At 40.5% G+C, this 256,911-nt stretch overlaps 2 protein-coding genes across 5 annotated transcripts; one reads left to right on the forward strand and one right to left on the reverse strand.

Annotated features, from left to right (window-relative positions):
* Positions 1-7,431: 7,431 nt before the first annotated feature.
* On the reverse strand, positions 7,432-52,495 carry reep3b (receptor accessory protein 3b). The gene is made up of 8 exons (XM_026315408.1): positions 52,118-52,495; positions 34,843-34,915; positions 28,911-28,987; positions 26,905-27,025; positions 26,656-26,769; positions 21,627-21,789; positions 10,005-10,138; positions 7,432-9,802 (listed from the first exon to the last, which is right to left on the reverse strand). The coding sequence occupies exons 1-8, from the start codon at positions 52,147-52,149 to the stop codon at positions 9,731-9,733; spliced, it is 786 nt and encodes a 261-aa protein (XP_026171193.1). The 5' UTR covers positions 52,150-52,495; the 3' UTR covers positions 7,432-9,730.
* Positions 52,496-60,989: 8,494 nt separating this feature from the next.
* Positions 60,990-219,400, forward strand: jmjd1cb (jumonji domain containing 1Cb). Of its 4 annotated transcripts, none has more exons than XM_026314673.2 (30): positions 60,990-61,398; positions 123,589-123,786; positions 156,746-156,859; positions 179,323-179,428; positions 179,613-179,737; positions 180,987-181,130; positions 186,783-187,053; positions 189,337-189,888; positions 189,978-190,323; positions 192,988-193,957; positions 194,141-194,338; positions 194,799-194,971; positions 195,917-196,079; positions 196,328-198,800; positions 199,223-199,424; positions 202,017-202,231; positions 202,313-202,465; positions 203,196-203,285; positions 203,490-203,614; positions 207,758-207,992; positions 208,162-208,382; positions 208,603-208,947; positions 209,052-209,220; positions 209,358-209,448; positions 209,591-209,721; positions 209,926-210,048; positions 211,446-211,585; positions 211,725-211,901; positions 212,581-212,709; positions 218,136-219,400. In XM_026314673.2, the coding sequence occupies exons 1-30, from the start codon at positions 61,243-61,245 to the stop codon at positions 218,226-218,228; spliced, it is 8,628 nt and encodes a 2,875-aa protein (XP_026170458.1). In that variant the 5' UTR covers positions 60,990-61,242; the 3' UTR covers positions 218,229-219,400. The 4 variants fall into 4 exon arrangements, with proteins under 4 accessions (XP_026170458.1, XP_026170457.1, XP_026170460.1 ...); XM_026314672.2 differs by lacking the exon at positions 218,136-219,400 and adding an exon at positions 212,925-213,178; XM_026314675.1 differs by lacking the exons at positions 60,990-61,398; positions 218,136-219,400 and adding exons at positions 77,316-77,334; positions 212,925-213,178.
* Positions 219,401-256,911: the final 37,511 nt, after the last annotated feature.

The raw sequence follows: 256,911 nt of genomic DNA on the forward strand, positions 1-256,911 counted from the left end.
TGGATGCAGTAAAGGCAGAGACTGGCGAGGTGACACTGGATGCACCGAGGGTCCTGGTAACTGCAATGGTACTGGGTGAGGCGGCACTGGATGAGACGGCGCTGAATGAGACGGCGCCGGATGAGACGGCGCTGGATGAGAAGACTGACGAGGTGGCACTGGAGAATGTGCCTGCTCTTGTAGCTGTAGGGATGTGAGGGGAATCCCGGCGGAAGTGACCTCGTCGGGATGCGAAGATTCTCGGACCGGTCCTATCCAGCGGCGGCGACTCCGCTGCTGTGGTCGAAAAGACTGTGACACTCCACTCCGCGGCAGCTCTCCGGACCGAATAGCCAGCCGGGTACCGCGGAAGGGATTTCGGTGGAAACCCCAGACGAAGTCGTTCTCATCAAAAGACTCCCCGTCTTCTTCGTCGAGGGTCTCCCAATCAGAGTCGTTGTCAGGGGGCTGATCCAGGATTTGATGTCGATGCCGGCAGCGATTTCGGCGTCTGGAGGTAGGACGTGGAGCTGGTGAACCCCAATGGCCTGGATAGTCTGAAGAGTGCCGTCCAAAATGCACTGTGGGATTGTATAAGACTGGGTCATCGTCGGAGGAGTACTCGCTGTCCAGTGGATCGTCCAAAAACGACCCCACCGAGTACCTTGGATCGTACTTCTGGGCCTGTCTGGCAAACCAGGTGAGGATGTCTATTTGGTCAGGGTCTCGGGCGTGACGTGGTGGTGAGGTGGGAACGGGACTGACGAGATAAGTCCCCATCCTCAAACAGTCCACGGCTCTGGACAAAGGAGGGCAGGAACGGAGTTGCTGCATGGTCTGTAAGTGGGATTGACTGTAGCATGAAGAGTACATGGTGGCAACGAGGAAAAAGAAGAAGAGGAAAAAAAAAACTCCTGAGTCTGCCTACGTGACTGAAAAACTAGAAACTGGGAACGTGGTGATCAAAAGAAACTACTGAGGGAAGAAGAAAAAAAAAAAAAAAAACGTACCAGGAAGGTGGAAAAGAAAGGGCGTGGTCCGATTAATTTAGGGCCGGGTTGTACTGTCAGGACTCGGGGAATTATTATAAGGTTTGGACCAACAGATGCCCCCACACTGGTACTACAGTTCAAACTCAAGGCTTTATTTTACAGGGTAAGGAAAAACAGGAACCAAAACTACAGACTAGGAGGGAACGGGTCTAGGCAGGAAAGCACAAGGACATGAAATACAAACAGGACATCAGGAATCAGGGCACGGGGTATACATGAAAACATGAACAAAGGACAAGGACACAAGGAGACAAGGTCGGAGGGATCCGGGTCACACACACCAAGGGAGACGCACCAGATCAACGAACACCGACACTAGAACATGAAAGACAAGGAAGGGAGCATGAAGGGTCTAGACCACAAGAAACAAGGACATGAGCAGGGAGTCAAGGCTTGAGGGAATCTGGGTCACACACACACACAATTAGGGAGACGCACCAGATCGCACAAACACTTGCACATGAGAAACAAGGAACGGGGCATGAAGGTCTAGATCACAGGGGACCTGGGCATGAGTAGGGAATCAAGGTTTGAAGGGATCTGGGTCACACACACACAATTAGGGAGACACACCAGATCGCACAAACACTTGCACATGAGGAACAAGGAATGGGGCATGAAGGTCTGGGCCACACACGCAATGAGGGGAACGCACCAGACCACACAGGGAATACGAACAAAAGCAGGGGATTAAGACTAGAAACATAAGGCAAGAAACATGGCAGGAGGCAGACACACATAACGAGGATACAGGAGAAGGGGCCGGGAAATAAACCCAAAGAGACAAATACTTAACTTAAATCCCGAGGAACAAAAGGCAGTCCATAAACAAAACAAGACTAACAAAAGTTCAAAATACTGTCTTGGCAGTACGCAAAACCATAAGTGGTAGTTCATCGCAGACAACCCGGCAACAAGACAAGGAACAAACCAAGGTATATAAAGACAGGGGACAAAACAAGGCACAGGTGAAAACACTCAACCAAATTAGACTAACATAAAGGAAACAGAAATAATCCAAAACCAGTTCCTGTCAGGATCCTTCAAAATAGGATAACAGGAAGTCCATTGAACATGGATCCTGACAGTCTGTAAGCTGTGGTAAATTTAGATCTGCAAAGAAGGCTTCAAATTTGTGTTTGTCCAAATCCCCTTGTGAAGAGTAATGGTTACTATAAAATGTTCTAAATTTATCAGTTATTTGCCTAGACGAGGTTGAGGTATTGCCATTGGACTGTCGTACGCCAGGGATATGGTTCACGCTGTTAAGCTGTTTCAGGCGGCAGGCTAAGAGGTGACCTGGCTTTTCACCCAATAGGTTTGATTAGTTCGGAATAGGGCATATTCTGCATTTTTATTGTACAGTTTGTTCAGCTGATATTTAGCAATGGTAATTTTGTTTAACGTGTTCCTGTCCTTAGATTGAGAGTATGAAGTCTCTAGTACTTTCAACTCCCTCTCCAATGCTCCAAGATTCTCACTGGCTACCTTCTTCTTAAAAGAAGCATAGGAAATTATCCTCTGCCTCTAATATGCTTTCAGAATGTCCCACCAGATAGACCAGGGACTGTCCACTATTTTGTTTGACTATCTAAAAAACTGTGTTTCATCTCTAATCATCTTGACAAATGAGCTGTCCCTAAGTATGGAGACATTCAGGCACCATCTACGACTTCTTTGTGAGATCTTATTAAGGCAGAGAAAAACTGGGGTGTGGTCCAAGATTACAATGTTATCTATGTTAGAGTAACAGGGGAGAAAAAGGAATATTCCCTGCTATCCAGGTGCATTAATCTCCAAATGTCCTGTTGGCCCAGATCACAGGCTAACCATCTAATAGTAACAGCTGACCTAGTCTCGGGAGAGATCTGTCAAGGTCCTGGTCCAGGATTTGATTAAAATCCCCACCTAGTATCATTTGTGCACTGCCTGGTTCCAAAACTAGCTGTGATAAGTTATGGAAAAAATCTGGCCTATCAGAATTAGGTGCATAGATATTACACAAAATCACTGGTGTATCTAAGAGTTGTCCATATACTATTATATATCTCCCTTCATTGTTTGTCAATACCTTTGTCTCAGTAAAGTTAATAGCCCTGTGAATTAAAATAGATACCCCCTTACTTTTACCCGTTCTGGGACTTGAATATACCTTTCCCACCCAAGAACACTAAGTTTATGTCTACTTTAGATGATTTCAAATATGTAAAGATTTTCTTCTTCTTGATGACATTATTAAGCCCCTCAACATTCCAGCTGTCCAATTTAAGATTCGTTATCCTAGCCATAATGTAAGATCTCAATTATAACCGGCACATAAATGACACATACACACATATAACAGGTTGACCTGGTGTGGTGAGAAACACATCTTGCAAACACAAAAACACATAAGAGCGAACTACGAACATGCCCAGCAAAACACCAACAGCTGGGACATGAAAAGAAAACAGGTAGCAAGATAAATTCTTGCTAAAGCTGGGAAACTTGGAATCACCTGAACTTGACCTTTAGCAACCCAACACCTAACTATTATTCCTCTCCAACTAGTGTAATCCAAGAAATAAAACAGTTAAAACAAAATCAGTATAACTTAACAAATCAACCCCATAATATAGGTTGAGGAAGATATTAGCAGAATAACCAAAGTATGATCAGTATCTAGGCCTGTCAACACTTACAATGAGGGAAAATATTCACCGTTCATCATTTGCCCACTTATATCAAAAGACGCCACACCGGATTGAATCAGTCCTCCTTGGTAGGCCTCTTCTTGATAACTCCGCTGCATCCACATGCAAAATGAACCGGTGTTGGGCTCCATTATGTTTTATCTCAACATCTGTTAAGCATTATGGGAATTTCTTGTAAAAACTTAATCATGTCATTTCCTTCTTTTGATTCAGGAAGACGTAGTATTTTACTGTTACAGCGTCTCCCTCTATTATCCAAATCTTCAATGTGGTTTTGCAGTTTTTGTACTTCATCCCGAACAGCGCCGAGGCTTCTTCCAACGTCAGGACCCGTTTCTCTCTCTCATCCATATAGGAGCTCAAAGCATTGATTTTACCCTCCATGTCTTCCACTGTGGCCTTAATGTGTTTAGTGTCTTGTTGAATATTATGAGTTGATTTGCGAATTGCTTTTAATTTCCGTGATCTCCCGTAACTTTCTACTTTTAAACTCAGAGAAAACAGAAGTTTTGTACCGCTTTTATTGCCTATTTCCTGATCAAACTGTTCTTCATGCCAAAAGAACAGCTAGAAACTCTCCATCTGGACTGCTATTCAACTTGTGGGGTTGATTTGTCTCACATCTCTGAGCTACCTGTGCTGTATGACACTACCTGTCTTCACCTCTACTACACCTGACTACGATATTCTGTTAGCTTACCAGCGTATGGCATTAGGTCGGATTCTGGTAATCAGAAACGTTCTATTGTGGATCCCACTGGTATGGATTCTTTTAATGTTGATTATCCACCCCACAACACAACAGCAGCATCCACACAGAAGGCCAGGTGGACGCAGTGTTGACTAGCATAGCCAGGTCAGCTAGCGTCGGTGGAGACGCTCATTTGCTGCTCTGGCATTACTACCCCCATGAACTGCTCTGCATTTGACCTACCCATCTCTGACCATAAATTAATCTCGTTTAATATTAACTTACCATTATCCAAGACCCACACACCCCATTCTATTGACATAACTGCTCTTTCTGCTGGTATTGAAAATTTTACTGCCCCACATCACACAACCCCAGAGGAATTGGTTTCACACTACAACCATGAACTTCAAAAACTCCTGGACTCACTTGGTCCCAAAAAAACCTGGAGTGTCTTCTTTACCTGCTCTGCCCCCTGGTACACGCCTGCACTACGTAAACTTACAACTAAAGGTTGGCAATTGGAATCCCTCTACAGAAAGTCTGGTCTCACTATCCATAAGGACATGTTTAGGTGTTTAGGTGAAGTAGGTGTTTACACTCACCTACTTCAGTGTAAAGATGTCATATCATCAGCAAAATCCACCTACTGTATCTATAATATGTTCCAATGAAATTAGATTCCAATGAAAGAAATTCAGGGCCCCTTTTCACCACTATCAACAGCCTTATAAAACCACCAGATTCTCTTCCATCCTACATGCATTCATCTGCTCTCTGCAATAGTTTTCTGGAGTTTTTTACCCACAAGATTGAAACTATTAATCAAGAGTTACCATCTCTGTGTAATGCAGTAAACTATCTCCTCTATTCACGTCCTGCTGCTCCTCTATCCTTGCTGCTCAGGTTCATAATAATCTTACTAACAATAATTTTCAAAAAATAAATAAAATTCCAGTATGGTTTTTGCCCCATCCATAGAACTGAAACAGCCCTGGTAAAAATTACAAATGACCTCCTCTTAGCTGCAGATTCTGGACTCAGCACTATTGTCATTCTCGTTGATCTAAGTGCTGCATTTGATACAATCTCACACTGCACTCTCCTTGACCGTTTACCTTCAATTGGTATCAACACTGCACTCACCTGGTTTCATTCATACATCTCTGGCCACAATCAGTTTGTCCAAATTAAAAATCACAGATCCCATTGTCTGTTAATACTGGTGTTCCCCAGTGTTCTGTCCTGGGCCCTCTCCTATCAGTTATATACTTACTCCCACTTGGTCTCATTATTTGTAAATACAATATACAATTCCACTGCTACGCAGATGACACCCAGCTCGATCTTTCCTCTACACCTGCCACTGCACTTCCCCCATTCTCCCTGTATACCTCTTGGACATCAAAACTTGGTTTTCTCACAATTTCCTCAAACTGAACAGTGATAAAACTGAATTCCTACTTATTGGTACCAAATCTACACTTTCTAAAGTTGACAGTTTCTGTCTCTCCATTGATCACTCCACTATCCCCCCCTCCCCTCAGGTAAAGAGTCTGGGTGTCACCCTTGATAGTACCCTCTCCTTTTCCGCTCATATTAACCACGTCACCAGGTCTCCCTACTTCCACCTCCGTAACATCAATCATCTGTGCTCATCACTCACCCCCAGTAGCACTGCCACCCTCATACGTGCCCTTGTCACATTTGGGATTGATTACTGTAATTCATTTCTACATGGTGTACCCTCACAAATCCCTCCATAAACTCTCTGTACTCTTTATTTGTTTTATTTGTTATTACAGAGTACTCTGTACTCTCTGTACCTTCTGCAGGTGTCCCTGGTCCTGGAGCTGTATATTGCTGATGTGCAGTTACTGGCCCCACCAACCTGCAGTGTCCATTTGTTGTTTATTGTTGCTGTTCTTTTCTCTCTCCTCTATCCACTCACCCCAACCAGTCGAGGCAGATGGCCGCCCAAACTGAGCCCGGTTCTGCTGGAGGTTTTTTCTTCCGTTAAAGGGAGTTTTTTCCTCTCCACTGTCGCCAAATGCTGCTCATAAGGGATTTGTTGTGTTTTTTGTTTTTGTAAAGTGCCTTGAGATGATTTGTATTGTGACTTGGCGCTATACAAATAAAACTGAATTGAATTGAATTGAATGAGACAAAGATAAACCTTTACCAAAGTGATGGAAATGCTAAAGTTTGGAGAAAGGAAGTATCTGCTCATGATCCCAAACATACAAGCTCATCTGTGACACAGTGGAGGTAATGTCAAGTCTTGGGCTTGCATGGCTTCTTCTGGGATGGGCTGATGATGTAACACATGATGGCAGCAGCAAAATGAACTCAGAAGTCTAGAGAAACATTTTGTCTGCCGATTTAAAGAAAGATGCAGTTAAACTGATTGGGAGATCCTTCATCATGCAGCAAGATAATGACCCAGAATACACTGTCAAAACAACAGCTCTTAAACCCTATAGAGCATGCATTTTACCTGCTAAAGAGGAGACTGAAGGAAGTAGATCAGATACAGATGTAAATAACTGGAAATAAAAGCTAAAATGTTGCTCTCTCGTCTCATATTCATCCTTTGATGCCAAACCCTTATGTTTTCAGTATACAGCAAAAATAAAGGAACTGGCCTCACTGTTCCAATATATTTGAAGGGGGGTGTACTAAAGATGTTCCCAGGAGAAAAACACTGCGATGAGGAAAAAAAAAAAAAAGAAAGACTGACTATTCAGGCCAACAGTAGCTAGCTAATGCTGCTAACTCATTTTCTCTAGCGAGTTTGCCTGCTAGGTAAATAGCAAACACAGCCATTTTAGTTTAGTTTTAGTTACTGTGTCTTGTTTTGACAGCCTCTTACGAATAAAGTTAGCATAGTTGTTGCTCTGGAACTAACTGGCTAAATCTGGTAGCAACCGTTTGGCTTGCTGTTCAGGATTACTACACTAACTTGTAATCACACATTTCTAAGGCACAGAGAAGAATGATGAATGCATCCTTTTTGTAATCACACAGCTTTTATTTTATTGCAGTTACAGTTCCACACAGACATTTTACAACTCAACCCCAGCCATACACATCTGGGTGACAACATGAAGCTTTGGTATCATTAGTCAGTTATGATAAGTATTAACGGACACTATAACATAAACACATCTGGCTTGTTGCACACCTCATTAAAGACCAAACAAGGCTGTGTGTTTGAAACTCTAGCAAACCCACAATGTCACTTACAAGGTCTTATAAAAGACTACTCTTGTTAATACCTTAATTTTGAAAGAATGAAACAGTCACTTAAGGTATGACAGAGGGGGGGGTTCAGAGGCTGCTCTACAGATAATTGACAAAAAGAAGAAAACTGTCAATATTTTAAAAATAATTGAAGATAATGGCCTTTTTCTGAGCTTCTTGCAAGTTTAAGTTAATGATGGCCATAATTTTTCTTCTGTTCCTATAGTGATGACAGACTAAATTTATTCCTATCTCCCATCTGTATCAGTTTTGTACTTTCCATAAACACAAACAGAAATAATTTTGTTTCAGTACAGACATACTATTGAATCAGAAGCACAGTGACTGTGTTTCTTCCAGAGAAACAATATAAACTTTAAAATGCCATAAGCTGATGTTAGTACAAGTGTCCAATATCAAGAATAATTGAGCTCACTGTTGTATCCTCCTACAGCAAAGATCATTATAAAATGAGAAAACTGAGATGACGAGCAACAACAGCAATGATCAAAAAATTTGGGAGGAGGTATGTGTGCAAAAACGAGCGGTCACAATAGATGTCTTATTTTTTATCCAAATATAACAGACAAAAATAATAGCATTATAACAGTTCACTGATTCTACAAAACACACCTAGAAATTTACAACCAGAGGCATGATCTGGACACACAGTCATATAAAAAAATACATTAAGGAAAATGCTTAAAAAATAATCATCAATAGTGAGCAGGAGTTCTGAACCTTCTGAATGGCTGAAATTCTCTTAGAAAATGTTTTTCTCTTTAGTGGAGGTGGAGTTTCTGATGGCAATAAGGAATAGTATTTATCAGCTGGGGTTACAACTGATTAGTGTTACACTTAGAATATCAGTTCCACAACTGACTGATTCAATTCCACTCTCTTCTGTTTAAGATCGAACTACAGGTATCATGCTGTGATGTGTTCAGGAATGTTGCAAGCATAACTTACATGTGTCCACCAAAGTAAAGATAGTCCCCTTTTGTATAGTGTAGTATACAACTCAAGTTCCTCACTGCTAAAATACCTGAAAGGCAGCAGAAGCAAAACTGGTACCAAGTTTCAAAAGAAGGGGGATGGGGTAAAACTGATACATACAGTTTACTTCACTTATTTAATAGGTAATAAAAAATCTGTATAGGCCATTAATTGTAAACCCCTTGGTTGCCAGGTTATTAAAAGTATGTTTGGCTTGTTATAAAGTTTGGCTTGTTTGTAGTTCAAAATTTACAATAATAACATCCAATGTTAAATATTTTACTTCCCTCACTAGTTAGCATTTGTGTCTGTCTGCTGTTAGTGCACAGTGCCATTAAGGAGCTTTATCACTGAAAAACAGCTGCCTGAAACCAGGTGATGCAGTGACATGAAATGGGCCATTACAGCAAAACAACAAGCTGAAAGAGGATTAAAAACTATGTAGAGCTGAGCGGAACTGTAGAGCTGGTTAGATAATTCAGTTTCTTTGGCACATTACAAAGTGATTTGATCCAAGTGCACAATTAAACAATGTAAATTTTGCTTAATGCTTTTAAGCAATATATGCAAATGCCATATTGGAGGAAGATAAACAATGGCCAAATGTATTTTTCACAACCAGGCAACACAAAAATATGTTCTTAATGGTTTACAACTATGCTATAAAAACATTACTAATAGTTGATCAAACAGTTTTTATAAACTCTTCATAGAGAATGTCTTATTATAAACTAGTACCACAAACTTTGTCAGATGGCTCTAAAACCTTTTAGATTACACATATGAACATCACACCTACGCTACACTCCAATTTGAATGAAAAATAGGTCATGCAAAAAAAAAAACAACACTATGTACAGCAGCAACCCAAAAACAAACATCAAAGGTCTCTGAGAATAACATTTCTTGAAGTCTCTGGTTTTGGATAAATTCAGTAATAAATATATCAGCAAAAAGCTCATCATCAAAGAGAAAGAGTTCAGCGAAGTAAAATGCCAGACTGAGAAGAGCTGGAATACATATGTGTCCATCCATCAACCAGCAGAGAGAAAGTGTGCGTGTCAGCAGTCACATTTTCATGTTCCATAGTTAACAGAGCTCAGTGCTGGTCTCTTCTTGCCTTTAATTTTGAGGGATCCATAACGAGCCTGATCATAAAATAATACAGTTAAATAAAATAAACATACAGTACACTAGACAGTATGTACAAACTCTCGAGATTCTCCACTTTGGCTCTTCCATGACCAGTTCTCTCCTTTCAGTGATATTTTAATTTCTGATCATCACTGATATAATTATAGATGCTAGGCTGCCTGAGGAGCTTCAAACAGTACAGAGCAGGACACTTACATCTTTGCGAACTCTGGATCGTGAGATCTTGACACTCTGCGATCGTCTCACTCCTTTCTGACTAACAGCCTCATCTTCAGAGAAGGTTGGCTCAGCCTCCTCATCAGTCCTCTCCTCCTGGTCATAGAAGTATTCTAAAGACACACACATGCACACACACACAGACACAGACATACACAATTAAAACCTTCCTTTTTGACAAAGCTTATAGTTATGCTGCTTATAGGCCTAGACTGCGTGAGGACTCTACATCGGTCCACTGAGAAGTTTTTCCTCTCCAGTGTTGCCAAGTGCTTGCTCATAAGGGATTTGTTGTTTTTTTTTTTTTTGTTTTTGTAAAGTGCCTTGAGATGACTGTGTTGTGATTTGGCACTCTACAAATAAAACTGAATTGAAGACATCTCAAAGATAAAGGTGAAACTCATGAATATGCATGGTACTGTCTTCATTTCAATCCTAATTCTAATTAAACTATGCAACAATATTATGCCACATTCTCATGTCTGGAATTCTCTTAACCCACAAAAATAAAACACACTTTGGTTAACTTGCATTTCATGTAAACACACAATACCTTGTATTTAAATGACAGTACAATTGTTGATTAGCCACATAACAGTATCACCTGCTAATAATTAATGTTCCATGCAATGCCTAAAACAAGGGTCCTGCAGGAGTCTATAAGAGAACACCTCCCACTCTCCAGAGCTGAAAGCAATTCATTATCCATCTTTCTCAGAGTAAAGAAGGTGGGATGAGACAGAAACTAGCTTTACGTGAGATTTTAAATTCTAACACAATTATATCATATACTGTATCCTGTGAGTCGGCTGGATGGCAATAAGTGTTTGTCACAAAAAGATTAAAAAAAACAAACAAACAAAAAAAAAAAAACAGAATACATTTAGCCCTGCAATTTAAACTGTTCGGCCCTACTTTTTTTTTTTAAATCTATAAATACTGCTCTCTGCTCTGAATTTGAATTCAGAAAACATGAGCCACCTAATATGATCATCTCCAATGTTGACTTAAGAGTTTAAGTTTCAATAATTAAAACAGCAATGATGAGCTTTAGAAATGATACAGAGAGAAAATTAGTCCAGGATCTGTGTATTTTTTAATATTGAGAATATTTTAAACACATTTTATTTACCCTAAATTAAAATAAATAAATAATAAATTCACCCTGAATAGGAGAGGAACCTGCTATTTTTGACATCACCTAGATATATGAGAATGGCAGGATCATTTTTAAGTTTTTCTAACAATAGCTAGCTTAGTTTTAGCACAATAATTCTGATTTAGGTGAGTAATGAAAAGAATCAATGTTTTTGACTGATTTTATCGAGGCAGGTGGCCACCCAAACTCAGCCTGGTTCTGCTGGAGGTTTTTTCTTCCGTTAAAGGGAGTTTTTCCTCTCCATTGTCGCCAAGTGCTTGCTCATAAGGGATTTTTTGGGTTTTTAGTTTTAGTTTTTGTAAAGTGCCTTGAGATGATTTGTATTGTGATTTGGCGCTATACAAATAAAATTGATTTGATTTGATTTGAAAAGAAGAGGCAAAGAAAGAGATGTCTCCAAACTCCCAACTGCTCACTTTCATATGGTTTTCACTGCTGTGAAAGGTATTCACATGACATCACACACCCTCTGGTGGCCATATTGAAGCTCCTTTGGTTTTAGGCAACAATGTTTTTTTTTTTTTACAGATTGTTTAGTTCATTAAACTGTGACTTGAAGGATAACTCTGGTGGTAATCTATATTTATCTCAGTGTTAGCAAACCTCGTGTGCTGAAGCAAACCCACAACAAATGTATCCTTTGACTGCTCTGTGCAACAGAGCTCTATTGTTATTCACAAACTGTTAAAAACACATCTGTGAGCCATGTTGTTCCACTGGGTGACATGTTCCTTCATTACCACAAACACATACACACTGTATTTTGTTTTGACTCAGTCCCCCACACACCATCCAGCTGCCCCAAATGTGGAGCACCATGTGCAATACACCTCTTAAAATAGTTTGTGTTTTGTTAAAAGCTACTGTGACCAGCTGTTTTAGGAAATTACTGTATTATATATAAACCCAAAGGGCAAATGTGTTTTCTAGTGTTACAAGAAATGGTTAATTTTGTGCTACATATTACTTGACTCTTGAGTATCTGTAAGTGTAAGGATATTCCAGCTGCTGAAATCATTTTCACAGATGAATGAAATGTCCATAGAATGGACATATAATGTTGCACTAACTAGCATTAGTTAATAATTTTTAAAGAGCTGGTATGATGGAAAACTAAAATAAGTTTTTAAGTTATTTAAGAAACTCCTGTCAAGGGTGAGCAGTGTTGAAATTGTCCTTGTGGTTACATAACGCCCAATCATGATAGGCAAGAATAAGCACAGCACTTAAATGAGAGCGGAGGATGTGTGCTAATCTCTGTCGTCACAGTTTGCAGACAGGATTGATGAGCAAAACAGGACATTGCCAGTCTGCTATTACAGGTTGCTTTGCATCGCATAGTTTTCTAAATTTTAATTTATTTTTTATTTGTATAGCACCAGTACAGCCACTTATGAGCAGCACCTGGCAACATAGGAGAGGAAAAACTCTCTTTAACGGAAGAAACTTCCAGCAGAACCAGGCTCAGTTTGGGCGGCCATCTGCCTCGACCGGTTGGGGTGAGTGGATAGAGCAGAGAGAAAAGAACAACAACAATAAACAACAAATAGACACTGCAGGTTGGTGGGACCAGTAACTGCACATCAGCGATATACAGCTCCAGGACCAGGGACACCTGGGGGGTAGGGTAGGGGAGCTCAGTGCACCGATGGTCCTCGGGCAGTCTAGACCTATAGCAGCATAACTAAGGGATGGTTCAGAGGTGCCTGAAGCCAGCCCTAACTATATGCTTTGTCAAAGAGGAAGGTTTTAAGTCTGGCCTTAAAAGTACAGAGAGTGTCTGCCTCCTGAACCCAGACTGGGAGCTGGTTCCACAGGAGAGGAGCTTGATAGCTAAAGGCTCTGCCTCCTATTCTACTTTTGGAAACTCTGGGAACCACAAGTAGACCTGCACTCTGAGAGCGAAGTGCTCTATTGGGATAATATGGTACTGTGAGGTCTTTAAGGTATGAAGGAGCTTGATCATGAAGGGATTTGTATGTGAGGAGAAGGATTTAAAATTCTATTCTGTATTTTACAGGGAGCCAATGAAGAGAAGCTAATTTAGGAGAAATATGATCTCTCTTGCTAGTTCCTGTCAGGACTGTGGCTGCAGCATTCTGGATTAACTGGAGGCTTTTTATGGAGATACTGGGACATCCAAATAGTTACAATAATTACAGAGTTACAGTAATCTAGCCTTTAAATAACAAATGCATGGCCTAGTTTTTCTGCATCATTTTCAGACATGGCAATGTTGCGCAGGTGAAAGAAGGCAGTTCTAGAGCTTTGTTTTACAGTGGGTACAGAAAGTATTCAGACCTCTTTAAATTTTTCACTCTTTGTGTCATTGCAGCCATTTGTCAAAATCAAAAAAGTTAATTTTATTACTTCCACAAAGTTAACTATCACTGCAGCCCTCCACCAGTCAGGGCATTATGGCAGAGTGGCCCAACGGAAGCCTCTCCTCAGTGCAAGACACATAAAAGCCCGCACAGAGTTCGCCAAAAAACACATGAAGGACTCCCAGACTATGAGAAATAAGATTCTCTGGTCTGATGAGACCAAGATTGAACTTTTTGGCATTAATTCTAAGCGGTGTGTGTGGAGAAAACCAGGCACTGCTCATCACCTGCCCAATACAATCCCTACAGTGAAACATGGTGGTGGGAGCATCATGTTGTGGGGGTGTTTTTCAGCTGCAGGGACAGGACGACTGGTTGCAATTGAAGGAAAGATGAATGCGGCCAAGTACAGAGATATCCTGGAAGAAAACCTCTTCCAGAGTGCTCAGGACCTCCGACTGGACCGAAGGTTCACCTTTCAACAGGACAATGACCCTAAGCACACAGTTAAAATAACAAAGCAGTGGCTTCGGAACAACTCTGTGACCGTTCTTGACTGGCCCAGCCAGAGCCCTGACCTAAACCCAATTGAGCATCTCTGGAGAACCTGAAAATGGCTGTCCACCAACGTTCACCATCCAACCTGACAGAACTGGAGAGGATCTGCAAGGAAGAATGGCAGAGGATCCCCAAATCCAGGTGTGAAAAACTTGTTGCATCATTCCCAAGAAGACTCATGGCTGTACCAGCTCAAAAGGGTGCTTCTACTCAATACTGAGCACAGGGTCTGAATACTTATGACCATGTGATATTTCAGTTTTTCTTTTTTAATAAATTTGCAAAAATTTCTACATTTCTGTTTTTTTCTGTCAAGATGGGGTGCTGAGTGTACATTAATGAGAAATAAAATGAACTAGGTCTTACAGATGATTCAAGAGCTACTGTAGTAGAAGATTCATTTATTGCAGGTATAGGAAGCATCTGCTATATTTTATCTCTAATAGTTGTGATTTTATTTGTAAAGAAACTCATAAATTCATCACTGCTGAGAGCTAAGGGATCAACAGAGCTGTGACTTTTTGTCAGCCTGGCTACAGTGCTGAAAAGAAACCTGGGATTGTTCTTATTTTCCTCTATTAGTAATGAATAGTATGCAGTTCTGGCTTTACGGAGAGCTTTTTATATGTCAATAGACTGTTTTTCTAGGCTAGGAGAATTTCCTCTAAATTTGTGGAACGCCACTTAGTTTCCAGCCTTCGTGATGCCTGCTTTAAGGTACGAATATGTAAATTATACCATGGAGCTAATTTCCTCTGATTCACTAACTTCTTTTTCAGAGGGGCCACAGTATCAAGCGTTTCATGCAGTGAGGCTACAGCACTGTCAACAATATGATCAATTTGGTAGGGAGTAGGATTGAGGCAGCTGCCCTCCACTGTGTTCTTACTTGGCATAGATGTAAATAAAGATGGAATCATTTTCTTAAATTTATTAACAGCATTGTCAGATAAACATCTGCTGTAGTGGAATTTTCTTCCAAACCTGCATGATCCATCATCTTAAATTCAAAAGTTATTAAAGAATGATCTGACAAAATAGGATTTTGGAGAGAAACTATTAAATGTTCAATTTCGATGCCATATGTCAGAACAAGATCAAGGGTGTGATTGAAACAGTGGGTGGGTTTATTAACATTTTGAGTGAAACAAATTGAATCTAATATAGAATGCAGTACTGAGACTATTATTTTCAACATCTACATGAATGTTAAAATCTCCCAGTATAATGACTTTATCTGAACTAAGCACTAAATCAGACAGGAAGTCTGGAAATTCAGTTAAAAACTCTGAGTAAGGGACAGGTGGACGGTATACAATGACAAGTAGAACTGGTTTTTGTGTTTTCCATTTTGGATGTGAGAGGCTCAGAGTGAGGCTCTCAAATGGGTTATAACTGCCCTGAGGATGAAAGTTTAATAATAAGTTTGAGTGGAAGATTGCAGCTACTCCTCCACCTCAACCTGTGCTTCAAGGAACATGACAATTTTTATGACCGAGGGGGGTTGATTCATTTAGACTGACATATTCATCCTGCTGTATCAGTAAGACAGAGTAAGTCAATTTGGTGATCAACAGAGATTTAGATGAAAGAGACCTAATATTTAATAGTCCACATCTGACTGTTCTGTTTTCGATTTATATGTTCGAGGGGCAGACACAATCTCTATGTGGTTTGAGGAGGGTGACGGTTCTAAGGAAACTGCAGAGAGGCATTTTAGACTGAGTCTCTGCATCCCGGTCCCCACTCTGGATTGTCAGGCTTTAGGTTGGCTAATACAGGGTATCTGCAGGTTTCTAAGAGCTAGATTTAAGACTTTTTAAGACCTTTTTAATACCACGCTGAATGAAATTTAAGACCAATTTTGTAGAAATAAAATAAAACATCCCACAATACAACCAATTACCCTAACACACTGTTTATTGATATAAACTGTTTACACACCGTTTGATTTATTGTGTAAAACAAAAATAAAATGCCAGGTGTTTTCCGACAGGTTTCCGCAGCCGCTTTGTCTTATTCACACCGCATGTGGGTCTCCAAAGCTTTCATACCCATTGTTCCGAGTTTTACATTTTTTTGCACAGCCTCGAACACGTTGCCACTAACTGGACTTAACCACAGCGCAAAATTAGGGTTTTGTAACCAATTGTCATTAAATTTACATTTACCCATGGCAAAAGACTAATGCTGAAACTTTCCCGCAGTTCACGCAGCTGCCGGAAAGCATGTGTTAAATGAACTCCCCTCAAACGCGTATTTTAGTTGGTTCTGCCTATTTCGTTCTGCGTAACAAATACGCGAAAGGCTTTCAAATTGATTTCAAGATGAAAATAAAATCTTCTTTATGGGGTCTGTTAGATTTCATTTTAAGACCTTTGAAACGCGAATTTAAGACATTTTAATGCTAATTAAGGCCTTAGTTTTATAATATGGAATTTAAGACTTTTTAAGGATCCGCGGACACCCTGTAATAAACTTGGCCAATCTCTGTGTGTTTGCTGACTGGCTGAACAGAATACATAACACATACTTTCCTTAGTATTTTAATGTTGTCTACCAGCCATCGTTCCCTCAGTTCATCCATCCCTTCAACTCCACTCACCTATACATTTATCTCTATCCTCTCCACTCCAACCCCCTACTCTCACTCTGCATGCCTCAATTACTGGCTGTGTGTGTAGGCGTGTCTATGTTTGTGCCATGCTTTTGCTACATCGTTGTGACTGAAACCTGTTTACAACAGTTACATGTGGAGTCTCTGCTTCTTCGTGGGAACCAAAGCCAGGTCCCACCCATGTAAAACACGAAATTTAAAGAGATTATTTGGTTTAGGGTGAGGTTTGGGTTAGTGGAGGTAGTGATTGTGGTTAAAATAAGAGAAAGTCTCCAGGAAATGAATGTAAGGTAATGTAGTGTCCTCACAAGGAATGAAAACAAGTTTGTGCGTGTCTGAGAGAGAGCTCGACCAGCATGTCACTCAACCACATAGTGACATTCATTGCCTGCTGGGAAGTCATCACACACCCCACCCCCACCCACCCACACACACACACACACACACACACACACACACACACAGAGCTGCAGAGTGCTCTCACTGAAATGTCTGGCAACCTGCAGGTCCTGTCAAGCAAGGACAGGATGATGGAAGGATGGAAATAAAGAAAAGAAAGAAATGAAACACACAAAGCAAAAAAAAAAAAAAAGATGACAGGGCTGCTTGTTGCATCCATGATGTTGCAGTTATACTGACAACCAAATCTTTGTGCCCACCATTAAAAAAGTAGTTTTTCCAAACTAAAGTGCAGACCATCACACCTTGACATCTTTACAAGTTGGGCTGAAATCAGAGAGTGGTACAGTGTGTACTCAGAATCAGAATCAGAATCAGAATGAGCTTTATTGCCAAGTGTGTGAGCACACACACACAAGGAATTTGTTTAGGTACAGGGGGGGTACTCCAGTGCAAACAGACATAGATACAAATGCTACAAGGGGTAAAAACAGTAAACATAAATGCTACAGAAACAAATGCTATAAAAAACTAAAGAAAAATACACAGATAACCTGAAGACAGAATGTAAGGGGAACTAGGTGGTGTGCAAAGAGCAAAAGGTGCCAGTGATATAGTGCAGGTGGTAGGAGGGAATGGTGGAGAGCTATGAGTTTAAGAGTTGGATGGCCTGAGGGAAGAAGCTTCCTTTGTGCGGGCTGTCTTGATGTTTGGAGCTCTGAAGCGCCGTCCAGAGGGTAAGAGCTGGAAGAGGTGGTGGCTCGGGTGGGTGGCATCCAGAGTGATTTTCTGAGCTCTTTTTCTCACTCTGGAGGTGAACAGGTCTTGGAGGGTGGGTAGGGGAACACCGATGATCTTCTCAGCAGTCCGAACTGTTCTCTGAAGTCTAGTTTTCGGATGTCTGATTTAGAGGCGGAACTAAACCAGACAGTGATGGAGGAGCACAGGATAGACTCGATGACCACTGAGTAGAACTGGGTCAGCAGTGTCTGTGGAAGGTTGAACTTCTTCAGCTGGCGCAGGAAGTACAAGCGTTTGCGCTTCCTGAGAAGCGCAGCCGCTCCGCCAACTAAAACGCTCAACAAAACATCCGAGTGTGCAAAAATTGGAGGAAAAATATCCTGGGAGTGCTGCCGAATGCTTAGCAGTTCAGCCCGAGTGAAACTTAATAAGTTACAGAAACAAAGTGCAGGACAAACTAACAAAAATAACAAAACAACTGGAGAGCTCCAGACCGAGGCAGCCGTTCACGGCGCCATCTTGCGCTAGACCTACAGGAACATCCTGGTGTGCATACCATAATTCATAATTTTCTTCCTGAGTTGCTTGTTTAAAATTCATTTTGGCGCATTTTCTCACATAATTATTACAGCTAACTGCTAGTCATGTTATATATTCTTATTTTCAATAATGTGGGCAACTCAGAAATTATTTGGAAATAATTTCATATAATATGCTATATGATGCTTTTTTGCTATTGAGACAGGGTTTCAACAGAGAGCTAATCCATGTCTTATTACTTATTACTAAGTTATTGAACAATTATCGGTCCGTTTAAAACCTGCCTTTTTTCGGTAAAGTCCTTGAAAACATCAACTTACTGACTTGCTCCTGCTAAACAACTGCTTTAAGGATTTTCAGTCAGGTTTTAGCCCCATCACAGCAATGAGACTGCACTCATCAAGGTGACGCTGGCAGAGTCTCTGTCTTAGTATTGTTGGATCTGAGTGCTGCTTATGACACAGTGAACCATGTGATCCTATTACAAAGGTTAGAGGACTGGATAGGCATCTCTGGTACTACCCTTAAATGGTTTAAGTCCTACCTTAAAGACAGGAAGTACTTTACTGAAATTGGTAACTGTGTCTCAGACCAAATGGCCTTGACATCTGCGGTCCTCCCGGGTTCATCTTGGAACCCCTTTTGTTCGATATTTACATGTTTTCTTTAGATCAGTTAATATGCAGCATGTGTGTCCTCCCATAATTACACAGATGACACTCAGATTTACATACAGTGGGTACGGAAAGTATTCAGACCCCTTTAAATTTTTCACTCTTTTTGTCATTGCAGCCATTTGCCAAAATCAATTCATTTTATTTCTCATTAATGTACACTCAGCACCCCATCTTGACAGAAAAAAACAGAAATGTAGAATAATTTGGTTGTCAGCAGTCACCTCGAGTCTCTTTCTCTAAAATCTAAAAATCATGTTAGAAATCTAGGGGTAATCATGGACTCAGATTTGAATTTTAACAGCTACATTAAATCTATAACATCGTCAGCACTTCACGAACTCAAAAACATTGCCAAAATCAAAGGGATCATGTCTAAGCCAGACTTGGAGAGATTCCTCCATGCATTTATCTCCAGCAGGTTAGATTACTATAACGGCCTGCTCACATGGCCCTCAAAACTAGCTGTAAGGCAGCTACAGTACATTCAGAATGCTGCTGCTCAGGTTCTGACTAGACTAGAAATGATGCAGAAAAACTAGTCCATGCATTTGTTTCCTCAAGGCTAGATTACTGTAACTCATTACTATCTGGATGTCCTAATATCTTAATAAAAAGCCTCCAATTAATCCAGAATGCCGCAGCCAGAGTCCTGACAGGAACTAGCAAGAGAGATCATATTTCTCCTATATTGGCTTCTCTTCATTGGCTCCCTGTAAAATATAGAATAGAATTTAAAATCCTTCTTCTCACATACAAATCCCTTCATAATCAAGCTCCTTCATACCTTAAAGACCTCATAGTACCATATTATCCCAATAGACCACTTCGCTCTCAGAGTGCAGGCCTACTTGTGGTTCCCAGAGTTCTCAAAAGCAGAATGGGAGGCAGAGCCTTTAGCTATCAAGCTCCTCTCCTGTGGAACCAGCTCTCAGCCTGGGTTCAGGAGGCAGACACTCTCTGTACTTTTAAGGCTAGACTTAAAACCTTCCTCTTTGACAAAGCATATAGTTAGGGCTGGCTTCAGGCAACCCTGAACCATCCCTTAGTTAGTTATGCTGCTATAGGCCTAGACTGCCCGAGGACCATCGGTGCACTGAGCTCCCCTACCCTAACCCCCCCCCTCTTCTCTCCCACCTCATGTATATTCCACCATTGAATGTTACTAATCTTGTGCTCTCTCTCTACCCTAGTTTGTGCTCTCTCCCTCCCTCTCTCTCTCTCTCTGTACCTTCTGCAGGTGTCCCTGGTCCTGGAGCTGTTTATCGCTGATGTGCAGTTACTGGCCCCACCAACTTGCAGTGTCTATTTGTTGTTTATTGTTGCTGTTCTTTTCTCTCTGCTCTATCCACTCACCCCAACCGGTCGAGGCAGATGGCCGCCCAAACTGAGCCCGGTTCTGCTGGAGGTTTTTTTTTCTTCCGTTAAAGGGAGTTTTTCCTCTCCACTGTCGCCAAGTGCTTGCTCATAAGGGAATTGTTGGGTTTTTAGTTTTAGTTTTTGTAAAGTGCCTTGAGATGATTTGTATTGTGATTTGGCGCTATACAAATAAAAATTGAATTGAATTGAATAAATTGAACCAGGAAGTACAACCACATTACTCTGTTCTCAGATCTCTGTACTGGCTTCCTGTCGCTCAGAGAATAGACTTTAAAACAGCACTGCTTGTGTATAAGTCTCTTCATGGCTCAGCACCACAGTACATCTCTGACATGTTGGTGCCATATGAACTATCTCGGACTCTGAGAACATCAGGGACAGGCCTTCTTCTCGTGCCCAGAGTCGGGACTAAACAGGGAGAAGCAGCGTTTCAGTTCTATGCAGCTAAAACCTGGAATAGTCTCCCTGATGATGTTAGACAAGCCTCACCTCTGGCAATGCTTAAGTTCAAACTAAAAACTTTTTAGCTCGGCATATGACAAACTGAAAGTGTTTTATCTCCACGCATTCTCTTTTAATTTAATTTAAATTTTCTATTCTTTTTACCGTTTTTTATTTTAGTTTTGGCCTATGTACTTTAAACTTGTCTTTTATTTCTGTAAAACACTTTGAATTACTCTGAATGTGTATGAATTGTGCTATACAAATAAACTTGCCTTGCCTTAACTATTGTGATTTGATGGCATGCAAGTTATAATATGAGTTACATCAGATTTGAAGGGTTAAAACGCTTAAATTTTCTCCTTTGGTTTTCTACGACTAACTTCAAGACTTTCCTGATTTATGCATCAGATCAGAGATCAGGCTTTTGAGCTCATGTCCCCATTGTTTTCATATCAGTCACATAGGTGTCACATAATGAAAATTAAACAAACTTCTTCCACTTAGGAAGACTGTATAATGTTGTGGAATGCTATAGAAAGTCAGTGAGTGGGCCATAACGGTTATTTTTGGCCAAACTATTATTTTCCAGTGTTCTCTTAAACAATATAATTAGTTTTAGTAGATGTTCGGTATGCACTCTAAATGAATTGCCTATTTGAAACATTTTGGAACATGTTTTTGATCAGTAGCCACTTTGGCAGAGTCCACATCTGAGCTCTGTAGGAGTAGAAAAATCTTTCTGTTTATGTTTATGTGTGTGTGTACCTGCTCCATCTGGAGCGTCTGTGCTCTGTGATCTCCTAACGGCAGGGTTGGCTGAACGGGAGCTGTACTGGTAGAGCTGGTTTCCTCTGTCATCCTGCTGGCTTATCTGTGTGAGGTCGTGCATACTCAGGCTACGCAGCTTCTCTGTGATGGCACCCTGACCCTGTCACACACACAAAAACACACGCACACCAGTCAATATTACATCACTAGTAAACCTCTGTTGTCTGCAGATCTGTCACTTCTATTTAGAGCTGCTGACATACACTTGGTGACTGTCACTGTCAGACTGAACCAAGATACCAGCAGAGCATTATTATCCACTCAGTACACAGCTGTAACAATCAACTCTTACTGCCTTTCATAGCATTTCAAGAGTCGTAAAGTACTGTAAGCTATAGAGCACAGAAAATGCCATTATTATTAGATATTATTGACATGAAAACAAAATTTTACAATGACATCACCATGGACATAGTTTGCAAAATGAGCACCAGCAACAAAACAAAGAGAAAAAAAAAAAAAAAAAAATTTTTTTGATGAAACCTAGAGCAAGTGAAAAAAAAAACAAAACAAGAAATTAAAGGATTAAAGACATTGAAAAAATTCATCTACACATTAAGATATATATAGTTGTAGGAAAATTAAATGATAAATACTAGAGTTAAACATATTTTCCAAATACTGTTGATCCTTTATCCTTGCACTAAGATGAAAACTGACACTGAAATTTATTCTCAGCTACCAGATCTGGTAACAGAACAGAAATAATTGAAAATCAAAAGATGGGGAGCATAGGAGAATATGGTGGTATGAAATGACAGAAACAATCTTTCCATGCTGCTTCCATGCTTTTTTTTTTTTTTTTACCTCTCAGAGCAGGTTGCAGTATCACAGAAACCCTGAAAAAAGACGCCAGTACAGAGAGAGAAAGAAAAAGTCACAGGAAGGTTAACTAGTAAGCAAATTGGGGCAGATACATTGATGATCACATGATCATCTTGGCCAAGAAGACTAAGACACTAAGAGTCAAAGGTTTGGACACACCTTCTCCTTCAGCATTTTTTCTTTATTTTTATTATTTTCAGCATTGTGCATCAATACTAAATCCAAAATATGAAAGAACACATTTGGAATTACCTAGTAAACAAATAAGTGATAAACAACCCAGAATATGTCATAACATTCTCTCATCAGATTTACTAGGTAGTGACCTGGAAGAGTTCAGTTCACAGGTATGCCTTGTCCAAATGTGCTTTAGACCATCAGTTATCTCATGCAGAGGAAGGTAGGTAGAGTTAATAACCCTATTAGTGCTACTACTACTACTACTGTACCAATCCATTATATAGTAAGAAACGCTAATAAAAGACAACAGAGCAACAATAGCAGCTTGTTTTATTAAACTAGCTACAGTTGATTAAATTTCACCAAAAACATGAAAAACTTTTAAAGAATTTAAAATGGTTAACTGTGAGCTAGAGCTGTTGCAGTAAAACATGAAAAGGGGAAAAATTAGAAACATTAGAGACAAGTAGGGATGCACCGATACCACATTTTTGAAAATCGAGTACAAGTACTTGCCGATAGAGTACTTATTAATGTCACGTCATACAATTACGTTTTCACCTCATATTGTTCATTCTGTAAGAAATTGTGATGTAGCAGAACGAACAAAACTTTTAGATATCCCCCACGTCTGCAGCATGTCATCAAACACACTTATGATGGCTTGGCTCGTGTGTGAATCCTGAAATACTTTTGCACTCACGCCGAATCTTCGTGAAGTAAAATCCTCGTCTAGCCACTGTGCGGTTAAGCTAGTTAGCGACACCGGGCTAACACTGCTCAAGCTAAGAGCGGAAATGCCTCGCAACAGGCTGTCGATATGCTCCTTCACAGTTAGCTACGTAGCTTTAGCAGCTCCATGTTAGTGATGTAGTCGCGGCTAAGGATGTCATACCTTGGCTCCAGTACACTGGGAAGACGCCGAAATCTCATATTATCAACAATCGACAATGTTTTATAATCTAGAGCAATGTACTGGGTAAGAGCCTCTGTTATTTTCATTGCACGCAGGTTGTCTTTGGACATCTTCTCACATTTCTCCAAAGTTTGCTGCAAAGTTGATTGTTGCTGTTTTTCCTCTGTTAGAAAACTCTCTGTACTCTGTGTTGTGCTGGTATCTTAGATGTTTTATCAAATTGCTTGTGTTGAACGTGCTAGATTTTGACATTCCTCTTGACAGCTTTGCTGAGCACAGTTTGCCTTCTGCTTTACTTTTGTCATCATCGTTCACTGTGAAATACCTCCACACGGCCGACACGGCTCCTCCCTCCCACACTCCCGCCTGCTCCAATGAGTGGTGTCACGCTGATACCATGGCATGGTATCGGTGCATTATGAAATGATATGAGTATGAGTACAGCACAGGTACATGGTATCGGAGCTGCTACTGGTATCAGCATCAGTGTATCTCTAGAGACAAGTAGATGCAAAGGAAATAAATTAAATAAAGGAAATAAAGGGAAGGGGACGACAGGAGAAAAAGAGTTTTCGGGTAGAAAAAAATACACACAACGAGCCAGAGAATGCGAGAGAGAGAGGACTTTCTAGGAGACTGGAAAGCTGGACACAAGTGCTGCATAGCTTGGAGGTAAGACATTAAGCAGCAGGCAAAGCATGGCAGCTGTATTTATTTTAAACAGGAAATTCAAAGAGCTTTACACAGGCAAAGAAAAGCAACAGGATTACATTTAAAACATTAAGCATTAAAAACCAGAATAAATCAAAATTTAAAATGAGAATAAAATGGTGCTAATGGAATACAATACAAAAAATGAAAATGCAAATACAAAAATGTAAATCAGAAACACAGCTATAGTGCAGTCACAGGGCAATAACTTTGTATATACCTGCCTGCAGATTAGGTTCTAAATTGCTTTCTGCTCTCTCCTCACTATCCTACTAATGCTATCAGATGCATTGATCTAAGGAAAGATACTCACAGCAATTCTTTTGGATTAATTACACAGGCAATATGGAGCTTCTGTGCGGGTGTGAGAGTGCACTCAGGTCTACAGGGTCAGGTGGGCACCCTTTCAACAGTGTTACATTAATTGAATCTGACGTGAATAAGTCTCTATAGATCTTGTTTGGACATGTCTTCATATTTGTTTGAGATGATAAAGTGCTGATTTGGTTGGTGTGGCTCCTGAAGCTTAGATCGGAGTCAAGACCCTAGGATTTCTAATTTGTCACTTTTATTGCTCTGGAATCAGGCTAAGGATTAACTTTTTATGTTGTCTTTTTTGAAGGAAATGCAATTACATCCAGATATTTAGTTGCTCTACACACTGATGGAATGAGTCTAAGGGACCACAGTCACTTGGTGAAAGAGCTAAGTAAATCTGAGTGTTATCTGCATAACTCTATAAAGCAACATTATTGATAATAAGCATGGTTTGACCCAGAGGGAGCATCTACAGGAGTGCAAGAATTAAACCCTGAAGGTCTCCAACATGACGTGATCTGCTCAGATTTATGGTCACCAATATAACCAAGACAGTCCCTGCCTAAACATCCCACGCACTGTTCCAGTATGTCAAGAAGTGTAACAAAGACTGTACTGAGATCTAGCAGCAACAAAACTAATTTAACCTGAGTCAGTATTGAGACACATGTAATCAGTCACAGTAACCATTTATAGGATAAGTGATATAGTTAACCACTGGGCAAACTAACTCTGGCCTAGTAATCAAAGGTAATGAGTTTTATACAGACATTTTAGTTTTTCCTGAGACTTCCTTCCTTCACATTTTTATCTGTTATGACTGGAATTTTGGAGTGTTTACACCTATGCACATCGACACAACACTGACACCTTTAGAAAATTTTATTTAATTACATTTATTGATCAATCTATTAACTGAAAAAGTACTTTTTTGAGCAAAAATGACCCCCAACATTGCTGTTTTTAGTCTCTCACAAAGAAAGACTTTCAGTTTTATATCATGGTGAACTGAATACCCCTGGTGTATGGACTGCTGTTGAACAAAAGTAGACATCACAAAAAGTTATTGTTTTTGTTAAAGACCAGCTACAATTAATTAACAGTTAATCAAGAGGCAGATTAATTGATAACAAAAGTAATCATTAGTTGCATGCCATTTTGATAGTCTTTGTTCAAATTTTGTTAAACATATAAAAACTGTGACTCATTAAAGCATTGTATCAAGCTACACCATACCCCTGCTTGATGGTTTCTGCTGTAAATGCAGATCTAATGACCTGACATGATTTATTCTGTTTAGCGTTGGATTCCCACCAGCTGGGATTACCTCAGTACAGCAAAGCCTCACACAGGAGATAAGCAGGGATTCTATGATACACTCACACTTATGCAATGCTAATGAAACCATCTCAAACACATTTCATTTACACTGACTCTGCAGTAAGTTGTGATTGAGGCATTTAGAGACATACGCAGAGGACACATTTCCATCAGCACAATGTTTTTGATACATTATATTCAAGTTAGCATTTTATTTGGATTCGCTGTTGTGTTGAATGCACCTTACATTGCATTAATTTACATACTAACGACACTATTTCTATGTTTTCTTAAGTGGGATTTTGAAAACCAAATCAAGGAATTGTGTGCCAACAGCTTCACTTGGCACTATCTGCTGGATTCATATAAAAAAAGGTAGAGGGCACTGTTGTATCAAAGCAATCGAAGCTAGAGCTTTCACAGTATCTCAGACAAATGGAGAGACAGAGACGAGAAAAATATATTTTCAAAATGTGTATCTGTTTCAGTAAAAGTGAAGATTTTAAGGAGAGGGAGCAGGAAATCCTGGGACTTATGGGACATATCTCAATGAAATACCGGAAGAATGATATAATATAAAAAGACTTAACTAAATTCATAATGAAAGGGTGTTAACAATAAAAGTAATTAGTAGAAATACACACATGGAAGAATCAGATTGAATATATAGCGCTCATAAAAGCCAGAGACACTTACCCTGACAGCTGCAGTGACAGCAGCAGTGGCTGCAATGCTCAGTCCCTGCTTGCCAAAATTCACCATGGTCTCATAGCTTCTCTCCTTGGCCTGCACGATATACTCATCTATTTCCTAGAGAGAGAGACAATCAATAACACTTTTCCAGTGGACAGTTTAATCAGGCAAAAAGCAGTGTGACTACAATGTCCTCAATAGCAAAAAAATCCATGTCTACACAGGCAGACATAGATGGATGGGTGATCTTACCCTTTCTCGGGAGGACAGCAGAGGGTGCAGACACTTCCTGTAAATGAGACTTGCTCCTCTGGTGTAAGGGGACAGCAACCAGATTACAAAGGCTATCTTCAGCTCATAGTACAGAGGAAACCTGGATAGGTACACACACAGAGAACCTCCCAACATTTTAACTCTTGCCTTTGTCCTTGTACACTGCAGGACAAAAATGTAATGAGACTGTAGTCAGTAATGGCATCAACCTGCTTTGTAGACTTTGGAACTTAATTTGGGGAAAGCTCAAGAGGTGACAGAAAATGCAACTTAAGGTTATTTTGCCAGCAGTGAAGTTTGATTGTGATTGCACAAACATAATGATGTCTCATGAAATCAAGGATGACTACAACAGCAGCACATAATTAACTGTAACAGTACTTTTGCTAATGCATTTGTATTGACCAGGAAAATGAATATTGCAAAAAATATGAAGAGTAGAGAACGTTTGTAAGACAAAAAAAACAAACGTCTAGTCAGGGTTGGTGTGGATTAAATGTTTCTGTGTTCACGTATGAATGTCTGGAGTTTTCATTTTAACATATGCAGCCAGTGCGGGAGACATAGCGGAGCTCAAACAAGGGGCGAACTGAAACATTGGTTCAGGCCAGGGATTTGACTCCATCCCAGGCCACTCTGTAAACGCGAGTGATATTGGTGGACATGCAGGTGGACCACTGCTATGCATTGTGGTTGCTATGCACTATGGTTGCTATGTGCATTGCCGAAAAACGCTATGACAACTTTTTGGCCTTGCGGCAAGAGTGAAAGTTGCACTTGATATGAGGATTTTGAGAGTCCTTCTGCTTATCCTGCTGCTATATTATTGCCTGCAGGCCACCAGAAAATGTCCCAGTGTTCCCGACAGTCTGTCCCCCACTGGCTCACACCATGTCACTACCCAGACATTTTACAGGGGAGCTCTCAGGAGCAATGTCTAACTAATGTCTGGTCTTTATTCCTCAGACAATTGTGTTTTTACATGCAGCCCACCAGGATAAAGTCCAGCAATGTTCAAGTGCAGTCTTCAATAGCATTAAATCACTTTTGATTTAAGTGTGAAATTCTAGTAAAGAAGTGCCTTTTAAACGTAATAAAACTTAATATCGGTATAATGTCATCACACATAAAAATAGTTGTTTTTTTTGTTTTGTTTTGTTTTTTTTAACATGTGTAGTAAACATGTTATTTAAAGTTAATATATTTTGACAATAACTGATTAATCGATTATTAAAATAGTTGCTGGTTGCAGCCCTAATTTATGGAGAGAAACTCATTCAGAGAGACAAGGGGTCAGGACTTAAAACACAAAACGTGGACCAGAACATTTCTATGTGGCTGGGAAAAATGGGGATACAAAAAAAAAACAAAACAAAACAAAAAAACAGCCAAACATCATGAAATCTGAGATTCAATTCACATTGAATTTGATCCTGCCACACCTGCAGTATCTGAGTCTATATTGAGTCTATATGTACGTATCTTTCCTGTCTTTAATGCTCTCAGAAATGCAAACAAAAAGAGAATATCAGTGTCATTTATACTGTTGTCCACCTTGTAGGAGAGGTGTCTTAAAAGTCCAGGTTTTCGAAATGTAGTGGTAACACAAGTAGAAAACCTAATACAAAGTTCTTAAAGTGTGGGTTATGAGAAATTACTTTACTGCAGTTCTGCAGCATTACTGCAGTGGAAAAGAACGATCTATGTTTCCACACACTCATCCAGCTTTCATCCTCATTACTACAGAACAAGTCCACTGTAATTGTATTAGTTAATACTGAAAATCAATATATCAACAAAAGTCCCTTAATATGCAACACATTTTCCACTGCAGATAGAATAAGATAATAGGCAACACCATGCTGCTGTATAGAAAACAATTAAATGAGAGAGAGCTTGTTATGTCTTTTCTTCCAGTGTATTTTCTGTGTTTACTGAGTTACGACTATGTGTGTGTGTTATAATAAATGTTGTGTTATACTCACCATGCCAACGTTAGGTCAGTGACAGTCTCCACAACAGTATAGAGGGCAAACACAATCCAGTACATCATCCATCGCACCTATGCAGACACACACAGAGACACACACTTAACAACAGAGAGGGACCAATAGACACTTTTTTACCTATCTATCAGAAGATACACAAGAAAATGCAGTATGGGCTTCTTTCAAGTATGTTTTTACATTATGTGTTTGTAAAAGAGCATATTTAATACCTGTTAAAAGAGCTTAAAAATTTGAGACCTAATGTCTTATCCTGAAATCTGTTACCTCTCAGATCAGTAACAGTGACATCTACTTGTTTTGTTTTTAACTATGTTTTTATGCTTTCTGCTGTCCTCCCTGCTCCCATCCATCTATTTCAGGGTCATGACTGGATATCCATATCTAAGCCAGTAGCAGACAGTGGTAGGCCAGGCAGGCCGACAGTCACAAGGCAGGCTGCAGCATTATCCACACCTAGTCGCTGAACAACTGAAGACACTGACACCAAATAATAAAGTGTCAAAGTATATAGTGTAGAGTGTGTGTGAGAACAAGAAATGGACAGTGAACAAAAAGACACACATATTCCCCTGCAGCCTAATTTTGCATTAAACAAACAGTTCTCACCACAGTGTTTCTCCACCTCCTGCCATTACTACTTGACTGGTTAATTGGTGACCTCATCATGAACTTCTTCCACACACGCAAGCACACACAGTAATGATAAATATAAAAGGAGAACATGTCAAAATGCCAGTGAGATGGAGAGGGCATCGGATTTGTGTATTTCCATTTCTATTCAACCTCTCCCTTTCATTTTCCATGTGAGACCTCTCTCTTTCCATTTTTCTCTTTCCATCTCTCCTTTATCTCATCAGTACAGACGCCATTAAGATTTGACCTCAGTGAAATATATAGCAGCCATTTTGCCTTCCTTGGGCAATAGAAGACATTTACTGGCCCTCTCTGTGAATAACTGCCTTCCATTAAAAGAGAGAGAAAAAAACAAAAAAGACCTGACATCAGCTCTTTAAATCCAGTGAGCCCACCGGTAAGGTTAAACTTGGTAGACAGAGATGAACAGCAATCGACCCTGACCAGTGTGGTCCATTCATATTAATTACTTTCAAATATACAAATAGTGTTTTAAGAACTTTGATGTGACACACACAACACAGAGACAACTCCCTTTTTTCATCCTGAGAGGCATGACTTTACGGCCAATGCAACAATACATCATCTGTAGGGTAAAACTAACCTGTCTCATGATGGTCTAAACCAGGGGTGTCAAACTCATTTTAGGTCAGGGGCCATATGGAGGAAAATTTATTCCCAAGTGGGCCGGACCGCTAAAATCATGGCATAATAACTTAAAAATAACGACAACTTCAGATTTGTTTCCTTTGTTTTACTTTAGTCCAAAATAGTACAAGCACATTCTGAACACATCACAAATAATGCTCTTTACAAAACACTTCAAATTAGTTGAAAATTCTGAGGAAAAAATTGGTGCAATTTCAAGAACACAATGCCTCAGTGATTGGAACTTAAACTTCGTCTCATATCTATCCACTACTACTACCACTCTATCTACAAAGGCATACATAATTGCTATTGCGACACTCAGTGGACACATTTAGAACAGCAGTTTCTTTCATTGAAAAATTGCAGCTAATTTAAACTTCAAATCATCTCGCGGGCTGGATTAAACCCGTTTGCAGGCCTGACCTGGCCCGCGGGCCGCAAGTTTGACATCCCTGGTCTAAATCCAGCTCACGCTCCCAATCGACGTGCTGAACCAATGTTACTTTATTTCCATCCCATATGAAGAATGCAAAAAGAGGAGGTGCTCTAGGAACTGGGAGCGTCCAGAATGTGAATTCTGCGTTTATTCTAAAGGAGATGATTGACCTCGCTGTCATATTGACAATGAGGTCATGCTGACAATGAGGTCATGCTGACAATGGGCGCCTTCATGGGTTGGTTTCACTCCACCGATAGCCCAAATACGCTCATTAGGTGAGCTATATAATTCAGGTGAGTTCGGGAACACTCCTGAGTTGGTTTCACTTCACACCTGGCCTGAATAGGCTCATTAGGTGAACAACAGAAGTGAGCTCAGGTGAGGGTTGCTAGGATTTAATGGTGCAAAATGTGTTGTGTGTATGATGTGTTCCTTCCTGGGAACAGATGAAAGGGCAGCCTGGTAGATTGAAGACAAGTTACAGGGGTTGGACAATGAAACTGAAACGCCTGGTTTTAGACCACAATAGGAGCTCCCAATGAACAGTTTTGGTGGAAACAGGAGAGTTGAGGTGCACATTTAAGCAGCTGTGGTTTTATGTTTTTTGGATACAGCACCCAGACATCCCTTTCAGACAGCTTCCTCTTGCGTCCACAGTTACTCCTGTTGGATGTGGTTCGTCCTTCTTGGTGGTATGCTGACATTACCCTGGATACCGTGGCTCTTGATACATCACAGAGATTTGCTGTCTTGGTCACAGATGCGCCCACGAGATGCACACCAACAATTTGTCCTCTTTTGACCTCTGATATGTCACCCATAATGTTGTGTGCATTGCAATATTTTAAGCAAAACTGTGCTATTACTCTGCTAATTAAACCTTCACACTCTGCTCTTACTGGTGGAATGTGCAATCAATGAAGATTGGCCACCAGGCTGGTCAAATTTAGCCATGAAACCTCCAACACTAAATTGGCCACTGTTTCAGTTTCATTGTCCAACCCTTGTGTGTCTGAATTATGTCCCACCCCTGTTAAGGGAAAGTTTTTTCACTTGAAATGAAGTTTCAAGTCATTTACACCTCACACAGAAATGCACACAATATTCAAGAGTCTCTCCAGTTTGATTTTGATCAAACACAAGTCTGGCTTTTCCAACACAAACTTATACAGGAAAAAGTCTTAGAGCATGCTTTTAAAATGACATCTTGGCTCAAATCTGCAGAATATCTCCATAAATTCTTCTGCTGGTGGTCCACTCAAGAGCACTACAACATTTAAATACCTGGGAATATGGGTTAACCCTGAATTTTCTTTTAAACCACACTATCGGCCTTTGGTGACATTAATGAGCAGGTAGACACAGTGTCTGCTTACATCTTTCTGTGTCAACAGTATAATTCCAACTAAAACAGTCACAATATGCTCTAACAACAAACCCTGGTTCACAATAATCAGAAACTAAATTTAAATTAAAAAAAATTTAACATTTAACTGTGCTGAACTACAAACCTTTATCTCCTCACTCCACCCTGGTGTTTCAACCCTCACCTTCAGCAGGTAAGGGGCAGTGAGTGTCCTCAAAAGGACTAAATCCAACACTACCATTAGATCAGACAACATCTGTGGGCAGACCCTTAGACACTGTGCTGAGCAGCGTGGGGGTGTCTTCCAGCAGCTGTTTCTTACCTTCACACACTGCAGCATAATGCCCCAGAAGTGGAAATATTCCAGTTATTTCAGTCCCGAAGAATGGCCCCACAAAGGTTTTTAATGACCTAAGGCCTAAGGCTTTGACTTCACTGATGATGAAGGCTATGGAGAGGATTGTCAAAGCTACATCACCAGGATTGTTGATCCTATAATGGACCCACGCCAGTTCGCATACAGGGCTGGCAGGGGAGTGGATGCCAAGATATTTATCTTGGAGACCATGCACAAACACCTGGAAAATCCCAACACCATCGCCAGGCTCCTGTTTGCAGACTTCCATGCAGCCTCACTTCCTCACTGGAAAGTTAATAACCCGCTTTCATCCGGACCACCACCTTATTCTATGGATCACTGACTTTCTGACCAACCGGTCACAGAGGGTGCTAGTTAATAATTCTTATACAGACCGGCCACCTGCAGGGCTGTGTCCTATCACAGCTGCTTTACATCTGCTTTACATTTACTGATCACTGCAGGTCCACCCGCCTAACTGTTATCTGGTGAAATTTGCTGACGACATGGTCCTGCTGTCTCTTTCTGCTCCCACATTACACCATGGCTCTGTTCTGCAGGAGTTTGTCACCTGGTATTAGGACGCCTACCTTCATCTGAACCCTAAGAAGACCAAAGAGGTCACTGTGACATTCTCCAGCAAGCAGAGACAGCTGGCAGAGGCTGTTACTACCAACATTCAGGGAGAGCCCGTGGAGACTGTTGAGAAGTACAGGTACTTTTAGCACAATTTTTGACAGACTTCTGAGATTTTCCTTCAACACTGAGGAAATTCTGAATTCCTGCTTGTAGGATCCTACAAGACCCCTCAGACATTTTACAGTGTTTGAGTGGCTCCCATTAGGTCGCAGACTGTGCTGCCCAGGCTGCAGGACACAAAGGAGGAGAGCCACCTTTGTCCCCACAGCAGTCCAGCTCCTGAACTCTGACCCCTCCCTGCTCCAGCTTTGCATTGATGCTCTGTCCCTGAATAGACAGTTTTCCTACTGTTATTGACTGCATGTCGCACAGCACAGCAGATGCAGTTCTCAAACCTTTAACCATACTCATTAACTCATTCTGTAGATTTGTGCTCAAATGTCATTATTCTACTTGTTGTTTAATGTATGAAGGCAATGGTAGAAAGGCAGTTTCACTGGTGTATTTTCATTTTTAAGTGCAGTTATGATCATTTCTACCTGAAATAACACCTAGTCCCCTTTAGGTCATCATGCACCCTCTGAAGTATATTACACCCATTTTACAGGGTTCCACTTACTAATAGAGGTTGGGAAGAAGGCTTTTAGATATAAAGCCCCATTTGACTGGAACAATCTGCCAACAGAGCTAAGATTTATTACAACTATGTATTTATTTAAGACATCTTTATACACATACTTAAACCACATGTACATGTTATTGATTATATATGTTCACAATGTTTTGTTAGTCATCCATCCATCATCTATACCCGCTTATTCCTAATTAGGGTCACGGGAATGTGCTGGAGCCTATCCCAGCTCTCTTTGGGTGAAAGGCAGGGGTCCACCCTGGACAGGTCACCAGTCCATCACAGGGCCACATAGAGACAAACAACCTCACACACTCACACTCACTCCTATGGGCAATTTAGAGTCACCAATCAACCTGACATACATGTTTTTGGACCGTGGAAGGAAACACACAGAAATGCCCCTTCCGGGTCACAAACCAGGGACCTTCTTGCTGTGAGGCAACATTGCTAACCCCTCATCCACCGTGCAGCCTCTTTGTTAGTCACATTATAAAATATTTGATGTTGAAATTATATATCAAATGCTGTATTTATTTTTTCTACATTCATATATGTATGGTCTGCTGCATTGTATTATTGGGATATGAGGAAGATCTGGGGGAGTGGGAGGGGATGTGTTGAGCAAGATGTGTATGTGATTGTACATAACAATTGTATTTGAAGTTCTTGTGTATTATGTCACTTCTGTTATAGGACCCGCTCAAAAAAGAGATGGTTCATCTCAATGAGATATCCTTAATAATAAAACAAATAAATATATGGCTTTAAAAAAGAATTTAGGTCTTGCTATTTTCTCCCATGATGCTCTTCTCTTCCAAAAGTCAGTTAGCCTCCACTTGGCCACATCCACTGAAATCTGGTAGAAAGGCATTTTCACAGACATGAGAGGCAATGTCACACATGCCCCAGAACACCGCCGAGCTCCCAAAGGATGCTCCAGCCTGTTAATTTAATGGGCTTAATATGCTCAGCGATCAGCCGATGCAGATTATGTTGGCAAAAATGGTATAAATCAGGTTAATTAACTGGGTCTCCACTCATAAATATGCTCTGCTAATATCTATATTATACTGTGCAATAAACCATTCATTAACTGTTTAGATACAGCGTTATGTACAGTGTTATCCCATTAGGATCATGCAAAAATCAAGAATATCCATAAATGGTAAGCAGACCTTATAAACTTACATATTCTTTGACATTTTTGGTCTTGACAGCTTTGTAAGAGTAGTATGCAGGATACAGGGTCCCAAACACCAGCCTGCAGGGAGAGAAAACAGACATCTCTGTCACATATTAAAACAAACACAATCGCCCCTTTACTAATTTTAACACAAACATAGATGATGAAAGATGATGTGAAACCAAACTGAATGTGACCTAAAGTTCTTATTTTGATATGATACATTTGTTTTGCTACTTTACATAAAAGAAAATATGATCTCTGTAGCCCTTAAATGCCCATACACTGACCATTCGAATATAAGCCTGTAATTCATCCATTTTGCTAACTATTGTCCATCTGACTGACACCATCTGACATTGAAATCTGACTGACTCACCTTACTGTTTTATTTCTCACTTACTTGTACCAATTTATTTATTGCTGTGTTTTTAATACTCAGTTTACTATTTTTATTATAGTTCTTGCTCTACCACTGTAATACCTGAATTTCCCTGACAGGAATCAGTAAATATTATCTAATCAACATGTGTGATCTCTTGAAATGTGCCAGTAGGTTTGCACATGCAAAACATATGCTGCATTTACATAAAAGTATAATTTCAAGTGTGCACTGAGTCCCTACATTTACAGAGTGATCTCTATAGTCACAACCAATTCCCCTCACACGTGAGGTGATTTTATACTCAAACAAAACTGGCTGTTCTTTACAACGGAAAACTGAGATTTACCAATCAAAATTCAGATTTTCCAGTTAAATACCATCATCTGTTCCTGCAGAACAATCTAAGGACTTATTTTTATGCTGCTACGATTGGGTGTTGGGCCCTGACCCAGAGTCTAAAAACCACTGGAACACAAGACAGTGACTCAGTGTTTCCTCTGTAATTTTCTCGAGCAGTAGTGGTTGGCAGTAACATGAGCTTTGGTTCCATGTCTGGTCCAGTGCAGGTTTCAGCACTTCCTCAATGCACTGCCCAGTGTATTTTGTTTTTCTGCATTTACATACATAGTATTTACTATGTGCCAACAACATCGTCATTGTTTGAATTCAAATCTATTTAGGCCTGTTTCATTCTGCACTGCTGACAAAATTTTATTTCCAGTAATTGGTGCTGTTTTGCTTATTGTGTACAGCTACTTATTTATTTGCTTATTGTGTACAACATGGTAAAAGAATAGAAATACATACACACACACACAGCTTAACAGAGCTATGAAGTGGTAAAAACAAAATATTGCAATATATGGCCACCTGTAAAATTCAGCAACCTCTATCATCTTTTAATCCTCATAGGGGAGGCAAAACAATCTGTAAACACAGCAATGACATATTATCACCTAATGAAATTGTTTTGGGGTTAGCCAATAGTTCCCGATTTACACATTCCCAGCTACACAGGAATGTTATCAATCATTTGGACTGGTGTTCATGTCCACCTGATCAATTTAAATCTAATAGTTTAGTTTAGCTGTGAAATGTAGCCACAAAAGTAAAGTTACATGCTTGAAAACCCCAACAATGAGCTGAAATAGATTATAAAGCTTTGCGCTGAGAGTTGCTTATAATTCTCTGTGGGCAGTATAAATGCTACGTTCATGAGTGCATCTTTTAATTGAATGGTAGACCTTAAATTCTTACAATGTTACATTAATATATTTTCTGTCTTGTAATTCTAATAGTGTATGTATTTCAAGCATATATTATAGACTTCAGTCAGTCCTCCACAGTATGACTGAAGAACCAACTGATGACCACACAGAGTAAGAAGTCTCTTTCTAACCTGATTTACATGCAAAAATACACAGTTCTGGCAGGACGAATATATGGTCTGCAGCTGAGAGGCTGGACAAGCTGCCTTTGTTTACTGTGTGTGGGTGTATGTGCAGGACAGGGGGACTTATAAACAGGCCAGTAATGTATTAAAAAAACAATGATCAAAATCAATGCAAAAGATAGTAGGGATGCATGATATGAAAAAAATATTACCGTTACATTTGCTATTGACGCACCAAGAACCACTTCTGCACTAAGAAAACTAAACTGTACAACCATTGGTCTTGTGTCCATGCTGGTTTCTAACCCTGACCCAGCATTGGACATACAGTGGTGTGAAAAAGTGTTGGCCCCCTTCCTGATTTCTTATTTTTTTGCATGTTTGTCAGACTTTAATGTTCTAGATCACGGGTATTCAACTAAAATTGAAAGAGGTCCAGTTAGAGAAAATTTCTTGAAGCAAAGGTCTGGAAGATCATAATGTCTAACTAGTTAGTGTGATATGTATTTAAGTAGCCTAGTAGTTTTATCAACATCTGCATGTAATCAATACCTGACTGTCAAATCATATAAATTCAGTACAATTCAAAAACTTTCTGATAATATTTGTCATGTAACGTACAACTGAACATATATGTATGGCTGTAGATATGTATAATGTTCTCTCATTAACTAAGTTCTCTCTCTTTCTCCGTCTCACTCAACAGTTTCTCTCCCTTTGTTTTCTACATGTATCGCTCTCTTTCTTTTTCTTTGTACTGTCTTTTCATGTGTAACTTGCCTCTAGTGCCGTTTACACTGTAGAGTCGTAATGTTTACCACCTGGAATGCACAGACTTGATTGGCTGAGTGGTATCACGTGGGATGGCTCAACTCGCATGCAATTGGTCTGTGCGTTTCCACTAATGTAAAGTCTAAAAAAGCTGCACCGGTGGAAATAGAAGCGCCCTGTTAGGTTTTAAATCACAATCTTCTGTTTTGGCTGTAGGTCCGGGTCCGTATGGGGCGGCTTCTGGGTCCGCACCCGGACCGCGGTCCGCCTGTTAGTGACCTATGTTCTAGATCATCAAACAAATTTAAATATTAGTCAAAGATAACAAGTAAACACATCATGCAGTTTTTAAATGAAGGTTTTTATTATTAAGGGAAAACAAAATCCAAAACTACATGGCCCTGTGTGAAAAAGTAAAAGTTTACCCCCTAAACCTAATAACTGGTTGGGCCACCCTTAGCAGCAACAACTGCAATCAAGCATTTGCGATAACTTGCAATGGAGTCTGTTACAGCACTGCAGAGGAATTTTGGCCCCAGAATTGTTGTAATTCAGCCACATTGGAGGGTTTTTGAGCATAAACCACACCATGGCACAGGTCATGCCACAGCATCTCGGATTAAGGTCAAGACTTTGACTAGGCCACTCCAAAGTCTTCATTTTGTTTTTCTTCAGCCATTCAGAGGTGGACTTGCTGGCGTGCTCCTTGAGGAAGAAGTACAGCTTATGTCATGATACAATATCCCAATACTAATATCCTAATTAAAAAGAACTGAACATTAACTCAACATACTGTAACGATTCTGCCTCTGCCCGGGTTTGTTTGGCACAGGCATTATTTTTAACGTTACTGCAGACACCTTCAAAAAGACATCTCTTGAAATCGGCAATAAATTGGCAAAAATTTATGATTTATGGGGAAACAGAGATTTGAATTAATGAGTGCCTGCATTCAATTTTGTCAAGCACATTTTAAGTTGAAATGTAAAATAATTTAAGATCTTTAATTTCAAGTATATGCTGTGTGTGTGTGTACCATTACTCCTGTTTACAAAGATTTACGTAGCTGTGGGAAGTGACAAAAAGTAAAGCAGTAAATGGTGCAATTGTGATGCTAATGGACGTGTAATTCGTGTTGCTGCACCTAAATATAAAAGTTAGGCGCAGCATTGCAACCAAAGCAAAAAGTCAGTCTGGAGCCCTGGTTGGACTTGAGTGCACCTTCTGCAGGAATTCAATTCCTTTTCAGTTTTTCAGTCCAATAAACAACTATTTTAATAATTGATTAATTGGATTGTTAGAAAATAATACAAAGAAGTCCATTTTCAGCATCTTATTGTCAAAATATGAACATTTAACAACAAGTTTGCCAGACATTTGCGGACCAGATATTAGCTGGAGTTTGCTCCTAAGAGCTCCTCTGTAAAATATCTAGGGAGTGACATGGTGTAAGCCAGTGGGAGACAGACCGTCGGGAGCACTGGGACATTTCCTGGTGGCCTGTGAGTGATAATGTGGTAGCAGAATAAGTTAACTGACTCTGAGAATACTCACGTCAAGCATGACTTTCATTCTCATGTCACAAAATACAGTCAGTGTTTCTCAGCAACGTACATAGCAACCATAGTGCATAAAAACTGTAGTGAATAGCAACCATAGTACGCAGCAACCATCCACCTGCTTGTTTACCAGTGGAATGGAGTCAAATCCCTAGCCCGAATCAATGTTTCAGTCTGCCCCTTGTGTGAGCTCCACGGTCTTGTGCTGTGGCTGCATATGTTAAAACTACAACTCCAGAGTATATCCAGAAGTGATTCTCACGGCATTGTATGGAGTTTATATGTGGAACACAGAAACATTTAAGCCACACCGACTCCAACCTGCGTCAGTCATCAGAACAGCAATGTGTGTGTGTGTGTCTGTGTGGCGTTTCCAAAATCCTTGAAAAACCTGTTGCTAAGCAGCTATGTGGTCCCTTACACAGGACTGAGCTATTTGAGTATTTTCAATCAGGATTTAGAGCACATCACAGTACAGAAACAGCTCTGTTAAAAGCCACCAACAATCTTCTCTTAGCCTGAGACAATAGACACGACTCTGTACATGACCTGCTAGACCTTAGTGCTGCATTTGACATCATCAACCACAGTATCTTATTACAGAAACTGGAATGTGATTGGGATTAGAGGAACAGTGTTTAAGTGGTTCCAATCTTATTTATCAGACAGAGTCCAATTTGTTCATGTTAATGATGAATCTTCCAAAAGTTAGTTATAGAAGTCCATAAGTTTCTCTGCCAGAACCGATTCTCTTCACCGTTCTGCATGTTAATTCACACATAAAACAAATCTCTAGAACTGCCTTCTTTCACTTGCACAATATTGCCAAAAATTAGGAACACACCCTACCTCAAAATTATGCAGAAAAACCAGTGCACGCAATTGTTACTTCAAGGCTAAATTACTGTAACTTGTTACTACACAGTAGAGCCTGACCAATATGGGTTTTTTGGGGCTGATGCCAATGCTGATATTAAGTAGTTAAAAAAAAAAAAAAATTCCAAATCCGATCATATATTGGCCGATATTATTTATGTATATATTATTGTACAGTACCAGTCAAAAGTTTGGATACACTTGCACAAGCAATGGCATTTCAATTCGTGTGTCCAAGCTTTTGACCAGTACTGTATATAGAATACAGTATACATGAACAGAATATACACTACTCACAAAGAGTTAAGGATATTTAGCTTTCATGTAAAATTTCAGGTTGCACCTAAAATGCACTAAAACCTTTACAGGTGAACTTAATTTGACCTTCTCTACTCTTTTGAATGCATATGTCCAATTCTTCCTCATTTCAGTACTTTTTGCATAATTTGCTGTTCTATAACAAGGTGCTTAACGGGAAAATTCACAACTGGGGTGTGATCCATGAATCAACCAATAAATTGCCTGGTTCAATTAGAATTGGTATTTAAACAGTCCTCTTCACCATACTGTTCACACTTTGACATCATGAGACCAAGACGACACCTAACAATTGACCAACGGTACCTTGCGAGGCTTCAAACAGGTGTTTCTCAAAGGGAAGTGGCCACTGAGATTGGAGTGTCACAGAGTGTCATCAGCAGGTTGAGACAAAGATACAGAGAGACAGGAAGAGTCACAGAAAGGCATAGAAGTGGACGACCTTTGGCAACATCCTGTGCTGATCACCGCCTTATTGTGAACAGTGCCCTGCGGAACCGGATGATGAATGCCACTCAACTCCAGGCACATTTAAGGTAGGTGAGAGGCATCCAAGTGTCACGTCAGACCATTTGAAACCGTTTACATCAGCATAGTCTGACGACCTGCAAGGGTACCTGACCACACCACCGGGCACAGGCATCATCGTCTTGCATGGGCCAGGGAGCATTTACCCTGGACGAGGGACCAGTGGGCCTCAGTGCTGTTCTCTGATGAAAGTCGATTCACGCTGAGCAGAAACGATGGCCGCCAACGATGTTGGAGACATCAAGGAGAGCGATATGCATCAGCCACTGTTGTTACCAGACGAGCGTTTGGTGGTGGTGGTGGTGTTACAGTCTGGGCAGGTGCGTCTACACAATACAGAACTGACCTACATCTTGTCAATGGTACAGTGACAAGCCAATACTACTTGAACAACATCATTAATCCAGTCATTGTGCCCCTGCATGAACAACACAGGCCTAATTTCATCTTCATGGATGACAATGCTCCAGGTCATCGAGGTCGCATTGTAAGAGAACGGTTGATGGAGGCTGGGGTACCTCAACTGGAGTGGCCTGCACTTTCTCCAGACCTGAATCCCCTAGAAAACGTATGGGATCAGCTGAGTCGCCTTGTAGAGGCTCGTACCCCTGCACCCCAGAACCTCAATGACCTGAGGGATGCCCTTCAAGAAGAGTGGAATGCCATGCCTCAGTAGACAATAAGTCAACTCGTGAACAACATGAGACGTCGTTGTCAAGCTGTAATTGATGGTCAAGGGCAAATGACACATTATTAAAACATTGACATTTTTTGTTGTGGTATACCCACCACTGTTGTTGGCATTTGTTACAATAAATTCTTTGAGATGAGGTAATCACCCTTGCATGCTTCTACTTAAATGTCTTTTGAAATATAATATCACTGCAGCATAAACTTTTTAAAATTTCTATACATTTCATCCAAAAGCCAAATATCCTTAATTTTTTGTGAGTAGTGTATATACATAAATGCATTTTAAATGCACATTAAAAAATGTTAATATCGGCAGCATATTCGCCGATACCAATATATTGGTCGGGCTCTACTACACAGGATGTCCCAGTAACTCCATAAAAAGCCTCCAGTCAATCCAGAATGCCAGAGTCCTGATAGGAACTAGCAAGAGAAATCATATTTCTCCTATATTAGCTCCTCTTCATTGGCTAGAATTTAAGGATAGAATTTAAAATCCTTCTCCTCACATACAAAGCCCTTCACAATCAAGCTCCTTCTTAACTTAAAGACCACTTTGCTCTCAGAGTGTAGGTCACTGACAGTGTATAGGGGGTGGACCTATACATGCGCGACATCAACCATAGCGAAAATTAAGCCATTTTCGGCCGTTATGGACATCGCCATGTTGCTTTTGTGGAGCCAGAAGTACCATATCTGGACAATAAGGCAGTGTCTAGAGAACATTCCCATGCCGACCACTAAGCCAATCAGCACCAAGCTTGTTGAACGTACACATCCCCTGAAGAGAGCGGTAAAAGCTTTGACCACAATCTGATCTGGCCTTGGTCGTAGGGGTTAGCCTAAGGCTAAATATCAATATCTGTTATGCACAACTAATTCTATGTAGAAAATGGTGGGCTTCAGTTTTTAAATTTCCAAGCAGTGGCAAATCCATTCTTACCATGGAGGCGCGGGAAGCCTAATGCCATAAGGTGTATGGGTAAAGCAACTAGTCAATTGAACCTATCAATCATCCCCATGTAGGGGTGGAACGAGGCGACATGGATTAAAGGATGCACCTGATTGGTCAGTTATTTACCTCAATATCTTGTATTATGGAGCAAATATCGACAGAAACAAAATTAGGAATATTAAGAGCATGTTCATACAAAGACAACAAAGCCACAATGATTACTGAGCTCTTCTGTCCTCCCCCCCCGTTTTCTTTCTAACCTTCTCTTCCTCCCCTCTCCCCTCCTCTGCACCCCTCCCCACTCACATGATGTATATGCCACCATTGGATGTCACTAACTTTCTGCCTTCTATCCCCCATAATTTGTGGTTTCTCTGTCCTCTCTCTCTGTATCTTCTGCAGGTATGCCTGGTCCTGGAGCTGTATATTGCTAAGGTGCAGTTACTGGGCCCATCAACCTGCACATTGTTTATTGTTGGTAAAGTACCTTGAGATGACTGTATTGTGATTATATATATATATATATATATATATATATATATATATATATATATATATATATATATATATATATATATATATATATATATATGGCTGAAACCACTGAGCGAAGAAAATAAAGGCAGTAATAAATAAGCTTACCAATAACAACATGAACAAGCTCCATGTTGGCCTCACCCGCCCCCAGACATAAGTCATGAAACCTTACGTTTTCCCATTTAAACAATGTGGTAGATAGGTCAGATTTATCAAAAACATAGTCGACTGATTAAGTGAATATTAAAATAGTCATTTGTTCAACTACTCAGAATAACACACAATTTTCTCTCAATTCTTAAACATGCTAAACATTAACTTAAAGCTCTTGTGTGCTCTTAATTATAACACATTCAAACAAATGTTTTCAAACATGTTAATTAATTAAAACAACTTCAAGCTAAATTTAAAAGCCATCAGCTAAATAAGAGCCATTGATTAATTGAGTGAGTTATTATCCAATTAGGTGATATAAATAGATTAATCAACCAGGTGCAGCTTTAATGTAGAGTGTCACACTATAGGCAGAACCAGGCAACACATAAGAGGAACTGGGCTGTATTTACATAACATTGCATCAATCAGATTTAAAAGAATTCATCTGCCTGACTGTATAGATCTCTTTACATTTTTCACTCTTTATTTTAGACAGCAGAAGCATTTTCTCCACAAACCCAACTCTCACAAAAAAGTTCACCAAAATGCTCTTGAAACAATTTAAGGACAAGTAGGGCACCTTCAACCTACAATACTACTCCGAATATCCACCTCCCATTTCATTCTTCTTCTTCCCATTTCAATGACTTTTCCCCCTCTCCCTCTACAGCTGAGAAAATAGCCCTGTTGCTTTTAAACGGGCCTTGATTCTGGTTTCCTGACACTACACTAATACTAACAGACCACTGGTGGTGGTGGTGGTGGGATAGGACAACAAGAGAGAGAAAAGGAGAGAGAGGGAATAAAAACAGGAGGTACACCTAAAAGTAAGAGAAAAGGCAAAGAAAATCCAGAGATCTCCCAGATTTGAGCTCCCACCATTTGGTTTGGCCTTCAGGAATAAGAATTTGTATTACAAGACTTTTCCCCTAAAACACAGAGGGGGGATTGTTGTTAGAAGTGCTGCTACAGCAAATTTACCACAGTATTTCCTCATAGAGAAATGAATGGCGTATATCATTTAAACTAATCTCATGAATAGTCCCACATTTAAAAACTGACTTAAGTTTAAACATTTTTTAATGTCTAAAACCATAAGTCTTCCCACAAAAATACTGAGGTGGCTTAAAATAACTTTTAAATATCAATTACAGTTGAGCAAATTGGTTATTAAAATATGGATGAAGAAACACAACCAATGAGACAATCATGAATTCACCTGAAACCAGAAAAACTAGGCACACCAGCACGTTAAGTACTCTAGGTCAAGGCTGACAGAGTAAGTGGTTCATTTGACTATGTCTACATAAACTCTAAATTTTAAAGTGCCATTTACATATGAAAACAACTTTCCTTCACATTATCATTTCAAGGTTGTTTTTGCAAGAGCTCTGTTTACACCTAAAAACTTAAAAGCAGCTGAATCTCTATTTCTTTGTGCTCTTTTCAACCGGCAAACAACAAAAATGTATCACAGGCAACATGTGGTAATGAGTGGCACAGACAGCTGACCGACAAAATCATTATTTCATGATCAGGACATTGTCTAACAAGGTCCACAGAAACACAGGCAACAACTATTTTATAGCAAGTTATAAAATGCAAAGTCACAACTGTTCCTGCTGTCTATGATCACTTAAACTGTGCCTTAATACAGTTTTTACAGGTGCTATAAAAAGTATTCACCCCATGGGATGCTTTACCCTTTTACTGATTTTATAAATCAATCATGTTCAATATAATTTGGCTTTTTTGACAAAAGAATTACAAAAAAAACTCTAATGTCAACGTTTCTACAAAATAATGTCAATTAAATAAATATGTATGTGAAATAACTGATTGCATAAATATGCACCCCGTGTACTACTGACTGTAGTATAAAGACACCTGTTTCTGGAATACCCACTCAGTGGTTAATCAGTATTCCTAGATACCATTAAGCCATGGAGACAAAAGCACACTCCAAACTCAGAGAAAGGTTATTGAAAAGTATAAGTCAGGGGATAGATACAAAAAAAATTTCCAAGGCTCTGAACATCCCCCAGAGTTCAGTTAAATCCACCAACAAGAAATTGAAGGACAATCTAACTAGATCAGGCTGTCCTCACAGACTGAGTGGCCGTGCAAGGAGACAAGTGAGAGAGGCCACCAAGACAACAACTGTTGCCTGGGTTCTTCACCAGTCAAAGCTTGATGGGAGAGTGGCAAAGAGAAAGCCACTGTTGAAGAAAACATACATTAAACTTCAACTAGAGTTTGCCAAAAGGCATGTGAGAGACTCCATGGTCAAGTGAAAGGAAGTTATTTGGTGCTTTTGAATTTTTTTTTTTTTTGAAAATGGTGACTTTTGGCCATTAGACAAGATTTGGCGGTCACCAAGCACTGCACATCACCACAAACACATTGCGCCCACTGTGAAGCATGATGGTGGCTGTGGGGATGCTTCATGGCTGCCAGCCCTGGAAGGCTTGGAAAGGTAGAGGGTAAAATAAATGTAACAATATATAGGCAAATCCTGGAAGATAATCTTATTCAGTCTACAAGAGAACTACAGCTTGGGAGAAGATTTACCTTGCAGCAAGACAATAACCTGAAGTATACAGCGAAACCTACACAGAAAAAGTTTGGCTGGACTTGAAAAGGGCTGTTCAGGCCTGATCCTTGTGCAACCTGACAGAGCTTGAGCAATTTTGCAAAGAATGCAAAAGCCTGACAGACCTATCCACACTCAATGCTGTGATTGCAGCCAAAGGTGCATCTACTATATACTAACTTGAAGGGAGTGAATATTTATGCAATCACTTATTTCACTAAGGTTGTGCAAAAATATATTTAAATATATATCAATTAAAAAAAATATATATATATTCTAGCCCCTCCGGCTGCTGTATTTTCTCTGGCATGCAGTAGATGGGGCTAGTCCTTCTTGTACAATGCGTGACTTTGTCATTCAGACTAGATGAAAACGAAAAATGAATGTGAAAAATGAATTGTTAAAAACTGCCATAGTACCACTGCCATCAAACATTATGTGCATCATCTCTTTCTGAAGATGCATCTCCCTCTATCACACAACTCTCTGTGCAATCGCTGATAGACTACTGTACAAAGTTGTTCAGATCAAGTCACTTTATTTGTGTGTTTGATATTTTTACATTGGAGCTCATAAGTTTTGCAGCACCAAGGAAAGGGAAACTGGTTCCCAGAATTTGTCTCTGACACAATAATTCTCCCCAGAAATGGTGCAGTTTTGCCAGGGCACTTATGTTGCCTGGGAGGAGGCACTGCCTGAAAGACCAAAGTAAGGAAACTAATGTGTGCAGTAAACACCACACATTCAGTGTAGCCTTGCTATACATGCTATATATTGATATGTAGGGTTTTTGCAGATTTTAATCAAGCTTTGAGATCAATTTGTGTCAAACACAAGACTTAATCTCCATGCTGCCAAAAAAGCATAAAGAACATGAAGATAAATCAGTTACTTATTTGTGCTGAATATTAATAAAGGTCAATGCAAGTAATTCTTGGACTTTAGAGTTTCTTTTTAACTACAGCATGAAAAGTCCAGAGCACCTTGGTTTTTAATAGAATGATGCCAGCATCAAAAAGTAGCTAATGGTATATCACTTTTGTTCCAGTAGTATATATTGATTCTTGATCAGTTATCAGAATATCTATAGTATTTTGCTAAAACTGATTGTGTAATACTTCCATATCTTTGGCAATGCAGCCTAGCCTATGCAACTTGTCTCAATATTCGGTAGTAGAAACATCTACCAGCCAAAAAATACATTTAGTTTTACCATGTCAAATGAATTCATGCAATGCTAATATGCACCTCACTGATCCCGAAAGACTTGTTCTTTTTACTTTGTAAACACCTAAGAAGTACAGACTGCAGTGGACAGACCATATTAGCCAATGACTAATTTCCAGTGTCAATATACTCTACAGTTTGAAAGATTCAAAAAACTTAAAACCACTGTTTTTCATCATAGCGTTCCTGAGATATGAAGTGTCTTTTATGATTCATCAAAAAAAATGAAGTTTTACTTGTATTTAAAAATAAAATTGATTGTATTCAATTGATTTTTTTTTTTACCCAGACATATTAAAATAACATGTTTTAAAGCTGTAATAACAATTACCATGATATATTTGCTTAAGGTTATCATACTGCCAGAATCTCATAACTGCCCATGCCTAGACTGTACACATTTCAGCTTTACACAGTGCAACCAGTAGGGCTGCAACAAACAACTAATTTAATAGTTGATTAATCGGTCAATTATGTTTTAGATTAATTGAATTTGAATTAAATTTTTTACATAAGAATATAGAGAAGTCTGTTTTCAACATTTTATTGTCAAAATTTGAACCATAAAGTTTTCTATACATGTAATAACAGAAATGAATTTTGTATTTTTAGGTGTTAAATAGATCTTAAATGTTTTTACTTTCAAAAGGAACTACTAGAATTTGACACTTAAAAGTGAGTGGCACATTAACCTTAATGAAGTGACGAGACGGCTGAGGTCCTTCAACAGCGGCTGGATGATGATGAGGATATTTTAAGAGTCTGGTGGCCAGTACCATCCTCTATGCTGTTGTGTGCTAGGGCAGTAGACTCAGGGTGAAGGATGCCAATAAACTTATCCACAGTGCTAGCGATGTTGTGGGACAGGAGAGTGTTGCCCAAGATAACATCAATATTGGACAACTTTTCCACACCCCTCTCTATGACGTGCTGCTCAGCCACAGAAGCACATTTCTCATTCCCCCAGGATGCAACACAAAGCGCCACAGGAATTCATTCTTGCAGGTGGCCATTAAACTGTTAAACTTCTCCCTCTGAAAATCAATCTGTCTATTATTGAGGCTGCACATAACTTCAGTCTGCTCAACCTGCTCTGTTCATGGTTTCAATCTCTCTGGTTTGTTCAATCTTAAAATATGTAAATATGTGTATTTAAATAGTGTCTTTCTGTATTTTTTCTACTGTTTTCTGCATTTGAGATGTAAGTTTATTTATTTTCTTCCTTTTTCTATAACTTAAATAGTGCTGCATAGAGCACAGGAACTAAACAATTATCTTATTAATTCATTAATTTTCTGATTCTGATTCAGACATGCACTTCAACGTTGCTATACATTATCCTCATAAACTGCATGTAAAAACACAATTGTCTGAGGAATACAGACGGGATATTAGCCTGACTTTGCTCCTAACAGCTTGCTTGTCCTCATGTGGGCCAGTGGCAGACAGACTGTCAGGAGCACCGGGACATTTCCCGGTGGCCTATGGGCAATAACATAGCAGCAGGATAAGTTCACAAAGACTCTCTGAATCCTTGCATCAATCGCAACTTTCACTCTCGCCACAGTGCCAATAAAGAGTCATAGCGTGTCCCGGCAACACACCATCCATTGCTTGTCTACCATTGGCGGTGTATAGCGGGTGGACCTATACAGTGTGATGTCACCCATAGCGTTACACACCATGAGAATTAAGCCAATTAATTAGCCATTTCTACTGCGCGAACATCGGCTATGTTTTAATTCCATTAAACTTTCTAATCTCATTAAACTGGTTAACAACGAAAGTCTCCGTTTCAAAAAAGCTATGTTAACAAGCTGATGTACAGCATTGATGTTAGATTGACTTGCTCGGTAATGGTAATGATTAAACATTTTTACAACTGATTCACAAAATCATCTCATCAATTTACAATTGTTTAAACTTTAAATAAGTAAGCAGTTTATTTAGATTATATTAAACAAATGCAATTTAACCACAATGAACAACGCTTTTCCCTGAGGTACATTTGAAAAGAGCCGCATCAGCATGTTTTACGACAACATTCAGGCTACCGCTTTCCACAAATTATTTGCCATTTGTGAGTCTTTATAAACTTTACAAGATGTGTTATAAAAATTTTCATACTTCCTCACCGCCTCTGCCAGCTGTTCCTCAAAACTATCTATTGCTATGACAACCGCCAGCGGAAAAAATGGGAATGACAACAGTTCCACTTTCTGCATTAACTACGCCCACTTCAAATTTCTGACCAATCACACACAACATGAGAAAAAAAGTTCTGCCCAGATGATTTGTCAAGAACAAGCTGCAAGAACGCCAAGCTGTGAGAACTCCCAAACCAGGGAAAAGTTTTCTCTCAGGCCTAGGAATACAAATTTCTCGGTTCTAGTGGAGTATGTATAGACTAAGTGTAACATAGGTCTCATGTCCATGTCTTAGAGTGAGTGTGGACTGACATTAGATAAAACAGACGTCTGTCTGTTCAGTGAGATGTGCAAGTTTTTGTCAATTGGCCTGAGAACCATAAACATTTTACTGGATGACGGATTATCTGACCACATGACAGCAAAACTAGAGCAAGGCACCACCACTATCCACATAACATTGTAAAAACGGTTTAATTGTGAAAAACCTGACTATCACTCTTCTTCGCTTCTGCCATTTTTATCTCTGCAGCTGCTCACCCATGTCACTGTGTGCCACCACAAAAAGCCACATCACTAGATCTAACTTATCGATAAATGCATTTGTTGCCAACTATCTCAATAATCAATTTTTACTGATAATAGTTGTTGAAGCCCTACAGTATAAATAAATTCACAGTCATAAATAACATGCATACCTGCAGCTTGAGCTTGTAAACACATGAGTACTTTTCAGTTAAAATTTGCACATTGTGATGCAAGTCAACACAACAACCCTGCAACAAATCCTTTTTTGTTTTGACTGTAAAAAAAAGCATCTTCTGAGCGACAGTTTCTATAACAGAGTGTAATATGTAGTAATGAAGCAAAGAATAGTTACCTCCTGTTGTTTTTTTTTAATTGTTCTGCAGTGTTTCACAAAATATACAGATGGCTGTGCTATTTGATAATTATCACAGAGGATAGGCTTGGGGTAAATTATATGATCAAATTTAACGTTTAATATCCCATAATTATGTTATTGTAGGTTACAGTACTTGCTTGGCTGATGTCTGTGGGCTATAACATCACCCAGGCATTTACTGCAAAGGTTATAACACGATATATAATGTCTCACACTGTATCACACTGTGTCTAGTTAAATTCAATTCTAGCCCTCTAAAACTGGACAATTCCAGATCAGGACACGGTTTATGCACTGTGTATCTAATGCAGATGTACACAATAGAGGTCGACTGATAAAGGTTTTTCCAAGGCTGATGCCGATTTTCAAAATCCAGTTCAGCCGATGGCCAATAAGCAATGGCAATTATTTGGGGCCGATATGCATGGCAGATTTTCTTAATTTTAGGAAAGAAAAACTATTTAACATAAAGATTTGTTTAATGGATTAACTGTTAAAACAGACACATACATTCAAGCAATGTTTCAGGTCAAATTGCTTCACTGCCTTCTCATCTAAACAGAACAATGGAAATATTCAAAATATAATATAATCAAAAAAGACAAACATAGGCCTACAATATGAACTTTTCAACAGACTAAATTTAATAAGTGGTTTCAGTGCAATTGAACAAAGCAACATGTTCTCATTCCTGAGTTAAGGGGAAGTTAACATATCAGCATTTGTTGCTGCCCGCACAAGTGCCTGAATAAAATCGACCTAAATGCTCCAGCTCGAGCCAATAGCCAATTGTCTAAAAACCTGATATATCGGCCTAACTTCAAAATCAAGATGACTGATAGTTTTTTTTTTAAACCTCACAGTTAAACTTCAAACATAATTTACTAAATTAAAGAGACAATGCAAAAAATGTGTACCAGAACAAATACTGGTTTGTAGTTAATGCCCTTCTGCTTTAATTTGAAAGACTGAATATGTTTTTTGTAGTACAATTTTGCAGTGAACGGTTTATACTGAAATAAGATGCACACCTTTAAAATCAAGACTGGTAGCAGGTTATACCCCCCCTCAATCATACATTTCTTTCATCACAATAGCAACATAATTTTTTTGGTTTGTCTATGAGAATTGTCAGGTTCCCTGCCCCAAAATCTGCTTCAACCCAATGACCACAAACATGCAGTTCATTCAAATGGATATAAAATGAACCCAAATACAGTAGGAGTAATCTCAATCTATGCTGACATGGTTATGTCATTTAACAAACTAAGAAGTGAGGGTATATTTGCTGTAATAGACAGGTGCACTTTTATTTCTTTAACCACCACTTTGGCACATGTAGTGTATTTCAAATAGCTTGTAAATGTAAATATGGCATGTATAAGTTGAAAGTTTAAAGTCTTCTATGTGTATTTTCTTCTCAGCAGTTTGTCTCAGAAGACTTTCTGTATTTCTCCACCACACCCTTCTATCTCTTCCACCACATTCCTATCCTCATTACAGTTATGTAACTACTGTTCTTGGATGTATACAAAGAAAGACTGAGGTATATGGGTGAGAAACATCAATTATGAGTTAGACATTCTATTGGGTCAAAATGGGCATTCATCCATTATCCCTGTGTTATGTTAAACGTGAATCTCAGACTTCTGCCTTACCCATAGGCAATTTCAGTAATAAGACAATGGATTGTTAAGTAACCAACAAATCCATGCAAAGCCATTCACATTCTTTTAGGGACGCCTCCCTTCCTGTGTTCTAACAGTGTTATGGTTGTCAAGTTAAACTTGGTAGTGTTGACTCATATCTTCAAGATGACAGCTGTACCTTAAACCCGTTTACAGATAAAAAAAAGTTCCACCTTACCAATACTTAAACATTTAATAATCCTCTGACTCAGCAGCGCTGTGAATGTCATGATTCGTCAACAAGATGGTCACGTTAGCGTTAGCTTAACACACACATCAGCAGGTAGGCTAAGTTATCAAGTTAGTTAGCTAGACCCACAACTTATTTATCTACCATACATTACAAAAAACATTTGAACAACAGCGTGTTTATGGCGTCAGGTTACTGTTTGCTAATCAAGGTTTCCACAATAATCCAGAAAATTAAAGGATTCAGGTTAACTTCGCCAAAGCACGGGAACGACATGGCCAAGCAAGCTAACAAAGCTCAAGCCCATCAGCTGCCTGATTTTTACCAAAGTAAATGGATCAATTTAGTCTTAGGACTTACACAATGCTTCTCGAAATTATCCAGGATACCATGTTTTCTGTCCTTGTTATGTGGGGCTGTGTCGGAAGTAGAGGAGAGCCTGGGTGTTAACGCTAATGGTTAGTCGGACTGCTATGAAGTTCTTCAGCCAAAGCGTTGATGAGCGAATCCAGCTAGGTTAGCTATCTCACTAAACATCAGCCAACCAACATGACTTTCAAACGTCTGTGCTCACTGTTCTGCCTATACAGTCATAGCTAAGTGATGTAATATATATCCAATATGCTTCCCGTTGTTTTCTTGTGGTCACCTATTCCGTCCAGACTTCCTCCTTCCCCTTCACCTTCTACACTGTTCAACTCTCCAATTTCTAGCACGGGAACGTTGCTCGGGTAGTTACTGACGTCAACAGGAAAAGAAAACCCTCCTGATCCTCCCGTTGGCCAGTTCAGTCTGTTTATGACGAACACATACTGTCATTGGCTGGCTCCGTGTGACCATGTGACTTTTTAGTTTAATGAAAGCGCTGGAATTTCAAACTCAGCGACCTGTGCTCTCATAGGTCTGTCCTTGGTACATGACGAATTCATGGCAATGAGTGAGAGAAGCGGGGGGGGGGCTCGGTTTGATGGAATTATTTCAGGCGTTGTTGCTTACGATGCATTTTCCCTAGCATGGAAATGGAAAGTGACTTTGCTTATATTGCACTAAGTCTTCGACAAATATGTTTGCTGTCGAGCACAATTTCAGAAAAGAAGAGAGGTGTTCACTGTACGATATTATGCCATATTACTTGATGGAATCTTTAATGGAATCTCTGCCAGAGTCCTTACAAACACCAGGAAACTGGACCATATCACACCAGTTCTCAGATCACTACACTGGCTTCCCGTTAGTCAAAGGATAGATTTTAAAATCTTATTGCTAGTTTATAAAGCACTAAATGGTGGTGGACCAAAATATATTCAAGATGTATTAGTTCCCTATGAGGTTTCCAGACCCCTCAGGTCATCCGGGACAGGTCTACTGTGTGTTCCCAGAACCAGAACCAAGTGAAGCAGCATTCAGCTACTATGCTCCTCACTTGTGGAAGAAACTTCCTGAACACCTGAGGTCTGCTCAAACTGTCAGCTCATTCAAATCAGGACTGAAAACACTGTTGTTTACTGCTGCCTTCAAATAATTGTTCATCCTTGTTTTCTTAATGTGCTTTTACATCTTATTTTAATTTACTTTATTACTTTACTTTAAATGTCTTTGTTTTTAAATTTCCCATGCTTTTAATGTAATTATATGCCTTGTAAAGCACTTTGAATTGGGTAGTGCATGAATGGTGCTATACAAATAAATTTGCCTTCGCCTTTGCCTTTGCCTTTAATAAACTCCTGCAGCACGAACAAAGGACAAGGGCACACAGTAACCTAAAACACTCCTTCTGCGGCCATTTATGAAAAATATGAATTATCCATTTATTATGGTAAATCAGAGGAAAAAAAAAAAAATATTTTAAAACATTTTATCATTAAATCCAAATGATGAAAGCTTCATTTTACTGTTGCTGTGAAGAAAAACAATCTCTCCTTTGGATGGTTTATACTTTGCCGGACAAAAGGAGTGACAGAGCATTTTACTGATGGACAGCATGTACACATAAGTAGGTCCTTCCCTTTTTATCATTAAGAATACAAGTTAAATACTGTACATAGTTAAATATGCCCAAAGAATTCTTATGGAAGACCAGTATTCATGTTAAGTGATGCTTTGACCTATCACTGGGAACTGCAGTGGGTATCACGCTGTGCCTTGCTTTTGTCCTTATACAAGAACGTCATAAATACTCTGCAGATTGACCAAGTCTTGTACATTGTATCTGCAAAGGCTGGGCTGTCATGGCTCGCCCCACTAACTTGGCTGGCACTTTTATTTGAATGCACAGTAGTCCAGCCATTATACACCTAGAGCCACCTACACTAGTATATCTAGAAGTGACTAGCCAGAAAATAGCCAGTCTCTGGACTATTGCACCCTTAAAGCATTTGTGAATCTTGAATCCTTTACTGCAGTGAGTAAAGGATTCAAGATTCACACCGAACTCTCACAAAGCTCTGCAGGTTAAATTCAAGCACGTTAACAGCAACATCAGAGAATACTTTCTAGCTAATTTGCTAGAGGAGAACCTGATACTTTCAGGAAAATAAAACATATTTTATATGGAATGGGCTGGAATGGGAGTAAGTTTCAGAGAGTAGATAGATTCTGTAATTTGAGCTTTTTTCTGATGCATGTTTGTGTATGTTGGGATGCTTCTTTTGTACATAACTTAGAAAATTCATTACAGAGAGAAAAATGTAATATTGTTTACCAAAGCTTTTACATATCCCCTTAGAGAAACTGCATTAATCTTTCACCCCCACTGCCATCAGGCTCTACAACACCTTAGCCAATGGCAGAGGACTGACTTCTGTATACTCTCATTACTGACATACTAATTAACTACGACTAACCGAATTTCCCTTTGGGAATGAATAAAGTATATCTTATCTTTGAAGCAAAAACAACATACTGCAATAGAAAATCTGGTTCAAGATTTTGGTTCAAGAAGGAAGAAATTATTTTGTTTTATTGCCCATAAGATAAATGGCTTTAGAAAAGATAACTTAATGGATACCTAAAATACAAATGTACTGTCTTTTTCTTATTCTATAAACCATACTTGTCTAAAGGTTGTAATGTTCATTACAGTTTTCCATACTTGTTCCATACACTTGGCAAATACAAACCCCATCTGTGAGCTTCAGCAGCCCTGACTTTTTTTTGCATGCATGTGCATCTACGTGTAGATGGTGATATCTGAGCACATAGACATGTGTGAGCTTGTATGTGTGCAGCTGTGAGCTTGTGCACAAACTAAGCTTGTGATACATCATTTTGTATCTCTCTCTCTCTCTCTCTCTCTCTCCATATACACAAAGCTCTGCAGCTTTTGATTTGCTATATATATATATATATAGTCAGACCGACAAACTGGTGATGGCTAACCAACCGGACATAATAGTGGTGGACAAACAGCAGAAGAAAGCCATAGTGGTAGATGTAGCAATCCCAAGAGACAGCAACATCAGAAAGAAGGAACATGAGAAGCTGGAGAAATACCAAGGGCTTAAAGAAGAGCTAGAAAATATGTGGAAGGTGAAGGCAACAGTGGTCCCCGTGGTAATCGGCACCCTCGGGGCTGTGACCCCCAAATTGGGAGAGTAGCTCCAACAGATCCCAGGAACAACATCAGAGCTCTCAGTCCAGAAGAGTGCAGTGCTAGGAACAGCTAAGATACTGCGAAGAACCCTCAAACTCCCAGGCCTCTGGTAGAGGACCCAAGATTGAGGAAGACACACACACCACCCATAGGGGTGAGAAGGGAAATTTCTATATATATATACATATATATATATATATATATATATATATATATATATATATATATATATACACATATATATACATATATATATATATATATATATATATATATATATATACATATATATATATATATATATATATATATATATATACATATATATATATATATATATATATATATATATCTATATATATATATATATATATATATATATATATATATATAGTGACGCAACCACTCTCCCCCTCACACACACACTCATATATATATATGTATGAAGGATTAACAACACACAGACAACAAGCTGACAATCCCTTGACTGCTCATTGCACCGTGTTTTAGTTTACTTTTTAAATTATCCATTGTATATATATGAGTGTGTGGTGTGTGTGTGAGGGGGAGGGTGGTTGATTCGTAACTACTTGTTATTCATGTAGGTGGCTGCTGCAGTGTGAAGCAGTGTGAGGGAGATTCCCACTGGAACCTCTTTGGTCACACAGCCTGTCTGGAAGAGCATCAGAGAATCACAGCTGAACAGAAAACGCCTTTGTCAGCTCACTGCTAACTTCACAATACACCATAATCTCATATAAAACTGCAAATCCATTGAGAAGCATACATATTTGCAAATAAATAAAATTGAGCACATATAGTCTGAAAATCAACTATTGATGAAACAACAGGTTATAATATACATACACGAAATACACGTTTGCATTTCTGCTTGTGTACAGACTAAAACAAATATAGCATGTAAATTATTGGCCCTGAGAGGTGTTGGTAAAATTGTTGTATTTATATTTCCAAACAATAAATAAGGTTATACTTAAAATGTTGCACTGCCCCTTTAAACAAAAAACAAAATTTCCCCTATCAATGGATATTGCCTGAAAACAAGCTTTTAATATGTTTATAAAAGGAACTTGTACATACATTTTTGGAATTTTAGTCACAAGTCAAATTAGAAGTGTGTTATTGGTTTCACAGTTTCAAGGTGTGGGATGTGTTTAACCCAGCTTAACACACTACAGCTTAGTTCAGTTGAAAGTGAAAAAATTAGCTTCTTACAGCTCTAAAGATGTCCTGCTGCTCAGACACTGATGTTCAGAAAACAACTAATGCTAACTAAAACCATAAGTGCTGTATTTTTTTCAGTTGTATACCTGTGCAATTACATGACAATGTCATTAAAATGAATATGTTAATGGGGAAAGTAATGTTTCATTCTCACATCCTTATAGTTCCCATAATGCTTTTCCTTTTGAATGTTGTTTGTTTTTATTTCACCACTATGCCCTACACCTGATCTACATTTTTCATTCTCTTGTTCCTCTTTTTTGCCTCTTTCCTTTTTTTGGCTCTTGTGTTCTTAGTGTGACCATGACTTTCTTTCACAGTGTCTCTACTCGTCTTTCTCTATCATTACATCTGTCTCTTTCTTTCTCTTCCTCTCTTGAGGTTAATATAGGCTGATTGCTTTTTACATGCTTAGCACAAACCTACTGTCTTCTCTCCACATACAGATGCATATGGATATTGAAGCAAAAGCACACAAATGTGCTGCAAAAGCTGCATTTGCACTGAATATACATACCCACAAATATTCCCTGTCCTGCTCTCCATTGGTTCCTTTGCCCTATTCTCCATGATCCTCTCTACAGTGGGTACGGAAAGTATTCAGACCCCTTTAAAATTTTCACTCTTTGTGTCATTGCAGCCATTTGCCAAAATCAAAAAAGTTCATTTTATTTCTCATTAATGTACACTCAGCACCCCATCTTGACAGAAAAAAACAGAAATGTAGAAATTTTTGCAAATTTATTAAAAAAGAAAAACTGAAATATCACATGGTCATAAGTATTCAGACCCTTTGCAGTGACACTCATATTTAACTCACATACTGTCCATTTCTTCTGATCCTCCTTGAAATGGTTCTGCTCCTTCATTGGAGTCCAGCTGTGTTTAATTAAACTGATTGGACTTGATTAGGAAAGGCACACACCTGTCCATATAAGACCTTACAGCTCACAATGCATGTCAGAGCAAATGAGAATCATGAGGTCGAAGGAACTGCCTAAGGAGCTCAGAGACAGAATTGTGGCAAGGCACAGATCTGGCCAAGGTTACAAAAGAATTTCTGCAGCACTCAAGGTTCCTAAGAGCACAGTGGCCTCCATAATCCTCAAATGGAAAACGTTTGGGATGACCAGAACTCTTCCTAGACCTGGCCGTCCAGCCAAACTGAGCAATCGTGGGAGAAGAGCCTTGGTGAAAGAGGTAAAGAAGAACCCAAAGATCACTGTGGCTGAGCTCCAGAGATGCAGTAGGGAGATGGGAGAAAGTTCCACAGAGTCAACTATCACTGCAGCCCTCCATCAGTCGGGGCTTTATGGCAGAGTGGCCCGACGGAAGCCTCTCCTCAGTGCAAGACACATGAAAGCCCGCATAGAGTTTGCCAAAAAACACATGAAGGACTCCCAGACTATGAGAAATAAGATTCTCTGGTCTGATGAGACCAAGATTGAACTTTTTGGCGTTAATTCTAAGCGGTATGTGTGGAGAAAACCAGGCACTGCTCATCACCTGCCCAATACAATCCCTACAGTGAAACATGGTGGTGGGAGCATCATGTTGTCGGGGTGTTTTTCAGCTGCAGGGACAGGACGACTGGTTGCAACTGAAGGAAAGATGAATGCGGCCAAGTACAGAGATATCCTGGAAGAAAACCTCTTTCAGAATGCTCAGGACCTCAGACTGAGCCGAAAGTTCACCTTTCAACAGGACAATGACCCTAAGCACACAGCTAAAATAACAAAGGAGTGGCTTCGGAACAACTCTGTGACCGTTCTTGACTGGCCCAGCTAGAGCCCTGACCTAAACCCAATTGAGCATCTCTGGAGAGACCTGAAAATGGCTGTCCACCAACGTTCACCATCCAACCTGACAGAACTGGAGAGGATCTGCAAGGAAGAATGGCAGAGGATCCCCAAATCCAGGTGTGAAAAACTTGTTGCATCATTCCCAAGAAGACTCATGGCTGTACTAGCTCAAAAGGGTGCTTCTACTCAATACTGAGCACAGGGTCTGAATACTCATGACCATGTGATATTTCAGTTTTTCTTTTTTAATAAATTAGCAAAAATTTCTACATTTCTGTTTTTTTCTGTCAAGATGGGGTGCTGAGTGTACATTAATGAGAAATAAAATGAACTTTTTTGATTTTGACAAATGGCTGCAATGGCACAAAGAGTGAAAAATTTAAAGGGGTCTGAATACTTTCTGTACCCACTGTAGCTCTCTCCATTACTGCCCAAGAGGCCTCAGTGGAAGACAGTGCAAACAAATCCACATGAAAAGAAAGAGACCAAATATGTCTACTGCATTTAAAATTCTAACTGAAATGTTCATAAATAAGTGCAATAAGAAAATAAATAGCAGATTACCATGTATGAAATGATTAATTATTATAAATCTATTTAGCTGTGATCGTGCCCTGGTGGGTATTGAAGTCCGGTATAGTTTTTTAAGGACCATTCTTTCCTTGCACCCACTTTACCCTTATGCCGACTATTTTCAAATGCATGTAAGAGTTTAAGATATTTAGATATATTTTTGCTTCTCTTCTATGCGGTAAGGGGATTAATTAATTTCCATAAACATATGAAACTCTTTTAGCAGACTTACAGTGAAGTCTGCATTTTCTATTTTAAGAAAGTAATGATGACAGTAATCATCAATAACAGTAATGGGTGGATTACACAGGTAGAGCATGTTGAAGAGTCTTATAATTAATGCTAATACCATACAGAAATGAATGGAAAACAATAGATACTTTGAACAGAAGAACTAGATTTACAATTGGCTGGATGTTAAGCGTAACTGATGAGGTGAGATGAAATTTTATTTTTTTATTTGATTGTATTGCACTAATTAGGTAAATTGTGCAAAAACCCCTACAATCCCTTGACTGCTCATTGCACCGTGTTTTAGTTTACTTTTTAAACTCATATTCATGTTTTAAAATATTTTGACATTGTTTTTTAATATAGCGTGCCATAGATGCAGAACATGTAGACAGGAAACAAGGGGCAATGAAGGGGATATGCCATGCCATGTAGGACCCCAGCTGTAATCAAACCAGATGTATGTAGTATGTGACAGATGCCTTAGAGTCTATGGGTGGAAAACAAACCACAAAATTCAAAAAACACAATACGAGGAGCAACTGAAGAGCAGGAATCACACCAAACACAGGAACATAATCAAACACACTAACATGAAAACTACAGAATGAACATTGGCTTTAACGGTAGCACTACCACAGAACACAGGCGACAAGCCGACAAGTCATTAAGGATACAAAAAACAGCGGCTTGAATGCAAAAGCTAATGAGACACACATGAAAACAACCGCTGCTAATAACCACATAGAACTAGAAACACTAAGGTAAGGAACAGAAAACAGGAAAGACATCAAAATAAAACATCCAAAACAGGAAGTAAGTGCAGGGTGTAACACGTTGTTTGTCACTAGAAAATTCTCATCTTTGTTCCACCTCCAGATTCCTCAGATTTGTTGACATGTTACTGTGTTTCACACTATGTACACACTTCAAATCATCATCCATGATCTATACCTGCTTATTCCTAATTAGAGTCATAGGGATCTGCTGGAGCCTATCCCAGCTCTCTTTGGGTGAAAAGCAGGGGTACACACTACATGACTGTGGACACAAAACAGAGGATGCAGGAGCTGACATACACTCTAAAAAATGTACTAATTTTTCAGTTACTGCATTTACTGTATTTTATGGCATTATATACAACTTTACCTCTTACAGTGATAGTGCAAATAACACCATATTGTTTTTTACTACAGCCTATTTAAATCTATTGTGAATAAAGCAGCAAGATATGCTGTAAAAGTATTTACATACATACATTTACATGAAGTGATGTCATTTTTACACCATACAGTGTAACTGATAGTGTGTATACTTCTTCAGTGGTACAAATTTCTGTCAAATTTGTGATTAATTTAAATTATGCAGACCCAAATACTATAGAATGAATCTGAACCTTGGGCCCTTGAGCAGTTACCCTCTTGGCCAGGTTGGTGATCCAGCTACTATGGTCATTATTAGCAACATGACTATTCTTATTTTCTAGCATATGTGAATTATGGCTTATTGTGAATTTTGATGCAGATCTTATTTTTTACAGTAGTAGAAGCAATAATAACACTAGCACTATATAGTAGTAGGTCTCTTACAATGGGAATAGAAGCATATGTATTCAGCACTTGCTGTTAACAGCAGTCTTTGCAGTCATAAATGCTAGCAGCTGTAGTAATAGTAGTAATAGTAGGCGAAAATAGTACCTATAGTGTTGAATTGAGCGGAGGGACACAATCGTGCTGCGGTCTGTGAATGCTTTGGGATCCAGCGGAGAAACACAAGCATGGATGGCGGTGGTGATGTGGTTCAGTGTTCCACCGTTTTTTTCAAACTGAGAGAAAAGAGACTGACGCTTGAGCGGGTGGAGACTGCTACACGTTTAAATCCCCCGGGTCGGGTTTCAGCGTTTACCAGCAAAAAACTTTTGCTTTATTATTTTCTTTATATCGTTGGATATTTCAGGGCTTTTTGATGTCGTAAATGACAGGTCTATAAGGGCGCCGTTGTTGGGAAGTTTTTTTGAGGGGGCCTTTGACCAGCAAAGGGCCATGGCAGTCGAGGCTCGGCCGGAGCTGGTCGGGAAGCGGTTCCTCTGTGTCAGCGGGGACGAGCCGCCTGAAATTGGCGACATCGGTCTGTGGCCTTGGAGATCCGGAGTCATACGAGCCGTCAACCACCGTGACAGCGACAACCCCGACCTGACGGTAAGGAAAAAGACGACTTTGTCCTCCTTTTTAGTTTGTTACAGAAAAAGCAAATGGGAAAATGTCTGTGGTTGGTGGCTAGCCTGTTATGTTGTAGGCTTTCCAGGCTGAAATTATTTTGTAGGGTTTCTTGGTTACAATGGTTTATTGGAGCAGTGAATATACCGCTGGTATTTGTATTTTTAGAAAAATATTTGTCATTGTTGAATGTAATGCTTCAACCAGTTATTTAACCACTCTAAGCAAGCAAGTAAATGGGAGACAGACTAGCAGCAGGGGCTTATGGGAAGCAGATATCGTTGGCTCAGGCAGTACTCTGCTTATGTATATCAAAATCCCTAAACTTGTGTTACACATACATCATGTATGGCCGAGGCAAATCTCCATGTTTTCATCTATTTGCGCTAATAACAGTGAAAGCACATACATGTAGGTACATTGTGTCTGTCAACCATAAGGGTCAACGCAAAGCGTTAATTTCACAATTACGACGCTCTCGAAGACAAACATCTGGAATTTGGACTATTATGTTGTAGTCTGTAGCGGCTAAAGCATGGCTAGACATTTCAGTCTCGACCAGCTAAATGATTTAGTGGGCGATATAGCCTACTGCACATCAGCTGACGGAGGTAACGTTGGGTTTGTAGATTTACACCACGTTACAAACCACGGTGAACTAATCCCTGCCGCCCCGTTATTCTTTTTATTCCTCGTTATTTGACTTTGATGGTCGACCATAAAGCCCCGTCTACGTGTGTTATTCAGGCAGAAAACAGTCCTCCGAATTGGACCGGGACGCAGGAATGCTAGGATTTGTAAAAACATAAATCTGGCTTTCTGCAGTCTGAACAATAGGCTTCTTATCTTATGTCAGTTATAGCCTGGAATTTCGAGAGAACTTCAGGAGTAGATTTTAGGAGCAGATATTTTTCCTGGTTGATCAGTAAATAAATGCATTTGTAATACAGTCAGTATGGAGGGAGCAATGGATAAAAGTCTTGCCACTATATTCATCTGAAATTTCCACTTCCCTTAAAAATTAGGTATATTCATAATAGATTAACATGCCAAAAAACAGGAAACAATAACATATTTGCCCTGACAAGCCCTTGGCTGGCTGATACACTGTAATGTCTCATTGTACAGTGTGCCTGTTCCCATTTTCTTTTGTTCAAAGAACCCTTCTATCAGCCAATGCAGATAACTGGCCAAACCCCAGCACAGTTCTGATTTGATTATTTTTTTAGTATGTTGTCTTTGTACTCATGTGGCTTTTTTTTTAGAACTGATATTTACATCATTCAGTAAATATTATAATCTAATGGTAGATCTATGGTTCTTTGTATTTTAATAAGAGGGACATCTGTGGTAGTTCAATTCTTGTGTTTCTGTTTATTTTAAAGCTTAAAACGGGATCATACATGCCAGAGGTCATATGACTACTTGTACTAAGTTCTGTGTGATTAGACAGTAGATATTTTCCTGGTGTTACAGGTTTATAGCTTTCTCTTATTCTACATTCAGAACATGTATTTATATTAATTTATATAGGAATGGCAAGGTGGTGTAATACCACAGATTGACTATCATCACTAAACACTTCTCAAGTGTAATTGCATGTTACCTCATCCACATAGCCAATTGCATCTTCTTGTTTGTATCATACAATAAACATGTTCCCAGCTTCCTAATTCCCCTGTTGATTTGGTCCTTCTGTGTGATGTGATTTAGGCAATGAGTAGTGTTCTGTTTTAATGGCATATAGTGGGGCACAGTCTTATTAGCAACGGGTTTAACTAGCTGACTGAATACAGTGGAGATGGATTGGAGATTAAATTAGAAGAAGTGTGTCAAGCCAAGCTGTCAGTCCTTTTGTCAAGTGTCTGTGGCCAGCCACACAGGAGTATGCTGCAGTAGCAATGGATCACCATGGCTTATTGGTTCATAACCATTTATTTTAATAGGAAACAATGTTGTTTATATAAGTCGATAATTTATAATTTAAAATATAAATTGCTATAGAGGTGAGTCCAAAATTAGATAGGATAAGATGAATGTCCCACAATGGGGAAATTCACAATTGCCACCCATTAAGCAGAAAATCAGCAGCGTTTGAGCATCACAATGGTTGGTAAGTTTTTAAGATGATAACATTTAATTTCTTATTTATATAGAATCAGCTCAAAATTTTGTCTGATAAACAGATAAGCAGACGATTTTTCATTGTCCCTGCTGGACTATCTTTATTATTCAGAACGCGGGGGGGAAACGAGTGTAGCTTTTACCATCACTACTGACGTGTAATCTAGCTGTAGTACTGTAGTACTGTAATGACCCATTGATTCATGCTGATCCATTGATCAAATAACCACCGATCTGTTGTTTTTAATGCAAAGCATAAACATCAATGTAGAAATTACTTTTTAAGATGCAACTTTATTTTCACAATGCAGCCAGCAATAAGCCATCAAAGCCTGCTTTCTCTCCAAATGTAGAAACCTAGCACGGTGAGCTGTAGCAGCCAAAAAAAATATGCAGATAAAGTGTACTCTCCTATTGTGGAAAAAAGTGATGAATGTGGAAATATTTCAGATTTTTAAAAAAGTACACATACATGGACACACGATACATGTATGAATGTGAAGATTTACAGAAAAATCCTACTGATAAAGTGAAGGTAGATTTTTCTCTAGCTGTTCTTGTGTGGTTTATGCAAGTGTAATTCATTCCTAAGATAAGATCAATTTTATTAATCCCCAAGGGGAAATTCAAGTATTTCCTGTCTGAAGACTCACAGTTTATTTGAATTGAAATCATGGGTCCGTGTCCTTAAATAGCACATCATAGTAAACAGAGAGGTTCACTAAAACTTTTAGATAAATCTTTGGTTGCACTTGTTATTTACTAAAATATAATCAATATAGTATTATTTTAAGTTGATTCCGGGCCACTGCATTGAATCGTGGCATGCTTCAGCTAACATAGGATTGCTGGCTTAGAGAATTCATATAAATCATGTTCAGAGGAAACTTGTAATTTTCAGCCTTAGCCTTGTCAGAATAATTACATTTCCCACCAGCATTTCTTTAGCTAAATGGTTGATAATACTATTATTTTAAACGGTCTATTTGTAGTTGGGGTGGCCAAACACTGCTAGTTTAGTAACAGTAGATTAATCTAGTTTGGCTGGCTTAGAGCTGATGTAGGCTAAACACTGGAAATGGGGACAGACAAATTGTATTAGAATTTCTGATGCATTTTGATTAATTGCTTTAGAATCATTTCTGTATATGGGATATGTGATAGTGGACTTACATACATAAGTTACATCTGCAAGGTAATTGTAGACTGCCTAACTGTTTGTGCATAGAGTATATGTTCTTTTTAGGGGTGTGATATACTTGACTCATTAGGCAAAGTGATACATGAAACTAGTTTTATGAGACTGAGATAAGATATTTTTAACACTGTTTTCATGAAATCTTGAAATGAAAATGTCAAGATCTCATGCTACGCGATCTCATCACACCCCTAATTTTTTTTGGGGTACTTCTTCTGCTTAGTAGCAAGCTGTAAATGCAGTTTCATAGTTTAACCTTGAGTTAATATTATGCAAAAAGCTCATAATAAATGAATAAATAGAATGCAATATGATGTGTCTCATATAATGGAATAATGGGATGAGGCACAGTCCTGTTGTGTGCTTTATCATAATTGATGATATTGAACTAATAGTATGTGTACATGTACAGTCAAGGTGTGTAGTTGCTTGAACTCCCAAATACATTTGCTTTGCAGTCCTTGAATAGCATTGTAAATTCCTTCCCAGAAAAATACATGACAGAGGAGTTTAATTGGGAGACAGAAATAACAGCATTGTACTTCCCTAACTAACACTTTGGTAGGACCTGATGGACACTGATACCAGTTGAAAGGAAAACAAAAGTCTCAATAGTAGAACCCTACATGAGTCTTGAGTGCAAAACCCATCACACTCATCCCGATTCACAATGAATGTAAAGAGCAGAGCAGGTTATCGCGCATAAGACCCTTTGTTTTACAGTCCACTGAGCGCACGCACACACACACACACACACACACATGTAGTTGCAGTCCCCCTAGTTTGTTTTGTTGGGTTGTGGCCTGAACTTCATCTGTGTGGCATAACAGCAGAACATAACTGACCAGGGCAGAACCTTTCACATACACAATCCATGCATGGTTGTTGCAGTGCTAAAATTCAGCCAGCTTAAAAATGTTTCTAAGCTGTGAGTATGTATTGAGTCCTCAATAGCAGCATTGTTTGGAGTACAAGCTCACATCACAGACACAGAATAAACATGGCAGGAGACAAGGTTTAATCTTCTGATGTAGATACTCTGGTAGAGCTGGCACAGGAACAGTATACCATTAAAGGCCGACCATTATGGGTTTTCTGTGGCTGAGGCTTGTTTTTTTTTTTTTTTAGAAATGCCCAAAATATGATGCAATATTTTTTGACCAATATGTTGGGCTGATTTCATTTACTGAGTGTTCATGTTTCTTTTCTAAAATTCAGGGGCAATTCTAGGTTCAGATATTTAGGGGTGCTCTAGACCTTAAGGAGAATGTGACATTATGCTGGTGCTCTTTCTGCCGCCTTCATACTGCTCTCTCCCCTTCTCTTCCTTTTTATCCTCTCTCCCTCTTTGTGCTATCAACCAAACTTAACATCCAGTCACTGAATTTGTAATTTAAAAGCTATAAATTGAATATTAGGTTGCTATGGGCAATGCAGTTAGGTAATATCATTTTGACCTTATTTTGTCACCTGAACCTGGTTGTTTTCTTTGAAAAAAAAAAAAAAAAGAACTCGTATATCCTTCTATGGTTGAACAGATTTCCTAATAGTGAGGGTCTGCCCGGTGCTTAAATTCATTGTCCATAAATCTTCTTTTCATTTCGGCTGCTCCCGTCAGGGGTTGCCACAGCGAATCATCTGCCTCCATTTAACCCTATCCTCTGTATCCTCCTCACCCACACCAACTATCCTCATGTCCTCCTTCACTACATCCAAGAACCTCCTCTTTGGTCTTCCTCTAGGCCTCTTTCCTGGCAGCTCTAACTTCAGCATCCTTTTACCAATGTATTCACCGTCCCTCCTCTGAACATGTCCAAACCATCTCAATCTGGCTTCCCTGGCTTTTTCTCCAAAAACATCTAACATGAGCTGTTCCTCTGATGTACTCATTCCTGATCCTATCCATCCTCGTCACTCCCAGAGAGAACCTCAACATCTTCAGCTCCGCTACCTCCAGCTCTGCCTCCTGTCTTTTTCTCAGTGCCACTGTCTCTAAACCATACAACATTGCTGGTGTCACCACTGTCTTGTATACCTTTCCTTTCATTCTTGCTGACACTCTTTTGTCACATATCACACCTGACACTTTCCTCCACCCGTTCCAACCTGCTTGCACACGTCTCTTCACTTCTTTTCCACATTCTCCATTGCTCTGGACTGTTGACCCTAGGTACTTAAAATCCTCCATCTTCTTCACCTCTACTCCCTGTAACCTCACCGTTCTACTTGAGACCCTCTCATTTACACACATGTACTCTGTTTTATTGCAGCTAAGCCTAATTCCTCTCCTTTCCAGAGCAAACCTCCACCTCTCTTGATTTTCCTTCACCTGCTCCCTGTTCTCACTACAGATGACAATGTCATCTGCAAACATCATGGTCCATGGAGATGCCTGTCTAACCTCATCTGTCAGCCTGTCCATCACCACAGCAAACAAGAAGGGGCTCAAAGTCGATCCTTGGTGCAGTCCCACCTCCACCTTGAACTCCTCTTTCACCCCCACAGCACACCTCACCACTGTCTTACAGCTCTCATACATGTCCTGAACCACTCGAACATACAGTGGGTACGGAAAGTATTCAGACCCCTTTAAATTTTTCACTCTTTGTGTCATTGCAGCCATTTGCCAAAATCAAAAAAGTTCATTTTATTTGTCATTAATGTACACTCAGCACCCCATCTTGACAGAAAAAACCAGAAATGTAGAAATTTTTGCAAATTTATTAAAAAAGAAAAACTGAAATATCACATGGTCATCAGTATTCAGACCCTTTGCAGTGACACTCATATTTAACTCACATGCTGTCCATTTCTTCTGATCCTCCTTTTGATGGTTCTGCTCCTTCATTGGAGTCCAGCTGTGTTTAATTAAACTGATTGGACTTGATTAGGAAAGGCACACACCTGTCTATATAAGACCTTACAGCTCACAGTGCATGTCAGAGCAAATGAGAATCATGAGGTCGAAGGAACTGCCCAAGGAGTTCAGAGACAGAATTGTGGCAAGGCACAGATATGGCCAAGGTTACAAAAGAATTTCTGCAGCACTCAAGGTTCCTTAGAGCACAGTGGCCTCCATAATCCTCAAATGGAAAAAGTTTGGGACGACCAGAACTCTTCCTAGACCTGGCCGTCCAGCCAAACTGAGCAATCGTGGGAGAAGAGCCTTGGTGAGAGAGGTAAAGAAGAACCCAAAGATCACTGTGGCTGAGCTCCAGAGATGCAGTAGGGAGATGGGAGAAAGTTCCACAAAGTAAACTATCACTGCAGCCCTCCACCAGTCGGGGCTTTATAGCAGAGTGGCCCGATGGAAGCTTCTCCTCAGTGCAAGACTCATGAAAACCCTCATAGAGTTTGCCAAAAAACACATGAAGGACTCCCAGACCATGAGAAATAAGATTCTCTGGTCTGATGAGACCAAGATTGAACTTTTTGGCGTTAATTCTAAGCGGCATGTGTGGAGAAAACCAGGCACTGCTCATCACCTGCCCAATACAATCCCTACAGTGAAACATGGTGGTGGGAGCATCATGTTGTGGGGGTGTTTTTCAGCTGCAGGGACAGGACGACTGGTTGCAATTGAAGGAAAGATGAATGCGGCCAAGTACAGAGGTATCCTGGAAGAAAACCTCTTCCAGAGTGCTCAGGACCTCAGACTGGGCTGAAGGTTCACCTTTCAACAGGACATTGACCCTAAGCACACAGCTAAAATAACAAAGGAGTGGCTTCGGAACAACTCTGTGACCGTTCTTGACTGGCCCAGCCAGAGCCCTGACCTAAACCCAATTGAGCATCTCTGGAGAGACCTGAAAATGGCTGTCCACCAACGTTCACCATCCAACCTGACAGAACTGGAGAGGATCTGCAAGGAAGAATGGCAGAGGATCCCCAAATCCAGGTGTGAAAAACTTGTTGCATCATTCCCAAGAAGACTCATGGCTGTACTAGCTCAAAAGGGTGCTTCTACTCAATACTGAGCACAGGGTCTGAATAATTATGACCTTGTGATATTTCAGTTTTTCTTTTTTAATAAATTTTGCAAAAATTTCTACATTTCTGTTTTTTTCTGTCAAGATGGGGTGCTGAGTGTACATTAATGAGAAATAAAATGAACTTTTTTGATTTTGGCAAATGGCTGCAATGACACAAAGAGTGAAAAATTTAAAGGGGTCTGAATACTTTCCGTACCCACTGTACTTCTCTGCCACTCCAGACTTCCTCATACAAAACCACAGGTCCTCTCTCGGCACCCCATCATACGCTTTTTCCGAATCTACAAAGACACAATGCAGCTCCTTCTGGTCTTCTCTGTACTTCTCCATCAGCATTCTCAAAGCAAATATTGCATCTGTGGTATTGTGTCTTGGCATGAAACCATACTGCTGCTCACAAATGCTCACTTCTGACCTGTGTGTGACTCATCAGCTTTATTCCTCTGTAGTTTCCACAACTCTGCACGTCTCCCTTGTGTAGTGGTGCTCATCTATAAGAACTTCTCCTCCATCCCTCAGGTATCCTCTCACTCTCCAAGATCTTGTTAAGTAGCCCAGTCAAAAACTCTACTGCCACCTCTCCTAAACACTTCCATACTTCCACAGGTATGTAGTCAGGACCAACTGCCTTTCCACTCTTCTTCCTCTTCAATGCCTTCCTCACTTCATCCTTACTGATCTTTGCTACTTTCTGCTCCACAACAGTCACCTCTTCTATTCTGTGCTCTCTAACATTTTCCTCATTCATCAACTCTTCACAGTATTCCTTCCATCTTTCCATCACACTTGTGGCACACATTTCCATCCCTGTCCTTAATCACCCTTACCTTCTGCACATCCTTCCCATCACTGTCTTTCTGCCTCGCCAACCTGTACAAATCCACCTCTCCCTCCTTAGTGTCCAACCTATCATACAAATCCTCATACGCCCTTTGTTTGGCCTTTGCCACCTCTACCTTCACCTTACGCTGCATCTCCCTGTACTCCTGTCTGTTCTCTTCTGTCCTCTCAGTGTCCCACTTCTTCTTAGCTAACCTCTTAACACACTCCTGAACTTCCTCATTCCACCACCAAGTCTCCTTATCTGCTTTCCTCTTTCTAGATGACACACCACCCTCTTACCTGTCTCCCTGATCACTTTAGCTGTAGCTGTCCAGTCTTCTGGAAGAACCTCCTGACCTCCCAGAGCTTGTTTCAGCTCCTCCCTGAAAGCCACACAACACTCTTCCTTTTTCAACTTGCACCACTTGGTCCTCTGCTCTGCCCTTGTCCTCTTCATCTTCCTCACTACCAGAGTCACCATCCTATGCTGTCTGGCTACACTCTCCTCAGCCACTACTTTGTAGTCACTGATCTCTTTCAGGTTGTAACATCTGCAGGATGCAATCAACTTGTGTGCTCCTGCCTCCACTCTTATATGTCAAAAATGTGTTCACTACAGCCAATTTCCATCCTTTTTGTGAAGTCTACCACCATCTGTCCTTCTGCATTCCTGTCCTGCATACCAAACTTACTCATCACCTCTGTTTCCCTCACCAACATGTCCGTTGAAGTCTGCCCCAATCACCACTCTCTCACCACTAGGGATACCCTGAATCTCTTCTAACTCACATCCTACCTGTGGGGCATAACCACTGACAACATTCAACATCACACCTTCAACTTCCAGCTTCAGACTCATCACCCTATCTGACACTCTCTTCACCTCCAGAACGTTCCTAACAAAATCCTCCTTCAGGATAACTCCTACTCCATTCCTCTTTCCATCCACACCATGATAAAATGGCTTGAACCCTGCTCCTAATCTATAGGCCTTGCTACCTTTCCACCTGGACTCCTGAACACACAAGATATCCACCTTTCTTCTCTCCATCATATCAGCCAACTCTCTAGTTTATCCTGACAAAGTCCCTACTCTAAGTCCTACACTCCTGCCCTTCCTCTTCTCTCTTTGCCCACGAACACTCCTTCCTCCTCTCCTTCTTCAACCAACAGTAGTCCAATTTCCACTGGCACCTGGTAGCTTAACAGCACCAGTGGCGGTTGTTGTTAACCCGGTCTGCGACCGATCCGGTATGGAAGTCATATTTGTGATTCGCATGTTTGATTTGGCTTAGATTTTATATCGGATGCCCTTCCTGACACAACCCTCTGCATTTACCCGGACTTGGGACCGGCACATGAACACACTGGATTGTGCCCCCCTGTGGTTGCATTAAATTCATTGTCCATAAATGTACTGTAAATATACTTTTTTAAAAAAAATCAAATTACATAGCTAATATCTATAATTCAATCATAAAAATAGAATGCCACTTAGTGGTGGTGGAATTTTAATGTTTACCAACTGTATTTGCCAAGGTTAACTTTTCAACTTATTTGCGGTTTTAATCTCCACCACGAAATCCACTGCTACCTTCTTTTATTTCTTCTATGTTGATTTCCGTGCGAAGCAGAATAAAAAATAAGTTCACAAATTTACCATGTTCACAAGTAACGTTAGTTAAAAACGGGTCATTATTGATCAATTTACAATTTTTTAGGGGTGCTGAGAGGGAATTTTACCTGAGCATCCCTAAAAAGGGCCAATGATCCACCCTGCTAAAAATAATGTTTCATATTTAAGTAATAAAATATATGTGGCTTTGAAAAATAAGAATTTAAGCCTTTCTATTTCTCCCACTCTTTTCACTCTTCCAGAAGTTATGGGGCTTTTCCATTAGCACTCCTCAGCTCGACTCGACTTGATTTTTTTGGTTTTCCCTTATGGCATAGTACCTGGTAGCAGGTACATTTTTTAGTACCTCCTCCGCCGAGGTTCCAAGTGAGGTGAGCTGATACTAAAATGTGACGTCAACAGACTGCGGGTCACCAATTGGACAGGCAGTGATGTCACTGGAAGAGTCATGAGCGCTACGTCCGACCTCGTCTGACACAAGAATCAAAAACTCAGCATTTTTAAAAACTGGCAACAGTGATCATTTGTTTTTCCATTTTTGTCGTCTTTAGCAAGGCAAATGGCTAACAGTACTTGCAAAACAACATCGTGGTCCTATGACGAATTGCAGACGTTTCAGCTTGCAATGTACTGAAGGATCCAATGATAATATGTTAACTCCAAGGGCAGCATGGTGTTGGAGTGTTTAGTACTGTTGCCTCACTCCAAGAAGGTTCCTGGTTCAAAACTCAGCTGGGGCATTTCTGTGCAGAGTTTGCATGTTCTCCCTGTGCTTGCGTTGGTTTTCTTCGGGTACTCCAGTTTCCTCCCACAGTCCAAAAAAAACAAAAAAACATGTATGTCAGGTTGATTGGTGACTGAGTGTGAGCGTGTGAGCGTGTGTGTCTATGTGTGGCCCTGCGATGGACTGGTGACCTGTCCAGGTTGTACCCTTGCCTTTCACCCAAAGAGAGCTGGGATAGGCTCCAGCAGATCCCTGTGGCCCTAAAATAGGAATAAACGAGTATGGATAATGGATGGATTTAAGTCCAGGAAATAAATAGTTATGATTATTTTTTGGATTAAATTTGTACTACTTTAGTACAAGGGGTAAATGTTATAAAACCAAATATACAGTATATTGTTGCCTTTCAAAACAGGATGCAGTGGTAGTTCATTATTATTGTTAATCAGGGGCTGCATTCATAACTATTCCTAGCGCAAAAAGTAGCTCATAGTGACAAAATTCTAAAAAAATTAGAATTATCCCCAGCAATTTCTCTTTAAATTTTAGGAGAACACGCTAGTAAAGATAAAAGTTATTCATGAAGCATCCTAACCCTTAACAACTGTGGAAAATTGTTAGGAGTACTGGGGAGGACTAAAGGCTAATTTCTTAAGCAGAGGAGAGAAAGAGAAATCCTGGAAAGATGAAAAGAGTGAAGAAATTTGCTTGAAACTCTGAATGACAGTAAGTTGATCAAACATTACAGATTAGATCATGGAGGAAAAATGTTTGCATTTGATCTTACTACACATGCACTAATATCTGTGACTCACAACTTTTACTATTTACTGCTTATTACTTTTTCCAAACGACTTCCTAAATTTCCATCCATTATCTATACCCACTTATTCCTAATTAGGGTCACATGGATCTGCTGGAGCCTACCCCCAGCTCTCTTTGGGTGAAAGGCAGGGGTACACCCTGGACATGTCACCAGTCACCAGTGTAAACAATTACAGTACTCTCAGAACCTCATGCCTGTCACAGTTCATTTTTGTTTCCACTGGAAATTCACCTTGCAGGCTCAAAAACACAGATAGGAACTTTTTTTTCTGGTGTTTTCCTGGCTCACAGTTGCTCTAAGATTGGTCCAAGATTGGTCTTTTGTTAAAGGTTCTTAAGCTAACATATTTTCCAGCACAAGGCACACTTTTTTTACTCCTCTGGCTTGTGCAACATAAATAGCGAAGTGACTTATATATTTTAATTTACTGTCACTTTGTCGAAAATTCGCGTTTCAAAGGTCTTAAAATGAAATCTAACCGACCCCATAAAGAAGATTTTATTTTCATCTTGTAATCAATTTGAAAGCCTTTCGCATATTTGTTACGCAACGAAATAGGCGGAACCAACTAAAATACGCGTTTGTCTTTTGCCATGGGTAAATGTAAATTTAATGACAATTGGTTACAAAACCCTAATTTTGCGCCGTGGTTAAGTCCAGTTAGTGGCAATGTGTTCGAGGTCCGGTGCAGGCTGTGCAAAAAAATTTAAAACTCGGAACAATGGGTATGAAAGCTTTGGAGACCCACATGGAGACCCACATGCGTGAATAAGACAAAGCGGCTGCGGAAACCTGTCAGAAAACACCTGGCATTTTATTTTTGTTTTACTCAATAAATCAAACGGTGTGTAAACAGTTTATATCAATAAACAGTGTGTTATGGTAATTGGTTGTATTGTGGGATGTTTTATTTTATTTCTACAAAATTGATCTTAAATTTCATTCAGCGTGGTATTAAAAAGGTCTTAAAAAGTCTTAAATCTAGCTCTTAGAAACCTGCAGATACCCTGCTAGACCATGGGTCTCCAACCCTGATCCTCAAATGCTACTGTCCTGCCTGTTTTTCAGATATCCCTGCCCTACCCACTGCTGATTATCTGGATCAGGTGTGTTCAGCCACTTAGAAACTGGGAGGGCAGAGATAACTGGAAAACCTGAAGGACAGTAGCGCTTAAGGACCTTTGTTGGAGGCCCCTGCACTAGACAATAACTCTTAGTGTAACACAAGTGAAAATGCTGCCCAAAGAGAGCTATACTGCAGACTTCAAAGAGCAGGTAAGAAAGTCTGCAGCAGGAGGAAAGTTTGGAGTGAGTGTTGACATTCAGGCAACCTGAGAGGACACGCTGGTTCATCTTCCTTCCCAATGTTGGTGGAGTTGTTTGACTATAATTAAAAATGTGACTTATATATGTATTTCTTTCTGTTTTTGCTAAAACCGACTAATATTCTGGTGCAACTTATAGTTCAGAAAATTCGGTGAGTTAGGAGCGTTGTGAGATATTCTTGGAATCTTTATGAATATGGCCCCTAATTGATAGTATCACAGTGATATATATTTTTCTCACCCAAGTGTAGTAACTAGGGCTGGAATAACTAATTAATATTATTGTTAAAATTTGATTATTAAAATAGTTGGCAACGAATGTATTTATTGATTAGTTCTAGTGATGTAGCTGTTTGCAGCAGCACATGGTAGAAATGAAAATGGCAGAACCGGAGAAAAGTGAAAGTCATGTTTTTCACAATTAAACAATTTAATGTGGACAGTGGTGGTGCCTTCTCATTCTCATTTTTCTGTTATGTGGTCAGATAATCAGTCATCCAGTAAAATGACTGACGGTGAACATGACACACACACACACCGCCGCTCTGATGACTGATTTAGGTTCGAGTTGGTGTTGATTAAATGTTTCTGTTTTCATATATAAACTCTGGACATTTCATGAGAATTACATCCAGAGTCTGGAGTTCTCATTTTAACAAATGCAAACACAGCTGGAGACACAACAGAGCTCACACAAGGGGGTGAACTGAAACATTGATTCAGGCTGGGGATTTGACTCTGTCTCAGGCTACTCTAAACAATATTGGTGGACATGTAGTGGGCTGTTGCTATGTACTGTGGTTGCTATGTGCTATGGCTGTTATGTCATGTGGCAAGAGTGAAAGTCAACCTTGACGCAAGAATTCTGAGTCCATCAACTTATCCTGCTGTTATATCATCGTCCACAGGCTAATGGGAAATTTCCCAGTGGTCCCAACAATCTGTCCGCCACTGGCTCACACCACGGCACTACCTAGATTTTCTGCAAGCAAGCTTTTAGGAGCAAAACCGGCTAATGTCTGTCCTGTATTCCTCGGTCAATTGTGTTTTTACATGCAGGTCACCAGGATGTCTAGCAGTGTTCAAGTGCATACTGAAAGCATGCCGCGTGATTAGTTTTAATGCACCACTCGCTTTTGATTTAAGTGTGAAACTAGTAAAAAAAAAAGTGCCTTTTTTAATGTAATAAAATGTACGCTATGTTCAAATGTCATTACACATAAAAGCATTTTTTTTTCCTGTTATTACATGTGTAGCAAACTCATTTTAAGGTTCATATTTTGACAATAAAATGTTAAAAATAGATATTCCTATATTGTTTTTTTAAACTCAGATTAATCAGTTAATCAAAAACATAATTTATCCATTAACCAATTATTAAAATAGTTTTTTGCAGCCCTTGTTTTAACACTAACACTTTTACACTTTACATGTATGGCTTTACTGGCATTACAATTAAAAGAACTACTGCCTGAAGTAATGTACATGCAGGAGTACAAAGACAACAACAGCATGGCACAGACAAGAGATCGTATTTTGTGGAAAGAATTTGCTTTTTTGTTTTATGATATGTTGACATCAACTGTAAGGATGCTGCAATCTCTTTTGAAAAATTTTTGGAATTGTCAATAAAGAAACCTATTTTGCGGTTCTGTTAACACGTTCACTTTAGGGCTACTGGATATATTGAATCAGCATCGTCATTTGTGATTTGCTCATGTCCAGAAGTCACACTGCAGGATGTACAATGTCAAATAGAAAAATGAAGGCCTAAAGTATACTTCATACAAGTATGCAGAAGCAAACAGTAACTACAGATCTATTGTGCCTCCCTGGTGAACATGTGCACATAACAAACTGGTGCAGGTGATCCAACTCAGTCCACAGGGGTTGATATTGGTCAGAAGTGGCCAGCTTTTTTCTTGTTCAATGGTTGCACCTAAGTTGTGTAAGATTTTCAGCTGAAACACTGAAGAACACAAGTGTCTGTGTCAGTGTCTGTGTTTGTGTACTTATGTAAAAGATGTTTCAGGCCTAAATCTATCAAACTGCTGCTTTTATTTTTTCTTGGTTGATATAAAACTAAAACTTGCATGGTTCTTACTTTCTATTTCATATTTTCTGTCCAGAGTTAGTTGACAGTGAGTGATGTCCAGTTTTGCACAACAGACTGATTAGTTTTCTTAAAAAGCATTTCTGCCCTGTGAGTTGGAACGGTATATTACCAAAAATGAAAATTTGTTTGAAAGACAGCAGTGTCACTTGTATGGAATTATTTCAATTACAGAAAAGATTACGTTCACCGTAGCATGTATTTTGGTCCTGTTTTCTTTATTTTTGCACTATATAACAGGAAAATATTGCAGTGTCAGTTGTTTTTTCAATACTGTGCAGATCTAATTCAATGTGATCACTCTTATCACCCAGGTCGACCAAATGTAGTGTGAGCAGAAGAGTCACAGTATCATTCACACCATGTGGCAAGACCTATTAAAATGTGTTGAGTAAATAAATCATATATAATCAATACAAATCTCACTGTCTCACATGCCTAATACATTAGAGATGCTCACAATAATGAATGATATTGTGTTCCCCTACTAGGTGCACAAGAATATGGTTGTGTATTTATGTTGTACAGTTAACCACTGCCATGTTACCAGTTGAGATATGTAGTGGATTGATGAAATTCATTGACAGATGTTTATTCCTGCTTATTCCTTCATGAAACATTTTTTCTGTGTGCTCTTGCATGTTGTTTTAGCAATGAAGAGTACCTGCAATTATCAATTCTAGTACAGTCAGAGACAAAATGTCACTTGTTGAATGATGACATGATTAGCCTTTATTTATAAGGTTAATATTTGTACAGTGAGCTGAAGAATTGTTATGTGACTTCCAGGTTATGTGGTGTTTGGGCAGTGCATCTACTGGATACAGAGTGTTAGTGTTGTGTTTTCTGGTGCCTAAGGAAACAAAATGTAATCTGAAGCCAGGATGTGCTGCCTGGATTACTAGCTGCCTGCAACCTTCCCCCATATTTTTTGCACACACACACACACACACACACACACACACACACACACACACACACAGAGAGTACACTGAAGCTCCATTACACCACAGTGCTACATACGGCAGCCATAAAGTCTCCTATAGGCTAGCAGCCTTCCCCAATAACCCTCGGAATACATCCGGCCCTACAAGCCAACAGCTGTGGTTTCCCACAGGACAATGTCAGACCTCAGTGGTATACTGTGCTACGCTTCTGGTAGGCTATTCTTATCACTAGGTTGTGATGGAATTTATATTTTAGAAGCTATCATGCTAAAAGTACCTTATATCTGTTTCGTGCACTGACAAAGGACCACACATGGAAATTGTTAATAAACAAATTAACAGCCACTGAAAGTTTTTCACATACTACTTGAAATCAGTTGATCTAACTTATGTATATTTTGTGATCTTTGTTAGTCTCATACTTAGTCCCATTGTTAGTCCCATACTTCATACTCAGTTATCGTTCACATACATTACAGAGCTAATGTTAGACTGGTTATCTTGTAATGTAATGTAGGTTAGGGTAATAAGTTTAAAGTAACAGCACTCAGTGAGTGACTGCCAAAGCAGACTACTTTCTGGTTGTTTGTTAAACAGAAAACCTACTACTCTGCATGATAGCAATGAAATGATGAGGTGTTGATATACTCTGTCACATGTTTGCAAAAAGATAAGAGATGTATCTAGAAGTTTTATTTTGTTTCCATGTTTATCTGCATGTTCACAGAATTCAGAAGATTTTGATGGTCTTTGACAGATGCTAAATAGGCATTTCTTGAAAATGAAAAAAAAAAAGTAAATGAAATATTCAAAAAAGCATTAACAAGTCACCCAGTTTCAAGAATGTGGGTATTTTACCAACTTGGACTCAGATCAAAAATGGAAGTGTCACAATCCATGCCTATTAGCAAGAGACTCTGTTGATGATTAATAGACAGAAGTCAGAATGATGTCTAATTTAGCAATTGTATTCCCAGACTGTACTGAGCAAAACTAAACATGTTGAATGGTTTAGCTACACTCGTATCAAACTGGTAGTAGATTCATTTTTTTATATGGAATATAAAATATGAATTATAATGCCTTATAAAATAATTTGTTTGCCACTGATAAATACATAAACAGAGACATTATAGAAGCCCAACTATGCTGCAGTGTATTAGTGATCCTCAATAGTAGTCTCAGACTCTAAACTTTGGTTGTGGTGGGATAGTCCCTTTAGAATTCTATGCAGTGTTATAATAAATGTTCGTTTCTGAGCTTCACTGAAAGAATAATTTCTGTCTTTATCATTTCTGGGGCCCAAAGCACTTCTGTGTATTTTAAGAAAGTTCTGTCAGGGAGTACTGGTCTGGCCCTCTAACAAGAATGTTTTACCAAAGAATATGAGGGAAGATATTTTGGTGTAGCCAGTAATGAGGAGGTTGTGCTTGCTCAGCTTGGAACATCTCCCAAATGAATTGAGCAACTGTGCTTCATGTGTGTCCATCTACTTTGGCTGTAGCTTTTCTTTTGAGTAGAAGATGAGACGTCACCTGCTGCTGTTTATATTCTGTCTCTTTCTGGGTCTGGGACACAGGCTGAGTAGAGGGTCTTCCCGTCCTCCTGCTGTAAAAGTGTTTTCCTAGAGCCAATGGAATGTTGCCTTACCTGTTTGTGTAATGTCAGTCTACAGTTCTCACAGACACCAGTTGAGCCTTTAAAGTAATTCAGCTAATCTGTAAATCCTTACATGAACACAGTTGCTTTGTTCCAATGGGACACAACATGAGAATAATTGACAATTGGATTGCATACGGTGTCTGTAGTTGAATTTCAAGCAGGTTCCATGTTATCGTAGCCAACAGTTTCAATTTTTCTCTTGAAGCAACAGAAAGAAAACAGCTTCTGAACTGCACTGAAAACATTAACGTAAATACTATATTGTTTCAGTAGTGCAGTGACTTGTTACTACTACTACTGCTTCTACTACTACTACAAGCAGACAGGATGAGCTGTGTCATAGCCGCTGAACCCACTAGCTTTAGTTCCATCTCTGTGCTTTCTAGTTGGTTTTTGTTTACCCTTGTGCCCATCTTTTCTTTGTTCTATTCTTTATTGCACCGTGCTGTTATGTTGTACTGTTCTCCCAGTCCTGTTCCAGCCCAGCCTATGTTCTCTCAGTTTTCTGTCTGCTTCTGAGCTCTCCTTACCTGTCCCACATGCTTTCATGTTCACTAGACTTTTAACTGAAGTGTTTAACATATGTGTGTGTGTGTGTGTGTGTGTTAAATGATCATGCTTCTTGGTATAGTCAAATATGCCATAGTGTTACTTGATTGTTAGACTTTTTGTCGTGGTGAATGGGAAGGAGCTTTGTTTGCTTGTGCAGGAAATCACAAATAATGCAAAATATTGGTTCATTTTAAGACTCCATGAGCAGTATATACATATTGTATATGCTTTGCACACACTGTAACTTGGATGTGTGTATTTTTCTGGGATATATTGTCTGTTAGCGCCTAAAAGATTTTCAGTGCAGAAGAAGCAAGGGGAGATTAAGTGGCTGTTATTTCTTTAAATGAACATACTGGCTTATTTAGTCTGGTCTTGTGGTGCTGGTGCATGACTACTTAGCTAGCTTTCTCATGTTGCACAGTGAGAAAGGGAGATCAGGGTGGAGAGATGGAGAGAGAGAATGACAGAGAGATGTGCAGACGAAGGGAGAAGAGTGATGTTTCAGAGAGCTGAAGTGAAAGAGTTTAAATGCTATTTGAAAAATGAGAGAGGAGAGAGAGAGCTGTGTACTCTCATTAGTCATTTGGTTGTCCAGCTAGACAGGGTCTCTGGCAGAGGCAGAACGAGAGAGCAGAGAATAAGGGAAAGAACGAGAGAGAGAAAATGGGAATGTGAGCGAGACAGAGAGAGGGGTTTCTTTCTCCTCTGTCTGGCCTCTCTCCCATAGCAACAGCGGCTTAGCCACGTGAATGCCAGTTCCTTTGAGTTCACCCACTGCACAGAACTTAACTCCTTCAGCTCTGGATCACAGCACACAGTAGCACAGAGCCAGAGAACACAACAGGACTCCAGAAAGAATAAACATACAAATGCTGGGGCTTCATTCTGCTTCAATCGGAATGCCTTTAAATGGTATTAGAAGCGACTATCTATCTATCTATAAAGGGAATGCATTCAGCCAGGTGCTCACCTCTAATTCTGACTGATTCTTCTCAAGTTTGTTTTTTTTCTAGTGTCTTTGAGAGTGCAAGTAGTCCAGTTACTCCCATATGACATCCATGCATCCAGTGGCAAGAAGGTTTTCTGTGTTTCCCAGAACAGTCTCAAGAGCATGAAGGACATACCAGGAGATCAGCCATTATACCAGCAGAGCTGAACAGGGCTGTAGTTGGCCAGGAGCGGTATCTGCTCCTTTATGCAAAGATGAATGGGAGAACCACTGTGAGAGCCTTACAAAATGACTCCAGCAGGCTACCGGTCTGCATGATTCTGCCCCAACTGACACACACTCCATGGGGGTTGCATGCAGGGTTGATATCCTCGATGACTGGTGCTCTCAGCCCAGCACTGTGCAGCTCCATTGGCATTTGCCAGAGAGCACCAGAATTGCAAGTCCATCATTGGACACATGTGACAGGTATGAAATAGTCTGGAAAAACTGTGGTGAATGTTATGTTGCCTGTATTATCATTGAGCATGAGCAGCAGTGAGGAGGCATATCCTTGGAGGTTCCTGGGCCCTGGGTTTCTCCTGGTGGAGGACAATGCTTGGCCTGATGTGGCTAGAGTGTGTGTAGGCAGTTCCTACGGTTATGATGATGAAGGCATTAATGCCATTGACTGGCTCTCTTGTTCCGCTGATCCAAATGAGTATCTATGGAATATTAAGTGCCACCATAGACTTTCCAGGGCTCACTGATGCCCTGATCCATGTCTGGGAGATCATCTGCACTCATCAGGAGCATGCCCATTGTCACATTATAGCAGCTATGATGAAATTTATGCAAAGTGGATCAGCTTGTGATTTCAATTTATTTATATGTATATATATATATTCCCCATTCGCCCCTGAGAACAGTCTTTTTTTTTTTTTTTTTTTTTTTTTAATTCTCCATCAAGCTCGGGTCCTCTACCAGAGGCCTGGGAGCCTGAGGGTCCTGCGTAGTATCTTAGTTGTTCCTAGGACTGCACTCCTCCGGACAGAGATATCAGATGTTGTTCCTGGGATCTGATGAAGCCACTCTCTCAGTTTGGTGGTCACAGCCCTGAGTGTTCTGCTTGGTTGTGGTGTTTCATGTATGGCCTGCCTGCTAGCATCTTTATGAGGCATTGCTGTTTTTGAGTTTCGTCATATGAATTGCAACAGAATAAGGATTATAATCTAATTCTGGCCCTTGTTTTGTTCTGATGATGCTTTGTTTGGATAGTGCTGAACAACAGCGCTTACTTATTAAAGTTTTATTTATTTATTCATTTTTTTCATTAGTTGTACGATTAACCTACCTTATTGTATTTTACTAAAAAATAGGACATGGACTGCTGTGTATATCAGGTTTACTAACTTGCTTTAATGCTCGTGTGAGTAGACTTGGTATTTGACGTGCTTCAGCTGGAATGTGAACCACAATTAAACAAGTTAATTCTTGTTACCTGAGAGAGGACATATTCCCTCACAAAGAAACTCATTCTCTCATTGTCAGATCTCTCTCTCTCACTCTGTATGCACTCTGACATTTTTTTTTGAGAAACCAGACAGTGTCTCAAAAGTACCTTAACCTTTTCATTATGGAATAAAGTGTTTATTACATTTTTTTGTTAGTTGAAGAGTTTTCTATAACATTTTAGAATGTTATCAGCTTACCAGTCTTCTCCAGTCTGTGGTCGCTAATCCTATAATATACAGTTAACCCTCGGGGGTCAACCAACGCGCTAGCGCGTTTTGAGGCATCTCCTCCTGATAACGCCGAAACAAACTTAAATTACTCCGTCAATTTTGATCGTAAAAGCAATATATCATTCGAATCTGTAAATAAAACAACCAGAATGTCAGTGAATACTTAAATAATATAAAAATAAGAAATATATGGCTAGAAAGCTTGAAATGATTTTTTTTTTTTTTTAAATGAAACAATTCAAGTCGAAAACAAATCATCACTTTTTATTTAATCCATATGGGGGTGCAACGAGTAGTGGCTCAAAACGGACTGATTGCTTTGGAGTTGTCATGGTGGAAGGAACGGCGAGACCTATGATGGCTGTATTTCCGATGAGGCAGGAGAGCGATGTCCGGGTGGAGGTGGAGCGCAGCTAGTGGAGGCACAGACAGGTGACCACGGAGTCGAAGGAGCTCAGCAGCCATGTATTGGAGTATACCTGTCACGGGTTGATGGATGAGTGACAGGAGAGTCCAGGCTAGTGCAGACCAGATATGGAAGTTGCTGTTCCACATTGTGAGCTGTGGCGGTGTCGTGAAGGTGTCGTGAAGCCAGGTAGTGTCACAGGCAGGTAGGGTAATGGTGTCTGTTATGGATTGGTGTAAGCTTGAATATACACTGAGGCATAAGGTGGCAGCTAAAACGACGATATTCTGATGGAAGATGAAAGATTAAAATCCCACTTGAGCGTAACTGCAGTGTCCATATGGTCGTAGATCATTAAAAAACGTTAAAAGTTACCAGTGAGTAGCGGCAGCAAATCGCGCCAGCGTCCACTCACATCCAGACACCATTCACTCAGCTTTGAGTTTTTTATCCTGACGCTTTGATGTCTTTCTTCCTTGGTCTGCTTGTATGTTTTCCTTTTGTAGCCTTAACATTTTTATACGAAACAACTACTTTTGCCACAATGCATGATGGATTTCCTTCTTGAAGAAGTTTTTATAGTCCTTTCCATTGTTTCAAAAGACAGCTCTCTTGTTGGGGCCATGTTTCAATGCACATCTTTCAATTAGCCCAACAGCTAGTCCAACAGCTCATTAAGGTCTGGAAGCACTCTCTTTTAACTGCTGACTAATTTACATTTTATATATTTGCCGATATTTATTTCAGAAATGCAAATTACAAGCTGATTCCATATTCTTAATATGATTACATAATTTTTTCATAATTGTTTGAGGTATGTTTCACATAAACAAAGTGTTGAATTATCAAGCAAAAATTGTTTTGTCATATGTGTGATTTGTTTATTTGTTATAAAGTCAAAACTTTATGTGAACATCTTCTAAGTGTGGTGATTCCATAATTTTTGCCAGGGGTTGTACCATGGTTGGATGATTTTCAGATTGTTTTCTGTCAGTTAAACTGACAACGGACTGACTGACTGACCTACTTTAAATCCTTGAATAATGGAGGTCCTGATTGAGAGTTACCACCGCATTTTCCCGACTGTAGGTTCAGACCGGAACATTACTCGCTGTTTTCTCTAAAAGCGTTGTTGAACAGAAAAAAACATACATAAGTCCCTTTGGTGTATAAGTTGCATTTGTAATTATACTAATTATAGTCTAAATTAGCCTATGAAGAATGTAGACGTGGCATAACAACAAGCAGAAGTGCATTATGAAATTCATTCATCTGTGTCAAGTAATGTTAAACAACTTCGCCAACATCAGGTTGGGGGGTGTAAATAAGGTGAAGCAGCACGTCCGGCTCCAGATTGCCTGAATGCCAACACTCACTCCAAACTTTGTATAGTTTAGCTCTTTCTTTTGAGTGCCATTTCCACTTGTTACACTAGTTGTAGTTTATCGTGAACATAAACGCTTTAAATTTTTTGGCAGTACAGTATTATATTCAGTTGTAGGGCTGCACGATGTGATGTGGGTGTCAAGTATTACAATAACGATATTACTGTGATATTTTACTTTCATCTAAAGAAATGCAATTTGCATTATCTACTTAACCCTCTGGGGTCTGAGGGGGTTTTTGGGGCCTGGACAAATTTTGACATGTCCTGACATTTGTGCTTTTTTCAGTGTTTTTTAAACGTATTAATGTCTAAAGTCTGATAACACTATCAGCACAAAATTGGCTACAATAATATGTGAGCATCAAGTTTATACATGATTGTGTTTTTGAGAAAAAAGTGTTTATGCATGGTTAGTGAAAAACTACAATTTTTTACTCACTGAAATAAGACCATAAAACACAAACAGAACATTGGTTCACAAGACTTTGGAGACCAGCATGTTGTAGGCTGAAGTGTTTACTTCAGAGTGCTGTGAATGTCATCTTGTTCACACATTCACAGTAAACAATACACTGATTTAAATTTTCTAAGACACTTTTTGTCCAGAAAGGCCATATGCAAGAGGGTGTGTCTGAGGATGAATAGTCATGTGATTTACCTGAGAAGACAAAAGACGCACTGAACGACCAGACAAAGACGCGCATAATGAGCCTTTCAGTCAATGTAGATGGGACGGATTAGTGCAGCACAATACAAAACAATGAGGAGCCAAACGATCCTCATTTGAGTTAAAATCTGTGTTTTTACTCTGAGGACAAGCTAAACTATTTGTCTCTGTGTGGAATGTAAGGAGCGCCGCTTCACGTGCGTAACGCGCCATCATCCAAACACGCCGAAAAAGTGAGTAAATTCTATGATGAAGTTTGATATTTTATGTCATTTCTCAGGGGTGTGCACATATTTACCTGGTTCACCTGAGATTATTTACATGTGAACAGTGGACAGTGTACAAGGCGGGACCGCATTACCTGTAATGAGGTGAGACAGGAAAAAACGGACTTCTCCTTACGTTCATATGGATTAAATAAAAAGTGATGATTTGTTTTTGACTTGAATTGTTTCACTCAAAAGAAAACATTTCAAGCTTTCTAGCCATATAATTCTTATTTTTATGAGCCAAGTATTCGCTGAGATTCTGGTTGTTTTATTTACGCGGCTGTGAAAAGAAATGGCAGAGACAGAAAAGTCCGAGAGCGCACCCTGTCGGCTTTCTTTATTTAAAAAAAGCACAACGTTTTGTTGTTATTATGATGTATACCACTAAAACTAGACCCTTTACAGATTTGAATGATATACTTCTTTTATCTGTACGATCAGAATTGGCGGAGTAATTTAAGTTTGTTTCGGCCTTATCAGAAAAAGATGTGTCAAAAGATTCGTCGACCCCAGAGGGTTAAAGAAAAATACATTTCTAAATGTAAGGATAATGTTAAACTGTACATGCTGTATGTATTTTGACCCAATTAATTATTATTTAAACTACAAAATGTGTGAAGATGCAAATATTGTGACTTTATTCTGACTTTATTGTATTATTGGGCCCCTATTGTATTATTCTGACTTTATTATAAACCTTTGCAGACATTCTGTTTCAGTGCCTGAGGTTGCTGTGACCATAAACCTGCAGACAGATAAAAATAAAAAGGCATTACTCTTTTAAATATTTTGTCATTTTATTCACATATAACACGTGTTCATGTATCTATGTGTATGTAGTTGCCATGTAATTGCATGCATCTTGAAGCAAGAGCTTAATGAACTCTTAAAAACAAATCATTCTTACTTGCTTGTTTTTTTGTATTAAATAAATGAAACAATAATAAAATCTTTAAACAGAAAGTGACCAGGCCTTAACTAAATTACTGTTTTGTGCAAATACCTGCATTTTCAACATCCATGTAAATAATGTGAACAGTAAAAAGTAACATGTACTCTTGGAATTAACCTCAACAGTGAAAACAATACTACTACAGGGTTTTTTTTGCCAGGAAAACTAGCATGTCGACTTTGGTTGGTTTTAAACAAATGCATTGGCATGTACCAACATTTCCTGATGTACTAAAAAGTCTCTCTGAAGGTAAGCTACTTGCAGGTACACAGAGGTGCTTCTTAGCTAATTTACTGAGGTGTGGGAAGTTGACCTGATGGAGTTGCCACCAAGTGAGAGGGTCCTCCTCACTGTCTATGGTGGGAGACACCAGGTAGCTGTTGAGTACGGCATCCACAATGTGTGACGGTACCATAGAAGGGAATTGTTGGGTTTTTAGTTTTAGTTTTTGTAAAGTGCCTTGAGATGATTTGTATTGTGATTTGGCGCTATACAAATAAAATTGAATTGAATTGAATTGAATTGAATGTTGGAGCTGGGAATGTCGTGAAAAAACTGCCCAGGGATTTTTTTGGCCTTATTTTGGATTGCTTCTGATGGATCCATGTTGTTCAATTCAATTCAATTCAATTTTTTTGTATAGCGCCAAATCACAATACAATAGAAAGTGAGAGAGCACAAAGTGACATTCAATGGTGGAATATACATGTGAGGAGGGAAAAGAGGAGGAGAGGGGAAGGGACCAGTGCACCGATGGTCCTCGGGCAGTCTAGGCCTATAGCAGCATAACTAAGGGATGGTTCAGGGTTGCCTGAAGCCAGCCCTAACTATATGCTTTGTCAAAGAGGAAGGTTTTAAGTCTAGCCTTAAAAGTACAGAGAGTGTCTGCCTCCTGAACCCAGACTGGGAGCTGGTTCCACAGGAGAGGAGCTTGATAGCTAGTGGCTCTGCCTCCCATTCTACTTTTGGAAACTCTTGAGTACCACAAGTAGACCTGCACTCTGAGAGCAAAGTGCTCTATTGGGATAATATGGTACTATGAGGTCTTTAAGGTATGAAGGAGCTTGATCATGAAGGGATTTGTATGTGAGAAGAAGGATTTTAAATTCTATTCTGTATTTTACAGGGAGCCAATGAAGAGAAGCTAATTTAAGAGAAGATCGTTGGTGACTTTTAACAGTGCTGTTTCTGTTCTATGATGTGCTCCAAATCCTGATTCAAATAGTTCATTCCTGTGTAAGTGGTCTGATAGCTGCTTAGCAACAGCTTTTTCAAGGTTTTTAGAAATAAATGGTAGGTTGGATATTGGTCTATAATTAGTCAAGACTCCTGGATCAAGACTAGGCTTTTTGAGTAAGGGTTTGATTACTGCAGTCTTAAAGGCCTGTGGTACGTAGCCTGATACTAGAGATAATTTACTGAGTCTAATAAAGATGAGTTAATTAATGGCAGGGTGTCTTTAAGCAGTCTAGTAGGGATGGGGTCTAAGAGACACGTTGATGATTTCGATGAAGCAACTACTGATGTAAATTCAGAGAGATCTATGGGAGAGAAGCAGTATAAACATAACAGATCTTACAGATGATTCAAGAGCTACTGTAGTAGAAGATTCATTTATTGCAGGTATAGGAAGCATCTGATGAATTTTATCCCTGATGTGATTTTATTTGTAAAGAAACTCATAAATTCATCACTGCTGGGAGCTAAGGGAACACTGGGCTCAACAGAGCTGTGACTTTTTGTCAGCCTGGCTACAGTGCTGAAAAGAAACCTGGGATTGTTCTTATTTTTCTCTACTAGTGATGAATAGTATTCAGTTCTGGCTTTATGGAGAGGTTTTTTAATATGTTAATAGATTTTTTTCTTCCAGGCTAGATAAAATTCCTCTAAATTTGTGCAATGCCACCTCCTTTCCAGTCTTTGTGATGCCTGCTTTAAGGTATGGATATACAGCACTGTCAACAACATGATCAATTTGGTAGGGAGTAGGATTGAGGCAGCTGCCCTCCACTGTGTTGGCACATGGCATAGATGTAAATAAAGATGGAATCATTTTCTTAAATTTATTAACAGCATTGTCAGATAATGTAGTGGAATTTTCTTCCAAATGCTGCATGATCCAACATCTTAAATTCAAAGGTTATTAAAGAATGATCTGACAAAATAGGATTTTGGGAAAAAACTGTTTACTTTGTCTGAACTAAGCACTAAATCAGATAGGAAGTCTGGAAATTCAGTTAAAAACTCTGAGTAAGGGACAGGTGGACGGTACACAACGACAAGTAGAACTGGTTTTTGTGTTTTCCAGTTTGGATGTGAGAGACTAAGAGTGAGGCTCTCAAATGAGTTATAATTCCTCTGAGGAGGAAGGTTTAATAGGTTTAAGTGGAAGATTGCAGCTACTCCTCCACCTCGACCTGTGCTTCGAGGAACATGACAATTTTTATGACTGAGGGGGGTTGATTCATTTAGACTGACATATTCATTCTGCTGTAGCCAGGTTTCAGTAAGACAGAGTAAGTCAATTTGGTGATCAGTTATCAAATCATTTACTAACATAAATTTAGATGAAAGAGACCTAATATTTAATAATCCACATCTGACTGTTCTGCTCTGTTCAATAAGAGGAGTGGTCTTAAATTTTATTAGGTTTTTATGAATAACTCCTCTTGTGTTAACTTCTGATTTATTTGATTTATATGTTAGAGGGGCTGACACAATCTCTATGTGGTTTGAGGGGGGTGACGGCTCTAAGGAAACTGCAGAGAGGTGTTTTAGACTGAGTCTCTGCGTCCTGGTCCCCACCTTGGTCATCACCTTGATTGACTTGGCTTTGCTCCCAGAATTTAGAAATTGAGAAAATGTTGTTATTTAATATAGTTAGTGCATTTCACAGTATCATCACTTTATCACAACATCATTAACATTTCCCTTTTGTACAATCGGTTCAATTTCAGACATCACTCTAGCTTTGATGTCGAGCACCTTGTCACTGCTGATGTAGCCAGCTTTGAATCTGGGATCCATGAAGCAGACCATGTCCAGGAATTTTTGAGTGGCTAGGTGGCCATACTTTGTGTTCATGTAGTCGCTCTCTTCTTCTTTTGCAGAAAGAACTGAGGGGTTGAGCAAGTGAAGTACTTGTTTCACATAGAAAACACTTACGTAGCTTTCACCTGAAAGGGCGTTTGTGAAGTCTTCCAGAGGCTGCCATGCCTTTTTTCTAGATTCCAGGACATGCAGGTCCTGCCAAGTAGGAACCAAATGTCTTGACTTTCTATCTGCTGATAGGACATCACTTATGGCTTTCTGCTGCTCAAGAACTCTCTGAATGATTTGTTGTCTGGACCCCCATCTAGTAGTGGGGAATTCTGTGACGAGCACATGCTCTGGAAGGTTGTGTTCTTTTTGTGCCTTCTTCAGTGCAGTCTTCTCCTTCCAGCTGTGGGAGAAATGCCCCACTAACTTTTGCATAGTCCAACAGCTCGAGTGATGTGCTCATCACCGTTGACAGCATTCTCTGTTGAGTAGGAAACAACAAAACAAGGATAGTTTCATTTAAATTTAATTTCACAGACTAAACATTGCAATATTAAAAGTGACAATTCTAATTTACAGTCAAATTGAATATTGGAGAGTTTCAATATGGTTGCCAAATTATTAAAACACGTTGAATTTTGTAATGTTAAAAAGATGTATATTTTTACAAAATATAAACCATAAACACTCACTGATAGCCAGATGCAAGTGGTGGCCACAGCACTGTAGTCTGACCCAGAATTCGTAAAACTTTCGTTAATATTTGTCTGTGGATTTGCTTTTCTCTTGACCTTACGTTAGGAGTTATAGACTTCAAGAAAACGTCATATAGCTCCTTGTGGTTGCGTTCTAAATGGCTATGGTGACTGGTTGTTTCCTCTCGATTTAGCCACTATTTTTTGGCATGACTTGCGCTGTACCTGCGACTGTGACACGTCTTCTCTCCTGAAGCCAAAGTAGTCCTATATTTCAGACGTGCAATTCTTTTTAGGCACAAGTTGTTCGCTGCTATCGTCCTCGCTTGTCTCTTCATCTCTCGCCATTGCTTCAACTAGTGTTATTTTTTCCACTCCACTCTAGCCAATAGGATTCCTTCGGGGGCGAGCTTTAAAGGTCAAATCTGATTGGTAAAACTTAAAAACAAGCCCATGCGTGCAACAAACACATGATTAATATATAAGATAACTAGAATTTATTGCACATCTTTGCGATATGGATATTGCACATATTATCACGATGATATTTTTTTATCAGCTCCATACTGGACAATCCTGTTCCCCCACTTCATGAGGAACTGTGGCAAATGGGAAGTTCATTCAGCCACAGAATAATTCCTCCTAAAGCCAAGACTGAGAGATTCAGGAAGTCTTTTGTGTCCATGGCCATATGACTCTATAATTCCACAATATAAACAATAACGTACACACACAGACACACGCATGCACACATGCACACATGCACACACACACACACACACACACACACACACACACATACACACATACAGATACACACACTATTGACATAATGAAATAAACACATATAAGTTTCTTCACTGTATAAGTTTCAGGACAAGACAAAGAACTAAAAAAAAAAAAAAAACACGACTAGTGTTGGTTACCCAGGCCTGGGATAAAATTGTATTTCCAGATTTATTTCAAAACATCGTCGGACAAATTTGAATAAAGTCCGACAAATCATATATCAAATTAAAGCATAAAGTCTCACAATCCAAATCGTATAAAGCAATTTAGGATTGAATTATCACAGCGACTACAGTTTCTTAATGTTTAACAACAGTACAAATATTGGAAAAACGCTAGTTCTTACCTTTTCTGTCGTGTTACTTTGTATATGTACTGAAACATCAAGTGTTGCATATCCTTTTTTTCGTTAGAATCCAGGGAACATAGTGCGTCCATGTTTTGGTCCAAAAGATTTATTATCCCTGAGCAAATCCATAAAACCATCGTCTTCCTCATGAAACGTTTTAATCCGGTTTGTTTTACGGTTGATTTTGCTGGTTATTCAATAAAGACTGACATAACAAGCTTCTGTGAATCACATGAGCCCTCAATCAAACGTGCTTGTTATGTTTTACAGCGTAACTAAGCAAAAAACCAATAGGAATCACCACTGAGAGCAAATCCTAGCAGGGGGATAGACCAACTTCTAATGACAGTAGAACCAGCCAGTCGCATTGTTTGTCAATGATGACTGACGTATCTTGTAGCCAATGAAACGCCCTTTCCAGCAATGTATCACACTGTATAGCTGACAAAGGGTAAGGGAGATTTAAACGGCCCCCACCGCTACAGTAAGTTGCCTTGACAACGGTGGGCACTCAGCGGACAAAGCTAGAGGGGGGAGGGGAGTCATATTTCATATTTAATACAGTAATAAACTGGAAAGCTTTTCCTTCAAACGACACCAAGGTCATCAATATAACCCTTAAAATATAATGACAACATTTGGGTATGTGTTGTTCGGCCGTGTACTGAAAAAGGGGCGGGGTGACTAAAAGATATAAAAACATTCCTGGGAAGACCTTAACAACAAGCAACCATCAATAATGATCATTCCAATAATCGTCCAAGAATAAATTTAAAAAAAAAAAGTCACTATTGGATAATTTAGCTCTACGCCAAACTGTGCGCTGTAATGTAGTTTAAATAACCTTAATAAAAACAAATTCGTCTAGAGTTCTTATTAAATAACTTGGATCATAAAATGTTATCTGAGCATAACTGTTTATTGTGTATGTTATTAAGTATTATTATTGTAATAGCTCTACAGGTTCGATTATAATTTGTATTTTTAAGTTACATATAGCCAGTAGTAGCCACAAAGCTGTAAAGCTTGTCAGACTTGAACGCTTTATGTTCTGCCGCCCCGCACAACCCGTTGGCCAAGCTTTCTCCCACTTTCTGCTGTCACCTCACCTTCCTGTCAGTCTGTACAGAAAAGCGCCTCAGTGCTTTACTGCATCCTGTTACTGTACATCATTCCAGCAAGAAAGCAAAGCCACATGGACTTGTTTCTATTCTTTATGGGGAATTTTCAATTTATGTGAATTTCTTGGAAACGTAAGCTAACCTTAACAATAACTAATTATTTTCTGATTGTAAACCTTACACTAACATTAAAACAAGTTTTCACTCTAAAATTCAATGATTTACAGGGTGAAGGCCAGGTCAAGGAAGGCGTGGTCCCCACATTGAGTATATAAACAAGTTTCTGTCCCCACAATGTGAGTAATGCCAGGCACACACGTGCAGTGTCTGGTTTGTCCCTTCTAGTGGTGGATGCAGACAGCGAGAAAAGAAATGAGACTGAAAGACAACTCCAGCATGCCACACCTTGAAGCAAAAGTGTGTGGGGAGTGTCTCTGAGCTCAGAACAGTAGTAGTGAAGCGTGGCTGTGGTAGTGGAGTCCTGCACTGAAATGAGACTTGTGAAAGGGGAGATAAGCACAGTGGTGGCTTTATTTACATGCTGTGCTTTCTGAGGGGTGGGGGAAGGTGAGGGCTCAGTTGACTAATTTATATATAGCTTAGGCTGGAAAATGTTTTTTAGAGGAACTTTAATGAATTCATCAAACTTCTTTTGTTGTTCTTGTTGTTTTGGTTTTAAACTTTAAAGAAGCCTATTGAAGCCTTACACAGCTGTCATTAATATCCAAGGAGGGAAATTGCCATCAGCCAACAGTTTACACTGTACTCAGGCAGTCCACCATTACACAAACAAGCTTGTTTTGGCGATCCTGTTACAGGAATTAGGCTGGTTGTAGAATACTGGTGATCTGGAACTGCTGCAGCCTCAAGACAGAGGTATATATCTCCTGCTGACTGGAAATGTTATTAGATTGGTAATGTGTACATGCTGTTGTTTGAATTTTTTAAGTTTAAACCCCAAAATATACTCTGTCATGTGTGTATGTGCATTCAGTATAGTTGTGTATTGTGTGTCCTGTGGAAGATTAAAAATGTAATGGTGTGTGAACTCCAAAGTTTCTCTTAATAATGCACCACATTATTATAACAAAAAGCAGCACTACAAGTGTTGTCTTCTTTTCACTTTTGTTATATTTTATGGTGTTATTTTATTATTGTTTTGTCAAATATGTTCCCAGAATATGAAAGTTATATATTTATTAAATATGCAGAAAATTCCAAATGTGTAAGCCTATTCACTTTCAAGATGTGAAAACACTGCAAAAGGAAGCTCCTGCACCTAAACTGCAAGTTGTATTATTTGATATAGTTAAATGTAAGACCTGACATGTAAGACAATGGGGAGAATGGTGCTTTCCCTTTAAATCTGTGGCTCTGGTTTTTTATTGTACCAGCGTGGTTTCTGTGTTCAACAAGAATTGCCAGTTTTGTTTTTATGGCTTCAGCTAGGTCTTAAATCCTGTCTGATGCAGCAAACTTTAAATCTAATAAATATGAAGTGTGAAACACAGAGGTATGTGTTTGCAGTCCGCCTGAGTGCAATGGGTTGTCTCTGCAGGGCTGCACATAGGGGCCTGTGACTGTGTGACTGGTGCAGTCTCACAAAAGGTTGCTAGAAGAGAGATGTAACATGAGATTGTTCCTTGAGAATCTAGGGCAAGGTTCTTTCCCCACACGTCAGTCTGCATGTGTTTAGTTTGACTTGCAGCTTCCAAGTGTGCATACATATGTTTATTACATGTACGTGTTTACTGGCTTGTGTGTATCTCTCTGATGGAATTTGTCAACAAATGTATAGGTTTGAGATCGTACTGTGAAAGTATGGGTGTGTGTGTTTGGACCAGGCTTGTGAATGCGTGATAACTTTGTATTTGTATGTGTGCATAATCATACTTGGCTTTGTGACCGCTTGCTTTCTATGTGTGTCTGTGTGTGTGTGTGTGTGTGTCTGTGTGTCTGTCTGTCAGTGTAGCAGATGAAGGCAGGGAGGGGTGTTCTGCAGGCTCCATTGATTGGTTCCATGCATACTGAAACTTGACCTTCAGCAGATGTCTGTAAGGCTGCCAAAGACATGCACGCACACATGCACACACTGACATAGACACAGAAGACAGAGTACACAACTCTCCCCTTATTACAGTATGTTGCTCTTGCTTAGTGTTTCTGATTGTTGTCTGTCTCATCACCTTGTGTCTCTGTTTCTCTGTGTGAGCATGACAGGCTCTTGGTCACACGCTCTTGGATCCAGCATGAAAGCATTGTTTAACAATGCAAAGTTGAATGTACACAGTCCACACAGTTCACATATTTCTTGTGATCAACTGGAAGAAAAAGAAGTATGATGAGAAACGTACTATTTTTCCTTGTTGGTCACAACTGAAGGGGCTTAAGGGTCCTCTGAAAGTCTGTGCACCCTGTATTTAAGCCATCAAATGCAAACACAAACATAAAGCATTCATGGAGATAGTTTTCCTGCTCCCAACATAACTGGCTGTTGCAGAGCACTGTGGGTATGAAGTGAATGAACTAATCTTTTCCACTGGTATTTTTGCAACTTCAATACAAATCTAGTTTACACTGGTATGTGCTGCCTCCAGGAAATAGCTGCATGACCACTTTAAAAGCCTGACACAGACAAAACAGTTCACTTTCTTCAATCTACTTAGCATTTATATGTCACCAAACTAGCTGCTAGATATATTAATAAAATCATTACAGCAGTGTGTGTTACAGAGTTTAGCTTTATTCAGTGTGGGTGTGACTGACTGAAATTTATTCCTCAGGGCACACCACAGTTGTATATACTTGCTGCTGAGACTACTACAAAGCTATATACTCAATACTCAAGTTGGACGCTGCAGATACTAGCTCTAGTACAGTCTTGCTGCCTTTGACACTTTCTGTACATGCTGAACAGCCTGTACACTGAAGAACACCAAAGAGGCTGCTTGGGAGCTTCAGGGATCACCAGATTTGTTCATGCACCACAGTCATAGTACATTCTGCTTTTTAGAAGAAATGCTGCTAGCTAACAGCAGTCTGCTGATGTCAGGCTGATGTGATGTGTCAACTCAAACAATACAGATGAATTGGTAAGCAAACGTTCAGGTTTCTCTCCTGTCTCTCCTGCCTGTTTCACAGGCCTAAAAAAATACAGCTGAGTCATGTTCATGTTGATTTCCATTTGTCAAGGAAAAGAAATCCTTGAGCCAGTGTGATTTAACTACAAAATGTGTTTATAATTTAGTCTATAATGTGAGCTTTATACAGTATTGTTCACTTGGAAAAAATATATATATTTGTTTTACAGGAACTTTTTTTTTTCTTCCAGTTCACTTTTTTATATCCATCACTGTCATGAAACAACATATACAGTGCTTTCACAAAGTATTCAGACCCCCTTCACTTTTTTCAATTGTTTATGTTGCAGCCTGATAGTACAATTATTATTATTTTTTCATTAATCTACACTCAGTGCCACATAATGACTAAGTGAAAATTGAATTACTGAAGGGTCTGTAAATATTTTATAAAGAAAAGACACATATCACATTTACATAAGTATTCAGACCTTTAGCAACATGTGAAAATTAGCTCATGTGCCTCCTATTTCTCTTGATCATTGCTGAGATGTTTCTACACCTTGATTGGAGTCCACCTGTGGTAAATTAAATTGATTGGACATGATTTGGAAAGGCACACACCTCTCTATTTAAGGTCTCGCAGCTGGCAATGCATATCAGAGCAAAAACCAAGCCATGAGGTCAAAGGAACTGCCTGCAGAGCTCAGAGACAGGATTGTTGATAGGCACAGAGCTGGGGAAGGATACAAAAAATTTCTGCTTCATTGAAGGTTCCCAGGAGCACAGTGGCCATAATACTCAAGTAAAAGATGTTTGGCACAACTAGGACTCTTCCCAGAGCTGGTTGCCTGGTTGGGTCTGAATACTTTCTGAATGTACTGTATGTTGTTGTTTTTTTTTTTCATTTTACTGTGAAAATACATGGTGAAACATTTCGTTCATTACCACCTGTCCTGCATCTGTCCTGCAGCTTCATATTTTAGCAGGATAATGGCTGACAATGGCAGATCCTGTATGTCATGTGTGTGATCATGGGTGTCCTTCACTTGAGGCATCCAGTAATAGAAAACTCAAAATACTTGATACATTTACAGATCTATGCACATATATACTGCAGGAAGAATAACACTCAAACCTCCCAGAAAAGCTGCAGCACAGTTAGAGATGTGTTAAGACCAGGGGAGCTCAGTGTGCCACTTTTCTGTATTTCACAGCTCAAACATTGCTTTAGCATGATGGAGACGGTGACAGTTTTCAAAGTGTCTGCATTCTTGTTCTTTGTGTTTCAGAAATGATAAACTCCAGTAGGATTAACTAATCTAGATTCTTAACATACATTTTACATGGAGAAGATTTTTTTTCACAAGTAGACAGAAATCATTTTTACGTATAGTTTTTTATTTATTTTTTTAATCAATCCCAACACAATTTCTTCAGAAATTCCCTTTTCTAGTTTAAGTATAGTTGTTTCTATAGACAACTGAAAATTCATGAAAATTTTTGTTACTACTAACACTATACTACTCTTGCTGATACCATTTATGCTGATAATGTAATGAATATACAACTGTTAGCCTGCCTTTATTGCTTCCACTAGTAGTGTTAATTATTTTGAAGTTAATGTTTGCACTAGTACTGACTGCCACTGCTGTTATTAAATTTCTTTCAGGGCTGTTTCCAGTATTTTCCGAATACATAGGTCAGCTGTTTTGCACTCATTGGCCACTTTATTAGGTATGCCTGTAAAATCTATTGTAATCCAATAAAAGAGTAGTTATATGTAAGTTATATGATTATAAAGATGTTAATAAATACAATACTGTTCAGTTCCATTTCAATATAAAAGCAGATCAGACCACTAAGTGCAACCTCTTTAATAAACATTAGGTTGAATTGACCTTCTCAGAAAGTTTTGACCAAAGCTGGCCTTTATGAGCTTTGTAAAGGTACATTACGTAGCAGCACCATAATTCCACTACTACAAACCACCATTACTGGTGCCCCTCATGTTCGAGCACTGCTATGACCATAAAGGCAGGTGATGGAGACGAGTTCCTGTGTCCCTTAATGCTTTTTATCCAAAAAGTTCAGAAGAAATTAAAGATTTAAGGCAAAGTCATATATGGTCAGTCATACATACATACAAACATGACATGCCCCATTAATCAGAGTTTCCTGGGATCTAACTGAGTAAGAAAGAACCTCACGATTGTTTTATACCCTTACATACCCTTCCTGCCATGGTCTGCAGACTGGCTGAGCCTCTCAACTTGTGATTGAACACACCCACACCACCACATCAGGCATGATAAAACTTCTAGTGTCTATTGACTGCTGCAGTGTTGATTGCTGCACTGTTTTTACATCATTGTGAATCTAATCACCTATTTCTTTTAGCTATTACAGTTAAGTTTGTGCCATAATTCAATATTGTTGTTTGCTCTTGGCATTTTATATTTCGCACCTGCTTTTCACAGACCAGATGTTTGCACTGTTTGGCTTGACCCAGGATGAGGATATCATTTGGTGGTGGAAGGAGCACTTTGAGGAGTTTCTGACTCTGTAGAAGAGAAGATTTGAGGAAGAGATCTCTAAGAATGTGATTTAGAAGGGATGGTAGCTAACAGCTAAAGCATATCAGTGAAGGGTTGTTGGATATTGTTTTTTAGCATTAGTGTGTAGCTTTCTTAAATTATAAAAAAATATTAAATGAAAGACGTTTTTTTAAATAAATCAGTATAAGACGTTTATTGAGCAACAATATGTCAAAATGAATACATGTTTTAAGAAGGTTGTTGCTTATATAATGTCTTTTTTGTGTGTGTGCATGCGCATGTGCACGTGTGTGTGTGCACACTCCATTTTGCTGGAGGCAAGTTGTGTACGTGCACATGCTTTTTCGAGCCAGGAAACATGCAATTTGAAATGGTGGAATTTCTAGCCCACATGCTGCAGCAGGAGACAACGACACGTGAGCCGGTTGACCTCAAACCATCTCTGAGGGAGGGGGAGAGGGAGAACCGCACAGAGGAGTGTACAAAAGAAAGGAAGAGAGCAGCAGGTGAGAAGGAAAGGCTCTGTGGAACACCGTTTAAAGGAAAGTGAGGTATAGACAGAAATGAGAGGAGACAACAGATGGTGAGAGAGGAATCCAGAGAGGTAAAGAGAAAAGAGCTTGTTGGTGACATATTTTACACCACCAGGGATAAGAGTTCATCCTTCTGGAGCAAGGCAAGGATGGTGCCAGGGTTGGGGGTATCTTCCAGCAGGGGACAGTAACACAAACTGTGTTCAGTCAGATCAGGCACTTCAACAAAGAGATGCAGAGACAGAGAGAGAGATTAGGTTCACTGTGTCTGGTTTCAATTAACATGCTCAACAATCCTGATGTGTTTGTCTCTTGGCTTTCACACAAGGGGAGGGGAATGTGTATGAGTGTGTGGACAGTTTTGAGTATTATCTTATGTGGCTTAGCTTTACTTGGAATAAGAGTTCACCTCTGTTCTGTTAGTCAGGATACTAGGATAATATATAGAATACACATTTCCATCCATCCATCCATCCATTTTCTATACCCGCTTATTCCTTAACCAGGATCACGGGGATCTGCTGGAGCCTATCCCAGCTCTCTTTCAGGTGGAAGGCAGGGGTAAACCCTGGACAGGTCACTAGTGAATACACGTTTCATTATCATATATGCAAGACATACACTTCTGGTCAAAGGTTTTAGACACCCCAATTTTTTCAGTTTTTATTGAAATGAGAAATTTATTCAGTTTAAGTTCAGTGTGTAAACTAAAATGGTGCAAGGTAGCCAATAAACATCCAGAGGTGAAAAAAAACTGGTTATCAAAAACTGATAAATAATGTACATTTGTACACACAAAAAGGTCTTCATCAGGGAAGAATTAATGGGTTAACAGCTCAGCGCTGTTCTACAGCCATGGAAGTAAATAAAGTCTTGAAAGTTGATGTTAACAATTCCTAAAGGTGTCCCAAATTTTGTTGATTTCCCTCTGTCTGTATAAAAGCACTGTTGGAACCGACTGTTACTACAGCCTCTAAAGCAATATTTAGACAAGAGTGTTCTACAGCAAGTAGTATACTGCTCTCATAATGGTAAGAAAAAGGCAATTAACAAAGAAAGACAGACAGGAAGAGGTCTGGTAGACCCAAAGCAGACTCCAGACTTAAACCCTACCAAGATGGTTTGGGATAAACTCAACAGAGAGGTGAAAGTAAAGCAACCTACAAGTGCAACACATTTGTGGGAACTTCTGCAACAGTGTTGGAAAGAATTTTCCAAATAATATTTGATATCTACTATAGAGAGAATCTTATGAGTGTGTTTTGATTTTATACTGCCTGGCACCATTTGGGAAATACTGGCCATTTTTAAAAGCTATAAGCAAAAATGAAAGTGGTCAGATAGTAAATTCAGGAGTTATTTCAATTGTGAAAACACAGACTAATGTTTTGCATGTTGAGTTATATTTAGAAATATTTCACAATTGTATCTGCAAAAGTTAGCTACTTTGTGAGTCAAAATTTCTTTTAATTTTTTTTAACAAAATGATTTCATGATTTCTTTTTTACAGCCAATGGGTTATTTGTTCTATACTTTAATTTCAGAGTAGGCATTACACCGAGGCATTGAACTGTGTAAATTTCAATAAAACTGGAGGTGTTCTAAAAGTTTAATATATTAATAAATGATTAAAATGATTGAAATGATTAAATTGTCAGTACTTGAACAATCCCACAGACACATTCACAAGGTCCCTTTGCCATGTTGTTATTGTTATACTATTATTCTAATTCCCCAGGTAATGACTTAATGTTTATTTTTGTCCAACCAATAACTGAAAACCCCAAAGCATTTCATTCTATTTTTTTGGGCAGTTTTGCCTTTATTTTGACAGGACAGTGTAGATGGACAGGAAGCCAGGGTAGAGAGGAGGGGAGGACATGCAGGCGTACAGGACGGCTGGCTCGGGAGTCGAACCACCGTCACCTGCGTACATGGACGGGCACGCTACCGCTACTCCACCAGCGGAGTATTAAATGAATTTTGTGAATGGCAGCATGATGCCTGAGTGGTTAGCACTGTTGCCTCACAGCAAGAAGGTTGTGGGTTCTCAACCCAGCCTTTCTGTGTGGAGTTTGCATGTTCTGAGATTGCTTGCGTGCAATAATAAGGTACTCCGGTTTCCTCCCACAGTCCAAAAACATGCATGTTAGGTTGATTGGTGACTCTAAATTGCCCATAGGAGTGGGTGTGTGTGTGGTTGTTTGTCTTTGTGTGTCTATATGTGGCCCTGTGATGGACTGGTGACCTGTCCAGGGTGTACCCCTGCCTTCCACTCGAAAGAGAGCTGGGATAGGCTCCAGCAGATCCCTGTGACCCTGGTTAAGGAATAAGCAGGTATAGAAAATGGATGGATGGATGAATTTTGTAATTGGAAATCTGTGGCATCAGTACTGATGTCCCTGATAAATTAATGAAATGCACTGGCAACATAAAGAAAAAAAATCTGTCAGCAGCAGGGCTGAAAAAAGCCTGAGCAGTAATTTTACTGTATGGCTTACCTGCCTGTCAACCTACTTCCTACTTGAGTGCAAACTGTACTGTTGTATTACTACTGGATAGATTGGTTTTGGAGGCTGAGAAAGTTTGAAATGTTTTTATTATTATTACAGCTGTTACAATTTCCCTACATCTTTTAAATAGAAAAGTGAATTTTCATATGTTATTATTCTGATATATTTTAGTGCACACCGTAATTTCTTTTGACTTCACTGCATAATTAGAAGTTGTTATTGTTTATCACCAGTTTTTCTTGACTGTATCACTGAAAGTATTTTCTGTATTTTGTTTAATGTAAGTTGTGGTAAACTGTGCCCTTTTTGAACCAAAAACAGCACATATTTCAAATTTTGAATAAACATTAGTCACAGCCCCATCTCTGTGCATATTTTGTGGTAAATCAAAATAATCATTTTTGATAGGTTGTGACTATGTTTGTATGCACAGCTTTTCACTTCCAGTGTTTCTAATACAAACCACTTCAAGCTACCTTTTTTCTTTGGAAGGTGTTATGCAGCTGGATTTGAATTGCTTTTAGTTGTTTTAAAATCAAGGCATTGATTTTTCAAACTTTTTTTCAGCTTTAATGGAAATGTTGGTTTATTTCACTGATACTGTCTGCTAAAAACATAAATACAGCATATGGAGATGTTTTGTGTTAATGCTTTAGCAGTGTCTGCGCAATAGCTGAATGAGAATTTACTTAAGGTTTGACTGAGAAGTGATATTATAGTTCTCTACAAACAGAGACCAGCTTTTTCCTGATACCCCAAAATATTTGTTCTGCTCCTCTACTGCATCAGTGTCAAACACACGCTGACTTTGTTGATGTTTGTTTCAAATAGTTTTGGATTGAGTCACAGCTCCTGTTTGTTTTTCCTGCTCTCAGTAGGTTTTTTTTTTGTGATCAGCTGTACAGCTGTGTGTTTAAAGCTTCAGTCAAAGATTAATACATATACTGTGGCTATAATAAGCTTTAAAAGTTTTTTATATATGTAATTGACACAGTTCCTTAATCAGGCTCAAAGATGAAAGTATTTGGGAAGTTTTCTTGTTGCAGACAGGAAAATTAGTGTATTGTCTCTTGCTGAAACTTTCTGTGGTTTTGACTTTACCGACCCAAAAGTAAACAGGCTTTATAACTGCAAGACTATTCTTATATTTTTCGGCGCCAGAATAGCACTATGAAGTTTGAACTTTATGTGCTGTATAATTAAGCTGGAGCTAGATTGACACCATACTGTGAATAGACTTAACAAGGCAACAAACAGCAGTGTAGCTCTTTGGCTGTTGCAGTTGGAAGAAAACATTTATGGGAGAAAATGAAAAACTGTATGCTGATTAACTGCAAAATGAGGAGATCATACTAAAGTTTTTGCGCTAACCAGCATCCAGTCCTCACAACATGAGTAATACTAGGTGGGCACACACATGCAGACAAGCACACATCATGCTGTTAGTATAGTTGTGAGGACACTCACTGACATAATGCATTCCCTTGCCATTTAACTATATTAAAATTACAAAATGCATCGATAATCATTTTATCATCGCATCTTAATTGTAATTGAATTAAATTGTGAGATATCTAGAGATTCCTACTCTTACTGTAGAGCAATATCTCTCTGCCTGTTCTTCCTTCCTCACTCTGCCACCAACAGCATTTGAACTTCACATTAAAAGCAAGAAAAAAAAAATCACAAGGGAAATATGGATATTTTTATAATTCACTGTACAAACCCAAGCAGCTTGGCAGAAAATTCTTATGTCTTCATTTATTGCTGAGAAATCACCATTATCTTGCCTTACCTTAGACCACTGATTCCCAAATTTGTTCTGCACAGCCCCCCCCTTTTTAGAATAGAATATTTTCTTATACACTGAAATAGCTCCACGCTCACCTAGGGGCTCTGCCCTCCCACTTTGGGAACCACTGCCTTTGACATTCATTTGATACTTGACTACAATTGTTACAGACAAATAATAACTTAATGAGGAATCTGAAGAAGAAAACCTTTATGTAACTAGAGAGCTGTAATTGGCAGGAAGAATAACACAAACATGAGTTAGATTTTGCCAAACCAAAGGCTTGTGTTTTTTGATGTTCCTCCTCTGTTTCTTTGAGGCCAACTGTTTTTTCCAGGTGTCATTATGAAAGATGCTCTAGAGCTTATAGTGTTGGCTAAGTGTGTTTACACAGCTCACATTTGCTTTGTTCTTAGTGCTCATCTGTTTCCATTACTGACACGCTTTTCAGTATTTTGTTTGCATCCCCAGTGTTTACTGCCATTAAGCCCACAGTGGAGGGAAAGCACTAAATTCTGACTACAAACATTGTGGAAATGCTTAATCTGTCCCCTGTCAATATTACTGTGTGTGTGTGACTTTTAAGGTTTATGATTTGAGCAGTGGTTCCCAAATTTTTTTTCCCCAGTTAAACCTTTAGTTGTGATGGTTAAGGTTAGGGTAAGAGGTTACGAAATGCATTCAGGGAATGTCCTCACAGTTATACTAAGATACAACCGTGTGTCTGTATATGTGTGCGAGAGAGAGAGAGTGAGTGTAGTTGCATTACTTCCCTGAACATTGCTGCTGAGCAAAAAGTGGTGTGTGTTAAGAGTAGATCACTGTATATATCACTATAGTGCCGTTAACACTAGCATATTTAGTGGTGAATTTGATTTGATTTGTGGTTCATTGATGTGTGTCATTGATTTTTTTTTTTTTCCCTGGAATAAAGTTCTGGAAATTAGGCGAGCACTAGTATGAGAAACAATAGCAAACCATTCCACCTGTCTCTCTCTGTTATGCTCACCCAGCCCTTAACGTAAATCCTTGTGAATGCAGGAATCTGGAACTAACAGCTAAGTTAGGAGGCAGTCATCTCTCGTGGGTATCTACATATTTCTGGTCTATTTTATTTGTTAACTGAATTTTTGGCATCAAAGTTAATCCTGAAAGTCAAGGGAAAAAAATAACACTCTTGACAAGTGACACTGCTTACTCTCTTAGCTGTCAGTTAGCCTGTCATGGTATCTAACTAACGTTAACTTGGTATCTGCAAAGATTACCTGATAGACAGGTTCTGAACGGTAAAATGCACAACTTTGTATCTGAATCTTAACAAGCTGTTGGTGTGTACCCACTATCCTACAGAAAGCTTTAGCTATATCAGAAGCATTAATCATAGTTATTTACTGAATTTGAGTGAGTCCCGCTTGCTTCATGAGCCAGTGTTCCAGGACCTGACACAGGCAGAGGAGTAACTGCTTCTGTTCTGATCATCCAGAGCTTCTACAACCTTTAAGGATCTGCTGCCGAGTTTGGCGTACCGCTTCTGACTGGCTGGCACTTATTGCCTTGATTGGTTTACGGTTAGTTAGGACACTAGAGGCAGAGGAGGGGAGGGTCACCGCAGATATGGTATGGACCTGTCTTTCCTGAGTGACTTTGCATTTCAATTTGAATTTTGACACTAAAAGAGGCATTTGAATAAAGAGACCAAAAACCCATGGCAATATGACATGCAATTGATTCAGCTTCCATTTAAACATTTAATTAAAATAATTTTGAGTGAATTGTGTATTGAATTGCCACTTTAATTTAAACTTTGAATAATGAATTGCCAATTGCAAAATTAATAAAATAAAGAGGCCAAAAAAAAAAACGTCCTTAATGCAGACTTAATCAGCACCAAGTACAGATGTTTATAGAGAATGTATTACATGTTAATTACAATAGTTGTGGCTTAACAAATGGATGTTTTGTGAATATGGGCTGTGGAGTTACCTTCAACCTCTCAAGCAACAACAAACCTAATAATAAGAAGTGTTATGTAAAAATAGACCCACTTAAAGACTCATAATCAACTTGTATACTTTCTGCCCTATAAAAACTGCTGCTGATGCTGCAGTGTTTGCAGCCTGTCTGCTGCTTCAGCAGGAAGAGTAAATTTAAGTCCTGTTTCTTATTTTAATTTTTGCCTATGTACTTTTAACTTTTCTTTTATTTTTGTAGAGCACTTTGAATTACTCTGTGTATGAATTGTGCTATACAAATAAATTTGCCTTGCCTTGCCTATAGCACAAACGGACGATGAATTGATGTTAACAGGATGAGGTGCTGATGTTAAAATGTAATGGTTCAGTTAAAGAAAAATGTCAAGAAATTGATAAAGATAGCCCAGTTTTACTGCATTAACAAGTGTAAACTGTGTTTACATTTAATTTCAAAAATTGGAGAGTTGAATAAGCTGTGTGCATTTAGACTCCATAAAATCCTTGAATGTGGGGCACCCAACTCAGTTCAGCAGTTCAAACGACACTGGAATTCGACAGGATGTTCAAATTATCAGACTGGTTTTGTGTTTGAGCACAACCAGTTGCATAGATGAACATTTTAAATTTAGTGAAGAATGGACTGAGGGAGAAGAACTAGTCTCTGCCTTACTTTTTTGTTAGAGCTGACTCAATGTTGAAATAAGGCAATAAATTGCAATACTAATGTAGGGTCTGCTTGATGATTGCATGGCATGTTTCAGTTTTAACTGTACATTACACACACACACACACTCATATATGCCCTATGAAAACTGCTGTGCGAGTGTGTATATATATTAACTAATTCACCAGCTGAATTAGTCTTGAAGTACCAGGATATCCCTGAGGCTACTGTGCAATTAGCAGACATCTTGATTCTGCACATTTTATTAAAAGCTAACTGGTGCACATGAATCATCAATTTGTTTTGAATCTGTCTCAGGTATTCCAGCAGAACTGGATGAATGTGTCTGTAGGTCCTATCACTGCTTGTTGCTGCTTGTCTCAGGCTGGATTCAAACTGTTTGGTGCCTGAAGGCTTGTGAACCACTCCTAGTATGAGCGTGTGTGGACAAGCGTAATTGTAATAATATATAGTAATGTGATAATACTGAAATGAACACAGCTTTAAATCCCCACTTTAATTCCAACTCATACCCCTCACTTTTCACCCCTGTATTTGCCATTGATGTATCTGTTCTCTGAAAAGCAGACCTACTGTATCTATCTGAACTTAAGGTTCACTTACTAGATAGTTTGGAAGCTTTCAAATCTAACATACAGTATTCATCAGTGGATAGAGTTGAGATGGAAGTATCTGGGGTTTTTTTCCTGAGTGCTTTTTGGGTTTCTTTTTAGAACTTCCATGGCCACTGGGTAAACATTGTGGTGTGTTTTCAGGACTACTGCAAGTTCATGAAATAAAAAGTAAAGGGTCTGGATGTAACTGCCCACTGTATTGTATTATATTGTGTGTCTGATGGCTGTAATAACAACTTAGTGTATCAGAACAATAACCGTAATTTGCACAGTGAAGAGATTGAGAGAATGGAGACAGGAAGAGAAGATGGAAGGGTGTATGTGCCTGGGGGTAACTGAGGGTAGAAACACACAGTTCAAATTTGTATTTTTTTTTTGTAAAGTGCCTGGTGATTTGGGGCTATAAGTATAAAATTGATTTGAATTTAATTTTCGTAAGTGACTCCAGTTGTCTGTCTTAAGCTATGAAATGAGAGGTTATGTATGTGTATATGTACATATATAGATATATTTTGGAAGGACCAGTTTAAACCCTCTGGGGTCGACGAACACGTCAGCGCGTTTTGACGCATCTTCTCCTGATAACGCCGAAACAAACTTAAATTACTCCGTCAATTCTGATCGTACAGATAAAAGAAATATATCATTAAGATCTGTAAAGGGTCTAGTTTTAGTTGTATACCATCATAATAACAACAAAACATTGTACTTTTTTTAAATAAAGAAAGCCGACAGGGTGCGCTCTCGGTCTTTTCTGTCTGTCATTTATCTTCACAGACGCGTAAATAAAACAACCAGAATCTCAGCTAATACTTGGCTCATAAAAATAAGAATTATATGGCTAGAAAGCTTGAAATGTTTTCTTTTGAGTGAAACAATTCAAGTCAAAAACAAATCATCACTTTTTATTTAATCCATATGAACGTAAGGAGAAGTCCGTTTCAGAAGTCCGTCTCACCTCATTACAGGTAATGCGGTCCCGCCTTGTACTCTGTTCACTGTTCACATGTAAATAATCTCAGGTGAACCAGGTAAATATGTGCACGCCCCTGAGAAATGACATAAAACATCAAACTTCATCATAGAATTTACTCACTTTTTCGGCGCGTTTGGATGATGGCGCGTTACTCAGGTGAAGTAGGGCGTTACGCAGGTGAAGAAGGGCTTCTTATATTCCACACAGAGACAAAAAGTTTAGCTTGTCCTCAGAGTAAAAACACTGATTTTAACTAAAATGACGAATGTTTGGCTCCGCATTGATTGTATTGTGCTGCACTAATCCCCTCTCAGCCACATTGACTGAAAGGCTCATTATGCGCGTCTTTGTCTGGTCGTTCAGTGCGTCTTTTGTGTTCTCAGGTAAAACACATGACTATTCATCCTCAGACACACCCTCTTGCATATGGCCTTTCTGGACAAAAAGTGTCTTAGAAAATTTAAATCAGTGTATTGTTTACTGTGAATGTGTGAACAAGATGACATTCACAGCACTCTGAAGTAAACACTTTAGCCTACAACATGCAGGTCTCCAAAGTCTTGTGAACCAATGTTCTGTTTGTGTTTTATGGTCTTATTTCAGTGACTAAAAAATTGTAGTTTTTCACTAACCATGCATAAACACTTTTTTCTCAAAAACACAATAATGTATAAACTTGCTGCTCACATATTATTGTAGCCAATTTTGTGCTGATTACAGTGTTATCAGACTTTAGCCATTAATATGTTTAAAAGACACTGAAAAAAAGCACAAATGTCAGGACATGTCAAAATTTGTCCAGGCCCCCAAAACCCCCTCAGACCCCAGAGGGTTAAGCTTTTAACCATCCATTATCTATACCCACTTATTCCTATTTAGGGTCATGGGGATCTGCTGGAGCCTATCCCAGCAATCTTTGGGTGAAAGGCAGGGGTACACCCTGGACTGGTCACAAGTGCTTTTAACCATAGGAGTGATTACATTTTAGGAAAATGAGGACTTTTTCACTAGTCCCCACACCTTTACACCTTCAGGGGCTATTTTGAGGGCTGTGACTTAGGTTTAAGGTACAGTAGGACTGGCATTAGGCATTTATGTGGCGTTTCCACTAGTATTACTCGACTTGATTTGACTCGACTTTATTTTTCTTTGTTTTGTTTTCCATTAGGTGATAATACCTGGTAGCAGGTACTTTTTTAGTATCTCCTCAGCTGAGGTTCCAAGCGAGCTGAGCCGATACTAACATGTGATGTCAACAGACTGTGGGCCACTGATTGGCCAGAGAGTGATGTCACTGGATGAGTCATGAGCACTACATCTGACTGCGTCCGACACGAACAAAAAACTGGCAACAGCGATCGTTTGTTGTCCATTTATATAGTCTTTAGTGAGGCAAATCCTGTGAGGAGGTGCGGACATTTCACTTTCACCCCACCATGCCATGACAGCCCCACCCATGCTGAGGTGATACTACTCTGTAATGGCAAATGACCTAAACCGAGTTGAGTAGAGTTAGAGCCAAGTTGTGCTAGAACTGTATAATGTTTATGTCATGTTTATGGTATGGTAGGTTATGGGACTCAGCAGTGTATCATGTCAATGAAAGTCTTCTCAAAAGTAGCAGTATGTACGTGTGTGTCAGGAGCCGGCTAATTTGCAGTAATTAACCCCACAAAGATAGAAGATCTTGTCTGAAATCCAACTTCACAGATGCTTTCAACAGCTAGAACTTTTTGCCAAGTAACAAGAACCCACAACTTAAGCGTGTAAGGGGGCAGTTAGAGAAGACTTTAATCAAATAGCAGCTCTCAGACATATACATGTGGTGTGTGATGATTTTTTGTTAATTAAAACTACAGAACTTGCCTGTGGGATGCAGACCTCTAATTAGTCATGTTAATCAGAGTCCTCTTGTATAGCAGTAATAATTTATTTCACACAGTTGTTAGATGTTTTGATGCTGACTGGAGAGAAAACTAGAGAAAATGATACGGGGCAGGAAGGGAAACCCAGGAATGCTGGTCTTGAGGAATCATGCAGACATGTAGCAAAAACTTAGCACATCATTGGGAGGTTTTCCCTCAAGGATGTGACTATACCATTATACTTTACTTCAGTCACAACATTGAAGTCCAGAATCGTAATGGAGTGCATGCTAGGTTATAGGTTATTGTAATGAAGACAAATCTTCACTAACCTCTTTAGTGACACTTTTTCAAAACCTGCAATGAGATAAAGGCCATCTGAAGATAAGATACACCTTTTACAGATTGTATTGGGAGGATGATGATGTGTCAGTCTTGTGTTGGACCTAAGGCCTTACCTAAGATTAACGTTATTGCAGATAATTTTGTTCAGGGTTTGGTTTCTGACCATCTCTTAGAAAACACTGCATAATGAATTAATGTTGGCCCCATCTTTGTGTAGATGACAAAAAATTTAAGGCTTGTAGAAATGCCATTATGCTGTGACATGTGTCTGACTGGCACAGACATCTTGGTTAATTTGCACACACTATTGATGCTATTTGATAGCATGAATGGCTACTTGGCATATGTGCAGCAATAGAAAGCATCAAAGCAATTTGCTGGTATAAGTTGAAACTGTTGACAAAAACTAATTTTGTAAATATTAAGGATGAACTGAACGCTAGGCACCCGAAATTGTTCAGCCGAAAATTTTAAAAAATCACTTTCGGTGTTCGGCCGAACAAGTGAAAAGGCCGAATAATTTTTAACGAACAATGCCGTTTTTGACGACACATCATAGAGTGAGAGGCGTGTGCTTTATAAATGCAGCAAACACGTTGGCAGTGTGGAAGGATTTTGAAACTATCTGAGAAAGACACAAAATTGGCCATTTGCAGATGCTGTTCTGAATTATCTAGTGGATAATATAGCACTACAAATTTAATGTATCATTTAAAATCGAGACACACCAAATGGCATACAGAGTACGAGAAAGACGAAGCAAACAAGGAACCGACTTTCATGTGAGAAAGCAGAGAAGCTACTTTTCATTGAGAAGAACCTGCCACTTTTGCTTAAGAAGTAGGCTTATGTCTAGGGTGATTATTTATTTTTTGTGGGTTCATCCACTTTTTTGCACTCATTCAGTGCACCTTTTTGTTGTTGTTGTTCAGTGTATGTTACATTCTTTCAGCAGTTATAGGCCTAATATAGACAATGCAGGAAGGGTGGTTGAAATATGGCCAAATAAAAATATTTTTATTTTACTGCTTTATTTATTTTAAGTTGTATTCTGTTTTGTTGATATGCCTACTGGAAAGTTAAAAAATGTTCTGTGTTAAATAAACATTTTTAAATTGTAGTTTTGTAATACATTTTTTTTCCTTGAAAAAGCAAGATGAAAGTGAAAAGCACATTCTGACTATTTAATTTATGTAATGGTGAAAAATTAACAAAATAAATGGGGAAAAAACACAAAAAAACATGTTCGGTATTCAGCCTTCAGCCATGTGTTTCATTGTTATTCGGCTTTTCATTTCATTACTAGGGCTAGGCTAAATGATGTTTACTAGGGATGCGCCGAAATGAAAATTCGGCGCATCCCTGGTAAACATCATTTAGCCTACTGAATGTGAAGGAAAAGACAGTAACATCTAGATGTGTGAAATGTTTCATGTAGTAATGGAGGAAACTAAGGTCACCAACAAGCTCCTCCCCCAGTCACACTTCCTCCCCCATCTTCCTCCTTTTTCTCACTCGCTCTTGTACCAGGCTGTTCCTCTGTAATAGCCTGACATGTCAGAGACCATTTGTCTTGTGGAGCACACACACACTTGTTCTTGTAGCTCTCCAACCGCAGTGCAGACCTACTTTTGCATGTTTGCTGAAATAGAGGTCTTCTTTGTTCACTATATCAACCCCAGAGCTTGCTCTGTGTGTGTGCCTCAGAGAGCGAGGGAAATTGCTACCCAGAGGCCTCCCCTCTGTCCTTTGGGCGCCCTCTGTCATTTTTTTTCCCCCCGTTTTCTCCCGCCTTCACTATATCTGACCAACACACACATACACAGCTGAGTCTTAAGAAAGAAACGTGAATCAGCATTAAGACCCAGCCTTGCTGTTTCCCATACTGCCCTGACACACCACCACCACCACAGGCTATATGTGAATCTGACTCCCTTTAGTATGGCTGTGTGATATCGCTGTTTTTTGTGTCAGTGTTTCATTAATTTGTGTTTTTAGACTCTAGTCAGTCTGTTAACATTAATACTGAATGGATGGTATGATACATAACACCTGTACAGACTTACAAATAGCCTATAATAGACTGTAACATAGCTAACAAGCCTGGTAACTTAGCTTGGCTAGCTGGGTAACCTGGTTACGTGTGCATTAACATTTCTGGTTACACAGTATGTGCAGCTGACTAAGTTTGTGGATCACAGTTGATTTGATATTCAGTTACATTTTACTGATGCTTTTTACAGATCCACAATGTAAGTTGTGAGTGTGTGTGTTGGAAAATAGTATGTGCTGTAGTAAGCATAACTGTGTGATTTGCAACTATTTTGGCTTTTTATCGCTTTTAAAGAAAAAAAAAATAAGTCTGCTTCTGACACCTTATCACAGTTGAACATTCATGTTGGAACTATTTGAGAGGTCTTAACATGTTGACTCATCCACAATTAAGCTGTCAGTAGTCTATAGCAGATTAGCAGACAGCTGAGCTGTATGAGGTACTGTCTGTCCTCTGTTTGAGAACGATGATGTACGTAAGGTAGAGGTAGTCTGTTCTGTTTGTTTGTGTAAGGCATATGTACAGTATCTCACAGAAGTGAGTACACCCCTCACATCTTTGCAAATAGTTTATTATATCTTTTCATGTGACAACACTGAAGAAATGACACTTTGCTACAATGTGAAGTAGTGAGTGTACAGCTTGTTTAAATTTGCTGTCCCCTCAAAATAACTCAACACACAGCCAATGATGTCTAAACCTCTGGCAACAAAAGTGAGTACACCCCTAAGTGAAAATGTCCAAATTGGGCCCAAAATGTCAATATTTTGTGTGACCACCATTATTTTCCAGCACTGCTGATAACAGGTGGAGTTTGGCCCCTACACTTGAGATGATGTAAGACATGCAAAACAATAGTAAGTTCACATCAATACGACACAAAATATGAGTCAATATGAGTCATGAACGCAGCTGTGACCTCCAGGAATGTCATAACTGTAAGAGTAAAATTATAGTAAGCACACTATGGTATGTGGTTTTCATTATGTTCTTTCATTGCTGTTTTTTTTTTTTCAAATCCAGTCCATAACATTAATTCTACTGTTCGCTTTAAATGTTGCTGCCAGTGCTACTAGTAGAAAAAGTTAGTCTGGTGTCTGCTAAGACACTTTCTGTTGGTTTTTCCTTTTCCCTATTGCCTGTCTGTAACTTGATCTGTTAGTGCAGTCAAATGGAGTAGGTGTGGGTCTGGAGGATCTGAAGTTGTTTAAAGGCATCTCTGATAAAGCTGTCAGGTGAGTAATAAAGCTAAAGTAATGGGTAATGTAACACATCGCTTTTGCTGCTGAGTGTTAGGAAAGTAATGTAATTACTTTTTCAGTGTGTAAAGTGTAGTGAAATTATGATCAGTTTGTAATCAACACTGCCCATGACATCTTTAGATCTTCAGACATGTTATGCCTGGTTACTTCCACAGAAGCTACCGGAGAGGTTGGTGTCAGCAATGGCTTCTTGCTTGAGACACTCAACATTATATATTTTGACAGGGATCTCCTGTAGAAGTGTTGGTGGAAAACAATCATGAGTAAAAATTTGAGCTAAAACATTTTGAAATGTCTTCTGTATATATTGGAAATGTATCAACACATCATCACAGTAATACACTCCTCCAGTATAAAGAAAAGTAATAATCAGTGGTATTTCATTGTGTTTTGATTTGATTTCACTTTATTATCTGCATACTTTTATGAAATTCATCCTACATACCAAGGTATACACAGTTTCACATAAAGCACAGCATCCAATCGAATAACAAAGTACATAGTGTGGCACTATTTTCATTATTATTGGCTGTTCATGCTTCCTGTCCAAACAATGATGAAATGACTTGTTAGAGCAAAGTTATTTCACAAGTGGGTTGTAACCGCAAATACGTGCTAAAATTGTGCCTTGCAGCTCAGTCTTATATTTCTGCTGTGTGATTGGCTGGAAGACCTGTCCACATTGAATAAAAAATGGCCAACTCCTATCATCGAGATTGACCTTATTGCAATGCAACATAAAATTTGATATTTGGCCAAAAAAGACAGTGTTTTTTTTTTTAAGTTAACTCTAAAATTGTTCAAACTTGGGGATAAGTAATTCCAGTGATGTGCTGTCTTTTACTATAAAAGTTAAAATATAATGCTGAATTGAAATGGATTACGATTTAATAATTTCACGTGAAATTTCACATATTCAAATAAGTCTCTATAAACCTATGATCGTTTGTGCTGGGGCGGTGAGTAGTTTGTGGATGACTGCAGCTCACCTTTGTTAACCTAGGAAAGGCTCAACAGATAAAACATCATGGCATTTCAGCCAAATTGAAACGGCTATTACAGTGGGGCTCATACAGTGTAACAAATTAAGTAAGATCATGCTGTTTTAACATATTTGAGTTTTTTTTTTTGTTGTTAAGAGACATACCCAACCTTAGTTGAATAGTGTCAGCAGTTTTCAGATTGCTTGTAACTTAATATGAATTCATAATATGGTCAAACTATAGATGTAAATGGTTTGGGAGGATAATCATGATGTAGTTTCTAATTTGCTGTACAATCAGCTAGCAAGGTTTAGCAGCTCACTGGCTGTCTGGGATGAGCAGCATGTCCTTGGGAATTTAAAACATGTACAATAAGTAGCCATAATATGACCACTGACAGGTAACGTGAATAACATTGATTATCTTGTTACTGCGGCACCTGCCAGCATTTTGGGTATATTAAGCAGCAGGTGAACATCAAGTCTTCAAAGTTGATGTGTTGGAATCAGGAAAAACAGGGAAGTGGATCTAAATGGCATTGACAGGGGCTAAAGTGTGGTGGCTAGATGACTGGGTCAGAGTATCTCCCAAACTACAGATCTTGTTGGGTGTTTTCGGTCTTCAGTGGTCAGTACCGACCAAAAGTTGTCTAAACAAGGACAAACGGTGAACAGACGACAGGGTCTTGGGTGTCCAAGGCTCACTGATGATGAGAAATGAAAGAGAAACATTTAGTGGCTGTAGGGATGATATCTAGAGTTGTGAGAATGTTGAATTTGTTTAAAAAATAATCTAACTTTTCCTCATGATTGGTTTTCACTCCTTTTGATATGATTTTCACTGAATGTTGGACAAGTGTTTGTTTCTCTTCCTGATAGTAGAACTGTGGAAACAAACAAACTCACAGAAGATGCACAGTGAGCTGCATAGTGACACAAGTGCCAACTCACTGCTGCATTGACTCCTGTACAGAGTGTTAGGCAGGTGGTCATAATTATGGCTGATCAGTGTATAGGTTGTTTTAGATTTATTTGACAGCAATTCATTTCTATTTGGTTCTAACGAGCATAAAATGTCATTCTATTATATAGAAAAAGAATTATCACCATGTTTTTTAGAAATTTTAAAAAATCATATTGACTGTGGTGCACTTTTAGCTGTCAAAACGTTCAGCAAAAAGACATTATTATTCTTTTGTGTCCAGGCACGTTGTTTCTACGAAGATCTATAGGCTACAGAAGTCTGCTACAGGATTTTGTAAGAAGGGCTTCTAATGACAGATGTAGCATATTTGTAAGCCTGCAAATAAAATTTCATAAAAGGTTTTGCCACTGTTGTCTGTTAACATTCCCCATGTCTGAGAATCAGCTCTGTAGGTGTTATGTAAAAAGTCATCAGTCCTCTCTCTCTTCTGCTGGAGGGATAGAATAGCAAGTAACACATATGCATGTGCACTGAGCAGGGAGGTTTGCTGGCTGGAGAGGGCAAGAGGGATTTTCCCATGCTGTCTCTACAGTGGTTGCCCTAGATTCCACTGAATAATTGTCTTTATACAACTTAGCTATTATTAGAGCTATATTATCAGGAGAGATTAAATCAGAGAGGAGAAAGAAGGGAAAAATACAGAGATAAAAAAAAGTGGAGAAAGAAATAAAAAGCATGCCATGTTTTTCTTAAATGTGTTTGTTTCTTTAATTTCTTCTGAATATTCAACACTTTGTTTTTTACATTGTTATTAATGCCTGAACACACAAATCTGAACTCCTCCCTTTAGGCAGACAGTCCTTAAAGGCTATTCTGCAGTCTGAGTCAGTCTAGGCAGCAGACTTCAGATCATAAATTGTAGTGTAGTTAAGCAATGAGTGTAGGCTACCTTCAACAGCACTGTGTTGTTTTAAAATGTGCCTGACATATCTAACTCCTCTATACTCCTCCTCTACTATACATTTGAAATGTACTTTTAAAGAGTTAAGTCTCCAGGATCAACACATGGGCTTGGGGCTGAGAACACCACACAAGGTGATAAAGTATGGAGAGACAGAAGATAATATGGTTTTATTTGTTTATTTTTTTATGTTTGTTGGCTTTAAGGTAAAAGATGGAAGAATTCTCAGCTTATCCTTTAAATTGGATCAAAAGTAATGGAACACCTGTTGAGACATTTGTGGGGGTTGTTGATCTAAACTGAAAATTATTGTCAGGCCAGGTAATGAGAACTTGAATGTATAAACTGAAGTGATTATATTACAGATTGACTTTGGTACCTTAAATATGTCAATGCTAATTGACTGTCTACAGTTTGAGTGTGAAATCAGCTGCTGAGTCGAAGTGTTAGGATTTTCCTAGTAATGTGTCCACAGCAACACAGAGCTATTTTTGGATGAACCTTTTCCTTCCCTCTCTTCCTCTCACCTCTACCTTCCTTCTCTCTCCTGGGCCTACACATCCTTTGTATGGAGGAGATGAAGGAGGTATAGCTGGGTCACATTCTGTTCAAGACTGTTTACTTTGCCTGTCTTTCTCTGGCTCACATATTTTTCTCTCTCTTTTTTCTCTGTTTGCCAGGTTTTACCGAATCTCCTCCTGCTCCCTACTTTTTGCTCTATTTCTGTACTATGTTTCATGTCTCCATACTTTGCCATTCTTGCCATGATGTGTCTGCTCTGGTTCTTGTGTGGGTTTTGACAGAGAGAGGGAGAGATGACCTTGTAGAACAGGGAATGTCTTTTCATGCTGTCATTTGGTATTATTTCAGCTCTCCTGACTTCTTATTCTATCTCTTTCCTTCACATTACTTACATCTCAGTGAATCCCCACAACAGTCTCTTTTCTACACTTGGTGTGTTCTGTTCACTCTCTTGACAGTTTTAAGCTTTTTCTTTTTTGTGATGTTGTTGAACCACTTTAAAAACAGTTTGCCACAACATGGCAAACCCTTTCTTGACAAACTGTTGCTTCATTCTAATAGTTCTTACACTATGCACCCTGATACTTGAAATTGACACACTGATATTGGTGAACTCTCGAGTCCATCAGTGTTTTTACACCCTACCATTTTTCCAGAAGTCAAAAATGATTGCTCAGAGCCTGGATGTGTTAACCTCCCTACCCAAATAATCTCTTACTGAATCTTGACTCAGTAATGTACAAATGATACATGAATTCTTAAATAGAATGTCTTCATTCCCCACCAAACTACTTTAATGATTCAATAAGGGATGCAAGATGAATTAAATTGGTTGAGAGGATTCTGAACTGAAAACAGATTTGATACAATACTATGAAACCCCACCTGAACGTAAAATACTTCATGTCACTCTGAAGTAAACACACAATCAGCCAATGCAGAATATTAAATATAAGAGAAGGCAATATTTTTTGAGAAAAGCAGTGACATTGGTTCAAGTATTAATTGATGCATACATAGTGAAAGCATCTGAAATGGAAATTTAAGGACTGCAGAAATAGGTAATCAGAAAGAGCTTGAAGCAAGTAGCCAAGCAATATTGATTGATCATATTTGAGGCTCAGAGTGTGCGTGTGCACATATTGTCTGTGAGTATGAGTGTGTGTGCGAATAAAGTGTAGATTGGCTGTCTACAAAATGTATGCAATTGGCTTTGGGTATATGAGCAGCTACACATAGCCTATTTGCCTTTAGTCTAATCATGCATGATTAGCTGCTGATTCTCAAGACTGCCATCTCCAGGTCTTTCCATCTCTACCCTGAGTCTCTCTTTATCATTCATCTTAATGTCCCCATTCCTGTTCATGTCCATCTCCCCACCGAAAAAATGAACACAAAAAGTATTTCTGAGTTTTGTATCAGGGGGGAACATCAAATGTGTATTTGCCTGCAGCAGACCTACAATTTCTTTTTTTCATGATGAGATTTCATCTTCTCTGCTCATTCTGTGTCTGCATGATGAGATTTCTGTCTCCCTTTCTCTCTGTCTCTGATTGCAAGAAAGGCAAGCAAGCAGCTCAGTGACTCAGAAGCTACTTCATTTATTTATGAACCTCTTGGGTGTTCCACCCCCTCTTCCCCCCTCCCCAAACAACTCATCGGTATCCATTTCTATTCTATAGCAGTGATAAACATCAATATCATTTTGACTGTTGTCTGGGATGGGGGCACCTTGCTTGTCATCATGGTTGCCATTGTGCTATGGTATGTTTTCCATGCAACTCAACTTTACTCATTTTGTGTTAATATCACACATCATTATTTTTTTCTGTCCTCAGTCTATTTGCAAATAGTTGTATTTGACACCTTCCTCTCCGTGGCGCTTTGAAATACTAGTTCATTCAGCTAAAAGTCAAGCATAGCTTGCATTAAAAGCCAGTGTAAAAAGGTACGTCTTCAACCTGGATTTAAAAAGATCAATTGTCTGTGCAGATCGGATAGTCAGGGGCAGACTATTCCAAAGCCTAGGACCTGCCACAGAAAAAGCTCTTTCACCTCTGGTTTTGAGCTTGGTTCTTGGAATAGATAAAAGAAGTAGTGTTGAGGACCTCATTGTTCTGGCTGGGGCATATTCAGTTAGCAGCTCCAAAAGATAAGAGGGAGCGAGACAATTAAGACATTTATAAACAAAGAGCAAGATCTTAAACTGGATCCTGAAACTAACAGGAAGACAGTGTAACATAGCCAATACCGGACTTATATGATCACGCCGCTTAGTGCCAGTCAACAGGTGAGCAGCTGCATTTTGAACTAGATGAAGGCGCTGTAAACAAGACTGATCCAGACCATAATATATGAAATTGCAGTAGTCCAAATAACAAGTGATAAACGTGTATAACCCGTTCAAAGACAGCAAGTGGAAGGTATGGTTTTACCTTCGCTAGCAGTCTTAGATGGAAGAAACTTGTTTGGATTACCGCACTCACCTGTCGGTGTAGCTTAAAGGAGCCATCTAGATAGACTCCAAGATTTTTATGTAAGAGTGACAGTAGGATAGTAGAGGCCCCAAGGTGCTGTCAACACGGTCTAGAGCAGAAGTACTTCCAAAAATCAGAATTTCAGTTTTCTTGTCATTAAAGGCAAGAAAATTTCTGGACATCCATTCTTTAATATCTTTGAGACAGTCCAATAGAGCACAGGTTGAGACAGTGCCTGGTTTTAGAGGAAGGTAAGTTAGAGTGTCATCAGCAAAACAATGAAATGAAATATTATGCTTATGGCAGATGGACCCCACAGGTAACATACACAGAGCAAAAAGGAGTGGGTCTAAGACCGAGCCCTGGGGGACACCACAGGAGAGAGGAGCCTTTCTTGAGCTGAAGGAGCCCATATTAACAGAAAAGGACCTCCCAGATAAATAAGACCTGAATCATCGGAGAACAGTCCCTTTGAGGCCAACACACTCTTCAAGATGAGTCAGAAGAATTTCATGGTCTACTGAGTCAAAGGCCGCAGTTAAGTCTAAAAGCAGTAAGGCAGCAGAGTTACCAGAATCAACCGATTTTTAAAAAAAAAAAAAAAAAAAAAATCATTAAAAAACTTAGGAGGGCTGTTTCTGTGCTGTGGCGTGAATTAAAACCAGACTGAAATTTTTCAGAAATATGATTATAATCGAGGTAGGACTGTAGCTGTAAATAGACTACCTTCTCTAAGACTTTCGATAAAAAAGGAAGCTTAGAGATCAGCCTGTAGTTAGGGAGAACTACTGGGTCCAAATTATGTTTTTTTTTTTTTTTTTTTAATGAGAGGTTGTACTAAGGCATGCTTAAAAGACGATGGAACACAGTCATTAGCCATTATTAGCCAATATTAATTAACCTTAAAATAAAAGGCCCAACATTCTCAAAAACATTTTTAAACAGTTTAGGTGGAATACAGTCCGTAGGACGATATGGTCGTAAAAGCCAGACTATATCAGCTAATTCAATAGAAGACACGGGCTCAAACTACTTGAAGACAGCTGAGCACATGGGAGGAATAGCAGGGCCCTAAAACAGAAGCCCTAATCGTTGAGACCTTATTCATAAAAAATAACTGAAATTTTTCACACAGAGTAAGAGAAGAAATGACGGTGTCATTGAATCCACTTCTTTTATCATCTTATTCCTCTTTTTTCTTTCATACAGTCATGTTTCTCCCTTTTAATTTCACATCAAATATTAAATTATACTCTTTTTTTTCTTGTGTGTGTTTTTTTTTGGCATCATTCTTCTGTCCCTTCTTTTTTTTTCCCCTCTTACTATCTCTTCAAAGGACATATGGGACAGAAATTGATATGATGCACAATGCTGCCATTTGTTTTAAATTAATATATGAGAATTAGGTACTGTATTTTCAGGACTATATGTCACACTTATTTTACTCCTCTGACCTGTCCTGCGACTTATACAGTGAAGCAACTTTTATATGTGTCATTTTGTTGAGTACTCATTGGTGTTAGATGGTAATCTTGGTGTTGATGTTGGCGCAGTTTGATACTTGATACGGATGAATGAGTTTCATAATGCACTTCTGCTTGTTGTTATGCCTATCCTACCTTCTTCATAGGCTAATTTAGACTGTAATTAGTATTATTAGAAATTTGATTTATACACTGAGGTGACTTATGTATGTTTCTCTTCTCTCACAAGGCTGTTTTTGCTAAAAGCGACTTATACTCCGATGCGACTTATAGCCCAGAAAATACGGTAGTTGCTCACACACCTCCCAAAAAAACATTTAATAGCAACTTCGGAATTCAAACCCTTTTAACTTTTTACACCTTGTGTTGCAGGTTTAATTTAAATTTTTGCTGATCAATCTAAACTTGACAAACCAAAAGGACAAAGTGAAAAATGTGTTTAGGATGTTTTTTAAATTGAGTAAAAAAAAAAAAGAAAATCTGTCATTTACACAAGTGTTCAGAGCCTGTGCACTGGCACATCAACTGTTTTCGGGATATCCATGCTTTAATTTTGTAAAAGATATGGCTAGAATTTTGTTGGGATGGACATGTAACAAACTGAGCTGAGCTGACTGGACATAGTTTAGAAAAACACACACCTGTTCATATGAATTCCCACAATTCACACTGCAGGCCAGAAAAAGAAGCTCTCTGCAGACCTGTGGCAAGGGTGTTCTTAGGAGCATGGTGGTGTCAATACGTCAGAAGTTTAAAACCACCACTACTCTGCTCCCATGTATGCATCACGCTTTAACAACACAGGACCCTGCATTTCCCATAATACAACTAAGCATCTTTTGGGGTAAAGAGTTATGTACTGGACAGTAGAAGGGTTAAAGAGTCATTTTAGCTTGGCTGGTCTACTTGTTTTCTGTGCAGTCAAGACCAGTAAATCAGATTAAAGTGTTTGTAGAGCAAAGCGTGTGTTTGTGTGTGTGTATGTGTGCATGTGTGTGTTTGTGCATCTCTACATGACTTAGAACAGGGGAAGCCTGTGGCTGAGGGAGAGACAAAGACAGAGGGTCATGTATCTGCTTGGAAACCTCGTCATAAAGAAGGGTTAAAAACACAACAGCTTGTGAACTGACTAATTAAGAATTGTTGACTCCACACATCTCTATCATTCTAAATAAAATAAGAAAGATATTTACTGAAAATGAACATTTTTTTACTTTATAGTTTATCATTCAAATCATAAAGTGAAAGAAAACACAAAGACAGAAAGTTGGGCTGCAGGTACATACTGTACATAGTAGTACACTTAGTCTCTCAGCTACATTCTTGTTTTCCTGTTATGCCACATAGGCTTCATCGTTTGTCTTCTTAGTGGCAAAAGTCTCTGTACATGCTTGTACATTTTTATTCTCATCTCTATTCTATGTTCTGGACATACATCTTTTCTCCATCTTTATCTGGTACATTATTTAAATGGAAGATAGCGCTTCTCTCTCTGCATTGGTTGTTTGCTTTAATGCCTTGTGCTCATTGGCTGCAAACAGCCTTTGGTGCAGCCAGCCAGAAAGCAGCTCTACAGCTGTTAGTGATGGGCAGATTATACACTACACAGTGCTTAACACACAATCACATATACTGATATGTACAGTCATATAATGTGTATGACATTGAAATATTGAAGTATATACAATCATCAATTTTACATCTTTATACACACCACTGTGAACAGATCTTTCACATTCTGGGTAATGTCCCTTCACTCTTCTACCTTGTTTTGACCCTGCAACTAGCCTTGTACCCCTGCACTGACCCTTTGTGGAAATCAAGCTCCCTAGCAGAAATAGAAAGGCTGATTTGACAAAAATGTTTTACTCATTTTTGTGCATTGCTTTAATTCACTATTGATTGTAGCAGAAAATTGATGGAAATACATTTAAACGTAATAACATTCCACAACAGTTTGATAGTGGTTAAATATATTTTTCCCATTGAGTTAAATGTTCATTTTCATTTTATTACTATGGAAAAAATGAACATGCATAAACCAAATATGCACGTACGCCTGTATGTGTCTGTGTTTTTTATTTCATAAGCTGTACAATTGTCCTGCCAGCTCAGTAAAAGATGCCCTTAACAGTAGCTTACATTAATGGTATACTGCTGAATGATAAGTAGTTTCAATAAAATGTGACAAATGGAGATAAAGGTTGTGGGCTCCCTGAAAACTGGCTTCTTTTGGGCCCTAGCTCTTAGTATGAGTCATTCAGCTACGCATACAGTCATAACATCTGCACTGTGTGGAGCAGGTTACACCGAATAGCCTTCATTCTTCTGTCTAGCTCACTGTCTTTGATTAGTACCATCAGCAGACCATAAGAACACAATGACACAGTCTGCCTGTAATTAGAGCTGATATTTGTGAAAGCAGATGCTGTACAGTGGTATAAGTATGGCATCTACTGACTGTCCTTTGTTCTCTTTGTCTCTTATTTCAGCTCACTGTGGCTGATAGGAGTGTGTACTGATTCAGAGCTGTGTCTGTATGCGTGTCCAGGACCAATGCTCACTGCTGCCTCTGGTTACTATAGCAACAGACTCACCAGACACTGAGTTTCCGAGCGTGTATGTTTTTCTGAACTGAATAGTAGGTCTTAATCTCTTTGCGTTCGTTTTTGTGTGTGTATGCGTAGACAAAATAACGTATCATCTCTGTTCTCAGCGTGTCATTGTTCTGTCTAATGTTCATGTCATATATGCAGATAAACAATTTAAATTTTATATCATTGCCAGAACACTGACCACCTTATGTTCTCCCTAATATCTAAGCGCAATTACACTTGGTTGTTGGGTTGCAACAATCCTGCCCCCAGCTCCTGACTAAGCAGTTCTTACTACTAAACCAGCAGAGTTGGTGCCAAGTTAGAGAGAGTAGAGAGCCGGATGCCACAGAACTCGTTATTTTGTGCAGTCAAAATCATTCTTCCGAGTCATCATCTGGGTCTGGTATTTTCTGCAAAAAGAAGATCAGAAGATCCAGTCAGTGATTTGGGGTGTGGCTCTCAATTTTATGTCAGTCACATGCAATACGGTTGCAAATGCCAGTTTAGTACAAGAACATGTGTGCACTTGAGAGGGGTGTTCCTGTACAAAGTATCATAAGGCAGCTGTCTTACTTGAATTCTCTTGCACCTTTACCATATGCTCTTTCACTACAATCAGTGTGTTATTCAATGCATCTCAGTACTGAAAATGGAAAAGGGGGCGCACTAGAGGAAAGACAGCATAGCAGGATGATATATTAGCCTTGAGGAGCATGATTAACATTACTAACAGGAGCACAGGGCAGCTGCTGCAAGAGAGGGGACATATGATGGAAAAGGAGAGTTAGAATACTGATGTAGGACATTCACCACATATTTTATCTCTGCTCTGTGAAATTTATTTGTCTTCTCCCTGTCTTCACTCATTTTGTGCCTCACTGAGTGACTGTGCTCTAGCTACACAAGTAAAACATCACTGTGAAAATAATATTCATTCTAAATTATCATTCAGCAAATTGTGATGAAATAAAATAGTCTGATTTTTCTCATGAAGAAGAGTTACTGGTAGGAAGGTAATGGATCTCAGAATATAATAGAATATAATAGAAGCTGAGCACTCTCCTTCTCAGGTTATCAGAGATAGATTTTTATTTTAACGTTTTCACTGTACACTATATAAATACTCTAATAATGGACTTGTTCCTCTTCTTCCCGGGAAAGGGGGTGAGTTGGATTTCTATTACGGGATAGTACCTGTTAGAAGGTACTTTTTTAAGGATCTCCTCGGCCGAAGTTCCAAGTGAGCTGAGCCGATGCTAAAATGTGACATTAACAGACTGCGGGCCAGCAATTGGACAGGGAGGGATGTCAATGGAAGAATCATGAACACTACATCCAACCTCGTTCAACACAAGAATCAAAACCACCATTTTTAAAAACTTGCAACAGTGACTGTTTTTCATTTTTGTTGTATCTAGCAAGGCAAATGGATAACACTCGCAAAACAACACCATGGTCCTACGAGGAGGTGCGGACATTTGTGTATTTGCACTGCCATGCTATGATGGCTCCGCCCACATTGAGATTATACTCAATTGTAATGGAAAAAGACCATGGTTCACAAGGTCTAATGGGTTGCTCATCTGGAGGACCCTGAGTTGTTATTTAAAGGTCCTGTGTGGGCTGTATGAATATTGTGTTTTTGGAAGTGACCTTGATATGTTAAATCTAAAATATGAACTTAAACTTCTGTGTGCTGTTTAGGTATATGTGGAGTTTGACGACCAGGAGTGGGAGAAGAGAGAGTGGGTCAAGGTCTATGAGGATTTCCAGCTGTTTCTCCTGGAGCACCAGCTGGTCTGGGCCAAGAGGAAGGAGGTAGCAGGAGGAGCAGGAGCAGGTGGAGGAACAGGAGGCCTGCTGCAGGGAACCAAGGCCAAACACATACTGTGGCCTGCACTGGTAAAACCTTTGTTTTCTATTTATAGAGTGGACAAAATCACAACCATATGACCATAGCATAAATTTATGCTGCTACAAACTGACCACAATGTTTAACACAATATATTCTTAAGCTAAATACAAAACCTCATCATTTTTCATCCTTGCTTTGTGTTTGTGTTCAGTGATAATATGTTATTAGTGACAACCCTCCTGCACTTATTAGTTTGTCAGGGTCTCCATCATTTTCATTGACCTAGTCTCAGGTTTTAGTAAATGACTGCTTTTTGATTTTTGTGTGTTATGTTGTATTATGTTATGCTGTGCCTGTTGAGCTTCCACAGGAAAGCTTGCCTTTTACTGCAGCAGCCCAAAATCAATTTAAGATACTTAGGGACCTTTTCCACAGGAATACGTTATTTAGTTTTCCAACCATAGTTACTGGTCCCCAGCAAGTCCTGCTATAGGGTTAGTGCTTGACAATGGCCAGGAGCTGTGGATTTTTCTGAATGTGTTTCTGACTGGTCAATCATAAACCTCACAGCTGCTACAACTTGTGTACATCTTCATTTATACTGGTTGCCACTGAAATCATCAGTATGATAAGGTGGATGTCTGTGTGTGTGCAAAGGAGAGAGACTGTGAGCAAACATAGAGGAGGTCCCTCAAGAGAACAAATCAGATTAAAGAGATAAACAGCTTAATTTGCTTTATTCCACAGTGTGGTTACTGTGGTGCTTTTGCTGCTGTATTTGTTTTATTTAGGTACTTTAGGTCCTAAAGCAGAAATAAATAATCATTGAGTAGATTGCCTGTACACTATGTATATTACAGACAATGATACTGTAATTTTGTTATTTGCCTAATTTTACCTTTTTTTATGGTTCTTTATGTAAATGCAGCCAGGAATGTGAAAAACATGGACCTGTAGTTTTAAGTTTAGCTCCTGGAGGTCCATATTGCCTTAATGGATTTGTTCAAAGTGTTAATGGTTTCCTCATCCTGCTTTGACAATGGAGTTACAGGTGAAGGTGATTCAGGAGCACACTAAGTCAGCAATGTTAACTTGTCTATACTAAAATAACTCTTAACTCTTACCTCTTAAAGAATTTATTTTATTATCCATTGGTAAAACATAATCTCTGATTAAAATGCATGTCTGTTAGTGGATTTAATTGCATGGTCTCACTCTGTGTCTGTTGTTTCTGTGTGTGTTACTATCATTGAACACATCAGCACTCTGATACTCTGTATCTGTGATGACAGACACAAAGCAGACTCGAACAGTCTTTGGTGTGGTGGCAGTGTGGTTGCTGTGGTGTTTTTCTTGTCTGTATTTCACACTTTCTCATACACATTTCAGATGACTTTGCTCTGTGTAGGCATCACCATGCTGAACTTGTGTGTTTGCCTAGCAGTGAACTCATTTTGAGCCTGATGGAGTGGAATGTTTTTATGCTTGTCCCTGACTTGGTTCATAAATATTTGACACTGATGGCATTTAGTGTTGGGCTGTGTGAATGTTTGTCTGTGTGTCTGCCGGACTGTGGCTGTCAGTGTGTGTGCATGCATGGAAATGTGATTCACTGTTTTGATTATGTAATACAGTGTACAGCGCCATCTGGCACACGCATGAGAGATAAGAGTTCAAAGGCTTTCACTCACACAATTTTTCCTGGTTGTTTTTCTCAGACTGACTCCTCCTTTTTCACCCATTTGTCATATTGTTGCCTCCTGCTATTGTCGTAGCAACAACATCAAAATCTAGTATGGCTCCACACATACAAGCTATAGTCTCCGGACACAGTGAATCACTGATTGTTAGGACAGAAAACGTTAAATTATGTGTTCTATTTCAATTCAGAATGATGATAAGATTAAAATAATTGCAAGTTATAATTTAAGTGGGACATCTGCTTTCCTGTGTGGTTGAGTTTTTTTTTTTAATTTTCTTTTTTTAGGGATGTTCTCATCTGATCTCAAAGGTTGGTGCTGGGGCCAATCAACACACTTTTGACCTGATTGGTATTGGCTTTATTGAGCCAAACCTAAGCCCATTCTTTTGTTTAACTTTCAACCAGGTTTTATACATGAAGAGTACAATTTGCAACACAACATGGCTAAAATGTCTGCAATGTGGAAATGTTTAAAATTCATGCATTTCATGAGGCACTGGTAACAGATAAACACTCTACAGAATACAGGGAGTTCACTCATGACATTTTATTATAATGCAGCACTAAACAGAATGGGATTTGTGTATTTGTTGCTAGTGTGAATGTTAAAAGTTAAGCTATTACATCAATTTGAAATGGGGTTGTGATCACTTGTTTTGAGGGTTCTAGTTTTTCTATTACAATGCTGCACTAAGTTACAAAGTAAATGTAACAATGTGGCATCTTCTCCTGATAACGCTGAAACAAACTTAAATTACTTCATCAATTTTGATCGTACAGATTAAAGCAATATATCATTCGAATCTGTAAAGGGTCTAGTTTTAGTTGAATACCATCATAATAACAACAAAACATTGTACTTTTTTTAAATAAGAAAGCTGACAGGGTGCACTCTCGGTCTTTTCTGTCTGTCATTTCTCTTCACAGACACGTAAATAAAACAACCAGAATCTCAGTGAAGACTTGGCTCATAAAAATAAGAATTATATGGCTAGAAAGCTTGAAATGTTTTCTTTTAAATGAAACAATTCAAGTCAAAAACAAATCATCACTTTTTATTTAATCCCTATGAACGTAAGGAGAAGTACGTTTTCTTCTGTCTCACCTCATTACAGGTAATATGATCCTGCTGAGCGCACTGTTCACATGTAAATAATCTGAGGTGAACCAGGTAATTATGAGAAATGACATAAAATGTCAAACTTCATCATAGAATTTACTCACTTTTTCTGTGCGTTTGGATGATGGCACACTGCGTGGGTGAAGAAGGGCTTCATATGTTCCACACAGACGAATAGTTTACTTTCTCCTCAGAGTAAAAACACGACTCAAATGACGAACGTTTGGATCCACATTGTATTTGTATTGTATTGTGTTGTGTTGCACTAATCCCCTCTCAGCCACATTGACTGAAATGCTCATTATGTGGGTCTTTGTGCGGGTCTTTGAGTGTGTCTTTTGTCTTCTCAGGTAAATCACATGACTATTCATGGTGAGACACACCTTCCTGCATATGCCATTTCTAAACAAAAAGTGTCTTAGAAAATTTAAATCAATGTATTGTTTTCCGTGAATGAGTGAACAAGATGACTTTCACATCATTGTGAAGCAAACACTTTACACTACAAGATGCGTTTCTCAAAAGTCTTGTGAACCAATGTTCTGTTTGTGTTTTATGGTCTTATTTCAGTGACTTAAAAATTGTAGTTTTTCACTAACCATGCATAAACACTGTTTGTGCTGATTACAGTGTTATCAGACTTTAGCCATTAATATGTTTTAAAGCAACTGAAAAAAGCACAAATGTCAGGGCATGTCAAAACTTGTCCAGGGCCCCAAAACATGCTCAGACCCCAGAGGGTTAAAACAATGGCAGTTGAGTTTGAGTAAATTTACCTAGAAAGAGACAGAGGCAGGCAGAGCAGATTGCTTGTCCTTATTATTACTGTGACCTCCACACACTCTCTTTTTTTTCCTCTATTTTTTAATTCATTTATTATATTTATCAGTTTTTCCTTACTATTGTTTGCTTGCTCTGGTTTACTTCTATTTTAAAAATAACAGAATTAAAAAAACAGAATGTAGCAATAAGTGGTGGTGTCTCTAGCTGCTGTATATCCACTGAGCTCAGTTTGTACTCACTTTGTCCAGTGTGAGAAAACCCTACACAGAGGCAAATGACATTGTTATTTTTCCTCCTTAATAGCAAATTAACTGTCGGGAGCGAAGGTGCAGTTAAGCAGTTTGAACATGGCACACTGGAAACACATGGGAGCTAATGGAGGATTGGAGAGACGTAAAGAATGCCTTAGGTGATATGCAGCAGAACTTGCCCCTGGTCTAACCTCTTAACATTGATCAGGCTCCATTGAAACTAATGATAGTAGCAGCAGTATTAAGACTGTTAATAGCAGATGTAATACTGGAAGTACTGAAAACTGTATCACTTGAAACTGAAAGTAAACTATAAAATAAAACTTCAACTGTAACTATCAACTGTACGTTTTAAGACCAGTCACTGGGCTGTTTCTATATGGGTGAATCCCATTTCCACTAACTGAATAAACGTTTCCCTGACTTGTGACTTTTCCGTGCGTCTTATTCTCGCCCAGGTAAGATGCAAGGTAGAGGCAAAAACAGAGAAGCCGGGAAAACACATTTTAACAGACTTGAGACATTCTTTCCTGATACTTTAATGTGAAGCATCCAGTCACAAACTGATTCCATCTACTACAGTGTCCATCTGTAGTAGACCTCATTGAAGGATGTATTCATGTATCCTCAGTTATAGCTCCCCCAGGCAGCCTCCTTGGCCCTCGGTCCTCGCTCCTCATAGCAGAAATAAAGACTTTTGTGATCTCCGTCATCATGGCAGACCAGTGATAAAATAAGTGGATGGAAATTCACTCTATGTATATTTTTCTTTGGTTTATTCATACACAAGAGTTTGTCATGATCCCAGCTCACTTCTGGTTCCACGATTTTATTTTTATACGGCTTCCTGCCCAATGTCTTACACTTAATTGTGGCACTTTTATTTTGCTATTAATTCCCAAGTGTCTTCTTTCTCTTCTCTCCATTGCTATACGGATCATCTCGCACCACTCCCCTGAGCTTTCTTGCCACGTTAACATTGTGAATATATGAATCTATGGCTGCCAGCCCTAGATCAAGACTCAAGTTCATCCTCTGTCAGTACTGCTGCCAACTGATCTACCTGTAAATCTCCTGTCAATTCCTGGTCAAAGACAGCCAGCTCCTGATTTTTGACTTAGCATAATCTGCCTGCCTTCCTGCACAGTAACCTGGTCATCTCAGCCCATCCCCCATCTTCTCCTGGTCAGTAACTCAGCTCACCTTCTTATCTCTGTGCACTAGAATCCTTCTTGCTCAGTGTAATATCCTGTATACTCCTGATTAGTAACTCAGCTCACCTGATTATCCCTATGCAACTAGAACCTGATTCAACCTAGTCCTCTGTCTGCTTCCAGTTACAGTGCAGGAAGGCAGGCAGATTCAGCTCATCTTGCCCTGTGCAGCAGAACTTGGCAGCCTCTAACCACCAGTCTCTTCTGGGCAGTTACTGTGCTAGTCTGTCTGTCAACCTGTCCCTGACGAAGTCCCCAGTTACTCTTGGCTGTTTATTCCACCCAGCCGGATGGCTGTGGCTCAGGAGGTAGAGCAGGTCGCCCATGAACCAGAGGGTTAGTGGTTTGATCCTTGGCTTCCCTGGTCCACAGGTCAAAGACCCCAAGTCGCCATTAATGTGTGAGTGAATGGGTGAATGGACAAATAGTGTAAAAGCACTTTGAGTACACTTGAGTGTAGAAAAACTATACAAGTATAAGACCATTTAGCCTGTTGATATGCATGACCAATTATGACACGAGTCTCTGACCAAGCCACTGGCAACTTCCTGCACCTGAACTATTCTGCAGTTTACCTTTTCAGCCTGCACTTCACCCTGCCCTTAGTATGACCCAGAGTTGGCTGAATGGCTATTCATAATCTGCGCCTCAGCTAGTCCCTCAGCTTGTTGGCTGCTAAGTTCCAAAGTAAATGTTGCTGCCAGAGCAGACCAGTGTCTTAGTCCCAGCTCATGGCATGTTAAATTGGACTTCTAGTTTTTAGGTTGAAACATTTCACTAGTCATTCAAATAGCTTCATCAGTCTAAGAGAAAGAGAGAGAGAAAGAGAAAGCTGGTATGGAAACTCCAATTTTTCTTTCATGTTGGTTTCACTCCACCCCTTTCAGAGAGCCTTCAATGGATTTTTGGGAAACATCAGTTACCAGATAATTTTAAACCCACAACACACTGAGACAGAGACTGGTTCACCCTAAAGACCGGACACCAAAACAAAAGAGGAGCAGTATAGTATATGCCGTGTAAGGAAGAATGCTTAGAACTCTACATTGGAGAAACCAAACAACCACTTAACAGGAGGATGGCCCAGCGCATTCAGCTGTGTACCTCCATTTAAAGGAAACAGGACTCATTTGAAGACAGTGATGTACTCAGGAGTGTGAGTCTTAACGACTCTCACCCGATTTATATAGCTCACCTAATGAGCCTATTTGGGCTAGGGGTGGAGTGAAACCAACCTGAAGGATAAATTAAGAGTTTCCATACCAGCTTTCTCTTAGACTGATGAAGCTACTTGGATGAGTAGTGAAACATTTCAACCTAAGAACTAGAAGTCCTGTCCTGCTGAACAACCCAGGTCTGTAACCATCCACCTGAATGGCCTCAGCTCTTTGTCCGATGCCGAGGTTTTCCACCTGAATGGTCCCTGCCCTGCTCTGAGGCTGTGTACCAAAATGGCCTTAGCTTCATATCCCCCACCCAAGCCACTCTCCGGAATTGCCCCAGCTACAAGCCCACTTTTTGAGGCTGTTACCCTGAACAGTTCTTGCCTAGGCCAGTTGTCCGAGACCTTCTGTCCTCCTGTGGGTGGGCCACTTTAAAACAAAAAGCAATAATTGTCTGTAGTCTATCTCTGCAGTGCAAGATTCTGGTTAAGTTTGATCACTTGGTTACTGCACTTAAGTAGATTTTTCAGGTATCTATACTTTACTTGAGTATTTATTTTTCTGGCGACTCTTTACTTTTACTTCCTACATTTAAACACAAATATCTGTACTTTCTACTCCTTACATGATCAAAACAGACTCATTACTTTTTCAACCTCTGCGGATGACGACACGACGTAAGCGACATAACTAACTAGAGGGAAATCGAGTGAGTACAGGTTATGATAGAGAGAAAACTTGCATGGAGGAAGAAAGGAATCCAGGGAGTATTGCCAAGTCTGATGACAATGCAGCAGATTCAGAAAATCAAGACATTCCCCATTTATGGCTGTATTTTAGATGTTCAATGTTGTTGGCTCCAAGAATGATTCATGGTGAATGCGTTGTTTTGTTCTTTGTACCAGCACTGTGCAGGTTGTTTATAAAAAATACAATAATTTCCTTTGTGTGTCGAAATTTTTTAGTTTGGAGTTGGAGTTATTAAAAAATGTATTGTGCATGATTGATGGCAAAAAGCATTTTTAATTTTACTTTTTTAGTTAAGTACATTTCAGACCCTGTACTTTCTTACTTTTACTTGAGTAAAGGAGTTGAGTCAATCTTTCTTCTTTTACCAGTTTTTTTTCACACAAGTATCTGTACTTCTATTTAAGTATAGAATGTGAGTACTTTTTCCACCTCTGAGGTTGATTCATCTTATTTAAAGAAAAAAAAAAAAAAAAAAAAAAAATTCTGATTGTTGCTCAGACTCTCTAGTTACCATACCTTTCATGTTTATAATGTGAAAGAGTAAGAAACATGGAAAAACATACATGTACATACACACATGATGATCATGGACTGGCTTAACTGTACCATCATGGACAAAAAAAAAAAAAAAATTCAGGCAGTCCCAGATTAATTCATAAAGATTTCTTTGTGTCACAACTGAATTTGTCATTATTTCCCTTTACCATAAAGGCCTGCTATGATATGTGTTTTTTTTTCTTCTTAATTTTAGTGTCTGATAATACCATTGACTATTCCCCTTATCGCTGTCAACCATTTACAGTCAACCAGATGTCAAGTGTCATGTAATTAAATCTCTGGCAGTTGATAGGCTGTTCAAATTGAGCTTTGCTTGAATGTCTACGCACACCGCAAGAAATAGAGATAAACATGCCAGTGGGCTCAAAGGTTTGGACAGTATGATTGTGTGATCTATGATCAGAGTGCAGTTTCATTTTTTGTTGATTTTTGGAATAGGTGTGACTCTACAGTAAATATTTATTTTATTTATTAAAAACTTCTCATTACAGAATTGCTTGTTTGTACCTGGAGGCATGTGTGAATTGAATTGACTGGTTGGCAGATTAAAGCACATGGTATCTCCCTTTATTATGCATGTGTTACAGTTGACTGTAACTGTGTTGACTGTAGCATCCCTGAATAAAGAAGCAGCTACCGTCTGTCAGCTTCTTGCACTTTATTTTGAGAGGAACAAAACACAGGCTACTGTTGGCCGTAGATTATGCAAACAACAACATAAACTCCAAAACTGAGCGGTACTGAACAATTCCCGACTCTTCAAAGACTCACCTGACTCCTTTCCACTCCCTCCCCCCGAGCAACCAGACGCATTCACTGACATCCCGGAACTTGAATAAGTGAATAAGAGTCACTCACGGTGTATTCACTGACATCCTGGAATTTATATTTAACAGTCACATATTCAACTAATACACATGACACTCTGTCTGTTACAGCACATTGATTTTAACTTTAATTTTAATCAATACACACTTCAAGCATTTGAAGGAAGCAGTTGGGAGCAAAAGCATCATAGTCTACACTGGTATACCAAGCAAATTGTACAGAATGCAGTCAATCTATCCATCCATCCATTTTCTATACCCGCTTATTCCTTAACCAGGGTCACAAGGATCTGCTGGAGCCTATCCCAGCTCTCTTTGGGTGAAAGGCAGGGTCACCAGTCCATCACAGGCGGTCAATCTATTATTTTCACAAATATTTTATTATGTTTTATTATTAACCGTAGTTTCACAAAGGCAAGGTTGCTGGGATGTGGATTTCTTTGCCTTTATCTCTTTGTATCTCTAGTAGGATGCCCTTAGCTTTGTTAGTTAATGGGAACTGCTGATTTTATCAGGCACACAAACTGTTGTGACATTTTTCAGACTACACTCAGTGTGTGTGTTCTTTCAGCTGTCCTATATGCTGATGCAGGCATATTTTAATAGAGAGGGGGAGATCTGGCAGTTAATGAGAAGTGTTGTGTAAATTAGTCCGAGTAATGTTTGCATGCAGTTTTATAAGATGCGTGTAAGTGAGGAAGACTGATGACCCTTGTTGTGTGAAGAGCTGCTCCTTTAATGACAGAAGTCACTTGTGACCAGACCTGCCTGAGGCTGTTTGTGTTGGAGCTGTTGTGTTAAAGTTCCCACTAACCCCACCCTGCGCTCCACAACTCACTGAGACAGGTCTCATCCCCCTCAAACCCGACAGACAGACAGACACACACACATTTGGCTTTAATTTAGCTTACTTGTGTTTTTCCTGCTCCTTTTTCTACAGTTCTATGTTGTTTTCTCACTGGTTTCCCATAGTTACATCTGAATAACATTGTCTGCATTTTCTCTGTTGGTTCTCCTATGAGAAACATATTGGGTGTCATGCTTTATGCACTACAATTTGTAATAACATTTATCCATGTCAATGTAGGTCTTTGCTGTCTAACCTACACATACGTGACTCGTGTGTGTATATATATATATATATATATATATATATATATATATATATATATATATATATATATATATATTTCCCTTCTCACCCCTATGGGTTGTGTGTGTGTCTTCCTCAATCTTGGGTCCTCAGAAGCCCGATCCAGAGGAAGAGGAGGAAGAACCATCATGGCAGGACAAACCCCTGCACGGTATATATCACCGACAGATACAAGAAGTGGCTGATATCGAAAAGTCCTACCAGTGGCTGGAAAAAGCTGGACTGAAAGACAGCACAGAGGCACTAATCGTAGCAGCACAAGAACAGGCCCTGAGCACAAGATCGATAGAAGCAGGGGTCTACCACACCAGGCAGGACCCCAGGAGCAGGCTGTGCAAAGATGCCCCGAGACAATCCAGCAGATAATAGCAGGTTGTAAGATGCTAGCAGGCAGGGGATACATGGAACACCATAACCAAGTGGCCGGCATAGTGTACAGGAACATCTGTGCCGAGTATGGACTGGAGGTCCCAAGGTCAAAATGGGACACACCTCCAAAGGTGGTGGAGAATGACTGAGCTAAGATCCTGTGGGACTTCCGGATACAGATCGTCAAACTGGTGATGGCTAACCAACCGGACATAGTAGTGGTGGACAAACAGCAGAAGGAGGCCATAGTGATAGATGTAGCAATCCCAAGTGACAGCAACATCAGAAAGAAGGAACATGAAAAGCTTGAGAAATACCAAGGGCTGAAAGAAGAGCTAGAAAAGATGTGGAAGGTGAATGCAACAGTGGTCCCTGTGGTAATCGGCACCCTTGGGGCTGTGACCCCCAAATTGGGAGAGTGGCTCCAACAGATCCCAGGAACATCAGAGCTCTCAGTCCAGAAGTGCGCAGTGCTAGGAACAGCTAAGATACTGTGAAGAACCCTCAAACTCCCAGGCTCTGATAGAGAACCTGAGATTGAGGAAGACACAGACACCACCCATAGGGGTGAGGAGGGAATTTCTTTTTATTATATATATGTATATATATATATATATATATATATATATATATATTAACAAAACTGCCAACCATTTTCTGGGTCCAGGTAATTATGACTTTTGTGATATAAAACTGATTTTTTTTTTCCCAGTTCATCATGCCTACTTGTCTGTTACACAGACAAGCTATTTAAAGTCAACATGTGGGAAATTGTGACACCCTATGCTCACTATTTTTGGGGAATTTTATGGGACCAAAGGATTGATCTATTAATGTAGAAAAGAATTAACATATTCAGTGATGATGAAAACAATCCCTTGGAGCGTTGTTATAATACACACTTGCAGACACTTCTGAAGGCAGCAAGCTATTATCAAATTCAAGATCACCTAAATAAAATAAATTGTTTTGTTGTATATTCTGATATACTATAGTAAAGCTGAAATGTTATGACCCAAAATGTTTGAAGAAGTATACATATGTGAAATATGTTTGATACGTTTTAATTTTAAATGTATAGTACATAGCATAAACACACTTTGTGCAAAAGTGAGTTGACTGAAATACAGTAAAAACCATCACTATTATTCTTTCAAAAGTTGTCAGTCTCTATGTCATACTAGTAATCTGTTATGGGTGTGCCTAACTTCTCACCCAATGTTAGCTGGGATTGGCTACAGCACACCCTCTGCAGGATTAACTGTATAGATAATGGACGGATGGATGGATGATTTTAGTCAGAAAATATCTTCTTAGTTTATAGAGTAAGTACAAATGACCAAGAGCCTGAGTGACTTTTCAGTAGCACTTAATTAAGAGCCACTCAAAAAGTCCCATGGTTTGACACTAAAACATGGGTTTTGGGAATTGGTAATGGTCCACTTTTGCTTCCAGTTGCCAGTCACTACTAGTAAATGAGTTATTGGTAGTCAGTATTGATCGTCATAAATCCACACCAGTCATGTGATGTGTGTGTGTGGGTGGTTGGTTGGTTGAATGATTCCAGCGAAAACTGCACATATACCTCATATGATACATAAATCCACCACTCACTGTCAGTATGTCAGTAGAGACATGAATGTATGCACCCACAATCACACACACGAATGCATACACACCCACCATCACTGTTCTGATATTGTTTTTGTTCAGAGGAGAGGAAGTGTTCCTTTGCTTCACTTCTGTGTGTGTGTGTGTGTGTGTGTGTGTGTGTGTGTGTGTGTGTGTGTGTGTGTGTGTGTGTGTGTGTGCGTGCGTGCGTGTGTGTGCGTGTGTGTGTGTGTGTGTGTGAGAGAGAGAGAGGAAATGAGTCTTCTGTGGGTTTCCTGTCTGCCAAGTGACTGATAAGGTGTCTAATGAGGCAGGATTTGCTGTTGCCCCTTTTTTCTGTTTTAACTCTCAGATCTTCCTCTCACATGATCTTATATAACAGAGAAATACTTCATTGTGAAATTGTTATATTATTCCTAGCCTAAAAATAAATTAAAAAAATTCTATTCTAAGATTGTTTAGGCCTGCTTGCCTACTCCCTTTTCAGATTCCATATATGGGATGTTTTTATGTTTTTATAATGTATTACAGTTATACCTTATGATTAACTTTGTAAGAATGTCATATGTATGTAGGGAGTAGGAAGTTGGACAGTATTGTAAAATGACATGTGTATAATTGATACGGTCAGAGAAAACTTGATAGCAGTGGCCTGTGGGCCCACTGTCATCAAACCAGGATAGAAATACACTCAAGGTGTGATTCACAGTAGGGCTGCACGATGTTGAGTGATGCGCTCATCACCTTTTAACAGCATTCTCTGTTGAGTAGGAAACAAAAAAACAAGGACAATTTGATTTAAATTAAACATTGCAATATTAAAAGTGACAATTCTAATTTACAGTCAAATTGAATAGTAGAAAACGTCATATAGTTCCTTGTGGTTGCGTCCTAGATGGCTATGGAGGTACTGCGCAGTACCTCCATAGGTACTGTGGGGTACCTCCGCAGGTACTGTGTAGCATGAGCTGCACAGTACCTGCGCCTGTGACACGTCTTCTCTCCTGAAGCCGAAGTGGGCTGCAAGTCCCCTATTTCAGACGTGCAATTCTTTAGACACAGGTTGTTTGCTGCTATCGTCCTCGCTCGTCTCTTCGTCTCCTGCCATTGCTTCAACAGCTTCAACGTGCCTGGTGTTGTTATTTTTTCCACTTCGCTCTAGCCAATAGTAAAATGGTTTCTTCGGTTGCGCGCATTACGGGGCGCATCTGATTGGTGAAACTTAAAAACAAGCCCATGCGTGCAACAAACATGATTAATACATAAAATAATTAGAATTTATTGCACATCTTTGCGATATGGATATCGTGCATGTTATTGCGATATTTTTTCAATATATTCTGCAGCCCTCATTCAGTTGTGCCAAGAGTGCCATCTAACACTAATGACTATTTGACATGATGACAGTAAATAAAAATATATAAGTTTCTTCACTGTATAAGTTGCAGGACAAGACAGACCTAAAAAAAAAAACATGACTTATAGTCCTGAAAATATGGAAAAATAAAATTAAAAGCCCTAGTTCACAGGCAGCATAGTAATTGAGTATGTATGTGTCTCTTTTTCCTGTGTGACAGTGCTGCTTAATTAACATAATGACTTCTACAAATGAGTAATGATTAAATAAGGCTGTATTATACAGGGGATCAGCATAGTGCTACAAATTCAGGTGTGGCTAGCCAAGTGTAAGTAAATGTAGTAAATGCAATGTGACTATGTCCATGCATATGTCACACTAAGTTTGGTATTTCTGGCTTCCACCTGCCTGCACACAGTGACTCAGCCTCTTGCCCATTCTCTCTCGTCTCCTCCTTAGACCCACATTCCACAGACCCCCACTCTACTCCCGAACTCGAAATTTTGAGCATTCCTAAGAGGACAGGAAGAGGATGGCTTTGGTCAGGATCTAAAGGGGAACAGGGCGGCTTCGATCAGAAATGGAGCGGCCTCAATTGGCAAGAGCAGAATAGTCAGGACCTGTCTTTGAACCTACTCAAAAACGTCTCCCGACCTCATTGTGGTGACTGAGCCTTTGCAATATTTGGTCCTAAAGTCTGGAATAACCTACCGGTGTCGGTCTGAATGGTGTTCTCACTTTCCACTTTTAAATCTAAACTTAAATCACACTTTCTTAGTGTGGGTCTTTAGTTTATTTCTCCTTGTTTGTTCTCTGAGAAATTATAGTTTTGTGCTTTTATTCCTGTCTTCTATGATCTGTACAGCACCTTGGTCAACCCTGGGTTGTTTTTAAATGTGCTTTATAAATAAATCAATAAATAATGAATGAATGAATAGAATTTATTCACTTTTTCCCTGCATTTGGATGATGGCACAATACACGAGTGAAGAAGCATTTGGATGGTTCCAGACAGCGACGAAGCGTTTACTCAGGAAGAATGCGACTCAGATGACGAAAGTTTGCATCTACATTGCATTGCATTGCGTTGCAGTAATTCCCTCTCAATCACATTCCTGACTGAAAGGCTCATTATGCAGCTCATTATGCGGGTCTTTGTCTTCTGAGGTGAATCACATGATTCTTCATTATCATGCACGCCTTCTTGCATATGCCCTTTCTAAACAAAAAGTGTCTTAGAAAATTTAAATCAGTGTATTACTTTCTGTGAATGAGTAAACGATTATTCTCATCATTTTAACCCTCAGGGATCGACGAACGAGCCGGCGTTTTGTGGCAGCTTCTCCTGATAACGTTGAAACAAACTTAAATTACTTCGTCACTTTTGATCATACAGATAAAAGCAATATATCATTCGAATCTGTAAAGGGTCTAGTTTTAGTTGTATACACTCATAATAACAACGAAATGCTGTGCTTTTGTTAAATAAAGAAAGTAGAGAGCGTGTGCTCTCTGTCTTTTCTCTCTATCATCTGTCTTCACAGACACGTAAAACAACCAGAATCTCAGCGAATACTTGGCTCATAAAAATAAGTAATATATGGCTAGAAAGCTTGAAATGTTTTCTTTTAAATGAAACAATTCAAGTCAAAAATAAATCACTTTTTATTTAATCCGTATGAACATACGGAGAAGTACATTTTCTCCTGTCTCACCTCATTACAGCTAATTTGATCCCGCTGAGCGCATTGTTCACATGTAAATAATCTGAGGTGAACCAGGTAATTATATACTCACCCTTGAGAAATTACATGAACGTCAAAATTCATCATAGAATTTATTCACTTTTTTCTGCGCGTTTGGATGATAGCACATTACGCGGGTGAAGAAGCGCTTCGTACGTTCCACACTGAGACGAAAAGTTTACTTTTTCCTCAGTGGAAAATCACGACTCAAATGACGGACATTTGGATCCGCATTGTATTGTATTGTTGCACTAATCCCCTCTCAGCCACATTGACTGAAATGCTCATTATGTGGTTGTTGTAATTTTTCACTAATCATGCATAAACACCGTTTTCTCAAAAACACAATCATGTATAAACTTGCTGCTCACATATTGTAGCCCAGTTTGTGCTGTTTACAGTGTTATCAGACCTTAGCCATTAATATGTTTAAAAGCAACTGAAAAAAGCACAAATGTCACATACAGTGGGTACGGAAAGTATTCAGACCCCTTTAAGTTTTTCACTCTTTGTGCCATTGCAGCCATTTGCCAAAATCAAAAAAGTTCATTTTATTTCTCATTAATGTACACTCAGCACCCCATCTTGACAGAAAAAAACAGATATGTAGAAATTTTTGCAAATTTATTAAAAAAGAAAAACTGAAATATCACATGGTCATAAGTATTCAGACCCTGTGCTCAGTATTGAGTAGAAGCACCCTTTTGAGCTAGTACAGCCATGAGTCTTCTTGGGAATGATGCAACAAGTGTTTCACACCTGGATTTGGGGATCCTCTGCCATTCTTCCTTGCAGATCCTCTCCAGTTCTGTTAGGTTGGATGGTGAACGTTGGTGGACAGCCATTTTCAGGTGTCTCCAGAGATGCTCAATTGGGTTTAGGTCAGGGCTCTGGCTGGGCCAGTCAAGAACGGTCACAGAGTTGTTCCGAAGCCACTCCTTTGTTATTTTAGCTGTGTGCTTAGGGTCATTGTCCTGTTGAAAGGTGAACCTTCGGCCCAGTCTGAGGTCCTGAGCACTCTGGAAGAGGTTTTCTTCCAGGATATCTCTGTACTTGGCCACATTCATCTTTCCTTCAATTGCAACCAGTCGTCCTGTCCCTGCAGCTGAAAAACACCCCCACAACATGATGCTCCCACCACCATGTTTCACTGTAGGGATTGTATTGGGCAGGTGATGAGCAGTGCCTGGTTTTCTCCACACATACCGCTTAGAATTAACGCCAAAAAGTTCAATCTTGATCTCATCAGACCAGAGAATCTTATTTCTCATGGTCTGGGAGTCCTTCATGTGTTTTTTGGCAAACTCTATGCGGGCTTTCATGTGTCTTGCACTGAGGAGAGGCTTCCGTCGGGCCACTCTGCCATAAAGCCCCGACTGGTGTAGGGCTGCAGTGATAGTTGACTTTGTGGAACTTTCTCCCATCTCCCTACTGCATCTCTGGAGCTCAGCCACAGTGATCTTTGGGTTCTTCTTTACCTCTCTCACCAAGGCTCTTCTCCCACGATTGCTCAGTTTGGCTGGACGGCCAGGTCTAGGAAGAGTTCTGGTCGTCCCAAACTTTTTCCATTTGAGGATTATGGAGGCCACTGTGCTCTTAGGAACCTTGAGTGCTGCAGAAATTCTTTTGTAACCTTGGCCAGATCTGTGCCTTGCCACAATTCTGTCTCTGAGCTCCTTGGGCAGTTCCTTCGACCTCATGATTCTCATTTGCTCTGACATGCACTGTGAGCTGTAAGGTCTTATATAGACAGGTGTGTGCCTTTCCTAATCAAGTCCAATCAGTTTAATTAAACACAGCTGGACTCCAATGAAGGAGCAGAACCATCTCAAGGAGGATCAGAAGAAATGGACAGCATGTGAGTTAAATATGAGTGTCACTGCAAAGGGTCTGAATACTTATGACCATGTGATATTTCAGTTTTTCTTTTTTAATAAATTTGCAAAAATTTCTACATTTCTGTTTTTTTTCTGTCAAGATGGGGTGCTGAGTGTACATTAATGAGAAATAAAATGAACTTTTTTGATTTTGGCAAATGGCTGCAATGACACAAAGAGTGAAAATTTTAAAGGGGTCTGAATACTTTCCGTACCCACTGTAAGTGATGCGACTCTGTTACTGAAGTATTATGCCAGCATTACACAACAGCAAAGGAAATAATGAAGCAATGATGTTACATGACTTCTTGGCACACATGTATGTAACACCCTCCATATTTAACAAAATACATAGCAGACCATAACTGCTCATTTGTGGATTCTGGGGGTTAGTATGAAAAACCCAATTTAATAAATCATTGGAAGCCTGTACCTAATGTTGAGATAGATTTTGATTCATCTGCAAGAGCCTGCTCTGGCTTTCCCCAGTTCTGACATGGGATTAAATCTCACCAGAAAACAACTAAGGGATGAAGAAAGCACGAGAGAGAAGGCAGACTGGCAGACAGAGGGTGAGAGTGAGACTCAGACAGAGGGAGAGATGGTTTTAAAGTCTTAACTCATCCTGATCTGTACATCTGTTGTTCCCTCAGCATCCCAAGCACACACTAACTTTGCTCTGTGTGTATGTGCATGCTCATGCATGTTCAGGCAGTTGCATCTCTGATCCAGATATTGCATCATCTCTCTGTCTCCCAGGAAACATTGAGTACTGTGTGAACTCATTAAAGACATTCGGTGCAGACTCCTTTGAAAGACACAAAGTGAATTCCAATGACCAGACGACACCCAAGGTCAGAGAGCGAGAGAGAGAGAGAGAGTGTGTGTGAAAGCGAACAAAGGATAAGAGGGTGGAGGAGAGAGTCAGCCATGCTGCATCATGTCATTATAGAAGAAGAAGTACTTTATTAATCCCCAAGGGGAAATTCAGTTGTTACAGCAGTTATTAAATTTGAGATTTAAATTATAATAGTAATGATTAATAGTAATTCATAAAGTAATAAAGTAATTAACTATTTATTTGGGGGGGGGGGGGGGGTGTGCGTGTGTGCGCGCACATGCGTGTGTGTGCGTTATTGTTTATATTGAGGAATTATGGCCGTGAACACAAAAGACTTCCTGAATCTTTCAGTCTTGGCTTTAGGGGGAATTAGTCTGTGGCTGAATGAACTTCCCATTCGCCGCAGTTCCTCATGAAGTGGGTGGGCAGGATTGTCCAATATGGAGTTTATTTTGTCCACCATCCTCCTCTCTGCCACAGCCTCCAGACTGTCCAGTTCCAGTCCAACAACAGATTTTGCCTTCCTGATTAACTTATTTAGTCTGTTGGCCTCACCAGCCTTGATGCCACCTCCCCAGCACACAACTGCAAAGAACAGTGCACTCACTACTACAGACTGATAGAACATCTTCAGTAGTTTGTTACACATGCCAAAGGAACAGAGTCTTCTGAGGAAGAAGTCTGCTCTGTCCTTTCTTGAAGAGTGGATCTGTATTGTTTGACCAGTCCAGTTTGTTGTTAATGTGGACTCCAAGGTATTTGTAGGAGTCCACAATCTCTACTTCATCTCCAAGGATGGAGACAGGGACTGGGGTCTTCCTGTTCCTCCTAAAGTCCACCACCAGTTCTCTGGTTTTCTTGATGTTGAGCTTTAGACAGTTGTTGTTACACCAATCAACAAAGCTTTTTATCAAGTGTCTGTATTCCTCCTCGTTATTATTGTTGATGCATCCAATGATTGAAGAGTCATCAGAGAACTTTTGGAGGTGACAGGTTCCTGAGTTGTAGCGGAAGTCTGAGGTGTAGAGTGTAAACAGGAATGGTGCTAGTACAGTTCCTTGAGGTGCACTGGTGCTGCTCATCACTACATCAGATATGCAGCCATCTAAGCGAACAAACTGTGGCCGCCCAGTGAGGTAGTCTTTGATCCACTCCACTATATCTGCGGGAACTTCCATATCCTGCATCTTTGCACTTAGCAGGTGTGGCTGAATAGTGTTGAAAGCACTTGAAAAGTCAAAAAACATGACTCTCACAGTGTTGCCCTGCCTCTCCAGATGGGAGTATGCTCTGTGCATTAAGAAGATCATGGCATCTTCCACTCCAATGGGTTCTTGATATGCAAACTGCAGGGGGTCCAGAAATTCAGACACTTGGGACCTCAGGTGTTGCAGGACCAGTCTCTCAAACACTTTCATGACATGTGATGTCAGCGCTACTGGTCTGAAGTCACTAAGGGTACTGGGACGGGTTCTTTTTGGTAATGGGACAATACAGAAAGTTTTCCATAACTTAGGCACCTTTTTGAGTCTCAGAGAGAGGTTGAAGAGTTTCTGAAAAACCTCTGCAAGCTGTCCAGCACACACCTTAAGTACTCTGGGACTGATCTCATCTATTTATAGGAAATAAAGGAAAGGATGTTATACACACTTTGCTCTTATTGCAGATCTTTATTAGCTTTTATTTTTTATATTTTGAAGTCAGATGCTGTAAATACTGCCGAGGTCTCAAAAATAGTTCAGCATTATTGGTGCTGACTTTTATGAAATGTGAGGGTCTTATGTCTGTGAAGATTCTCCATCCAGGTGAAGTTATCTAGTGGCTGAGTTGTAGCAACTGGACTTCTAGTTTTTTAGGTTTCACCACTAATCCAAGTGGCTTCTTCAGTATAAGGGGAAGCTGGTAGGAAATTCAAATTTGGTTTCACTCCACCCCTATCCTGAATAGGCTTATTAGGTGCGCTATGTAAAGTGAAAATAGAATAAATAGAACAAAATTGATGTAAAGTGTGTCCTCCCTGAAGGACATTCAAGTTATCTCTTAACTTCCTAGGAACAGATGAAAGGGCAGCCTGGTAGATTGAAACTAAGTTATGTCTGAGCTCTCCACCCCTGTTAAGGGAGGGGTTTTCCACTTGAACATATATAGCTTCTTTGACTCCTCTCTCAAATCATCAATCTCCTTTATCCAAAATATGTACATCACTGTCTTCAAATAACTGCCCAATGTCCTTCAAATGGAGGTGTGGTGCTGATTATGTTCCGAAGGAGCTGCTTCTCCTGTGCTGGGCCATCCTCCTGCTTGGTGGTTGTTTGGTTTCTCCAATGTAAAGTTCTGAGCATTCTTCCGTACATTGGATGGCATTTACTACATTTCTCCTCTTTTGTTTAGGTGTCCGGTCTTTAGTGTGAACTAGTCTCTGTCTCAGTGTGTTTGTGTGTCTGAAGTGAACCGGTATGTGTTGCTTCCCAAAAATCCTTTTAAGCCTCTCTCAAACACCTGATGTAGGCAACATCCCCGTTAGACAACATCCCCTGAGGGGTGGTACCTTCTTTGTGTCTATTGGAGAGCCCATACGGGCAGGTAGTGGTCTCCACTGGATACATTCGGTAGTAGGTAGTCCTGTTATTGACATTGTCCTTTTCCATTTGCTTTAAATAGTCACCTTCTTGTAGGTGCTGGTGGGGTCCCTTCTTAATTTTTTGGTTGGTCTGTCTCTCGCCTTTCTGGTTTCAAGCCAACTGTGTGTGCTGGATTGCATCCCAAACAGGTCTTGGAAGAGAGGAGGATAGTTCTTGCTGAAGGCGGTCTGTAGTTTGTTTTAAATGGTGAAATAAACCATCATATTTACCTATCATATCATTCAGAAGGCTCAAGAACAGCTACTGAATGATCTTCTCCTGCCTCTCCTCATTATAGCTAATGTGATCCCGCCTCACACTGAGCACACTGTTCATATGGAAATGATCTAAGGTGAGCCAGGTAATTAACTATACTGCTCCTTACTTCATACGGATCACATAAAAAGAGATTATTTGTCTTTGACTTGAATTGTTTAATTTAAAAGTAGACATTTCAAGCTTTCTATACATATATTTCTCATGTCTTTGAGGCAAGTATTTGCTGAGATTCAGGTTGTTTTATTTATGTGTCTGTGAAGAGAGGTGACAGAGACAGAGAAGACTACACTTTACAGATTCGAATAATATATTGCTCTTATTAGTACGGTCAAAACTGACAGAGTAATTTAAGTTCATTTCAGCGTTATCAGGAGAAGATGCCACAAAACACGTCGGCATGTTCGTCAACCCCTGAGTGTTAACCATGTTCAGTTTCTGCAGAGACAAATGTTTTTTGTTTTTGGATTCTCTGACTTAGACACTGGAGCTTTCTTTTAGTGTAAAACATTAGAAGGGATTCTACATGGTGTATGGTAGCTGAGACAATAAGAAATATTTTGAGTATGGAGATGTAAGTCACCAACGGAATTGTTGTCCCAACAGACATACTGCATTGGGACCTGCTGTGGCTGCTGTAGTTGCTGAGGAGTGGACGCTGCTCAAAGCCTTACTGACTTTACAGGGGGGAACTGGAAGCTCTGTGCCTGCGATTGCCATTGTTGAGGGCATTCCGTCTCTGGTTTCTGGTGTTAGTGACTCTGTGGATGGATATCTTCATGTCCAGCATTGCTGGTGTTGGTGGCTCTGGGCCCTGTGGTGCCAGCATCGCAGGCTCTGTGTCTGGAGCAGGGGAGGTGGAAGTTTAATGTATGGACTGCGGAAAGACTGATGAAAGAATGGTGATGATGTAGCCTACTAGGTGTTACGGTTCTGCCAGGTTTTCCCCCTGGCAATCACCACTATTCGTCTCACCTGTTCCCAAGTCACTCACCTGCACCTCCTCTGCACTCTCCCTCATGTATAAAGGGACTTTCCTCACTCCGAGTCACTGTCAGATCTCAGTAACATTCCCATGGACACACCATTCCTGTTTCCTCGTTTCCTGCGATAGGAGGAGATCTCCGGACTCATTTCCGAAGCCTGAATCTCCCTGGCCCTCTCCGCAGCCACGTCCCCGGCCGTCGCCGCGGCCATCTCAGCCACAGCTCCGCCAGATGGCTCCCCAGCCTCTACCCCTGGCTGAGGCACGTGCCATCTGGCAGGAACTTAAGGCTAGACCCTGGACCTTGAAGCCGCCGTGCACCGACGCACCCGTTCTCCCTTCTTCCCAGTTTCTGGAGTATCCTGAGGACCCAGATTCTCCCGAGGAGCCGATGTATCCCGAGGAGCCGGAGTATCCCGAGGATCCAGAGTTTCCGCGGCATTATGATTAATAGTAATTATTATGATTAATAGTAATCATGATTAGAACCAAGGGATCTCCTTTACTATTCAGACGGAGAGGGCCTCGACGATGAGGACTGGGACCTCTTTTGGATGGACCTCCTCATCGGGGATTCCCACCGAAACTCCTTCCGCAGTACCCGTCTGGCAAGGAGGTTCGGAGGACAGCCACCTGACCTGCCGTATCGACGACAGCAACGGAATCGCCGTCGTCGTAAAGGACCAGCCCGAGAGTCGCCGTCCCCTAATGAAGTCTCCGCTGCCGGGATTCCTCTCACGCCCCCATAGCTACCGCCCTCTCCAGCGCCGCAGTTTCCAGCACCACGCTTTCCAGTACACCTGCAGATACCTGAATCTCCAGTGCCGCCTCGCCGGTCGCCGCCTCCAGTGCCGCCTCGCCAGTCATCTCCTCTGGAGTCCCTACAGCTGCTCCCAGTGTTGCCGGACCCGCCTCTGCTCCCAGGGTTGCCGGACCCGCCTCTGCTCCCAGGGTTGCCGGACCCGCCTCTGCTCCCAGAGTTGCCGGACCCGCCTCTGCTCCCAGAGTTGCCGGACCCGCCTCTGCTCCCAGAGTTACTCTGGTCACCAGAGCTTCCAGACCCGCCTCAGCTGCTACAGATTTCAGACCCACCTACGCTGCCGCCTGTCCAGCAGCAGCAGCACCCGGCCGAGCCTCCGGAGTTTCCCGAGTCGTGGCCACGGCTGTCTCCCTCTCCCCGGCCGTCTCCCTCGTCATGGCCGCCTCGCCAGCCAACGCCACCGCCAGCGTACCTCGAGCTGCCACCGCTGCGGCAGCTGCCAGAGCTTCCCGAGCAGCCAATTCCAGAGCCGCTACCACCAGCGGAGTTCCCCGAGCAGCCCATTATGGATTCTTTCCTTCCCACTAATCTCCCGGACCCACTCATGCCCTCGGTGTTTCCGAGTCCTCATCAGCAGCCAGAGTTCGAGCTAGAGTCTTCAGCTACCTGAGTTAGAGCCGCCTGGGCCCCCTGAAGTTCCGGTATTTCCTGCGTCACCTGATTCTCCAGCGTCTCCTGTTTCTCCAGCGTCTCCTGTTTCTCCAGCGTCCCCTGGGTCTCCAGCGTCCCCTGAGCTTCCTGAGTCTCCACCTTCACAGCGGCTGCTGCCCCTGCCGCGGGCCCCGGAGCCGTCACCTCCACAGCTGCAACGCCCAATGACTCGGTCTCTGGAACCGCCACCTCCACAGCTGCCACCGCCGCTGCCATGGCCTCTGGAACCACCGCCCTTGCAGCAGATGCAGTCTGAGCCTGAGTCTCCCCAGCCGTCCGAGCCCGAGTCTCCCCAGCCGTCCGAGCCCGAGTCTCCCCAGCCGTCCGAGCCCGAGTCTCCCCAGCAGCCAGTGTCTCCAGCGTTCCCAGAGCCGTCTCCAGCATTCCCAGAGCCTCCCGAGTGGCCGCCGAGTCTCAGGTCGCCGCCCCTGCGGAAGAAACCTGAGATCCCCGAGTCGCCGCTGCTGCGACCGCCGTCAGAGCCCCCCGAGCTGTCACCATCAGAGTCCCCCGAGCTGCCGCCGCCAGTGTCCCCGGAACCGCCGCCACCGCAACTGCCGCTGCCGCGGTCCCCTGAACCACCACCTCCGCAGCTGTCACCACCGCTATCGCGGTCTCTGGAACCGCCACCTCCACAGTCTCTCCCACCGCAGCCGCGGTCTCCGGAGCCACCGCCATCGTGGCTGCTGCCTCTCCACGGTCCCCAGTCTCCACGGTCCCTGGCCTCCACTGTCCCCAGTCTCCTCTGTCTCCAGTCTCCAGTCTCCTCTGTCCCCAGTCCCCAGTCTCTGGTCTCCTCTGTCCCCATTCTCCTCTGTCCCCAGTCCCCAGTCTCCTCTGTCCACAGTCCCCAGTCCCCTCTGTCCCCAGTCTCCACGGTCCCCTGTCCTCAGGAGGGGGGTTCGGCCCCCAGGAGTTGGCCATGGAGAGGGGGGGTACTGTTACGGTTCTGCCAGGTTTTCCCCCTGGCAATCACCACTATTCGTCTCACCTGTTCCCAAGTCACTCACCTGCACCTCCTCTGCACTCTCCCTCATGTATAAAGGGACTCCCCTCACTCAGAGTCACTGTCGGATCTCAGTAACATTCCCATGGACACACCATTTCTGTTTCCTCGTTTCCTGCGATATTGTGAGTACCGAAATAAAGACCTCAAATATGTTCCTCGTTCCTGTCTCTAGGGGTGTCCGTTACACTAGGCAATGGAATGTGAATCTTTGTTTTGCTTTTCTTGTTTGCATGTTTTTTGGTGAGGGAATGAAGTAAATAACAAAACCTAGATGACAAGCTAACATTATGAAGATAACTTTAACAGTCTTCAACTGCTGACAAACCTAGCTATCAGTTAGCCTGCCTATATGTTAAAGGTGTCCTAGTAATTTGTTACCTAGGTAGCTATCAGATATCTGTGGTGTTACATCGACATCAACACTAGCGGGCGAAAAAACACAGGGTGGAAAATACAGACCTGCACGTTTTAATAGTTTGCGAGTGTAAATGTGAAGCTTGTGCACACAGAAAGAAGAGCTGCACATATGTTTATCATAATATCACGCTCAAACTGTTTTTTCCCTCCTCAAATGTGTTTTTCACTCTCCATCTGAGAGTTTTCCTCGCTCGCCAGGTGGATTTCCCTCTGCTACTCCCTGTGCTCAGTTGACATTTTTATGCATGATAAAACATGACGGGTTGTTTTGACAGCTTGGGGGTGGGCTCATGGCCGTTTCTGTCAGTAAATGCTGTTGGTTGCTTTTGTGTTTGACTGTACATTGAATGATTGACTGACAACTTCTCCAGAAGTACAAGATGGCGAACAAGGATGAATGAGTGTTGATACGCTCCTTCATGAACAGTTAAAACGTGCAGCTGTATATTTTTCACCCTGTGTTTTTGTGTCCCCTAGTTTAGATGTTGATGAGTAACGCCATAGAAATCCTGCAGACAGGTTCTGCTCTGTAAATTGGCAGCACTGCTTGATCATAACCTTGTCAAGCTGTTGGCGTGTGTGATTTGTTCCTACAAAGTATCATTATCATTACCCCTGTTGCCTGTTATGAATAAACATCCATTGGAGAAAAATGAACCTCTTTATAACTGCAGAACTTGCCTGACAATCATATTTTTGTTTTCTTTGAAGTAATTCACTGATAAGCATTTGTCCATCCATGGTTGCATTGTATACAGGAACTGATAATAAATAATTTGTCATAGTCTTTATCAGAGGTCGACCAATATGGGTTTTCCCTGGCTGATGCTAATACTTTACGAGAGGTACAAAGTATCCACAGTCACTGTTCCTGCCCACAGCTCATTTGAATCAGATGCTATTCAAATCAAAGGCGGAATTCCCGCAAGTTCAAGTTCATAGATCACCTAAGCCCAACCCCTATTTTATAAACTGTTTTTCTTGGTACTATATACTCCATGTCTCCAAATGTGATATTGCTGGGTGACTCTAATATTCACATGGACAGTATCAACCACAAGAGACTTTTCAGTCTGTTTGGAAAGTGTCATTACATGGATTCCCCTACCCAACTAAAAGGACGCATTCTGGACCACATCTGCTGCGCTGGTGTTACTCCCATAAACTCTGTTATCCTGGACATTCCAATATCTGATCATAAACTAATCTCATACAGTGTGAACCTGCCTATTTTCAAAACAAATATGTCCCGCTCCATCAGAAGAACGAACATAACAAAAATGTTAATATTGATTTGTCATCACTTTCTTCTGCAATCAACATTCTCCCCAACAGAGATCATCTGGACACTCCACAGGAACTCATTTCTCACTACAAGGACCTCATGCCATCTTGGACACACTGGCACCAATAAAAACAATGAAGACTGTTTCATTCACCCCCTCTACACCCTGGTATACACCTGAACTACATCAACTGAAGTCAAAAGGTTGCTGAGCGCCTTTACAGAAAAACTAGACTAGTAATACATAGGGATATGTACCATACCCATTTATTACAAGACAAAGGAGCAATATCTAATGCCAAATCCTGTTACTTTGCGACACTCATGTCCGATACTGGAAACTCCCAAACCTTATTCTCCACCTGAAACAGTATTCTGCAACTACCTGATATTTACCACCCACATACATTCACTGGCACACTGTAATAAATTAATTGACTTCTTTAATTCTAAAATTTCAAACATTCATCACCAACCTCCTTCCTATTGCAATTCACCACACTGCTTACTCTATACAGCTCCCAAAAAAATCAACTATATCTCCATTATCCAACTTTCAACTCCCAACAATGGCTGAAATATTTTCTTTCAGATCTAAATCCAAACCATCTACCTACCAGCTTGCCCCCTATCCAGCAAACTTTGTGAAACTCTGTCTTCCATCACTTTGCCCTCGTCATCATTCCTCCTCCTTACTACCACAGGTTTCATCCCATCACTCCTCAAATCAGCAGTTATTAACCCTGTTCTCAAAAAACCTGGTTCAGACACCAGTGACTTAAACTTCCTAACAATTGCAAATCTCCCATTCATTTCAAAAATCCTGGAAAAGACAGTTGCGTCACAGATCCATAATCATCTTACAAAAAATTTAACTCCAGTTTCTGTCCTAATACTAGAGATTTTGATGTATTGTTGTTGTAGCAGATAATATACCCAGTTTTGTGCATGAATAGTTTTTTATAAATATTTTATTCCAAGGGAATAAATGATATGAGCTCTCACACCTGAATGGGTTAGATATACTCAGTAAGCATGGATAGGTAGAAGACACTGTGGTTGTGGTGAATGTATTTACATGTGACGTGGCACATGGCATATATGGTTTTTAGTCATAAACCATATATGTCATAAATGATGAAATTAACATCTTACCATTATGTTGGTCATAACAACGAGAATGGGAGTTCTTTGTTATATCTCTGTCGTCTTTGTTTGGCTTTCCTTTTTCCTGACTACAGTCCTGCTGTGTTACCTAGCAACTGTAAGTCCACTTTGTAAAATGAAATACAACACACAAGTATTCATAAATCGATATCAGAAGGCATCTTCTTATGTGGTCTCTGTACTGAATGCCAGAATAATAGAGTGTGAGAATGAGATTGTGTGTGTGTGTTTATGCATGTGTGGAATTACATACATGCACACATGGGTATGTGATGTCAGATGTTTGTGCTTTGCTCATAGTGTTGTTAGCTATACAGAGAGAAAACTGGTCAAATGTGTGAGTTGTAATTTCATTAGAAATTAAATTTAATAAAAATGTCAACCTCCCCTTCTAACTCTGTCAGATGGTGCTGAGTGTACTCTTCTGCTTCATGTGAATACATATGTGCATGTGTAATTGTAGCTTCAACAGGAGTGTGTATGAGAGAATGACTGTAACTTCAAATTAGTGTGACAGATGGACTGCAGGATATTACTGCACAACTGTTGCTGTGTGCTTGCTGTTTTCATTGTTTTTATTTTTAGAAAATAGTGAATTTAATGAAAAACAGGATCTGCCTCTATAGAAGAAAACAGGGAAGAATTAAAGTCATCATAGAAACTACAGGTGTTCCACAGGTGTTTAGGCACTTTAGTCCTAAGTTTCTGGAACAAAGAAGATAAAGTTGAGCGTTAAGAAGTATTTTCCCTGATTGCAGTAATCTCATGTCATTGAATATTTATCATTAGTGTTTTCCTATAGTTGAAAGAGTGAGCCAATTTTCTATGGTATAGACAGTGTTTATTACAGGATTAAAGGAATTTTTAGCCTTTTTGTTTGCATCCATCTTGCGATGAGATAGATAACACAAATTTTATTGAAAGTGAAAGTGACTTGTGTAGCCAAGTATGGTGACCCATGCTCGGAATTTGTTTCCATCCCAAAGTGATCACACACACACACCGTGACCACACACCCGGAGCAGTGGGCAGCCATTGCTGCGGGGAGCAACTGGGGGTCCGGCGCCTTGCTCAACGGTCAGTCGTGGTATTGAAGGTGGACAGAGCTGGCTATTCACTCCGCCCCACCGACAATTCCTGCCTGTCCTCGAACCCGCAACTTTCGGGTTACAAGACGACTCCATTAGGTCACGACTGCCCACGACTGCTATGCTCCTAAATACAAAGAGAAATGAAACTTAAACAGTTGAGCTTAATTTTCCTGCACATTCGTATTTCTGGTCAAAACTTTCTGGCCTGCATTACTCACAATGCAACTTGACCAGTAAGAGTTCAGTGTGTGTTATGCTAGTAGAGTCTAATATAACCTGTAAGAGCTACAGAGGTCTTTGCTGCAGGCTCCATCAAGCGCTGCTGTGACACATCCAAATCTGAGGTTTTGACTGAGGTTTTGAATCTGAGGTTTTGAAGGAAGAAGAATGTGAGGAATAAAAAAAAAACTATATAATCTGATTGTGTTGCATTGATTTTTATCCTTTTTGTAAAAACTGTCCCTCATGGGACCACCAATGTGCAATGCTAAATCGACAGAGTACTGATATAATTGAGAAACATTGATTTTGTAACTGAGTTTTGTAATATATTCACGATACTTCACCCAGCCCAGCATTGACCGTATTCAGTAACTATAGGATAGATAGATAGATAGATAGATAGATAGATAGATAGATAGATAGATAGATCGATCGATCGATCGATCGATACTTTATTCATCCCCCATGGGGGAAATTCATAATGTCCAATAAAGAGAGGTCATTACTGTCTCTCTCTAATTAGCTTCATGTTCAGGCTGGATTACAACAATGCTGGACTGATCGAATACTGCAGTCTTTATTTTACAGCTATGATTTAGACATATTTGTAAGTTTGTTAGGAAATGAAAAATTAAGCTGAATTGAAGATATCAGACTGACAGAGACAGAGGCAGGGATCGAAATTGAAAGAGTCAGTGTGACGAGTTATGAGAGTGAGGCTGCGTCACACAGAGAGGGAGGAAGTGTGTATTGGTCGGCCCCACCTCCTACCCTCCCTCTCTTCTCTTTCTCCCTCTTTGCATCAGCAGCAGTTAAAATGTCGGCGGAGTAGCTAGACCTCTGCTTTCTCTACCTCTTGGCCATCTGTCTTTTCTTACCACAAGAGGAAACCACACTCTCTCACTCTCTTTCTCTGCCTTTTTTTACTCTCTCACTATCCTTTTTATTCTTTCTTCCTGTGTCTTTCCTGGTTGCGGGATCAAAGCTAGATTTGTGAAGTGTTTCTCCTTAGAGCCGTTGCTCCTTGACGTTGTTTTGAGACGGAGGGAAAGGTAATGTTACAGTTTTATTACCTCTGATGTTCCTCACATTCAGTTTGTTTCATTTTAAACCAGAGCTGTGTTTGATCCATTAGACTGAATGGACTGAAATAGCATGTCACTGTATATAGTGGCGTGCATAGCCTGTGGCTCTCTGAAGATGCTATTGGCATTGTAATGTAGCTGTTTCCTTTTGCCCACCTTACAACATACATACTATACAAATGTTGTAATCTATACCACAGATCTAAATTCTAGCTTGTCAGACTTTCAAGTGTTTTGTTGTAAAGTAGATGTGATTGTAAAATGTAAAATTCCTAATCTGAATCTTAACTAAAATTTTGGCCATAAAAGTGTGATATTGTCTGTGGATTCTGCTTCATACATATGTTTTCCCAGCTTTTAATTATCACTATGTTGAATTATTTTTCTCCAATATATTGTTCTGTGACACAGATTTTCCCAATACCCTGTGCTACATTAATGAGAGCAGCAACCGAAATCCACATCAAACTGTTGTGGAATCACCAGCACTGCACTTGATTTATTCAAATCATGTGTATATTGCCTGCTGTATTTCAAGTGTCTGATAAGAATCATATGGAATATTGTCTAGTCCTGAAAAGGGTTCACAGTGATGCTATTGCAGTTTATCTAATAGTTTGGATTTACAGTATCTGCTGGCCTTTACATGACATTATCCCTTATGAGCAAACACTTGGCGACAATGGAGAGGAAAAACTCCCTTTAACAGAACAAACCTCCAGCAGAACCAGGCTCAGTTTGGACGGCCATCTGCCTCGACCGGTTGGGGTGAGTGGATAGAGGAGAGAGAAAAAGAACAGGGCAGTAACTGAACCTGGAACACCTGCAGAAGGTACAGAGAGAGAGAGAGGGAGAGCACAAAGTTAGTGACATTCAGTGGTGGCATATACGTGTCTAGGCCGCATAGGCAGCATAACTAAGGGATGGTTTGGGGTCACCCCAACCAGCCCTAACTATACGCTTTGTCAAAAAGGAAGGTTTGAAGTTTAGCCTTGAAAGTACAGAGAGTGTTTGCCACCTGAACCCAGACTGGGAGCTGGTTCCACAGGCGAGGATCTTGATAGCTAGAGGCTCTGCCTCCCATTCTACTTTTGGAAACTCTCGGAACCACAGGTAGACCTACACTCTGAGAGTGAAGTGCGCTATTGGAATAGTATGGTACTATGAGGTCTTTAAGGTATGAAGGAGCTTGATCCATTTGTAGGTGAGGAGAAGGATTTTAAATTCTATTCTGGATTTTACAGGGAGCCAATGAAGAGGAGCTAATATAGGGAAAATATGCTCTCTCTTGCTTGTTCCTGATAGAACTCTGGCTGCAAAATTCTACATTAACTGGAGGCATTTATGGAGATACTGGGGCATTCTGAAAGTAATGAGTTGCAGTAATCTAGCCTTGAAGTAACAAATGCATGAACTAGTTTTTCTGCATCATTTTGAGACAGGGTGTTCCTAATTTTGGCAATATTGTGCAGGTGAAAGCTGCACAGAAATTTGTTTTATGTGTGATATATCCTGATCAAAAACAAATCCTAGGTTTTTCACAGTAGTGCTGGAAGCCAGGGCTATGCCATCTAAAGTAGCTGTATTGTTAGAAAGGTTGTTTCCGAGGTTTTTAGGCCCAAATACACTAAATTCTGTTTCTCTGAATTTAAAAGTAGAAAGTTACTGGTCAGCCAGGCCTTTATGTCCTTTAGACATGCTTGAAGTCTGGCTAACTGGTCTGTGTTATCAGGTTTCATAGATAGATACAGCTGAGTGTCATCAGCATAATAATGGTAATTAATAGAGTGCTTCCTAATGACATTTCCTAAGGGAAGCATGTATAAGGTGAAGAGAATTGGTCCCAGCACAGAGCCTTGTGGAACTCCATAACTAACTTTTGTGCACGTGGAACGTTCATCATGAACATGAACAAATTTTAATCTGTCCGATAAATAAGATTGGAACCATTTTAATGCTGTTCCTCTGATACCAGTCACATGCTCCAGTCTCTGTAATAAGATACTGTGGTCAATAGTGTCGAATGCAGCACTAAGGTGTAGGAGGACTGGTATAGAAACAAGTCCATTTTCTGAGGCTAAGAAAAGATCGTTTGACTTTTAGCAGTGCTGTTTCTGTACTATGATGTGGTCTAAATCCTGATTGAAAATCTTCAAATAGTTCATTCCTGTGTAAGTGGTCTGATAGCTGCTTAGCAACAGCTTTTTCAAGGATTTTAGAAATAAATGGTAGGTTGGATATTGGTCTATAATTACCCAAAACTTCTGGCTCAAGACTAAGCTTTTTTAGCAAGGGTTTGATTACTGCAGTCTTAAAAGCCTGAGGTACATAGCCTGTTATTATAAATACATTTACCAAGACTAATAAAGATGAGCCTGGAGCCTATCCCAGCTGTCTTTGGGTGAAAGGCAGGGGTACACCTAGGACAGGTCACCAGTCCATTGCAGGGCCACATATTGACACAGAAACAAATAGCCACACACACTCACACTAGTTTCAATGGGCCATTTTAGAGTCACCAATCAAACCTAACATGCATGTTTTTTTGGACTGTGGGAGGAAACTGGAGTACCCCCAGAAAACCCACACAAGCACAGGGAGAACATGCAAACTCCACATAGAAAGGTCCATGATGGGTTGCACACCCAGGACCTTCTTGCTGTGACGCAACGGCGTTAACCACCATGCTGCTAAAAATGAAATTATTTTCTTAAATTTACAAACATCATTGTCAGATAAACATCTGCTGTATTTTCTGATAACGCTGCATAAAATCCATTATTTTAAATTCAAACGTTATTAAAGAATGGTCAGACAAAAGAGGATTTGGGGGAAATACTGTTAAATGTTGGGGCTTGGCTAGCTGGCTTTTTTCTAAGGTGCAGAACTTCCAGTTCAGTGATCCTCGCCTCCAAAGCTACCAGAACCTTAGACTTATTACAGGTGTCATTATCACTAAAGGAAGCAGAACTAAACATGTGGCACTTTGAGCAGGATAGAGGGAGAGAGAGAAGCCATGCTAGTTTTATTATTGTGCATGTTAGCATACTCATTTTCAGTCTAGTGTCCTTATAACTGTCGAGAATGGAACACTGATCTAGACAAAAGTGACATGTCTAAAATACTGCCAGCTGCACACTGCCACTATAGCCTGTAAATATGATATGTAGAGATGGACAGAAATAGAAGAGCTGCAGACACACACTATCATGTTATGCTTGCTCCTGTCTCCTGTGGATGGGTGTATGCGTCTTTAATGGGGAGGGGTGAGGTCACAGCAGTCATGTTTTTCACCTCTAATCTTTCATCTCTCTATTAGACTGACCTTGTTATGTAACCATAAATGACAATAGCACTAATCCCCACGACACACACGTGTATTTGCCTACTCCTGTGGCTCTCTTCTTCAACCCCTTTGACTGATTGACTTACATCAGGCACTAAAATAGAAAAGAAGTGGTGTGATGTGCTAGTAAAGAAAAAAAAGACAGTGTGTAGTTGTAAACAGTCTGACTGCACTACATTCACATCAGTACACATGGATGTGAAGTGAAAGTGTGGAAGCCAGTGCATCCTTGTCTCTGTGTTGTATGTACAATAACAGCTCAGTCATCAGTGTGTGTGATAGAGGCAACATCAAAGAAGAGAACCTGCCTTTGAACTGTCAGACTTCCTCTACTCATTAATTTATTCCTGACTTTGGAGCTTTCCTTCTATCCTTGGCTCTTTCTCCATCTCTCTCCCCTTCATTGCCTCTCTTCTTTGTGTTTCAGCCTGTGCTTTTCCTCCTAATCTTTTATGTCACTCATCTCTCTTGCGTTCTTTCTCTGTCTCCATTGCCTCAATTCTTGGTATTGCATTTTGTCATAGAGAACTACATGTTATTTGTATGTATGTAAATTGTACATCTATTTGTTTAAGTGTAGAATGTAAAATTGATTGTTTTACAAAATACTTAAACTAATATGTTTCAAATGCATTTTCATGAGATTGCTCATAGAAAGAGCTGTCCTGCTTATTTTGTTATTGACCATGTTGTGTGTTCTGTATGTGCAGGCATTTAAGCCAGTGGTGGGGAAGAGCCTGCTGTCATCGGTAACAGCAGTGGAATTTTTGTTAGACCGACAGCTGGACTTCCTCTCTGACCATTCAGCCTACCAACCATACCAGGTAATAATAAAACACACACTCAGAAAAAAAGAAAAAAAAGACTTCTACATCACTGCATGTTTGGAAATATGTCTCTAAGGTTCAGAGGCAGTTGCATAGCTTTTGTATTTATACTTGTGTGAACATGTAGGGGACGCTCAAACAACAAAGTACAAAAAATATACAAGGTAGGAAACTGAAAATCCACAAGGAAAACGAGGAATATTGGAAGAGGTATAAATGTTTTTATTTCCTCACTTTGTCTGCAAGTCTCTCCTCTAGCATTTTGTCATTTGCACTCTGCTTTATTCTCCACAACACACATTTTAGATCTGGGAGGTATGCGCAACTAACTTGCAACCTTCAGCGACCTATGCTTATCTATAAACCACTTCATCACATTGCTACGTGTTGACACCTATGTGCAGTTGCGGACAAGTCTATATTAGACTTTACTGTCCCAGATTACTATTGATTTCTCTTCAAGGAAATGTATAATCGCCACCTATAATTACAGTAATAATTTGGAAAACATGCTTATTTGAATTCTTGAGAGCTGGATGAGAAGATGACTATTACATGTGTATGGTAAATATGATGGTGGCACCCATAGTTCACTTTAATGCTGGAAAAAAAGGAGAAAAAACTAATTAATACTGACTGATATTCAGACAGACGCTAGATACTTATAACCATACAACATGCAGTTTTTCATAAGAATATATACTTCTATTATGCAGCTGTGTGTTTAGATTTAATTAGAGTGTGTCTGGTGTGTGTGTATTTTTTATTAGCGTTCCACAGCTGAACACATCTTGTTGCATTGTGCTGGGTGGAACACTGTGTTCCACTCAACACATCTTGTTGCATTGTGCTGGGTGGAACACTGTGTTCCACTCAGTGTCAACTAGACAGGAAAGCTGTGTTCTACACCATTTGTCATCAGTTGTGCTGAAGACAAGTCCAATTATTAAAAGGAAAAAAAAAAAAATTTTTCTTTTATTTGCTGCCGGTCAGAAGTCAGATCCACTGTTGCTCTGTCCTCTCATGACTCATGTTTTAAAACTGTGAAACAGTTTCTATGATTGGCTGAAACTAAAATGTGGTCACTGAGTGGTAGGAGAGGAAAGAAGACAGTAGCAGCCTGTGCAAATCTAGGAGAAATGTGTTGGCATCTAATGGCCATTCAGACTTTTCAGCCGATCTTACATTTTCATTCAATCTTGTATTTAAAGGTCTAACAGGATACATTAGAACTTAAGAGAACTTTTACTCTACGTTTTAAGCCAGCTGAATGATTAAATGAAATGCTGCTCTAACAATTACATTTTGACTCTGTGAGTTATCACAATACTTGATTCAGTGGTTATAGGTATAGATACAGCGGTGGAAAATAGCATTTGAGCATTTACTTTAGAATTGTAGTTAAAAAATATGTTTACTCCACTGAAGGCACTATACATAGAAACCCAACAAATACCCTTAAGAGCAGCACTTGGCGACAGTGGAAGGAAAAACTCCCTTTAACACTAGAAACCTCCAGCAGAACCGGGCTCAGTTTGGGCGGCCACTGCCTCAACCGATTGGGGTGAGTGGACAGAGGAGAGAGAAAAGAACAATAACAATAAACAATAAATAGACACCGTGCAGGTTGGTGGGCCCAGTAACTGCACATCAGCAATATACAGCTCCAGGACCAGGGACACCTGCAGAAGGTACAGAGAGGGAGGGAGAGAGCACAAACTACAGGAGAGAGAGAGATTTGAGGACTTTTAGGTCCTTCTGCTGCTCTAATTGTTAGTCATTTGCCTACCTTCATCATCTAATATACTAACTGAAGTAACTGAATTTCCAAAGATTTTCTCTCCACGTTGAATGTACAAGTGCATCCCAATAAATTAGAATCAGAAAGTTCATTTATTTCAGTAATTCAATTCAAAAACTGAAACTATACAGTATTGTTCAAAATAATAGCAGTACAATGTGACTAACCAGAATAATCCAGGTTTCTAGTATATTTTTTATTGCTACATGGCAAACAAGTTACCAGTAGGTGTAGTAGATTCTCAGAAAACAAACAAGACCCAGCATTCATGATATGCACGCTCTTAAGGCTGTGCAATTGGGCAATTAGTTGAAAGGGGTGTGTTATAAATAGCAGTGTGGCATTCAATCAGTGAGGTCATCAATTTTGTGAAAAAACTGGTGTGAATCAGGTGGCCTCTATTTAAGGATGAAGCCAGAACTTGAGGTTAGAGGTTACAATTTGCCAAAGAACACATCAACTGGCCTAAAGAGAAATGGAGGAACATTTTGTGGACTGATGAGAGTATATTGTTCTTTTTGGGTCCAAGGGCCATAGACCATTTGTGAGACGACCCCCAAACTCTGAATTCAAGCCACAGTACACAGTGAAGACAGTGAAGCATGGTGGTGCAAGCATCATGATATGGGCATGTTTCTCCTACTATGGTGTTGGGCCTATTTATCGCATACCAGGGATCATGGATCAGTTTGCATATGTCAAAATACTTGAAGAGGTCATGTTGCCTGATGCTGAAGAGGACATGCCCTTGAAATGGTTGTTTCAACAAGACAATGATCCCAAACACACTAGTAAATGAGCAAAGTCCAACCAACAAAATTAATGTTATGGAGTGGCCAGCCCAATCCCCGGACCTTAATCCAATCGAGAACTTGTGGGGTGATATGAAAAATGCTGTTTCTGAAGCAAAACCAAGAAATGTAAATGAATTGTGGAATGTTGTTAAAGAATCATGGAGTGGAATAACAGCTAAAAGGTGCCACAAGTTGGTTGACTCCATGCCACACAGATGTGAAGCAGTTATAAAAAACTGTGGTCATACAACTAAATATTAGTTTAATGATTCACAGGATTGCTAAATCCTAGAAACAAACACCTTTGTACAAAATAGTTTTGAGTTTGTACAATCAACGGCAGACACTGCTATTTTTTTTTAACACACCCCTTTCAACTAATTGCCCAATTGCACAGCCTTAAGAGCGTGCATATCATGAATGCTGGGTCTTGTTTATTTTCTGAGAATCTACTGCACCTACTGGTAACTTGTTTGCCATATAGCAATAAAAAATATACTAAAAACCTGGATTATTCTGGTTAGTCACATTGTACTGCTATTATTTTGAACAATACTATATATAGATCCATAACACACAGACTGATATATTTCAAGTGTTTAATTAGATTCTAAATCTAAATTCTAGAATGGCGCGTGTTAGGTGGCAGCCAGTTACAGCAGCTCATCTTTGTTTTTTGTTTTTTGCAAGTTTTTCACTGAATTATCATCTGTTAATCCAAGTCAAGATCTATGCTTTCTCTCTGATAACGGATGAAAGTGGATGAGTTCGGATCTTCTAATTCCTGTGGAGAGACATAAGGAGATTATGGAAACCATCCATCCATCCATCCATCTTCTATACCCGCTTTTCCTGAAAGCCAGGGTCACGGGGATCTGCTGGAGCCTATCCCAGCTCTCTCTCGGGTGAAAGGCAGGGGTACACCCTGGACAGGTCACCAGTCCATCACAGGGCTTAAAGTGTACTCATTCCAATTACAGGGCCTCGAAAGATTCCTGTATTGTTATTTTTCGTCACTACCTCCCCGAGTCGGGAGTGGGTAATTTGCGCGCCTGCTGCCTTCCTTGGATGTGGTAGCCGTTTCTCAGGCTCCCTCTCCGGAATCGAACCCTGATTGATTATGGAAACCGCATCACAAAATATACATTTCTGTGGCACTGGCATCTATACAAGAGAGCAACTGTTGGCTCTCAAGGGAACAAGTCTGCTTCTTGGTATAAAACCTGAATTCCCCCAAGACCTGAGGAGGCATAGGAGGGGCTGCAGAACAGGAGTGAAGCATTGAGAAAAACGTAGGAGATTTAAACCATTTCTCACAAAAATTATTATGGGGAATGTGAGGTCACTCTGTAACAAAGTGGATGAACTTTCTGCTTTGGCTAGCAGCCAGCGAGAGTACAGAGACTGTAGCTTGCTTTGCTTCACCGAGACCTGGCTGCATGAAAATATACCAGACAGCTCACTTGAACTGCCTGGGTTCTCACTAGTGCGAGCGGACAGAGGGAAACAGAGCGGCAAGAAAAGAGGAGGTGGTCTCCCTGTTTTTGTTAACTCCAAATGGTGCAACCCTGGACATGTAACAGTTAAGGATTGCATCTGCACTGCAGACATTGAGCTGTTGGTGGTTGGACTGAGGCCATACTACCTGCCCCGTGAGTTTTCACACGCCATTGTTGTGACTGTTTACATTCCTCCATTTTAACCATGTCAGTATTTTGGGGACTCTGACCAACTTCAAACAGTATGTGGACTGTGCAACACGAGAAAATAAGATTCTTGATCTCCTTTATGCCAATGAGGCATACAGCTCTTCAGCCCTCCCTCCGCTTAGTGGATCAGACCACAACTTAATATATCTAGTACCAACATACAAGCCCGTAGTAAAACAACAATCTGCTACCAAGAGGTATGTGAAGGTTTGGTCAAAGGATGCTGAGGAGGCCCTGCAGGAGTGCTTCAGGGTTACAAACTGGGACCTTTTCATGGACGATCATGGTGAGGACATCAAAGACATCTCTCACTGTATCACACTCCAAAAAAGTTTGTTGTTTCCCGAATAATAAGCCATGGATAAATAAGGACATTAAAGGCCTCCTCAACAAGAAGAAGAGGGCGTTCATGGCAAGAGACAGGGAGGAACTCCGGGCTGTGCAGAAGAAACTCAAGACGAAGCTAACGGAGGCAAAGCAGCTCTATAGAGACAAAAGTAGAGCACAAGTTGAGACAGAATAATATCAAAGAGGTGTGGAATGGGATGAAAATAATGACTGGCTATAAGAAGTCACACACTGCTGTGGAAGGAGACTCAAAGTTTGCTAATGAAGATTTTTTTAAATGATTTTTTAATAGATTACTCTGACCCAGTGTCCTCACACACCATCTCTCCTCCCACCACCACCTTAGATGATGCCTTGAGGTTCACATCCCTCCACCCAACATCTCTGCCAATACTGCCCATTGCCCACTGATGCCATCTCCTCTATCAGCAGCCCTACAGCACTGAAGTATACATCACCTCCAATACCTCCTCCCCTGCCCTCATCATCTGACTCCTTATCAACACAATACACAGGCGCCCAGCCTTTACCACAGAACAGGTGAGGAAAGAACTAGCTAAACTAAAGACCAACAAAGCAAAAGGACCAGATGAGATCAGTCCCAGAGTCTCAAGTGTCTGAATTTCTGGACCCCTGCGGTTTGCATATCAGGAACACATCGGAGTGGAAGATGCCATCATCTTCTTAATGCACAGAGCATACTCCCATCTGGAGAGGCAGGGCAACACTGTGAGAGTTTTTTGACTTTTCAAGTGCTTTCAACACTATTCAGCCCCACCTGCTAAGTGCAAAGATGCAGGGTATGGAAGTTCCAGCAGACATGGTGGAGTGGATCAAAGACTACCTCACTGGGCGGCCACAGTTTGTTCGCTTAGATCGCTGCATATCTGATGTGGTGATGAGCAGCACCGGTGCACCCCAAGGAACTATACTGGCACCTTTCCTGTTTACACTCTACACCTCAGACTTCTGCTACAACTCAGGAACCTGTCACCTCCAGAAGTTCTCTGATGACTCTTCAGTCACACACCACATACATACGTACGCACGCACACACACACACACACACACACACACACACACACACAAACCCCCAAAATAAATAATTACTTTACTTTTCTACATAAAAGTTAATTACTTTATTACTTCATTAATTACTGTATTAGTTAATTAATTATATTACATTTGATAACTTAATTAGAATAAGGGCTGTAACAATTGAATTTCCCTTTGGGGATTAATAAAGTACTTCTTCTTTATCTCTTTTAATTTTAATCTTAGAAAATTAGAATGTTATAGACAGTAGACCAATAAAAAAAGAATTTTTAACACAGAAATGTTGGACTACTGAAAAGTATGAACATGTGATGTAGTTCAGAACATATGGTGTGGTCCATTCACACATCTTTAGGAAATGTCAGAAAATAGAAGCATTCTGGAAGATTCTCTGAGAAAAATGTATTGGCGATTGACCCTAGTAATGCTATTGAGCTTTAATTATTATTCATGGGACTCTTTTTGCAATATAAGTAGGTACTAGGCCTTCTAAGGAGGCACACATCAAACGCTGCAATGCCTGTAGTGTAACTAGGGAGGAAGCCCCTAAAGCAGAAATATTTGTAAATTTGTAAACTCTCTGGAGATATTGAGCAGCATAGTTTGCAGTCACATATTTACCACATATATCACCTCTGTCACAACACAGTCACCTTGACACCTTGTATCATATAATGCCTCTCTCCCACGTCAGCATGGCGGCGAAACTGCCATGAAGCCACTAAGCACAGAAGCTTCCGCACCTTCTCGTAGGACCACGGTGTTGTTTTGCGAGTAGCATTAGCGATTTGCCTTGCTTAACCCTCTGGGGTCAATTCTGATCATACAGATAAAAGAAGTATATCATTCTAATCTGTAAAGGATCTAGTTTTAGTGGTGTACCATCATAATAACAACAAAACGTGCTTTTTTTAAATAAAGAAAGCCGACAGGGTGCGCTCTCGGCCTTTTCTGTCTCTGCCATTTCTCTTCACAGAGGCGTAAATAAAACAACCAGAATCTCAGCGAATACTTGGCTCATAAAAATAAGAATTATATGGTTAGAAAGCTTGAAATGTTTTCTTTTAAGTGAAACAATTCAAGTCGAAAACAAATCATGACTTTTTATTTAATCCGTATGAACGTAAGGTTCATTACAGGTAATGCGGTTCCGCCTTGTACACTGTTCACTGTTCACATGTAAATAATCTCAGGTGAACCAGGTAAATATGTGCACACCCCCGAGAAATGACATAAAACGTCCAACTTCATCATAGAATTTACTCACTTTTTCTGCGCGTTTGGATGATTAACTCAAATGAGGATCGTTTGGCTCCTCATTGTTTTGTATTGTGCTACACTAATCCGTCCCATCTACATTGACTGAAAGGCTCATTATGCGCGTCTTTGTCTGGTCGTTCAGTGCGTCTTTTGTGTTCTCAGGTAAAACACATGACTATTCATCCTCAGACACACCCTCTTGCATATGGCCTTTCTGGACAAAAAGTGTCTTAGAAAATTTAAATTAGTGTATTGTTTACTGTGAATGTGTGAACAAGATGATATTCACAGCACTCTGAAGTAAACACTTTAGCCTACAACATGCAGGTCTCCAAAGTCTTTTGAACCAATGTTCTGTTTGTGTTTTATGGTCTTATTTCAGTGACTTAAAAATTGTAGTTTTTCACTAACCATGCATAAACACTTTTTTCTCAAAAACACAATAATGTATAAACTTGCTGCTCACATATTATTGTAGCCAATTTTGTGCTGATTACAGTGTTATTAGACTTTAGACATTAATATGTTTAAAAGACACTGAAAAAAGGACAAATGTCAGGACATGTCAAGATTTGTCCAGGCCCCCAAAACCCCCTCAGACCCCAGAGGGTTAAAAACAAACGGAAAAACAAACGGCCGCTGTTGCTGGTTTTCTAAAATGGTGGGTTTTATTCTTGTGTCGGATGCAGATGGACGTCGTGCTCATGACTCTAGTCACTAGTGTGACTTTAGTGACATCACACACTGGCCAATCAGTGGCCCACTGTCTGACGTTACATTTTAGTATCGGCTCAGCTCGCTTGGAAGCTCGGCTGAGCAGGTACTACAAAAGTACTTGCTACCAGATGCTATCCACTAATGGAAAACCCCCAAAACTGAATCGAGTCAAGCCGAGTAGTGCTAGCAGAAAAGCCCCATAACAGTACACTACTCCGAAGATCACTGTATTGCATTCAGTCACAGGCAGATCACACTGAAAGTAAGTGGTCATGTCATTTCACTTCAAAGAAGTAGTACCTATTAAGTAGCATTTGAGCACACCTCAAGTACAGCTGGGACACAAATGTAGATTCTATGCCTGTGTGTGAGGAAGTAACAAAAAAAATATCTGTATCCAAAGGACATTGTGGGTAGATGGTGAAGATGAACAAGCAACACACTTGTCATATCCTGTGTGGCTGATTTTAAAAACTGCAGCTAAGATCAATGATTTACTTGACTTTGCAATTACATTTTCAATCTGTGATCATTAGCTTGAGTATTTTGCTGTGATAGCCTGCTCTAATATACAGGATGTTTAACAGACACAACAATGGACATTTACAGTCAGAAAGTCTTTTTTTTCAGTCCTATGTACTCTTTATCTACTCTTTATTTCATTTTTTTGTCAAATTTAAACCTGAATAGTAGCAAATCCATAAACTTATGCATATTGTTTTGGATTCATTTTTAAATTACAGAGTGTGAATGAAAGTGGGAGTCGTGCTCTCTTCTTAAGACTGCTGACTGCAAAGCAGCATTGGTACACATGCACACATACACAGAGATTGCTCCATTCTTAAATCACCCATGCCCATACAGATCTGCCCATTCTTCTGGAGACCTTTGAACTCCACAGAGCAGTAAAAACAGTCGGGGTCTCTCCTTCTCACACAGTCTTTCACACACACTCAGCAATGAAGCAATGGCCACTCCTTTCTCTGTTTTTCCAGTTGGACAGGAAGACTGGAGGGATGAAGGGGGAGCAGGCGCTACAATCTGTTTGGCATGAACGGTACAATGAAGTCACTGTTTAGTGGGCCAACTCAGCCTGCTGCTCAAGTCTGTGTGTGTCTGTCTGTGTGTCTGCTGCTAGAAAGTTATGGTGGGTGTTGGGGACAGGAGGTGGGGCATAAAATTGTTTGTGCTGACTCAAGATTTTGAGTAATTTACACACACAGTAAGAAAGAGACCTGAGTAACAGAGCAGTGTATTTTCCACAGTATTGTGCTGGTACCAGCAGCATTTCCCAATCTGTCAATGAACTATGAATACTGAGTTGCTCTTCATCTTCACTGGTGAATTTATTATAATAATAATAATAATACTTTTATTTATAAGGCGCTTTAAGAACAGCAAGAGCTGACACAAAGTGCCGTACACCAAAACAAAGAATTTACATATATATATATATATATATATATATATATATATATATATATATATATATATATATACATACATATATACACACATACACACACATACATGAATAAGAATTTTAAGAGTAAGTTAAAAGTTTTAAAATAAATAAATAAATAAATAAAAATAAAAACAATAAAAACAGTCCATGATCATTCCATCACGCCGGTCCAAAGGCTTGAGTATACAAATAGGTTTTAAGTTGTACTTTGAACATAGCTAATGTAGGGGCTTGTCTTATGTTCAAAGGCAAATTGTTCCACAGCCTTGGGGCAGCAACAGAGAAAGATCTATCTCCACGGAGCTTCCTCCTCGTTTTTGGTACCTCAAGAAGCTGGAGGTCGGCTGATCTAAGGGAGCGGCTAGGAGTATAAGGGTGAAGGAGTTCAGTAAGATAAGGAGGGGCAAGACCATTTAAAGATTTAAAAACAAATAATAAAACCTTAAAATGAACCCTAAAAGACACTGGCAGCCAGTGGAGTGTGCAGCCAGGATTGGTGTGATGTGCTTGTATTTTCGCGTTCCAGTTTATTCAATGAAATGACTGGGCTCATCCTATGCAGATGCTGACTGGACTGTAAACTAGTCATTATTTTAATTTTATGTACACCCTCATCACATTATCACAAGATAGAAAGGGTTACTAACAAAACTTCCTCCACCTTCAGGAAGCCCTCAGGGTCCAGTTGTGGTTACGGATGAAGGATGAGCTGTGACTAAGAGTGTGTAGGCTGGTGATCTTAACTTACTAGTTAAATTCCAGTAAAATACCAGTTGAAATGTGTTTCAATTTTGTAGTTGCAATCAGCTCAATTATAACTAAATTACTAAATATGTAGACAGGTTATCATTTTGAGAGGAATTTCATTTAAATGCCCAGATGTAGGCTTGACTGGGAAAGATATAGTGACTTAGAGTGTGTCATCCGTCTGTCCATCTTTCTTTCTTTCTTTCTTTTTCTTTCTTTCTATCTTTCTTGCTTTCTTTCTTACTTGCATTCTTTCTTTCTTGCTTGCTTGCTTGCTTGCTTGCTTTCTTGCTTTCTTAGAGCAATCTAAGCAATGACGCCCAGACCTCCCTCTCACCACCTCTCCACCAGCTCTTCAGGATGAATACCGAGGTGTTCCCTGGCCAGCCGAGAGATAAGTCCCTCCAGCGTTTCCTGGGTCTGCCCTGGGGCCTCCTCCCAGTGGGACAAGCCCGGAACACCTACCCAGCGAGGCATCCAAACTAGATGCCCGAACCACCTCAACTGGCTCCTCTCAATGTGGAGGAGCAGCGGCTCTTGAGCTCCCAGATGGCAGAGCTCCTCACCCTATCTCTAAGGGAGTACCCAGCCACCCTGCGGAGGAAACTCATTTCAGCCGCTTGTATCCGGGATCTCATTATTTCAGTCATGACCCAAAGCTACATAGGTGAGGGTAGGAGCGTAGATTGACTGGTAGATTGAGAGCTTTGCCTTAAGGGTCAGCTCCTTCTTCACCACGACAGACTGGTACAACGGCCGCATCACTGCAAACGCTGCACTGATACGTATGTCGATCTCCTGTTCCATTCTTCCTTCACTCGTGAACAAGACCCTGAGATAGTTAAACTCCTCCACTGAGGCAATGACTCTCCACCAACCCAGAGGGGACAATCCACCCTGTTCCGGCTGAGAACCATGGCCTCAGACTTGGAGGTGCAGATCTTCATTCCCAGACACTTCACACTCAGCTGCAAACTGCTCCAGTGCAAGCTAGAGGTCCCGGCTCAATGGAGCCAACAAAACCACATCATCTGCAAAAAGCAGAGACAAGATTCTGTGGTCACCAAACCAACATGCACTGGGAACAAGCTCAAATTAGTGCTGACAATGCAAAGCAGGCTCTCGCTACAGTCCTACAGGGAACAGACAGCCAGCAACAGCTGACCCCTAACGCCGTATTCTCAGCGCACTCCCCACAGGATACACTGAAGGACCCAGAATGCCTTCTCCAGATCCACAAAACGTGAACTGGTTGGGCATACTCCCATGATCCCTCTAGGACCCTAGTGAGGATATAGAGCTGGTCCAGTGTTCCTCCTGCCTCTGAGGTTTCGACTAACAGCCAGATTCTCCTCTCCAGTACCCTGGAGTAGACTTTCCAGGGGAGGCTGAGGAGTGTGATTCCCCTATAGTTGGAACACACCCTCTGGTCCCCTTCTTAAAAAGAGGGACTACCATCCTGGTGTCTGCCACTCCAGAGGCACTATCCCCAACCTCCACACGATGTTGCAGAGACATGTAAGCTAGGGCAGCCCCACAACATCCAGAGCCTTGAGGAACTCAGGACGGATCTCATCTACCCCCACCGCCTTGCCACCGTGCAGCAGTTTAACTACCTCAGTGAATTTAGCAACAGTGATGGATGACTCCTCCTCTGGGTCCTCAGACTCTGCTTCCTTTATGGAAGGCATGGTGGATTGAGGAGATCGTCAAGGTATTCCTTCCACTATCCGACAGTATCCACAGTCAAGGTCAACAGTGCACCATCCCACCCCCCACACCCAAGTTTTTGCATCAGCCACTGCTAGGGCCACAGCTCCCTTGGCCTACCGGTACCCGTCAGCTGCCTCTGGAGACCTATAAGCCAACCAGGCTTTGTAGGACTCATTCTTCGTCTTGAGGAAATCCCTTACCTCCAGCATCCACCACCGGATACGAGGGACACCGCACCGACAACCTTACATCCGCAGTTCCTCTCAACCACTTCAGCAATGGAGGCACAGAACATGGACTCAATATCCCCCATCTCCCTTGGGATGTGTTTGAAGTTCTGTTGGAGGTGGGAGTTGAAGACCTCTCTGACAGGAGACTCCACCAAACATTCCCAGCAGACCCCCACTATTCGTTTGGGTCTGCCAGGTCTGTCCGGTGTCCTCCCTTGCCAGCGCATCCCACTCACCACCAGGTGGTGATCGGTTGACAGTTCAGCCCCTCTCTTCACCCGAGTGTGTTACCATTTGTGATAAAGGTATAAATGACTGTTGGTCCCCAGTCACATCCCATTACCTCAGTTGTTGGTTCAGGATGAAGAGAACAGTGAGATAACTTTTTTGGAAATGCACACAAAGCTTTGCCACCTTATATCCATATACACCTCTCAAACCCATGATCTTGCTCCACCTGCTACTGTGGTCTATAAGCCAACAGCTCAATTCAGGAACTGAGTGTAGGATGAGCCATCAACAATAAGGGTTTTTTGGAAGTGGAAAGGGGGATTTAAACATACAGTGTATTCACAAAATATTCAGACCACATTCACTTTTTTCAATTTTGTTATGTTGCACCCTCATGCTACAATATCACAGCCACTTTTCAATTTTTCTAATGTAACACACTGAGTTGCAGATTATTCTACAGTTTTATATTTCTTCATCATAATGTTTTTACAGTCTTTTTAAATACATTAATGGATATAGATTTTTTTGTCTTTTTTTCATGACTGTTTTTTGATTTTTTGATTTCACTGTTAAGATTGTTCCATAAATTGACTTCTTTTATTGAAATACATTTTTACATTGTTGCAGTTCTGAATCTGTTTTTCATAAAAAAAAATCTCCTTTTAAATTATAATTGCTTTCTGTATAATATAATAAATCTGTTTTGAATGTTAGTCAGTAGAACTTTGTGGTGTGCTTTATACATAATTTCTACTAATTTGTTAAATTTAAGTAAATTTAGCTGTATAAATACAGGGTTTGTAGGATCCCTGTATCTGCGTCCACTAATAACTCTCACAGCTCTCTTCTGTAAAAGAAGGGCTGGATTGATTTCAGTTTAACATGGACCTCCTCACACTTCAACACAGTAGGTCACATATGGAACAATGAGTGAATTATACAAAATATACAATGCATTATCATTTAAGGAATTTTTTACCTTATGTTACATGGCGATAGCTATTTTTTACCTTTATATAATCAATATGTGATTTCCATGTTATGTTTTCATCAATCATGACACCTGAAAACTTTTTGTATTTCAACTCCATCTACATATATTGATGCATCAACACATTTTCTTCTATTACCAAAAATCATAAATTTGGTCTAAGCTATATTTATGGACGATCTATTAATGTCTTAATTTTTTTAAAAATTTTGTTCTCTACTGCTTGTGGCACTTTTTAAAAGTTTTCTCCTGAATAAACAAGTTGTATCATCTGCAAATAGAGTACACTTGAGCAAATTAGAAACCATAGAAATATCAATATAAATGAGAAACAAAATCGGTCCTAGGACTGATCCTTACGGTATCCCACAACTAATGTTACAGATGTCTGATTTCAAACAGTTTAAAATTTTTGAACAATTTAAATAATTGTAGTATCAGGGCAGTCATTAGCACTGTTGCCACACAGCAAGAAGGTCCTGGGTTCGCAACCCGGCCTTTCTGTGTGAAGTTTGAATGTTCTCCCCGTGCTTGCATGGGTTTACTCCGGGTATTCCGGTTTCCTCCCACAGTCCAAAAACATGCGTATTAGGTTGATCGGTGGTTCTAAATTGCCCATAGGAGTGAGTGTAAGTGTGTGTGGTTGTTTGTCTCTGTGTGTCTGTATGTGGCTCTGTTATGGACTGGTGACCTGTCCACAGTGTACCCCTGCCTTCTACCCAAAAGAGAGCTGGGATAAGCTCCAGCAGATTCCGTGACCCTGGTTAAGGAATAAGCGCGTATAGATGATAGATGGATGGATGTAGCATCAGGATACAACAAAAAAAAGTGGAGGGAGTCTGAATACTTTCTGAATGCACTGTATATAACTGAAAAAGCTTTTTTGATTTTTTTTTTTTTTTTTTTTTCCATATACTGGATTGATATATTCCTTAAAAAAGTTGTTTACCAGCAACTTACTGACTTTCTCCTGATAAACAACTGCTTTGATGATTTTCAGTGAGGTTTTAAGCCCTATCACAGCACTGAGACTGCACTCATCAAGGTGACAAATGACATTCGTCTGAACACCGATGCTGGCAGAGTGTCTATCTTAGTATTGTTGGATCTGAATGCTGCGTTTGACACAGTGGACCATGTGATCCTGTTACAAAGGTTAGAGGACTGGATAGGCCTCTCTGGTACTGCCCTTAAATGGTTTAAGTCCTATCTTGAAGACAGTTAGTTAGTTATTACCCTTATTTATTTAAATTTAAAACATTATTTCTAACGTTGGCTTTATGATACCCTCAGCATAGGACAATAATAGAAAGCCATTTTACTGTGGCCTCCAAACTGAGAAAGGATATCTGTATTACTGAATTATATGCTTATGTTTTCTTCCATCAGTAAAAACTGTAGCAAATGAATCATGTATCAGTGGCTATTTGAGAAACACTATATTACAAGCATTTCATAGTTTTAATAGTTTCAATAATACTGCTCAATATGTATAGCCAACTTGGTGGTGTTTTAAATAAACTTTCAGTGTCAACTGCTGCAAATGACTGCTTGAAATCACTCTTCACCCTCCCCCTCTATGACCACACAATGTAAAACATCCTAAATAACATAGTGATGATGGTTCAACTGCTGCAGTTAACTAGCTAGTCTGCCTACAAATTCTGATATACTGCTGGCAAGGGGCATGGACCATCAGAGGCTTTGCTGTTCTTTCAGATTCAAGAGTCTGTGAAATGATTTAGTGTTGCAGCTGTAAGATCTCACTTACTGTGCTGAGAATGATTCAAACATTTCAAAATCACAGGTAGAAGCTGTTTTATTTGTAGACTTTGTTTGGGCCTTGCTACTGTAACTTCCACAATGTTCTTCATTACAGTGCTCCCACATGATTGCCTCAATTACAGTGTTTCTGTACAACTCTTTCAGCCATTCCTGCCTCCGTCTCCTCCTCCCCGATGTCACAGGCTTCTTCTTTCACTCCAGTGTCATGTTACTTCCACAAAATCTTGACAAAAACACACACACACAAACAAACATATGCTAATATGTTTAAACAAACAAACACTGGTGGTTCACGCTTGAGGCAATTATAGATCTGGAAGGATTGCCTTCCATGTGGCTGCTAACTCTAGCCTGTGATAGTTGTTTTACTTTTACACCTCTCAGTCGCAGATTATTGACATTCATTTCGCAATTTATCTAAAGGACTAATGAAGGACTTGACTAATTGACAAGTACACATACAGCACATGAATACAAACATATGATGTAAATGTGAAATATTGGTACCTCATAACTACCATATTAAGTCACTTTTAGCAAAAACAGTCTGGTTGAACAGAAAAAACATATATTATTCACTTTGGTGTATAAGTCGCATTTTTTATTATACTAATTATAGTCTAAATTAGCCTATAAAGAACTAAGGCTGAACATAACAACAAGCTGAAGTACATTACGATGTTCATTCATCTGTGTCAAGTAACTTTAACCACCTGCGCCAACATCAGGTCATGAATCAGAAAGTCCTCCTCCTCTCTCAGGTTGTCTGAATGCCAACACTCACTCCAAACTTTTTCAGCTACAAACTTTATTACCTGCAATTTGAAGTCTGCAGTATAGCTCTTTCTTTTGGGTGGTATTTTCACTTGTGTTACACCAGGGGTTGTAGTTTTATAGCGTGAACATAAATGTTTTTACTTTTTCAGTGGTACAGTATTATCTTCAATTGAGTCAGTAGTGCCAATAGTGCCATCTAACACTAGTGAACAGTGGACAAAATGACTGTAAAAATGCACATATAAGTCGCAGGATAAGCCAGCTGGGTAAAAAAAAGTGCAACTTAATAGTCCAGAAAATACAGTATCTTAAATGAACAGAACAATCAAATTAAAACAAATTTAACATGTTATAATATTATGCCATTATATTATGTATGTTTAATTCTCAAATTTTGAACATTCTTTGGAAATTCTGAATATGAGGCACATATTTGAATAATGAACATTTCATATCCCTTCTCATGTTACCTTCCCAGGTCTCATTTTCAGGTTGTAGCAACATGTGAACATAATTGTCTAAATTAACCTTTAAAGAACTAAGGCTAAACATAACAACAAGCTGAACTACATTATGATGTTCATTCATCTGTGTCAAGTAACTTTAAACACCTGTACAATCTTGTGTGGTTCTGCCTTCTCTGCCAACAAAAAGGTGGTTAAATATGTCAGTCTTGGTGAATGTTTAGTATGGAATGTGAAGTGCAGTATACATTGCACTTCGATAGATGTCACGTCAAAGCAACTGCGTACTGTGTGAATATTTGTGTGTGTCAGCCATTTATAAAAACTTCTGGCATAGTCTTATTTCCATACAGTGTATCAAATAAGTATGTATAAGTATCAAATAAAATGACTGATCAGGTGATCCTCAGATACAATGAGTATTGTACCATAATGCACATCCTCATACCTGATAAAAATCTCTCACATAGACAAAATATATTATATCCACCTGCCCATTTATCATTTCAGTTTTAAAACAATGACATCAAAATCAATACTACATTTTGTTTCCCTCTGCCTCAGCCTCAGTGTCTCCATGACAATGAACTCAGGCCCTGAAAGGAAAGGTGTAAGGAGGCCAGATGTCTTCGCCTCCATGTGTGAATGTATGTCATACTTGTTTTTATGGTACTAATTATGTGGTGCTTAAGCTGTCCTCGTGTTACAATGTGATGTGTGTCCCCCAGGCCTTTGCTGTATTTGCTGTTTTTTTATAAGTAACTTGAGTCATATAAACAGACCTAAGAAAACACTGACAACAATAATTACAGCTGTGATCAGTAACGTATTGTAATTAGTAGATCATAAAGTGTCTGTAGCATTATCTCAAAGCACACAAAAAATCTCATTTTATTGTTGATGGGCTGTCTTTATCCTATATGCATCCTGTCCTCCAGCTTTTGTTGGTGAGCGAGTTCTGTCCTGGTTGGCAACGGTATTTATCATAGGTCCATTCAAAACCACTAGAGATTAGATTCACACCATGGTTGTTTATTGTCAGAAATTGAATCTGACACCAGAGGTTCATTGAAAATAAATAGCACACACTTCTATCATCTTTTCAGCAGTTTCCATAGTTTTAAATGAAATTAATAATGTAGATTGGTTTGTTTTTTGCTTTCCTATTTCTTAATAGTCAAAACAAATTTTCCTGACATTTTTTCATTAGTCTTTTTTTCATTAACACATTTTCAATTAACTTCCCTGTACATTAAATATATCACAATGTATATCTGTGCCATAAAATGCAGTATACGTCATACTGTGATAGAAGATTTTATCCATATTCTCCACCTGTGTTAGTTGGTGGCCAGGTGCTTGAATTACATTTGGGATTTACAATAGATTGAATCTCTGTTTAGCCCTCAGGGGTTGACAAACGTGCCGGTGTGTTTTGTGGCATCTTCTCCTGATAACGCTGAAACAAACTTAAATTACTCCTTCAGTTTTGATCGTACAGATAGGAGTAATATATCATTCGAATCTGTAAAGAGTCTAGTTTTATTTGCATACACTCATAATAACAAAACGCTGTGCTTTTGTAAAATAAAGACAGCAGACAGGGTGCGCTCTCTGTCTTCTCTGTCTCTGTCATCTCTCTTCACAGACACGTAAATAAAACAACCTGAATCTCAGTGAATACTTGCCTCATAAAAATAAGAAATATATGGCTAGAAAGCTTGAAATGTTCTCTTTTAAATGAAATAATTCAAGTCGAAAACAAATCATCACTTTTTATATAATCTGTATGAAAGTGAGGAACGGTACGGTTTTTCCTGTCACACCTCATTATAGCTAATGTGATCCTGCCTAGCACTGAACGCACTGTTCATATGGAAATAATCTGAGGTGAGCCAGGTAATTATATGCACACTCCCGAGAAATGGCAGAAAATGTCAAGCCTCATAATAGAATTTACTCACTTTTTCTGCGCATTTGGATGATGGCACACTACGCATGTGAAGAAGTGCTTCGTATGTTCCACACAGAGATGAATAGTTTACTTTGTCCTCAGAGGAAAAAAGCGACTCAGATGATGAACATTTGCATCTGCATTGCAGTAATTCCCTCTCAGCCACATTCCTGACTGAAAGGCTCATTATGCGGCTCTTTGTCCTCTCCGGTAAATCGCATGATTATTCATGATCAGGCACACCTTCCTGCATATGTCTTTTCTAAACAAAAAGTGTCTCAGAAAGTTTAAATCGGTGTATTGTTTTCTGTGAATGAGCAAACAAGATGACTTTCACATTTTGAAGCGAACACTCTAGGCTACAAGATCCAGTTCTCCAAAGTTTTGTGAACCGATATTCCATATGTGTTTTATGGTCTTATTTCAGTGACTTAAAAATTTTAGTTTTTCACTAACATGCATAAATACTGTTTTCTTAAAAACACAATCATGTATAAACTTGCTGCTCACATATTATTGTATCCCAGTTTGTGCTGATTACAGTGTTATCAGACTTTCGCCATTAATATGTTTTAAAGCAACTGAAAAAAGCATATGTCAAAACCTGTCTGGGACCCAAAAACACCCTTAGACCCCAGAGGGTTAATATACTTAATTCTCTCCTCTTATTTCTTTCTAGTCTGATGAAAATAGACCAGTTGGTGGGCATGATGATCATGTTGCCTTGGTAACCCTGTCCCTGTGTGTATCATGTCTAAACAGGCCTGTAGTGATCCAGACTAGACTGCAGTGGTGGTAAATGAAATAGACTCAGGCACATACGTGTTTGGTATTTTCTGCCAATGTAAAACTAAACTTCAAACAGGAAAGTGAGAGTTTTATGAGGCTGGATAAAAGTTCTATTTATATCACAGTAGATTAACTCCACTTTCCAGTGGTGGCAGTATTCCTTCAAATTTAAAATTTCATGCAACTCTTTTCTAAAATATTGTATCTCTTTTAGGATATGACTGATAGAACATTAGAACTGTGAGGTGGATATGTGATAAAAAAAGCTACTTACAGGCTTTAAAAACTGGCAGTGATACTAACTACATCACCAATGTATTAGAGGTGTAATACAATTATTTTTGTCATGTACAGACTTGGTTATGTTATAGGTCATTTTTATGTGACTGATGTGAATCCAGGGTTAGAAATTGCATTTTGGCAACCTAAATCACATCATGAACATAAAGATACTGTTTACATCCATTATTTTATTACTCTAAGGCAATGTTGTTGTGCATTGCTGGGATTGACTGAGGGTTTATAAGAAAACGTTAAACCTAAAAATTGTAAGAATGTATGAGAGATGTTTTTTACTGACCTCCGCAGCACTGCATTCCAGTGTGCTGTTTTCACTGTGCATGTTGGTTTTATTTAGAGCTGGGCAAGGCTGGGAAACTAGAACACTGCAGCAGGACTAGAGGGAGAGTGAGGTTTTGGTGGGGGATGGAGGGTAGTTGAAAGGTCAAAGGAAAGCTGTGGTCTCATCTTGTCTGTTCTGCTTCCTGTGGAGCCTCAGTCTCTGTCTCTCTCTCTGACTCATGCAGCTCTGCATTGTGAGGGGAAATTCAGGTTGCACTGATCCCTTGACCTAGTGTGTTGTATATGTTCTGTATGACTGTGTTTCTTTGTCATTTTTGTTCTTTAGTTGTCAGTCTCATCACTGACTTTCTCTGGGTGACAGGAATTGCCTTTCAGAATGTTCATCTATTTTTTCTTTTCTATTACGATCTACAGTATCAGCCCAGCATTTAGAATGCAGACAGACCTCTGACCTTGTCCACTGTGGGAGGGAAGCAACTAACTGAGGATGTGAAAATGAAGCTAACTGATGCCAGCAAAGCAGGGAAGGCTATAAAGCAGGGGTGTCAAACTCATTTTTACTGAGGGCCACATCAGCATAATGGCTGTCCTCAAAGGGCCAGATGTAACTTATAAATGTAACTAAATGTAACTGAATGTAATGTAAAATAAATGTAACTACTCCTTAATGTTAAATAACTGAATTTATTACTTATTCAAGTTACAAGCATAACAGTTGCACAGAAAAAATATGTTTGCTCGTTCCTCTGTTAACATAACATAAATCCTTTTAATTTGTCAGGTTGTGAAAACCAGATAACTCCATCAATTAAGGATCAAACTATCCATGTGAATAAAGAAAAGTAAAATCAAACACAAGTTATGACATTAACTTTGTTCAAACGTTCAACAGCTCCTCAGTGACAGAGAGATACGACTTCACGCCTCTAATAAAAATTGTTAACTGCGCTGTATCCGTGTTATCTGTGCTTTCATCAACAGCTAATGAAAAAGCTGTGTTGCAAGGTTTTCTGCTAGTTCCGCAACTCGGTCCGCGATGGTGTTTCTTGATAAACTGACATTTTTAAAAGTCTGTATCTGGTCGGGACACACCTGCTCACAGACCTTCAGCATGCACTTCTTCAAAAACGGTCCCTCTGAAAAAGACTTGGAAGCGTGGGCGATTTCTTCAGCCACAATAAAGCTAGCTTTCACTGCCGCAGTGCTTTTGGCTGTGGATTTCGTGAACACACTCTGCTGCGACCGCAGGTTGCCTTTTAATTCTTGGGCAAGTTGTTGCTTTTCTTGAAGGCTAGCTTTGGCGTACTTAGCTCCATGTTTGGTGTCAAAATGCCGGCGTAGATTATACTCTTTGACAACCGATACCGCCTCGTAACACAAAAGACATACCGGTCTTTCTCCTTGAAGCACAAAGAAGTATTCGCCTTCCCATCTTTCTTGAAACAGTCTTCTATCTCCATCAACTTTTCTCTTTCTGGACATTTTGGGGTCATTATTTAACTCTCAATTCCACTTGTTAGCATTGACGTGGAAACACTGCTGTGTAGTCGCGGGGAGCCGTTACCTCGCGAGTATCACAGTCGACAGGCATTGTGGGAAATGTAGTTTTTGGTCAAAGCACGCTTTTGACCTATTTTTTTAAACACTCAGACCTTTTATGCTCTCGCGGGCCACATTAAATGACGTGGCGGGCCACATTTGGCCCGCGGGCCTGAGTTTGACACGTGCTATAAAGAGATACCAAAACACAAAAAGTTTGAAAGACCAAGAAAACTTTTAGATAAAAGTACACATTCGGTGGACAGAAAGCACTGCAAAAACCTCAAACCCCACTGTCTGTCCCAAATGAGATGCAGGAAGGTATAGGGGGTGGTGCATCACTCATTATGCAAAAGCAGGGTCTACAGGCCACCTTACCTGTGACGTTATCACAGAAGTCAACATTTCAATAAGATGGATTCTTTTTTCAAAGTTGAAAGTAAATTCTTTGGTCACAGTCACCAAAGGTGTGTTTTGATGAAAAGAACATCTTGCTAGCTGTTCAGTGTGGAGGTAGAACTAAATAGAATAGGCCTCTCAGTCTCCCGAGTTGAAAATTGTTGAAAGTCTATGGGTAAATACCAAACATGCTGTGTGTAAGACAACCTATCTCAGAGCTTGACGTGATCTGCAGGAAGTGTAGCTGAAAAATAGTTAGTCTAAACTTTTGTACATGCCACAGTAACTGTTTTTAGGTTAATGAAATTAGAATAATTTTGAATATCTGTTTACTGCAGGAGTTAGATTTAGATCAACAATGTGTCATTTGGCTGAGAGGCACACAAACTTGTATGTACAGCTATATGACCTTTGAAACATTTCTACAACACTGCCTCACTACTAACAATGGTGCTGGCTCATATGTTTTCAGTGTTTGGCTCAGTATTCCCTTCTGACTCACCTACACTTAAAGACTCTGAAATGAAATAATGTTTTTTTTAAGCTGGGTGTGCACAAAGAGTGTGTGTGTGTGAGAGTGTATAATTGCTGTAGGTTTATTTCTGTTCTCTATTTCATGTATTCAATGTACACTTTAGTCTGAGCATTCACCAGATGATGGTGAAGGATTTATTGTCACAACAGAGATCGCAGTCGGGTTTTACAGGTCAAAATTGCAATTATTTCTCACTATCACTTCTAGTCAAGCATCACACTCAGGTTCTTACTAGTCTTCTTTTTCAGACTCAGAGTCTATATTTTTTGTGATCTTAAAATAGGCTACTTCACAATAAATTTGAACATTGTATATCTTACTGTTTAAACATTTTCCCTGTCCTGTAAATTTAATATAATTTGCCTTGGTGTGATGGTCCAAAGGCCAGAAGGCCATTTTAAGCGTTTGTTTTGCAGCATAAATCTGAATAGGGAAAGAGGCAAAATCCACTTACCACTGTGTCTGGTAGAGATGGAATTTGTCTGTCCTCAATGTGAAGTAACTTAATATAAACAAGTTCATGTTGCAGTGTTTGACTCTGATCCTTTGATATCCTTTGTGTGTTCTCCAGGATGAGGTGGACAGTCAGAACCCAGTGTTAAGAGACAACCCTCAGCTCTATGAGGAAGTGAAGAGCTGGCTTAAAGACCAGAAGGTGCAGGAAATTTTCATGCAAGGTAAGCTTATTATGACGCCCTTTTAGGTAGAACTCTGTGTACACTGTGGCATTATTAAAATGTATAGTCATCACTGTTCATTTATAAATCAGCTTTTATTTGTCTTTTTATCACACTGTCTGTCCCTTTTTATCTGAACCTGCAGTGGAAGCATAATATTGCAACTGTTTTCTGTTGCTTCCAGGTCCCTATTCATTGAATGGTTACCGTGTACGTGTGTACAGGCAAGACTCAGCCACCCAGTGGTTCACTGGCATCATTACACACCACGACCTCTTCAGTCGAAACATGGTCGTTATGAATGACCAGGTACACTTACACAATTTTCACTGTTTAAAAAAGTATGTAGTTATATATAGTTATACATAAAATGAACACCTGTAGGAATGTTCAGATGATTGACTGCTGACATTAATCCTCTAATCATTATTCCAACAGCAATAAACAAGATTTGAACATAAAGTAAATGTACATCCTTATCCACAGCCCTTAGATGTTATGCTTAAATGAGCTTAAATTTTTGAAAAAAGCTGTTTTCTTGTCTGCATGTTTTTAATGATTATTCTTACATTTTTACTGGGCTGATACCTGACTTTAGTTCTTTTTTTTTTGCTTTTTCTCATCTAAGAAGCAGTACCATTAGCTAGGATTTAGCATTACTGGCACACACATAGTTTTACTAAAAGGTAAAATTCTGCTTAGGTCAACACCTAAATCAGCCTCTAAGAAACAGGTGTATTTTGGGCAGTGGGGATAGTGTTTTACTAGTCAGGCACTGCGCTGCATGACTCAGTAGATAAAGGTGACTGAAAAAGACTTTGCTTTAAAACAGCAGTTAGTTTATTTGTGACCGTGGCATTTTCCTCTGCCACAGTGGAATCTCCTGCCCTGCTGACACAGACAAAGATCAGTAGCTCCATGCTCTTTATTAATAACTTGGTTACTGATCATATATCTTGCTGGGTGCTTCTTCTTCGGCGGCCGTCTTCCGCAGCCACTTTACCCATCTTCCTCCAGCTCTTTGCTTGGTGTGCAGTCAACACCACCTGCCCGTGCAGTCCTCTCCAGTTCCTTGGCACTGGTCCCTTGGAGACAGTATCCACAAGTGATGTATTCTCTGCCACCTGCCCAGACGACAGTCGAATCTTCATTGGACTGTTTTCACTGCCAACCGACTCGTCCTCTCTTTTAAGTTGTCAGTGCCTATTGTCCCCCTGGTTGCCGAGCGTGGCCTTTTTAGCTCGCTTGATGTCTGCTGCCAACTCGCTGTGTGTCATCTCAGCTGACTCCCCACGATGATCTCTTACTGAAATCTCCTACCGTCAAATAGCCAGATCATCATGGTGTAATCAGTCTCAGCTGCACCAATTAAGTCGCCATGGCGTCTCCACGGTCACTGCAACATATTTTGTTTTGAAGATTACTTTTCATCTGTTTTTTGTTGTAGGAAAGAGGTCTTAGTTAAATATATTGTCAAAAGGTTTTGCTGGCAAATTTGCACTGGTCAAACATTGTTCTTACATGGACAGTGTTAAGTGAATCTGTATACTGTGTTCAGGTGCTAGAACCTCAGAATGTGGATCCATCCATGGTCCAGATGACCTTTCTGGATGATGTAGTCCACTCCCTTCTGAAAGGAGAAAACATTGGCATCACCTCCAGACGAAGGTCACGATCCAGCCAAAACAACAACACTGCCCATGTGAGTACAAATGCACAAAGTCACATGAGAACTGTTTCCTAAAATCAGTGATCAGTGTTGCTGAAGAGGTGAACAGTTTAAAATATATTGATTTATGTAACTGTTAGCAAAATCTACATTTACAAACCAAAGTGAGAAAAACTACGACAATATAGGTCGACAATATAGAACCATGGAATGGTCCCAGTGAGCACATAATACTGTCTAGAGTATTTTTACTCCTCTGGCTTGTCCTGCGACTTTTACAGCAAAGCGACTCAAATGTGCATGTATTTACAGTCATTTTGTCCACTATTCACTAGCGTTAGATGGCACTCTTGGCACTATTGACTCAATTGAAGATAATACTGTACCACTGAAAAAGTAAAAAATTTATGTTCATGCTATAAAACTACAACTCCTAGTATAACACAAGTGAAAATCCCACCCAAAAAAAGAGCTATACTGCAGACTTCAAAGTGCAGGTAATAAAGTCTGCAGCTGAAACAAAGTTTGGAGTGAATGTTGGCATTCAGACAACCTGAGAGAGGAGGAGGAGATGCTGTTTCATCTCCCCCCACCCTGATGTCGGCGCAGTTATTTAAAGTAACTTGACACAGATGAATGAACATCGTAATGTACTTTCATAAAGGCTGTCCAAATATTTCATTTTCAACAGTTCTAAACCAATTGTCTGTCATTTCTTTCACTCCATTTCTTAATGGCAATAACTTTGAAGTAAAAGAAGTTCCTATGTGTTGATTTAGATTTACATTAGAAATCGCACACAAACCACAGACATACACTGTTATTCTGGCTACCAATAGGATAATTTCTTTTGGCAGCACTCCACAAGGTGGCAAAAGCAAAACATATTTTAAAGATTGGTGTTGTTTTCTGTTTGTGGAAGGACCTCATTGGTGAATCATTTTCATTGAACACAGTCAGCCAGCCATTCTGGTCCCTCAGTAATTAAGAATTTCTCCTAGTCCCATTTTTTCTCTATATTCATTTTGTTTATTTTATTTTATTTTTTTTTATTTTGGTGCTGACACATTTAAGATGGTTGGGGGGGGGGGCCCGGCGGGACCATTGGCAACACTCAGGTACCCCAGTGAAAACAATCATAAAACATAAAGTCTGGGTGCAAAGACAGTTGGTAATTGTTTCTGACAGTGTATTGATGGACACCAGTAACTGCCTGCCACAATCTGTAGATGAAATTTTTAAAGTTAAATATTCATTTTAGGGAGCAGAAACAAGGTAAAAAAAAAATCCTGCCTACTGTAGTTGCTGCATCCTCTGCTAAACCCTGTTCAGTGCAGCTTTCACAGTGACAAAATGCTACATCACAGTTAGGTATGGTCACAGATATGCAGGCCCCACCAAACCACTTCTGCAGTAGATGGGTGTGGACAGAAGTGAATCAACCTATGGTGGTACAGTCACACTTCTGTGTAACGTGGATTTGCTCCTTAACTCCAAACCCTGGAATCAAGTCCAATATGCTATTCAGAGATACAGAGATTGTTTTTTTGTTGGAGTTTGAGTTAATACACCATAGCCCATTCACCTGCTTCAATCGCCCAGAGCAGGATTAGTTTAGGGTGAAATGTTTGGATTGGTGTGGGCAGTTCGGCAAACTTGTTGTACTATATTTAATTTCCCTGTATTTTCCCCCTATCCATTCTTTATTCCAATTTCCATCTGGACATTAGCTAAAGTCAAAGATATAGGTGCTTTAAACAGCACTTTCTAGCATGTTTCCAGATAGCTAGTATCCAGACAGAGTCAGGATCATGGAGCAGTAATTAAGCAAAGTGGCACAATGACATTCTCTTACCAAGGGTCAAACCCTTCATTACTGTATTTATACATTATTCTATTCAAACAAGGTTAACAGCAACATAGGGAGAGTAAAACACCTAACACTGACTGCTGTGTGTGACTTTGTATAGATATATACTGGACCTTTCTGGGCTATAGGAGTGGAAGAATGTATTGTCAGGCTACTGTAACTATTTTTAAACCGTATTTTTAACGTCCCGTTGTACAAATCAATTTGTATTCACGGACGTTTCGTTTTTTTTCCGCTGAGGTTCAAGCTGAGTCTGAACTTTCCTCTTCAACTCACTCCTCATCACTTAAGTCTGAAACCTCTCCTCCATCAGACTCCCCCTTGCTCACATCTTGCAAAACTGTCAAATCCTCATCCACAATGTACATTTTGTTATTCTTTTTCTCTATCCGTATTTGTTTTGTTTTTCTAGCATACAAATCTGGTGTGTATGGCGAGTCATCTCCTTCTTCTCTGTCCAGATCAGGAAATACAGTGTAATATTAGAAGGAAGGAGTTGAATACTTAGAAGTCTTTTTTCCAAGTTCAGTCTGAATCTTTGGAACTGACAAGAAAAAATAATCACTGGACCGTGACCGTAGCCTCCTACACAATTCATCTGGATTAAAGTTTGGAGATATGGTGGATGGAGACCTAGTATAGATTTATAAATTAAGAGATGTTTTTAGCCTGCAGGTGGACAAGGAAGGCCATCCAACATTTATATACAAAACACAATGGTGAGTTAGACCTTTAAGGTTTGTTACAAACCTTTGTGCTCCATGAAAAACTGTATCCAAGGCATGGAAACATTGAGAAGGTGCATGCATATATATAACTTTCTGGTCATAAAGACAAGATTTAATTATAAAGAGAAACCCTAGCTTCAGTCTTTCATCAGCTGCTGTACATGAGGCATAAAAGAAGCACTGATGCTCAGATGTAGATATACTTTGATATCTAGCATGATGTTATATTCTCTTACATTGCACTGAAATTTAATGTAAATTGTATTTTTTGTCCATTTTCATTTAAAGACAGTACAACAGGGAGACTGCTTGAAATGCATCCCAAGATACACCCAATAAGCAGTTTGTTAGGTACACCATTCATCCATCCATCCATCCCAAAAAAAGTGTCTGTCTGCCTGTCTGCCTGTCTGTCTGTCTGCCTTCTTTCCTTCTTTCCTTCCTTCTTTCCTTCCGTAGCTGGGTCGTGGGGGCTGCAATGTAAGCAATGACACCCAGACCTTCCTCTCCCCAGACACCTCCACCAGCTCTTCGGGAGGAATACCAAGGCGTTCCCAGGCCAACCAAGAGATATAATTTCTCCAGCGTGTACTGGGTCTGCCCCGACGTCTCCTCCCAGTAGGACAAACCCGAAACACCTCCCCAGGGAGGCACCCAGGAGGCATCAAACTAGATGCATATATGACCTCAACTGGGTCCTCTTGATGTGGAGGAACAGCCTCCCAGATGGCTGAGCTCCTTGCCCTATCTCTAAGGGAGTACTCAACCACACTGCGGGGGAAACTCAGCCACTTGTATCCAGGATCTCTTTCTTTCGGTCATGACCCAAAGCTCATGATCATAGGAGAAGGTAGGAACGTAGATCAACCAGTCAATTGAGAGCTTTGCCTTAAGGCTCAGCTCCATCTTCAGCATGACAGACTGGTACGACAACCGCATCGCTGCACACACTGCACTGATCCATGGGTCAGTTGGCTGCTGCATTTTACCTTCACTTGTGATACCTGAGCTACTTAAACTTGAGGCAGTGACTCTCCACCAATCCAGAGGGTACAATCCACCCTTTTCAGGCTGAGTGCCTGTTGAACCATGGCCTCACATTTGGAGGTGCGGATCTTCATCCCAGCCACGTCACACTTGGATGCAACCTGCCCCAGTGGAGGTCCTGGTTAGATGAAGCCAACAGAACCTGATTCTGTGGTCATCAAATCGGACTCCTTCCACACCCAGGCTGCACCTAAAAAATACATACATAAAAATAATTAACAGAATCGAAAATTGCAAGTTTGAGTCTCAGGTCCGGCAGGAATTGTTGGTGGCACAGAGTGAATAGCCAGCGCACTGCTCCCCGGGCGCCGAAGCTCTGGCTGCCCACTGCTCCAGGTGTGTGTTCACGGTGTGTTTTCACTGCTGTGTGTGCGCACTTTGGAATTGGGTTAAATGCAGCGCACAAATTCCGAGTATGGGTCACCATACTTGGCCATATAAGTCATTTTCACTGTTTCACTGATAAAGGGCAGCCCTGGCGAAGACCAACATGCACCATGAATAAGCTTGAATTAGCGCCGGCAATGCGAAACAGGCTCTCGCTGCAGTCATACAGTCAATTCCATATTTCCAGAGCACTCCCTTTGGGGTATCCTTCCGCGCCAGTAAGGTGACGTTTCATGTTCCAGTAGACATGTCCGGGGGTTTGGGATGCCAAGGCACCTGCCTTCGACTGCCACCCAAACCACAAAGCACTGGCCCCGCATGACACCTCCTGCGAGTGGTAATCCACGGGAGGAGGAACACGCATACCTCCTATGGGCTGAGCCTGACCGGGCCTGACCCTCTCCCAGGCCTGGCTCCAGGGTGGTGTCCTGGTGTCCCTCTGGTCAGGGTCTCTATCCTGTCTGTTTTTATTGTCATCATAGACCCATCACCTAGGACCAATTTGCCTTGGGAGACACTAACAGAGGCATATAGCTCCTAGGATCATGTGGGCATTCAAACCCCTCCACCACGTTAAGGTGGTGGTGCTTGGAGAGGTACACATAGTTAAAGGTCCAAATCTTCCTCATAAATAAATCCTCATTTACAAATGTGATAATATTCACAAACTGTCTAAACTAATCTACTATCATTAAAGTAAAAAAAAATAATAGAAACACCTTTCAGCAGTTGATGTCACAGTAGAACATGTGCCAATGTTGGGTAAGATACAGTAATGTATAAGTTGGTGAAATAACTAATTATTTGAATAAAACATAAAAATTATTTAAATAAATATACATGGTTTTATAATATGACCACGAAATTGCAAAATAATTCAACACATCTTTAAAATTCAGCCCATTATCATAAATTTATTTTCATTATGTTGTAAAAATGTACTTATTATGAATTATTTCATTATGCTTGCTTTCACAATAACAGAGTTTGTTGCAAAACTCTTTTTTTTTTAATTGCAGCAGTTTTTATTTCAAAATGACATTTTTTCCATTGTTGACTTTTATTTTCCGATGCCATTTTGCCCAGTATCCTAATGCCATTTTTCAGCAGAATGAATTTGTCGATCAAGGCTGGGAGGGCGGGACCAGTTATGTGATTGGTTGCTCATCATTGATAGCACATTGATAATGTCGATTTAGGTCTGGCCGTGTAAGGTGGAATGACTACCCCATTACAATATTGCGCATTACTTCCACACTTTAATATAGCGCTTGGTACTAGATGGCGACATCGCAGCAGAAACTACATACAAGTCTGCAGGAGCCCAAAATATAGCCTCCAGGATGACCGTAAAGTTGAATCAACACAAGTTTCCTCAGTAACCAAATATTAAAACCTTCACAAATGGTAAATTTTTTTATGCAGGACTGAATTTGCTATAGCCTTAATAAAGTAGCATCTAGGTGATTTAGTCCAATGTAACATTTACAAAGAAATGATTGTGCTGTCATAATAGATAGTGTTAGATACTAGATGTTTATCTAATAAACTGATAACAGATGGTATACATTCATAGTAATATTGGGGATTTTGGTCTGTACATTTGTCTGACTGTAATGATGCATGATTTATTTTTATTTTTTTTAATGGCAGAGTCATTATACACGAGCCCAAGCCAATAGCCCTCGCCCCATCTTGGCTTCATCAGGCTCCAACCCAAAAGGTTCTCAAGGGACACTGGCCTCCCAGCAGCAGAACCAGTCACAGCAAAGCCAGCAACCAACTAGCCAATTGCACCACTCTCCCAGCAGCAGTGGACGGGAGCAGAGAGATCAGCGCAATTCTCGTTCTTCCAGGAGAAAAGGATCAGACAGCAGTGTTCCAGAGGATGACAAGGACAGGAGAGAGGAGAACACAGGGAGAGGTGAGGAAAGTCACCATCAAACACTGCTGGATAGCAATCAAAAACATTTATATACACTTCTAAGGTTATGTTGTGGCAGTCAGTCATTTCTGTAACTCTTTTCTGTTACAGAACAACAGATGCTGTTGATACTTTGACATGTTAAAATTAATAATGGTAGAAGCAACAAACAAGACAACATGAATAGTACTAGTAGTATGGTCGTCTTGTTATAACATGATCATCCTGATTATTTCATTGAGTACTAACTTGGTTGGCCTTGCTGAATTATAAACACACACAATTATAGTTTTACAGAGGGGTGCTTCATATTTTGGGAGGTATGGCATTTTTGTACGTATTCGACAATCAGTCGTTGAGTAGCAAAGAGGAAATGGTTACATAGACAGGCTTTTGGGGGGGACTAACTCTTTGAGTTAGTCTTAGTTCAGTCTTCATTTTGCCCTTTGGGAAGTAACTTGTGGTATTAACATGAAGAGGTTTCAGATAAAGCCAATAGTAAAAATACCTGTCTGAATGTTTTTTGATAATAAAAACACTGAGCTGACACAAAACATTTGTTTGTTACCATTGGACTTCGTTGAAAAAGGTATTTTATCAGCCTTGAACTGGATTTGAAATGCAACTGGTTTTCAAAGCACTTGACATTCTTGAACATTGTGCTACATAAGTCTGCATATTAATACAGAAAAGTCTTGAGACATTAAGCAGCATAATTTTAGTATAAATAACGTTTTTCACTCATCCCATTGGTTATAATGGTCAGTGCATCACAGGAGGACATTTTTAAAAAGTACACAGAGCAAACAGTAGTAAAGATGTGGTCTTGTCTATTTTTATCATTTTATTTTGTAGTATTGCATGATTTCAGAGCTGCTAGTTGTCCATTATCATATGAATAAATGAAAATAATAAACAAGGAACTAATATAATTAAGGTGAGTGATATCATGAAGAATGCTTTTTCACTGAGCTTAATCTTGAGAGATTAATTGGAGATGCAAAGACTTAAATTTGACCCTCTAACACACCCTTTTATTCACTAATTCCACAAGACAATACCATGGCTCTATTGCCAAAAATATTAATCTTGAGATGTTTTTTTACTGTTAGCCAGTATAAATGACACTATTACAGAGAAAAATAAAAGCTACAAGCAATGGAATTCAGTTTAACCCTCAGGGGTTGATGAACGTGCCAGCACATTTTGTGGCATCTTGTCCAGATAACGCAGAAACAAATTTAAATTACTCAGTTACTCAGTCAGTTTTGATTGTAAAGAGTTTGTATACACTCATAATAACAACAAAATGCTGTGCTTTTGTAAAATAAAGAAAGCAGACAGGGTGCACTCTCTGTCTTCTCTGTCTGTCATCTCTCTTCACAGACACATAAATAAAATAACCTGAATGTTAGCGAATACTTGCCTCATAGACATGAGACATATATGTATAAAAAGCTTGAAATGTCTTTGTTTAAATGAATCAAAGTCGAAAACAATCTTTTTATGTAATCCGTATGAAAATAAGGAGTGGTACAGTTTCTCCTGTCTCACCTCATAGCTAATGTGATCCCTCCTCACACTGAGCACACTGTTCATATGGAAATCAGGTAATTATGTACATGCCCCTGAGAAATGGCATAAAACATCAAGCTTCATCATAGAATTTACTCATTTTTTCTGTGCGCTTGGATGATGGCATGCTGCATGGGTGAAGAAGCATTTTGGATGGTTCTGGACAGTGATGAAGCGTTTACTTTCTCATCAGAGGAATAATGCGACCCATACGACGAACGTTTACATTTGCATTGCAGTAATTCCCTCTCCACATTCCTCCAAATTCCTATTTTCTGTGAATGAGTGAACAAGATAATTTTCACATCATTTGGAAGCAAACACTCTAGGCTACAAGATCCAGTTCTCCAAAGTCTTGTGAACCAATGTTCTGTATGTGTTTTATTGTCTTATTTCAGTGACTTAAAAATGTTGTTTTTCACTAACTGTGCATAACGCTGTTTTCTCAAAAACACAATCATGTGTAAACATGCTGCTCACATATTATTGTAGCCCAGTTTGTACTGATTACAATGTTATCAGACTTGAGCCATTGATATATTTTGAAGCAACTGAAAAAAACACAAATATCAGGGCATGTCAAAACCTGTCCAGGGCCCTAAAACTCCCTTAGAGGGTTAAGAATGAGATGGAGAAGCACATGATAGAAAGTAGTCAAACTTAAGTTTGACTTTCAAAAAATAACTTTTTTTCTTTTTATTTGTTCAGACTCAAAGTCCAAGGCAAAGCAGATGGTCAACAAACGTAGAAAGGGTGAGGAAGATGAGAGAAAGGCTGGTCTAAAGAGGCTGAAGACAGACGTGGCATCTGATCTGTCAGAGAGCAGTGACTCAGAAAATCCACACAGCAAGAGGACAGCCCACTCCTCATCCTCCTCTTCCTCCTCTTCATTTTCGTCATCCTCCTCGTCTTCCTCTTCCTCGTCCTCAGAGCCCAACTCTGAAAATGAACTTAAGACTCGTTGCAGTGATATAAAACCAAGTGCCGTTTCCAAAATGGAGGAAGACGAGAAGCAGTTAATACAGGGCAACAAAATTAACGATTCCTCCTCTCTCATTGGTCATCTTTCCCCCTGGGTGGAGCTTCATGCAGATGAGGAAAACAAGAAAAGTGTAGTTAAAGAAACGGGCAAAATAATCACAATGGAGGAGGAGGAATTGGTGGCAGTAACACAAATCCCCCAGTCCCCACAGCAGCAAACACCTCTGATTCCTGACGCTGTCCAAGGTGGTGTTGTGGAGAGCAAGAACAGTGTGAAAGGTACAGTCAGCTTACAGTCAGCTGCCATGTGTACAATACATAACAGTATATGCTGTATTCTTAGAGTTTCTTTTATTTTTTTTTTTTAGCCCTCTCTCAATCCCAAATTCCATCGTTTTCCCACCTCCATGGCAGCACGGTGATCGACATCACAGATGATGCCCAGGCTACGGTGCACCGCGAGAGTTCTGAGGCTGTATCAGCATTGCTTGCATCCCAGAAGGCTGAGTCTACAGCCCTCTCACCTTACCTCCTCCTCAATCCTTCTCCAGCCTCCTCACCTCCTGTCCCGCCTTCTCCCTCGTCATCAGAAGGATGCCGCAAAACAGATTTGGAGACCCCCATACAGCAGCAGCAAGGCATTATGGGAAGTGGAATGACAGTAGCCAGGACCTTAGGCAACAAGATAGAGTTTGCTCCCTCAGAGGTCATCAGGTGAGAACAGTCTTCAGTTTAATGCATAATCAGCAGGGCAGTTTAAGAAGTGTAGCTCTTAAATTTCTGACAGTCGGCTTTTTTTGAAGGTCACCAAAAAAGGTCTCCAGTGACAGTCCTGTCCAGTTGTCCCCTTTTAAACCAACTTGAGGACCCACAATCCTATTTGCATACCTATTTTTAAATGCCTGTAGAATTGCAACCAAAAAAGATAGAGCAATAATTATTTTTGCATATAAAAGCAGAGGAGTTACGCCTTCATATCATACATTCAATATGTCCCAGATCCTACCAAGCACCCCAACAGCTCTTAGAGCCACAACCCCAGTTCAACGTCTCAAAGTTTCCTACCGCAAATGAGTTTGCACAAATCTCGTAAAAATGTACACACAACAAAACCACTATAATGCAGACCGTGGCTTTGCTATAGAGCTGATCTGCCGGTTACAGCACTTTCCATATACGTCATCATGTTATGAGCATGAATGTAAAACTGTAAAGATATGCTGTGGTGGACTTGTTCTGTTGTAGGCCATAAAGTGTTAATAAATGTGCTCCTAAATGTTCCTGGATAATAGTTTAATATTAAATTAAATGCAGTTGAATTAATTCCCAAGAAGATTCATGGCTGTACTAGCTCAAAAGGGTGCTTCTACTCAATACTGAGCACAGGGTCTGAATACTTATGACCATGTGATATTTCAGTTTTTCTTTTTTAATAAATTTGCAAAAATTTCTCCAATTCTGGTTTGTTCTGTCAAGATGGGGTGCTGAGTGTACATTAATAAGAAATAAAATGAACTTTTTTGATTTTGGCAAATGGCTGCAATGACACAAAGAGTGAAAAATTTAAAGGGGTCTGAATACTTTCCGTACCCACTGTATATGCAGAGGGAAAGCAAAAAAAAAAAAAACAAAATCAGTAATTTCAGACACAGTAAAAGAGTTCCTTTTAAAGGTATAGAGATCAATTTTTCAATATATAGATTATAGATTTTGATTATTATACCTTACAGCTTATGAAAACCCCAAATTCAGTATCTCAGAAAATTAGAATGTTACATAAGAGCAATAAAAAAAGGCTTTTTATCACAGAAATGTTGGACTACAGAAAAGTATGAACGTGTGCAGCACTCAGTGCTTAGTTGGGGCTTCTTTTGCATGAATTACTGCAGCAGTGCAGCACGACCAGTCTGTGGTACCGCTGAGGTGTTATGGAAGCCCAGTTTGCTCTGATAGTGGCCTTCAGCTCTTCTGTGTTGTTGGGTCTGTTGTCTCGCATCTTCCTCTTTACAAATGAAATGCAAAATGTACTTTCATATGAAAAGAGGACTTTGGACCACTGAGCAACAGTCCAGTCCTTTTTGTTCTCATCCTAGGTAAGATGCCTCTGACATTGTCTCTGGTTCAAGAGTGGCTTGACACAAGGAATGTGACAGTTGTTGCCCATGTCCTGGATACGTCTGTGTGTGATGGCTCTTGAATCACTGACACCAGCTGCAGTCCACTCCTTGTGAATCTCCCCCAACTTGTTGAATGCGCTTCGTTTCACAATCCTCTCAAGGCTGCTGTTATCCCTTTATCTTGTACACCTTTTTCTACCACATTTTTTTCTTCCATTCAACTTTCCATTCATGTGCTTGGATACAGCACTCTGTGAACAGCCAGCTTCTTTAGCAATGTGTCTTCCCCTCCTTGTGCAGGGTGTCAATGAAAGTCTTCTGGGTAACTATCAAGTTTGCAGTCTTCCCCATGGTTGTGTGGCCTACTGAACCACACTGAGAGACCATTTAAAGGCTCAGGAAACCTTTGTCGGTGTTTTGAGTTAATTAGCTGATTAGAGTGTGACACCATGAGTCTCCAATATTGAACTTTTTCACAATATTCTAATTTTCTGAGATAATGAATTTTGGGTTTTCATTAGCTTAAAATCAAAAGAAACAAACACTTGAATTATATCAGACTGTGTGTAATGAATCTGTATAATAGCGTTATATGAGTTTCACTTTTTGAATTGAATTACTGAAATAAATCAACTTTTTGATGATATTCTAATTTATTGAGATGCACCTATATACACCATGTAAGCAATTTAATGTCTTCTCATTGGGTGGATTTTGTTCTCTAATAATTGTAAACAGTGAAACTGATGTAAAAATGTACCTGAAGATTCACTGTGAAACAGTCATGGTACGGAGTGTGGTTCTGTGGTAAAATCAGCTTTCAAATCCAACCACTGTAACATTAACTGTGACATAAATGTAGTAGTATAGTAATAGTCTTTGTCCCTTGAAATGTCACAGCTCAGAAATGTCAAGTAGCATAAAGTTGATATACTCAAAGTGAGTAGTTTTAGTAGGACACAATTGTAAGTACAGTACTTGAGTAAAAATACTTTTCTTCCACCACCGAATGTAGATTGTTGATTTTTCATGTGCATGCATTACAAGAAGGAAATTATTTATGAAAAAACTACTATTTATGTGGTCAAAGTGAGCACGTTGTTGTTATGTACACACAAGTTTGAGGAGTTATTTATATATATAGGGATTTGAATACAATTATCCTTATATTATCACAAATTTAAGATATAAATATAAGTCATGTATGTAATTTTGTCTTGGACATATGTAAGCTACCACTTTCTTCTGTGCCTTTTTTCAGGCCTGTTACATCAGTGGCTGATAATGTGGTGCTGGTAGAGAAGGAGAAAACTGTTCTTCCTCATCATCTCCTTCAACATCTTCAACAGCAGCAGCACACACAACAACACTACCCATCTGTCCACCCTTGCATTAAGAGCCCATTTTCATCTGAAGAGATGCGAAAACACTCACAGCAGCAACTGGCCACCCACAAGATGAACACAGTCCTGCCCTCTGACTTAGGCCAATCCAAAATGAGCACCAGCCCAAACCCCAACCCACCTCAGCTTGACTCTCTGAAACAGAAACCCAAGCACCCTAACAACTCTCAGAGCCATCTGTACCCCAATACAAACCCAACTGAACTTCTCAAAGTTAAATCCCACCCAGGCTTGCTGGACATCTCCAAACCTAAACCCAATACCTCTCCAGAGGTCTCTAAACATAAAATACCACGGTACTCTGATACATCCCCACCTCCTTCAGGCTCTTTATCCACTAAAGTAGAAACTTCAGAACCTTCACGGTCTGGTTTTAAGCCAGTGTTGGCACGGTCAGAGTCGGGTGGAGGTAGTATAAGCAGCAACAGCACCAAGAGCCCTTTGATCATTGATAAGAACGAGACCTTCACTGTTTACAGGGACCCGGCACTTGTCCGCTCTGATGCAGAGAACTCTGCTTCTGCCACTGTCTCATCCAACCATGTGGCAGCATATATCCATCCTCATCTACACACCCTACATTCCTCGTCGCCCCACTCCCCCTGCCTCACACCTTCAACCCACCCCCATGCCACCTCCCATCTCCTTGCTGCTGCTCACAACACTGCCCTACCTCATCCTCACCTTTTGCCCCCCGGAGTACTCCCAGCCATCCATCCTCCCACAACATCTCTTCTTGGGGGCCACCCTCGGCTTGACTCCCCCAGCGGGTTGGGTCACCTCACCCTGCCTCACCCAGGAACTGCTCACCAGCAGCAGTTCTTACAGGTCTGACTCCAAATACATAAACATTTTTGAAGCTGCAATCACAAGGATTGTTCAGAATGAGAATGTGAGAGTAGTGTTGCATCATCTTCCATTTTGTTTAATGGGGATATGACAGTTTGAAGTTAAACATTATTTGCAACATTCTCTCGAAATAATAATAATCTAAAAACTATTGATTTTCAGGGTCAAGGCCCCCCTCCACCACCTCTACTAGCGCAAGCTCACAGTGGTGCAGCAGGACTGGGCCTGTACCCCATCCTCTGGCAGTACCCCAATGGAACACCAGGCTCCTATCCCCCAGGCCTTAACCTGTCCCCCACAGCTAAGTGGGTTCACCCTGAAAATCCTGTCACTGTGAATTCTGAGGCCTCTCTGAGGAGGGTAGGTGTTTTTCATATTTGCATGCATTTGTGTTTTTGAGAAACTGTGCATGTATATATGACATTTATTTGATCTTTGATTGATCTTAGCTGTCAAAAAAATTGGGGTTTGTATGAACGAAGGCCTTAAACTGTAAATCTTTACGTCTTCTTTTTCATTAAAATGTTCCAGGTATTGTTCTATTACTTTTTATATATAGAGGAGATCCTGGATTTGTCCTTACATAATATCACTACACTTTATCTCTGCATGTCAGTTCAATTCACTCATTTAAGCTGGGTTACACTTATTAAGTCCTTTTTATTGACTGGAATGTAGGGTCACCTGTAAAAGAAGGTAATCTGTCGAAGCAGATTACAGTTATGTTTTTTGTATTGTATTATTTATTGTATTCCATCTCTGCAGCTCCCTGATTCTGCTGTAATTTTATAATGTTGTATATGTGTGTGTGTGTGTGCAGAATACAGCAAGTCCATGGCTACACCAGGCTGCTGGTAGCACTGGTGAAGGTCTGGGTTTACTGAGCCACGTTCCTGTCCGGCCAGCCAGCGCAGATGCCCACCGCCCTCCTGTCAAGATCAACACACACACAAGCCCCCCACTGTCGAAGGCCAATGTGGACATTCATAAAGAGTGGGTAGTGCTTTTTCCAAGATGCCTCTTTGGCTTTAAGAATCTACCATTAGTGTAATTAATGGACCAGTTCCCTTGAGAGGTGCATTCCAATTAATTGCCTAGTAAAAGTTAAGGGAGGTTCAGTTATTATTTCACACAATAATAACATTATTAATGATGTTGATGTTCAGCCTAGAATGTTTAGAAGTCTTGACACCAATGTGGCAATATACTCAGAAGAGTCATGGAGACAGTGGGAGCACAAAGCATTTGTTTTGTTGTTAGTTAAAAGAAGCACAGGAGAAAGACAAGCACAGACATTTGAATAGCCTGTCCTTTCCTTTGTACAGTGACAATGGTCAAAAATTCCACACAGAGCAACAAGAGAGCTGCCCTGACAGGCAGACAGGCATCACCAGGCCAGTCAGATGAAATTAAGTGGCACTATTCCATTATTAAAGGACAAAATGCTGTTCATTCAGAATCCTATGCTCTTCTTATGTAACCACTGCCCATACACATAAGCATACAACATTGCCTGGGGAACATCGCTCATCTCTTTGATTAACCTACTTATACCATCTTTGTTAAATTTTGCTGATCAGGCAGAAATACCACAATACTTACCTAAGCCTACTTTGATACATAAACAACAGTCACATGCTTGTGTTTTTCAGTGATTCCTTGGTTTTTGTATTTGTTGAATAATCAGTGTTTTATTTAGATTACCTGTAGTGTGCCTCTTAAATTGAATGACAATATGCTGAATGATTCTCAGCTATAGTCACAATTCTGTGTGATCCTGGAATTTTTAGAATTCAGTCTTTATTGGATATAAGAGTGGAATAACCTTTAAAAATAAACAAATGTTTCAAATCAGAAGATATTTGTCATTTTAGTTAATTAAAATACAATATATGGTTAAACCTCATGAAATCTGATGTTTTGCTCGTCTGTTTACAGAGATGTGGATAAGAAAGGCTTTGCAGACCCAATCAGGACATTGACGTTGACCCAGCTGAAACAGGAGCAGACAGACAGGAGTCGGACCCCCACAGGGAAAGATGTGCAGTTACACCACATCTACCTAGACCCCCACAGCAAGTCTTGCCTCATAAATACACAGGTACAGTGCACTTTGATGTTATTATTGATTTATATTGTATATAATTAGTTCCTAAAACACTAATTGTAGTATTAAACAGCATACCTGTGCTGGGTGACAGACAAGACCAATTTTTTGGCATCCAATGTTAAATTATCAGTTCCATATATTTGTCTACATGTAGATCTATTTAATCTAGCAGGAGTGGTGCAGTCTTTTGAGTGAAAATTTAAAAACCCAGTTTTAACAGTGTTTGCTTTCTTGCTTAGGATGAACGAGTTAGCAAATACAAAGAAGAGAATCGGCAAATCCTGAAAGAAAGCATTGAGGTCGCACCCTTCACTGCAAAAATCCAGCGCTCCAGTGATCCTGGGATGGACAGGGACAGAGAGAGAAGCAGAGATCCAGCCTTCCCTGTCCGGTTACCAGCTCTTGCCTCCCCAAGCCCCAAGACCAGCCATGCCCATGCCCATGTCATCCAATCAGAAAAGAGTAACTACTTCACTACACTTTCCAACAGTGTAGTGAACGAGCCTCCAAGACTGTACCCTTACAAGGAGCTCAGCTCTTACTATGAGAAAGTATCTGTTGGCACTCCTGGGGTTGTGGCCAGTATTGGGACTGCTGTACCCAGCCAAGGCGCCCTCTCCCTGGGCAGCTACAGCTCCAAAACCTCCCTCTCCAAGCCCCCTCCCCTCATTAAACACCAGCCAGAGGGAGGAGAGGGTTTAGCAGGGAAAATTACTGAGCAGCTCAGCCAGCAGGTGACACCAGTCCAACAGCAACATCAGCACCCCACAGGTATAGACAGGATAGAACACCACAGCCCTGCTATTTCTCCTTCTTCCTCCTCTTCCTCCTCAGCCCCCAGCCACCATCTACATCACCACCACCACCACCACCACCATCACCAACAGCAGCAGCAACACCAGCTCAGGTCAATGCCTTCTCTCCACCGAGCACCTGTCTTCCATCCTCCCATACAGCACGCACTGGAACGAAAAGAGGCCACAGAGCGAGAAAAGGAAAAGGAGAGGGAGAGAGCAGGTTATGGACGACTGTCTCCACCAACCCTCACACCCATCCAGCCAGTTAGTTTAGTGGCAACTGGCAGTAAGACATCATCTGAGCAGCAAAAACCTCCCACACTGCTGCCAGAACTCAGGGACATCAAAGGTCACGGAAGTGCTGCTGCTGTCATCTCTGTGGCCTCTAGTGGAGAGGCTATGACTTCATCAGCAGATGGGTGGAGGGACGGAGAAATGCATCAGGAAAGAAGAGGTGTGTACTCTGGAGAGAAAGGAGTGTTGAGGGGAAAACCCCAAGCCGCAGTGGCATCAGTCATCGTGCGTCCGTCTACGTGCGTAAAGTATGACAGTCCTGTTGGTGCTAACAGATCTGGTGCTATGAGCCATAAAGAGCTCTCCCAGGGGAGGTTTTATCCATCAAAGCTTCAGAGGGAATGTCCTAGGCTAGGGGAAAGTGTTAGAGATGCTGGAGCTGGCATGGTTATCCAACCCAACTTAAACCTGGACGACATGTGTGTCCAGTATAAAAAGACTTCTCTATGTGGCATGCAAGAAACTATGGGAGCCAGTGTCACGACCTCTGTGTGCAGGACTGCTGTTTCAACACCATTAGCATTTGGCAAACATAAAAGTGGGACAGCCACCCTTGAGCTTGGTTACTCAGTCTCAGCTCGGGGTGAGTTTGCAGCCCATAAAACTGGTATTGGTAGCCTGGTTTTGAGTCATTCAGGACAAAGAGAGCAGCAAGAGGGCTTTGGCTCATGTACCACATCTCCAGGGGGGTCTTTGCCTTCCCCTACTCCAGCAGGGACACCCCAGCCTAGTCCAAGCCTCACCCCAGCACCTAGCTCCATTTCTGCCTCCAGTCAGCCTTACTCCTCTTCCTTTGTCCACCTCAAGAAGCACAAAGCTGCCTTGGCTGCAGCTCAATCCAGGGGCAACTTGACCAATGCTCCCACAGCCGTCACAACTGGAAGCTCCTCCCTTAGTGTGAATTCAGTTGACAAAACACCTATTCACAACTCCCCACCTACACCCTCCTCTAACCAAGCTCCAGCATCCTCAGTCGACAGCAGCAACAGTGGGAACACAACACCAGGCAAGTCCAGTCCCCTGCTTAATGGGCAGTCCTCAAGATCAGCCTCAACAAGCAGTGGGCAGCCCAGTAACTATCACAAGCTAAAGAAAGCCTGGCTAACCCGCCACTCAGAGGAGGATAGGAACACAACCGCTCAAACATGTTCAACCAGTACTAAACCAGAGAAACTTCCCAGCACTACCACCAGCACAAGTAACACTACAGCCATGTCAGAAATGATCAAACCCTGTACAGTCAATCTCAGCGCCTCTACCTCCAATGAAGTGGAAATGAGCAAAGATTGTGGAAGCAAAGGTGAGAGAGAGAGGCAGTTGGAGGAGAAGATGGAAGGTGTAGCAGGAGGAGGTGGAGAGGACAGGAAAGCAGCTCCTTTATCCAGGCGGGGTAACAAACGACCATATGAGTCTGGTTCAGAGAGTGTAGGTGACGACTCAGATGGCAGTGAGAGCAAGATGGAGGGCCGAGCCAAGCGTCAGCCTAAACCAACATACAAGAAGAAACAGAATGACATGGCCAAGAAGAAAGGAGACAATGAAAAAGAGGAAGATGATGTAAAGCCCAACGGCATCTTCAGATCAGCTCGAGAGAAGACCAAACTCAAACTGGCTAGCAGCAGTAAGTCTTGGATAGATATTTATTTGTAGCTCTAACCCTACATCACTGAGGTTTTAGAAAGCCAAATTCAAATTGTCGCTGAAAATAAACATTATTATACAGTATTAATACACATATAGTACTCACAACTTACTGTTTTTATACCATTAGGTGGCTTCCTTTTGATTGAATATTCTCAAAAGGAGGTTTTATGTAACTCAGTATTTCTGGATTTTAAACAATCCAAAAATCTGAAGAATGTCACTCATGTATTCTTCATGTTCTCTCTCCATATATCTTACTGCTACAAGGAAATATTCCTTTATATTAGATTTTTCTGTTTTTATTTTTTAACATCTTTGACTCCGGGTTATGGCAACCCTTCATGTATCTCAGAGTAAAACATAGGTGCTGTTATGATTAATAATGTGTACTCTTTTCAGATGGAATACCTCGCTCAGTGCTGAAAGACTGGAGGAAAGTGAAGAAGCTGAAGCAGACAGGGGAGTCTTTCCTGCAGGATGACTCATGTTCAGAAATTGGGCCCAACTTGCAGAAATGTCGGGAGTGCAGGGTTCTCCGCAGCAAGAAAGGGGAGGAACCAGCACATTCTCCTGTCTTTTGTCGCTTCTACTATTTCAGACGGTAAAGCTTATACCTAATTTCCATTTGTTTACATTCCCTGAAGTTTTGTGATATGTCTTAATTCTGACTACTTTTGCAGTTGCCACTAATATGCAGTTTTGTTTAAGATTCCTGTCTGTGGTTCTTTTGGTCCCTTTGTCGTGGTTTGTGGGGGCAGCAGGCACTGTATATGTATTTCGCTATTGACTTAATGATCCACAAACTCAAAATCTTTTCCACCTCACCAAAATATAGGCAGTAGGATATCTGTTGTCATCACCTCTGCAGTCCTCAGAGCATGCAGTAATTTGCAGCCTGGGTAGTAACATTAGGCTCTCATATGGAAAAAAGTGTACACACTTCAGAAATCTGCAAGATCTCATTTATGATAATTAGTAAATGTTCCCACCCCTACTATATATGTGTGTCTATATGTTTTCACTGTTCACATAAACACATTTTAGTGTTAATTTGATACTGGTGATTTTGCTGTGTAGACATGTACAAACTGCCAAAATATCTGATCTTCCAGCACAAACATCAGCTTTCTGTCTATAACTTAAATTTTGTTTACTTCAAGTTTTTTTATGTGCAGTCTCACAGTGAAAATTAAAAATTATTTCTATCTTAATCTAAGACTGCAGCTTCAAAAGGAATTGAACTCCACTTTCATGCAGGAGACCGTAGCGAAACTTTCTCTAACCTGAGTGTTAATGTATGAAAAAAGCAGCATCATTCATTCAAAAAGTATGTTATATCGGAATATAACCAAATAGTGAAATATGTTACGTAAATTCCACACATTCTGTGCATGCGAAAGGTGCTGTACATGTGAGTGTCATGCTGTGTGAATGATGATGATGAACAGTCGAAAAAGTTGGAAACTTACCACAACCTTTGAACCGTTACTAATGTAGCATCTCAGTCTAGTTCTCTCATACACATACTTTCTATGAACATCAAACATGCACACTCGTGTGAGCTAACCAGCAGCTGCACTCTCGGGTCTAACAGGGTAACTTTATATTAAATACCAATTGCCATACTTAGCAGCAGCATGAGGACCACTTTTACTTTTATATTATGGGAGTGAGGACATTTTGGTTGTCACTTTCTGGCATCTCCTCAAAGGGCTGACTGAAGGTTTAGACTTGGTTTTAGGGTTCAGGTTAGAATAAGTAATGGGCTAGGGGCTGCACCCATTTGGAACATTGTCATGCTATTCAGTAGCCCGTTTGGGCCTCCCTTCAAACTGTAGTTATAGGTCAGTAGGTCCCTACTCACCTACTAGCACCTACTGGAAAGCTCAGTAGGTTGTTTTAATACTACAGACCTTCAATGACTTCATTACGTACATTACGTAAGTTACGTCATGACAACGGTTATATATAGGCATTAAAACATGTTGGTTATGTTTAGGCAATAAAATGTGTTGGATAGGTTCAGGAAATAAAAAGTCTTGGTTAGGTTTAGGCATTCAAATATGTTGGTTAAGAATTTGGCCATGTTTTATCCTGGAGCTGACCCTATCTGTAGCCAATGCAAGGCAGAGATAGGCTTTCTCTCATCCATAGCTTCTGGATGTGCCCCAATCTTCATAATACTGGGCTTCTACATTTAACACATTTACAGAAGTAAATAAAGTCAAATTTTCCCCCTCCGCTTTAACTGCCATCTTTAGAGTGATATGGAGTGACTCTCCTCTGCCCAAACATTATTCAAATGCTATTGCGTTTGCATTTCTAATTGCAAGGCGCGCTTTATACTTCTGAGGTGGAAGCAGGAGACTCATCCCTCACATGACCAGTGGATTGCAGAATTGCAGAGGTTTTTAGAAATGGAAAAAATCAGGTGCCCACTGGTGGGCACAACCAATAAGTTTTCTAAAGCACGGCAGCCATTTCTAGTACACCTAGTACTAAGATGACTACTTTACCAAAAAATAAAACCAACTAACCACTAAAATACAGCTGACTGTGAAGTGAATTTTGAGCACCTTTTTATTTTTTATTTTTTCACTAAAATTATATTTTGTATTTGCGACTAGTAATTTGCTTATTAGTCTATATTATTTTATTTTATTTGTTTTTATTTAATTTTGAATATGTCTATGTATGAGATATAGTGGGGGGAAAAAGGAACAGCAAAAATTTTGTATGGCAAATTTATCAATGTTGTGGTATTGAGAAATTGCATGAATAAAATAAAACGTCTTGGTTAGATTAAGGAAATAAAACGTCTTGGTTAGGTTCAGGCATTAAAATGAAATAAATGCAAAAAGTTACATTTATATCAGTTTCTAATACTCATTGCCACTGACTGTAGTTTACTACAGGAGTAGTATGAGTATTGTAGGGTACAATATGTGTAGGATGTTGTCTCCCCTGCATCTTTCAAATGGTTTCAGTGGTTTCCAAATGTTCCCCATGAGTAATAGCTAATAGAACCATGTTTTACATGCCTTGTGCTTTCCAGTCGCAAGATTTTAAAAACAAAGTGAAAACTATAAATATGCATGCTGCGTCCTGCCCCCGTTCTCATCCCAAGATGAATGTATTATACCATCTTTGCTGGACAAAACAGTTTACTTAGAACCAGTTTTCTTCCATTCAGGCTTTCCTATAGTAAAAATGGAGTTATTCGGATGGATGGCTTCTCTACTCCGGACCAGTTTGATGAGGAAGCTCTGGCCCTGTGGATCCCTGCGGCTGTGGAGGAAAGCCACCTTGACCAAAGCACAGCTAAGTACATCCTCAGTTTCATAGGAGACAAGTTTTGTCAGATGGTTGTGACTGAGAATACTGCAGCCAGCTGGGTGAAGAAGGATGGTAAGTTGTCTGACAATGACGTTTTGACATTTTGACCAAATAACCTTTGCTATTTTTTTAAATAAACATGCTGTTTTTCAGCTAAAATGGCATGGAAAAGAGCAGTTCGAGGTGTGAGGGAGATGTGCGATGCCTGTGAAGCAACACTCTTCAATATCCACTGGGTGTGTCAGAAATGTGGCTTTGTTGTCTGTCTGGACTGCTACAAGGCCAGGGAAAAAAGGAGCTCCAAAGGTCAGTATTGTATTTAAACACTTGACAGCCAAACAAGATGCCAGATAAGTTTGGTGTATGGAAATTGTTGTGTGCATTCATATCACAGAAAGTTGGTGAATTCTACTAACATGGATTTCGAGTAATCAGGCTTGTTGCACTGCATGTAATTTCCTGTATAACCTTGTTCTTATGTGCATGTGAATATGCTGTGTGGTGTATGCAAGCTTCTGTTCTGACCCAAGCTATAGGTTCCTTCTCTCTGTTAGTCAGTTAAGTTAAGTTAAGATATTACCCTTATTAGTCCCACAATGGGGAAATTCCATTACCACCCAAAGTGCACACACAGCAGTGAACACCCACACGCGGAGCAGTGGGCAGCCTGTGCGGCGCCCGGGGAGCAGTTGGGGGTCCAGTGCCTTGCTCAAAGGTCTCACGTCAATCATTGGTATTGAAGGTGGACAGGGCGCTGGGTATTCACTCCGTTCCACCTACAAAAATGTATTTTTCTGAAATCATCAGCAACAGCAGTAACAACTAATGTATCCTGTTAAGTTAGCATTTCCTGGATAGCAAACCTGCATGATGTGTGGTCCTGGCGACACATAAGAAAGTTCACAAACCATTAGTTACATGGAGAATGCACCCTGGTGGAAATATTGGGTGTGCCTCTGTGCGTTTGTGTACATTTGGGTGTTATGCATACATGTATAATTACAGCAACTGACCTATGTCTCTTTTCTGTGATCAGATAAAGAACTATACAGCTGGCTGAAGTGTGTGAAAGGGCAGCCCCATGATCAGAAACACCTGATGCCAACCCAGATCATACCCAGTACAGGTAAAGAACACTCTGCTGGAGATTTTACCATATTCCATGATCTTATTTTGGCTGTCTGTAGGCAATTCAAACCAATAGTAGGCATCATGCTACTGCTGTAGTACAATAACTGTCCCAGGATCACTGACTGGACTATGTGCATTTCAATAACATTTTATTTTTAAAAAATGATAAAATTATGCTGCATTTTTTTTAATGTTTCAGTGTTGACAGAGTTGATGAATTTCATGCACTTATTGAGAGACAAACATAACATCAAATCCCACTGTCCCTGCACCAACAAACAGACCGTCCTCACCAAACTACCAGCCACCAACGGAGTCTCACAGGTACAACTGACTAATCCACTTGCATGGCTCGAACACTGTTGGTGATAGTGTCACATTTATTTTTCATTATTTTTATGCAATTACCTAATATCTTTTTTAAGATATTTTGTAAAGACATGCATTGATTTCCAGTGACCATAACAGACTATATTCTGATTAAAACGTGATTTTCTTCATCCAGCATGGCAAATCACACTATTTGATGTGTGTGCACTTAATATTCATGAAAAATGTCAGTGTTAGGGTGGAATATTTATAAGAGTTGAATCGCACAATGTTCTCCCTGTGTATGAATGGGCTTTCCCCAGGTACTCCAGCTTCATGCACGTAGTGCTATGCTAATGTGCTAATTGGTGTTTCTAACTAGTAGGTGGGAATGTGAGTGGTTGTCTATAACGGACTGGTAATCTGTTCAGGATGTATCCCACCTTTTGCCTAATGTCAGCTGGGATGGCACATGGCAGCTACTAAGCAGTTTTTTGTTTTTTAATACAAATCAGAATCAGAAATACACTCTGTTCTAAATTATTATGCATATACAGTTTTTGTTCATTTTTTCCTAAAAAGTTTATATAATTGGCACTCAATAAGATTTCTCATTCCTCAACAGTTATATTGTAATCTGGATTTTATTAAACAAAATTACCAATGATGGCAAAGGCATTTTTTGCAAACTACCAGAGAATCCAGTGTTTCAAAACTCTCAATAGTTTCTAAAGGGTTGAAAACAGAAATCTGTTGTATTTCTTTTTTTCTTTTTTTTTTTGCATTATAAGGTAATTTTTCTCAAATCAAAGCTATTTCAATCAAAAAACATCTTTACAGATCAAGTTACATATAAACATAGCCCTTCTTTGATATCATCTTAACAGCTCTCTCAGTTTCTGCCTGTATTTCCTGAGGATGCCAGAATTGCCTCCCAGTGCTGCTGTTTAGAGGTAAACTGCCATCCAGCCTCATAGAGCTTCCTTTTAAGGATGCTCCACATGTTCTCAGTAGGGTTGAGGTCAGGGGGTGATGGTGGCCACACCATGATTTTTTTTCTCCTTTTATGCCCATGGCAGCCAAGGCCTCGCTGGTATTTTTTGGGATGGTGCGTTGTCTTACATGAAAATGATTTTACTCTGGAAGGCATGGTTCTTCTGTCAAAAGACATTGTGGAGAAATGTTGGCTCGGTCAGGGGCACAGAAAAGGGAGGGCAGAAAGGTTGAACGAAAATGGCGTAAATCAAAGCTCCAAGATTTATTATGATATTTATAAGCAAATGTTGGATGTGTTCAATGAAGCGCTGCAAAGAAAGAGAGAAATGTATTTTTCTGAAATCATCAACAACAGCAGTAACAACTAATGTGTCCTGTTTGCTACAGTGAGTAGATTAACAAACCCTGTGTCTCCACAGTCATCAGAACTAATTTCACCATCTAAATGCAATGAGTTTGCATTATTTTTTAATGACAAGGTTCAGGGTATTAAACAAGCAATAAGCTCCTCTGCAGCCATCCAAGAGACACTTGGTAGAACTGACACACTTTATACCTGTAAATGACAGAACAGTTGAAGAGATCATCTCCAGTCATCCACCTGCTGTCACGATTTCTGAAATCAGAATTAAGCAATTTGTTACCACCACTCACTCAATTAGTTAATAATTCATTACTGTCTGGAACATTTCCAAGGGCCTTGAAAATTGCTGTTATCAAGCCTCTCCTGAAGAAGAGCAGTCTTGAACAACTACCGGCCCATATCAAACCTGCCTTTTTTTTTTTGTGAAGTCCTTGAAAAAGTTGTTTACCAACAACTTACTGACTTTCTCCTGTTAAACAACTGACTTTGATGATTTTCAGTCAGGTTTTAGGCCCCATCACAGCACTGAGACTGCACTCATCAAGGTGACAAATGACATTCGTCTGAACACTGACGCTGGCAGAGTCTCTGTCTTAGTACTGTTGTATCTGAGTGCTGCGTTTGACACAGTGGACCATGTGATCCTGTTACAAAGGTTAGAGGACTGGATAGGCATCTCTGGTACTGCCCTTAAATGGTTTAAATGGGCAGTTAGGAACTCCCAATATTTTGTTGAGGTCATTTTGACACCTTCAGGCACCTTAAAGGGGCCTGCCGACTCATTTCCTATGATTCCAGCCCAAAACATCACCTCCCTTGCTGACATTGTAGCCTTGTTGGTGGCCATCCAGTGTAGCACAGCCAACATCACTGAATAAAACTGTTTCAAAATTAGTCTTCATATATTTCTTAGTCCACTACAATTGTTTCTCCTTGTGGGCATTGGTTAAGGGTGGCTGAAATACAGCTTTATGTACAGCAGCACGCTTCTGTAGGATCTTGCATTGAGATGTTCTTGGGACTCCAGAGGCACCAGCAGCTTCAAATACCTGTTTGCTACTCATCAGTGGATTTTTCACAGCTGCTTTCTTAATACGATGCATTTGACTAACAGAAACTTTCCTTAATACACCCTTATCTGAATGAGCTCATCTGTGCTCTGAATCGCGCACCAATCTTTTTACAGTACGATAATCTGTCTTTATGTTGCGTGAAATATCCAGTGTTTTTATACCTTTTGCAAGATACTCCACTATTTCACACTTTTCATCTGCAGAAAGATCTTTCTTTTTCCCCATATTGCATTAAACCTGTGACTTGCTTAATAATGTGGAACAACTTCCTTAAGGAGTTTCACCTTCATTTGGCTCAACTGGCAAACTAATTACCAAACCTGTCTGAGATTGATGTCAGTGATGTAAACTGACAGGAGAAGAAACACAATTGAAAATTTTAATTGAAAGAACAAAAATCACGTTTAATTGAAATTATTTTTGCATATTTTGGAAGACAATGTACTTTGTACTTTTTAACACCTCATGAAAAGTTGTTACAGTGCTCCATTTCTCACATAGAAAAAAATTTGTAAAGTAGGAAAATAATACAAAATACACCCCTATGAACAAAATATAAAAACCCTGTCAATAATGGACACTATATACATGCTTAACAACCATCCATCCATCCATCCATTATCTATACCCGCTTATTCCTAATTAGGGTCTCAGGGATCTGCTGGAGCTTATCCCAGCTCTGTTTGGGTGGAGTTGAACAGGTTGATGGCCACTGGCATTAATATTTGTGGCACTGTGGGCCAACGTGTGGGAATGAGTCTCTGGAATGAGTCTGAACATGCTTCTGTGACTGACCAGCATGTCATGGAGAGGGTGTAAAGAGTTGTGTAATATTGTCCTGACTGGAACCTTAGTCCTCCACATGTCCACCACCAGTTCCTTTGTCATGGTGAGCTGCAGATGGTTCTGCTCACACAAAGTGACTCTTGCAAAGCGGAATAGCTTTGACTGAGGGTTGGAGGGGTGTGTTCTGAGCTGCCAGGTTGAGTAGGGGAGAGAAACTATATACATCCTTATCGTTTGCATACAACAGGTCTATGGTTCACTCTCTCGTGGGACAGCTCACATACTGGGTGAATGTGGGAAGTGTAGTGTGTCGATTTCACCTGAGATAGCAACAAATGCACTCTGTGTTGTGTCTGTAAACGGGCTGTGGCTGAGTGAATGGTGTTACCTGCCGGCATCAAACTGGCAGAGGGAGGAATATAAACAGAAACGATAATGTGAGACATCTCTGGGCAGTTAATATGGTTAGAGTCCAACACTATACACTTCAATGCCCAAGGCACAAAAAATCTCCTGGATGGTGATGTGAGCACCATTGGTTGCTGACTTGGTACAGTCTCTGTTGTCCATTACAGTAGGAAAGCCATCAATGGAAAAATTGTCATTTAGATTGTTCTGGTGCAGCCAAGTCTCAGCAAAGCACATCAAGCTACATTCCTTATACTCCCTCTGACTCCGGGCTTGCTCTATAAGCTTATCCATTTTGTTTGCCAGGGCCCTCGCATTCCCCATGATGAGAGAGGGGAGACATGCTTGTATCTCCTCTTCTCTGTAAACCACTGTCTCAACCCAATTCTCTTTGTCTTTCCTCCTCTGCAACACCAGTGTGTTTTTCTCCAGATTTTAGGAGGGGTCTCTGTTTGTCGGCCCAAAAAGAAAGAACCATTTGATACCAACTAGGTGATATTATTTAACATTTGATTTACCTATCCCTGCCAGGTTCTGCAGAATGTCCTGAACCACAGTAACAAGCTATCCGTTGTGAAAGCTGAGATGAGCTCTCAACAGAACTCCAACCAAGGAGGAACCAAGGCAGAGACCAATGGAGGAAGTGGCGGAGGATGCAGTCCAGTTAGCGACAGAGGAAGTGCTCCTCTCACTCCACCAGAATCCCAGTCACCTCTGCACTTCCTGGCAGACCTGGCAGAGCAGAAATCCAGGGAAGAAAAGAAAGGTGAGATGAGAGGAAAGGGAATGTGACAAATCAGTATGCATTTTCACAGTGGTTCTAAAATGATTTGTGCCATCATGAATTCATTTAGCATTTTTTTCTCCAGAATGTGTGTGATCAGTAAATGCTTCTTTTCTTTCCCTCTGCCTCCTTACTCTTCTCTCTCTAACAGAAAACAAGGAGTCAGTGTTGTTAGATAAATCAAAGAAGGAAGTCAAGGAAGGGGACAGCCTAGAGGTCCTGCAGCAGTGTAAAACCACCTCACTGGTATCGAACAGTACGGAGCAGGCCTCAACGCTCAGAGATCTGCTCACCACCACAGCAGGAAAACTGAAGCTGGGCTCCACTGATGCAGGAATTGCTTTTGCACCAGTCTATTCTACCGCTTCACAGGTACAGATGTGTACGATGTGAACAAGGGTTAAATGTATTAATTTGAAATGCATTGTTTCATCAGCATTATTGCATTGATGGGGCATGTCCCACCCTGAGTATACTGTAACTCAGATATGTTTAAAATTAAAAGTTTTTCTCGTCCTGTACATGTATTTTGAGAGATGAGCTTGAGAAATAAGGTTTCAAATAATGTTTTTCATCTTTCTTCCAATCAAAGACTACAAAGTGTGTGCGGACCATGCCTAATATTCTTGATGACATCATTGCTTCAGTAGTTGAGAATAAAATCCCTGCCAGCTGCCAGGATATTACCGACAAGCTGTCAATCAAGCAAGAGCCTGTCATGCCAGGGAACATCACCACCCCCACTGCTATTACTGAGGATACCAAACCAGAAAGAAGGAAGTCTGCGCCTGTTACTGCAGCTTTGCCAGAAGACTCAACCAGTCAGTATCCAGGCATTCCCCACTGCTGGTTAAACAACAAACAGTTACTGTGGCTTAAAGATCACCGCAACCAGAACAACTGGAAGCTGTTCAGGCAGTGTTGGAAACAAGGACAGGTAGACATCAGCAGTGGCAGCAGTAGTCTCTCAGTACTGTATTAATTGTAATTTCTCGATACATTACAGATAATAAAAATTCAAATGGTTCTGTGTTTGCCCAGCCTGTGCTAGTGTCAGGAATCCATAGGCGGCTGAATACCAGTCTATGGAAAGCTGACTCCTTCAACCAGGAGTTTGCAGATCATCAAGGAGACCTCATCAACTGTAAAGACCAGGTGGTGTCCAACTCCGGGATAAAGGAGTTCTGGGATGGATTTGAGGATATCACCAGTGAGTTGATCTCTCTGAGGTCCCACTCTTCTGATTGGATTCCTTAGATAGCTGCGTATAACCAAACAGTGTCAAAGTGCACTGTCATTGATGAACAATAATCGATTCAATCTGACAATGTTTTCACATCTGTTCAGAGCGCCCCAGGTGTAAAGATGGAGAACCTGTGGTCTACAAACTAAAGGACTGGCCGTCTGGTGAGGAGTTCATGGCCCTCATGCCCTCAAGGTAAACATACACACTCTACACATGGACACAAAATAATTCTACCTCTTGTTCACTCACAAATGTATTTTTAATAGAGGTTTGAATATGAATACAGATCAAGCAAGAGAGGCTGCAAATTGATATAATTAAGGTATTTTTGTAGATATGATGACCTGATGAAGAACCTGCCCCTGCCAGAGTACTCTGATCCAGAAGGCAACCTCAACCTGGCGTCCCACCTGCCATCTTTCTTTGTAAGGCCAGATCTGGGACCGAGACTCTGCTGTGCCTACGGTAAGAGGAAAATTGACCACAGCAATAATACAGTGGTGTTTGGCACATTTTGCCATTTCTCTAATTGCATGTGAATAATCTGCTAATAAGAAAATGAAATGTATGAAAACTAAGAGTCACATCTTAATAAAACTAAATAGTTTCCATGCAAATGGTACCACCTCTGCCTTTTTTCTTATGAATTCATTATTTGTCTTCCTGCAGGTGTCGCTGCATCTCAGGACCAGGACTTTGGGACTGCCAACCTCCATGTGGAAGTCTCAGATGTCGTCTCTGTTCTAGTCTATGTAGGAGTAGCCAGAGGCAATGGAGTTCTGTCTAAAACTGGTAAGACTAAAGTCAGTAGAATAAATAACCTAAGGTTATGTGGAATGGTAGCAAACTATTCTACTATGTAGAGGGGGTAAGATAAAAACAATGAAGAAATGCAAGGAGTGAATACATGGAGAAGAATAGGTTGGGATAAGCGTATCAGACTATCACCTTCTTAAACGGGAGTGGCTCGAGGTAGTAAGATCCCATTCAGTGCTGAAAGGTACATGCATAGGCTGGATTTCCACTGCACTGGGACTGTGAATTTTTAGTTAGATTTTTAGTTATGATAGTAAATAGTAAATGCTACGTTGTGCCTGGGCATTTTTGTGTGCCTGAATAATCAAAGGAGAGGCTGTTTTTTTGTACATATTCCATACAGACACTAAAGCCAATAATATCATGACCCCAAAACCTGGTTTACTGTAGCTTATTGGTCTATCCCACAGATCTCCAGTATTAGGGAAAAAACTTAAAAACACAGCAGTAGCTGCTGACATGTTTCTTCATCAGGAGTGAAGGTCTATTTATTTTAAATTAAAAAGAAAAAAGGTCAGAAGGCTTCAGCCAGTTTTTGCACAAGGTCAAATTTATAAATACTGTTAAAATATACAGTACATTCAACACACCTAATATTTGGTTACATGACCAAGTTTCACCTTAGCAGATGCTTTTGGAAAGCATCAGGAAGCTTTGGCAAAATACTGATGGATATTTGACCTCATGTCTTGGCAGAATTGGTATCAGTTTCCTGTCAGGAGCCCAACTTTTAATTACAACAAATTTTTAATAAGGTTGAGGTCAGGACTTTGGCAAGTCCATTCCAAAAGATTAAACCTTTATCCTTTATCCTTCCACCTACAACTTAATGTGTGTTTTGGCTCACTCTCCTGTGGGAATATCCAGCTGTGTCCACTTCTCAACTGTCTAGCTGTTTGTTTGAGGTTATGCTGAAGAAATCTGAGGTAGTGCCACTTCTTCACTATTGCAGATACTTTGTGCAGTGCACTTGTTCAGCTGGCAGCAAAACAGCCACAGAGAATGATGCTATTATCACTATGCTTAAAAGTTGCTACAGTTCTTGGAGTTGAATGCCTCACCTACACTCCACCAGTCATACATCTGGTCATTGTGGTGAAACAACACGTTTCAGCTGACCATAGAGCTTTCCTCCAGAAGACTTTTTCTTTGTCTGGGTGGTCAACTGAGGGTGACTGTTGAGGTCTTTTTTTCAGACTTTGGCAAAGTGGCTACACTTTGGAATAACCTGAACTTACCTTTAATTATTTGAACTGATGATCTTCAACAGAATTAAGTACTAGATAGATTGTCTAAATAGCAGCCACCTTGTTCAAAAATATTATCTTCGAACAACATGAATAGTTATTTAATATGTGTCTGTGTTTATGTAGGAGTGTTGAAACGCCTGGAGGAGGAAGATCTGGACGAAGGTGTTAGAAGGAGGCTCAAAGACTCCAGTGAGACACCCGGGGCCCTGTGGCACATCTACCTCAACAAAGACATGGCCAGAGTCCGAGAGTTCCTGCAGAAGGTCAGTATCCTGACAAACATACAGCTACATGAAATGCTACATGAAATGCTACATACCGTAAATATGCAATGTACATTAGTATATGTACTGACCTCACTAATACCTCCTAATCTGCCCTTTTTGCCAACCTCCAACACAGCTCTTTAAAGAGCAGGGATTGGATGTGTCGCGGGACCAGGACCCAATCAAAGAGCAGAACTGGTACCTGAGCAGGAAGCAACGTCAGCGGCTGCTGGATGAGCATGGAGTTCAGGGTTGGACTGTAGTTCAATTCCTGGGAGACTCTGTCCTTATACCAGCAGGTGCCATGCACCAGGTATGTACTATTGAACACACAGCCACTTTGCTGGTAACATGATGATAATATTTCCCCATACTAAAAATGTGACATACACTGTTTGTCTCTATTTTTGTTCTGTATTAATATGAATGGTTAATAGCCTGCAACAAATACAGGCTATGTTCATGTTGTCTACATGTGTCATAAGTGTGATTATATTCTTTATTTATTTTACTCTCAACAAATGTCTTATGCAGAGCCAAACCAACAATAGAACAATCTTATCTGTGCTTTATCTGTATTTTTTATCTGTGCCACAGAGCTCCATTGTTGTCCAAAATCTATTAAAAGCACAACATTGAGCCACATGGGGGCAAATTCCTACACCTCTGCTGCTGGAAATACTTTTAGAGTACCAAATGTGTAATAATCTGGCACTGAAAATAGTCCCATAATTTTCCCCTCATGTTTGATTTAAAAACTAGGGAATTGTTGGAATTTGATCTTTTAAAGGATTTCTTGACAGTATGAAAAATATACTGTAACATCAACCTTATGATTTCATGTCTGATAGGATGACTTCTTTATGACCCTTTCCTTGTATCTTAGCATTTTTTAAATTTAAAAACAAAGCACATTTTGTACCGTCACATCATCATCTCATTACATGTTGTTATTTTTTGAATGAGTCAAACCTGATCTCCCTGTTTGTCAGGTGCAGAACCTCCACAGCTGTGTTCAGGTCATCAATGACTTTGTGTCTCCTGAGCATGTGGCCAACTCCTTCCACTTGACGCAGGAGCTTCGGCCAAATGAGGAGGTCAACTACGAGGATAAACTACAGGTGACAGACCACAACTAATTCTGCTGTCAGTTACCATTACATTATAAAACCTTTTTGTGCTCTTCTTGACCACCTTGGCAAGATTTCTTACGTTGACATTATTAGTGTTCATTATTTGGCAGTGCAGAAGTCTAATCAGCTCATATATTTCACTGATTGTCAGCCTTTCAACTTCCTTCTGTCTAACTCACACCCTGCCTTTCCCTTTTCTTTAGAGAATCTGTGCCTGTACAAAACAGACAGAATGGCAGAATGAGTTATCATCAGTGATGTTTTCTGCACATACACTCAATGTGCTCCAAATAAACTCCACACACACTTATTCTCTCATGGAGACGGTTGTAATTGAGGTGTGAGTCAACATCCATCTTCTGTCCATCTGTTTCTCTGTAGGGGCGTTCATACTGTTGAGCTCCTGGGTATCAGCTCTACTCAACAAGGCAAAGAGCAGCTCATCACAGAAGGATAATTCTGTTAGAAAAACATACTAATGTAAAAGTTTTCAGATATACTGCTCAGTGATGTCCATCAAGAAGTGCACAATTTTAAAAATCTCAAACAGACAAATAAACAAATCAGAATTTTGTCCACCCATCACTTTAAGAACCATTCCAACATATGCTGTGCTTGCTGCTGGTTTCAGCGCGCAGCCCACGCAACATTTGTGCAGAGCTGGCTGCTTGGTTCAGGGCCAAACAGGCAGGGTTTTCAGAATTTCTACTGGGCCTACATTTGGTTGTTCCTTTGGCTTCCAGTCAGCAACGAAAATGTATCTGTCATGTGCTGTCCCTGTTAAAACTACCCTGACATACCAACTTCAGTGGAAATTATTTCCTGGACATGGCTTTCTTCTGTGGATCTCTGTATGAATGCAAAGTCGTGTCATGCAATTCAGGGAATTCAGAGGCCATTCTTCAATTTTGATTTCTATGCTCAGTTGGTTGCCTTGTTTCAATTGGTCATGTGGTCATACATCACAACACTGCAAAGTCCAACTAGGTTAGGTATCTTCCATTGCTAGTCTGTTGTCGTGTGGTGCAAGCCATTAGAAATAATGGGTTTCAAGAGCACAGCAGTGCCAGTGGCATGCTATTGAAAGTCCCATGACATGGAAGTGCTAATGTAAGGATGTGAAGTGAAGTGTGACTTGTGTATGGTGTAGTTTTCTCTGGACCCCTCCCCAATCTGACCAGCGATGACATGTTTAGCCGCATGTCATCGTTCCGTCGCTGGCTGTCTAGGTGGTGTCCAGCAAACGATGTGGGCTTCATAGACAATTGGGCCACTTTCTGGGGAAAACCCGGTCTGATAGCGAGAGATGGCATCCATCCCACTTTGAATGGTGTAGCTCTCATCTCTAGGAATTTGGCCGAGTTTCTTAGCCGACCTAAAGCCTGACAATCCAGGGTGGGGACCGGGATGCAGAGACTCAGTCTAAAACGCTTCTCTGCAGTTTCCTTAGAGCCGCCGCCCCCTTCAAACCACATAGAGACTGTGTCTGCCCCTCGAACATATAAATCAAATAAATCAGAAGTTAACAGAAGAGGAGTTATTCATAAAAACTTAATAAAAATTAAGACCACTCCTCTTATTGAACAGAAAAACAGAACTGTCAAATGTGGATTATTAAATATTAGGTCCCTTTCTTCTAAATCTCTGTTAGTAAATGATTTGATAACTGATCACCAAATTGACCTACTTTATCTTACTGAAACCTGGTTACAGCAGGATGAATATGTCAGTCTGAATGAATCAACCCCCCTCAGTCATAAAAATTATCATGTTCCTCGAAGCACAGGTCGAGGTGGAGGAGTAGCTGCAATCTTCCAGTCAAACTTATTATTAAACTTTCATCCTCAGAACAATTATAACTCATTTGAGAGCCTCAATCTTAGTCTCTCACATACAAACTGGAAAACACAAAAACCAGTTCTACTTGTCATTTTGTACCGTCCACCTGTTCCTTACTCAGAGTTTTTAACTGAATTCCCTGACTTCCTGTCTGATTTAGTGCTTAGATCAGATAAAGTCATTATAGTGGGAGATTTTAACATTCATGTAGATGTTGAAAATAACAGCCTCAGCATTGCATTTAATTCTATATTAGACTCAATTGGTTTCATTCAAAACGTTAATAAACCCACCCACTGTTTTAATCACACCCTTGATCTTGTTCTGACCTATGGCATCGAAATTGAACATCTAATAATTTTTCCCCCAAATCCTGTTTTGTCAGATCATTCTTTAATAACTTTTGAATTTAAAATGATGGATCATGCAGCGTCTGGAAGAAAATTCCACTACAGACAACGCTGTTAATAAATTTAAGAAAATGATTCCATCTTTATTTGCATCTATGCCAAGTATAAACATAGTGGAGGGCAGCTGCCTTAATCCTACTCCCTACCAAATTGATCATGTTGTTGACAGCGCTGTAACCTCACTGCGTGAAACGCTTGATTCTGTAGCCCCTCTGAAAAAGAAGTTAGTGATTCAGAGAAGACTAGCCCCATGGTATAATTTACATGTTCGTACCTTAAAGCAGGCATCACGAAGGCTGGAAAGGAAGTGGCGTTCCACAAACTTAGAGGAAATTTTTCTAGCCTGGAAAAACAGTCTACTAACATATAAAAAAGCTCTCCGTAAAGCCAGAACTGCATACTATTCATCACTAATAGAGGAAAATAAGAACAATCCCAGGTTTCTTTTCAGCACTGTAGCCAGGCTGACAAAAAGTCACAGCTCCGTTGAGCCCAGTGTTCCCTTAGCTCTCAGCAGTGATGAATTTATGAGTTTCTTTACAAATAAAATCACAACTATTAGAGATAAAATTCAGCAGATGCTTCCTATACCTGCAATAAATGAATCTTTTACTACAGTAGCTCTTGAATCATCTGTAGGACCTCAGTTAAGTTTAGACTGCTTCTCTCCTATAGATCTCTCTGAATTTACATCAGTAGTTGCTTCATCGAAATCATCAACGTGTCTCTTGGACCCCATCCCGACTAGACTGCTTAAAGGCACCCTGCCATTAATGAACTCATCTTTATTGGACTTGGTAAATTTATCTCTAGTATCAGGCTACGTACCACAGGCCTTTAAGACTGCAGTAATCAAACCTTTACTCAAAAAGCCTAGTCTTGATCCAGGTGTCTTGGCTAATTATAGACCAATATCCAACCTGCCATTTATTTCTAAAATCCTAGAAAAAGCTGTTGCTAAGCAGCTATCAGACCACTTACACAGGAATGAACTATTTGAAGATTTCCAATCAGGATTTAGAGCACATCATAGTACAGAAACAGCACTGTTGAAAGTTACCAACGATCTTCTCTTAGCCTCCGATAATGGACTTGTTTCGATACTTGTCCTCCTAGACCTTAGTGCAGCATTCGACACCATTGACCACAACATCTTATTACAGAGACTGGAGCATGTGATTGGTATCAGAGGAACAGCGTTAAAGTGGTTCCAATCCTATTTATCGGACAGATTCCAGTTTGTTCATGTCCATGATGAACCTTCCACACGAACAAAAGTTAGTTATGGAGTTCCACAAGGTTCTGTGCTAGGACCGATTCTGTTCACCCTGTACATGCTTCCTTTAGGATATATCATTAGGAAGCACTCTATTAATTACCACTGCTATGCGGATGACACTCAGTTATATCTATCTATTAAACCTGTTAACACAAACCAGTTAACCAGACTTCAAGCCTGTCTAACTGACATAAAGGCTTGGATGACCAGTAACTTTTTACTTTTAAACTCGGAGAAAACAGAAGTCATTATATTTGGGCCTAAAAATCTCAGAAATAACTTTTCTAAAATTATAGCTACTCTAGATGGCATAGCCCTGGCCTCCAGCACTACTGTAAAAAACTTGGAGTTATTTTTGACCAGGACATGTCCTTTAACTCACACATAAAACAAATTTCTAGAACTGCATTCTTTCACCTGCGCAACATTTCCAAAATTAGGAACATCCTGTCTCAAAATGATGCAGAAAAACTAGTCCATGCATTTGTTTCCTCAAGGCTAGATTACTGTAACTCATTACTATCTGGATGTCCTAATATCTTAATAAAAAGCCTCCAATTAATCCAGAATGCCACAGCCAGCGTCCTGACAGGAACTAGCAAGAGAGATCATATTTCTCCTATATTGGCTTCTCTTCATTGGCTCCCTGTAAAATATAGAATAGAATTTAAAATCCTTCTTCTCACATACAAATCCCTTCATAATCAAGCTCCTTCATACCTTAAAGACCTCATAGTACCATATTATCCCAATAGACCACTTCGCTCTCAGAGTGCAGGCCTACTTGTGGTTCCCAGAGTTCTCAAAAGCAGAATGGGAGGCAGAGCCTTTAGCTATCAAGCTCCTCTCCTGTGGAACCAGCTCTCAGCCTGGGTTCAGGAGGCAGACACTCTCTGTACTTTTAAGGCTAGACTTAAAACCTTCCTCTTTGACAAAGCATATAGTTAGGGCTGGCTTCAGGCAACCCTGAACCATCCCTTAGTTAGTTATGCTGCTATAGGCCTAGACTGCCCGAGGACCATCGGTGCACTGAGCTCCCCTACCCTAACCCCCCCCCTTCTCTCCCACCTCATGTATATTCCACCATTGAATGTTACTAACCTTGTGCTCTCTCTCTCCCCTAGTTTGTGCTCTCTCCCTCCCTCTCTCTCTCTCTCTCTCTCTCTCTGTACCTTCTGCAGGTGTCCCTGGTCCTGGAGCTGTTTATCGCTGATGTGCAGTTACTGGCCCCACCAACTTGCAGTGTCTATTTGTTGTTTATTGTTGCTGTTCTTTTCTCTCTGCTCTATCCACTCACCCCAACCGGTCGAGGCAGATGCCCGCCCAAACTGAGCCCGGTTCTGCTGGAGGTTTTTTTCTTCCGTTAAAGGGAGTTTTTTCCTCTCCACTGTCACCAAGTGCTTGCTCATAAGGGAATTGTTGGGTTTTTAGTTTTAGTTTTTGTAAAGTGCCTTGAGATGATTTGTATTGTGATTTGGCGCTATACAAATAAAATTGAATTGAATTGAATTGAATTGACCCACACACACACACACACCCGGAGCAGTGGGCAGCCCAATGCTGGGGGGCAAATACTGACAACACATGACAATTCCTGCCAGTACTGAGACTCAAACCTGCAGCTTTTGGGTAATGAGTCCGACTCTCAATCTATTGGGTCATGACTGCCCCAGGATGTAAGGATGTTTTAAAGAGAGCATGATTAGGAAGACGATTACAAAAACCTGCACAGGACTTGATTGGCTAATAGTTGTTTCAGTTACTGGTCATTATTTATAGGTCAGCATTGAAATACCACCCCTTTAAAACATACCCACAAAAACTGACATCACTAATAGAATTCCAGCTGCTGAAACTCTCCTATTCCTTTTCTTTCTCTTCCTCAGGTGAAAAACATCCTGTACCACTGTGTGAAGGAGGTGGTCAGCTCCCTGAAAAGAAGCAGCTCTGAGGAAGATGATGAGGAAGAGAACTCATGACACACCCTGTTAGCCTTGTCCAGGCCTTCCGGAGAGGGACCCATCAGTACCTTTCCCTCACCACACAGATGTCTGTGTCACGTGACCATTAGAAGTGTTCGGGTCAGAGCTGGTCGTATGGCCCAGGGGAACTCAAGGTGGAAAGTGCACCTTCATCATACATCCAGGAGGCTACTGAGGGGCACCCACCCACCTTCACTATCACCCTAAACCTTCAGTGCCAAGAGGAGACAAAAACAAGACCAGGAGCCACTGGACTGCCAGGGATTAAACTAACTACCTCCTCTTAGTGTTTTACAGACTGCAGACACCAGAACACAGGGCAAACAAACACATGCTGAAGAAGACAGGACAGTATGTTAGTTGGAAGCCTTATTAAGCCACTATGCTGGATTGAAACAGCAATACCAGCCCCCACTGAAACAGAACTGTACTGTTTACTGATAGTGCATCTTGCTGAGATCCAGTTTCCATGGAGACTGTCCTGTAAGCAGCAGTGCACATATTTCATGGCAGCAGCAGTGATGAAGTAGACACTAATACACACACTGGGCCTCCTGCTGCTCTCTCACTCTAACCTGCTGCAGATGATAAAGGCCAGGAGGTTTAATCCCTGTCTGTAGCAGCAGCCCACACTGAGTCTTGGACAGGAGATGATTTTGATTGCATCACCAGCAGCAAACAAACATCAGGATCAAAACTGTCATCTGTGATGTTTAAAAAAAATAAAGAAAAAAATATCTGAGGGAAAAAACACAAAACTGTCTGTTTCAGTCAGCAGCCCCTGCTTCTTCCTTGTCTGTACTTTCTGTAGTTTTTCTGTTCTCATCCTTTTTTCTACTTTCCTCTGTTGCTGTTTGTATTTTTTTTCCTAAACAGTTTTATTTCCTCTGTGAAAATGTATTTAATTTATAGATTGATAATGCAATGTTATTGAGACAAAATTATTGTAAATGTGAGTTGTACAGTTTTTTTTCTTTTGCTATGTGGTTTTCAGTTGTGATACGGCTCTACTGTGATGGAGGACAAACACACAGACACACATACACACAAACACACACCAGCTAATCCCTGTAAGTTTGGGAAGTATTGATGCTCTACAGTCCTCATGCCATAAAAACATTTTTTTGAAAATTAACTGCCAAACTATTGTAAAGACTGTAAAGTTGTATTATGTAAAGAAAAAACTAAATGGCTTATACACTTCAGCATTTTATGAAAAAAGTATTCACTGTAAAATGGAGACATTTACAAAATGATGTAATTTATTTAAGAATGAACTGTCTTTGTTTTAAGATTTACAAGGTGAATTTTTGAAGATAAAACAGTAAAAAAGTTAACTATAATGTGTAAATATATACATATACAATCACTGAGGTATTTTTTTAAAACATGGCTTGCTTCAATTTCAAATTTTAAAATGCAAGTGTTACATGCTTTGTACATTGTACAAGTTCAGAAGGGTTTTACATTTTCCATTAAAATGGATTTATCAAACATTCGGTGTTGTCGTTTTGATGCCAAATCTTACATACAGGTGCATCTCAATAAATTTTAATATAAATAAATCATAAAAAAGTTTTTTCAGTTTTTGTTCAAAGTTTATTTCAGTAATCCAAATCAAAAAGTAAAACTCATATAACGCTATTATACAGATTCATTACACACAGTCTGATGTATTTCAAGTGTTTGTTTCTTTTGATTTTAATTATTTTAACAGTCTACTAACATATAAAAAAGCTCTCCGTAAAGCCAGAACTGCATACTATTCATCACTAATAGAGGAAAATAAGAACAATCCCAGGTTTCTTTTCAGCACTGTAGCCAGGCTGACAAAAAGTCACAGCTCTGTTGAGCCCAGTGTTCCCTTAGCTCTCAGCAGTGATGAATTTATGAGTTTCTTTACAAATAAAATCACAACTATTAGAGATAAAATTCAGCAGATGCTTCCTATACCTGCAATAAATGAATCTTCTACTACAGTAGCTCTTGAATCATCTGTAGGACCTCAGTTATGTTTAGACTGCTTCTCTCCCATAGATCTCTCTGAAATTACATCAGTAGTTGCTTCATCGAAATCATCAACGTGTCTCTTAGACCCCATCCCGACTAGACTGCTTAAAGGCACCCTGCCATTAATGAACTCATCTTTATTGGACTTGGTAAATTTATCTATTTAGAGCACATCATAGTACAGAAACAGCACTGTTGAAAGTTACCAACGATCTTCTCTTAGCCTCAGATAATGGACTTGGTTCCAATCCTATTTATCGGACAGATTCCAGTTTGTTCATGTCCATGATGAACCTTCCACATGAACAAAAGTTAGTTATGGAGTTCCACAAGGCTCCGTGCTAGGACCGATTCTGTTCACCCTGTACATGCTTCCTTTAGGATATGTCATTAGGAAGCACTCTATTAATTACCACTGCTATGCAGATGAAGAGGGGGGAAGGAAAGGAGAGGGGAAGGAAAGCGAGGGGAGGGTTACGGTAGGGGAGCTCAGTGCATCGATGGTCCTCGGGCAGTCTAGGCCTATAGCAGCATAACTAAGGGATGGTTCAGGGTTACCTGAAGCCAGCCCTAACTATATGCTTTGTCAAAAAGGAAGGTTTTAAGTCTAGCCTTAAAAGTACAGAGAGTGTCTGCCTCCTGAACCCAGACTGGGAGCTGGTTCCACAGGAGAGGAGCTAGATAGCTAAAGGCTCTGCCTCCCATTCTACTTTTAGAAACTCTGGGAACCACAAGTAGACCTGCACACTGAGAACGAAGTTGCCTATTGGGATAATATGGTACTATGAGGTCTTTAAGTTATGAAGGAGCTTGATTATGAAGGGATTTGTATGTGAGGAGAAGGATTTTAAATTCTATTCTGTATTTTACAGGGAGCCAATGAAGAGAAGCTAATTTAGGAGAAATATGATCTCTCTTGCTAGATCCTGTCAGGACTCTGTCTGCGGCATTCTGGATTAACTGGAGGCTCTTTATGGAGATACTGGGACATCCAGATAATAATGAGTGACAGTAATCTAGCCTTGAGGTAACAAATGCATGGACTAGTTTTTCTGCATCATTTTGAGACTGGATGTTCCTAATTTTGGCAATGTTGCGCAGGTGAAAGAATGCAGTTCTAGAGATTTGTTTTATGTGTGAGTTAAAGGACATGTCCTGGTCAAAATTAACTCCAAGTTTTTTCACAGTTGTGCTGGAGGCCAGGGCTATGCCATCTAAAGTAGCTATATTGTTAGAAAAGTTCTTTCTGAGGTTTTTAGGCCCAAATACAATAACTTCTGTTTTCGCTGAATTTAAAAGTAGAAAGTTACTAGTCATCCAAATGTATTTGGAAATTCTAAAACAACTGTCATGACTGTAGTAAGAAAAAATTATTTAAAATAAAGGCTCTAAAATTTAGATGACTTTTTAAAACTGAGCTGTGATAACATTAAATGGTTAAATAATAGACTTCAATGACATATGCCTGAATAGTGACCCAGACTGTTAGACTGCATTATGAATTACCTTTAGACTGGAAATTTGGATTGGGCAATTTGGAGAAGTTGGAGGCTCAGTTCACATGCAGAATGCACAGGATATGTAGTATTGATAACTGTGTCTCTGTAATAACTGCTATGATATTGTGGTGTCCCACAAGAATGAGCTTTCGAACCACTCCTGTTTTGACTATAGGGTTACTTATCACAACTATGCAGATGACACTATGAGATCTATCTAGCATTCTCACCAAAAGGCTATGGCACTACAAACTTGCTGTGCTAAGTCTCAGAACATGATTCTGATTTACACTTGAAACATAGTTGGAAGATATTGCTGATTCTATGAATGTGTGTTGAGATGAGATTTGGGGTTTTGCTTCTCCAATGAGATTGTGGACTTTTGAAAGACCCCTAATTCCACACCTGATATGTCTCTTCCACCCCATACACATAGAAACACTCACACACACTAGGATTTTTCATACACAGATGTTGAAATCATATATTATAAATGTGGTCCACATTAAATTGCAGCACTCACCATTCTCAGCAGACAATTGCATATACATGTTTTCTCTGTATTGTTCTAATGATTTTCATCCAACATAAATACATTGATTTTCTGAATTCTCTCTCTCTCTCTTTCTCTCTTTCTATGTGTTTGTGTGTGCCTGCCTTTTCTTGTAGGGACCAGAATTATTGAGTGGTGATTTGGCGTAGGTTTAGTGTTAGGCCAATAGTGGTTATGGTTAAGATTGGGGTAAGCCTCCATTAAATGAAGTCAATGTAAGTCAGTCAATGTAAAGTCCCTACAAGATAAAAAAACCAAACGTGTGTGTGAGTTTGACAGGCAGTGTACAAACAGGGAGGAACAGTGGAAAGCTGCCTGCTGTCGGCACACACAATTTATAATGCTTTGTCTCACTTTGAAGAACAGTTTCTGTCTGAGGCTGAAGCAGAGCCACAAACCAGGATGATACTAAAGAGTTCCACTTGTATCTGCAAACAAGACCATTCTGGCCACTTCTGTTGTAAATATGCAACTGTGACTTGGATAAGGGTTGATAACTATAATACAGCAATACAGCCAGCATGAATACATGGCCACAAATCAGAGGGAATCAGCTCCAGCAGAGGGCGGTGCTGTTCTAATAGTGAATAGGAGAAAATGTGACTGGAAGGCTAGGTTCAATTCCTTGTGACAAGTCAGATTTTAGATCAACTTTACTATAACATGCATATAATATAGTAATTGCAAAACAGTGCATTGCTAATGTTTTAAAAAGTGTCTCCCAATCTTTTAGGCTAGTAACCACTCAAAAAAATGTCAAGGGTGTAGTTGAGGCTCTTTGTCATTTTTGTCTGTTGTTACAAGTTTCACCAATAAGACAGTGCCTCTCTAAATGTCTCACATGGTTTCATTTAAATAAAACACGCAAATAGTGAAGACAGGTTTGTTTTTCCTTCTTTCTTGTCCCATTAATCATTTTGTGACCCGTCATATTTTTCTTATGACCTTTGGAGGGGTCCAGTTCCTGGATGGCAACTACTAGAGTAAATGACTACAAGTATACAATATAGGTAAATGAAATTAGACATTAAAATACACCTACTCAGACATACCCCAAATAAATTAAAAGCTGTTTTTTATTAACCATTTGGGGTACATCACTGTTCAGTGTGGTACACACCATAACACCAAACAGCACAGTGACTACTTTTCAGCCTTTAAAAAGGCAGACTGACTGATTACAAGTTTGAAGACACTTGTGATGCTAATTACAGGACACACTTCAGTTTAACATGTCTCTATGGTCAAATTCTTTTCAATCTTTTCTAGGGGTATCATCATTTTTGTCCAGGCCAGTTTCATTTGTTTGTTTTTTCTTATTTCTTTTGTTGAACCACAATTCAATTCAATTTTCAGTACATTTTTATTTATTATTACTTTTGTCAGTTCAAGTTATTTCAGTGACCATTGGGGGAACGCAGACAGGCAGGGTACCAACTATTTTGTCCTGGTGTGTATATCCAGACCATGTTGATGGATATGCCTATTATTATTATTATTATTAGTTTCCAAAAGTAGAATGCGAGGCAGAGCCTTTAGTTATCAAGCTCCTCTCCTATGGAACCAGCTCCCAGCCTGGGTTCAGGAGGCAGACACTCTCTGTACTTTTAAGGCTAGACTTAAAACCTTCCTCTTTGACAAAGCGTATCGTTAGGGCTGGCTTCAGGCAACCCTGAACCATCCCTTAGTTATGCTGCTATAGGCCTAGACTGCTTGAGGACCATCGGTGCACTGAGCTCCCCTACCCTAAGGGTACCCCCCTCAGGGTACCCTTATTGTTGCTGTTCTTTTCTCTCTGCTCTATCCACTCACCCCAACCGGTCGAGGCAGATGGCTGCCCAAACTGAGCCCGGTTTTCTTCCGTTAAAGGGAGTTTTTCCTCTCCACTGTCGCCAAGTGCTTGCTCATAAGGGAATTGTTGGGTTTTTAGTTTTAGTTATTGTAAAGTGCCTTGAGATGATTTGTATTGTGATTTGGCGCTATACAAATAAAATTGAATTGAATTGAATTGAATTGAATGCAAGTTTGCCATTCTTACCCACCAGTGCATCTATGGGGATGCCCCTCCCTATCTCACAGAACTTATTACTTCACATACATCTACACACAACCTCCGCTCTGTCTCAGTACATCTTCTGAAACCTCCAAGACCAAGCTTCATACTATGGGAGATCGGGCTTTTTGCGCAGCGGCACCTAGACTATGGAATTCTCTTCCAGAGTATCTGAGGACTGTTGATGATTTAAAATTTGGTCTTAAAATCCTTTTATCAGAGCTTTGGGTTGAAATAATTTGTAGCACTTTGAGATTTGCTTCAAATATAAAGTGCATTATAAATAAAATGTATTATTGTTATTATTATTATTAGTTTGAATTTGTTTGCCTGCCCGTCATGTGACGGAGAAGATTTTTAGTTTAATTGGTTTCCCAGCCCTACGAGTGGCAAAACAACTGTTCCTGCCTGTTAGAAGCCGAGTGGCGAAGTTAATTTGTTCGTGCCTGATCCTGGTGAGTCCAGGCTAAATAAAGACTGTGACCTGCACTTGGGTCCTCCTCTCCTCATCTTTCACACACCACATTTCATAACACATGGCTAATCCTGAGCACCACGTGCAAGGTGGAATGTGCACACTGTACCTGTATGGCAGTGGTAGCGGAAACCTGCACCCCTGTACCTCCTCTATTGTTCAAGTTGGAAGTAACAGTTCAGATCCAGGGCACAAAACCTAACAGGAGTTACAGGCGAACCAGCGTACTGGGTTTTACCCTGTAATTTGACCAAGGTACACCCAGAAGTTGGCTATAAAATTGATTACAGTTCAACTTCTTAAAAGAAGTCTCTCAACTAACAAATACATGCACATTCCTCTAAGCCAGCCATAAAGAACCTTCTGCAAAAAAGAAAAACTCCACCAGCTAATCTGGAGAATTTGTCTCCCCTACTTAACACCGCTAGAGCACAGTAAGGCTGTTGGTTTGTCGGGAATGGAGAAATATTACACACTATACACAAACACTGTGCAGCCATCTACATTACCTCAGTCTTGCATCTCTGCACGACAAAAGCATACAGTCCCATGACCTGTCAGCTATTTTACTGTGCTGGAAGAAGTGCAAAGATGCTGCAGCAGTGACGGATGAACAGGCAGCAGCTATTGAAAAGCACACAAGACTTCAGTATAAATAAGGTAATAAGGTATGAATGGCAAACTGAGGGAATTACAGCTACAACTATGCATGCTGTATTGGCCAGCGCTGACAGTTGTTAAACAGATGTGCAACAGATTGGGTGTGAAGCATGAGGGGGATGCACGAAAGGCCTACTTTACAGCACAGCGACCACACAAATCTCAAGGTTAAACAATGTTGTTTCATTAACACCAGCTTTCCTGAACTCAGAGCATCTCCTGATGGACTTACAATGTGTGATTGCTGTGGGAATGGATGCCTGGAGATTAAGTGTCCTTTCAAATATAGAACATGCTACATCCAGCAGGCCTTGGCTGCAAAGGACAAAGACTTTTACCTCCAGTTGTCTGGCAGCGAACTTCAACTGAAGAAAAAACATCCTTACACAGGTACAAACACAAATTTTTGTGGCAAGCTCAAACACTGCGACCTTGTATGGACCCTAAAATAAGCTTTCTAGTAAATGTATTCTTGTTAAAATGTTTGACAGTTCTCTGTTCAGTTTTATCAAATGTATTCTTGTTCCTTGGAAATTACTGTAGTTTTGTAAACTGTACTCTTGTGTCTTAAGTCTTCTCATACTTGAAAAATTCAATGAACTACAATCAATAAGCACTTTATTACACATTGTACTTTACCATGGGTTTTATTAAATGAGACTGTTTACAAAAGTTTATTGTCAGCCATTTCACTTTTCACACGCACAAATATTTCAACACAAAAACAAATGTGAACCAACAAATAGAACCCAGTTTATAATCATTTCAATATAAGCATAACATTTAACATGTGCATGTTTCATTTCCCACAGCTTTTACAACCACACTGGGACACATATTTACTAAAATGCAGCACACATTCACAATCTTGTCAAGAAATGTCATCTGTTCACCCTCACATACAAGCAATAACCTAATTGGAATTATCATATGTAACATTTTGTACTTGTTGCGGATGCTACCAGTGACTCTTTCTACATGAATTTTAAGGTGTGCTATAAGCTTGTGTGTCTTCGACATCTTTAGCATCAAGTTGACATCTACCTTTAGTGAATAAGGGAATTTTAACCTGATGAGTCTGAAGCTGGAAGTTGAAGGTGTGATGTTGAATGTTGTCAGTGGTTATGCCCCACAGGTAGGATGTGAGTTAGAAGAGAAGGAGAAATTCTGGAGGGAGATGGATGAGGTGACCCAGGGTATCCCTAGTGGTGAGAGAGTGGTGATTGGGGCAGACTTCAACGGACATGTTGGTGAGGGAAACAGAGGTATGAGGAAGTGATGGGTAAGTTTGGTATATAGGACAGGAATGCAGAAGGTGGTAGACTTCACAAAAAGGATGGAAATGGCTGTAGTGAACACATTTTTCCAGAAAAGGGAGGAGCATGGGGTGACATATAAGAGCGGAGGCAGGAGCACACAAGTTTACAAGTTTAAGATTACATCTTGTGCAGATGTTGCAACCTGAAAGAAATCAGTGACTGCAAAGTAGTGACTGGGGAGAGTGTAGCCAGACAGCATAGGATGGCGGTGTGTAGGATGACTCTGGTGGTGAGGAAGATGAAGAGGACAAGGGCAGAGCAGAGGACCAAGTGGTGGAAGTTGAAAAAGGAAGAGTGTTGTGTGGCTTTCAGGGAGGAGCTGAAACAGGCTCTGGGGGGTCAGGAGGTTCTTCCAGAAGACTGGACAGCTACAGCTAAAGTGATCAGGGAGACAGGTAAGAGGGTGGTGTGTCATCTGGAAAGAGGAAAGCAGATAAGGAGACTTGGTGGTGGAATGAGGAAGTTCAGGAGTGTGTTAAGAGAGGAATGGTTATCTATGTGTGTGTATGTCCATTTGTACATGGAGAAAAAGATACATGAAATGCTAGTTATAGTTTAAATTTGATCTCAGTCATATCAGAGTAGTCAGAGTAATGATCTGAATTTGCATTCTTCAACAGTTTCAACAGGTACTGCAGCATTTACAGCCATCTACAGCCAAAAACACATATCAAAAGATGTGTTTGAGAATCTGTGGTTGGTGGGGGTGGGTACATATGGCAGAGGTGGGGCAGGAGAGGTAACAAGGATAATGGGGTTAAGGATACAAGGAGAGGCCTGGGGTAAGATTGGGGTGAAGGTTTAAGTTGAGGGCAGAGGGGAAAGAGAGGGAGAAAAGTTGTGTGTGTGTGTGTGTGTGTGTGTGTGTGTGTGTGTGTGTGTGTGTGTGTGTGAGGGTTTAAATGGAGAGCAGACGAGAGGCTGCCTGTGTGTTTCTGTCCTCTGAACGACCCCCTCCACTTCCACACATGAGCAAGAGGCTCCCATATTAGCGTGTGTGTGTTTGTATTTGTAGAAGTGAAAGAGAGAGCAAAGCAGTGCAAGAGAGCATTTTGTGTGTAAAGCATATGTGTAACTAAACTACAGAATACCAATAAAGTTGTGATCCAACCTTTCATACTGGAATGCAGACTCTTCCACCATTTGATTCCTGAAGTGTTATAGTTTGTTCATCATGCATGTTTGTTTTGCAAGCACATGGTTAAATTGAGGGTAATGTTTGATATTCTTGCTCAGTGCACAGTTCGTTGACCTAAGACTATAAAAATGTGAGCTAAAATAGCAAATGGTAACTCCCCCACACGCATATGTTGAGACCCAGGGTCCATTGTACAGGACATCAGATATTTACTGATCTCAGCCATTTCACAGTGTTCCATCAAAACACTGCTGACAGGTCTAAAAAAATGTGCTTTTCTACATGCATTAAGAGCTGATTTGGCAAGAGGGTCATCAGCATACAGTTCAGGAGTTGCCAGTGCTCTCTACACAGCGAAGGGTGCTGTTGAGTCGAATGGCTTGTGCATGAACATGAACACTCTTGTATCCTTCAGATAATAAATTTGACTCTGTAACAACATTTCAATGGATAACTGTGCCATAACGGCTTTCCACTCTGAATGTATGTGATGACTGTCCTGCAGATTTCTACAAAAAGGCATTGTTAAACACAGGTACAATCTATTCACATAGGAAATAGAGTATCAAAATTTAGAGTTTAATCAGAGCCCCTCTTAATCTTTCAATAATCCCCATTTTTTCATGATGGTCTGGACATGTTCAGAGGAGGGACAATGAATACATTGGGAAAAGGATGCTGAGGTTAGAGCTGCCAGGAAGGAGGCCTAGAGGAAGACCAAAGATGAGGTTCTTGGATGTAGTGAAGGAGGACATGAGGATAGTTGGTGTGGGTGTGAAGGATACAGAGGATAGGGTTAAATGGAGGCAGATGATTCGCTGTGGCGACCCCTGAAGGGAGCAGCTGAAAGGAAAAGAAGAGGAAGAATGTATGAAGATTCCCTATGTACTGCTCCTAAATGTAAAGATTCAGTTTATTTGTATAGCGCCAAATCACAATACAAATCATCTCAAGGCACTTTACAAAAAACAAAAAAAAAAAACCCAACAAATCCCTTATGAGCAAGCACTTGGCGACAGTGGAGAGGAAAAACTCCCTTTAAGAGAAGAAACATCCAGCAGAACCAGGCTCAGTTTGGGCGGCCACCTGCCTCGACCAGTTGGGGTGAGTGGATAGAGGAGAGAGAAAAGAACAACAACAATAAACAACATATAGACACTGCAGGTTGGTGGGGCCAGTAACTGCACACCAGCAATATACAGCTCCAGCACCAGGGACACCTGCAGAAGGTACAGAGAGAGAGAGCGAGAGAGCACAAACTAGGGGAGCGAGAGAGCACAAAGTTAGTGACATTCAATGGTGGAATATACATGTGAGAGGGGAGGAGAGGAAGGGAAGGGAGGGTAGAGGAGCGCAGTGCACCAAGTCATGCACAGTCCAGGCAGTCTTGGCCTATAGCACCTTAACTAAGTTCAGGTAACCCTGAACCAGCCCTAACTATAAGCTTTGTCAAAAAGGAAGGTTTTAAGTCTAGCCTTAAAAGTACAGAGAGTGTCTGCCTCCTCAACCCAGGCTGGGAGCTGGTTCCACAGGAGAGGAGTTTGATAGCTAAGGGCTCTACCTCCCATTCTACTTTTGGAAACTCTTGGAACCATAAGTAGACCTGCACTCTGAATTTCACTCTCACAGAGCGAAGTGCTCTATTGGGATGATATGGTACTATGAGGTCTTTGAGGTATGAAGGAGCTTGATCATGAGGGATTTATATGTGAGAAGAAGGATTTTAAATTCTATTCTGTATTTTACAGGGATCAATGACGAGAAGCTAATATAGGAGAAATATGATCTCTCTTGCTAGTTCCTGTCAGGACTCTGGCTGCAGCAATCTGGATTTATGAAGTTACTGGGACATCCAGATAGTAATGAATTACAGTAATCTAGCCTTGAGGTAACAAATGCATGGACTAGATTTTCTGCATCATTTTGAGACAGAATGTTCCTAATTTTGGTGATGTTGTCATGAACTAGGACACGGTCGGCAGTACACTTCACCCACACAGGACACCGAAATGAAGGAAAAGGGAGTTTATTGACCAAAAAAAAACAAGGCTAAACAAGAACAAACACTTGGCTAATCAGGGACAGGTCAAGGCAGGGATACACTTGGACATGAAACGTGAACATGAAGACAAAGACAGGGACTCAAGGAGACAAGGCATACGGGTCTACACGAAAACAGGAACGTGGGACAAGAACATGAACACTAAGGGGGACAAGGCATGAGGGTCTGGGTCACACACACTGAGGACTCATAGACCGAGGGGAAAACATGAACATGAAAAAGAGGGAACAAGGCTTGAGGGTCTGGGTCACACACACTGAGGGGACACACCAGACCAAAAGGGGAACATGAACATGAAGGGGAATCAAGGCATGAACATGGAACACAAGGGGAACAAGACATGAACGAAGGGAGTTAACATAGACAAGGTAACAAGGCAAAACTGGAACACATGAGCACACAAGACATGGTGAGGGCACAGACAAAAAAAAAAACAGAATACTTAACACAAGGTGAAAATCCAAGAACGAAAACCCAGGAAGGAAAACCAAAATGTGAAACAACGAAGGCAAGGCAAACTAGAAAACTCTTTCTCATTGGCAGTGGTAGGCAGACGACCTGGCAACGAAACAGTGACTCAACAGAGGTATATGAACAGAAAGAACAGAACAAGGAACAGGTGAGACAAATCAACTAATCAGGTCAAAGTAAAGTGATCCAAAATGAAACAAAACTAGATCCTGTCATGATCCTTCAAAGTAAAACCAAAACAGGAAGTCAAGAATACGGATCACGACAGATGTTGTGCAAGTGAAAGAAGGCAGTCCTAGACATTTGTTTTATGTGTGAGTTAAAGGACATGTCCTGGTCAAAAATAACTCCAAGGCTTTTCACAGTAGTGCTGGAGGCCAGGGCTATGCCATTTAAAGTAGCTATATTGTTAGAAAAGCTATTTCTGAGGTTTTTAGGCCCAAATACAATAACTTCTGTTTTCTCTGAATTTAAAAGTATAAAGTTACTGGTTACATGCTTGAAGTCTAGCTAACTAGTTTGTGTTAAGAGGTTTCACAGATAGATACAGCTGAGTGTCATCTGCATAGCAGTGGTAATTAATAGAGTGCATCCTAATAACATTGCCTAAAGGAAGCGTGTACAAGGTGAACAGAAACGGTCCTAGCACAGAGCCTTGTGGAACTCCATAACTAAATTTTGTGTGTGTGGAAGGTTCATCATGGACATGAACAAACTGGTATCTGTCTGATAAATAAGATTGGAACCATTTTAATGCTGTCTCTTTGATACCAGTCACATGCTCCAGTCTCTATAATAAGATGTTGTTGTCAATAGTGTCAAATGCAGCACTAAGGTCTAGGAGGACACGTAGAGAAACAAGTCCATTATCTGAGGCTAAGAGAAGATTGTTGATGACTTTTAACGGCGCTGTTTTTGTACTATGATGTGCTCTAAATCCTGATTGAAAATCTTCAAATTGTTAATTTCTGTGTAAGTGTTCTGATAGCTGCTTAGCAACAGCTTTTTCAAGGATTTTAGAAATACATGGTAGGTTGGATATTGGTCTGAAATGATCTGAAGTGAGCCAGGTAATTATGTGCACGCCCCCGAGAAATGGCATAAAACTTAAAGCTTCATCATAGAATTTACTCACTTTTTCAGTGCAGTTGGATGATAGCACACTACACGAATGAAAAAGCACTTCGGATGGTTCTGGACAGTGATGAAGAGTTGACTTTCTTGTCAGAAGAAGAACGTGACTCAGATGACGAATGTTTGCATTTTGAAGCGCGATTGGACCCAGCGGTATTAGAACCCAGTATTAGAACCCATAGACTCTGGCATAACATAGTTCAAACTGAAAAAGTTTGAGAACATAAGGATTAAAAATACGAATGTGCCAAGCAGGAGTGCAAGGTTTTAGACCATTAAGAGGCAAGGCAATGTAAAATGAAAACCCTGCATCACACACCCTCAATTTAAAAACAGTCCTTGTCATCCTTAGATAAAACTAAGTTGAGTGTGTGTTCATGCTCTATCCTGGGTCCAGACACACACTGCGTAAGGTTAAAAGAGTCAATAAAACTTAAAATGTCCTTAACCATCATTTTTTCCAGACAGGCTGAGGTTGAGGAGCAGAGGGTCTGGAACAGCGCATCTGGGCAGATGACAGGTACCAGCCAGGTGCCAACAGGCTCCAGTGAGCGCTGGGAGGAAAAAAATGCATTGAAGCACTCCTCAATTCATCTTGTTTTAATGTACTGCCATAAAAGCTGTTGTTACAAATCAAAGTTTAAAGATACAAAACACATAGGCAAGTTTACTGCACAGGTAACAAGTACAAGTCCATAGCAAAAGACAACCCTGTCTTCTGGTTTATATATGTGCTACTAATTTAAAATGTTTATTCAAATATTAATATATGCACCTTATCTTGTCTTATTTTTAAATTATTCTTACATTTGCTCTTTCTATGATAGTTTATGATAGTACATACTAGGGTTTATCATTATGTCTTTGTCAAGTTTGTTTCAGGGTTCAGTTTGTTTCCGGGTTCAGAGTTTCCGGGTAAGTGAATCACTTCCTATTGCAAGCGTGTCGTGCTGTGTGTGCTGTATAGTTCATCTACAGATTAGCAACAGACTAGCTTTAGTCTAACAGTCTAACACACCTAAAAACGAACAAAACTCTCTAAACAATTCATTAACCGCTACATTCCGGTACTAGTCAAGCACTTTTCTATTTTGACCGGTATTTATTGCTATTCCCAGACTTAGCGTTCGTTAGCCTACCAGTTAGCTTAGCTAGTGTGGAATGTGGCCACATCTTACAAATGACTACTGTGAATGGAAAGTACTGGTAACTTAGGGCGGTGGCCAGTAGTGGACAACAGTATTCTATTGTGTTATTTCTGCATTGCTTCAGATCTCTCTACCGCCTGCGGGTGAGCTGGTCTCCGGAGATATCTCTGTATGCCAAAATAAACAGTGTGTGAACTTTTGACCTTTCACTCCGTCTCTTCTTAACCCTCCATCAACGCACTTGGGGAAAGTTCAGGAGAAACTTTCAACAGTTTTGGGGGCTCGTCCAGGATGGAGGAAATTGGACAGGCCGTCTGAAGGAACACATTGACAATCCACTCTCAGCGCCAGACTTAAAGGTAAGCAGAAACCTGTTACTCAAATTCTGCTAAATTGAACAAATCTAAATTGAGGATTGTCGATGTGCATTTCAGACTGGTAATAAATTCTGACGGACTGGAAGGTAAATTATAAAAACCTGAAGTAATGAATATATCATAAATATTAAAAAGTGTACTGTGGAATGTGAGTCCGTGCCGTGTTGGATCGGGTACCAAGGTATTTAACTCTCGGTCGTGACGGATCCCACCAGTCCTCGACGGGGGACTGGCTGAGCTGGGTTGAAATACCCGGGGAGCTTGGGAGACCCTGAAAAATTGCATGTTGGATTGCAAGTAAATAAAATTGCATGTTGGATTGCAAGTAAATAAAATTCCAGTTGGAATAAAAGGGTAAATACAACTGCATGTTGAATTGCAGATATAACGTGTTAGATCGGTCTTGAGTTAAGATTGACAGTGCCGTGTTGGATCGGCTGCTAAACACATTGTCGCCTTAAATAAATAAATAAAGTAAGTTTGATAAAGTAAATAAAGTATAATATAAGTATAAAGAAGAGTAAGAGTGAGGTTGTGACTGGGTGTAGAAGTGGTATTTGAGTGTGTAAAAAGGACAACGTGAATAATGGGTTGAGATTTGGTGTGAGAGACAGAGAGAGGTAAGTGAAAAGAGAAAAGTGTTCGGGTTGAGAGCTCGAGCAGACTGAGGAATGAAGAGGAAGTAGGAGTGAGGTAAGTAATACAAGGCTCCGCCTACAATTGGGCTCCCTCTGGTGGAGCCAGACAGGAGTGCAGAAGAAGTGGCTGCCCCTAGTGGCGGCGGAAGGTAATACAATAGAAAGTTGAAAATTGCTCCATCTGGTGGAGAAACGGAAGAATACAACAGTTCAGAGAAGCATAACATTGAAACCATGGTTGAAGACTGATCGCGAGATAAAGGATGATGGATCGGGCCCAGCTGAGAAATGGGTAAAACTGGAGACACAAGTGGCATCGACATTGTCTGCAGGCAGACTAACAAGTTGTGGAAAGGATGTTAAAGAGGAAATGGAGAAATACAAAAATAGATTATTGGATTTGATCAAAGAAAATGGTAAGACTCCACAGGATCGCAACGCCATGATTCCATGGATCAGGGAAAAGGCTCAACAACATAAGGATCGGGCAGAAGAAGCTAAAAAGGAGGGAGAGAAGGCCTCAACCTTTAGCAAAATCAAATTTAAACAAAAGGCTAAGGAGGAAGAGGCAGAAGCCAACAAGTGGACCAATATTGCCCTGTGGTGGCAGAGTACACAACACCTACACAAGAACACACAGCGTAAAAAAGGAATGAGCCCCGCTTCAGAAAAGAAACCACCCCCTTATTCGGTAAGTAGCCCAGCAGCACCCACGACACCAAGTATGTATCCGGTCTTAGACATCAGAGGGGGAGAGCTCCACGTGCCTGATCTGCCCCAAACGACTCAGGCCCCGTCTTCCACTCCGGCCGCAAAGGGATACCTGAGTGACGGGGAAACTATGGAGTCCTCGATCACTAGTGGGCGAACTACGCCCGAGCTCCCCGATCACTCCGGGGAGACCAACCCATTTGAAGACAGGGCTCGAAGGGAAGGGGAAGCAAGAGGTGACTCCTTAGCAGAGTGGGAAGCCTGTGGCCTGCTGAAACAAAGTGGCCCTCCAAAGGAGACCGCGAGGTCCTATTGAAATTTACACCTCAAGGAGAGGCGATTGGAAGCAACATTATGCTTCGGGCAGAGGGATCATGGCGTCCAGAACCACCAAAGGAGGGAAAACAGATCTTTCACAGTCTCCCAATTCCTGGACATCAGGCCAAGAAGGGAACCCGAAAGGGATGTCCTGAAACAAGGGAGGAGTATTGGAAAAAGTTAAGGTCATGGCCACAAACACAATCCAAAGCCTCACCGGCACACTCCATCCGGGAAGAGGAGCGGGGACTGACAGCGAGGCACTTCGCGGCGAGCGGGGATCTAGAGGACCCCGAGGACGACGGAGACGGTCCGCCCAGTCTGCAGGCACCGTTACTGGTCTCAGGAGGACAGGTCAAATACCGGCCGTATGGACTTGGGGATGTGCAGGCCTTGGTGGATCAACTTCCCCCCGTAGCTGAGGGGGGAGCATTGTGGTTTGGCAAATTGGATAGGCTGACTGCAGGACAAAGATTGGCTTTGGGAGATTTCAGAGCAGTCATTCAGAGGTGTCTGACTAGCATGGATGCCCGTGACATTGAGAGGGCAGCGGGAACCCTCCGTAGACCAGATGAGGAGCCCTTTGCGCAGGGGGCTGGTGACCTGAGCCAAGTGATTCGAGAAAAATACCCTCTACCGAACTCAGCAGCAGTACCTAAATTGAATTGGAACAGTAAAGACAATCCTAGAACCTTCCAGGACCAAAGTAAGGAGCTGTGGGTGCATCAGACGGGGTGCCATCCTGGCAAACCAGGACCCCAAAGGGAGTGTTACAGACAAGCAGTGTTGGAGGGGGTCCCAGAGAAGGTGAAGACAGCAATAAGTGATAACCCAGACTTACAAGGGGCCGATTCTGTGGTGTGGGAGAGACATCTGGTGCATCACCTCACTCGCATACAACAACAAATGCAAAAAGATAAGGAACAAAACCAGGAGCTCCAAAATCAGCTCTTAAAGTTACAATTCTCAGAGGCCAGACAAAGGGTGAACTCTGAGAATAAGAAAGATAAAAAGGACGACACAAAAAAGATAATGTGGCAATGGGGTATGGATGCTCAGGACACTCCTGACCCATTCCCTATACCACCCTGGGAGCCGCATCACCGCTCTCCGGTGAACAGAGGAGGACACAGGGGAGCTCCGAGGGGAGGCAACGGGTGGAGAGGTCGCGGGGGACGAAGAGGTCCGCCACGAGGAGGCTGAACACAGTGTTTCCTGTGCGACGGAACAGACAATTGGATCAAAAACTGTCCTTACCGAGGATATTTTGCTCAAGGGCGAGCCCGAGGGGGACAGGGTGCTGACTTTCACTGTGGGCGATGAGGCCTAGCGGCACACAACATGCCCATAATGGATTGGACGCCTCCTGCCGCCTGGGAGGACTCCTATCAAGAATAACACACCCCACCGAGAGACCCGGACAGCAGCATCACCACGGCAGATCCTCTGCTGTCCGTGAGGGTCAATCACACAGATCTGTCATTCCTGGTCGACACTGGAGCCACCTGCTCCACATTGAACGCCACGGGGAAATCCACGCTGTCGACTCAGAAGACTACTGTTATGGGCTTCTCGGGAGAGAAACAGACTCTGCCGCTGACAGTTGCCATGTGCTAGACATCCTATGTGGGAAAGAAAACAGTTCCTGTTGAAACCCACTGAGGAGGATGAGGCTGACATTTACTGGGCCAATCTATGCCCAGAATCGCCTGACCAGAAGGGTATGTGGTCTGCTTACCAGAAGTGGCATCCTTGGATCTCGCTCCTCGAACCCTCTGTTCCTCCCCTGGACCATCTCCATGTGACCCTCTTCTATGACAGGCTCCAAACCAATTGGTACAGGGAAGAGTTTGAACGGATTGAAGGAGACTCCTGGAGTGTCGATACCAAGAACATTTATGTGGCCCCAGAGGGGGTTGTGGCAGCAGTGCAGCTGCTTCCGGCACAAATGCCTTGGTTCAGAATGGAAGAGGACAGTGCACCACATGTATCTCTCGCCCTACACCCAAACCATGAGGCCAAAGAACTAGGGGGAATCCTGAAACGAGCATTGGCTCACACCGACTGGAGACCCACTCCTATCCCGCAGGTACTGTACGCTCCCAACATCAAAACATTCTGTATTCAGTTGACGGCGACTGATTCAGCTATGCTGGAACATCACACAGTCTCCAGGTATCATGGGAGGGAGAAGACAGATCACCATTTGACTGCTGATATGCTGGCCAAGCTGCCAGAATCACTTTGGGCCCAGTCACCCACGGACGTGGGACTCACTGACTGTGCGCCAGTCACTTTCAAGGTACGTGGGGGTCCAGCCCTGTGGGTCTATCAGTACTCACACAAGCAGCAGGCTGCAGAGGGTATCCGTGACACCATTGAGGGCCTCTTAAAGGCAGGTGTCCTGGAACCCTCACAATCGGCTTGGAACACTCCCATTCTCCCGGTGGAAAAGACAGGTACTGGTAAGTACCGCATGGCACATGATTTGAGAGCCATCAATGATATTCTGACTACCCCCACAGTTCCAGTTCCAAATCCATATGTGGCTCTGGCCAACCTTGACCCGGTGCAAAGCTGGTTCACGTGTATAGATTTGGCCAATGCTTTCTTCTGTCTACCATTAGCGGAAGAGCTCAGGGATATTTTCTCTTTCACCTATCAAGGGGAACAGTTCAGGTACACCAGACTGCCGCAGGGGTTCGCTCTTTCACCAGGTATTTTTAACCAGGTGCTAAAACATTCCTTATCTACCTGCCAGTTGCCGGACCAAACCACTCTGATTCAATATGTAGACGATCTCTTTTTGGCAGCACCAACCGCTGCTGCCTGTCTGCAGGCCACACAGTCCATGCTGCAGACCCTAGCAGAATGTGGTTTTAAGGTCAGCAAACAGAAACTCCAAGTGTGCAGAAAACAGGTGTCATTCTTGGGACACCTGATCTCTCAGAAAGGTGCAGGGCTGTCTCCGGCCCACAGATCCACCGTACTGCACCACCCCAAGCCCCTGCTGGTCAAAGACATGCTTTCTTTCCTGGGACTGACGGGGTACAGCCGCTCCTATATACCAGACTACACCAATCTCACCAGCTCATTGAGACAGATGGTCAAAGAAACTGGCCTGAGAAACCTCTCTGCTCCCCTGAACTGGACCACTGAAGCAGAACAGAACTTCATTCGACTCAAACAAGCTCTAGCCACAGCTGCAGATTTGGCCATACCAGACTACACTCTGCCATTCTTCTTAGATGTTTCTGTCACGGCCGCCGTGGCCAATGGCATCCTGTTCCAGAAAAAAGGGGAGAGAGAAGAATAGTAATGTACATCAGTGTGATGCTAGACACCACAGAAAAAAAGACATCATGCTTGCACACAGTACGCAACTGCAGTGGCAAAAATTATCCAGAAAACTGCTCATATTGTGATGGGACACGCGCTCAAAATCCTCACAACACACAGCGTCGTGGCCTATGTCAATTCACAAACATTTACCCTGTCATCGCTCAGGCAACAGAGGCTGAGCAAGGTGTTGGAGGAACCACATATGTCTTACACCCATGAAGGCATCAACATGGCCGATAGAATGGGATCAGGACAACCACATCTGTTTGTGTAAAGAGTCCAACAAGAAGAAAGAGTACGGCCAGACCTACAAGCCACTCCACTTGAAGAAGCAAGAGAAATGTATACAGACGGGTGCTGCTTCAGGGACGAGAAGGAGGGACTGAAAGCAGCATACGCTGTGGTGGAATGGACAGGAGAAGACTTTCAGGTAAGAGTCGCAGAGAAGCTGGAAGGACAACAGTCAGCACAAAGAGCAGAAGTGATGGCGGTCATCGCTGCCCTGAGACTAGGAAAAGGACACAGAGTTAAGATCCCAATCGCCCGATACTGCCTCCCGGGATCAGGAGGACTGCCCTGTTGGAAGCCCATGGGGTAAGTCATGTGGGAACAGCCCAGATGATGAGAAACTTGGAGCAATGGTGGCATCCTTACTTACAGGACATGGCGAAGGAGCTCCTTAGAGAGTGCAAGATTTGCTCCCAATACAACATTAGGCCAAGAGTCAGACCTGAACTCGGTAGGTATCCTTTAATCACCAAACAGGTAAGGAAATCATCATTGACTTCACAGATGTGTACTATAGTCCGAGGATACAGGTATGTATTGATGTGTGTGGACGCCTTTTCAGGGTGGCCAGAAGCCTGGCCTGCTAAAACAGAGGACAGTAAAACGGTGATCAAGTGTCTGATAAATCAATACATTCCAATGCATGGGTTCCCAGAGAAAATCAGGTCAGATAATGGGACACATTTCAAAAACCAAGACCTACAAAAGGTAGAGGCAATGATGGGTCTAAAACATGGGTTTGGGACAATGTATCATCCCCAGTCCCAGGGGAAGGTAGAACGAATGAATAGAACTGTCAAGACCAAATTGGCTAAAATCTGTGCACAGACCAAATTGCACTGGGTTGATGCTTTACCACTTGCTCTCATGTCTGTTAGATGTTCTGTTAACCAGTCTACAGGTTTCACACCATTTGAACTACAGACTGGCAGACCATTCCCAGGGCCACACACCACAAGCCCTGTGGGAATAAAAGAAGGAGAAGGTTTGTCAGCCAGGGCCTATTTCAACCTTCTACAAGCTCTCGTTTCAGCTTTCTCCCATCAGGTGGCGAGCAATGAGGGTAGAAAGCAGCAGACGGAAGCAGAACCAGAAGCAGATTGGGTCCTTCTAAAGGTCATCAAAAGGAAGTGGTCGGAACCACGGTGGACAGGACCCTACAAAGTCACAGAGAGAACATCGCACGCTGTCAGGCTACAGGGGAAAGGAGACACCTGGTATCACTGGTCTCAGTGTGCCCCAGGTGAACCACCATCCAGATCTCTGACACAGGTCCAGGAGGACCTGCAACACAATACCTCTGACTCAGCTGAGACAGAGAAGGACCCTCCTCAGAAATGGGCAGAATAATCCCCGAGGTATGGGTCAGGTATTGAGGCAGTCTACCCTCAATACTGAAGAAAGAAGAGCAGCAGCGGAGCAGCAGAAGGGAGGGGGTGAAAGTAGCGCCCCTCTCCGCCAAGGGGTGTGCCAAACCTCCAACCATCGGTTGATCTGCACCAGAAGAACAGAAGAGATTTTTAGTAGACAGTGTGTTGAGTTTGCTAATTTTGGGTTTGTTTGCTTACACCGAGATTCAGGGAGTAGTATATTTGCAAAATGTTTTTTGGTCCCTGGAAAAATTTTAGGGGTCCTTACGACCCTTGTGGCACTGATTGCTGTGTTATGTTTCACATTGATTGATCTCTCCACTGACCATGCAGAGGTATCCAGGGGACGACGCAACTTCGTGAAAGGATATCCTTGTAAAGCCAAATTGACTCTAAATTATACTAGAGGTGCCTCTACACTTTTCCACTTCGATCTGTGCTCAGTAATAGCTTGCACTGGAGGCCCAGGGAAGTGGCAAGGTTATGATGTATATTTATGTGCACCTCCAGCCTAATCTGTATAAATTAGCGGACCAAATTGCAACTGGGTTCGAAAACATCCCAATTGTCTTGGCAATCTTCCCAATTACACCCAATAAGAATGTGGACCGAATTAATTATGTGCACTACAATGTCCTTAGATTGGCTAATCTAACTCGCGATGCAGTGGAAGGGCTGGCTGAACAGGTAGGCCCAACCTCACTGATGTCGGTGCAAAATCGTATGGCTCTGGACATGGTATTGGCCAAGAGGGGAGGTGTATGTGCAATGTTCGGAGACATGTGCTGTACCTTCATTCCCAATAACACTGCTCCAGACGGGTCAGTCACGAAAGCCTTAGAGGGTTTGAGGACCCTCTCTCAGACTATGCACGAGCACTCTGGTATCGAAGAATGGATGACTGGTATGTTTGGTCAGTGGAAGAACCTTATTATGTCTTTGTTGGTTTCTATTGCTGTTTTTGTGGGTATTTTGGTTGCCTGTGGGTGTTGCTTCATTCCATGTATGCACTCCCTAGTGGTCCGCCTCAACTCCTCCACCATTGAGAAACAGGACCCTAAGGTCCTGATGCCCTTGTTGTCTGCGGGTACGGACGACGAGCAGGAGGAGAATGATGCGGTGAAACTCACTACAATGTGATCTCCTAGTGGAGATCAAAAGGGGGATAGCATTTTAGACAATCAATTGTGTGGATTTCATCTTGGCTTAATTGGGTGGGCTCTACAGGGGAATTGTGGAATGTGGCCACATCTTACAAATGACTACTGTGAATGGAAAGTACTGGTACCTTAGGGTGGTGGCCAGTAGTGGAGAAGTACTAGTAACTGTGGGCAGTGGTCAACAGTATTCTATTGTGTTACTTCCGCATTGCTTCAGATCTCTCTGCCGCCTGCGGGTGAGCTGGTCTCCGGAGATATCTCTGTATGCCAAAATAAACAGTGTGTGAACTTTTGACCTTTCACTCCGTCTCTTCTTAATCCTCCATCAACGCACTCAGGGAAAGTTCAGGAGAAACTTTCAACACTAGCTAGTAACATGGCTTCTCCCTCTCTCTCTTTCCTGCTCGGTGTGCCACATGTTTAGCATGTTTAGTTATTCCTCTGCCTCCTTTAGTGATAATGATACCTGTAATAATTGCAAGGTTCTGCTAGCTTTGGAGGCGAGGATCACTGATTTGGAAGCGCGGCTCCACACCTTTGAACAAAAGCCAGCTAGCCTAGCCCCGTTAGCAGGTGTTAGCAGAAGCTCACAGCTCATCACCTTACTGTTCACATTTCTAATAGATTTTCCCCGCTCAGCAACACACCCACTGAGAAACCGACTCTGATCATTGGCGATTCCATAGTCAGATACGTGAAGCTAGAGACACCAGCGACTATAGTCAAATGTATTCCTGGGGCCGGAGCGGGCGACATCGAGTCAAATCTGAAGCTGCTAGCTAAGGCTAATCGTAAATATGTTAAAACTGTTATTCACGTCGGCAGGAATGACATCCGATTACGCCAATCGGAGGTGACTAAAATTAATGTTGAGTTGGTGTGTAACTTCGCCAAATTAATGTCGGACTCCATAATTTTCTCTGGACCCCTCCCCTATCTGACCAGCAATGACATGTTTAGCCGCATGTCATCATTCCGTTGCTGGCTGTCTAGGTGATGCCCAGCAAACGATGTGGGCTTCATAGACAATTGGGGCACTTTCTGGGGAAAGCCTGGTCTGGTAGCGAGGGACGGCATCCATCCCACTTTGAATGGTGCAGCTCTCATCTCTAGAAATTTGGCCGAGTTTATTAGCCAACCTAAATTTTGACAATCCAGAGTGGGGACCAGGAGGCAGACTCAGTTTAATACGCCTCTCTGCAGTTTCCTTAGAGCCGTCACCCCCCTCAAACCACATAGAGATTGTGTCTGCCACTCCTCTTATTGAACAGAAAAACAGAACAGTCAGATGTGGATTATTAAATATTAGGTCTCTTTCATCTAAATCTCTGTTAGTAAATGATCACCAAATTGACTTACTCTGTCTTACTGAAACCTGGCTACAGCAGGATGAATATGTCAGTTGTGGGAATGCAGACACACTTTGTGTGACTAGTATGCAGCATAGTGTGTAAAGTGTACTCCTGTATGTTTTAGACACGTGACAGGGTCACCGCTCTTCACTATGTCTTTACCATGAGGGAAGGTAAAGGGAATGACAACTCCATATATGGTAATAGTCCAAATTCCTTTTCTGGAAAAGTACTGGTATTTGGGGCGGTGGCCATCAGCTATATCTATTCTATAGTTTCCCCCTATAGCTCAGATCTCTCCGTGTGTCCCATGAGGGTTGATCTCCAGAGCGCTCTGTATAGTTTTAAATAAAACCTATGATCAGCTGAACCACTCCAGACGTCTTTGTGTACTTCCTCATCAAACGGACCTGGGTAAGTTAAATGCGAACTCAACACAGTCTAAATGAATCAACCCCCCTCAGTCATAAAAATGTTCCTCGAAGCATAGGTCAAGGTGGAGGAGTAGCTGCAATCTTCCACTCAAACTTATTATTAAATTTTCATCCTCAGAACAGTTATAACTCATTTGAGAGCCTCACTCTTAGCCTCTCACATCCAAACTGGAAAACACAAAAACCAGTTGCACTTGTCATTGTGTACCGTCCCCCTGTCCCTTATTCAGAGTTTTTAACTGAATTTCCAGACTTCCTGTCTGATTTAGTGCTTATGTAACGGATACCACTTATAGGGGCATAGACACACATGACGCCAAGGACTGTTTTCCAAAATTTTATTCCTCCTGCAGAAGACAATAACACAGACACGTAAATTGTCTTCTTTTCTGTCATGCAGATCTGACCCCCTCAGTAATGCGCAACCGCACTCTCTGGTCTTAAATATTTATATTTCCTCAAAATTATGCAAGATGAAGACATTTCTAACAAGAGTCATCAAACTAGAAAACTTTTTTTTCCACACTATTATAACAAGTCGCTAACGTTTAACACTTCTTCTAACTTAACTATGAGAAATCATGTACAAAATATAAATCAGAGCCACCAGGTGGACAATGTGAGAAAGGTGCATGTGGTTGGATGATAACATAATAATAAAAGAATGACGATTGAAACAAAACATACCTGCAGAAGACAATAACACAGACACGTAAATTGTCTTCTTTTCTGTCATGCAGATCTGACCCCTATGTACACAAAACAATAATTTACACGAAGAAATGCCGCTAAAATCTCTGCTAAGCTACGTTCATATAGCAGTCTGCGGCTGGGCATTTGGCACCAACAGTTGCAACGAAGACTTCTATAAAACTTACATTAGCAGTCAAAACAATACAAAAATTACGTGGTAATGTAATAAATCTGACTGAAAATAACGTACTGAAAATAACATACATTAAAAATAACAACATAAAGTTCATTTTTTACAAAGAAAATAGCCAAATATTGTCAGCAGCATTTCTCATACGACTTACCCTCAGTAATGCGCAACCGCACTGTGAGGGGGGAAGGGAAGAACTACGGAAACCCATGAGGCACAAAAGGGGCGATATGCATCAATATTACTTCCCCAGAAAACAAGTAAAAATAACTATAAAAGAAAATGGCTCAATATGATAAAATTCACAATTTCTAAACAAAATTATTAAATTATGAATAAAATTCACAACACAATTTGAAAATAATAGTTTTTTTTTAAAAAAAAAACTGCATTTCTAACCCTGTTACACTTTGTTCAGATAAAGTCATTACAGTAGGAGATTTTAACATTTATGTAGATGTTGAAAATAATAGTCTCAGCACTGCATTTAATTCAATATTAGATTCAGTTGGTTTCACTCAAAATGTTAATAAACCCACCCACTGTTTCAATCACACCCTTGATCTTGTTCTGACCTATGGCATTGAAATTCAACATTTAATAGTTTTTCCCCAAAATCCTATTTTGTCAGATCATTCTTTAATAACTTCTGAATTTAAGATGATGGATCATGCAGGTTTGGAGGAAAATTCCAGGCAGCTGCCTCAATCCCACTCCCTATCAAATTGATCATGTTGTTAATAGTGCTGCAGCCTCACTGCGTGAAACGCTTGATACTGTGGCCCCTCTGAAAGAGAAGTTAGTGAATCAGACGAGATTAGCTCCATGGTACAGTTCACATATTCGTACCTTAAAGCAGGCATCATAAAGGGTGGAACGGAAGTGGCATTCCACAAATTTAGAAGAATTTTATCTAGCCTGGAAAAACAGTCTATTAACATATAAAAAGCTCTCCATAAAGCCAGAACTGCATACTATTCATCACTAATAGAAGAAAATAAGAACAATGCCAGGTTTCTTTTCAGCACTACAGCCAGGCTGACAAAAAGTCACAGCTCTGTTGAGCCCAGTGTTCCATTAGCTCTCAGCAGTGATGCCTTTATAAGTTTCTTAAAAATAAAATCACAACTATTAGAGATAAAATTCAGCAGATGCTTCCTATACCTGCAATAAATGAATCTTCTACTACAGTAGCTCTTGAATCATCTGTAGGACCTCAGTTATGTTTAGACTGCTTCTCTCCTGCCATTAATGAACTCATCTTTATTAGACTTAGTAAATTTATCTCTAGTATCAGGCTACGTACCACAGGCCTTTAAGACTGAAGTAATCAAACCCTTACTCAAAAAGCCTAGTCTTGATCCAGGAGTCTTGGCTAATTATAGACCAATATCCTACCTAGCATTTATTTCTAAAATCCTTGAAAAAGCTGTTGCTAAGCAGCTATCAGAACACTTACACAGAAATTAACAATTTGAAGATTTTCAATCAGGATTTAGAGCACATCATAGTACAGAAACAGCACTGTTAAAAGTCACCATCAATCTTCTCTTAGCCTCAGATAATGGACTTGTTTCTATACTTGTCCTCCTAGACCTCAGTGCTGCATTTGACACTATTGACCACAGCATCTTATTATAGAGACTGGAGCATGTGACTGGTATCAGAGGAACAGCGTTAAAATGGTTCCAATCCTATTTATCGGACAGATTCCAGTTTGTTCATGTCCATGATGAACCTTCCACACACACAAAATTTAGTTATGGAGTTCCACAAGGCTCTGTGCTAGGACCGATTCTGTTCACCTTGTACACGCTTCAGGCAATGTTATTAGGAAGAACTCTATTAATTACCACTGCTATGCAGATGACGCTCAGTTGTATTTGAAAAAAATATGAAACCTATTAACACAAACCAGTTAGCCAGACTTCAAGCGTGTCTAACTGACATAAAGGCCTGGATGACCAGTAACTTTCTACTTTTAAATTTAGAGAAAACAGAAGTTATTGTATTTGGGCCTAAAAACCTCAGAAATAGCTTTTCTTACAATATAGCTAAGATCCCATAGCCCTGGCCTCCAGCACTACTGTAAAAAACCTTGGAGTTATTTTTGACCAGGACATGTCCTTTAACTCACACATAAAACAAATCTCTAGAACTGCATTCTTTCACCTGCGCAACATTGCCAAAACATCCTGTCTCAAAATGATGCAGAAAAACTAGTCCATGCATTTGTTACCTCAAGGCTAGATTACTGTAACTCATTACTATCTGGATGTCCCAATATCTCCATAAAAAGCCTCCAGTTAATCCAGAATGCTGCAGCCAGAGTGCTGACAGGAACTAGCAAGAGAGATCATATTTCTCCTGTATTAGATTTTCTTCATTGGCTGCCTCTAAAATACAGAATAGAATTTAAAATCCTTCTCACATACAAATCCCTTCATGATCAAGCTCCTTCATACCTTAAAGACCTCATAGTACCATATTATCCCAATAGACCACTTCGCTCTCAGAGTGCAGGTCTACTTGTGGTTCCCAGAGTTTCCAAAAGTAGAATAGGAGGCAGAGCCTTTAGCTATCAAGCTCCTCTCCTATGGAACCAGCTCCCAGCCTGGGTTGAGGAGGCAGACACTCTGTTCTTTTAAGGCTAGACTTAAAACCTTCCTTTTTGACAAAGTGTATAGGACTGGCTTCAGGTAACCCTGAACCATCCCTTAGTTATGCTGCTATAAGCCTAGACTACCGAGGACCATCAGTGCACTCAGCTCCCCTACCCTAACTCTCCCTTCCCTTCCCTTCCCTTCCCTTCCCTTCCCCTCTCTTCCTCTCCTCCCTCCTCACATGTATATTCCACCATTGAATGTCACTAACTTTGTGCTCTCTCTCTCCCCTAGATTTGTGCTCTCTTTTCTCTCTCTCTCTGTACCTTCTGCAGGTGTCCCTGGTCCTGGAGCTGTATATGCAGTTACTGTCTCCACCAACCTGCAGTGTCTATTTGTTGTTTATTGTTGTTGTTCTTTTCTCGCTCCTCTATCCACTCACCCCAACTGGTCGAGGCAGATGACAAACTTAGTGTTCTGCCCTTATTGTTACACCTGGGTGCGATTATGCAGACAGATGACAAGTGACAGGTGTATTGTCCCTTTATTTAGATGTTATACTTCACATGCGTACGGAGTAAAACTGAAAGAAATAAAAACATTTCCTGTCTCAGACACTTGAACATAAAATGTATGAAGACTATGGTTCTCCCATATAAACATAAATTAAACAATCCAAAAGGTACATAACATGTGTAAAGTAAGAAACATCTCTTAAACTTATATAAAGAACATCCAGCATCTCAATAACAGTAAAGGTGAGCTAAAAATACTCACAGGCAATGCTTTCCATGAGCAACAACAAAGGATTGAGCTGGAATCAGTTGTAGCAATTCTGAACTCTTATCAATCGTACTGAACATGTGCTTTCTACTTCGTGTTTTTACCAACCTAAGCCCCTCCTGTTAACTACGGCAACACAAAGTTCTCAAACCTAGCAAATGTAACTCCGCCTGCTGGCGAGGAATAATACTGTCCAGCACACTCCCCGTCTGACATCTATAGGATGTCACACTCACATTTCTTTGTCCATTTAAACTTTGGTATTTGGTAACAAGAGCACAATCCCTGTTATGGGTCTCAAATAGGTTTTGCATGTCCCTTCAGAGGCAGTCTTTATTTCCACTTTCCTGACTTTTCCATCCTGTCCAGGAAATGTTTTGACCACCATTCCCATAGGCCACTGGTTCCGTTTGACCTGGCTATCTTTCATCAGCACATGATCTCCTTCTCGCAAGTTAGGCCTCTTGGAATGCCATTTTCTAAGGTGGAGAGGTACTGGTTCTTCCAGTGATGCCAGAAGACCTCAGAGAAATATTGTACCTGCCTCCACTGGCGTTTATACAGGTCACTTTCGTTGAACTCTGCAACAGGTGTGGCTGGAACTGCAACTTTCTGGGTAAGTAAAGTGGATGGTGTCAAGATGAGTGGAATACTGGGGTCAGGGGATACTGGGATGAGAGGTCGTGAGTTCACAATAGCAGTTACCTCTGCCATGAAAGTCGCCAATACTTCCTGGGTAAGTTGTCTGGGTGAAATGCTCATGAACATTGAGTCAAGAATGCGTCTTGTCACTCCAATAAGGTGTTCACAGCTGCCACCCATGTGGGAAGCATGAGGGGGATTAAACACCCAAGTACATCCATTGTCACTTAAGAATTCCTGAATTCTTGTGTTATTGCAGTGTCCAGAGTTTATACCGAGGTCTTTACACGCACCCACAAAGTTGGTCCCGCAGTCAAACCTGAACTGTTTCACAGGGCCATGAATGGAGAGGAATCGCCGCAGCACATTGATGAAACTAGAAGCTTCCATGGACTCCACCATTTCAATGTGTATAGCCCTGGTGCTCATACAGCTGAAGATGACAGCCCATCATTTACTGTTGACATTGCCAGCCAGTGTCCATCGAGAAGTAACAGTCCAAGGACCAAATATATCGAGTCCCACATAGGAGAAGGGAGGATCGGTACTTAGACGATCCATGGGAAGGTCAGCCATCTCCTGTGTCTCTGTCCTCCATCTGAGCTTCCAACATGTCACACAATTATGGATGACTGAGCTGATGCATTGCTTTCCACCAATGATCCAAAGAACGGCTGATCTCACAGCGCCTTCTGTGAAATGGCGTCCCTGGTGCTGGACTTGCTGGTGGTAGTGTCGTATCAACAGAGTTGTCACATGTTGGTGTCGAGGGATAATGAAAGGGTTTCTTTCGTCACTTTCAAGATCAGCTTGTGACAAATGACCTCCAACCCTGAGGCAACCTGTCTTGTCCAAGTATGGAGACAACTTCCGAAGTGGACTCTTCTCAGGGAGCTCCTTCCGAGAGTAAAGACAAGTGAAGACCTCAGGGAAGACCTTGTGTTGCACACTGCGTATGATAATACTCTTAGCTTTGACCTGGCCTTCTGTACTTAATTCTTTGCACAAGTGCCAACCTTTACATCTATTCTTCACACTCCCATTCTTGAAAGACATTCAAGAATTCTTGAAAATCTTCAAATAGTTCATTCCTATGTAAGTGGTCTGATAGCTGCTTAGCAACAGCTTTTTCTAGGATTTTAGAAATAAATGGCAGGTTGGATATTGGTCTATAATTAGCCAAGACTCCTGGATCAAGACTAGGCTTTTTGAGTAAAGGTTTGATTACTGCAGTCTTAAAGGCCTGTGGTACGTAGCCTGATACTAGAGATAAATTTACCAAGTCTAATAAAGATGAGTTCATTAATAGCAGGGTGTCTTTAAGCAGTCTAGTCGGGATGGGGTCTAAGAGACATGTTGATGATTTCGATGAAGCAACTACTGATGTAAATTCAGAGAGATCTACAGGAGAGAAGCAGTCTAAACTTAACTGAGGTCCTACAGATGATTCAAGAGCTACTGTAGTAGAAGATTCATTTATTGCAGGTATTGGAAGCATCTGCTGAATTTTATCTCTAATAGCTGTGATTTTATTTGTAAAGAAACTCATAAATTCATCACTGCTGAGAGCTAAGGGAACACTGGGCTCAACAGAGCTGTGACTTTTTGTCAGCCTGGCTACAGTGCTGAAAAGAAAACTGGGATTGTTCTTATTTTCCTCTATTAGTGATGAATAGTATGCAGTTCTGGCTTTATGGAGAGCTTTTTTATATGTTAGTAGACTGTTTTTCCAGGCTAGAAAAATTTCCTCTAAGTTTGTGGAACGCCACTTCCTTTCCAGCCTTTGCGATGCCTGCTTTAAGGTACGAATATGTAAATTATACCATGGGGCTAGTCTTCTCTGATTCACTAACTTCTTTTTCAGAGGGGCTACAGAATCAAGCGTTTCACGCAGTGAGGCTACAGCGCTGTCAACAATATGATCAATTTGGTAGGGAGTGGGACTGAAGCCACTGCCCTCCACTATGTTTATACTTGGCATAGATGTAAATAAAGATGGAATCATTTTCTTAAATTTATTAACAGCGTTGTCGGATAAACATCTGCTGTAGTGGAATTTTCTTCCAAACGCTGCATGATCCATCATTTTAAATTCAAAAGTTATTAAAGAATGATCTGACAAAACAGGATTTGGGGGAAAAACTATTAGATGTTCAATTTCAACACCATAGGTCAGAACAAGATCAAGGGTGTGATTGAAACAGTGGGTGGGTTTATTAACATTTTGAATGAAACCAATTGAATCTAATATAGAATTAAATGCACTGCTGAGGCAGTTATTTTCAACATCTACATGAATGTTAAAATCTCCCACTATAATGACTTTATCTGATCTAAGCACTAAATCAGACAGGAAGTCAGGGAATTCAGTTAAAAACTCTGAGTGAGGGACAGGTGGATGGTACAAAATGACAAGTAGAACTGGTTCTTGTGTTTTCCAGTTTGGATGCGAGAGACTAAGAGTGAGGCTCTCAAATGAGTTATAACTGTTCTGAGGATGAAAGTTTGATAATAAGTTTGAGTGGAAGATTCTAGCTACTCCTCCACCTCGATCTGGTCGGGTTTGTGTGGGTGATAGATTCCAAAGAACGGGAGGTACCAGCATTCCTCTTGCTCCTCCAGCGGTGGTGCTAGCTCAGCATGTTCATTGTCAAATATATTCTGCATGAAATCCACAAAATGTTTCCTCATTCCAGGTCGCTTCCTCAGCAAATGACAAACTGAGCTGAGACGCTGGATGGCTTGCTGTTTGTTGTTCGGGAGCCGTTGCCTTGGAGAGCAGAAAGGCAAAGGAGCCACCCAGGTGTTGGAATTACCCTGGTAGACTTCCTTTTCCATTACCCGCAGGAAGGTTTGTTCCTCTATTGAGTAAGATGGCTTTTCATCCACACTTGTACACTGAAATACTTCCTCTCCTGCGTTATCAATCTTTGAAAGCCCGATTCCTTGACCATAGGTGGAAGCATTGGTATTGTTGGGAGAGCTGTGGCTTAGGTTCTCCTTTACTTGGACGCTGTTTAGGCATGGAAAGAAGTAGCTTTGTCGTCCGTTTACTAGGGCATTCGACTTGAGAACGCTCACATTTCTAGGTCTGTGAGCTCTATTGAGGCAGCTTCTGAGCGAATGGAGCATTCGAAGGTCCATCTCGCTGATCAAGCGCCTTGTGAGCCTGAATAAGGTCTCTGCCAAGCAGCAACAGAATCTTAGCATGAGGGTCGAGTGCTGGAATCTCTGCAGCAACGTCTCTAAGGTGAGCATGGTAGGAAGCTGCTTCAGGAGTAGGGATTTCATCACGGCTGTCAGGAAACATGTCACATTCAATGAGTGTGGGTAAGGGCAGCCTGGATTTCCCATCAGCTGACTCAACAATGAAGTTGCTTGCTCTTCTCCCTGTAGCCTCAGACACTCCTGCACAAGTTTTAAGAGTGTATGGTGAATAGTCATCCAAGATTCTGAAGGCGTCCAAGAAGGAGGACCTGGCTAGAGACTTGTTGCTTTGATCATCCAATATGGCGTACAGTCTGAGTTTCTTGTTTGGCTGACCATTAGAATAGACGTCGACTAGACGGATTTTAGAACACGAGCGTGGAGTTGTCTCACTTCCACAAACCTGTGTATAATTCGAGGTGGCAGTGGGTGGTGCCAGTTCTTGCTCCCCGCCGTGCAGGTCAATGGTTTCCATAGGGGCCTTTACGGTCCACGGTGCTGGGCCTGCATGGAGAGCAGTGATGTGTGAATTACTACCGCATTCTGTGCAGGAGATCTCCACTTTGCAGTTCTTAGCCTGATGACTGGAGGAAGCGCAGCACACGCCTATCTGGTTTTGCTTCAGAAACACCTTACGTTCTTCGAGAGACTTCTCTCTGAATGCCCTGCACCTTCTGAGAGAATGGGATTTTTTATGTATTGGACACTCTCTGTTTGGGTCCTCAACTCTTTTGCCAGAAGGCAGCTTAGGTTTAGCTGCTGCATAAAGCCAGTTAAATCACCTGTCTGTAGAATTAGATTTATTAAAGTACAGATGTAATTCTTGAATAAGAGTCAGTTCTATTTATTGAGATATTCATTCATTCATTATCCATCCAGCCATCATCTATACTCGCTTATCCTTCAGAGTCACAGGGATCTGTTGGAGCCTATCCCTGCTCTCTTCAGGTGAATGGCAGGGATACACCCTAGACAGGTCACCAGTCCATCACAGGGCCACATAGAGACAAACAACCTCACACACTCACTCTCACTCCTATGGGCAATTTAGAGTCACCAATCAACCTGACATACATGTTGTTGGACTGTGGGAGGAAACTGGAGTACCTACAGAAAACGCACAGGAAGAATATGCCAACTCCACACTGAAAGGCCCCTGCTGGGTTTCCAACCAAGAACTTTCTTGCTGTGAGGCAACAGTGCTAACCACTCATCATGCTGCCCTTTATTGAGATATTTTACAGTAATAAGAGTTTTATTATATAAAATCACACACTTATGTATTTGATATTTTTTAAAAAATCATATTTTTTGGTAGGAGTGGGAAGTTCCTCATATAGTATCTTGTGTCTTAGGCTTTTGGCAGAAATAGAAAAATTTAATAACCTTAAGTTTAAAGTTACAACATCTGTTTGGCTGATTATAGTTTCATTAATGATACAGTGAAAAGTGGAGCAGTATTTATTTCAAACATCATGTGAAATTTGCCAATGATCAACTGTAAAGTTTTGTGTAACATTAGGTTTTATCCATGCCATAATATATGCAGTATCCTGACAGTCTGTATGGATTGGGAAGTGTACTTTTTGGAATTTTTGGCTTGCCATATGTGAATGCTGCTTTATGCTGTGACCTCTGAAGTGCTATGTGATAAATTGTGGCCAAGGCATCTAAAATTGACATAATATTTGTTGTAAACACCTAGAGAGACTCTAAGCTCAATGCTTTCTCTGGACAGTTTGTTCACATCCAAATGTCCACAACAGTGGACATGCTATAAAATTAAAAATAAAAATAAATTTAAAAAAGTCTAAATTGTAACATGTTTTTTTTTAACCAGAAATAAGTAGGAAATTACAAAAACAAGAAATTGGAAGACACTTCCTTTTTTCCCCTTGGTTCTCAGGAGGATATGGCCAAGTATGGTGACCCTCTGCATTTAACCCATCACAAAGTGCACACACACAGAGCAGTGGGCAGTTGCAATGCTGTGGCGCAGTTCTGCTCCAACCGTCTGCACATGATTCACTGAATAAAGGGCCACATTTAACTATTCTGATCTGCTTTCCCTATCAGTAGGACAACATTATTCACCTGTGTGACTGACAAGACCTATTCAACCTCCTTACCCTGAATACGTTTTGATTGCTTTGGCTGCATGTATAGAATTACTGTCCTTTTGAATGATGGGATGTTTTCCAGTGAGTTTTGATGCATTTGTTTGAACCTGAGTACTCAGAGTCCTGTATACATCTGCAATAATCTTGTATCTTACCTATCATAGTTTGCAGCTGCCTCTCCAAAGCTTCAACTTGACATCATTTTGAACTGGTTTGAACTGGTTAAGCAGGGAACAGAGTTCAAATCCAATCGAGAGTGCCAGAATCTGGCAGAGAACTTGGAATTATGAGACTATGTCCACACCTGGTCAGGGAGCTGTGTGAGAAGGTGGGGCAGTAAGGTGACCCTCTGACAGGGGTGCCCAGGCTGTAGGGGAGTGGGCAGGCATGTACGACACCTTCCTTGATTGTTGACAATGAAACATTTGTCTACAACCTGAAGATCATTAATTACTTTCTGTGTAGTCATAAATGGGTTTTGCTTTTCATAAAGCGATTTATGATGCTCAAAACCTTCTGGTCTTAGACAAGATTGTGTGTACTGTGGTCCAAATGTTCCTGTGCACAACTGCTGTTTTAGAATGTACTACTTTTGGTACATTTTTTTTCAAGCCTCATAATTATCATCTCTTCTAGCACAGTCACCTCTTTACTTATGATGAAGACCACCCAGCCTTAGCATAAATGCTTCTGAGGTCTCTTGTACATGGACTGAAATGACACACAGCTGCACAAGAAACAATAAGTAGTCAAGTGTGTAATGGATCCTACCAATTACATATAGCCGTATGTTAAAAAGACATTTAGCCATTTTGTAGTTGAGTGTGTGTGGGTAGCTCAAGCAAAAGGAGCTAAACTAGAATATTCAGGAGGGTTAGTTGCCAGACAACTTTTAAAGACATGTTTTAACCTTTCATGTAACTAATGTCTTTTTATTTATAATCACATATAGTATACCTGTCACTTTATTGATGCTGCTTAAACATCCATCCATCCATTATCTATACCCCCTTATTCCTAACTAACCATGGTCACGGGAATCTGCTGGAGCCTGCTGCTTATACATTTAAAGTTGTAATTTAATTGCATCAGTTTTACTGAATATTTAAGAGAACACCAGAAGAAAGACAGCAAAATGAATGACAGAAAGGGGGGCATGAGGTGAATTAAAAACAAACATGTCTTAATTAAATAGCTGGTAGTTAGAAGATCTGAGACCTGTAATGTTTATCACTGCACCTCCAGCCTCCTGTCCTCTTCCTCTGGTCTTTAACAGCCCCATGTGTGAAGGCCGTAAAATCACTTCCTGGGTTGGATCACTTTTGACCCCCTCTTCTCAGTGGGAGGTGGGACTGAAGGCAAAACATTTTACAGGGCTAAGAGGTGACTGTTGTCTCACCAAGATATATACAGACAGATGAGAAGAGGAGGAACTCAAGGCAGTTCATGGCTCCAGCTGGAAAACCAGTCAGAGAGAAAGACAGAGTTCAGGAAATACAAAGAATCCAGTCTGTCAAAAGTGGTTTATGGTTGGTTTTAAAAATTATGACTATATATAATATGAGATATACCAAGTATAAAATAAACTGCCAAATAACATAGAATAATGTTCATATTAGTGGCAACTCATTTATTATTATTTCTGGACTGTTTTTACAATGATCACAATTGTTCTTTATTGACTGAAGTTGTAATTAAAATTACAAATTTAAATTACTCCCTTCAAGTGCTATTTTGTGAATCCTCTAAACCCACCCCAACAACGGTGGATATAACACTCACACCTCCACCCTGTGACCTGTAGTCAACCTCTGTCCTACTAACCTGTATTTATTGGCTATTATAGGCCAATAGTTCACTCAAACTCTGACAACTCTGATTAATAGGCAGATTCATCACAACATGTTGCCACAGTGCACACACTGCTCTGTGTTGACACACAAGACACGGATGGATGTGTAGAGAGATAGATAGATATAGGGAGAGCTCGCAAACAGATGAACAGCCACAGAGAATGTGAGTTCATTGCTGTCAGTGACATGCTGTGATAGAATAAACCAACTAAGAATATGCAGATGTTTCTATGATAGCAAAGGTGTAGAAATCTTTTTATGTCTGTTGAGAGGTAGAGAGAGAGCGATATCTAAGTGGTGAGCAATTAGCAAGGAGTCAGGTTGTCTGGTAACTTCTATTGTTCTCTGCTTCCTGGTGACCCTGAAGGAGAACTGTGTGTCTGTGTGCATGAGGATGTGATGTAGTAGCTCTTTCTTTTTATTTATAACAGGGGCAGGAAGTGTTTCCCCCACCAGTTACAAATAGGCCTATTCCACTATAGAAATATACCAGCCTGTAACAGAACTAGTACCCCTTGTCCTGGCTTTTGTTTCCACAGCGCACTTTAAAGACTGGGGTGTGAGGGGCCCAGTTCTGCTGGAGGCCCGGTTCTGCTGGAGGTTTTTTCTTCCGTTAAAGGGAGTTTTTCCTCTCCACTGTCGCCAAGTGCTTGCTCATAAGGGAATTGTTGGGTTTTTAGTTTTAGTTTTTGTAAAGTGCCTTGAGATGATTTGTATTGTGATTTGGCACTATACAAATAAAATTGAATTGAATTGAATTGAGGGGCAGTTCCTTGTTTGTGCTTAGTTAAATGTAAGTGTTGTCAAAATCCACCTCTAAAGTCAAACAGTTAGACCCCAGATCTCTGGAGAGCCATTCACCCCAGACATCCTAAGAATATGTCTCAGTTAAAGCAGCTCTGTCAGGAAGTATGAGCCAGAATTCCCCTTGAACATTGTGTAGGTCTGATCCACAGCTACAGGAAGTGTTCCTCTTTGGCTGGAGTCTCTAACTTCATGTTACTGACTATGTAGCTGCCAATTACCAGCGGGTGTGTCACTGAGTGGGGAAAATCACTTAGAAATGTGAAAAAGCAGGTGATGAGCCGTGGGCCCAGGCTAATTCTCCAGACTGCTCCAGAGCTGCTGTCGGACCACTAACAGACCCTGAGCTCGGTGGCTCCATACCCACTAACGGGGTTAGGCTAGCTGGCTTTTGTTCAAAGGTGCGGTGCTTCCAATTCAGTGATCCTCACTTCCAAAGCTACCAGAACCTTACACTTATTACAATAATGTGACAATGACAACTATAACTAAATTATGGCAATAACTAAAATTGTGGCGCACCAAGCAGGAGAGAGGGCGAGAGAGAAGGAGAGGCCCTGCTAGCAGCTAGCTGAGCTAACTAATAGGCTAACGAGCCAGAAGTAACCAGATAAGTCTGGAAATAGAGTCGGTAAAAAGAGGTGCAAACAGTAATAGTACAAGACAATGTAATGATTTTAGTTGTACAGAGAATATTGAACAGAGGTTGATGCCTAACTATTCAGAATAGAATCACCTAGGTGACATATCTGTATCTGTAGCCTATGTATCTATATATGTATAATTGTATGATACTAATTTCACAATGCATGACAAAGACTTATTAGATGAAATGATGATACTTTTCTAATTGAATTGGCAGAAGCTCAGTGCAGTGATTTTTTTGATTTAGCTTATATTTTGGTCCAGCACCTTGTTTTTGGACATGCCTGGTCTATGGTCCAATGTGTATTAGACATATGCAGACTTTTGTGGTTTTAAATGAAAGAATGTGATGCTTGACAATCTGTCTGTTCAACTCCCACAGAAAAACATTGCTTACTTGTCACTTCACCTATGAAATGGATCTGCACAAACTCCACTACACAGTAAAGGTGAAAAGGTGACTTTATTTCCATCCATCCATTTTCTATACCTGATTATTCCTTAACCAGGATCACGGGGATCTGCTGGAGCCTATCCCAGCTCTCTTTGGGTGAAAGGCAGGGGTACACCCTGGACAGGTCACCAGTCCATCACAGGGCCACATATAGACACACAAAGACAAACAACC

This window comes from Mastacembelus armatus, chromosome 19, assembly GCF_900324485.2.
Source record: "Mastacembelus armatus chromosome 19, fMasArm1.2, whole genome shotgun sequence".
Lineage (NCBI taxonomy): Eukaryota > Metazoa > Chordata > Actinopteri > Synbranchiformes > Mastacembelidae > Mastacembelus > Mastacembelus armatus.

Bases quoted from the DNA above. Each gene is read 5' to 3' on its own strand.
- jmjd1cb (XM_026314672.2), top strand. From the start codon at position 61,243: ATGGCAGTCGAGGCTCGGCCGGAGCTGGTCGGGAAGCGGTTCCTCTGT. The intron at 190,324-192,987 runs GTGAGAACAGTC...GCCTTTTTTCAG, and splicing joins GCTCCCTCAGAGGTCATCAG to GCCTGTTACATCAGTGGCTG. The intron at 208,948-209,051 runs GTAGACATCAGC...GTGTTTGCCCAG, and splicing joins AGTGTTGGAAACAAGGACAG to CCTGTGCTAGTGTCAGGAAT.
- reep3b (XM_026315408.1), bottom strand. From the start codon at position 52,149: ATGGTATCCTGGATAATTTCGAGAAGCATTGT. The intron at 28,988-34,842 runs GTAAGTTTATAA...GTGTCTGCATAG, and splicing joins CCAAAAATGTCAAAGAATAT to GTGCGATGGATGATGTACTG. The intron at 27,026-28,910 runs GTGAGTATAACA...GTACCTATCCAG, and splicing joins ACTGACCTAACGTTGGCATG to GTTTCCTCTGTACTATGAGC.